We start from the raw sequence: 228,516 nt of genomic DNA on the forward strand, positions 1-228,516 counted from the left end.
TGCATGAGGCTAGCCCTGCGTAGAATATGGAATGAACTAAAATTTATTTGTAAAACTTCACTAAGAAACTCCTCACAGGCAATGACTGTCTCATGTCTTTCGTTTTTCCTACAGATGCCAAAATAGTGTTGGATGCACCAAGCCCTAATCAGCCACTTGTTAAAACTGATTGGAGTTTGAGGGCAAATTTGAATATCTTCTCTGAGTAGGAGAGTAGTCACTTTAAGATGTTTAAATGTATAGATCCTACTTAAAATGTTGAAGTCTAGGCCTTCCATCTCAAGTAAAAATTGGTAGGTATAGGGACAATCTAACAGATGTTGGAGTATAGGCTTTGCATTCACAGGGAAAGGGTACCACAACATTGAGAATAGAGCCTGCATTCATTTAATCCCTTTCTCCCACAATCACTCTTTCCATAGCCATTCAGCTCAGTTACATTGGGCAGGGAGGTGGCTGCATATGGTTAGAAAGAAAAGCATAAACAAAATGGGTAGTTACATTCTGGCTACTTCTGAAATAACTAGTAATAATTACAAAAGCTGAAGAAAACCTGAAAAAGGCAACAAAGAAAATAATATATTTTACATAACACATCTCATTTTGAGATAGTTTTTTTTAAGTATGATTATATAAGGCAAAAACTTGAAATTATACTCAAACTATATCATGTTAAATAAACTATGACCTTCAAAATTAAAAAAGGAGAAGGGCATAGAAGAATCTTTGCAAAGTGGTTTACGTTTATAACAGGAGCAGGGACAGCTCCTCTTTCTATTTGCATTGTTAGAAAATCTTGGATCACTTGGTGTATTTTTTTCTTTTTTCAGACAAGCAAGCAACATAAATGAAGGTCTTAAATTTTTATGAGTTAACATATGATATTATATTAGTATCAGGTATACAACATAGTGGTTTGAAATTTTTCCCCCTTATTTTGCTTTATGGGGCTGCACCTGAGGCCTGTGGAAGTTCCAAGGCTAGAGGTCAAACTGGAGCTACAGCTGCTGGCCTACGCCACAGCCACAGCAACCTGGGATCCGAGCCGTGTCTGTGACCTACAGCACAGCTGACCTTAAGCTGTGGGATCTTTAACCCACTGAGTGGGGCCAGGGATTGAACCTGAGTCCTCATGGAGACTAGTTAGGCTTGTCACTGCTGAGCTATATCGGGAACTCCTGATATTTTTGCACATTATGAAATGATCACCACAATAAAACCAATTACCCTCCATCCCATAAAAAGTTGCTACAATATTATCAACTATATTCTGTCTGTGCACCTTACACCCTTATTACTTATTCATTTTACGGCTGCGAGTTTCTATCTCTTAATCCCCTTCACCTATTTCATCCCTCCCCACCACTCCCCTTCCCCTCTGGCAACCACAAGTTTGTGCTCTGTATCTTTTTTTTTTTTTTTGGTCTTTTTGCTATGGGCCGCTCCCTCGGCATATGGAGGTTCCCAGGCTAGGGGTCGAATCGGAGCTGTAGCCACTGGCCTACGTCAGAGCCACAGCAACGTGGGATCCGAGCCATGTCTGCAACCTACACCACAGCTCACGGCAATGCCAGATCCTTAACCCACTGAGCAAGGGCAGGGACCGAACCCGCAACCTCATGGTTCCTAGTCAGATTCGTTAACCACTGCGTCACGACGGGAACTCCTGTGCTCTGTATCTATAAGTTCGTTTGTTTTATTTATTTGTTTTGTTTTTTAGATTCCACGTGAATCCAAGTGAAATCATATGGTATTTTTTTCTCACTTATTTCATTTAGCATAACACCCTCTAGGTCCATCCATGTTGTGGCAAATGGCAAGATTTCATTACTTTTATGGTTAACATTCCATTATATATATATATATATATATATACCACATCTTTATCTATGCATCTATTGATGGACACAGATTGCTTTCATATCTTGGCTATTGTAAATAATGCTGCAATGAACATAGGGGTGCATAGATCTCTTAGAATGAGTGTTTTTGCTTTCTTTGGGAAAATTCCCAGAAGTGAAACTGCTGGACTGCATGGTGGTTCTAGTTTTAGTTTTTTTGAGGAAACCCTTGCTGTTTCCCACAGTGGCTATACCAATTTACATTCCTACCACGAGTGCACAAGGGTTCCCTTAACAGAGTCAAATCCATACACAGCCTGAAATGTTTTACACACATCCTGACATGCTCTCCAATACTATACATGGCTACTTAGTGTGTTCGCCTTGTTGAAATTGCTTCCCCTACGCCTTTGTTACGGATGTTTCTTCCGCCTGATTCTGCTCTTTTGGGCCTCTCAAAATCTTTATCATCTTTCAGATCCAATTCAAACGTCATTGAACTGTTTCTTCCTCTCTCTGTTCCAATTTCGTCTCCTTTTCACTTTGTTCCTCCTCTGAGCAGACCTGTCTTATATGAAAGTATTTTTCGGTGCTTCTTAGACTCCCACTATATTGTGAGCTCCTGAAGAAAAGGAATCATGGTTTATATATATTTACATTCTAAGCATCTCACTCAGTACCCAATATATATTAGGCGCTCAATAAATATTTGTTAAATTGAATTACTGTAGTTCTCTTTTTAAGGCACTAATTTAAATCTTAACAAACTATTAAAGACATCATTATAGTAAATTTGAAAGAATATCTTCATAGAGAGGGATAAAGTATCAGAGCATTAGACTTTTGAAAAGCAGTTACCAAAGTCAAATGAAAATGAAAGATACCCGCATAATGCTATTCACGATTCACACCCCAGGAGCAAATCCTTTTGATGTGAACTGCTATAAATTTCTCTTTGTTCTTTGAAAATAAATCTTGTCTTAATAAATAACAATGAATATTTTTGAGGAGGGGGGAGAGGGGCATAAAAGCTAAAAAATAATCATTAAATAAGGGAGTGATTTTCAAGACCATACAAGCCAGAGGCAGCTACTGCTATTAATATGTCTAATTCAAGCTAACATAAAATAACCTTCACAGTGCTAGTTTTGGAATTACAGATTATGTTGCTAAAACTGATATCGTGAAAGACATGGGCTTTTAAAACCAGGCAATCTTGTTTGAATCTTAGCTCTGCAAAATATAGCTGGAGGACCCTAGGAAAATAAATTAACTTTAAACCCACGAAGATTAAAGCTAACATATTTTAAAAAAAATCTTACATGGTGCTTGCAACATAAGTTATTAATGTAATAAATGCTGGCCCTCTTTATTTACATTTATATAATGCTATTTAGTTTCCAAAGCAGAGCCATATGAATTAGAATCTTTTCTGCTTGTCTTAACACTATGAGGATTAGCAGGTAATATTGTCTCAGGTCATATAACTCATAAGTAGGAGAGCTGGTTAAAGGGATTAGAGCCTAGATTTTCTACTTCTAACATAGGACTGCTTTCACTATGCCATGCTATGTATGATTGATGATAGAAGAATGGATGTTTAGCAAAATGCCTTCGTTTTATAGATGATGGGCTAGAGACCCAGAAAGTGGTTGTGCAAAGCCTATAGCTAGTCAGTGGCAGAACTAGACTAGAACCAATGGGTAAAGGGTTAATAAATCCCTTTCCCCCTCTGGATGAGCCTTTGACCTTTTGTTAGCTTTCTTCCTCTGCTTCCTTGGCAACCTGATCAATAAGGTGTTTCGGCTGTGTTACTGGGAGCATTGCTTACAGTAAAAATGATCCCAGATTTGTAAGCTGAAACTAGGCTGTGAGAACTATGAATACCTGGTGTCTCTGGGCTTCCCGAGTGTGGTGACTCTAGTCCCTGGAAGCTGTGCCTATGACGTTGCCACGAGCGACATTGCTCCTCCGGGACTTGCGGCGTCTAAGGCAGGGCAACCCCACTCCACCTGATGTGTTCCTATCCTAGAACAGTTACATAAGTCTTTAAGATAGTGAATGGATTTTAATACATTCAAATTTTATTGTGGAAATAGGAATAGAACACTATTACTTTCAAATTCTGGTCATGAACCAGGGCGATTGAATGAATGATAGAAAAAACACATGCTTCTAAGCAGGGCTGACTTGATTTCAGTCCCCACTCTGCCATTTACTGTGTAAGTATATTATCAATATTTCATATATCAATGGAAATATGGAAAAGCTTCGGTTTTCCCATTGGTAATATGAAAATGATACTTACTTTACAGGACAGTTAAAAGAAGCAATATGTATATAAAGCATTCATTAAATTATATCATTTATTATTTTTTTATGTATTATCCGTCAACTCAGGAATCAATCCAGCTTTGCCAGAGCACGTAGCTTCCCCTTCAAATACCAACGTTGAAAAGATTCTGATGGGCATTGTGCTATTTTATCTGAACTTCTCTTACAGTAAAATTTTCTTGTCCATATTTGTGTATTCTTCTGTTCACCCCTGAATTTGATAATAAAGTGTTTTAACTTTTCAATCGTTTATGGAACACCAACCATGTGTTAGTTCCTGTACTGGACAGGCATGAAATAGAAATGTGACAGAAAATTAGCACAACTCTTAATGCAGAGGATAGACAAGTATGCAGATAGCAGAACCAGGCTAGCAGGCATGATACTACAGAAATGTGCACAATGGATGCTCCTCAAAGGAAAGAAAAACTCATTATCAAAGAAAGCTAGGAGAGAACTCCTCAACAGAGGACACATTTCAACAGGGCCTTGAGTGATGGGTCAAATGATCATGGATGAGAAAGAAGGAGGCTGACTGGGGAGGAGGCTGGCAGAGAGGAGAGGCTGGCAGGGGAGGAGAGGCTGAGGAGAGGCTGACGGAGAGGGTGAAGGATGGCAGGAAGGAGGAGGCTGGCATGGAGGAAGAGGCTGATGGGAGGAGAAGGCTGGCAGGGAGGCTCTGTAGGGTAAACTGGGGTGGGGCTCCCAACTCCAAGGTAGGCAGAGATTCCAATGACACTGGTGGCATCTACCACCAAAAGCATGGCCAGAGCCGATGGGGTTGGAGCACACACTCTTGCTGGGATGTGGAAGAACTGCTGGCCCCTTCCAGCCTTGTCCAGTCATCTACCAATCCAGCTCTTTCCCTTCCCCTTCCAGCTGAACTTTGCCCAGTGCCTCCATGTTTCAGTCACTGACACCTGTCCTGCTCAGTCATCCTCTTTGCGCTCCACTGGCCGCATCCATGTTTGTGTTCCTCACCAAATAGAGGGATTGTCAAACTAAACAGTGATTTTTCTTTTTCTTTTCTGGGGTTGGTCCTAATGAACAGAAGGGCTAGTCTGAGTTGCATGACTCTGTCCCTTGGCCATAGCCAATCATCTGGAGATAATCATATGATCTAGACTCCTTCAGCCAGTCAGGTTCCTGCTGAGGATTTTAACTTGAATCAGAGACTGGAGATGGAAGTTGTAGTTGTGTATATGTGTAGGGAGCTTAGTCACACCATGGCAGTGTGATAAGTCTCGCCAGGAACTCCTGTTGCTGTAGCCTAGAGCTGCCTGTTATGCAGACTCATGGACCACTGGAGTGTGACATGAGATGGGGGTGGGCAGAAGGAACAGGTGGATATTATTTGAATCCTGGAAGAGGAAGGATGGTCACTTCTGATGGTAGCACTCAAATCTCAACTGCTTAGATTTAGACAAAACAGTCTCCATTGGAACTGTATTGTGACCCTTCTGAATGAAGGTGTCATTGCTGTGGCCAAACACTGAGGTGATGAAAAGCCAGTTTAGAGTTTATCTGGAGCTTCTCTGAAGTAGATTACCAGTTGAGTTCACACCTCCAGTAGATTTCCTTAGTGAATCTCTAAGTGGCAGATTTTACTTCCACAGGTGACTGCAACAATCCCTCCTGACCCTTAAGCTCTTGTGCCATGTCACCTTGCCACTCAAAAGAGGGGGAGTCTATTTCTCACCCCTCTGAATCAGGGCTGGCCCTGGGGCCACCTTGATCAATAGGACGAAGAAGTGATAGTCTGAGACTTTGAAGTCTCAAGTGTTAAAGAAAACCTGACAGCTCCCACCCTTATGTTCTGGGGGGAGTCAGCTGCCAGGTAAGTGCAACGGCTTTGATACTGCAAGTCTGCAAGTATGCCTGAGCTAGCTCCATGGAGAGGCCCAGTGGAGAGACAGATGCCTCCTGGCTAGTCCCCAGCTGTACCAGCCAACCCAGCTGAGGAGCCAGACATGAATTAGGAAGCTATCATGAACGTTCCAGCCCCAACATACAAAGGAGCCTACAACGCTGAGAAGGGTGGCTCTGATAAGTCTGCTGCACTGGTGGCCTTCAATCAACCTCACCTCTCAATATTCATGATTGTCCCTTAAATTGGGGTTAGGCTGGTGACTTGCTTTAACCAATAGAAAGTGGATGGTGTTGCACCAGTATTAGGCCCAAGTGCGGTAACTTCCTCGTTTGCACGTGTAGGACCCTGAGCTGCCATGAAGGAGATCCAGCTACCCTGGTAGAGGAGCCACAGAGAGGGGCCGTGTGGAAAAAGGAGAGGTCCCGAGACTGCATGGAGAAGGAAGCTCAGACATCAGGTGCTCAGCTGAGCCCAGCCCCAGCCAACCCGCCAGCTGAAGGATGAGCAGGAGGGACCAGCAGCAAGACCGGCAGAACCACCCAGTAAGTCTAACCCAGAATACCATCCTGAGCAAAGAAAATGGTGGTTTTCTCAAGTCTCCACGTTGTGGAATCAGTTACACAGCAACAGATAATCAAAGCAACCAGGTAAGAGTTGGATCTGAATGTTTGACATTTAGAATACGGGTAGTATAACTCTCTGTCCTGCTGGTGTTGGGCTTGGCCACCTGCTTTGATCTGGCTGATGGAATATGAGCAGACATGACGTGCATCCCTCGGGGGTTTTAGGTAGTTCAGATGGTCTCTTGAGTCTGGACTTGGGCCGTGAGAAGAGCTGCCCAGGTGGGCCTTGCTCTTTAGCCTGGGTTCCAGAATCAGACACCTGGGGCAGACCTGCCTGGAGCAGAACCACCAATTCAGGCCGGTGAGCAAGAAAGAGATGTTTATTGTTACAAGCTACTGAGAGCTGAGATTTAAGGGTTGCTGCTGCTGTAAATATCCACTAATATGCTCAGTCAACTAAGAATCACCTAAATTTTTCCTTCGATGGAACCTTGGCCATTTCCTGATGCGACACCTTTTTGCCTCTCAAAATCCCTCCTATTCACTACACATTTTCAAATGGTGGATTCTGACTCAAACAGGAGGATGTGAAGCACAATAAGAACAGAGAAGAATTACACTATAGAACCCCAAATTATTTTATTGTCAAAACCCTGGGGAGGTAGTTCCCATCGTGGCACGATGGAAACGAATCCGACTAAGAATCATGAGGTTGCAGGTTCGATCTCTGGCCTCGCTCAGTGGGTTACGGATCTAGTGTTGCTGTGAGCTGTGGTGTAGGTCATAGACACAGCTCAGATCTGGCGTTGCTGTGGCTGTGGTGTAGGCTGGCAGGGGCAGCTCCAATTCAACCCTCCTGGGAACCTCCATATGCCGCAAGTGCGACCCTAAAAAGCAAAAAAAACAAAACAAAACAAAACAAAAAAACAAAAAACAAAAAACAAAAAAACCAAAAAACAAAAACCAAAAACGAAAACAACTCTGGGGAAATTCTTATGGACTAGGAATTTTGAGATGTTTAACCAGAGACTGAAGAATGTAATATGTGATTATTCTCAAATTGTTGTCATAGTGATACTGTATCCAATATGCTAGCTACAGCTGCTGGCTGGGGTTCTAAGGGGTTGGGTTGACTAATGCAAGTCTGGCCCAAGGCCTGCCCCAGGCTACGTGGCACTGAAAGGCCAGCAAGCACCTGACCCAGTGGAGAGAGGATTTAATGACCAACAACACCCAGAAGTCCCTCTCCCCTTTCTCATCATGAGGTGCAGACTGATAAGAGAAGCATCTGAGTCCTTGAAAACATGCTCCCTGACCTTCCTTGTACAAGAACTAACACTTCTGCAGCACTTTCTCGGTGCCAGGCTCTGTTCTAAGCATTTTTATGGATATTAACGCCTTCAATTCCCAAGCAATCAGATGAGGCAAGTGACATAATTATCATATGGGCAGAGAAACTGACACGGAGAAGTTAAATTACTTTCTCAGGGCGACGCAGTTGGAAAGTGGCAAAGACAGCGCTCCAACTGGAGCTTCCTACTCCGAGTCCACGCTCTTAACCACCGTCCTAGCAGGACCGATGATGTAGGTAGAACGGATAGTGATGGAACAGAGGGGTGTCCAAGATGACCACGTCCAGTGTGGTCATTACAATGACAGCAGAGGGGGCACAGGAATCATGGTACAGAGACAACCAGTGAGGGCCCTGGTACCTGGCATATTGCTCCACGTCAAGCACAGGGCTTCCCCTGGCTGGGTGGCAGCATGGTGTTCTGCCACCGTGGCTCTGCCCCAGTCTAGTGGGGAGCAAGGTGACTACTTCACCATGCGATAGGATATTATGTTGCAAGGTCCTGAAGCGCATGAAGAAGTAACTTCCTAGGATATGCCGGTAAAACTCCTGTGTGATGAAACAGAAGGTCAAACTCAGTAAGAACACACTAGCCAAGTTTGGATTAATTCAGTGTTCTGGAGCCTGTGGGGATCTTCCATTGCACGGTAAAGGACAGGCTACAGCACCTCGCATTCCCTACCGCTAAGAAAGACTAACAATACCTGGAAAGGTGAGGCAGCACGCACTGCCTTCCATTTGGAATTTCTGCTCTAATAATATTGGTTCAAAAAATGGACAGCTTTGATGGGGATCAACCCAGTTTAGGCTGCAGTACAAATCGGTGATGCTTCTCTCATGACCCCCAGACCTGTGAACAAATGTAAGCCTTGTTTGTGTCAAGAACTGTGAAGGATCTGAGATGTTATCCTACTTGCTAACTAATGAGGTGGTTCCGGGGATGCTGGGTGAGGACACAGACACCTGCAACAAAACAGAGGACTGCTTTACTTTCAACAACAGCAGTAGCCAGCGTATCAGCATCTTTGTACCGTGCTTTCCATCTGTTTCCACCTGTTCCCAGGGTAACACAAAGAGGTGCACACATTGTGAGTTGCATTATCTGACAGGAACCCCGTACTTGGGGAACTTGAACCTTTTATAATGGGCCGTAAGCATGCTGCCTTTTGCTTCAGGAAGAGACATTATCTTTAATATACAGTAAAGCATGTGTGCCCATTTGCCCTGGATGTCTTGTACACTGCCATGGTGTTCCTCCATCTCTGCCACTTTATACACCAACGCAGGGAAAAAATGAGAATAGTAAAGCTCTGATGAATTTATGCAGAATTTTCAATCAGGAAAATTTAGAAAGAAGTTATTTTAACTTCTATATACCTTTAAGTGCTGTGCTATAGTCAAACCTTTTACATTTTAATTATGCACCGGGAGATAACAATAATCTTTTCAGCATGTTGGGACTCTAACCTTTTTTTTTTTTTTTTTTTTTTTTGGCTTTTGTCTTTTTAGGGCCGCACCTGCAGCATATGGAGGTTCCTGGGCTAGGGGTCTAATCGGAGCTGTAGCTGCTGGCCTCCACCAGAGCCGCAGCAACACGGGATCCGAGCTGCATCTGCGACCTACACCACAGCTTACGGCAAGGCCGGATCCTTAACCCAGTGAGCGAGGCCAGGGATCAAACCCGCAACCTCATGGTTCTTAGTCGGATTTGTTTCCACTGCACCACAACGGGAACTGCATAACCTTTTAATTCCATATATTTTGCCTCTGGCCCTATCCTCGCTTCACACAAAAAAAAGTGAGGCAATGGGTGGATATTGGGGGATTCATTGCTTTACTGTTACTCTGTCAGTAGTAACTTGTAGCCGTAACTTGAACCAATATTATTAGAGCAGAAATTCCAAATGGAAGGCAGTGAGTGCTGCCTCACCTTTCCAGGTATTGTTTGTCTTTCTTAGCGGTAGGGAATGCGAAGCACAGGTCATTAGACTCTAGAGCTTACATTTTTGACTTCAGTGCCATGTTTTATCTCCAGTGCCCTGGCCCAAGTGATGCTCTGAGGGATTGACAAACTCCTGTTTCCTAGCCCCCCCAGAATGGTTCTCATTCCTTCTCATGGTCAAGAACAAGATGCCATAACAGAGTTTTGCCTTGATTATATGACTTTCTGCAGTATCCTTCCAATAAATTCCACCCCCACTTTTTTGGGCTGTGCCTGCGGCATGTGGAAGTTCCAGGCCAGCGATCAAACCCATGCCACAGCAGAGAACCAAGCTGCTGCAGTGACAATGCAGATCCTTAACCTGCTGTGCCACAAGGGAAGTCCTAAATTCCCTTTTTATTATAATCAGACAGAATCATGTTCTATTACTTGTAACTTAACAACAGCTTAACACTGAGAGTTTTCACAGAGCGAGGCACTGTTCTAATTACTTTACATGGTGTTAATACATTTGACCTTCACGACAGCCCTATCAGGTATTAAGAGTATCCCTGGGAGTTCCCGTCGTGACGCAGTGGTTAACGAATCCGACTAGGAACCATGAGGTTGAGGGTTCGGTCCCTGGCCTTGCTCAGTGGGTTAACGATCCGGCGATGGCTTGAGCTGTGGTGTAGGTTGCAGACACGGCTCGGATCCCGTGTTGCTGTGGCTCTGGCGTAGGCTGGCAGATACAGCTCTGATTAGACCCCTAGCCTGGGAACCTCCATATGCTGCGGAAGCAGACCAAAGAAATAGCAAAAAAAAAAAAAAAAAAAAAGTATCCCTAGCTTACTGGTGAAAACACTCAGGCAAAAAGAAGTAACATGCTCAGGTCACACATTTAGGAAATAGAAAATTTTGGATGTTTGGCTCCTGTGTGTGATCATTGGCTTTACCTTGCCCATTCTCCCCTCAAAAGAACTTCCATGATACACAGGAATGGCCATGGATTACAGCTCTCAGAACCCAGCTCTTCTGGACTGGACCCTAGCTTCTCCCTGTGCTGTGAGAGCAGCCTGCAGCTCCTCCTGAGCTTTTCCAGGACAGGGTAACTGTCTGATCTCCTGCCACCTGCTGATTACTTGGGAACAGGTGCTCTGAGAGCACACAGAGGTGCCTCCTATGGAATTCTGCAGGTTGCAGGTAGGTTTGTACACCAATACCTCACCCAGACTCCACGTTCTTCCAACCCTGTGGTGCAGTCACATTTTCTTCTCTTTAAGTGCTACCCTCTGGTTTCAAAGTTGTCTCAAGAACCCCAGGTGGCTTCATCTTTAATTCCCACGAGGCTCTGAAAGCACTCGTGGAGTTGTGCCTCCTTTAGTACTTAATTGCCCCGGCAGGACAGCATTCGGCTCATATTCCACGCCGAGAAGTGCAAAGCTCAGCAGGGGCTCCAGTCAATAAAAGCTGAAAAATACAGAAAACCCATTCCACACAGAGATGGTGATCATTTTGTATTTTTCTGAAAACCTCACGGAAAATCCTCTACGTAAGTGTTGACATAAGAAATGGTCTATGTATTCAAAAATAAGAACAACTCGATGGTGTTTTATCTAGTTTTTACATTAACAGTGAAATACAGTTTTCTGGGAATTGTCTAAGGAAACTAGGAAATAAAGAGAAAATGATGACAATCATTTGTTCACTATTCAGCTTTTCATCTCTGACCAGCTAAGTGGCACTGACACCTAGGTTCACACTGTCTGTTTTAGACAGTTGTTGGTATGGGTGGCTGTTATGTATTTGGAACATAAATGCTATAAAAATTAATCCCCCCAGCACTACAGCTGCTGCAACGGCAATAAGTGTGTGTCCAGGAAACGGCAGAGGTGCTTCATCGACATAAATCTGCAACAGAAAAAGCAAAGTCTTTGAGCTTTCCGGACCCAGCAATTCAAAAGGCCAAACTTAATGTGATTCCCACAGTGGTGGAGACGCTATTACTCTTTTAGTAAAATTCTGTCCAGACCGAGATATTTAGCATCCACAGAGCTTAGAAATAGTCTCCTGACAATCCGACAGGTAACAATGTGCACGTGATACATAGGGAATAAGAATTCTATTTATTACCCTCTGCCTTTATCTTGTGTCTTTAATGGCAGAGGTGGGCAGATAGACCACTCACATGATGGGCAAATCTTCTGTGTTGGGTTACAGAGGGATGGGCCACGTTCTGTGGGGACGTGGTTTGGAAGTGCCTAGCTGCTTAGGGGAATCAGGGAACGTGCATCCTGAGCTGATCTTGAAGAATAAGAGAAGGGAAGAAGGTACATTCAAGGTAGAGGGAATAAGCCCACGCTCTTACAAACTAGCATCTCTTTAGAAAATCCTCTGATCACACTGGGAAATTTCTGTATATTCAAAATGTTTCCTCTGCCTGAATGGATAGTTAATAACAGCAAGTTCCTAGAGGAGAGACAGGATTGTTGATAGAGAGGCACAGAGTCATTTTTCTCTCTGAGACCAGAGGCAAGGATGGGTACCACTTATGTTCACAGCAGCAGTGGGGGCACATGGAGAGTAAGATGTTTTGAGCTTATGGTTTCCCTGTGAAGCAGGGAGCAAGGCAATCCTTTAAGGTAGGAGAAAGTAGAGATGAATGGAAATAGGACAAGGGGAATGTGGAGACATGCCAGAATAAGATCGAGGGTCGATAAGCTGCCTTAGGGTAGAACTCAAGTTAGAAGTATCATCACCCTGCCAGTGGCCCAAGGATGTGTCTATTCTTTAGGAAACAGTCCCTTAAACTATCATGTCCCTTACAATTTCTCTGAGTCACTCCTTCTATTCCACTTTCAATATGGTTATTGTGAGTTTAATCACCTCACTTTATATAAATAAGCTCCTGTAATAGCTTCCTTTTCATGATGTCAATCATGTCGACATAATAACACAGATGAATCTTTGGAAAACACCAGTCTGTCTATAAAACACTTGAGAGAGAGAGAGAGAGAGAGAGATTGCTTTATTTGCAACTAGAAGAATCTTGACTGTCAAGAGCTGGTACCAGAAATGGGATATTGTAAGCAACAGAATTTAAAAGGTGGGTCTGGCCCAGTGGAATGGCAAGCAGTGAGAAACTGTGCTTTTGCCAATCTGGGAAGATAATTATCCTCAAGGCAATGGACCAGCCAGTTTAACTATGTCCTGTTGTACTTGGAAGCCCAGACTATGTGCCCAATGCTATGCGAATTATTAGGGTTTTGATGGGAAAATAGTACCTTCTGAAGGTGATATACTGCTTTTTGTTTTCAGTATGGTACTACAAGGTAACAAAAATCTTTCTTTTAAAGGTGGCCTGTCAAAGCAAGTTGGAAAATTTTTAAGAAAGATCTAGTCTGTTTGTGGCCAATAAGAGAGAAAATTGTGTACCACATGTACTTTCAAATACGGATTTTCTTTTCTCTGCTAAAATTAGGAAGAGCTGGTGGAAACCATCCATGGCAATCATAATCCGATTTTTCTCTCTCTCTGTTCTGCTTCCTCAGTGTTGAATAAATCCTTCCATACTCCCAACAGTCCTTATGTTGGGATTGACTGTGGCTCCAGGGGCTGCAAGCTTCCTTGTTCAATGTCATCAAGAAAGAGCAAATCCACATCCACTGGCCCATGCCACAGTCACAAGCAACGCGGGATCCGAACCTCGTATGTTACCTACACTACACTCATGGCAATGCCAGATCCTTAACCCACTGACCGGGGTCGGTGGTTGAACCTGTGTCCTCATGGATACTATGTCAGATTCGTTTCCACTGAACCACAATGGGAATCGTTTTTCAAATTGTTTTTCATTTATATGTGGTGTATTTTCAAATTCAAGCATTCTTTTCTCTGCAATATCCATTCTGCTATTGAGTCCATCCAGTGATTTAAAAATTTTAAGCATTTGTATTTTCAGTTCTAAAATTTCCAATTTTTTTTTATAGTTTCTATTTTTCTATGGAGACTTCCTTCTTTTCCCTTACCATTCATTCCAAAAGTGTTTGCCTTTATCTAGAGCAGACTTCTAAGAGCTGGTTTAAAATATAAGTCTGATAATTCCATTTGCTGTCTTTTGTTCATTGTCTTTTCTCTTCAGAATTGCTTATATTTACTTAATTCTTGGTATATTGAATAATTTTGGATTGTATCCTGAACATTTAAGATATTATGTTGTGAGACTCTGGGTCTTGCTAACAATTTTCTGGGAAAATGCTGAATTTTTTGTTGGCAGTCAGTCACACTGGTTGAGCTCAGATCACAAAATTAGGCTTTACTTTCTCTGGGCGATGGTGCCAATGTCAGTTCTATTTTCAAAAAAAAGTCTCAGCTCTTCTATTGTGTCTTCCTGGGTCCTTTGCCACTCATGGGTTATTCTGACTTACGTGGTATTTATATGGCAGTTTTATTTTGAAGCTTTTGCTAAACTTCTTTGGGTGGGTTCTGCTCAGTTCTACATGTACTTGTCCTAGAGCATATTCAGAATTAGGAATCTCCTTCTCCAGTGCTCTTCTTTTAGGGATTTCTCCCACATTCTCTACCCCAGGGGCCCTTTTTCCTAGTCCTCTGGGAAGAAGCCTGGGATTCATTAGCATTTTAGCCCCCTGAACTATTGTGCTATTCCATGAAATGGGGGACGACCTTAGGACAAAGAGGTAAGAAAAAAAGAGAGGAAAAATAATGGGGCATTTTTTTCTCAGGCTCCTCACATGACAGGTGCTTCTTTCCCTAGATCCTCTATCTAGTGGGATGGGTTTTCTCTCAGGGTCTTAGGTGACTACTCTGCTGCCATGGCCGCCCACAACTGCAGTTGTGCAGATTCATTACTGAGGCAGGGCCAGGATAGAAAAAGGAAAAAGAGAGAGTGCGAGATTTTGTTTTTGATAATGTAGTCTCAGTGTTTGACAATGAGTCAGCCGTTAATCAATTTAATCAAATCCTCATTCCTTACCACCCCCTAGAGGCAGCAGATATCATTATATGAATACACAAAAATGAGTCACTGAACGTCATAGGGTGATTTCGGGAGACTGAGTTTGGTTTCCAAATCTTTTGGATCGTGATAGCTTTTGGGATATTTAAGACTCTACTGTTACAATGCAAATGGAAGTTAATATGAGGAACTAAAATGTTACAAGCATAGGTCTTTGTGGGGCCATGGGGGGTGGGATCAGAAAACCAAGCTAGATATGGGAGGTGGCGAGGGAACACAAACAAATACAGGCACTTATTAAATTTTTCTCAACATCGATTCACCCTGCAACCTATCAATAACTTCATCATTGCTGAAAATGCCATCACCCTTCTCCAGGATTCTCCATCTTCAGGCCTTGTCCACTACACACATCCTGCCATTTTTTCTCTTCAGTGTCTCTTGGATGGATGCCTGCTGTATTATTTCCCCAGCCATCACCCCACTAGATACCACTGGATATCTGCCCCTTCACTATACCTGAAATTCTTCAACTAAGTTACAAAACGTGACCCCTGGAACGACAGACACTCTGAAGTGAAAGAGCTCAGAGCCCTGCAGAAAAAACACACCAGGCATTAGCAACATTGACACGTAAATTCCTTTGAGTAAAAATATTCACTGGGGCCACTTTTCTGAAGATGCAGCATAGAAAAATTTCAATCTCCTTCCTAAGGTTCTTGGGCACATACTTCATGTATCAAAGTACAGCTGGAGGGAGAAGGATGAGAGTTTGAAACACAGGAATTCCATAGCTGACATATATTTTTTTGAATGAAGAAACAGAAACACACAACCCAACATGGCCTTGATGAGTACTTTGGGCTAATCCACACAGTCATGGTTTTGCTGTGACCCCTAACTTTTATTGGCTTTCACAACAATTATCTAGACCATCTCAACTTGATATGTTCTTACGGGCAGCTGGAACCCGAAGATGTGCGTCCGTGCATATCCAGGTGAACACTGGGTCCACTTCTCCTCTAACTTTTGGAAACACCTTTCCTGCTTCACCTTGATGATCTATTAGTGCTGCCTTTTGGCTCAAAAAAATGGTACGTTACAGTGAAGTTCAACATTCAGATATCTTTAGAAATAATAGCATCAAGGGAAATGGAGAAAAAATAAACGCTAAATATTTCAAAGATGCTATTTCCACCATGCATGGATATTTGTACCTTAAAACTCAAACCAGATATACAGGCTTTACCTAAACTCAAAGCAGGAAAAAGAAAAATGCTGTCAACTTACTTTTACACTTAAATTGAGGCCTAAAGGATTATACACTGGAGCATGAAGAATCAGTCCTAAGTAGTCTTTCAGTTTTTTCACATTTTCCGGCACAGATTGTTCTAAAATTACACAAAGTATATTTTAGGCACATGTATGATATTTTCTTATTCTGTATATTGTATGTAAGTTTCTTACATACATTAAAATACAATGAAAGATTCCACTCCATAATATGGCTAAGTTATTCCATACTTTTCGTTCTCCTTGACTCTGTGGAAAATATATTTAGGGGAAATTAGGCCTACCATCTTCTTAGGGGCATCGTCAAGAAGGACGAGACCTCTGACCACCTTAAGTCAGGCTGACTTTTCTTTCCCGCCCCAGGCTCATGACTAATCCTGCCTGACCTGCATATGCTTTAAGTCTTTGGCGATGAGATAATTTCGGGACCACGTTAGTGATTTGTAAATTATTTCCAGTAAGGTAGAAGAGAAATTCCACAATAAGATCCCTTAAATCTTTTCCAAAAGAAGTAATCAGTGACTTCTGCCTTTCTTATAATTCTTTCTCAAACCAGGTATGTAGCGTGAAGGTTAGGAATTGCAGTGGTGTGATGGTACATGGGATCTAAAGGGAAAAAAGCTCTGAATGTCATAGCATTTGCCAATTTTCAGGATGTGAATATCCTTTTTAAAAAAATTTAAAAATTGAAGTACAGCTGATTTACAATGTTGTGTTTCTGTTGTACAGCCAAGTAATTTGGACACACACACACACACACACACTCTCTCTCTCTCTCTTTCTCTCTATATAGAGAGAATGTGTACAAGTATATATGTGTGTGTGTATATATATACACACACACACACGCATATATATTCTTTCTCATATTCCTTTCCATTATGGTTTATAATAGGATATTGAATATAGTTCCCTGTGCTATACAGTAGGACCTTGTTGTTTACGTATTTTATATGTAGTAGTTTGTATCTGTTAATTCCAAACTCCTAATTTATTCCTCCCTCACCCCTTTTTTTCCTTGGACAACTATAATTTTGTTTTCTGTGAGTCCATTTCTGTTTTGTGAATAAGTTCATTTGTGTCATATTTTATTTTAATTAAATTAATTAATTTTTAGGGCTGCACCTGTGGCATATGGAGGTTCCCAGGCTAGGGGTCGAATCAGAGCCGCAGCTGCTGGCCTACACCACAGCCACAGCAACTTGGGATCCAAGATGTATCTGCGACCCACACCATGGCTTACGGCAACATTGGATCCCTAACTCACTGAGAGAGGCCAGGGATCAAACCTGCATCCTCATGGATACTAGTTGGGGTCATTTTCCACTAAGCTACAATGGGAACTCCCTATGTCATACTTTAGATTCCACACATAAATGACATCATATTTGTCTTTTTCTTACTTCACTTAGTGCAATAATCTTAGGTCCATCCCTGATACTGCAAATGGCATTATTTCATTTTTTATGGCTGAGTAGTATTCCATTCGTGTATATACAACATCTTCCTTAGCCATTCATTTGTTGGTGGACAGTTAGCTTGCTTCCAAGTCTTGACTATTGTAAAGAGTGCTCCTATGAACACTGAGGTGCATGTATTTTTCAAATTATAGTTTTCTCCGGATATATGCCCAGTAGTGGGATTGCTGGATCAGATGGCAACTCCATTTAAAAATTTTTAAGGAACCTCTGTACTATTTTCCCATAGTGACTGTGCCAATTTACATTCCCAATAGCTGTGTAGGAGGGTTCCCTTTTCTCCACACAGAGTGTGAATATCCTCACCATGGCTAATTTCAAACAACCAGTGGTTTAACAACCAGTACTCGAAATGCTTGAGTATTTAAAAATCGATGCTCAAAAAGAACAGGCTCTAGCACACCACAGAAAATGGGAATGTTAGGTAAAGCAAAATATTTACTAATTTTCTTTGTTGGATTTTTCATTTCAAAAAAAAAAATGCCTATGTTGGTCAGAGTAAGACTCACTGAATGCCAAATATCTAACTGTTTGGTAACACTTGGAAATTTCCTTTCATTCTATTGACCTATGGATCTATTGATCTATCTACCTATCGATCTTCTTAAAGGTACGCATTCATGAACAAACACAAATGTACAACAAGAGATTGTAAATTTGAGGTAAAATTGAATTGTGCAGACCATTTTTTAGTTCTGCATCTTTCAATTACTTTATCATAAAATAGTTAAGAAACTTTTCTGGTATTAGAAGGAAGATCCTGCAGATAACTTGACAACACCTCTTATATCCTCCTCTATAACACTGCAGAAGCAATGGAAGGAGACACCAGACCAATGTGCAGCGCAAATTCAATCAGCCACATTATGCTGCTAACCTCCTGAGTCCAGGTCAATGGAAGTGATGATAAAATAAGTGTGAGACAGCAGAAGTGGAGTGAACAGCAATAGGACAACCAATTCAGCTTCTTTTCCAAAGAACTCCTGGCTATTTTTTTGTGTAAACAGGTTTTGTAACCCACTTATCTAGGTCATAACAAGAGTACTTATAAGCTATCATAATTGCAGAAGAAAGCAAACCCTACTTAGTTTCCAGTTTTCCCTGTTATTTACTTCAGCCACAGTAACCAGGTATGGCGTTTCCACTGGGATATATCCATCTTCATTGTAAATTTTCAAAGAAATTGGATATTGTGTAACTGGAAACTTAAAACGGGGAACCTAAAATGCAAATTACAAAAATGAATGTAAATTTGGAGACTTCAGCACATGAATGTCATTTTCTGGTAAAGAATAAATAGATGTAATCCCAAGGATTTGGCTATTCTAAATGAAATGTGCTTCTGAGGGTTTCCTGCCTTCTCAGTGCATGAAAAAAAGAAAAAATCTGTCTTAACAGCAGAATCAATGTGAACTGCAAAAGTAATATGTCAACATTGTGGAAACAAAACTCATACCTTTTATTGGCCTTTTTTTTCCACAGGAATTTGCTATGATGGCATTCAAACTTTTTTGAAGAACCCATCTCCCCTAAGGTACTGCATGAGAGGGACCCTGCCCAAATCCCTTACACCATTCTCCCTGCCAGTCATGATATTTCAGCCACACTCCTTAAACTCAGGTTCTGGAGTTCAAATCTAGCTCCAGCACATATTAATGATGTGCTCTTTGGAAAATTACCAGGCTTCTCTGGGCCTTAAATGAAATGATACAAGTCATGGAGAAGCCTCAGAGCAGTACATGATGGATAGTAAATGCCCAGGAAATATTAGAATTCAGCAAGAGTGGGGTTGTAAAGAATGGAAGAGCAACTCTCATAATGTATTGAATGCTGACCCTGTGTCCAATATTATGTCAAGCAATTGTATCTATATATAAAATTACAGATGTTTCTACTGCACTTTTAATTAGATCTGCTCGAAAATTATACCAAATGCACACAAACATTATCACCGTATGCCTCTGAATGCTTTGAGACTAACAGGAAGCATTTGACACAGAACCCACTCTCTCTATTTATTTATTTCTTTAGTCTCTTTAGGGCCACACCCATAGCATGTGGAAGTTCCCAGGCTACGGGTTGAATTGGAGCTGTAGCTGCCGGCCTATGCCACAGCCACAGCAACACTGGATCTTTAAGCCACCAAGCGAGGCCAGGGATCGAACCTGTGTCCTCATGGATTCTATCTGGGTTCATTACCACTGAGCCACAACAGGAACGTCTCTCTTATTTTTATTTTTTTTAAATGCAGGCATTTATTATAATTATGTATTGTCCCCAAATGATTTTCTAAGTGAGAACAAGAAAGTAGATTTTTCTTTAGCAATGGAAAATACTGTCTTAAAGAGTTTTTTACCCTTTAAGCAAGTATAGCAAAATTTTCTAGATTTACACATTGTCTTATTATAGTGTTTTAAAAAATTGTTATTGGAGTACAGCTGACTTTCAATTGATGTGTTAGTTTCAGGTGTACAGAAAGTAAATCGGTTATACATATATCCATTCTTTCTCAGATTCTTTTCCCATAGAGGTTATTATAGTACACCAGGTAGATTTCCCTGTGCTATACAGGAGGTCCTTGTTAGTCATCTATTTTAGATATAGTACCGTATATATCTTAATCCCAAACTCCTAATTTTCCCTCCCTGCAAGTTTTCCCCTTTGGTAACCATAAGTTGGATTTAAAAATCTGAGTCTGTTTGTTTTGTAAATAAGTGGATTTTTTTTCATCATTTTCTATTAGATTCCACATATAAATGATATCATATGATACTTGTCTTTCTATCAAAAACAATGGTTCAATGCCATGAATAGGTGTGCGTGCTGTCAGGCCCAAGGGCCTCTTCCAACCTTGTCAAGGGGACTGCTCACCTCTCATTGCAAACAATGCCAGAACCCACTCTCTTAATCAGCATATTTTACTGTCTTCTATTTTGCCACTACTACCTTGAGCTTCAAGTTCTATATTTCCAGAACCTGATACCACATTGGATACCTAAGACTTTTTTTTTCTTTTTACGGCCGCACCTGCGGCATATGCAAGTTCCTGGGCCAGGGGTCGAATTGGAGCTGTAGCTGCCTGGCTATGCCACAGCCATAGCAACACTGGATCCAAGTTGCATCTGTGCCCTGAGCTGTAACTTGTGGCAACACGGGACCCTTAACCCACTGAGCGAGGCCAGGGATCGAACCCACATCCTCACCAACACTATGTCAGATTTTGAACCCACTGAGCCACAACAGGAACTCCTCAATCAACATTCACCATCATCTAGTGTAGCATTTGACAATTGTTTTCATATAGGCAATGCATATGCGTGTGTGTATACCTTCATAAGAACCTGTGGCATGATTAGGTCTGTGCAGGTATTATTCTAACAGATGGACTTAATTAAAGTGTCGGGGGGCATTTAAATTCAGAACTAAAAAGATTTATGTCATTAAATAAGACATTAATTCTATGTCTTAGCTTTCATGTTTAACCAAAATGAACATTTCAAAATCTTATTAATATGAAAGTACTCTGTCTTTAAGAAATTAAAAATTATCTTACCTTTTCTCTGCAATCTGAGAACCCAACAGCATATGAAAACTTCTGATTGTTTGTGCAATTACACTCCTCTCGAGTAGATGCATTAGCACACTGTTTGAATTTACCAGATTTCTGCAAGTAGAATTAAAATGCGGTGTCTGATAACTCTGGAAATGCTGAAAGTCACGTCTGTTGAATGTATAACAGGTGCACCCCATCACCTGTTATTTACTTTGGTGTAAATTAGATTTGTTTCCTATTTAACTCCCAAGAAAACCCAGAAGAAGAAGAAAAAGAAAAAAAACCTAAAGATTTCCATGTAAATATATTAAACTCATATTTTAAGAGAGGAGGCTGGCTTCAAGTAAAATATCAGAGTTTATCTTTGGAAGAAATTGGAATTGAAGAAGAACTCAATATTTGAGTTGCAAATTGCCTGGAGCAGAGCTTCATACTCCAAAATGCAAGGTTCAATAACAAGTCAACCTCGTGCTGTGTGTGGGCGTGTGTATGTGTGTAATCATACGGGTTTAAATATGTATTATTTGTTTGTTCAACAATTTTTTTTTTGTCTTTTTAGGGCCACACTCGTGGCATTTGGAGGTTCCCAAGCTAGGGGTCTATTTGGAGCTGCAGCCTCTGGCCTATGCCATAGCCACAGCAACGCCAGATCCGAGCTGTGTCTGTGACCTACACCACAGCTCATGGCAATGCTGGATCCTTAACCCACTGAGCAAGGCCAGGGATGGAACCCGCAACCTCATGGTTCCTAGTTGGATTTGTTTCCACTGCACCATGACGGGAACTCCTGTTCATCAATTTTTAAGCACTCCTTATATCTGGCACTTTTCTGGGTACTAAAGATATAGTAGGGAATAAAATAGATTAAAAAACCCCAATAACCCTACATTATGCAGCTTACCTTCTTATGAAATATAATAGATAAACGGGTAAAATATGTAACACTGTAATAAGTGCAATGAAGCAAAATAAGGCAGAGAAGGGGCTCGGAGTGGGTATCAGTGGAGGTGGGGTTGCAATCCTAAATAGAGTGGGCGAGAAAGGACTTACTGTCACGGTGACATTTAAGCAAAACCCGAAAGAAAGTGATGGACTGCACCATGCAACATCTGGCAGAAGTGGATTCTAGAAAGGAACTTTTTGAAACCTCAAAAGCCCTGAGGTGGAACTATGTCTTGTATATTTGAAGAACAGCAAGGAGGCCAAGGTGGCCAGAGCAGACTGACCTGGGGAGATCTGGTCAGATGTAAAGTCAAGGCTAAACCACAGAGGACCTTATAAACCATTGTAAGAATTTGACTTTTCCTCTGAATGAGATGGGAAGATGATGAAGGGTTTTGAACAAAAAAAAAAAAACAACCATTTTCTGTCTTTGTGTGCATGTATATGTCCATGAGTTGACTGCAATGCCGGCTTGTCCATAGGTATATGCAGGTAGGTGCATTTGTCTGGACTTCCCAGGTATCTATAGGGTTTCCTTGAGAAGCCACCCCATGATGTACTTTTCTTCTGAACCTACTGGTTTCTTTCTATTCTCTCTACCTGGTTCACTGCAACCCCAGAGAGACCGAGTGCGGCTGGGGTTGGGTTTTTTCCGAGGCAGATCCTCAGCAGGAGTTCTAATGAGGCAATGTTACTGCAAACACTCTTCTTTCCTTTTGAACATCATTCCTTTCCCAGGGATGGAGATGTGAGATGCGTCAGAGGCCTTTCTCATTAAAAAAAACCCACAAAAAACAAAAAAACAAAACCAAAAAAAAACAAAAACAAAAAAACTTTCACCCTTTCTATGCCCTTTGAAATCCAAATGGGAGTCAGGGAGAGGTTAAGGAGAAGGAGTCCACTTCGATTTCTTGGTCCCAAGACCATATTCAGGAATAGCAGTAAGAGAAGAAAGAGATAAAGTCACAGGAGGAGGAAGAGGAGTAGCAGTAGGAGTAACAACAACAATAAGGACAAGTGATGCTGTATCAGGGTGGATTATGCTAAATGCATCTTCTCATTTAATCACTGCAGCTCGGACTTTACATCTATAATTTTACTGAATGATTTCTCGAATTCAAATAAATACTAGCTTATTTGCAGGAAAAAATATTTACCTTTGACTTGTGAAATAGATTTCTTGGTATAGGTTGGCTAGGATCTGCATGATAAAAATTATCTGTGAGTGGAATAGCAATTCCCATATTAGAGGGAGGCCTGTAGTTTACCTGAAAATGATTAAACAAAGATAGTGTAAAATTCACTACTATTTACTAAAGTTTTTAATTTAAAAATCTTGATTGTTTCCAGAAAAACCCTCACAACAAATATTTCACTTTTAGCTTCAGACATTTAAGTAAATTTCTCTTCCCTCAGCACTCTCTCAACCCAAGGTAATATCACTTGGACCTTGTAAATAGGTGAAAAGCATTTTAGCACCTAAAATAGCCATCATAAAGTCAGTGGAATAAGGTTTAAACACCTTATAGAGAGTCTTAGTGACGTATTTAATAAATAATTCATCGAGTTTGGTTATTTGTTTCTTGTCACAAAGAAAGTTATAAGTAATAAGTTAACAAAAAGTAATAATTTATATTTTAAAATGAGTCACAGGTTCTGACAAGGCAAAAATTAAAATCGTTACTACATTGAAATGGGGCCAGTAAGATATATCAGCTCATGACAGATGAACTTAAGAATATATAACTGTATATATTGCCAAAGCGCATATATATATATATATATATATATATATAGCATAAAATGTTGATATTAATAATGATGAGACCAAGTTACCAAGAAAAAAATTATTTTGGAAGGTTTTCACATTTTAGAAATAAACAGTATCACATCTTCAGAAATGACACTGAGACAGAATACTAACTCAGGTAGTTAGTGTAGAAGCATGGGCTCCCACACATTCTTTGATATGGATATTGATTAACCTTTGTGGCTTAAGGGCTCCAGGGAGTAATACCTCCACAGGCCTTGTTTTATTATAGGAAATGCGCATTCCCCACCGGCTTTGTTTACTCTAGGGAAATTCGAATCTCTAGCCCACTCCTCAACTGTTGAAAAGGAATGAGAAGAATGGTGACTTAATCTAAGGAAAGAAAAGGACAAAAAAACCCGTAAAACTGTTGGACATTCCCAACCCTAAAAGCCCTATTGGACAAGGACTGATATAGGTAATTGAACAAGGCCAATGGGAGAAAACCACACCTTTCTGGACCCCACGTTGGTACCCCCACATCTTTAAGGAATAAAAACTCCTAAAGAACGATAGAGAAAGGGGGCTCTTCTTCTCCCCACTCCCAGCTGTCCTGGGAGCTATTTGCTTTTCTTTAATAAAGACTTTGCTTGCTTGCTGCCTGTGTGTCCACGAAGTTATTCTTCGGCTACCGTGAATAAGAACCCAGATTCCGGTATCATCTTTCCAGTATCAACATGAGGATTGAAATATAACTAGAATGTTTTGAGCATTTCAGCAAAAAAATGGTAAGAAAGTGGCCAGTCAATCACACAAAATAATATATCACCGGTACCCTTCAAACAATGTGCTTAGGTTTCTTACTGGCAAAACTTTGATCATATTAAAACCCTGACTGTCCACGTGAACTCCACTGTTCCAGTCTTCCAATGGAATAAATTCACTAGGGATGTGATGCATAGACTTGAGATAACTACAGCTGCTTTTCAAGGTTGGCACGATTGTTGTAACAAAGCACTCAGTCGACGCTCCCCAGACAATAAATGCCAGTGAAGTTGAACCCTGGAAAAATCCAAGTAAATGCAGATTATTTAAAGTAACTGCTACTGGCTGAATTGTGTCTACTCCAAATTCATATGTTGAAGTCCTGCCCCAGTATCTCAGAAGGCAATTGTCTTGGGAGATAAGGTCTTTAAAGAGGTAATTACGTTGAGATTATTAGGGTTGGCCCTAGGCCATTAAGATGGGCATCATATAACAAGAGGAAATTTGAACACAGACACTCACAGAGGGAAGAACTGGTGAGGACATAGGGAGGAGAGAGCCATCTGCACACCAAGGACAGAGGCCTTAGAAGAAGCCAACCCTGCCAACACATTGATCTTGGACTTCCAGCCTCTAGAACTGCAAGAAAATAAATTTCTATTGTTTAAGCCACTCGGTCCACAGAATTTTGCTAAGGCTGTATCCGTTTGTGTTAGCAAATGAATATATTAACTAATAATATTAGTTTGTATTAGCAAACTAATACTGTAGCAACTAAAGAATACAGAAAATGAAAAAAAAAATAGAAAAAGAGTGATAATATAAAATAGAAATAAGAGTTACATAAGTTTGACCACAACAATCTGTTTGAGACTAAATCTTAACAGAAGACAAATTCTTTTCCAGGAGGAAATACATTCCAATCTAATTGACTGTGAGTGACATTTGGAAATGAGCAAGGATCAAGAAAAACTTATTAAATAAACACTGATATTGAATGTAGTTGGATGTAAATACAACTTAGATTGGTAAGGCTTCCCTCATTCACTGATGAGCACCTGCACATTTGCTTGGGTAATAAGAATAAAATAATTTCCATTGGTATACCTTTGGAGAAGTTATTCATTTAGCAATTACCATATTTCACAAAGATATGTTTTTTGGTGGCAATTTATTTACAATAAACCTACTTGAACCAGACCAGTGAAGGAACGCAGGCTGCAATGGTGAAAGCACTGAGTCCTAACCACTAGACCACCAGGCAACTCCCCAGAGCTCACTCTTTAAACCTCTATCACATACAACCTTTTTATAATACCCAAAATATTAACAGTGCTTAGTCATCCTTGATAGATAAGATTATACGTATTTTTTTCCTTCTTTTTCTTAACTGTATTCTCAATTTCCTATAATCAATAGTTTTTTTTTTTGTTTTTGTTTTTGTTTTTGTTTTTTTTTGGTGTTTTTAGGGCTACACCTGTGGCATAAGGAAATTCCCAGGCTAGGGGCCAAATCAGAACTGACGCTGCTGGCTTATACCATGGCCACAGCAACGCCAGATCTGAGCCAAGTCTGTGACCTACACTGCAGCTCACAGCAATGCCAGATCCTTAACCCACTGAGTGAGGCCAGGGATTGAAGCTACAACCTCATGGATACTAGTTGGGTTCACTCCTGCTGAGCCACGATGGGAACTCCAACAGACATTTTTTCTTTTTCTTTTTTTTTTTTTTTGGCTTTTTAGAGCCACATCAATGGCATATGGAGGTTCCCAGGCTAGGGGCCCAATTGAATCTATAGCTGCCGGCCTACACCACAGCCATGGCAACATCAGATCCAAGCTGCGTCTGTGACCTACACCACAGCTCACAGCAATGCTGGATCCTTAACCCACTGAGCGAGGCCAGCGATTGAAGCCACAACCTCAAGGTTCCTAGTTGGATTTGTTTCCGCTAGGCCATGCCGGGAACGCCAAGATTTTTTTAAATTAAAGAAAGCCTTACTTGTCGTAAAGTTTTGCTAGCTGCAGAAATTTCCATTAGATAACTATCAGTATCATCAAAATAGCCTTTAGCTTTAACTTCCAACAAATTTGGGTTTCCCACAATTACTTTCAATAGTGGTATTTCAAGGGTTCGAACACCTATGGAAACAAAGACAAGAGTTAACATGAAATCATGAAAATTTTAAGCAATTTCATAATGATTGGCTGATCAGGATTCTAGGACATCTACAGAATCTATTATGAAGGCTGCGTAACAGCTACAAATATCGTTAGGGATTTATAGAGAGGTAACTTTAATAGTTCTAAGAAAGATTTCACTTTGCAGATGTTTTCACAGAACTCTTGCTCCCCTCCCCCATGCCTCAGGCAGGTTTCCACATGCCTATAAAGGGCACTTGGATAGGCCCGGTCACACTGAGTTGGACAGCTCAGTGGAGGAACTGAGAAGGTGTGCTCAATTTCAAGAGCTGTCAGTCAGCTGCTGCCAAGAGAAAAGGCCCAGGCAGATAACGCAGTACGTTATCAGGCCAATTTCTGCCTGTGGGCCTCTTGTTTGCAAGCTCTGCACCGGGGAAAATTTAGCGTAAAGAGCGAGGTCTGAAAGACCATGTGACCTAACTGCCATCTCTACCAGAGAGTAAGTCAGAGCCAAGAAGCAGGCAACCACTTGCCTGAAGTCTCAGCCTTAGCGGTTTCCCTTAAGCCAACACCTGGCCAGTGCTTCCAAACTATAACTGGGAATTGCGTTAAAATGCCAATGCTGACTTAGCAGGTCTGAGGAGGGGCATGAGAGTCCACATTCTGCCCCCTTCACAGCTTCATGGAGGTCTGTGTACTTAAACACTGTGAAATGCTTACCATAATTAGTTACTTAATACAGCCACCACCTCACACAGTGTGTGGGGAGGGGCCAGGCGGGGGGAACACGTAAATTGACTCTTTCAGCAAATTTCAAGTACACAATACAGTGTTATTAACTATAGCAACCATGTGCCATGTTATATCCCCAGGACTTATTTCTACTGTACCTGGAAGTTTGTATTCTTGGACTAATACTGGCATGTTTTCTCCAGCCCCCAGCCCCAGGGAACCAGCATTCTACTCTCTATAAGTTAGACTTTTGTTCTTCGATTCCACATAGGACTGGGATCACACACTATTTCTTTTTCTTTTTTTTTCTTTTTTGTCTTTTCTAGGGCCGCACCTGTGGCATATGGAAGTTCCCAGGCTAGGGGTCCAATCGGAGCTGTAGCTGCCGGCCTACACCACAGCCACAACAATGCCAGATCCTTAACCCACTGAGCGAGGCCAGGGATTGAACCTGCAACCTCATGGTTCCTAGTTGGATTCATTAACCACTGAGCCACGATGGGAACTCTTTCTATCTAGTTTATTTCACTTATAGTATAAAGTCTTCCAAATTCCTCCATGTTGCTGCAAATTGCAGGATATTCTTTTTAATGGCTGAATGATATTTCATTGTGTGTGTGTGTGTATATATATATATATACATAGTATAATATATATGGTATACTGTATATATAACATGTATGGTATATTGTATAAGTGTGTCTATCTATACACATATAGATTACTTTTTCTTTATCCAGTCATCTGTTGATGGACACTCACGTTTCCATGTGCTGGCTATTGTGAGCCATGCTACAGTGAAAGTGGGAGTACAGATATTTCTTCAAAATACTGATTTTGGTTCCTTCAGAAAAACACCAAGAAGTGGGATTGCTGGATCATATAGTAGTTCTATCTTTTTTTTTTTTTTTTTTTTTTTTGTGGCAAACAAAATTTCCCAGGCCAGGGATCAAACCTGAGCCACAGTAGTGACAATACTGAATCCTTAAACAGTAGGCCATCAGGCAACTCCAGTAGTTCCATTTTTAGCTTTTTTTGAGAAATTTCCACTGTTTTTCATTGTGATTGAACCAATTTATACTCCTACCAGCAGCACCCAAAGTCTCCCTTTGCTCCACATCAACAGCACTTACTATCTCTTTTCTTTTTGATAATAATCATTCTAACAGCGTGAGGTGATATCTCACTGTGTTTTGATTCGCATTTCCCTAATGATTAGTGATGCTGAACACTTTTTCATGTACCCTTTGGTCATCTGTATGTCTTCTTTGGAAAAATGTCTGTTCGGGTCCTTTCCACATTTTGAGTGGGATTATTTGTTTGCTTTGAGTTGCATAAGTTCCTTTTATATTGCAGATGTTAACCCCTTATCAGATATATGGCTTGCAATATTTTCTCCCATTCCATATGTTGCCTCTTCATTTTTTTTTTTTTTTTTGGTTTCCTTTGCTATGAAAAGCTTTTTTAGTTTGATTCAGTCCTATTTGTTTAGTTTTGCTTTTGTTGCCTTTGCTTGTGGTGTCATATCCAAATAAATAAATAAATAAATAATTGCCAAGACCAATGTCAAGGGGCTTTTCCCTTATGTTTTTCTTTCCAGGAATTTTACGGTTTTAGGTCTTACATTTTAGATGTTTAATTCATTTTGAGTTCGTTTCTTTGGCACATGGCTGTCCAGCTTTCCCAACACTATTTATTAAAAAAAAACTCCTTTTCTCCATAGGCTCCTTTGTCAAGAATGAGTGGACTGTGTGTGTATGGGTTTATCTCTGGGCTCTCCATTCTGTTCCATTGGTCTATGTGCTGTTTTTATACCTTCACTGTAATGTTTTTATTTTTTATTTTTTATTTTTTATTTTTTTTTTTGTCTTTTGTCTTTTGCTGCTGTTGTTGTTGCTATTTCTTGGGCCGCTCCCGCGGCATATGGAGGTTCCCAGGCTAGGGGTCCAATCGGAGTTGTAGCCGCCGGCCTACGCCAGAGCCACAGCAACACGGGATCCGAGCCGCCTCTGCGACCTACACCACAGCTCACGGCAACGCCGGATCGTTAACCCACTGAGCAAGGGCAGGGATCGAACCCGCAACCTCATGGTTCCTAGTCGGATTCGTTAACCACTGCGCCATGACGGGAACTCCCTGTAATGTTTTTATTAACGTAGCTTTGGAATATAGTTTGAAATTGGGAGGTACGATTCCTCCAGCTTTGTTCTTTCCCAAGACAGCTTTGGCTACTCAAGGTCTTTAATGTGATAACAGTACATTAACAGGATGAAAGGTAAAAATTATCTCAGATGCAGAAAAAGCTTTTGACAAAATCCAACATCCATTCATGAATAAAATTCTCAACAAATTATAGAAGGAATTTACTTCAACACAATGTAGGCCATGTATGACAACAAAATGTACATAAAGTTGAAACCATAAAATTAAAATTCTAAAATTACTTGAAAGAAATATGGACAGTTAGCCACTTAATCAATAAGGAAATCTTTTAAGGGTTTTAGAAAGTTTTTCAGAATATTTAGGCCATAATATTGATGGAAATTGAAATAAAAGTCTCCATCTTTTTTTCCAAAGGCTATAGTTTTCATTTTTGTAAGTTGTATTTGATTCAGTTTTTCAAATAAGCCCTTTTAAAAAAATAGTATTTGTCCTTTCATTATGCTTCATATATCTTCTTTGAACTCTAAAATTTTTAGGAGTTCCCATCATGGCTCAGTGGCTAATGAATCTGACTAGGAACCATGAGGTTGCAGGTTCAATCCCTGCCCTTGCTCAGTGGGTTAAGGATCTGGCATTGCCATGAGCTGTGGTGTAGGTCACAGAGGTGGCTCGGATCTGGCTTTGCTGTGGCTCTGGCGTAGGCTGGCGGGTACAGCTCCGATTAGACCCTTAGCCTGGGAACCTCCATATGCCGCGGGAGTGGCCCTAGAAAAGGCAAAAAGACTAAAATAAAATAAAATTTTTACATTTTCTATTTTACAATTATGATATTGTAGTGTCTTTGTTTTCTGTTCTTATCATCTCAAGATTAAATTTTCTGTTCCCTATGCTTGTTGACTCTCTCTTATGTTGGATCATTTCCTGACATGGTTTTAAAATGCTTTTTCTCAATTCATGTTCAATGAAGATTGATTTTTCCATGGAATCCCATATTACCTGGCTTACAAAATTTTTCCTATGGAAGGCTTTGTGCTTTTTGATGCTGGGGCCCAGGAATTCTAATTATTTCTCAGCTTAGGATTCTCGCACTTGCTGGATAGTCTCTGCTGTTACACAGTCTTGCAGCATGGATCTTTTACAGGAAAGTCTTTGAGTCCCATGGAGATGATAATCCCCCATCTCCCTCTTTGGGTTGTTGGGTAGTGTTTCCCTAATCCCCTCTTCACAGCTTGATGGTTCTGGACTTACTTCATGTTCGCAGTTCCAACTTCCTACCACAAGGTAGAAACACCCAAAGCTCTACACCTCCTACCAATGCTTGGACATTGAAACCCATCCCACTGCCTACATGGTCTGTGTCTGAGCCTCACCACCATCCAGGAGCCACATATCAGCTAATTTCTTCAATTTTGAGTTTCTTCATTTCTGGAAACATATTTTCTTCTCTTTCCCTCTTTCCCATCTTTTCCTCCTCATTTTCTAGCTAAGATACTTACTAAAAATTTTGTTTTACTTTTTTCCAGTATGCCACTTCCCTCTTATCTTTAGTAAGTTTGATACTACTTTCATAATAAGTAAATACTGGAAAAATGGGGAAAAGTATAGAATCATATTTGAAAGTCACTTTTGGCTTAAACACTTGAAATGATTATAACAGTATCGAGGAAATTATAAGGTTTTCTTTTCAGAGGGCAGCAAAAATAGACTAAAATCCTGCGCAAATTTGGGTTGGTAATTTCACCTTATTTTCCTCACTTGTAAAATAATGATTATTATCAAGCCTTCATTGTAAACATGAAATTTTAAAACATATTAAAAAGTCTTTAAAGGAGTTGCCATTGTGGCTCAGTGGTAATGAACCCAACTAATAACCACGAGGATGCGAGTTTGACTCCTGGCCTTGCTCAGTGGGTTAAGGATCCTGCACTGCTGTGGCTGTGGTGTAGGTCAGCAGCTACAGCTCTGATCTGGCCCTTGGCCTGTGAACTTCCATGTGCCGCAAATGCGGCCCTAAAAAGCAAAAAAAAAAAAAAAAAAATTCACTTAATATCGAGCTTCAGAAGTGCTTAATAATTAGAAGCTAACACTGTTACTGGTATTAGGCACCAGCTGTTTTTACAATGCCACCTACTATGGAAAACAAAGAGAAAGGAAATAAAGAAGAGTATAATTGACATTCAAGAAAAGCAATGACACCTCCTTTGGATGCTTCCCAATAAAACTAAACTTACTTTTTGTGTTAGGTATGACCTTAATTTTAAAAGAATGAGATTTCCCCAGGTCAATATATTTCAGGACGTTGAGGGACAGTGAGCCATCTTGTTGCTGAAACCAGTAATTACATGGTTTTGAATATATCTTCCATGTTCGGCCATTCCTTTGCCCAAAGTTGTATAAGAACCAGGAGTCTTTCAGAAAGGTCATATTGTTGGGTACTCTTCCAGGCATAGTAGCAATAGCTAAAGCATTCTCATTATCTAAAATCCTTGTGATCAGGAAGCTGCTGTAACCAGGAATCACCACAGTCTTCTCTATATCTGAATCTTGAAATGAGGACGTATCACCTGAAGCTAAAACAGGAATGATTGAATATAAAGTAAAATAGCCAAGTCTCTTCAAGCAATACTTGTAGACATAACTGATGTATATAGTATTTGAGTATTTTATTTTATTTTATTTGCTTTTTTAGGGCTGCACTGGTGGCATAAGGAAGTTCCCAGACTAGGGGTCAAATCAGAGCTGCAGCTGCTGGCCTACACCACAGCCACAGCAATGGGGTATCTGAGCCACATCTGCGACCTACACCACAGCTCACAGCAACACTGGCTCCTTAACCCACCGAGCAAGAGCAGGGATTGAATCCATGTACTCATGGATACTAGTTGGATTCATTTCCACTGCACCACAATGGGAACTCCTTCTTTTATTTTATTTTATTTTATTTTATTTTATTTATTTTTGCTTTTTAGGGCCGCACCCAAAGCATATAGGGGTTTCCAGGTTAGGGGTCAAATCAGAGCTACAGCTGCTGGTTTATGCCACAGCAACACCAGATCCGAGCCCTGTCTGCAACCTACACCATAGCTCACAGTAATGCTGGATCCTTAACTCACTGAGCAAGGCCTGGGATCAAACCTGCAACCTCATGGTTCCTAGTTAGATATGTTTCTGCTGCACTGCAATGGAAACTCCTCTCTCATTTATTTTAGTATTCTATTTTTCTGTTCTAACAAAACTAAGGGACAGCAAATTGACTGAGCACATGCTACTTCCTCAGTTGTGTTGGAATGATTTGTTCAATGATTTGGAATGATTTGGGAACTCCCTTTATTTATTTTTGTATTAATGTAGAGTTGATTTACAACATGCCAAAATTAGCTATTTCTATTTTTTTTTCTTCTTCTTCTTTTTGGCTGCACTTGTAGCTCCTGGGCCAGGGATCGAATCTGAGCAACAGCTGCAATGCCAGATCATTAACCCACTGTGCCAGGCTGGGATCAAACCCATGTTGTCTCAGAGACAATGCTGGCTTCTGAACCAGCTGCACCACTTTGAGAACTCCTGAGTTTTTAAAGTATGATTTTAATTTAATTTAATTAATTTATTTTTTTTTGCCATTTCTTGGGCTGCTCCTGTGGCATATGGAGGTTCCCAGGCTAGGGGTCAAATTGGAGCTGCAGCTGCCAGCCTACGCCAGAGCCACAGCAACGCGGGATCCAAGCCGCGTCTGCGACCTACACCACAGCTCACGGCAATGCCAGATCCTTAACCCACTGAGCAAGGGCAGGGACCGAACCAGCAACCTCATGGTTCCTAGTCGGATTCGTTAACCACTGCGCCACGACGGGAACCCCTAAAGTATGATTTTAACTAGATTTTAGGTAATAATTCAAATTATTTTGTAGAGTGTGTATCACATATATGCCAACCACAACCTATACTTTAACCTTTCCTGTGAAACTAGTTCTATAAAATTTTTGGCAGGGGGAGTTCCCATTGTGGCTCAGCGGTAACGAACCTGACTGGTATCCATGAGGATGGATGTTCAACCCCTGGCCTTGCTCATGGGTTAAGGATCTGGCATTGCTCTGAGTGTGGTGTAAGTTGTAGACATGGCTCAGATCTGGTGTTGCTGTGAGCTATGGTATAGGCTGGTTGCTAAAGCTCTGATTCAACCCCTAGCCTGAGAACTTCCATATGCCCTGGGTATGGCCCTAAAAAGACAAAAAAAAAACCAAAAAAACAAAAAAACAAAAAAAAAACCTCAGCAGAAAAAAAAAAAAAAAATGACCAGAGCCATAGCAACGCCAGATCCAAGCTGCATCTGTGACCTACACCACAACTCATGGCAATGCCGTAGCCTTAACCCATTGAGCAAGGCCAGGGATCGAACCTGCAACCTCACAGTTCCTAGTCAGATTTGTTTCCGCTGGAACTCCTGATAATTTAAATTTAAATGCTTAAAGTTTGAATGCTCTAAAGCACTACATTTCCCCCCCCCCCCAACATTTATGTTTTTGATGTCACAATTTACATATTTTTATTTTGTGTATCTCTTAACTACTTATTATAGTTATTTTTATAACCTTTGTCTCTAACTTTCATATGAGCTGTATAAGTGATTAACTACAATCTTTACAATATTTTGAATTTTACTATATATTTACCTCTATCAATGCAAATTACACTTTCATATGTTTTCCTATTACTGATTAGCTCTCTTTTGTTTCAGCTTAAAGAAATTCCTATAACATTTCTTGTAAGGCCAGTCTAGGATGATAAACTCCTTTAGCTTTTGCTTGTCTGGAAAACTCTCTCTCTCCTTCAATTCTGAATGACAACTTTGTTAGGTAGATATTCTTGGTAGGCAATTTTGTTTCTTTAAGCACTTTATCATGCTGCTCCCTTCTGACCTGCAAAGCTTCTGCTGAAAATCTGCTGATATTCTTATGGGGGTTCTGCTGTACCATAAATCAGAAAAGTAATAAGTTGCTTTTCTCTCGCTACTTTTAAGATTCTCTTCTTGTCTACTTTTGACATTAAAAGGATCATACACCATGATCAAGTGGTATTCCAGGGATGCAAGTATTTTTTACTATCTGCAACTCAATATGATACACCACATAAGCAAACTGAGGAATAAAAACCATAGGATATGCATTTCTCTAATAATTAGTGACGTTGAGCATTTTTTCATGTGCCTATTGGCCATGTGTATATCTTCTTTGGAGAAATGTCTATTCAGGTCTTTTGCCCATACCTCCTCACACCTGGCAGAATGGCCATCATTAACAAGTCAACAAATAACAAATGCTGGAGTGGGTGTGGAGAAAAGGGTACCCTCCTACACTGTTTGGGGGGAATGCATAAATTGGCATGATCACTATGGAAAACAGTATGAAGGTACCTCAGAAAACTAAATATAGAACTACCATATGATCCAGCAATTTCACTCTTGGGCATATATCTGACAACTTTCCTTGAAAAAGATACATGCACCCCTATATTCATTGCAGCACTATTCACAATAGTTGAGACATGGAAACAACCTAAATGCCCATTGACAGATGAATGAATTAAGAAGATGTGGTAAATATACACAATGGAATACTACTCGGCCATAAAAAAGAACAAAGTAATGCCATTTGCAACAATATGGATGGAACTAGAGACTCACCCTAGGTGAAGCAAGTCAGAAAGAGAAAGACAAATACCATATGATATCACTTATATCTGGAATCTAATACATAGCACAAATGAACCTTTCCACAGAAAAGAAAATCATGGACATGGGGAAAAGACTTGTGGTTGCCAAGAGGAAGGAGAGGGAGTGGGATGGACTGAGAGTCTGGGGTTAATAGATGCAAACTATTGTATTTGGAGTGGATAAGCAATGAGATCCTGATATATAGCACAGGGAACTATATGGTCACCTGTGATGGAACATGATGGAGGATAATGTGAGAAAAGAGACTGGGTCACTTTGCTGTATAGGAAATTGACAGAACACTGTAAACCAACTATAATGGAAAAAATTAAAATTAAAAAAGAAAAAACTCATAGGATTATATCAATAGATAAAGAAAAAGTTTTTGATAAAATTCAACATCCATTTATGATAAAAACTGTCCAGAAAATGGACACAGAGGAAACATACCTCAACGTAATAAAGGCCATATATGACAAACTCACAGCTAATATCATACTCAATGGTGAAAAGATGAAAGCAATTCCTCTAAGATCAGGAATCAAGGATGTTCAATCTCATCACTTATATTCAAAACAGTTTTGGAAGTCCTAGCCACAGCAATCAGAGAAGAAAAGGAAATAAAAGGAATCCAAACTGAAGAAGTAAAACTGTCACTGTTTGCAGATGGCATGATACTACACATAAATCCTAAAGATCCTACTGGGAAACTACTGCAGCTCATCAATAAATCCAGTAAATTTGCAGGATACAAAATTAATATATAGAAATCAGTTGCATTTCTATATACCACCAATAACAAAAGATCAGAAAGAGAAATTAAGGAAACAATCCATTTACCATCATATCAAAAAGCATAAAATACCTAGGAATAAACATACCTAAGGAGGCAAAAAATCTACTATAAGACACTGATGAAAGAAGTTGAAGGTATCATAGATGGAAAGATACACTGTGTTCTTGGATTGGAAGAGTCAATATTATTAAAATGACCACCCTACCCAAAGCAATCTATAGACTCAGTGCAATCGCCATCAAATTACCAATGGCATTTTTCAGAGAATGAGAAAATTTAAAAAAAAATTTTGTGGAAACACAAAATATCCTGAATATCCAAAGCAATCTTGAGAAAGAAAAATGGAGCTGGAGGAATCAGGCTCTCTGACTTCAGACTATACAACAAAGCTACAGTCATCAAAATGGTATGGCACTGGCAAAAAAAGCAGACATATAAATCAATGGAACAGGATAGAAAACCCAGAAATAAACCCATGCACTTATGGGCTATCAATCTATTACAAAGGAAGCAAGAACATACAATGGACATTTTAATTACAATGTGTCTTTGTGTGGGTCTCTCTGAATTCATCTTATTTTAGAACTCTATAGGATTTCCCTAGGTTAGGGAAGTTTTCAGTCACTACTTCCTCAAATAATTTTCCTGCTCCTTTCTCTTTCTCTCTCTTCTCCTTCTAACTGCTCAAATTTATTTTTTCTGGAGGTCTTTCCTGAACTCCAGACTTGTCTTTCTATATATCCACTTTATTTGTCCACTTAGATGGAGTAACAAGAACCTTACATTGAATATGATATCTCCCACAATTGTTGCAGTAGCCTCTTCACTGATTTATCTGCTTTTCCTCTTGCCCTCCCTCCATCACCAGCCCAGTCTATTCTCAACAGAGCAGTGAAGGTGATCTTGCTAAAATGTAAGTTTAATCATATCACTTTCTGCTTAAAACACTCCAGTGGCTTGCCATTTGCTCAGACTGAAAAACAAACAAACAAACAAACAAACCACAAATCCTTATAATAAACTATGGTAACTTTTTTTTTTTTTCAGGTCCACACCAATGGCATATGGAAATTCCCAGGCTAAGGGTTGAATCATAGCTGCAGTTGCCAGCCTACACCACAGCCACAGAAATGCCAAATCTGAGCTATGTCTGTGACCTACACCACAGTTCACCTCAATGCTGAATCCCTATTCCACTGAGTGGGGTCAGGGATCGAACCCATGTCCTCATAGGTACTAGTCAGGTTTGTTACTGCTGAGCCACAAGGGGAACTCCTAACTATGCTAACTTTTGTTATGTATTATCATATAATCCTTTGAAACAGAAACATCCCACATAAGAATGATTCAAAATTATTTCATTATGTAGGGTAAAATCTGCATGGACCTCCTATCTTCTCTCATGTCTCCTGAGCACTGTTTAAGACAAAATAACATCATAGACATTAATGACAGGTATTACTATTGATGAAATATCAATGAAGTGATAGCCAGATTTTATTATATTAGAAGTAAAGAATTCCTTGAGGAATCTAAGTATATGTAGACATCTGCAGATTATCAATTGGACTCAATTCTGAAATCTACTCTTCTATTAAAAACATGAACACTCTTCCCAAAAGATAATTTTTCATTTTTCCCTGCCATCAGAGATGTATTATTATACTTACTTTGTAATTGAAGACTAAGTTTATAGAAGAAATTTCCAGCTTGATTAATGGAAAGGGAACTAGACAAACAAGAGCTTTCATGTACTGCCTCTATTCCAAAAGGGTCTATCATTTCTGCAATAACTGAGGACAAAAATCCTTTAGGGGTGTCATGGTACAATATCTCTCTTATGTAAGCTGTTCCAGTTTTCCTAAAAAAATAAACCAACAAACATCAAGCTACTCAGATAAAAAAGTGGCTTAAATGAGCAAGTTTATGAATATATAATTTGTAAATAAAATATACCACAACTGGCTAACAAATGAGTATTTGAGTAACATTTGTTCAACCTCATTAGCACTCAATGAAATGTCATTTACAGCAACGGGATATAATTTTTCAACTACCAATTAGCAAAGATTTTTAAAAGACAGTGTTTAATTACGGTTAGAACTGAGTAGAGATAGGCACTCATCCACTATTAATAGGACAGTCAACCGGTATGAGATTCCTAGAAAGCAATTTGACATTATGTGCTAAGAGTTCTAACACTAGAGTTCCCCCTGTGGCTCAGTGCGTTAAGAACACAGCATGGGCTCCATGAGGATGTGGTGCGATCTCTGGCTTCCCTCAGTGGGTTAAGAATCCTTAAGCTGAGGCATGGGTCACAGAGGAGGCTCGGATCTGGTGTAGGCTGGCAGCTGCAGTTCCAATTCCACCTCTAGCTTGGGAACTTCCATATGCCATGGGTGTGACCTTGAAAAAAAAAAAAAAAAGACCTCTGACGTTATTTTTCCCCCTTCTGATACCATATGACAGGGCTCTGTCCCAAGGAAATAACTTGGAACACAGGGAGGAAGAAAAGCCTTCTAGTCAAAGATGTTCATTACAGCATTATGATAAAAGAGATCAAAAACGCCAAGAATATGGAGTTCCCGCTGTGGTGCAGTAGGTTAAGAGTCCGACTGCAGAAGCTCGGGTCACTGCAGAGGCACGAGTTTGATCCCCAGCCCAGTGCAGTGTGTTCAAGGATCTGGCATCGCCGTAGCTGTGGTCTAGGTCAAAGCCGCAGCTCAGATTCACTCCTTGACCTGGGAACTTCCATATGCTGTGGGTGTGGCCATTAAAAAAACCCCCAACAATAGGAAAACTAAGTAAATGGTAATACCTGATCTATTTAGACAAAATGCGTCTATTAAAATGCTACTTACAAAGAGTTTTTTGTTTTTTTAAAATTTATTTATTTATTTATTTTTGTCTTTTTTTTTTTTTTTTTTTTTTTTTTGCTATTTCTTGGGCCGCTCCCATCGCATATGGAGGTTCCCAGGCTAGGGGTCGAATCGGAGCTGCAGCCACCGGCCTACGCCAGAGCCACAGCAACGCGGGATCCGAGCCGGGTCTGCAACCTACACCACAGCTCATGGCAACGCCGGATCGTTAACCCACTGAGCAAGGGCAGGGACCGAACCCGCAACCTCATGGTTCCTAGTCGGATTCGTTAACCATTGCGCCACGACGGGAACTCCCAGAGAGCCTCTTTATTTAGTTAGTTAGTTTTTGTCTTTTGAGGGCTGCACCCACGGCATATGGAGGTTCCCAGGCTAGGGGTCTAATCCGAGCTACAGCGGCCAGCCTAGGCCACAGCCACAGCAACAGGGGATCTGAGGTGCATCTGTGACCTACGCCACAGCACACGGAAACACCAGATCCTTAACATACTGAGCCAGGCCAGGGATTGAACTGGCAACCTCTTGGTCCTAGTCGGATCCATTAACCACTGAGCCATGACGGGAACTCCACAAAGAGTCTTTAATTACATTAGGAAAGTTGTCATATTACAACATCTAAATGAAAGAAGCATGGTGAAAAATGTTGAAATGCATATTGAAAAGGATAAATCAGCAATTCATTAAAGCATAAATAGTTGTGATTTCAACTGTCTTCTTTATATTTGCCTGTTTTTTAGGAAATTTTTGCAATGAGCATTGCTTTATAATCAAGAAAAATAATCTGTGTTTAAAATGTTAAGCTAGGATATCTACATGCAAAAAAATATCTGGACAAAGACCTTACTTCCTTCACAAAAATTAACTCAGAGTGAATTATATAGATTTAAACATAAAATGCAAAACTCTAAAACTCCTAGAAGAGAACATGGGAGAAATCTAGATGAACCTGGGTATGGTGGTGACTTTTTAGATATAACACTAACAGTACAATCTGTGAAAGAAAAAAATTAACAAGCTATACTTTACTGAAATCAAAAACTTCTGCTCTGTAACAGACACCATCCAGAGAATAGGAAGACAAGCCACGGACTGGTGAAGACATATCCGACAAAGGACTGTTATCTAATATAAACTGTAGGAGAGGAATAAAACCTCTTTTTCCTCTCTCCTCCTTGGTTCTGTGCCTGGGACCCTAGAAATTAAACTAACAGAAGATAGGTTGACAATAGGAAACCAACTGTTTATTAGTGTGTGTCATTCTTATACTGGGAAGAGACATCAGTGATGAGTAACCCAAAACGGTGGTTAGAACCAGGGCTCACCAAGCATCTTAAAAAAGAACAATAGGTAGTGTCTGTTGTTGCACAGAAGAAACGAATCCGACTCGTATCCATGAGGATGTGGATTTGATCCCTGGCCTCGCTCAGTGGGTTGGGGATCTGGTGTTGCCGTGAGCTGTGGTGTAGGTCACAGATGTGGCTCAGATCCCCTGAGTGGCTGTGGCTGTGGCTCTGGTGGCAGCTGCAGCTCCAATTCGATCCCTAGCCTGGGAACTTCCATATGCTGCGGGTGCGGCCCTAAAAAGATAATAATACATTAATTAATTAATTAATTAATTAATGTGTGGAGAAGTGCTAAGGTTTTTAGGGGTGTGGTAGAGTGTGAAAGAGCAAATATATGAGAGAAACTATTGGAAGATAAATGTTGTTTTCCGTAATGCTTGTTAGGCAGATCCCTCTCAGACCCAGGAATTTCCAAATGGTGCAGGTGTGGCCCTAAAAAGAAAAAGAGTGAGGGAGCTGTGTGAAGAGAAGGGGTACATGGGAGCTCTCTGTACTTTATGCTCAATTTCATTGTGAACCTAAAGCTACTCTAAAAAATAATTTTTTTTACCATAATTAAAAAAAATTAACTTTGCCTCTGAAGTCACTGACTAATAGCCAGGCAGATTCCCCAATCACCAAAGCTGTCTCCTCATTTCTCCCACCAACAGAGAAATAAATGAGTCTTTTGTATTCAAGTGTCTAAGATTGCCCTTGGGGGCCATCAAACTCCACTCTTCCAGGAGAGGTTAGATGTCAGCTTTTTTAAAAAATTTTATTGGAGTATAGTTGACTTATGATGTTGTATTCGTTTCAGGTTACACTTTGCAAAGTGAACACTGGAAAGTTTTTTTCCCAGATGAGTTATTACAAACTATTGAGTAGATTTCCCTGAGCTATACAGTAGGCTCCCATTAATCATCTATTCTATACAGTAGTTGTTATTCCCATCCTCCCAATTCCCCCCCCCCCACAGTTTCCCCTATGGTAACCCTATGGATTGGTTTTAAAATCCGTGAGTCTGTTTCTGTTTATAAACAAGCTCCTCTGTATCACTTTTTTTATACATTCCACATATAAGTGATATTGTATGCTATTTATTTCTGTCTTACTTCACTCAGTATGCTCATCTCTAGGTCCATCCATGTTGCTGCAAGTGGCATTATTTCATTCTTTTTATGGTTGAATAATATTCCATTGTATAATACCACATCGTCTTTATCTATTCCTCTGTTGGTGGACATTTAGGTTGCTTCCATGTCTTGGCTATTGTAAATAATGCTGCAATGAACATTGGGGTACATGTATCTTTTCAAATTATGGTTTTCTCTGGATATATGCCCAGGAGGGGGATTGCTGGATCCTATGGTAGTTCTATGGAATTTTAAGGAATGCCATCCTGTCCTCCGCAGTGGTTGTACCAATTTACATTACCACCAACAGTGTAGGAGGGTTGCCTTTTCTCCACAGTGTCTCCAGCACTGTTTGTAGACTTTTTGATGATGCCCAGTTTGGCTGGTGTGAAGTGCTACTTTTGATTTGCATTTCTCTAATAAGTAGCGATGTTGAGCATCTTTTCATGTGTGTGTGTGTTTTAACCACCTGTCTTCTTTGGAGAAATGTCTTTTTAGGTCTTCTGCAAATTTTTTGATTGGGTTATATATTTTTTTGATATAAAGCTGCATGAGATATTGTATATTTTTAGGAGATTAATTCCTTATAATGCTTGGTTTGCAAATATTTTCTCCATTCTGTGGGTTGTCTTTTTTTCATGGTTTCCTTTGCTGTGCAAAAGTTTTTAAGTTTAATTAGGTCTTGTTGGTTTATTTTTGTTTTTATTTTCATTACTCTAGAAGGTGGATTAAACAAAATACTGCTATGATTTATGTCATAGAGTGTTCTGCTATGTTTTCCTTTAGGAGTTTTATAGTATCTGGCCTTACATTTAGGTCCTTAGTCCATTTTTTTTATACAGTGTTAGAGAGTGTTCTAAGTTCATTCTTTCACATGTAGCTGTCCAGTTTTCCCAGCATCACTTATTGAAGAGACTACCTTTTCTCCTTTGTCGTAGATTAGTTGCCTGGGTTTATTTCTGAGATTTCTATCCTGTTCTATTGATCTCTGTTTCTGTTTTTGTGATAATACCATACTGTTTTGATGACCGTAGCCTTGTAGTATAGTGTGAAATTGCAGAGCATGATTCTTCCAGTTACATTTTTCTTTTTCAAGATTGCTTTGGCTATTCAGGGTCTTTTGTGTTTCCACGCAAATTTTAAAATATTTTGTTCCAGTTCTATGAAGAAGGTCTTTGGTAACTTGATAGGGATTGCTTGAATCTGTAGATGGTCTTAGATGGTATAGTCATTTTGACAGTATTGATTCTTCCAACCCAAGAGCATAGTGTATCTTTCCATCTATTTGTGCCATCTTTGATTACTTTCATCAGCATCTTATAGTTTACAGAGTACAGGTCTTTGACTCTTTAGGTAGATGTGGAAGCAACTAAATGTCCTTTGACAGGGGAATGAATAAAGAAGATGTGGTACATATATAAAACGGAATATTACTCAGCCATAAAAAGAACAAAATAATACTATTTGCAGCAACATGGGTGGACCTAGAGATTATCATACTAAGTGAAGTAAGTCAGACAGAGAAAGACAAATACATGAGATCACCAATATGTGGAATCTAATAAAAAATGATACAAAAGAACTTATTCACAAAACAGAAATAGACTTAAATGTTTTGAAACCAAATGTAAGGTGACCAAAGGGGAAACATTGGGAGAAGGGATAAATTGGGAAGTTAGGATTGATATATACACACTACTATATATGGAATGGATGAGTAAGAAGGACCTACTGTATAGCACAAGGAAATCTATTCAGTACTCTGTAGTGAACTATATGAGAAAAGAGTCTGAAAAAGAATGGATACATGTATATGTATAACTGATTAACTTTGCCTTTGAAACTAGCGCAACATTATAAGTCAATGATGTACCAATAAATTTTTTAAAAATTTATCTCTTCTCAGAAAATCCAAAAGAACATGTAGAAAAATACTGGAATTGTCAAAAAAATTTAGCAACTTTGAAAAATGTAAGACTGCTACACAAAAGACATCTGCTTTTGCTTTCGATGCAAAAAGAAGCAACCCAACAAGAAACAAAACAGATAAATCACAGTTACCACTTTCCTTAAGCCATCAGAGAACTAAGGTCACAAGATAACCAACTGACCTGACATCCAGAGGAATAAGCCATTCCAAGAAAAGTCTGAACACAGGAACAGTCTCATTTATGGAAGAGCGTGGGAGGGAGAAATACAGCGCTGGCCACAAAGAAAGCAAGTAAGAAGTAGCTAAAATCATACAACAACAACAACAGCAACAACAAAACTGCCAAAGGCCAAGTATGTGCTGGCCTGAGAATTTGGAAATGCTGGGGCACCTTTCCAAAGGGAGTCTGCACCCACTTGCAAGCTCTTTCCCGTGGGCTTCCCTAGAAGCTCAGAAGAAAGACCAGGCAGGGAATAGACCAGAGTGCCCCTGTTGGCAGTGCAGGTGGCAAGGGAGTATGGGGTGAGGTCAATGGGGACGGAGAGGATGGGAGGAAACAGGCATGAAGCCTACTACTCACTTTCCTGAACCTTCTTTCATAAGAAGCAAAAGGCTTAAGCCACAGCGGGTAGGCATTAAACACTTGCACACAGGCCTCAAAAGAGGTGATCCATAGCTGGAGAGGGGGACCTGGAGGGTGCTGGCACTGAAGCCCTGGCTCCCCTCCTCCCTCCTTCACTCCCTCCCTCCTCCTTCTCCCCTATGCAGCAGAAGCTTTAAGCTACTGGGAGAATGGAAGCAAAGCCATCCATCACTGGGGCACAGGTGAAGACACATTATGGATAAGGGAAGGATAAACTAATAACTCTCTACCCTTATGGAGGGTCAGGAGGCTGTCTTGGGCCTAAAGTTCTAGGAGAACAGATAGTTATTTTACTGCAAGATCCAAGAATCTCCACCCAAGATCTAATTGCAGATATAAGGCAGAATTTGGCTGTGAGAAGTAATTTCTTTTAACAGGTTGTTTGCTTTTTTTTTCTTCTCCTTAACAGAACTTGACAAGCTGAGTCTAACATTGAAAATACAAGAACAAAGGCCAAGAAAAACCAGGAGGGGGTGCTAGTCATACGGATTACCTAGTTAGAGAAATTGAGTCATGTGACCTAAGGAAGACAGATAGCAATGACATAGATGGGGACAGACTGACACACATGTGGAACTATAATATACCGCCAGCGTGACACTGCAGATGAGGGGGAGAAAAGGGAGGGACTTATTTGCACAACTGGTTAGCCGTATTAAGAAAAGAGAAAGAAATCTGATTCCTACTTCACACGACACATCAACATCAATTCTAGATAGATTAAAAACTTAAAAGTACAAAGCAAAAGATTAAAACTACAAGGCGGAATAGGAGAATAGCTAAATAGAGTGCAGCATAATCATATGTGTCAATACAGATACATACATCAATATCAAATAATTTTTAAAACATATGGGGTAATAGTAACAGCATCAGGTTGTATGAAAAAGACAGGTCACGGGAAAAGGTAAAATATTGGCAAAACGAAACAATATATTTTGATACATACATATGTTAAAGCTTTAAAGCATCATTTAAAAAAAAGGCTCACACAAAATTCAAGCTAAAGCTTATTTCTGGGGCAGCATGGTGCTGGAGGCTGGGGAGAGGCAGGGAGAAAAGCTGCCCAGAAGCAATGCTGGAAGGGGGAGGGGCCCCAACAGAGTGGAAGACTTGCAGAGGCTGGGAGGGGATGCAGAAAGTTGTCCCCAGGTGGAAGGGTCACTGCCTTCAAAGGACTCTGGAGGTTTCCATCAGCAGACTCCTTATCCCACCTCCCTCTGATCACCCAAACTCCAGAAGCTACCAGGGAGGGAGGATATGAGTCCAAAAATAATAAGGAGAAACTCTCCTCCCCAAGCTCCAGGCTCTCCAGGCTGGGTCAGGTTCAAACAGAAGTTTCAAAAAACAGACTTAGAGAAGTTCCTGTTGTGGCTCAGTGGGAAATGAATCTAACTAGCATCCATGCATGAGGACGCAGGTTCAATCCCTGGCCTTGCTCAGTGGGTTAAGGATCCAGGGTTGCCGTGAGCTGTGGTGTAGGTCGCAGATGCGGCTTGGCTCCAGTGTTGCTGTGGCTGTGGTGCAGGCCCGGCAGCAACAGCTTTGATTCGACCCCTAGCCTGGGACCATCCCATGAGGCCCTAAAAAGACCAAATAAATTAATTAATTAATTAAAAAAACTTAGATAAGACTTTGAAGTTTTTTAAAACACTAACAGGGATGGAGTCACGTGGTAACTGGCTGACTTAAGAGTGTTTAAGGCAGGAAGTATTTAGTTACTCTCTAAGAGAAAAGCGATGAGACTTGCCTGATACTTTACCTAGAGGCAGAAAGGAAATAGGTCCGCAGAGGGAATCTGAGAAGGAAGGAGGAAAACTAAAGCTATCTAGCTGATTCAGTAAACAGATTACACATAATCAGTCCGGTTACTCACCTCATTAAAAGCCTCGACGGCTTCTCCTTCCCTTAAAATAACATCCACATTCCTCACCGGGACCCAAAAGGCCCCACCTGACCTGGTCTTGAAGGACTTTTCTCCTTGGGTCCTGACACAAGTCACTCTGGCTTTTCCTTTGGTGTCTCAAACACACATCAGATCCTTTGGCCTGGGGCCTTTTCCACACGGTTCGCTCATGCTGGAACCTTTTCCTACCCCACTCCTTCCTTCAGTCTCATTTTTCTGATCTCATCGTAAGCATCATGGCCTCTGAGAAGCCTTCCAAGATCCTTCAAACAAGGCCTCAGCTCCCAGGAAATCACTCTCTCAAAGCTTTGCGCTCCTCTGTTGCAGACTTGGGTCAGCTGTCATTACACAACTGTCCATGTCCAGTGACAGCCCAAGGCCTGTATAATAGACATATTTCAACCTGGTGGAAGAAGGCCCACTCCTTTGGAGATGGGCGAGTTTAATCTGAAACTGTTCCTATTTTGGTTGTTATATTTTGGGGGTTGGTTATAGAATTCATATTATCTTTCAAAGAAAAGCTTTTAGGGAGTTCCCATCATGGCTCAGTGGTTAACGAATCTGACTAGGAACCATGAGGTTGCAGGTTCGATCCCTGGCCTTGCTCAGTGGGTTAAGGATCTGGTGTTGCCGTGAGCTGTGGTGCAGGCTGCAGATGCAGCTTGGTTCCTGTGTTGTTGTGGCTCTGGCATAAGCCAGTGGCTACAGCTCTGATTAGACCCTTAGCCTGGGAACTCCATATGCCACAGGAGCAGCCCTAGAAAAGGCAAAAAGACAATAAATAAATAAATAAATAAAAATAAAAAAAGCTTTTGGGCCTAAAGGTAGCTTTAAGAGTCATTGGCTCTGGCCAATGTCTCTGAAGTAAGAGTTCTTGGGAACTCTGCATACCCTGACACACAGTCTTTTTGCAGGATGGCCTCTCCGTTAAATGTGCTTGCCTTTAGGACACACACACAACTGCCATGTGAGTGAGCTCCGTGGACCCAGTGTGGCTCAGGGGCTGTTGATACTCAAGATGACAAACACTCCTTTCTTTGGTGCTGATATACCTTGCCCCGTGTTTCTAAAACTGCGACTTTGTACCAAGGCACATTGGAGTCCATAGATGTACTTGGCCTTCTGAGATGTCAGAAAGAGACTCTCTTTGACTAAGAAAATTATTCCCAAAAGGTAGGCTCAAAATTCAGAATTTAGAACATCTAAGTAAAAATGTGACGTTAATCAGTACCTACCTGGAGCGTATCACTTTTCCAAAGTGAATCTCGTTGAATTTCTTGGTGTAGATACTTCCCTGAGGTTCATTCTCAGGCACATATGCAAAAAAGATCATTTCATTTAAGGTGATATGCTGCGGAGCAAGGGCTGTCTCAAAGCCCATGTCAGGAGCCTGGAATATGAAAAAAGAAAAGATTGTATTTAAATGTAAAATGTAAAAACCAAAACATTGTATTTAAATGTAAACAATTTAATTTTTTTTTTTTTTTTTTTTTTTTTTTTTTTGCTTTTTAGGGTCACACTCGTGGCCTATGGAAGTTCTCATGCTTGGGGTTGAATCAGAGCTGTAGCCACCAGCCTACAAAACAGTCACTGCCACACAGGATCTGAGCCGTGTCTGCAACCTACACCACAGCTCACAATAATGCTGGATCCTGAACCCACTGAGCGAGGCCAGGGATTGAACCCACATCCTCATGGATACGAGTCGAATTTGTTTCTGCTGCGCAGCAATGGGAACTCCCAAATGACTTTCTGTTTCCATCACGGCAAAGGGTGAATAACAACTTTGCTTCCAGTTCACATAAAAACACAGTTTTGTTTATCAACAGGAGGAGTATTTCAACACATTCTGCCTGAATATCCATGCACGGGCTCAAGGGAACACACATTTTTCTGTTGAGGAGGGAAAGAAATGCTGAGGAGTGAAACTCAGTTGACGTTTCCTGTGCAGAGGGTTGCAGTGAAGACTCGAGTGTCTTGGCTTGTGTGAGGGGGAGGAGTCTGCATGTGCACATTCTATAACTTGGCTCCTATTTGGCATTTTCTGTAAGAAAGGGGCTAGGGGAGTTCCCGTCGTGGCGCAGTGGTTAACGAATCCGACTAGGAACCATGAGGTTGCGGGTTCGGTCCCTGCCCTTGCTCAGTGGGTTAACGATCTGGCGTTGCCGTGAGCTGTGGTGTAGGTTGCAGACGCGGCTCGGATCCTGCGTTGCTGTGGCTCTGGCGTAGGCCGGTGGCTACAGCTCCGATTGGACCCCTAGCCTGGGAACTTCCATACGCCGCGGAAGCGGCCCAAAGAAATAGCAAAAAGACAAAAAAAAAGAAAGGGGCTAGGAGCACCTCTCATCACTTGAGAACTGCTCCCCCAACCTCATCTCAGGCTGGTGACTATGCACAGCTGCAGTCTGAGTCCCCAACGCTAGTGGCACAGTCCCTGCTCGCTTCTGCTCCGCAAGGCTTTCCCTTGCCACTGTCAACACCTTTGGCCCAGAATCCAGACCTGAAGTTCTTCCTCTCAAAACATCCTTCTCTGATCCTCACCTTGTCCAGCTTGGGAACTTGTATGGGTGAGAAGACAGGTGGGGACCAGTCCCAATGGGGTGTGGGAGTTGACCTTGTGGCTTGCGACATGAGGACGGGGTGGGAGATAATGCAGGCTGGTTGGGGGCACAGCCATCGGATAGTGCCTTCAAGATCCATTTTCTGTCATGGCTTTTCCCCTGGTCTCAAATTTGGGAGCCCACTGAGAAGGGGAGAAAGTGGGAAACAGATGCCAGGAGAATACATGTGGGACTGAACAGATGGCTTAAGGACTCTTGAAAATGATTGTCAATGCTTTCAGAATTCTGCACGACAGTCTAGCCTGGGAGCGGCAAGAACATCCCATAAGAAGAATGTACAAGTCGAGGGAATGGCAGCACAGTGACTAAAGACACAGGCCCGGGAACCTGCTGCCTGATTCCATTAACTAGTGGTCTGTGTGATTTGGGGTGAATTATTTAGCCTTCCTGTGCCTCACTTTCCTTATAGGTAAAATGAAGATAAATAACTGCTATAAAGATTAAGTGCTCAGGACATTGCCTGGCATGTTGTCAGAGACACAGAAGGTCTAGGGGTTATTTGTATCCAGAGAGGGTGCATGTAGTTTGTTTTGGGAGAAGGAGGTGATAATATGGAGCATGATTTCCTTGAAATCACTCACCTTGGGTATAAAAACCCCTATTGGCTTTATTTTTATTTATATGGCTGCACCTGCGGCATATGGAAGTTCCTGGGCCAGAAGTCAAATTGAAGCTGCAGCCTTTGGCCTATGCCACAGCCATGGCAACACTGGATCTGAGCTGCATCTGCTACCTATGCCACAGGTTGCAGCAATGCTGGATCCTTAACCAACAGAGCAAGGCCAGGGATTGAACCTGCATCCTCATGGAAACTATGTTGGTTCTTAACCCTCTGAGCCACAGTGGGAAGTTCCCATCATTGGCTTTTCATTTTAATAATAATTTAACCTTTCACATGAAAGAACTAAGACATTTTCTTTCTTTCTTTTCTTTCTTTCTTTCTCTCTTTCTTTTTCTTTCTTTCTTTCTTTTTCTTTCTTTCTTTCTTTCTTTCTTTCTTTCTTTCTTTCTTTCTTTCTTTCTTTCTTTCTTTCTTTCTTTCTTTCTTTCTTTCTTTCTTTTCTTCCTTCCTTCCTTCCTTCCTTCCTTCCTTCCTTCCTTCCTTCCTTTCCTTTCCTTTCCTTTCCTTTCCTTTCTTGCTTGCTTGCTTGGTTGCTTGCTTGCTTTTTAGGGCTACATCTGCAGCATATGAACGTTCCCAGGCTAGGGGATGAATTGGGAGCTGTGGCTACTGGCCTAAGCCACAGCCACAGTAATGCAAGATCTTTAACTCACTGAGTGGGGCCGGGAATCAAACCCACATCCTCATGGATACTAGTCAGGTTCAGAACTCACTGAGCCACAGTGGGAAATCCAAGACATTTCCCAACACTTGTGAAGTTAGTGAAGCAAATTGAGGTAACTGCTGTTTTGGTTAGTGCTACCCTCCTGCTCATGTGGCTTGATTTAAGTCTATGCAGATTCACACAACAGAGTGGCAAACAAATACACAGGGAGTCATGTGATGGCATCTTATTGTCCCTAAAAAGCTCCACTTTACTCTCTACAAATATCTCAGACAGACAGGGAAGTTATAACATCTCCTTCTGGACCACAGTCTTGGCCTGGTAATTTCTATTAACACTAGAGTCATCCTTTATTCTAATTCTTTTAAGCCAAAGGGCAGGTTTTATATAATCCCACTTAAAAAAATCTGTCCAATTCTTTGCTGATGTATTGAGGAGAATTAATTATCACAATTTTGTGTCCTATAATGAGTTCATAGGTATATGTACCTTCACAAATGGCACATTATCCATTGAAATTATTAGGAAAATCTAATTATGATATCATTTGTGAAGTAGATGATGACTTCTTTCTCTGTTAGCATTAGAAAAGTGAGAAGCAAGGGGACAGGGTTAACAGGAAAGAAGAAAGGTAAAACGGTGGGGAAAAAAAGAACTCATGTTTCTTAAAGGTCAATCTTGAGAGGTGGAGTGTCAAACCCACCATGAACTTGGGTTGGATCTAACTTAGCATATCTGGTGGATTGCTGTGAAGACACTTACATGAAAATATCCTGGGAGCTCCCATTGTGGCTCAGCAGAAATGAACCCAACGAGTATCCATGAGGATACAGGTTTGATCCCTGGCCTTGCTCAGTGGGTTAAGGATCCAGCATCGCCACTAGCTATGGCGTGGTTTGCAGACATGGCTTGGATCTGGTGTTGCTGTGGCTGTAGTGTAGGCCACCAGCTGCAGCTCTGATTTGACCCTGAGCCTGGGAATTTCCATATGCCACAGCTGTGGCCCTAAAAAGCTAAATAAATAAATAAATAAAATTTTTTTAAAAAGCAAAAGCAAAAGAAAAGATCCTGGGAGAGTTAAATCTATATAACCCTGTATGGGACTTGACAGATTTTGGAGATCTTCCCTTATATATGGAGGTTTTCCTTTAGTTAAGTAGAGCAAAAAGCATAAATAAGAGTTTGTCACAAGGAAAATATTTTCCCATTTTCCCATATCTCTGTATATAGAATACGGTATCTTTTCTTTAAACAAGGCAAATTGTTTTAATGCATGGTATCACTGACCTGTCCAAAAATACCTTTAGAATTTCCAAAGGCACCAAATGACCCACTAGCTTCAAAATGATCTGGAGTCAGTTTATGTATGAATCCCATGTGGTCATAGTATAAAGTGAAAATCTGATCAGAGATGGATCCAATTTCAGTATATCTTCCTAATCCTATTAGGAAAGAAACAGTCTCTCAATAGTGATATTATACAATTAGAGAACTTTTAAACTATATATTACAAAAACTTCATTTAAACTAAGAGGTAGGACAGTGGAATACGACTCAGCTATAAAAAAGAATGAAATAATGCCATTTGTAGCAACATGGATGGACCTAGAGATTATCATACTCAGTGAAGTAAATCTGGTAAAGACAAATATAGGATATCACTTACATGCGGAACCTAAAAAATGATACAAATGAACTTTTTACAAGACAGAAATAGACTCACAGATATAGGAAAAAAACTTATGGTTATCGAAGGAGAAAGAGGGAGGGATAAATTAGGAGTTTGAGATTAAAATATACATACTACTATATATATAAAATAGACAAGTAACAGGACCCACTGTAGAGCACAAGGAACTATACTCAATATCTTGTAATAACCTATAGTGGAAAAGACTCTAAAAAAGAATATACATAAAATGAATCACTTTGTCGTACACCCAAAACTAACACAACATTGTACATCAACTATATTTCAATAAAAAATTTAAAAACTAGACTAAGAGGTGAGAGAAGGGAGTTCCCATCGTGGCGCAGTGGCTAACAAATCCGACTAGGAACCATGAGGTTGCGGGTTCGGTCCCTGCCCTTGCCCAGTGGGTTGACGATCCGGCGTTGCCGTGAGCTGTGGTGTAGGTTGCAGACGCGGCTCGGATCCCGCGTTGCTGTGGCTCTGGCGTAGGCCGGTGGCTGCAGCTCCAATTGGACCCCTAGCCTGGGAACCTCCATATGCCGCGGAAGCGGCCCAAGAAACAGCAACAACAACAACAACAAAAAAGACAAAAAAATAAAAAAAGAGGTGAGAGAAGGGCTCTGAGTTTCCAGAATTAGCAAAATACCATGCTGGTCTTTGGTGAGTCTCTGGAAAGTCTTTTTCAGGCTCCATTTCATTGCAGAACCTGTTTGCTGACATAGGTGAAGGACAGACAGAGCAAGGGGACATTTATGAATTCTAGACAAAAAAAGGTTAGCTCCTCCTGGCAGTGGTTCTCTTCCTATCCTATACAGGATAGGCAGAAGGCAGTGAGAAAATAACCCTCCAGAAGGCACGGGGAATTATCAGTAGAGACCCCTGGGTCATTAGTTAGACTAGGATTAATATGTTAAACCAAATTTGGTGTCTTGCATTTCTCTTGTGTCTTAGGCCACTTCTCACACTAGACAAACCTATATCTCTCCCCATCCATCCATCCATCCATCCATCCATCCATCCATCGATTTATTTGAGGAATTAGCTCATGCAATTATGGAGGCTGAGAAGTGCTATATGATCTGTTGTCTATAAGATGGAGAATCAAAGGCTTAAGACCAGGGGAGCTGAAGGTGGAGTTCCCAATGAGATCCCAAAGGCCTGAGAACTGGGGCAGGGGTATTGATATAATCCCAGTTCCAGGACAGGAGACAACCAGAGTCCCAGGTCAAGCAGGCTAGTAGGAAGCAAAAAGGATGAATTCCTCTTCCTTCCACCTTTTCATTCTGCTGAGGCCTCAAGGGACTGGATGATGCTCACCCACCCTGGGAAGGGCCGTCTGCTTTACTGAGTCCATGGATTCAAACACTAACCTCGTCCAGAAACACCTTCCCAGACACACTCAGAAATGTTTTATTTGGGCACCCCCTTGGCCCAGTCAAGTTGAAATATAAAAGTAACCATTAAAATTGCTAAGATCCAATATGCTATATTTCATCTATACATGTAAGATACACTTTTTCACATTTTTACACCTGGGAAATGAAGATGTTTTATAATTGATGTGTCTTACAATCATTGTCCACTAGGTGACAGTCACACCATAGTCGTCAATCGGTTACACATGCATATACTTTGTCTCCACTCTATATTGTCATCACTTGGAGTTTCCTGAAACACTAGTATGATACATGTTGAGATTTTGTTTTGTTTTGTTTTGTTTTTCATTTTGGCCACATCCATGGCATGTGGAAGTTCCCAGGCCAGGGATCAAACCCTCACCACAGTTGACCAGATCCTTAAACCTCTGTGCCATGCAGGAATTTCCAATACGTACTGAGTTTTAATGTTGCTTAAAATGCCTTAAAATATTACATTATAATTTGGCATTGAAACAAAATTACTGTAGGTGTAACAAGAGAGGAAAATAAATCAGGGCGTATGTATCGCTGGAAGCATTGCCACAAAGCCACATTTTCTTGCAGAACAACCACAAAGCATTTTATCGGACCTAAGGAAGGAAGAAAACCACAAGCACAAATTGCACTATGTTTTACTACTGAGAAAAATGTGAAATGTTTGTCTTATCACACAGCAAGCTGGGGAAACAATGTCAGTGTTATCCAGGCATCACCGCAACCGCTGTTAAAACACCGTGTCGAAGTTCAAATGCAAGAGTTTTTCTTTCTTTGTGTTAATAGAATAAAGTGCATTTTACAATCAATGAGTCTCAGGTCTGATGAAATATAGTGTTTACAACATTCTTCTGTTGGTTTTACACTTTGGCAACAGTTGAGTTCGCTCCAAATTCTTAGGTAATATTCTTTTTTTTTTTTTTTTTTTGTCTTTTCTAGGGATGCATCCACGGCATATGGACCTTCCCAGGCTAGGGGTCTAACTGGAGCTGTAACCGCCAGACTGCACCACAGCCACAGCAATGCTAGATCCCAGCCGAGTCTGTGACCTACACCACAGCTCACAGCAACACCAGATCTTTAGCCCACCCAGCGAGGCCAGGGATTGAACCCGCAAACTCAAGGTTCCTGGGTGGATTTGTTAACCACTGAGCCACGAAGGGAACTCCAGAATTGTTGGGGAATATTCTTTACAAGAATATGTGACATTCACTGTTGCAGCAGAAAAGTCCAGTGCTGACTTGATTTTGTTATGCCTTTAAAATGATTCACATTTTCTAGCTCAAATAATTCAGAAGTGTTTTTGCTTCCATTATTGGTTTTTATTTAGTTTAAAAAATTGACCTCCTTGCAGTCACTATGCAAAACAGTATGGGGGTTCCTCAAAAAACTGAAACAACATCAACAAAACTAACTAAAAATAGAACTACCACATGATCCAGCAATTCTATTCCTGGATATATATCCAGAAAAAAAGAAAACACTAAATCAAAAAGATACATGCCCCCAACGTTCGTAGCATTATTTATAATAGCCAAAATACAGAAGCAACCCAAATGCCCATCTACAGACAAATGGATAAAGAAGAAGGATTCTATATACAACAGAATATTACTCAGCCATAAAGAAGAATGAAATTCTGCCATTTATGGCAATGTGGATGGACTTAGAGAATACGATGCTTAGTGAAATAAATCAGAGAAAGACAAATACTGTATGACAACACTTACATGTGGAATCTAAAAAATAATACAAATGAATGTATATGCAAAACAGAAGCAGACTCACAGATACTAAAAACAAACTAATGGTTACCAAAGGCGAGAGGGAATAGGAGAAAGGCAATTCTTAATAATCCAATAATCCAATCTCTTATAGGATTAAGAGATACAAACTACTAGGTATAAAACAGATAAGCAACAAGGATATATTGTATAGCTCAAGAAATTATAACCGTTATCTTGTAATAAATTATTTTAATGGAGTATAAGCTGTGAAAATACTGAATCACTATGCTGTACCTCTGAAACATAATATAAATCAACTATACTTTGATAAAGATTTTCTTAGGTGTTAAAATTATTTTTACTGTTTCCGAAGTAATCTTGCTTAGTTAGTCTGTTTTGATGTTTGCTTCATATTATGTGCTATTTATTTTTTATTGGCCCCTTCCTCCAGATCTATTCCCAGACTTTCTCTTCCCTGTTCAGTACACTGAAAGGCTGACTCCTGTGAATTGTAATACTTGTGCTGTTTCCAGCTGGCTTCTGTTTGGTTTTGGCCAACGAATGGCATTAACACGAGATAAAAACAAGGGAAGGAGAAATCAATCTCTCTCTCTCTACCTGCACTACTCCTTTAGCCAAAGGAACTGTATGGCCTTCTTCCATTGCTAGTCTCTGAATATTTTAATATTTCTCTTGGTCCCTCTAACTAGCCCACCATTCTACAAATAGGCTCTACAGGGGACACATTTGAGTGGGATTATGTTTCCTGCCAGTATGATTACTGGTACAGTATTTTTGCCAGCACTATCCCTAGAAAACAGAATATCAAGGCAGGATTCTGAAACTGAGCTGCTCATCTATATTTTTTGTCTTTTTTTTGGGGGGGAGGGAACACCCATAGCATGTGGAAATTCCCAGGCTAAGGGTAGAAGTGGAGATGCAGCTGCTGGCCTCCACCACAGCCACAGCCACGCCAGAACTTAACCCACTGAGTGAGGCCAGGGATCGAACCCGCGTCCTCATGGATACTAGTCAGCTGAGCCACAGTGAGAACTCCTGCTCACCTACTTTATGCATGCAGAGATGACTTCTGCTAGATATTGTGACACTGGCAATCCATACCAAGCGAGGGCAACAATTCCTCCAAGCTAATAGCATGGGATGGAGGAGGCCTATGGAGAGCAAGACTTTAGGTGACCAGATGGGGTGGCTTTCTTTGATTACTATAACAATCATGGTTTTTACAAAGATTATGGAGTAGGATGATTTATGGATGTATTTGGGAGCTTACCAAAAAAAGTATGACTTTGAATATTCAACCTAGGGCTAGAGCAGGGAACCTGAGAGCTGTATGTGGAAAAAGAATGTAACCTCACATCACACACAAAATTAGAAATTGTACATAGATCTAGGCAAGAAATCTGAAACAATTAATCTAGAAGAAAACAGGAGGATATCTGCATAAGTTTGGGATAGGCAAAGATTTCTTGAACAGGATATAAGAAGCACTAATCAAAAAGGATTGAGAAACTGAACTTTTAAAAATAAAAATTTGGTTCATCAAAAGAGACCATGAAGTGGATAAAAATAATCCACCTGTTGGGAAAAGATGTTACCAAGTCATATTTCCAAATGGACTAAACGGACTAAAAAGGACTCCTATCCATAATACATTAAAGCTCACAGAAAAAGTCAATCCAATGGAGTTCCCACCGTGGCTCAGTGGTTAATGAATCCGACTAGCATCCATGAGGTTGCAGGTTCGATCCCTGGCCTCGTTCAGTGGGTTAAGGATCCAGCATTGCCATGAGCTGTGGTGTAGGTCCCAGACACAGCTTGGATCCCACATTGCTGTGGCTCTGGCATAGGCCAGCAGCTACAGCTCCGATTCGACTTCTAGCCTGGGAACCTCCATATGCTGTGGGAGTGGCCCTAGAAAAGGCAAAAAGACCAAAAAACAAACAAACAAACAAAAAACCAAAAAAAAAAAAAAAGGGAAAAAAGAAAAAGTCAACCCAATAAAAAAACATGATTAAAAAGGCTCAAAGAGATAATTCACAAGCAAGATATTAAAATTGGTCAATGAACACATGAAAATGTGCTCAGCATTATTACTCACACAAACTAAATCTTCAAGGAGATACCAGTAGATTCTCACCATAATGGCTTACTATTTAAAAGACTAACAACCCCAAGTGTTGGCCGGAAGAGGTAACAACTGACATTCCTCCTTTTATTCCTGGTGAGACTCCAAATCTCATTTTCTACATAATTTAGGAGACCAGTGATTTGAAAGAATTGCTAGTTTATGTTTGGGGGAACACAATGTATAATGACATAATTTTGTGACAACAGTTGAAACAACAATAGCTGGAGACTTCAATACCTCACTCACAGTTATAGGTAGAACACCAGACAGAAGACAGGTAAGCATATCAAGTACTTACACAGTGCAGTAAGCCAACTTGACCTAACAGGCAGATACAGAACACTCCACCCATCAGCAGTACATACACTTCTCAAGTGCATATGGAACATCTTCCAGGATAGACCATGTGTTATGCCACAAATTAAGTTTCAACAGATTTAAAAAGATAAATATCAAAAGTATCTTTTTTGACCACAAGGAGATAAAGTTAAAAATCAATGACAAAGAAAACTGGAAAATTCAAAAAATTGTGAAAACTAAACAAAGCACATTTAAACCCATCAATCCACCAAAGTAGAAATCACAAGGGAAATTGTAAAATATTTAAAAACAAATGAAAATGAAAACACAACATACCAAAATCTATAGGATGAAATGAAAGTAGGGCTAAGGGGGAAGTTTACTGAAATAAATATTTATATTAAAAAATAAGGAAGAAATGAGTAAAGGGAGCCAAAAAGGACAAACTTCTAATTATAAAATAAATAAGTCATGGAGATGTACCAGAATAACTTGGAGATACTGCAAATTTGTTTCTAGACCACCACAATAAATAAAGTAATAAAGCAAGTCATGTGAATTTTTTGTTTTCCCAGTGTACATTAAAGTCATATTTATGCTAGACTGTTGTCTATTAAAGGTTCAATAGTATTATGTCTTAAAAGCAAAGTACATAACTTGATTTAAATTTTTAGTATTTTATCACTAAAAATGCTAACCATTATCTGACAACAGAGGGTCACCAAAAACCTTTGATTTGTTAAAAAAAAAAAAAAGCAATATCTGGGAAGTGTAATAAAATGAAGCACAATAAAATGACATATGCCTGTAAAGTACAGTATGGTGACTTAATGTTATATATTTGAAAGTTGTTCAAATAAAAAATCATAAAAAATAAAAAAATTTTAAAAATTGATTGGTAACAAGTACCCACAGTGTAGCTCCCAGAAATGTATTTGATACTCTGTATTAGCCTGTACAGGAGAAGAATCTGAAAAAGAATGGATATATATGTATATGTATGGCTGATTCATTTTGCTATACATCTCAAACTATCCCAACATTGTAAATGACCTACACTCCAATAAAATTTACTTTTAAAAAATTAAAAAAGAAAGTTGCTGAGAGAGTAGACCCTAAAATTCCCTTCACAAGAAAAAAAATTTGTAACTATTTATGGTGATGGATGTAAACTAGACTTATTGTGATCACTTCACAATGTACACAAATATTATTTCATTATGTTGTATGCCTGAAACTAATATAATGTTATACATCAATTATGCCTCAATTAAAATTAATTAAAACAGAACAAAAACCAAGAGATTTCTCAAATCAACAATTTAATTTTAAAACTTAAGGAACTAGAAAATAAAGAACAAGGTAAACTAAAAGCTAGCAGAAGGAAGGAAGTAATAAAGATTAGGGCAGAGAAAACAGAATAGAGAATAGAAAAACAAGAGAGAAAAAGCTGGTTCTTTGAAAAGATCAATAAACCTTTACCTAGACGAAATGAGAAAAAAGAAGTAATTTAGTAATTTGATATTAAAATCAGAAATGAAATTAGGGACATTACTACTACTTCCAGGGAAGTAGAAAGGATTATAAAAGAGTACTATAAACAGCTGTATAACAACAAATTACATAAGCTAGATAATATGAAAAATTCCTAGAAACTACAAGACTAAATCATGAAGAAATAGAAAATCTTAATAGACCAAAAACTAGTAAGGAGACTGAATTAGTAATAAAAATTACCTCAACAAAGAATGCCCTGGAGCTGATGGCTTTACTGGCAAACTTTACAAAACATTTAAAGAAGTAATACTGATCCTCCTCAAACTTTTCCAAAAAATTGAAAAGGAGGGAACATTTCTGGACTCATTCCATGAGGTCAGTGTTATCCTGATACCAAAGTCAAGGACATTGCAAAAAAAAATAAAGTGATAGACCAATATCCTGATGAACACTGATACGAAAATCCTCAACAAAATACTAACAAACTGAATTCAACAGCACATTAAAAGGAGTATACACCAGGATTAAGTATGGTTTATTCCTGGAAACCAAAGATAGTTCAATATCTGGAAACTGATCAATGTAATACACTACATTAACAGAATGAAAGGGAAAAAAATCACAACACCATCTCAACTGATACAAAACATCTGACAAAATTCAACATATTTTCATGATAAAAACACTTAATAGACTAGACATAGAAGAAAACTACCTGAACATAATGAAAATCATATGAGGAACCTACAGTGAACATCATTCTCAATGGTGAAAGACTTAAAGCTTTTGTCCAAGATCAGGAACAAGGTTAAGGAAGCCCACTCTCATCATTTCTAGTCAATATGGTACTAGAAGTTCTAGCCATAGCAAATAGTCAAAAAAAAAAAAAGAAAAGAAATAAGAGGGAGTTCCCTTTGTGGCACAGTAGAAATGAATCTGACTAGTATCCATGAGGATGAGGGTTTGAGCCCTGGCCTTGCTTAGTGGGTTGGGGATCCAGCATTGCTGTGAGCTGTGGTGTAGGTCACAGATATGGCTCGGATCCTGCATTGACGTAGGCTGGCAGCTGTAGATCCGATTTGACCCCTAGCCTGGGAACTTCCATATGCCACAGGTGTGCCATAAAAAAGCAAAAAAAAGGCAGGGTCTCCAAGATATATCTGTGTATCCATGTTTGTAGCAACACCATTCACAACAGCTAAAACATGGAGGGAACTCAAGTGTCTACTGATGGCTAAATGGATAAGCAAACCATTATATATACCATACAACTGATATTATTCAGCTTTAAAAATAAAGAAAATTCTGGAGTTCCCATCATGGTGCAGTGGTTAACGAATACAACTAGGAACCATGAGGTTGTGGATTCGATCCCTGGCCTTGCTCAGTGGGTTAAGGATCCGGCGTTGCCCTGAGCTGTGGTGTAGGTCACAGACGCGGCTCGGATCCCGCGTTGCTGTGGCTCTGGGGTAGGCCAGCGGCTACAGCTCCGATTAGACCCCTAGCCTGGGAACCTCCATATGCCGCAGGAGCAGCCCAAGACATGGCAAAAAGACAAAAAAAAGAAAGAAAGAAAATTCTGACATATGCTACCACAAGGGTGAACCTTGAGGATATTATGCTAACTGAAATAATCTAGTCACAAAAGGACAATACTATGTGATTCTATTTATTTTTTTAATTTTTAAATTTTTTTTTGTCTTTTTGTCTTTTTAGGGCTGCACCTGTGGCATATGGAGGTTCCCAGGCTAGGGGTCTAAATGGAGCTGTAGCCTCCAGCCTATGCCATAGCCACAGCAAAGGGGATCCAAGCTGCATCTGTGACCTACAGCACAGCTCATGGCAACTCTGGATCCTTAACCCACTGAGCGAGGCCAGGGATTAAACCCATGTCCTTATGGATGCTAGTCGAGTTCATTAACCACTGAGCCATGATAGGAACTCTTATATGATTCCATTTATATCAAGTACCAGGGTAGTCAAAATCATTGAGACAGATAGCAAAATGGGCATTATGTGGGGCTGTGAGGAGAAGGGGACTGGGGATTTATTGTTTATAGAATGTAGAGTTTTAAGATGAAAAGAGTTGTGAAGATGGATGATAGTGATGGTGGCAGAATATTTGTGCATATTTAATACTAATGAACTATACATTTAAAAATTGTTTAGGGAGTTCCCGTTGTGGCGCAGTGGTTAACGAATCTGACTAGGAGCCATGAGGTTGTGGGTTCCATCTCTGGCCTTGCTCAGTGGGTTAAGGATCTGGCGTTGCCATGAGGTGTGGTGTAAGTTGCAGATGTGGCTCTGATCCCTCCTTGCTGTGGCTCTGGCGTAGGCTGGCGGCTACAGCTCCGATTCGATCCCTAGCCTGGGAACCTCCATATGCCACAGGAGTGGCCCTAGAAAAGGCAAAAAGACTAAATAAATAAATATTGTTTAGATGGTAAATTCTGTTATGTTTATTTTATAACAACAAAAATTTTTAAAAATCCATCACCCCTAATAGGCCTGAGACTTTAGGATTATGATTAATACAGCAATTCATCTTCTAATCCCTGGCTCACGTTCAGAGCTTATACCAATAAAAGTGAATTCCTCACCTGCCTTTGTGGAGTAAACCTTCCCACTTTGGGAAACAAAAGTAATATCCGAAGTATAAAAACTATGATAAACATTCTTTATGATGTCATCATGAAAGTCAGCTAATAATTCAAAAGTGTTGCCACCATCAACTGAAAGCCATACCTAAGGGAATAAAGAGCCACTATGTAAAAGCCAGCAATTACCTATCAGCCTGGTCTTCCTATATGAGAAAAGTCACATAGCATGATTTTTCCCATATTCCCACATCCATCAAACACACACACACATACCTACTCACCTGCTTAGTCAACCCTCTATTTCCTTCGTAGAATTTGTGTGACAGTACATGTGGCAGTCTTCAGTTCTAGACAGTGTGTGCATCATGAATGTACAAAAGAACAAAGTTATTCCATTGTCTCCCAACTAGGTCCTCCTTGTTCATAAAAGGATCAAGGGTTGGGTGCCTTTGGATATGGTGGACGGCAATTACCAGTATTGAAATGAGACTTCTGTGCTGAATTCCTTTATTACTTCTAATAAGATTTTTTTTGTAGAATCTTTAGAGTTCTCCACATTATCACAATTACTACAACTTTTAAAAAATATTAGTATCTGATAGTGCAAATCTTTCTCCCTTATTCTTCCTCAGAAGTGTCTTAGTTACTCTTAGTCTTCTGTTTTTCCATGTATACTTTTTTTTGCTTTCCCTAAAATTTTTTTATTGAGGTATAATTGACATTACATTATATACTTTAGAGTCAAATGCTACAAAAAAATGATGGGATTTTTATATAGTTGTATTAGATCTACAGATTAATTTAAGGAAGAATTGATAAGTCATTTTCTTATCCATAAGCATGTTTATGTCCATGTCTTCATAAAGTTTTTAATGTCCTTCAGTAAAGTTGATAATTTTCTTGGATATCTTTTCTTAGATTTCTTCTTAGGTACTTCACAGTTTTTGTGTGTTTCTGTTTTGTTTTGGCTATTGTAAGCAATGTTTCAAATTTTGTTTTCAAATGTATTGTTGATTGTGTGCAGAAATGAAATTGACTTTACCTCCCACCTTGTTTGACTCTTCCGTTTTACTATTTGGTATGTATCTTTTAGATTTTCTTCATGGACAAACATATCTTTAAAGAGAGTTTACTTTTAAATATTCATGCCTTTGATTTCTTAATTTTTCTTTGTCATCTAGCATTCCCCACCTGTACACTTTTTTGCTTGTTAACAGTTTCTTGGTGGAACTCCAACTGTAGCTAAATACAACCCCCTGACTGTTCCACTATGTCTATACCCCCACCATTGAAAACATGTAATAATGCTCAACTGGTCACATGCTGAATTCATGAGTACAAAGCTCAAGCAACCATACTTCATTCTCTCAGTCAGTTCATTTTCCCATCTTCCTGGGCAATTATTTTACTCCTTTCTCTCTTTTCCCAGCCCCTCAACATTCCTCCTCCATCTTCACTCATAAATGATAACTTTGATTTTTGTTGAGAAAATAGAAGATAAATTCCCACAATTTCCATTACCATAGCTACCCACCTATCAGCTTTTGAAGCCCCAAGCATTCCTTCCTCCTTTTACTATAGAACACTTATCTGTGTTCCTAAGGCCAACCTTTCTGCTGGTTCATAGAGCTCATCTCCTTTCACCTCTTTAGAAATGTCACTTTAGCAATTTCTTCTCTCTCCTCCCTGCATCATCAATTTTTCCCTCTCCACCAAGTAATTCCCAAAGCACATACCATAATCCCTCCTCTTTTTTTTTTTTTTGTCTTTTCTAGGGCCACTTCCGCAGCATATGGAGGTTCCCAGGCTAGGGGTCGAATTGAAGCCGTAGCCACCGGCCTACACTAGAGCCACAGCAACGCAGGATCCGAGCCGCATCTGCAACCTACACCACAGCTCAGGGCAACGCTGGGTTCTTAACCCACTGAGCAAGGCCAGGGATGGAACCCACAACCTCATGGTTCCTAGTTGGATTGGTTAACCACTGCGCCACAACAGGAACTCCCCGTATCCCTCCTCTTCTTGACATTCTTCCTCCTTCTAACATTTCCCTCCTCTACTTTTCAGCCAAACTTTGCAAAAAAACATGTTTGCATTTCCTGTCACTGATTCCTCAGTTCTCTCCTCTCTTCATGAGGCTTTCCACCTCCCTGACCGTCAGAGCGACACTGCTCTTTACTTGAGGTGTAACCACTCGGCGTAGACCAAGCGAATCATTCACACCCATACTAGAGGGCGAGCTTTCATGGCACACACCTGATTACCATAGGCATACAGAAAATGGCTTCGTGGGTGGAACACCATTCCAACAGGAGAAGAGAATGACGAAGGAAATGAGAAAAGGGGAAATTTTTGTCTTAATCTTGGTCTGTTGTTTCTAAAGATCCTCACAGAGGCAGTGGTATTTTTCTAGGAAGAGATAAACAAAGCATGAACAAATGATAAGACTTTTTCCGTCAATAGTACTAGAATGTGCTATAATTTTAGAGTTTTCCTGTTACTTGTATTTTGACTAAGTTGGGGACACTACCATTAACACCATGTAGAATTGGAAGGATTAGTTACTACGGATAGCTTTTTACTTTGCTTCCCCCTACGAGATCCATCCATCTTATAGATGTTGCACGCGAAGTTAAGGAGATTAAATCATTTGTCCAAGGTTTTATAAGAAATGTCATGGGGAGATATGTCATAGAGGCATTACTGAACTTGACAGATTCTAACACCTGTGCTCGTAACTATGATGCCAAATGACTTTTTAAAAGTGTGGATGCCACACTCCAACTGACCTCACTCCCAATCTGTCAGATGATGATTTTGAAGGGGATCAGACTCTGTACCCTAAGATATGGCACTCTGGCATACCAATTATTTTAAGCTGAAGATATTTGAGGTGCAGCAGATGCAGAAAAAAAAAGCCTTCCCTTGTCTGACTAAAAGCAGCAGTGTTGGGATATAAGGCTGCCATTAATTCCTCTTCAGAGCAGATCTACTCCCAGAAGGGGAGAATGTGAACAAAAACCTACTCCAAGTCCCTTCTCCAGGGAGTTTTACTGTCCTGAAGGAGGCGGAAAGACCACTCATACTTGTATAAACAAATATTATCACAAACTTTCATATCCCGTTTGTTCTTCTGTAAACACATTATCTCCCCATTTGTTTTCCCTTAAGTGCCTTTCTCACTCAGCACCCCCAAACTATTAAGATGGTATATAACCTCCAGCTTTGAACTACCTTTTTGCATTATTCATCACCAACTTTCACCCACATGTATGTATACTGCCATGCATAAATAAACTGTTTTCTTTTCTCCTGTTTATCTGTTCTTTTTTGTCAGTTTAATTTGCAGGGCCCCCCAAACTGAACATAAGAGTGTAAAGAAATATTACTTTTGTCTCCCCTGAAATCATGAGAGTAGGGCTAGTTCCACCTTTTGCTCATTTAAACTAACCATTTTATGAGACTTACATTTATATAGACCAAGCTCAGCTTATATACTCCTGGAGAATAAGCAAGGAAGAAGCACTGCACAAACAGGACTATATTTTCTGTTTTCATCAAACTGAATGACAATCAGAGGTAAGAAATCTCCAAAGTATCGAACTATATTATTAACCATAAATAATTTTGCTGTAGCCAATTTTACCAAGTTCTACTGCCAAAGATAACAGGAACTTGGAAATAAGGTTTGCTACGTAAATGTGCATTATTGTAGTGTCAAGGGTAATCACTTCCGGGCTGAGGCCTACCTGGTTCTGGAAGAGGTAGATGCCAGAACTTTGTTCTTGGTCAATAAGAAATGTTATCACAGTTGAAGGAATAGTTTTCATTCTTTTTGAAATGGAAGGTAAGCAAGGTAGCCATTCAAGAAATGGTTCTTTGCTATAAAAACAAGAGCTTGCCTACACAGAAGAGAAATGAAAAGTTAATGCAGTTTTGAACTATAAAAGTCCTACTGAGTTCTTGCAGTGTCAGGACTGACCACAAATAATAATGATACATCTTTAATGTCTGTGCTTCTCCTCTGGGAGATATGAGTCCAGAAAACATTGCAAAGCATCCCTTTCTTGCATGAATTGTTTTTCTGGAGCCACTGTGTGAATCTAGATTTAACACGAGTAGGTAATTACCTTTAAATCCAAGCAGAAGCACCACTGGGAGCAAAGAGTGATTGTTAAGCTTTTCGGTCTGCAGAATGGCCATTTCTTAGATTAATTACAGTTCATTAATGAAGCCATGCACAGTAAAATTTCTTAGCTTTTAAAATATTTAATACCATACCTCACTTAGGGTCCTGTTTCTCTCAAAGGTGATGGTAATATAATCGACTATAAAATATAAAGGCATAGGAATTATAAGCAGCATCTATATTTTTAAATGTATCAAGTATGCTCAAATATGATTTTCTTGCACATATAACAGGGTATGCCTATTAGTTTAAATTAATTTTTCCCACCAGTTTTAGGCTGTTAACTTATATAAAACAAACATATTTTTAGATTTTATTCTATTTTTACTTCTTTTCATTTTATCTAATCTACATATGTTATCTATGTCGGAAAAAAACGCATTAATAGTTCTTTAAAATTTACCTTCAAAACGTTCTCTGTTAGCAAAACATCTTTCATTATACCACAGTTTTCCTTTGATATAGTCAACCTACATAAATAAAAATATCATTCAGGCAATATATAGACTGAAGATACACAATAGAAAAACCTGTTAGAAATTTTCAAGGTTTGATAACTCAGGAATGTGGCACAAATAAAGAGAGAAAAACTGTAAGTCAACAAAATAAAAGGTCATAGAGGAGTTCCCATTGTGGCTCAGCAGAAATGAATCTGACTAGCATCCATGAGGACGTAGGTTTGATCCCTGGCCTTGCTCAGTGGGTTAAGGATCCGGCATTGCTGTGAGCTGTGGTGTTGGTCACAGATGTGGTTTGGATCCTGAGTTGCTGTGGCTGTGGTGTAGACTGGCAGCTGTAGCTCCAATTCGACCCCTAACCTGGCAACCTCCTCCATATGCTGTGGGTACAGCCCTAAAAAGACAAAAAAAAAAAAAAAAAAAAAAAAAGAAAAGAAAGAAAGTCATAGAAAGAAGACAGGAAATAAGAATATACTTTTTGAACAAAACACAAAAAAGAAGTAAAAAGAAGGGAAATTTCACATGATCAGCATCTGTTAGTAGAACATGTCACGATCTATGGACCGTCTTTCTGAGGCTACCAGGAGATGCTGGTCTTTCACCACAGTTAAAATGGGTCACATATTTATTCTTCAGCTGCAGGCTTGAGGAATCTTCCCAGAATCCTGACAGCAGCAAGAAGCAGTAAGAACAAAGCCACAAAAATACAGCTTTTGAAAAATTGGTCTTAAGAGAGAAGCTTCCAAGAATATGAGGCTGAACATGTGTGTTAGATAAGAATTACATGCAAGAGTTTGAGAGGTCTTTGTCATAGGAAGATTCCCTCAAATTATTGTGGAGACAAAAGGAAGACCTTCCTACATTTTAAAAGACCAGTAATAAAACCTACGATCTGTGCATTAAAATGTTCTAGAATAGATTGTGTTGATGGATGCTCAACCCTGTGAATATACTAAAGGCCACTGAATTGTACACTTTACATGGGTGAATTTTATGCCATGTAAATTATATCTCAATAAAACTGCTAAACAAAAAAGCCTTTAAAAAATGGAATGGGAGTTCCCATTGTGGTGCAATGGAAACGAATCCAACTAGCATCCATGAGGATGCGGGTTCCATCCTTGGTCTAACTCAGTGCATCGGGGATCTGGTGTTGCCATGAGCTGTGGTGTAGGCTGGTGGTTATAGCTCCGACTCGACCTCTAGCCTGGGAACTTCATATGCCACAGGTGTAGCCCTAAAAAGAAAAAAAAAAAAAGGAATGGACAATAAGTTATTTGAATTTTAATCTAAGGAATTATATTGAATGAACCTTTTGAGGTCTCATACAAATCTTCAGGTTTTCAGGATACCATAATTATCATAATATGTGGGCAATTAATATAGACTTATTCCTTTTTTCTCTTTAGATTACTTCTTCCCTCCCCGCCTCAACCTGGAATAAAACTGGTAATAGTTCAGTGAATATCCTTGGGGATAATTTAATCCGATCAGGCTGACTTCATTCCAGTGATGAACTCATGTCCCAGGCCTGATATAGAGTCTCAAAGATGGGTCGGGAATGAACACATGATCCAAGTGAGGTTAACAGCTGGCCCTGAGACTTGCTGGAGCCCCTGGGAAAGACGTACTTTATCCCTGAGGGGATTGCTAAACTGATTGCACATACACCTGGTGGCTACTCTTACTGACAACTGCAGAAAACCCACCGAAAAGGAAGCTAATGTAGAGGAAATCAGACCCAAATGTTGAAAAGACAGAGTCCGACAGACATCTGTTTGGCACTAAATCCAGTCCTGTCTGGAGGCCAGGTGCATTCATTCCTTGAATTCTCTGTTTCACGAGCCAATAACTTTCCCTTCTTTGCACAAATCAGTTTAGTTTGGTTTCTGTCATTTGCCTTCTGACTATCTGTTTGGGGAGAGAATCAAGTTTTCTGTTTGTTTTGTTTTGAAGGTTTTACTTGGATACATGAAACAGCCTGAGGTTTTTCTTATTAATGCTATTTTTTTTTTTTTTTGACCAGCCCACGGCACGCAGAAGTTCCTAGGCCAGGCATCAAACCTGCTCCACAGCAGTGACCCCAGCCACTGCTGTGACAACACTGGATCCTTAACCCACTGAGCCACAAGGAACTCCTTGTCATGTTATTTAATCACTTCACCTCTAAGAGGTAGATATTGTTATGCCATTTTATTTATTTATTTATTTATTTATTTATTTATTTATTTTTGGTCCTTTTGTCATTTCTTGGGCCACTCTCGTGGCATATGGAGGTTCCCAGGCTAGGGGTCTAAACCAAGCTGTAGCCACTGGCCTACACCAGAGCCATAGCAATGCGGGATCCGAGCCAAGTCTGCAACCTACACCACAGCTCACAGCAACGCCGGATCCCTAACCCACTGAGCAAGGGCAGGGACCGAACCCACAACCTCATAGTTCTTAGTCGGATTCGTTAACCACTGAGCCACGATGGGAACTCCTTGTTATGCCATTTTAAAATGAAGAAATTGAGGTCCAGCAAGGTATACGACTGTTCAGAGTTCCATGCTGCATGGCTACTAAGCTCCTGCAAGACCGGACTCCTGTCTGTCTTCATTTACTCACTCATGGATTCAGCAAATATTTATTGAGATGGCCTAACTGCAAGGTACAGTAGTAACAATAGCAAATACAATAGTCCTTGACATGAAACCTACAGTCTGGTGAGGCTACTCGAGGGGGCTCAACAGACAGAATGCAGACAAATGACAGGAACTAGTGTTGAGAGCTCTGAGACTGCACAGGAAAGTCACAGAAGGGTTCTTGCAGAGGAGCAGGAATTCTCGAAGAGGAAGGAAAGGGAGAAGGGGAGGGTGCACCTAAGGTGAAATATCTCCAGCAAAGGATCTGAGGTGGGAGAAACGACGGCTCATTTCTGGGAAGGCAAGTGTTTCCTGTGCCTTGGGGTGAGGGGCAGGCTCGACAAGGCTGAATGAAGAAGGTGAGGGAGGCTCTGACCAGGAAAGACTCTGCATGTCTCCCAAGAGCTTGAATCCCATCCTTAAGGAAGTGACCCCAAATCCCTGCTCTTTCCACTAAACACATTTTGGTGGATAATTGACAGATGTTGCCTCTTGTCAAGTTCCCAGTTGAGGGCCTTTCTACCTCTGTCTGACATATTTGTTGAAATCATTTCTTCATATCATTGGAGTTTCTGCTTATATGCAGTTGGAGAGGCTTATTTTCCCTTCACTCTCCTTTCTCGTTCCTGCTTTAAGTTCAACAAGCCCTTGTGCCAATCGACAATCAGATTCTGTGTGTGTTTATGGACTTGTTTATGGTCGAGCTCCCTCAGTAGAATGGGAAGCTACATATACATCAGCTTGTCTTGTTCAGGAGGGAATCCTCTCTTGTCTAAACAAATACATGCTAAACACGTATTTGTCTAAACAAATAGATGCTTGTTTCGGCTCAACAAATAGAATGCTAATGGCTGAATAAGTGCATAAGTGAAATGAACAAGTGAATGAATGAATCATCAAGTATTAACTTCTTCAACTACCTGGCTCGACAGCCACGTGCATCCCATTTTGAACATCCTTCCTTCAACCATTATAAAAGAGGTCTTCCCCAAAGGCAAATCCTTATACTTGTAAGAATAAGCTCACTTTTCCCCTTTCTTCCCCTGCCACATGACCTCACTGTCTTTGGAATACTTCTGTTTCCCCTCTCCTTCATCCCTGAGCAAAATCCCCCTGATTTTGCTCAGATATTTTAGCTCAAGAGGATGTAGGTTAATAACTTTGTAGATGGTAACAAACAAAAACAAAAAGCCAAAACCCTCTATGTAATTTGTGATTGTCTTTTGATATTGCAGAAGCATTCCCTCCTTGATGTGCCAATTCAAGTTCTAGGAATGTATTGCACTGATAGACCTGGATGTGTACGAAGCTGCTAGGCACAAATTATGAATGGCAGCATTGTTTGTAATCCAAAAGCAAAAAATTTAAAAACACCCAAATAGCTATCAATAGGAGACAAGTTAGGGAAACTCTAGTTCAGTCCATACAATGGAAGACTTACCTCAAAAAGAAAAAAGAGGCAGGCTCAGGTCTGGTGAAAAGGTCAGACAGGTTTTCTGCTGAGCTTAGAGCTTCCATTTCTAGTTCTATTGCTGTTTCTGGCATCCCATTCCTTTGCAGGAGTCTCTGTGTGGTAAGCTGTCCTGACTTAGCTACGAAAATTTCTTTTCTTCACCCTCATTCTTGAATGATATAGTTTATCTAGGTTTTGGTCCCTCTGTTCTTTCTAATGTAAATCAGTTTTGCCTACGTGGCTTTCCCTGTTCTCTGCTTGGCATTTCCCCCAGTTAACACAGCAAGAAGTCAAGAAAGTCAAAAGCTTCTTTGGCTTCCTGAGAAATAAATGCCTCTGTCCTTTAGACAGGGTGAATGAGTATATGTGTGTGTGTGTGTGTATGTGTGTGTGTGTGTGTGTGTGCCCACAGGCCTGTATGAGGACAGAATGGAGAGGAGATACAGAAAAAGGCTAGAAATACTCACAATTCCATCATGCTTTCCACACTAAAGTGTGTGTATATGTTGATGAAACTAACTTAGTTGAATCACAAAACTTGACATTGTAGCAGAGAAGGGAGATAAATGATGGAATAAAATCCACCCTTCCCCCCAAAAAGCCAGAATCAGAGCTGTGGAATCAGAGCTCATATGGCACTTGCATGTAAGTTAGAAAGAGTACCCCTTTCTCCAGGTAGACACAGACCTGCACATGCGGGAGGAGGGGTGTAGATGGGTTGGAGAGTAAAGTGTTAGCCAGACTTCGGCCCCTACTATCTTTTCAACTGGGTGCCCTTGTGCACAACGCACTGAACAACCACAGCAACCCCAGACAGAGGGGGTGGGGGCCACCTCTGAAATGAAGAGGGCATTTCCTCCTTTGAAACGGAAGGGGAAGGCATTGCTTAATGGTCAGTGGAAATACAGTTTTTAAGTTCACACTGCAAATAACATTACAGCATCAGAGATAATCTATATTATGAATTCTTGTCTTGCTGCTCATCCCTTAGGAAACATCTCTTTGGAAATTGAAAGCTTCTTACCCTTTCGAAACCACAAAACTCTGCCCTTGAAAACTAGAAGAAAGAAAAAAAAGAGGAATCTTAATTTTCCCTTGCACATCAGAAGGCATAACAAAACACAGCAATTTCAATTATGCGAAAGGAAATGATTTTTTTTTACATCCTGCAGTTTGGAGTGTTGAACCCTAAAATCAGCTTCTTAGGTTTTTTACACAGTATCATGGAGATTTCCCTCTCAGTCTTTGCCTTGTTTCACCAATAGATTGATTTATTCATACTCTGACTTAATGCCAGAATGCCTTTGAGATCAAAACGCCACCTTTTAATTATTTATTTATTTATTTTTATTTTTATTTTGTTTAGGGCCTCACCCACAGCATATGGAAGTTCCCAGGCTAGGGGTCCAATGAGAGCTGCACCTGCCACATCCTTAACCCACTGAGCGAGGCAAGGGATGGAACCCTCATCCTCATGGATGCTAGTCGGATTCGTTAACCACTGAGCCACGAAGGGAACTCCCCCTTTTAATGATTTAAATGGAGGAGTTCGGTGCGTAGGAAGAAACCACGTCTACCACCAGCAGGGGTTCAGGAGGCGCGCCTTTCTCCCTCTATTTCCCCCACGGCCACGGCCACTCTGTCTTCTGCCCAGCCCAGTGCAGTCCTGGATCAGGCCCTGAGGAGGCACAGCTCCTGCCTAAGTCCCTGTGCTTTGACCTTAGGTCACTGCTCCTGGTGGTTTCAGCTCTCTTCTTTAGCAACCACATGATAGGCACATGAAAGGCCAGATCTATGAGTTGTTTGAGCAACACATGATACTTTCTTAGAGACAGTGAGAAAGAAAGAAGGCTGTTAATATTTGCATACCTGAAAAAAGTAATAATAACCATGTATAAGAAATACCTACTTCTCAACCAGTGCTATCACCGTTTTGTACACTTCCCCAATCTTTTCTCCTGCTGTTCCTAAGTCGTTGTCGTTACTTTTCCTATTTCTGTTTAGGTAACTTTGAGAGGTATTTATTAACATGTTTAAGAATTCATTTCCCCTCTCTTCATCCTAAAACTTACTTTCAATTTGTTACTGTGCAATACTATATTTAGCTTTATGTACCTTAAAGCATTTGGGGAGTATACATAACTATAAATACATAGAGAGAGCATTTTCTACATGTATGGATTGGAAACTCCCTAGAAAACTGTACAGCCATAAAACCAGCCCCATTTCCAAGTGATATAGTCAACACCATAAGGCAAAGGAAACAGTTACTATATTATACTTTTCCATTTCTCCAGAGGAGGAAGCGTTTCAATTCTAAGATCTATCCCACATAACTCAAGTATCCAATATTTCAACTTTATGTCACAGAAGATATTTAAGATTAACTATTAGCTACAGAGCCATTCACCTACCAGTAAGACAGAGGATGATGGATAGCGAAGATCTCCACTTATAAAAAGACCCAAAGAGGTGAGGATAACTAAAAAATGATTTGCTAGAACCATATCCACCACTGAAAGCTCTGTGTGCTCTGAAGGAAGAAATCACACCACAGGTTCAAAAGTAAGGAAAAAGTGACGTCCTCGTGAAAAGTCATCAAGTGCTGATATAAAGGAGATGCTGAAGATGAAGGCACTGTTAGTGGAATTACCTTCTCCAACTTGGGAGTAGATCATGTCTGTCAGGTTATACCACGTGGTATCATTATAATTCCAAAATCCAGAAAAGCTGAGGCCTATGTAAACACCTACCATGAGAGAAAAGAGAAACAAAGCAAGACAATTTTGCAAAGCGAATGGCTCACTCCTACAGTGCAGGGTCTTTAGGGGACAGAGCCTGCATCTGCCCCCCTCCCAGCCCATTCCCCACCCCTGTCTCAACTCCCCTTCCTCAGTTTGAATCTCACTTCCCCAAGCACTGGAAAGATAAGAGAACTTTGGGTTACACATGGGAGTTCAGCCAACCATCTAAGTATTAAGGATTTTGTTTTGTATTGAATGGGATCAGAATATGCCACCCCAAAATCCAGAGAGACCTGTGATCAATCTTGATCTGCCTCAAATATCAAAGACACAGCTGCGAGTGAAAGGGAAAGGCAGTGAGGCAGAGTGTTTGAGGAGTGGAAGAAGTGTGACAAGGTCATTTTGCAGAGTGGGGACATAAACATTCCAGGGAAGAGAGAGAGGATTTCAGAGTGGCGCTGAGTGCCGGCTTGAGACTCGAGATCATGAATTTACCGTGAGACCAGCTGGTGGAATTTTAAAGTGAGACCAGTTGGTGTGCAGTTTTTTTCTAGTAATATTTTGCTATTCCAGTGGAGTAGAGGGGGTTTTAATGAGATCTGGGACTGTGCAGGCAAGGAAGAGAAGGGTAAGGAAGTTTCTGACATGTCTATAAGGAGGGACTATGAAAATTACGGTGAAGAAAGAGAAAAGTAAGAATGCTGGGTAGTGAAAAAAGTGGTGGAGACAAGATATGGGAGTCTCCATGCAATCAGAGAAATCCCAGAGTGAGGATGGGGGTGGAATAGGTGGTTACAGGCAGGGTGTGAGATGATTATAGCGGTGATTTTGGAAATAGTCACATCGTCAGAAACAGCAAGGTCAAGAAAATGACCATAGACGTAAGCTGGGGGAAAGATGGTTGGAGGAGAGGAGGCCCTGAAAGCATGAGTCATCCATAAGGGTGATGAAATCACCAAAAATAGTGACAAAAGGAAGGTGGTGAGGAAGGCAGGGTGCAGAGGTTAAACACATCAGTGAGGATGAGTGACGGGAAGGTCATCAAAGGATGGGAACCAAGGAGAGTTAGCAGAGTTCCTGTCGCGCAGTGGAAACGAATCTGACTAGGAACTAAGAGGTTGCCGGTTCGATCCCTGGCCTTGCTCAGTGGGTCAAGGATCCAGCATTGCCGTGAGCTGCAGTGTAGGTCGCAGACGTGGCTCAGATCTGGCGTTGCAATGGCTGTGATGTAGGCTGGCAGCTGCAACTCTGATTCAACCCCTAGCCTGGGAACCTCCACATGCCATGGGTACAGCACTAAAAAGTAAAAAAAAAAAAAAAAAAAAAAAAAAAAAAAAAAAAAAAAAAGAGGAAAAGTTCTGAGTTCAAAGGAAGTGGGTGTTTTGAGGGAGAAGACAAGAATAATTATTAAGATGTAGCTCTAAGGAATAAGGACAATGACCCCTTGAGACTCAGACTTGTGACATGCGAGAGGGCTGCAGGGAAAAGAATGTTCACTGGGAATAGCCAGAATATTATCATTATTATTTTTATTATTATTATTGCTATTGCTTTTTAGGGCCACACTCGTGACTTATGGAGGTTCCCAGGATAGGGGTCTCATGGCTCCACTGGATCCTTAACCCACCGAGCGAGGCCAGGGATCGAACCCTCAACTTCGTGGTTCCTAGTTGGATTCGTTTCCGCTGCGCCACACTGGTAACTCTGCCAGATTATTCTTTATGGCAAGAAAGTTAAGGGACCAATTAGAGAAACAGTTAGTAATTTGGGGAGAGTTTGCTGATGACAGACCACAAATTCCAATGAGTGGACTTGGCTGGATGGAGAGGGACAGGAGTTTGGGTGAAATTAAAGAAAGTCCGGAACAGTACGTGGGGTAGAGTGACCATAAGTGACCTGGAGACTTTGGTGGCCAGCTGGGGAAAAGGTGGTTTCATCTAAAAACAAGTTTTCAAACTGCTTCTTCTCTTGGGACATTGAGGTGGTCTCAAGAGCGAGACCCCAAGGAGTTGAGACTGCCCCTTTTCTCCTTGACTCCCAGGTGTGTGGCAGGATGCAGAGACTGGCTCCTTTCCTGTGACTCACACAAGTAAGGTGGGTTTGGACAGAGAGGAGAGGCTCTAGCCTGGCATCCATGAAACAAAGCTGGAAAAGGAGCTGGGTTTCCGTTTGGTTGACAGAGAGGAGAAAGAGACACAATTTCTAATTAACCTAATTCAGCACAAGCAGGCATGAAAGCTAGAGATAACTAAGAGCCTGCAAGCCATTAGGAATTCTAAGAACTTTGGGACAAGGCTATCTGTCCATTCCTATACCAATGCATACTGTTTGAATCTATTACTTTATAAGTCATGGTAGGGCAACCTTTCATTCTTTTTATTCTTCTTTAAAATTATGTCTGTTTTCATGTTGCTTCAGTCTCCCATGTGAATTTTGGGATTGGCTTGTCAATTTACACACACACACACACACACACACACACTGCTATTAATTTTTCTTGGACTTGTAGCACATTGATGATAAATTTGGAGAGAATTCACAACCTTACAGTAACAGAAATTCCTGTGCATGAACGTAAAATATATATTTCTTTGTCTTTTTTTAAAGCTTTCATTAAGGTGTTATAATTTCTACACAACAGGCCTTGCAACTCTTTGATTGATTGTTTCTAGGTGCCTATTGGGGTTCATTACTTTCTGAATAGGATTTTTAAATTATCATCTTTCATTGGTTTTGGTGGAATGGTTTTTATATATTGCTATGATGTCCTTTGATGCTGCAGCACTCCTGCATTTTTTCTGATGGTTTGTCTATTGATTCTTTTGTGTTGTTATAGATACATGTATCATCTATGAGTAACAACATTTTGTTTCTTATCTTTTAAATCTTTCGTTTCTTTTTTCCCCTTTGTATTCACTGAATTTGGGGACAAGGAGATCATACATGATCTAATAAAAACGACTAGAATTAGGTGATTAGTAATTGAAATGTGTAAGGATGCCACTCAGTATTATGCAGTGATGGAAAAGCACATACATAACAAAATAATGTGAACCTTTAGAACAACTTTACGTATTTACACACGGCAAGAATGGCAGATGGACTGGAAATGCAATGAATGGTCTTTGGGGGGAAGGAACATATTGAGGGAGGGTAGACTGTCAAGGAAATTTGGAGAGACTCCAAAGCCACTAGTAACATGCCCAAAACTCAGAGAAAAAACAGCTTATCGTGCTAGCAAGTAGACAAGGGGAAGTGATGAAGAATAAACTCTTAGGTGTTTTTAGGTAACATTTGCACTCCCTTATGCCTATGTGTTAAACATCACTGCTATAAAATACAAAGCACCACCTCCAACTTTGAAAAAAGCCACAAACTTACCATCAAGAGTTGAATCCATAATGAAGCCAAGTAAGGCCACATCATTGGCACAAGGGCATTTCGTCACTTTGAGATCTACCACATGTGGGTATACTTTACTGATGTTGTTTCTTGTCATCATAGTCCCAAGTTTCCACTGAAGAATAGGTTCTGTGTATACACAATGAAATACTACTCAGCCATAAAAAGAATGAAATAATGCCGTTTGCAGCTGCAGGGATGGACCTAGGGATTAGCATACCAAACGAAGTCAGACAAAGACAAATATTGTGGTTATTGCTTATATGCGGAATCTAATTTTTTAAAAAATGATACAAATGAACTCATTTCCACAGTGAAACAGACTCGCAAATTTCGAAAACAAATTTATGGTTACCAAAGGGGAGGGAGGGATAAATTAAGAGTCTGGGATTAACATATACATGCTGCTATATATGAAACAGACAACAACAAGGACCTACTGTATAGCACAGGGAACCCTGCCCAATATTCTGTAATAATGTATATGGGAAAAGAATCTGAAAAAGAATGCACATATATATATGTATACTTTAACTGAATCACTTTGCTGAATCACTAACACAATACTGGAAATCAATACTGCAAGAAAATTTTTAAAAATAGGTCAATTCTCGTTTTCTAGAGTAAGAGGAATGAGATCTAATTTCCTTGCAGGGGGCCTGGCAAGATCATATTGCAGAAGAGCATGTGAAATGGGAGGTACTGCTTTGAACATCTTTGTCTTTTTTTTTTTTTTTTTTTTTTTTTTTTAGGGCCGCTCCCGCAGCATATGGAGGTTCCCAGGCTAGGGGTGGAATCAGAGCTGTAGCCACTGGCCTATGCCAGAGCCACAGCAACGCGGGATCCGAGCTGTGTCTGCGACCTACACCACAGATCATGGCAACGCCGGATCCTTAACCCACTGAGCGAGGCCAGGGATCGAACCCACAACCTCATGGTTCCTAGTTGGATTCATTAACCACTGAGCAACCAAGATGAATGGGAGGATTTTGTTCTTCTGAAAAAATGAGAAAAGAGAATACAAAAAGTAAGCCAGGACAGTTTGACAGAGTACTGCTAAATTTCAAAAATAATCAAAGGACTTTTGAGAGATTCATTCAGGTGCAGCTGTTTACATTTTGGCAATGTGACTCTCCTCCATCTCTTCATCAAATTTTCAATAAAATCTGCTGCAAACCAGACTTTATGCGATATATATTTCATTTGTGCAAAGCGAGAAACTAAGTTTCCATTTAGGTTGACATAGTGTAGCACACAGACCCCACACAAGGGTGGCCAAGAAAGGAAAGAAACACAATTTATAACCAAATTAATTCACTCTAAAATTCAAAGAGATCTGGGGCAAGGCAGCTACCTTTCCAGGATACAGCGTGTGTATACAGACAATTAATGACCAGATCTTAGAAGACAGGGAGACTTGAGCTTACATTTGGGACATTGTAATTCTGTTCTTGATTTATATGGGTCTATTTCCTTCATTTTATCAGAATATATCACATGTATTTGTTTTTTTCTCTTACGGATGAACATTTACGTTGTTTTCGGTTTTTTTCTGATTACAAATAACGTTGCATTAGATAGACTTGTATGTGTCTCTCGGCATATATGCAGCTTTCAATCTTTGCATATCAGAATTGCCTACAAATTTTATTATAATGGTTTTTATTTTTTTCATTATAACTGATTTATAGTGTTCTGTCAATTTTCTGCTGCACAGAAAGGGGACCCAGTCACACATACATGTATACATTCTTTTTTCTCACAGTATCATGCTCGGTCACAAGTGACCAGACATAGTTTCCAGCGCTACACAGCAGGATCCCATTGCTTATCCATTCCAAAGGCTAGAGTTTGCATCTATTAACCTCAAATTCCCTGTCCCTCCTTCTCCCTCCCCTTCTCCCTTGGCAACCACAAGTCTGACCCCACCTGAAGATGATCAGAGTTTAATCGGTATGTGGATCTTCAGAGTTTAATCGGTATATGGTGGGGTCAAGAGATCATTACTTTTTTTTTTTTACTTCCAGTTCTGTGACATAACTGGCACACAGCATCATATAAATTTAAGGTGTCCAGCAGAATGATTTGACTTACACACATGATTACCCGCACAATATGTTTAATGAATATTCATCACCTCATATAGATACTAAATAAAGGAAAAGGCAAAAAATAGGATTTACCATCTTAATGAATTTCATAGTTAACATAGAGCAGTGTTAATTCTATCAGTCATGTTGTGCATTACATTCCTAGTCCTGATTTTTCTTATAGCTGGAAGTTTGTACCTTTTAACTACTTTCATCCAGTTCTCTCTTCCCCTACCCTTCTGCCTCCGTTAACAATAAATCTGAACTCTTTGGCTCTGAGTTTGTTTTTCGAAGTATAATTGACCTACAGCATGTTAGTTCCTCAAGCATAACATAGTGATTTGATATTTCTACATATGATGAAATGATCCTCACTATAAGTCTAACATGTCACCATTCAAATATATTACATTATTTTGGACTATGTTCCCCATTTTGTACATTTCATCCCCATGACTCATTAATTTTGCAACTGGAAGTTTGTACCTGTTAATTTCCCTCACCTATTTCACTCATCCCCCTATCCACCTCCATTCTGGCAACCACGTATTTGTTTTCTAGATCTTTGTTTCTTTTTTGATCTGTCTGTTCATTTGTTTTGTTTCTTAGATTCCACATATAAGTGAAATCATATAGTATTTGTCTCTCCCTGTCTTGACTTATTTTGCCTAGCATAATCCCCTCTAGATTAATCCATGTTTTTGTAAATGGCAAGATTTCGTTCTTTTTCATGGCCGAGTAATATTCCATTGTATATGTATACACCACATCTTCTTTATCCAGTCATCTATTGATGGGCATTTAGTTGCTTCCATTCTTGGCTATTATAAATAAATAGGGCCATAATAAACATAGGGGTGCATATATCTTTTCAGATAGTGTTTTCATTTTCTTTGGAAAAATACCCAGAAGTGGAATTGTTGGAACACATGGTAGCTCCATTTTTAATTTCTTGAGGCATATGGAAGTTCCTGGGCTAGGGGTCGAATTGGAGCTCCAGCTGCCAGCCTACATTACAACCACAGCAACAGGGGTTCCAAGCTGCATCTGCGACCTACACTGCAGCTTGCAGCAATGTTGGATTCTTAACCCACTGAGCAAGGCTAGGGATGAAACCTGCATCTTCATGGACAGTATATCAGGGTCTTAATCCACTGAGCCACAATGAGAACTCCTATTATCTTTTTATAATATTCATTCTGATAGATGTGAAGTGATATCTCATTGTGGTTTTAATTATATTTCTCTGATGATGAATGATGTTGTGCATCTTTTCATGCGCTTTTTGGTTATCTCTATGTCTTTGGAAAATTTTCTATTCAGGTCCTCTGCTCATTTTTTAAAAGTCAAGGTTTTTCTTTTATGTTGAATTGTATGAGTTCTTTGTATATTTTATTTTTATTTATTGTTTTATTATTTTTAATAGTTATATCCCCAATATTTTTCTACTGTACAGCATGGTGACCCAGTTATACATACATGTACACATTCTATTTTTGCACTCCATGCTCCATCATAAGTGACCAGACATAGTTCCCAGTGCTACACAGCAGGATCTCATTGCTAATCCATTCCAAAGGCAATAGTCTGCATCTATTAACCCCAAGCACCCCATCCATCCCACTCCCTCCCCCTCGGCAACAAGTCTATTCTCCAAGTCCACAATTTTCTTTTCTGTGGAAAGGTTCATTTGTGCCCTATATTAGATTTCAGATATAAGTGATATCACATCATATCGTATTTGTCTCTCTCTTTCTGACTTACTTCACTCAGTATAAGAGTCTCTAGTTCCATCCTTGTTGCTGCAAATGGCATTATTTTGTTCTTTTTATGGCTGAGTAGTATTCCACTGTGTATATATACCACATCTTCCTAATCCAATCGTCTGTTGATGGACATTTGGGTTGTTTCCATGATTGAATATTTTGGATATTAACCCCTTAGATATATCATTTGCAAATACCTTCTCCCATTCAGTAGGCTGCCTTTTCATTTTGTGGATAGTTTCCTTCACTGTGTGAGAGCCTTTTAGTTTGATGTATTCCCATTTGTTTTTTTGCTTTTGTTTCCTTGGTGTGAAGAGATAGATCTAAAAAAATATTGTTAAGACTGATGTCAAAAAGTGTACTGCCTATGTTTTTCCTAGGAGTTTTTTAGTTTCAGGTCTTACACTTAAGTCTTTAATCCATTTTGAGTTTATTTTTCTGTATATGGTGTGAAAAAATAGCCCAGTTTGATTATTTTGCCTGTAGCTTTCCAGTTTTCTGAACACCAATTACTGTAGAAACTATCTTTTCCTCCATTAAATATTCTTGCCTCCTTTGTCATAGATTCACTGACCATAGAAATGTGGGTTCATTTCTGGGCTATTCTGTTCCATTGATCTATGTATCTGTTTTTGTGCCAGCACCACACAATTTTGATTATTGTAGCTTTCTAGCACAACTTGAAATCAAGGAACATAACACCTGTAGCTTTGTTATTCTTTCTGAAGGTTGTTTTGGCTATTCAGGTTCTTTTGTGTTTCGATAAAAATTTTTAAATTATTTGTTCTAGTTCTGTGAAAAATGTCATTGGTGTTTTGATAAATATTGCCTTGAGCGGTATGGCCATTTTAACAATGTTAATTCTTGTTTTCTTAACAATTCAGCCAATGATTGGAGCATTTAGTCCATTTACATTTAAAGTAAAATCATTGATAGGTACATGCTTATTGTCATTTTGTTCATTGTTTTCTGGCATTTTGTTTTCTGGTTTTTGTTTTTTATTCTTTTCTCTTGTTCTTCTCTTCTTTTGCTCTCTTCCCTTGTGATTGATGACTATCTTTAGTATTATGTTTGCAGCCATTTCTCTCTTTTGTTTACCCATTACAAGTTTTTGGTTTGTGGTTACCATAGAACAACCTATGTACATGATTATTTACATGCTAAATACATCATTATTTTAAGTTGATGATTTCCTAAGTGGGTCTGCACCAGGCTCCTTTCAACTTCCTGCCTCTGTAGGGCAGTGTGCACACATTAGGAACAGATTCTCTGTTTCCACACATAACCCCCAGTGGCCTTCAAAGCCCAGCATTCTGGGAGCTTGTCTTCTCAGTGCAGGACCTCTGGTCTAGGAAGCCGGATGTGGGGCTTGGACCTCTTGCTCCTTAAGAAGGACCACTCCAATTGTTTTAATTCTCCCATTTGTGGGTCGCCTACCTAGGGGTGTTCATCTTGACTATGCTGTGTCTCTACCCTTCTCACTCGTCTCATTGTGGTTCTTTCTTATGTGCTTAGTTGTGGAAAATCTTTTCTGCTAGTCTTCTGGTCATTCTTATAGATAATTGCTCTGTAAATAGTTGTAATTTTGGAATGTCTGCCGAAGGAGGTGAGTTCAGGGTCTTCCTACTTCACCATCTTGGCCCTGAATCATCACTACTTTCCCTTCCTTCCTTCCTTCCTTCCTTCCTTCCTTCCTATCTATCTATAGGTCTTCCTTCCTTTCCTTCCTTTCTTCCTTTTCTTCCCTTCCTTTCTTCCTTCCCTTTCCTCCCTTTGGCTGCTCCTGCAGCATATGGAAGCTCCTGGAAGTTCCTATGCCATAGCTGCAGCGATGCCACATCCCTAACCCACCAGGCCCAGGATCAAACCCTTGCCTCTGTAGCAACCTGAGCTGCTGCAGTCAGATCCTTGACCCTCTCACCACAGTGAGAACTCCATCATGACTAGGTTTCTTAAAACTACTCAGATGATTCTTTCCATAAGATAAAATATTTATTTATTTTTACTCTGCATTCTACATGGCACCATATCAAAGTGGGAGCAAAACAATAAAAGTAAAAATGGAAGGTGAGGATAAATCAAAATCCAAGACTGAGGGATTTTTTTCCTATATTATATAGCACTACAGGTGATCCCAAAATTGGGCTATATATAAGATCACTGAAAAAGAAAAGCCTAGTCAGTCATATTCTTCAGTGTTCATAACCTTAAAACAATCATTTTTTTATGAAAAAATACAAATGTTCTAAGACTGAGCAAGAAGTTTTGCTTAGTTATCCTCACAAAGTAGACTGTGAGACAGTAAACAGTATCTTCTCAAACAACTTTATAGAAGACGCAAAAACTAACTTTACAGAGCCATTGTTTATGATGACCACCCAATATAGTTATAGAAAAAAAACTTTCCACATTTGTATAGTACTCTATGCAGATCTCTATAAACAATTACACATGTGTATTTAATTCTATGTCTGCCTCATCAGATTGCCAGCCCCTCAGGGGTCAGGATCATCCTTATTTATTTATCTCTAGCACTTAGCACAGAGTCTAGCATACAGTAGGCTATATGATTTGTTGAAAGAATATTACAGATTCCACTTTACTTTTATCTACTGGCATTTACCTCGAACCCTATCCAATAGCGTTCCTTCAGTATTATAAATATTTAATCCGTGTTGTAAAGTGATCCTGACTAACCATTCTTCCACAGCTGCAATATCTGTTTGAAAACAAAAGGCAAACAATCAGCAATTTTTTTGTCACATTGGCAAAATTGAAGGCTATATGAACATTACCAACAACAATGATCTTTCATTTCCCAATCATTTTGATTGCATTTCTGTGTTTTCCCATGATTTTCCTACAAATATTTGATCATAAAATAAGAAAAAAGAATTATGAAGTGATCTTATCACCACAGCAATGAATCCAGATAATAAGATTGTAGATTATAATTTTTCTCTGAAAGTAATCATAGCTTGATAAGAAGCAAATTGTGACACTTCAGGTGAAGTGGTATATTATTTGAAAGTAGACCATGATTAGTTAAAATATATGGTATAAACTCTAGGGCCAACACTTAAAGAAATTGAAAGAATAATAAGCCAATAGTTGAGATAAAACAGAATCACAAAAAATAATATGAAGACAGAGAAAGAAAAGTCAAACAGAAGAGATGGGACAGACAGAAAACAACCTAATAGTAGATTTTAATAAAATCATACTAACAACTACATTAAATGTAAGTAGGCTAAAATACTAATTAAAAGCAGATTTCCAGATTAGATACAAAAATCAAGACTGAACAATATGCTATCTCTAAGAAACCCGCTTTAACTATAAAAACATCAATCAGTTAAAAGTTAAAGACTGTGTGGTCCTGGGTATGCCATGGGCGATGAACTCAGCCTGGGAGCTGCTGCAGCAGTTGCACCCAGGAGCTCTAACCAGGATACTCATGAAGAAGATGCCTGACCCAAACACCTTAGCAGCAAAAGCTCTCATGTCCACCCAGGCCTAGGGTGGATCTGTGCACCACCTTCGGTGGCTGCTGAAGCAGCTGGTCATGATGTAGATCAAGTGCTATTCATGCTTCTTGTTACCACTCTCTCTCAAGCAGTTCTTGGATTTGGGGAAAGATAATGGTATGAGGAAACGTGATATATTTGTCTACAAAAGGAGCTTCCTGCACAACTGGTGAACACAATGAGAGCAGTCAATCTTCTGATGGAAAACTTAAGTGGACTTTAGCATGACTGGTTCAAAGGTGGTATATGCATATCTTTCTTGAACTTTTATTTTTGATTTTTTTTTTTTTTTTTGTGGCCGCCCCTGTAGCACATGGAAGTTCCTAGGCTAAGGGTCAAAGAGGAGCTACAAATGTGGGCCTACAGCACAGCAACACTAGATCCAAGCCTCACCTGTGACCCACGGTGTAGCTTGCAGAAACACCAGATTCTTAACCCACTGAGTGAGGCCACGGATCATATGGACACTCTGTCAGGTTCTTAACCCACTGAGCCAAAACAGGAACTCTGCTCTCTTGAACTTTTAAAATACGAAAAAAAGAGCCCTGAGAATCCACAGGTCTTGGAAAATTTTCTACAAGTCTCGACAAAAATCAGAAAAGAAACAATGATGCAGTTCCCATATGGTTACATGAAGTGATTGAATATCAGGGAAAGTATGAGCTTCATTAGCAGTTATTGAATATTTTCTGGATTGGTTTTATACCAACTCTAACTCTTCACACATGCGTACATATTTTTTTTTTTCTTTTTATGGCTGCACCTATAGCATATGGAAGTTCCTCGGCCAGGGGTTGAATCAGAACTGTGGCTGTGTCCTTTGCCACAGCCATGGCAACATCAGATCTGAACCACATCTGTGGCCTACCCCATAACCTGGCGGCAATACCAGATCCTTAACCCACTGAGCAAGGCCAGGGATCGAACCTGCACCCTCACAGAGACAATGCTGGGTCCTTAACCTGCTGGGCCGTAATGAGGACTCCCTCACATGCATATTTAACTAGCACACATTTCTGTTTCATGATGATATTACTCTTGCTTATCCTAAACCCACAGGAAATACTAGCCCCATTTGTAATGCCATTCACTTAGTGAAAGATGTATATGAAACAGCCAAAGACAGTGTGAACAGCATTAACTGGTAGTTCCAGAGCTGGAAGTTGAAGAGTTTCAAGGCCAAACTGATTCAGGTAGTATCTATGCCTTCACATCTAGTTCACATGCTATTGAAGAACTCAGTGAGAACAACAATAGAACTGCATGAAGAGTTACAGAAAGGAGGGCTATCTGGGTGTTAAACCCCTCTTTACTTTGGGTTAAGAAGATGTATCCTTTAGATTAGTGACCAAGGTGATGGTGTCCCATTCTGAAAAATAGCCCCATAGTTATTCCAGTGCTTGAATGTCTGTTTTCTCTATATCAGCTGGACATTTTTCATGAAGTCCTTCCTAAAGCTACTCTAGTTCTTCCATTGAACTAGTACCTTGAGTCATTTTTCATTGTACCTTGTTGCAATGTGGTTAGTGCCTGACATAAAAGAGCACAGCCTCCCTATGGGTCTTGCAGCTTCATATCCTCCACTTCCTTATTATAGAATCGAGTATCTATAATCTCTACAGATTCTGAACTTCTTCAGCAAATACCTACTCTTGCTCTTTGTTACCAAGTATCATGCTTGTTCCAGACCATCACATAGGGCCCCAGGTATCTGAAAGTTAAAGACATTAGTTGAGTCTGTCTTTTTTTTTTTTGTCTTTTTAGGGCTGCCACTGCATCATATGGAGGTTCCCAGCCCAGGGGCTGAATCAAAGCTGTAGCCGCTGGCTTACACCACAGCCACAGCAATGCCAGATCCGAGCCACATCTGTGACCTACACCACAGCTCACAGTAACGCCAGATCCTCAACCCACTGAGTGAGGCCAGGGATTGAACCTGCACCCTCATGGATGCTAATCAGATTCATTTCTGCTGAGCCACCATGGTAACTCCATTTGAGTCTGTCTTGATCATTCAGTATGCTGAGGTCCTTCCTCCTTTATATGCATCTCTCCTGCACTCTCTAGCTTCGTTTATGCCTTCCTCCATCTCGTTATAGTCTCACTGTGAGGCAGCTGTACTTCTGTATTAGACCTTACTTGTTACTCCACTGATTTCATTTTAAAATTCTTTTATATACTTCTATTCTGTTGATTACTGTATTCTTAAAGTTGTCCTGGGGAAATAAAAGGGGGAAAAGATGAAAAAAATATGTCATGCAAATACTAATCAAAAGAAAGCTGTGCTGGCTATTTCAATACCTGACAAAAGAGATTTCAGATCAAGATAATATCAGGAATAAAGAGGGGCAGTACATATGATAAAGGATCAATGTACTAAAAAGTTACCCTAAATGTGTACATGCCTAACAGGGCTTCGACATACATGAATCAAAAGCTGACAAAGCTGAAAAGATAAATAAGCTAATCCACAAGGATAGTTGAATATTTTGATACTCCTCTCTAAGTAGTTGACAAAATCAGCGAGGATACAGAAAATCTGGATAACACTATCAACCAACTGACCAATCAACATTTATAGAACACTCCCGCTAAAAACAACAGCAAAGTAAATATTTTTTTCAAGTGCACATGAAAGATTCACCAAAAAGGCCATAAAAACCTTTATAATACAAACTATCATACAAAATATGTTCTCAAAACAGAATGGAATTAATCTAGAAAAATCAACAATAGAAAGCTATCTGGAAAATTCTCAGATATATGGACATTTTACAACACACTTCTAAATAATGACAAGTCATTGGGAATTAGGAAATATTTTGAACTGCAAGAAAATGAAAACATATCAAAATTTATGAGATACAGATAGAGCAGCGCTAAACAGAAATGTGGAGGAGTAAAATATTTACATTAAAAAAAGAAAGATCTCCAATCAATTATCTAGGGCAGGGACTGAAAGAAACAGTCTTATAAAGTGTCAAATAATAAATATTTGGGGCTTTGTGGGCCATATGGTCTCTGTCTTAACACTTCAACTGCTATGATAGCATGAAAGCAGCTATAGAAAACATAAACACATGAGCATGGCTGTGTTCCAAAAAAACTTATTTACAAAAACAGGCAGTAGACCAGATTTGGCCAGCAAACTGTAGTTTGCCAACCTCTGATCTAAAGGTTCCCAACTTAAGAACTAGAGGAAAAAAAAAAAAGGAGCAAAGAAACCCAAAGCAAGTAGGATGAAAGAGTGAAATCAATGAAACGAAGAACAGAAAAGCAATACTTGTAATCAGTGCAATCAAAAGATGCTTCTTTGAAAGGATCAATAAAATTGATGCACTGCTGCTAGAATACTCACAAAAGAAATAAAGATGCAAATAACTCATGCTAGAGATGAATAGGCCACCTAACTACAGACCCTTTACGGTTAATAAAAGAGTATCACAAAAATTCTCCTGTCATGAATTCAACAATTTAGATGAAATGGACAAGTTCCTTGAAAGACACAAACTGCCAAAATGCACTTCAAAAAAAACAAAAAAACAAAAAACAAAACCTTGCATATATATTCCCATATCTATTAAGGAAATTAAATTTGTAGTTTAAATGCTTCTCACAAAGAAAGCTCCATGCCCAGAAATCTTCAGGTGAATCTTGCCAAACATTCAGTGAAAAAATGATCCCAATTTTAGAAAAATCCTTCCCATAATATAAGAGGGAACTCTGTCCAATTCTTATTATTTCCCTTTTTTAGAAGTGAGCTTTATTTTCAGTGCAATTTAGATCTAAAAGCCTGCATACTTATTTTGTCCTCTGATCAGGTTTATCTACCAATCAGGATTTCAAAAACCACAACAAGCAATCAAACACCTGTGGGATTCTGGGCAGTGCCCACCTGCGTTTCATTTTGGCAATTAAACCAGGACTCCTTTCAAAGAAGCTGCTGTGCAAAACGCTGTATTTCCTAGAATAAGGTTAATTGTTTTTCCGCCTTAAATTCACCCACTTGAAAAGCAGACTCAGAAAACCAAGCTTTCACAACTCAGTCCCAATATCACTACATAAATGTCTTTCATTCTAGCAACTGTAAAATTAATGGCCACGAAAATTCCTTTATTTAACAGAGGGCTTCAAGACAAGGCAAAATTTCTCATAACACCCTCCTCTGCTCTTGCCACTGTCTTCTGTTGGAATCAGTAATACTTCAGTCTTAAAGTCCTGGGGACCGCCTCAGCTGCCAAGCAGAGCAGGATTCCACTGGGGGGGGAATGTGGATAGGGGGCCCCTTGCTGGTCTCAGTACTGCTGTCAAGCCCAGAAAGAATGAACTTGCTCCTTACTCATAAACACCGTCCAATGAGGAGGTTACCATAAAAAGTAGACCAACTTTCTGCCCAGATGCCTAGATTTAAAAAATTTCTTATTTTTTTAATTTTTAAAAATTTTTTAAAAAATCTGTGTGATTCAACCCAAAAGATGATTATGAAAAAGAAAATCAAGATATAGAAACAAGTTTCTATTGAAAGCTTGATAGAAGATGGATTCCAATGCGATAAAAAAAATCCTAGATATGCTCTATGTCTATGGAGAATACAAGGTTATCAGCCTCTTATAAAAGCCCTCCTGAAACTCCCAGTAGACAGCATTTCAAGGCAGAGACCAAAGTGAAAATGCCTTTGAAAGGAAAACAGTGATGTGGCTGGGAAACCACGTGCATCTTAGCCAACATTTTCCCACCTACCACGAGCTTGGGTAGTCTAATAAGGTCACCAACTTTCCAGTCAAAAACACTCCTGAAGTCCTTGGGAACGAAGGCACGGAGACCCAGCGTCTGGGCAGGTGTGTTCCTGGTTCCATATCTGGGACTCAAGAGCCAACAGCAGGATTCTGTCGGACTCATGAAAAGTTCCCCAGGGTAATGAGATTCTGACGTGTCTAAGGCTCAGTAAGAGCATAAGGCTGGTATCACCTGTGCTGGGTTCCCTCCGCTCCTTCCCAAAGCCCTGAGTGCCCTTTCTTTTCAGCTTCAAGTTGAGCACTGCCCCCAGCGGTCATCAGCAGCATCCTGAACAGCTGAGCAACTCAATTTATAAATACAGCATTACCAGACACCGAAAAGAGATAAAGACATTACAAGAAAATAAAACTCCAGGCTGATAACCCCAAGAACGCACTCGCCAAATGAGTCCAGCAATACCTAAAAAAGAGAACACATCATAATGAAGAGCTGTTAATCCTAGGATTGCAAGGCTGCTTCAGAATTCAAAAATGAATCCGTGGAATTCTCTGTGTCAAGGGACAAGGAAGAAAATCCTTATAATCATCTCAACAGAGGCAGAAATAGCATTTAACAAAATTCAAAACCAATTCATGAACCAGCAAATTAGGAAGAAAAAAGAATTTCCTTAACCTGATAAAGGTCATCTCCAAAATACCGACAGATAACATGATACCTAATGATGAAAGGCTGAATATTTTCCCCCTAAAGTTGGAAAGAAGGCGGAGATGTCTTCTCTTACTATTCCTACACAACATTGTACTGGCGGTCCTACCAGTACTATAAGGCCAAAATAAATACGTAAATAAATAAATACATATTAAAATAGAAGAAATAAAATTATCTCTATTTCTAGATGGATGATTATCCATATAGAAAAATCTCAAAAGATTACTAGAACCAATAAGTGAATTTAACAAGGTTGCAAGATATAAGGTCAATCTACAAAAATCATATTATCAATGAACAATTATAAATTAAAATATTAAAAAATAAATTCTTTTTTTTCTTTTTAGGGCCGCAGCATATGGAAGTTCCCAGGCTAGGGGTGGAATCAGAGCAAGTTGCCGGCCTACGCCACAGCCACAGCAATGTGGGATCCGAGCCGTATCTTCGACCTACACCACAGCTCACAGCAATGCTGGATCCCTGACCCACTGAGTAAGGCCAGGGATTGAACCTACATCCTCATGGATAATAGTCAGATTTGTTTCTGCTGTGCCACAACGGGAACTCCAAAAAACAACTATTTAAAATAACACCAAACTGATGAAATACTTAGAAATAAATTTTTAAAAGTAAATGAAAGATCTCTACGCTGAAAACCACAAAAGCCTAATGAAATAAATCAAAGGAGCTGTCAATAAATGGAGAGGTATACTATGTCCATGACTGGAAGACTCAATATTGTTAGGATGTCAACTTTCCCTAAACTAACCTATATATTCAATGCAATCCTAAAACAAACAAAAAAATTACAGCAGAATTTTTTTTCAGAACTAAACAAGTTGATCTTAAAATTTACATGCAGCATCAAAAGAACTAAAAGAATGAGAAAAAGGTCAAAGTTGAAGAGTTAGTATTACTAGTTATAAGCTTATTATTTATAAAGCTAAAGTAATCGAGACAGTGTGGTATTGGTTAAGAATACAGAGCCTGAAATGCAAATTAATGGAGGCAAAATAGCTTTTACAACAATGGTGCTGTAATAATTGGATATTCATATTCCACCTAAATTAATCTCAATCTATATAACATGTAAAAATTCACTCAAATTCACTCATAGACATAAATATAAAACCTAGAACCATGCACTTCTAGAATTAAATATAGGAGAACTTTTACGAACTTGAGTTAGGCAAAAGTTTCATAGGTATGATGCCAAAAATATACTCCATAAAATAAAAAACTGACAAATTAGACTTCATCAAAATGGAAAACTCTGATCTACAAAGGACATTCTTAAGAGATGAAAAATACAAGCCATAGACTGGGAGAAAATATTTATAAAGCATATATCTGAGAAAGGAGTGGTATCCAGATAACATAACAAACTTGCAAAAGATTTGAATAATTGACCAAATGGCAAATAAGCACACAAAAAATCTTCAATGCCATTAGCTATTAGGGAAATACAAATTCAAACCATAATTAAATGCCATTATACACCTATTGGAATAGCTAAAATTAAAATCATATATATTAATAATATAAATATACTTTATATTAATATACATATTATATAAATATTCACATATGTACATGTGTGCCTATATTCAAACACATACACACCCTTAAATATACTAAGGGCTGACGTGGATCCAGATAACCTAGTGGAGATAAGACCCAATGACACAGCTACTTTGGAAAATAGTTTAATTTCTTATAAACTTAACTCTTAACACAGTAATCCTACTACCTAATATTAGCCAAATGCAACAAAAATTTGTGTTCACACAAGGATAGGTATAAAAATTCCTTTAGTGGCTTTATTCATAATTGCCCAAAAGTGAAAAAACCCAAATGCCCTGCAACAAAGTTAACTGTGTGTATCTATACAGTGGAATACTACCCAGTAAGAACATGTAAGAAACTACACCATAGATGTATCTCAAATAAATTACTCCAAGTGAAAGTAGTATACAGCTGCTCAAAAGGCTACATATTTGATGATTCCATTTATATTCCATTGACTCCTCAATAGACAAAACGACAGGAAGAGTAACCGATCTGTGGTTGCTGGGGCCCAGGAGATGGAGAGTTGACTAAAGCTGGAGTAATTTTGTTAGATAATGGAACTGTTCTAAATCACGATTAGTGATTACGCAATTGTATACATCCGTGAAAACTTAAAGAGCTAGGCAGTAAAAAGGGTATATTCTACTCAATGTAAATTATGCCTTATTTTAAAGTGAAAAAAAAAAAAAGAACACATGATGAAGCATAAATCAAGGAGGGACTCTTTTTTACCCACAACAGCTCTGCGTAGTTCAAACTTCAAACTGCCTTCACCACTTTTTAGCGATCACCAAATCTCCATATGGCTCCACAGGCCTCAGTTAAATCATTCAAAAATGGAGATAGTAATAGTACCTAACACATAGTGAGTAACAAATGAATTGAGACGGGTAACGTGTTTAGAGTTGTGTTGAAAATATAAGAATTTGATACATGCCACCTGTAAATTCTATCACTGTGATGATTATTTTGTGGCTTTTTCTTTTTCTACTCTTCCCAAGACTTTACAGACATAGTGTTCAAATTCATGGCATGGCACCAAATAATACACTAATAGGGAGGAAAAGGTGAATGAGCTAACATGATCTCCTTTCCCCAAACAAGCGCTTCCTTGATTTCTAGTATATTACTAATATTAGACCATCTTCTTTTATCCCACTATGAATTCAAATGTGGAAACCAGTGTGCAAAAAAGGAAAAATCAATATGGATTTACAGAAAATAGATAAAACAGGGTGAAAGTATTCCCTGGGTTCTTGATGGTTCTCCATTTATTACTTCTAGTTCCTTCCTATAACCTGGCTGCATTTTTGTCTTTGGTTTCCATAACAAAAATACATTTAGTCTTTTTCCTTAAGTGAAGTTGAGATGGTTTTTGTTTCTTGTACCTATCTCAATAAACTAATATAACACTTATAATTTTTAAACTATGGGAATGTATCTCGTGCCTGAAGTTCTACTAGCTTAGTCTAATAGCTCAATACTCACAACTTCTAGAATCTGACTTTCTTCCTTTTTCCTTCTGGGTATTTATTTACAGTAGCATACAAACTAGGTTGATGCAATTGCACTTAATAGTAGACTTGATGGTAAAATAATATATTACATATTACATTTTAAAATTAATGATTTTATTTCATTAAAATTAATTGGTACCTGAATTTCTCAATATTATAATTTTCAAGTTCTAGAAAATGAATTTAAATAAATGCTATGTATGTCAGAACCATCTATCTATAATTGCCAGATAAAAATACAGGAAGCCCAACTAAATCTGAATTTCAGATGAATCACTACATAGTTTTTAGTAAGTACATATGTCCCCCAAACCACAGGAGACATTAACATGGGAAAACAAATCATTTTTAAAATAATAAATGGTTTTTATTTGATAAATTTGGCAATATAGACCCATGAGTAAAAGAAATCAGATCACTCTTACCTGTATTTTTGGTAATGTTTTCTCTGGGAATATCAATCAACCAGTAAACCCGATCACTGAACTTGAATAAAGAAGACATCAGAAAACAGTGTTTTACAATGTTAATAGCAACACTTGTTTTGGCATAGTCTGCCTTATATTTTAAAAACAAAAATTAAACAAAAATACTCAATGCATATATCATTTATCCAGCAATTTCACTCTTGGGAATTTACACTACATTATCCTCACATTGTGTGAAATGAAATGTGTTCAAAGACATTTTTCGTCATGATTTGTGATGATAGAAGATTGGAAATAACCACTCACCAGTTATGTATAAGAATATAGCCACAAAATGGAATATTACATAGCCAAGTTCAGATACCACAAAGCTGAAGCATTACTGGCTTAATGTGTCAGAGGACAGAGCCTGGTGTGAACAGAAAATTGAAGAATTTAAGAGGAAAAATCTCGGGAGCAAGGGAAGAGCAGAAATGGTGATCTAAGAATTAAATGTAAACTCCTCCCAAATCCCTGAGCAACACACATGCAGGGGAGAACTTCAGAAGACCGTGTTTAAAAAAACAACAGTGGAAGCTAAAAGAACAAAGCAGAGGTATCAGCTACTGAAGCCATAGGTTAAGACCATTTGCAATTTATACCAAGGCAACGATTTGCCTTTTAGACCACCGGCAAAAACAACAGGAAATTCTCGTAAAAACATAGTGGAATCCAGAGTTGTTATAGCTTATTATCCTCAATGTCCAGTTTCAACCAAAAATGACAAGACAGGAAAAGAAACAGAAACATGTAAGTGATATTCAGGGAAAAAAGATAAACCATAAACTAACTCAGAATCAGTTCAGACACAGAAAAAGAATCTATTACAAATATGTAAGTGGATTTAAAGAAAATATGTTAATGAGGGAATGGATAGGAAATACAGTATTAAAATGAACAATATAACAATAAAATCAAATGGAAACAATGAGTTTGAAAAATATAACTGAAATAAAATATTTACTAGATGGGTTCAATAGGTTGGGGATTGGCAAAAGAAAGAATATGTGAAATTAGATATATAACAATTGAAATTATTCAATCTGGAAAAGGGGGAAATGATTAAAGAAAAATAAATATAGCTATAAAGATCTGTGAGTAAATATCATGTTTCAAAATGTGCATAACTAGGGTACCAGGCAGGAAAAGAGACAGAGAAAGGAGCAGAGAAGTTTTTTTGGAGAAATAGTGGCTGAGGACTTCCAAATTTGGTAAACTTATAATTTAAGTAGCCCAGAGAACCTCAATCAGGGTAAACACAAAGAGAACATCTTAAAAACACCCAGAGAAACATGAGATATCTGCCTGGAGTTAAGTGAAACATGACACATTACATATACATTACATTACAAACTAACGGCTGACTTACTCAGAAACAATGGTTTCCAGTGACACATTCAAAATTGTAACAACATACTCAAAATGCTGAAAGTAAAGTCGCTCAGAAACTCTATATCTGACAAAACAATCATTAAAAAATTAAGGTGACCACTAAAAAACTACTAGAATTTATAAATGAATTCAGGAAAGTTTCAGTATATAAGATCAATACACAAAAGTCAATTGTGGAGTTCCTGCAGCAGCACAGCAGGTTAAGGATCTGGTGTTATCTATGCAGTAGTGTGGGTTCAATCCCCAGCCTGGCACAGTGGATTAAGGATCCAGTGTTGCCACAGCTGCGATGTAGACTACAACTGCAGTTTAGATTTGACCCCTGGCCTGGGAACTTTCATATCCCATAGTGCAGCCAAAAAAAGAAAAAGAAATTAACTCTACTTTTGCAAAGATATCTCTAGAAATGTGAGTAAGAAAGCAGTTCTCTTTACAACAGCATCAAAAATAATAAAATATTAGAAATCAACAAAAGAGGTACAAAACTTGTCCTCTAAAATATATGACTTGAAAAAAATTAAAGAAAATCTAAAGAAATGGAAAGACACCTCACATTCAAGGACCAGAAGATTGCTAACATGGCAATACTCCCCAAATTGATTTACAGATCCAACACAATCCCTGTCAGAATCATAGCTGGTTTCTTTGTAAAAATTGAAAAGCTTATCCTAAAATTCATATGGAAACCAGTGAAATGTATAAGGAGACTAGCAAAAATAATCTTGAAAAAAGAAGAAGTTGGAGGGCTCATGCTTCTCAACTTCAAAACTTACTACAAAGTAGCAATATCAAAACAACATGGTACTGGGAGTTCCCATGTGGCACAGCAAGTTAAGGATCTGGTATGGTAACTGCAGCAGCTGATGGTGCTGCTGTGGCATGGGTTTGATCCCTGGCCTGGGAACTTCCACATGTTATGGGCACAGCCAAACGAACAAACAAAAAACCAAAAACCAAACCAAAACAACAACAACAAAAACCATGGTACTAGCATAAAGGCAAGTATATAAATCAATGCAATAGATTTGAGAAGCCAGAAGTAAACCCTCACATTTAGAGTTGATTGATTTTCAACAAAAGTGCCAAAACCATTCATTAGGGGAAGTACTTTCAACAAATGGCGCTAGGATATCCATATGCAAAATAATATCCATATGACCCCCTGGTCCCACCACACACAAAAAATCAACTCAAAACAACTAAATGCACAATTCAAAGCTATGAACATCTTAGAGGAAAACATAGGGGTAGATCTCCATTATTTTGGATTACGCAATGGTTTCCTACATGTGGCATCAGAAGAATAAGTGACAAAAGGAAAAATTAGATACATTAGACGTCAAAAATTTTTCTGTGTCAAAAGACACTATCATAAAAGTGAAAAATCAACCCATAAAATGGAAGAAAATATGTACAATCATATGTCTGATAAGGGACTTGAATTGAAAATATATAAAGAATTTTTACCAGTCAATAATAAAAAGACAATCCAATTTAAAATGGTCAAAGAATTTATATAGATAGCTCCACAAAGAAGATATTCAAGTGGCCAATAAATACATGAAAAGATAACTCGACATCATTAATCATCAAGGCAAATGCAAATCAAAACATAATGAGATGGCACTTCACATCCACTGGGATGGCTATAACAAAGCAAAACAAAACAAAACCAGATAATAACAAGCCTTGGTGAAAATGTGGACATCTGACTGTAATAGACTGATGGTGGGAATGTAAGAGGACAATGACTTCGGAAAACGGTCTGGCAGTTCCTCAAACACTTAGACACAGAGTTACCTTATGACCTAGAAATTTGGGTATATTCGTGTATATACTATAAATGGTATATACACAAATTGTATACATAACATTTCCTACATACACAAGAGAAATACAAAAAAGTATTTCCACACACAAGCTTGTACACAAAAGTTCATGGTAGCATTATTCACAATAGCCAAAAAGTGGAAACAACCCAAATGTCCATCAACTGACGAATGGATAAACAAACGATGGTATCAATACGATGGAATATTATTTGGTAATAAAAAGAAGTGAAGTACTGATACATACCTAGATGAACCTTAAAAACATCATGCTAACTGAAAGAAGCCAGTCACAAAAGACTATATACTGTATGATTTCATTTAGATGAAATGTTCAGAATAAGCAAATCTATAGACACATAAAGTCGATTAGTGGTTGCTTAGGACTAGGAGGTGAAGGGTGGAACAGGGAGTGACTGTCGATGGTATGGACTCTCGTTTGTGGGTGACGAAAGGGTTCTAATATTAGATAGTAGGGATGGTTGCACCTCTATGGATATAAGAAAAATAATTTAATTGTGTACTTTAAACAGGGAAATTGTATGGTATTTAAATTACATCTTAGTGAAGCTGTTACCCCCCCCCAAAAAAAAGGTGAAATAAAGACATTTTCAAGGAGAAAAAACTCCCAGAGAATTAAGTGCCAGCAGACCTGCACTGTAAAAAATGTTAAAATAATATGGAAGGGATATGACACAAGATGGCAATTTATATCTACAGAAAAAAATGGAGAGCGGTGGAAATAGTAACTGTGAATAAACGGTAAATGCTACATATGTTTTTTCTTTTCCTCTTAATTTTTTAACCAATATGACTGTTTAATATAAAAAGTATAACAATGTACTGTTGGGTTTAAACCATATATAGATGTAATACTATCAGACTAAACATTAAAAAAAATGCTATGGAAAAAATTTAAAAATTATTTTAAAAAAATAAAATTAAATTTAAAGAAAACAATGGAATACTACTCAGCTATAAAAAAGAACAAAATAACGCCATTTGCAGCAACATGGATGGAACCAGAGACTATCATACCAAGTGAAGTCAGTCAGAAAGAGAAAGACAAATACCATATGATTTCACTTATATCTGGAATCTAGTATAGGGCACAAATGAAACTTTCCACAGAAAAGAAAATCATGGACATGGAGAACAGACATATGGTTGCCAAGGGGGGTAGAGTAGGAGGGACTGGGAATTGGGGTTAATAAATGCAAACTATAGCCTTTGGAATGGATAAGCAATGGGATCCTGCCTTGTAGCACTGGGAACTATGTCTGGTCACTTGTGATGGAGCATGATAATGTGAGAAAAAAGAATGTATATGTGTATGTGTGACTGGGTCCCCTTGCTGTACAGCAGAAAATTAACAGAACACTGTAAGTCAGCTATAATGGAAAAAATAAAAAATTATTAAAAAAATAAATTAAAAAAAAAACACCTGCTAAAAGGAAGAGTATTCTTGTTAATAACATTTCACAGAATAAAGTAAAATGCAATTACCAAAGTTAAATTAAAGTGGAAGATGCCTGTATATGTACTATTTATGATTCCCAAGCTGGGAGCAAGTCCTCCTGATGTGAACACGCTTAGAAATTCCCTTGAAGTAAGCTCATTTTCAGACTGGAAAAAACACTGGATTTTCTTTAGAAACAAGAAGAAAAAAAAGTCATGACAATTTGATGGAGAGAAGCATATTTTATAATAACTTAAAAGTAAGGAAAAAAGTGGAGAGAAATATATGAAAAGTAGGTAATGCTATAGATTACTGTCTTTAGTAATTTCAGCCTTTAATCTGGAAAAAATTACTTTGAAAGTCACTTTCAGAACTCAGTAACCTATTATGTTAGTGTCATCATAGGTTTCAATCCATTCTGTAATAACATTTTCTGTCATAGAAGTAGTCATAAATTACATTTAATAAACAGAATCAAAGCTACATCCATGTAGAAATTCCTATATTTTAGTAAAATCATTATACTGTGTCTAAATTAAAAAGAAGCAAATGTATAAAGAAAAACTCATTTTATTTCATTTTTAGTGACTATTTCCCAGTTTTAAGAAGGTATATGAAAATGTAACAATCACAAATGGTGGGTTTCCCTGAAAACCTATAGAGATAATAAAAGTTTTATTTCATTTAGTTCTCACAGTTGTTAAGATCACTTTGGGCAAGTTACTTATATGAATTTCAGTTTTCCCATCTATAAAACATTCATTCCAAAGGTATTTACTGAGCCTTTTCCATGACTCAGGCAGTGTAATAGATACTGGGAAAACAGAAGTGCATAAAGTAGGCAAAGACCCTGACCTAATAGAACTTATATTCTTAAGAGGATTGGTGGAGAAATAAACTCAAACCCTTTTCATCATCCCTCCTCTATAATTTATTGCTCTATGTTAAGATGGTATGTAACTTCCAAATTCTAACCACCCTTTTGAGTTACTCAGTTCTGAGTTCTCCCATGGGTATGTGCATCACATGTGTAAATAAACTGTTTTTATCTCCTGTTTAATCTCTCTTCTGCCAGTTTATTTTATAGGCTCCAGCCACTGAACCTAAGAGGGCAGGTTCAGGATTCCCTGACAGAACTTATTTTATAGAAGACTAAATGTCATAATGAATACAAAACACTTTGAAAAATGCCTGACACACATAAACACTCTACAAATGTTAGCTGTTATTTCTACTAATACCTCTTCTAGAACGACCACATCACAACTATCCAAAAAGTAGGTTATAATTCCCTTTCAAAGGGACAAAAATGGGGATCAGAGAGGTTAGGTAAACTGCCCTATGGCACACAGACCATATATGGCAGAACCAAAATTTGATCCTGGCTCTGCAGGTCTCTTCCTCTAGAGCCCATTCTTTTCCCATAATATTTAATTAAAAATAGGAAAGACATACTTGACTCAAAGGGCATGCACTTCACAACAGCTGTAAATAAAAAGCTAAATATATGTCTGGCACATCAAGAATGAACTAGAAACTAAGTCAAAGCAGACTTTAGGATAAATGTATTTGTCCTCATGGGGTGTTTGTTTTTGTCATATTTATCATAGATTTTAGACAATCTGTACAAGTTTTAACTTACGTTATTGTTAGCATTTGCTGCATGTCTATCTCAAGTGGTACATTTTACTTTGTTGTGTGTTTTTAAAAAAATTGCCATTACTTGAATTAAAGGAATTAAATCACTCCTTATCCCAAATGACAACATCAGTGCAGTACTTGTTATAAAAAAGAAAGATTCTTTCTCAAAGTCATGTGAGATAACATTATTTTTCTAATAGGCTACATCTGTCAAACTTTAAATGGACAAATCAGATGCATTAACAATGAAGATCAGAAGTTCTTTCGTGGTGCAGTGGGTTAAGGATCCAGCACTGTTACTGCTATGGCTCAAGTTGCTGCTGTGGTGCAGCTTCAGTCCCTGGCCCATGAACATTCACTGGCCAAAAAACAAAAACAAACAAAACTATGAAGATCATTATACCCAATCTTTTAAAAGAGGGAAGGAGGCATCTTTGGGGGAAAAAAAAAAACAAAAACAAAAACAGCAAACCACCAAGGCTGTTCAATGGCTAAATGAAATATTTTACCTGATCCAACTGGAAACAAATAGAACGGATAGAAAGGAATATTATTTATATCGAATTTCACCTCCCCAAGTTTGAAAATAGAAGGAGGTATTTGAAAAGAGTACGGTGCTACTGGTTTCACATGTGGACCTAAAAGGAATATGAGGGGGTGTAACAATGCTACTAAAGGACCTTACCAAATCATCAGAGAAAAGATACAACTTGATTATTTCATTCTTTTGGGGGAAACCTTGGCTAGCACAAGCAAAGCGATTCTCCATATCACCTAAACAAGGCAAAAAATACATACACATTTTAGGTCTGACGAAGAATTTCCATTAAAAGAACCATATTTTTTAAACTGAGGAAATCTTTTTAAAAGAATAAGAATTATGGTTTGTTTGTTTTAAATTCGCATTACTCTAGATAAAATTAAAATTTTACACTTTTTTTTTTTCCATTTTAAAGATACCCTGGTCAGGACATTTGAAAGGGAGGTTAGATTGAACACTGAAATAAAATATAAGACATGCTAGGCTATGATACACATTTTCAGAGGAGGCTAAAAACCAGTTCTTAACTCTTAAACTCCTCAACCTTGGTGAACATATAGAAAGAGACAGACGTTGGAGACTGGAGAATTAATTGTTCTGATACAGAGTTACTGTTATGAAGGTGACTCCTCTACCAAAAAGAAGGGGTAGTTGGGAAGATCTCGCCTCGTTATCTTGATCTAAAGAGAGTGTCATGTAGAAAGCATAGTGTTGGATCACGTGATTTTATCCATTTTCCAATCTCCTTTTGACTGCTGAATTTAATTCATTTACATTTAAAGTAATTACTGATAAGGAGAAACTGACTTCTGTTATTTTGCCATTAGTTTTCTACACATCTTTAACTTTTCTGCCCATTTCTGCATTACTGTCTTCTTTTGCATCCAGTTGAATTTTTGTAGTGAAATATGTAAATTCTTTTCATGTATATTCTGAAGCTATCCTTCCTGCATAGCTATTTTCTCAATAATCTCATTACGCACCTTATCAAGAACATGCCTACTCCTCCCCTCCCCTTCCCAACTCATCCCCATCTTTGCTATCTAACCACTCCCAATATCTACTCAAATTCTTCACCCCCCACCAGCCACTCATGTGGCCATGAAAATATCATATGGTATCATTGATATGTGGTATAATAAAAAATAATACAAAAGAACTTATTTATAAAACAGAAACAGACTCAAAGATTTCAAAAACAAACTTATGGTTACCAGAGGGGAAAAGGTAGGAGGAGGAATGGATTGGGAGGTTGGGATTGGCATATACACACTATACACAAAACCAATTTATAACAAGGACCTACTATGTAGCTTGGGGAAGTCTATTCAATACTCTGTGATAGCCTATTTGGGGAAAGAATCTGAAAAAGAATGGATGTATACATATATGTATATGTATGGCTGATTTACTTTACTGTACACCTAAAACTAACATAACACCGTAAGTCACCTATAATCTAATAAAATTTATAAGTGAAAAAACAATACAAAAGAACTTATAAAACAGAAACAAACCCACAGATTTTGAAATCAAACTTACTGTTACCAAAGGGGAAACCATGGGGGGAGGGATAAACTAGGGGGATGGGTATCATATATATGCTACTATATATATAAAATAGATAACTAAATAAGGACCTACTGTGTGCGTGTATGTGTGTGTATATATATATATATATATATGTATATATATCTGAGATTCGCTTTACTGTATACCTGAAACTAATACAATATTGTAAGTCAATTATATTCCAATAATTTAAAAAGAAAAGAAAAGAATTCCTGCGGTGGCTCAGTGGAAACAAACCTGACTAGTATCCATAAGGATGCAGGTTCAATCCCTGGCCCCACTGAGTGGGTTAAGGTTCAGGCATTGCTGTGAGCTATGGTGTAGGTCGCAGATGTGGCCCGGATCTGGCATTGCTGCAGTTGTGGCATAGGCCAGCTGCTAGAGCTCTGATTCAACCCCTAGCCTGGGAACTTCCATATGCTGCACCTGCAGCCCTAAAAAAAAAATAAAATAAAGCAAAAATATACAAATATTGGAGAACCAAGTTTAACACTTTGTGGGTTTTTTTTTCTTTTTTTACTGATGAAGTGGCAGGAGTAAAAGATTGACTCCACAACTGAAGAAATCATCCATGACAAAAAGATTGACTTCACAATTGAAGAAACCATCCATGACTGATGTAAATCGATGTAACTGCTATCATGATCTTCCCTCTATTGCCCCAGCCTCCCGCCTCTTCCCCGTCAATCCACTGTACATAATGCTGCCATATTAATCTTCCCAGGTTATAGTTACGACATGCTACTTTCCTACCCAGTCATTTTAAGTGACTTCCTAATGAATATAGACTGAAGACCAAATTCCTTAGCCTGGCATTCAAATGCTTCTATAATAAAAGCCAGTTTCCTATCTTTCCAAAAATTTTACTTCTATTCCTTTTTTCAAGTCAAACTGAGCTCTTTACTGCTTCCCTCACATTCTGTGGTTTCCCACCTCCAAGACTTTTCTCAGGACTTACTTTGATGTCTTAGGATACTCTTGCCCATGCAGGTGTAGACAAATATTACCCAGTATTACCCCCAAATATTGGGGGACCTATATGGATTGCTACCTTTCATACAGTGCCTTCTCTGACACTCTAGCCCCTGCCCCAGTTGAGACTAAACTCTCTGTTCTCTGAAATCTCATAAATTTGCTGGTGACTCTCCAATCTTACACTCATACTTGTGTAATATTTCTAGCAGACCATAGGAACTGGAACTAGTTCATCCCAGAACTCACCCAAATCTATGACACATCCATGTGTAAAAGAGAGCCTGAGTCTCTCTCTCCATCCACTCAGCCAAAAAAAAAAAAAAAAAAAAAAAAAAAAATCTTTTTTTGAGCATCTACTATGTTCTAGTAGATCCAGTTCAGGATACTACAGAATCGACAGAATCTGCACAAATGGAGGTGGATTTGTCTTATTCCTTTTCAAAGTTTTCCACCATGAAAGTCCTATTGGCCAATTTAATAATCCATGCATTAATTTCAGAAAATTATCATTTTACCAGCCTTATAATTTAGTTTACAACTCATATGATGTACAATCATTCATGGAGGAAAAAAATCAAAAAGACCTATCCAAATAAGAAAGTTTTTGCAAATGTTACATTCTTCTCAAATTTTAAATACTCTATGACTTATAAGTAATGAAATACTATAACAAAAGCCAAGTCCCAATATTCATAACTTAGTAACAGCAGATTCACAACGATGTTATTAGAAACCTCTGGACCAGAGTACAATAGATAATACCTGGGAAAAATTGGAAGATAAGGTAAAGAAAAACATTTTAGCTGTTAGTGAGGAAGGGATATAAAGGGGAGCTCCTGAAAAGATTTTTTTCTACTTTAGAGAATAAGAAAGTCTGAAACTTACCTTTGTTATATGTTATTCCTGATGAAAAATCAAACATGTTCAAAAGTAAAATCATAACATATAAAAATAGCAATTCCATCTGTTGGAGGGAATAAGAATTACATCCATTCAATTACTCTGAACATATTTTTGAGTTCCTTTTGCTATCAACACCTGCATATTAAATAAATCATCTCTTCCTTTAAATTAAAAATATTTCTCATTACATGACAAAATTGGACAACATAACAGCTAACTAAATTTAATATTTACTCTCTTATTGGTGTTAAAGATACGTATAAATATAATTATTGCAAACTAAAGAGCTGTGGCTCAGGTTTTCTGCAATGTAGGTAGCAGTCAGAGAGGCATGATCAACTCTACAGCTGCATACACACAACCTGACTTAATAAAGACCCTGAGGACCACACCTTGACCTGAGAACATGAATGCACTGCTCTTGGAAGAGATAATCCACGTGGGCCCTGAGCATTCCCGCACATCCTTGTCGTGTGCCAAGAATGCAAGGCCCCGACTGCTCCTTTTCTCAGAGTTATGTATGCAAGCAACCCTGAGGGGTGAGGGAGGATCTCCTCTGGACAAGCACAGGCTTGGGTCCATGGTAAACATCCCAAATTCAGCGTTGTTCTCCTGTAATGCACACTGCTATGTATCTTAGCAAGCATTGCCCCCCCCTACCAAACTCATACGTTGAAGATCCATCAAATGTATATGTTGAAGTCCTAACCCCCCATACATTAGAATGCACTCGGTTATATTTAGAGACGGGGTCTTTACAGAAGTAATTAAGTTAAAATGAGACCACTAGGTGAGGGGCTAATCGGACTGGTGTCTTTATAAGCAGGGGAAATTTAGACCCACGTGCGCTCAGAGGCAAGACAACATGAAGACCCAGGGGGAAGACTACCGTCCACAAGGCAAGGAAAGAGGCCTGGAACAGGTCCTCCCTTGTGACTCTCAGAGGGAACCCACTTTGCGAACATCTTGATCTTGAAACCAAGCAGGACCCGATAGGACCCTCTTGTTTACATGAGCCCCCCAACCCCGCTCTGTGCCCCACCACCTGACTCTGGAAATAAAAAGGCTTTGCTTCAAATTTCCCCTTCATCTCAAAAGGCTGGCTCAGGAGTTAATGACTGGAACATGTGAACACAGAATAACAAAGAAGAGCTGTTGGGCCAGGAAGCCGGTAACGATTTAAACCATAAACTGGCCACACAGCAGTCACAGGACCTCTGGTTCTTCCATGGAAGTCATAGGTAACAGTGCCTGATGCACCTCCCTAAGTTGTTTTTAAGGAAACCAGACTCCCACCAGACTCCAAGCATAGAGACCTCAGGCCACTTGGGATCGGAGGGTTGATGATGCTGCCTGCTCAAACAGCACGCTTACCTCACCACCAATCAGAAGAACGTTTCCGGACGGCTCAGGCACTCTGCAACCCACACCTTTAAAAACCCTTCCCAGAAAGCCATTGGGGAGTTTGTGCATGTCTTGGTGCCCTGCAATCAACTTGTTGTACTTTCCTTCACCACAACCTGGTATCAGTACATTGGCTTTGCTGTTCACCAGAGAAACAGACCCAAAGCCAGGTTCAGTAACAATCTCAGCTTCTAACCTCCCAAACTGTGAGACAACAAACTTCTGTTGTTTAAACCACTCAGTGTGCAGTGCTTGCTTACAGCAGCCCTAGTCAATGAACACAGCACTCATTATGGACACCTACTCCACGGGACTGGGGTGGATACTGGGGCACCGGGATTAGCATCATGCTGACATTGACTATTGCTTTTGCTGTGAGTGGAAAGCCTGACACTTCTGACCTGGGAGTCGTGTCCTCTGCAAGCATCCATGATACAGTAGCAGACTGACAGCAGCCAGCTGTGGGAAGAGTGCACACCAGATCCTCTGGGGTTCCTGACAACTGCTGAGTAAATTAAATTTAACTGATGGTTTTCCTTCCCAAAGTGCTTGATTCAATACATTTAACTGACAATAGAAAGCTCGAATATTTGTTGGACTTTGAATTCCTTACCTTTGTTACATGGTTAGGGGAGAATTGTTTGCTTTTTGTTTGGTTTTAATTTTTGTTTTTTGTCTTGGCTGGGACCACAGCATGCGGAAGTTCCCAGGCTAGAGATCAAACCAAGCCACAGTGGTGACAATGCTGAATCCTTAACACTAGGCCACCAGGAAACTCCTTTTTTTTTTTTTTTTTAAGTGCATTTTTTGGTTTTTTAAGTGCATCCGAGAAAACAACTTATTTTCCTAAGGTAAGAGGAAATAAATTGCCCATCCAAATTACATCAGCATGGTGCTATACTCAGTTTATTTTTGGTGTAAGAATGAATTTAACATTAAATGGAGAAGTTCCTAGAGCCAAACTGAATCTAGTGCCCTTACCAGGAAAATCTGGTATTTTTTGCTGAACATCCAAATTAAATGACATAACACCCTTATCGGAAACTATCAGTCTTCCTCTTCAGTATTATATTCCCAGACCCTGTCTGGATGACCCTTACTGAGTTATCTTCAAAGCTGTTCCAGTTCAGTTCTCTCAAGCAAATATGAGAAGAGCTCTAATTCATTTGAGGTTTTATTTGTCTTTGACCCAAGGACTAAAAACTTACTTTGAAAGGATTTTAAGTGCATCCATTAAGAAAAGGAAACCTGGAATTCCTGTTGTGGCTCAGTGGTTAACAAATCCGACTAGGAACCATGAGGTTTTGGGTTCGATCCTTGGCCTTGCTCAGTGGGTTAAGGATCTGTTGTTGCCGTGAGCTGTGGTGTAGGTTGCAGACACGGCTTGGATCCTGCACTGCTGTGGCTGTGGCATAGGCCAGCAGCTACAGCTCTGATTAGACCCCTAGCCTGGGAACCTCAATATGCCACGGGTGCTGCCCAAGAAAAGGCAAAAAGACAAAAAAAAAAAAAAAAAAAAAAAAAAAAGAGAGAGAGAGAGAGAAAGAAGAAACCTAAGAGATCATATTTAAGAGAGAGACAGCCATGGAACCATCTCTGGACTCTTTACAGCTTTGTGTTTATTTCATGTTCTCTTATTCTAATAATTCAGCCCATATATACATATAAAGATGCCACAACATGAAAATATAAAAACTTCTTGAAGATACTAAGTACAGGAGTAGATGTGACCTCCCACCAAAACTGCTCAGTGTGCTCACCGTAATTCTGTAACACATGTACATTAGTCTCATTCGTCTCATCTTTCGGTATGACAATTTTTCTCAGTTTGATGCTACCTTTTTTCAGCAATCCTTTCATGGTTAGAGAAAAACCACAGACTTTGGCCTAAGATCAGCTTTGCCCATTGAGACATCTGATCTTTGAAAAGTTACTTAACTTCTTGGAGTTCACTTTCTATTCAGTGAAATAGGGATAACACATCACAGGGTTGTTGGGCGAATTCAAAGAATAATATAGTTAAAACATCCTCTAACAGGTACTTACAGTGAATAAACCTTTGGTAAATATTAGCTCTGAACACATACCTTTACACACTGAAGCAACTTCGTCCTTATCACCCTCTCTTAATCACATTTAGCAGTCAAATTATCTCCACTTACACCATTCCCATTTAATGCTTATGACTTTCATGTAACAGTCAGATATAGGTCACCTATATGGGCATTTTCAATTCTCTGGCACCAAATATACATCGAGACTTGTCCCAAAGGAGGAACCTACCTCCCACTCCATCCTGTTCGCCTACAGTTACTCTATCATGGAATAGTGATTACTCTGTAAATTTGTACTGCAGTAGGGTCTTATTTCTTACTGTAATTCCCTCTTAATGGGATGCCCAAGCAATTCCACTTTTTTAACATTCCCCCAGGCTTTCTTCCATATAGGTAGAGAGAGAAGACCCAAAATTAAGAGCTGAGTTTTCACAGTTTACTGGTTTAGTAGTCCACTCAACTTTGGTAACAGCCAAACAGCTGCTCCCATGTATAGAAGCATGCTTAGGAATTCTAAGGGGCAGGCAGTTAGAATTTCCAATCAACTGCCTCTCAGCGTACCAAAGGTCATTTTCTTTAAAAATCTATGAGATGTGGAGTTTTTCCAAACTTACCATCTTTCACACAACATCCATCCAGGAAGGTTCGGAAACCTACATGTGACTATCTATAAAACACTTCAATCCTCGTGGGATTATTTCATGCCTGAGCGAAAACATAGATGCTAAAAGTCACACCAACTACCTTCAGTGAAGTTTAAGGCAATCTGTCAAAGAGAGATTTATAAGTGTGTCCTAAAGGAAGAGTGGGGAAAAAAAATAAAGAAGCTAAACAAGATAAGTGAATATACAAAGCCCAAAGATAGGAATGAACTATTTAGGCACGGGAATCAATAAGATCAAATGTATGCCAGTCTGTTCTTCATTCTTTTGTACATGTCCTAAGTGGAGTTGATTATACCTGCTCAGACTGCCTTCGACTAGTGAGGTGAGACTGAAATTTTCTGACTTAGCATCCAGACTAGACACAAAGGTCACGGAGGCTAACAAATGATTTTTAAGGGATGATAAAACCTGCTTTACATTTGTGGTTTCTTTCAGAAGTCCCTTCGCAGGGCCATGTTGACTCGGTTCAGAGCTTATGGCATGAAAGAAAGCTGGCATCTGGGTGATCTCTTCCTGGAAGAGCTCCTGAAAGAAATACGTTTTTCTTACCTTTTCTGGTGACTTCAGAGAAGAACATTTCTCCTCAACCTGAAGCAATGTGCAGAACTCAACAAAGTATCTCCCTAGGCTTCCTCCCCTCTAAGAGTAAGGCTCTTCTTTCAGTCAGTTACTGCAGGATTACACTTTGATACAATGAAAAACTCCCATAGCAGAGTTTTACCTGTAACAGTGGAATGAAAACGCTCTTCCTCCTGGAAGACAAGTCAGTCACTAGGCATCTGCTTAGGAGATTTCAGGAAAAGGAAAGGAGCTGATTGGAAGAAAGATGACTTTGATTTTTTTTGTTATTTTTCTCTGACTATAAAAATGCTCATTATGCAAATCTTAAAAAATACAAACAGGTATAGGGAAATTAATTATTCATAAACCAATAACCAAATATAACTACTGTTAACATTTTGACCTATACCTATAATCTGTTCCCTACACATTTATGTATTTCATGTAGACTCTTTCTATATATAGCTTCAGTATATAGTATATAGTCTTTGTTATTCTGATTTTTTCTCATGTAATTCAATTTTTTTCCAAAAGGTTTCATTCATAGCCACTTAATAAAATAACTATAATTAGGGAGTTCCTGTCACGGCTCAGTGGGTTAAGGACCTGACATTGACTCTGTGACAATGTGGGTTCAATACCTGGCCTCACTCAGTAAGCAAAGGATTTGGTACTGCCACAAACTGTGACATAGGCCCAAGCTGCTGCTCCAGTTTGACCCCTAGCCCAAGAACTTCCATATGCCACAGGTTGCAGCTGTAATAATAATAATAATAATAATAATAGTAATAGTAATAATGATAACTACAATTTATTTAAACATGTTATTCAGCTATTTACAGTGTTTCCTATTATAAACAGCATAGTAGCAAATAAATAATCCAGGACAAAAATCTTTCCCTGCATTTAAAAATATTCTCTAGAATAAAAATATATTTAAGATTCTTGATACATGTTGGAAATTGCTTTCCAGAAAATCTGGCATTGAGAATTAGATATAATCTATAATACTTTGATAGTAAAAATGTGTCTCACTAATTTATTTTTAAAAATACTGGTGCAATTGAATATTTAAAATATGCTTGTTAGCCATTTTGTCTTCTATTAAATTATTCAGATATATTCTCCTGACCACTTTCTACTGGAACTTTAGTGTTTTGCTTGTGAAATGGTAAAAGAATCCCTTGCAATATTTACTGTGACTATTAAATCCAGTTTGTCACTTAATTTGGTTTATGATGGGCTTTGATGTACAGTAATTCAAATCTGATGCAATCAAATTTATCAGTATCTTCCTTTTCAGTTTGTTTCTATTGCCTTGTGGTTTCAAAGTCCACCCCCATCCAGAGACATATTTTCTCATCCTTTTTATAAAGTTAAAAAATTTAAAGACTCAAAAGATTCAAAGAATAAAATAACGGGGACATTTGGTCACCCCAGATTAACATTACTCCCAATTAAACAAAAATTTAGGAGTTCCGGTCATGGTGCAGCGGAAATGAATCCAACTAGTATCCATGATGATGCAGGTCAGGGATAATAGTCAATTATATTGTAATTTCTGTGTATGGCGACAGATGGTAAACGCACATATCATGGTGATCATTTTGTAACATTTAGAAATATTGAATCGCTGTGTTGTGCACCTAGAACTAACATGATGTTGTAAGTCAATTCCAGTTCAATTTTTAAAAATATGTAGGTACTAGGGAAAATGCATCAAAATGCTAATGATGGTTCTCTCTGGGGGTGGGTTATGGATGATCGTTGATTTTTACCTTATGCTTTTATGTATTTCCAGTTGTCTGCAATGAACATACATTGCTTGTAAATTTAGAAAGAAAACAATAAACGCCACTGTAAATTTTTTTTAAAATAAAAGTTTTAAAAAAGAAAGCACTGAGAAATCGGATTTCATTAAAAGTAAAGTGTTCTGCTTTGTGAAAGGCATTGTCAAGAGACTAAAAACAGAGTGGGAGAAAATATTTGCAAAAGATGTATCTGATAAATACCATTATCTAAAATATATCAAGAACTCTTAAAACTCAATAACAAGAAAACAACCTGATTAAAAAATGGGCCTGGAGTTCCTGTCGTGGCTTAGTGGTTAACGAAACCGACTAGGAACCATGAGGTTGTGGGTTCGATCCCTGGCCTTGCTCACTGGGTTAAGGATCCAGCGTTGCCATGAGCTGTGGTACAGATTGCAGATGCGGCTTGGATCCCGCGTTGCTGTGGCTCTGGCATAGGCCAGCAGCTATGGCTCCGATTCAACCCCTAGCCTGGGAACCTCCATATGCTGCAGGAGTGGCCCTAGAAAAGGCAAAAAAAAAAAAAAAAAAAAGCCAACTATCTTAACAGGCATCTCATCAAAGAAAATACACAGAGGGAAAATAAACATACAAAAACGTGTACCACATCGGATGTCATCACAGAAATGCATGACAAAACAAGATACCATTACACACCTACTAGAATAACTAAAATCTGGAATACTGACAACATCAGTGCTGGCAAGTACATGAAGCAAGAGGAACTCTCATTCATTGCTGGTGGGAATGCAAAATCATACATCCACTGCGAAGAGTTTGGTGGTTTATTTTTTTTTTAATAAAACTAAACATACTTTTACCATACGATCCAGCAATTACACTCCTTCATATTTACCCTAAGGCGTTGAAAACGTAATATTTATTTCACGTAAATACCTGCACACAAATGTGTGGAGCAGCTTTATTCATAATTGCCAAAACTTGGAAGCAACCAAGATGTCCTTCAGCTGGTAACTGGACAAATGAACTGTGGTATATCCAGACCACGGAATGTTATTCAGCACTAAAAAGAAATGAGCTTTCACATGGAGAAAACTTAAATGCATACTGAAGAGTTAAAAAAAAAAGCCAATCTGAAAACGCGAATTACTTTATGATTCCATCTATACGACATACTTGAAAAGGCAAAACATGGAGACAATAAAAATATCAGTCGTTGACAAGAGTTGGCAGAGGGGAGGAAGAGGTGAAGAGGCAGAGCACAGAGGATTCTGGCGACAGTGAAAATACCAGAATCATGGATACATGTCATTATACATTTGTCTAAACATATAGAACAAGAGAGATCCCTAAGTCAAATTATGGACTTTGGGTGATGATGACATGTTAATATAAGTTCATCAATTGCAACAAACTGTACTACTCTCATGGAGGATTTTGAAAATAGAGAAGGCTACGCATGAGTCAGGGCAGGAAGTATATGGGAAACTCCTGTACCTTCCTCTCCACTTTGCTGTAAATTTAAAATTGCTCTGAAAAAATCTTCTAAAAAATTGAAATAAATAAATGAAAGGAAAGAATCATATGGGGGAAAAAGAGACATGGATATTCTTGCTTCTCACCTGAAGGCTTGTTCAAAAAAAAAAAAAAACAAAAAAAACAAATGACATTTCAAAATGAATACAAATAGCAGGAAATATCCATACAAAACTATTAGAAGATAGAAATGTGAATTAAGACATAAGAATATTCTCCTTACCAAAAACAAAAAACAAACAGAAAAAACTATGCAACAGAGATAATTAACAAAACACTGTAGCCTGAATTAAAACGTTAAAACAAGGATTTGCACATTGAAACAAAATTTAACTTAAATAATAAGTTCAAAATAAATCAGACTAGAAACAGAGAAAAAACAGGAATATGCGAAATGAGAGTTGACTAAATTCAAGAAATGAAAGAAAAAGGCAAAATAATCTCAGAAATTAAAGTTTCAAGGGGTGTGAGGAAAAATAGTATTGATCAGAAATGTAGTGAGGATATAGAGAAAAGGAATGAAAACTATCAAGAGCACAAAATGGAACAAAGAAAATGGTAAAGGCATTGGAGAAAAAGTAGTAAATTATAGACAACGAGCAAAGAAAATCTAACATTTTCTCAGAGCAAAAGAAAGACATAAGTATATAGACTGAAAGGAGCCACAGAATGCCAGCACAAAAAAAAAAAAATAAAAAAAAAAGAAAATAAAAAAAAGAAAGAAAGAAAACAGGATCATATCTGGACACTCATGAAATTTCAGGACAGAGAAATTTCCACTAAAGAGACAAGAATAGTACTGGCCTAAGTCCTATCAGCAACACCAGATGATAGAAGAAAATGGACGAAAATCAATCAATATCATACACCACATTAACAAAAGAAAAGTCAAAAATCATATGATCATCTCAATAGACGCAGAAAAAGCATTTGACAAAGTCCAACATCCATTCATGATCAAGACGCTTGCCAAAGTGGGTATAGAGGGAACATTCCTGAATATAATCAAAGCCATTTATGATAAACCCACAGCAAATATAATACTCAATGGGGAAAAACTGAAAGCCTTCTCACTCAAATCTGGAACAAGACAGGGATGTCCACTCTCACCACTGCTCTTCAACATAGATTTGGAAGTCCTAGCCACAGCAATTAGACAAACAAAAGAAATAAAAGGCATCCATATAGGAAGAGAAGAGATAAAACTGTCACTGTATGCAGATGACATGATACTATACATAGAAAACCCGAAGGACTCAACACAAAAACTACTTGAACTGATTAATCAATTCAGCAAAGTAGCAGGCTATAAAATTAACATTCAGAAGTCAGTCGCATTTCTGTATACCAGCAATGAAACATTAGAAAAGGAATACAAAAATACGATACCTTTTAAAACTACACCTCACAAAATCAAATACCTCGGAATACACCTGACCAAAGAGGTAAAGGACCTATATGCTGAGAACTATAAAACTTTAATCAAAGAAATCAAAGAAGATGGAAAGAAATGGAAAGATATTCCATGTTCCTGGATTGGGAAAATCAATATTGTAAAAATGGCCATACTACCCAAAGCAATCTACAGATTCAATGCAATCCCTATCAAATTACCCATGACATTGTTCACAGAACTAGAACAAACAATCCAAACATTTATATGGAACCACAAAAGACCCAGAATCGCCAAAGCAATCCTGAGAAACAAAAACCAAGCAGGAGGCATAACTCTCCCAGACTTCAAGAAATATCACAAAGCCACAGTCATCAAAACTGTGTGGTACTGGTATCAAAACAGACAGACAGACCAATGGAACAGAATAGAGAACCCGGAAATAAACCCTGACACCTATGGTCTATTAATCTTTGACAAGGGAGGCAAGAACATAAAATGGGAAAAAGAAAGTCTATTCAGCAAGCATTGCTGGGAAACCTGGACAGCTGCATGCAAAGCAATGAAACTAGAACACACCCTCACACCATGCACAAAAATAAACTCCAAATGGCTGAAAGACTTAAATATACGACAGGACACCATCAAACTCCTAGAAGAAAACATAGGCAAAACACTCTCTGACATCAACATCATGAATATTTTCTCAGGTCAGTCTCCCAAAGCAATAGAAATTAGAGCAAAAATAAACCCATGGGACCTCATCAAACTGAAAAGCTTTTGCACAGCAAAGGAAACCCAAAAGAAAACAAAAAGACAATTTACAGAATGGGAGAAAACAGTTTCAAATGATGCAACTGACAAGGGCTTAATCTCTAGAATATATAAGCAACTTATACAATTCAACAGCAAAAAAGCCAATCAATCAATGGAAAAATGGGCAAAAGACCTGAATAGACATTTCTCCAAAGAAGATATACAGATGGCCAACAAACACATGAAAAAATGCTCAACATCGCTGATTATAAGAGAAATGCAAATCAAAACTACCATGAGATATCACCTCACACCAGTCAGAATGGCCATCATTAATAAATCCACAAATAACAAGTGCTGGAGGGGCTGTGGAGAAAAGGGAACCCTCCTGCACTGCTGGTGGGAATGTAAACTGGTACAGCCACTATGGAGAACAGTTTGGAGATAACTTAGAAATCTATAAATAGAACTTCCATATGACCCCGCAATCCCACTCTTGGGCATCTATCCGGACAAAACTCTACTTAAAAGAGACACGTGCACCCGCATGTTCATTGCAGCACTATTCACAATAGCCAGGACATGGAAACAACCCAAATGTCCATCGACAGATGATTGGATTCGGAAGATGTGGTATATATACACAATGGAATACTACTCAGCCATAAAAAAGAATGACATAATGCCATTTGTAGCAACATGGATGGAACTAGAGAATCTCATACTAGTGAAATGAGCCAGAAAGACAAAGACAAATACCATATGATATCACTTATAACTGGAATCTAATATCCAGTAGAAATGAACATCTCCTCACAAAAGAAAATCATGGACTTGGAGAAAAGACTTGTGGCTGCCTGATGGAAGAGGGAGGGGATGGGAGGGATCGGGAGCTTGGGATTATCAGACACAACTTAGTATAGATTTACAAGGAGGTCCTGATGAGTAGCATTGAGAACTATGTTTAGATACTCATGTTGCAACAGAACAAAGGGTGGGGAAAAAATGTAAATGTAATGTATACATGTAAGGATAACTTGATCCCCTTGCTGTACAGTGGGAAAATAAAATAAAATAAAATAAAAAAGAAAATGGAGCAATGCCTTCAAGGTCTTACAGGAAAAATAAATGATTTTTCAAACTAATGTGCATCAAAAGATGAATGAACAAAGAAGATGTGATGTGTGTGTATGCAATGGACCATTATTCAGCCACGAGGAGTAAGGATATCCTGCCCGTGGCAACAACTTGGACAGCCTTGAGGACATTAGGCTGAGTGAGATCAGTCAGACAGAAAAAGACAAATGCTGTGTGATATCACTTATACGTGGCATCTAAAAAAGCCAAAAACTCATAAAAACAGGGTAAAAAGGTGATTATCAGGGAATCAGGTGAGGGAAGGCATAAGACAGATGTTAAGGGTACAAATTTGCAATAAGTAGTAATAGGTCCTAGAGATCTAGTGCACAGTATAATACAATATTGTATTATGATCATTAAACTTGCTAAGACAGTAGATCTTAATTATTCCAGCCACTTAAAAAAATGTTAATTATGTGACATGATGGAGATGCTAATTATCACTGTGTTGGCCACCGTATCACTATATATAAATGCATCGAATCAGCATATTGTACACCTTAACTTTATGCAATGTCATGGCAGTTATATTTCAATTAAATTTTTTTAAAAAACATCTATTCCATCACTCTTTAAAATAATAATTTTTTACTTTGGGGAATTTCCCCTCTCTCTTTAGTCTGGTGGGACTGTTAAACAAGATTCCCAGTCTTTCCATAGCTGAATGGAATAATTAAGATCTAGTCTCTTAGCAAGCACAAGCACATGCCTCAAGCCAGGACAAACAGGTGCTCCTTTCCTGGACCAGAAATCATGAGCAGAAGGACAAAAAGACTGAAGATGATAGGAGTCCATTCTGGAGGCAGGGTCCAAATAAGACTGATAAGCACTTTTTGTATACCTCTCTCTGGAGCTGCTTAATCTTTATCTTTTCTAAGTCTGGTTCATCAGGCTTTGAGTCAGTGAGCACCCCCTCATCCTTCAGATAAATACCTTTCTGTTTAAGTTACAAGTGTATTTACACTGTAGTATCTAATTGATACAACCAGGACTCAGGAGTCTATATCCCATGAACTATTCTTAGAAAGTTGCTTAAGGAGATACCCAAGCACAACAAACGACATGGCATCCAGAAAGAATCTGATACAGTCTCAGAAAATAGTGAAAGATGAGTCCTGGGATGACAAACGGGCAGCAAACCTCAAGTGTAAGCAGTCCCGACTGGAACAGGATGACAGAGGGCTCCTGCTGGGGGAAAAAAAAGGAAAGAAAGAAACCCCATGCAGTAGGAAGTATGACTGAAAAGACAGAAAAACTTGAAGATATTAAAGGTATATTATTTTTTTCTTAACAGCAAAATGAAAGAGGACTAGAAACTATTGAAAAAACAAAATGCTCTATAGTAATGTTCCAAATCGTAACGAAAGATGACACGTCTTAAAGCTAACGTGCTTTACTTTTCTGGTTTTGTAAAATCAAAATTACATATGCTCGTGGTTTAGAGAGCCAAGTAGTTCTACAATGCTTCTTGCAAATAAACAAAACCTCAGCAGTTCCTTGCGTCTTCCACCACATTTTCCCCACCCAGAGACAAGTACTTTCAATCTTTTGTTCTTTGGCTTTGCTTTGCTTTGCTTTGGTTTGAGGCATTATCTGTTGCCTTTCCACTCTGCAAGTGGAGAATTTGGTTTTCTACTCCTCTATTCCCTCTACAGATAGGTACCCTTTGCACTCCTCTATTACCCAACAATCTTTGGGTCTGTTCACCTAGTTTTCCTTCCACTTCTATTTCCCATCAATTTGTCTTTTTGTTAATTTGCTAACAGTTTTTTTTTTCTCAATTCTGCCTTCCAAAGCCTTCATAATAAATTTTTTTTTCTTTTTGGGGACACACCTGCAGCATATGGAAGTTCCCGGGCAAGGGGTTGAGTTGGAGCTGCAGCTGCAGGCCTATGCCACAGCCACAGCCACAGCCATGCCAGATCCAAGCTGCATCTGTGACCTATGCTATAGCTTATGGCAATGCTGGATCCTTAACCCACTGAGGGAGGCCAGGGATTGAACCCACGTCCTTAGGAACACTGTGCTAGGTTTTTAACCCACAGCACCACAACAGAAACTCCTATATTAATTTTTTTAACAATTTCTATAGTACTTTTATTTTCTTCTAATAATTCTGTTTTATTTTCAGAATGTCCCTTTTCATATGTTCTTATTTCATTTATGCAATATTACCTCTTTTCTGAAACTATTAATAACAGGGTGGTTTTTTTAAAAAATCTCTTTGCAGTTTGATTCCTCCAAGTCATTTTTTCTGGTCTCAGTCTTTCAATTTGGAGACTTTTTCCAACATTTTTCAGAATCGTTGGTTGTCTTCTTAGGGTTAAAAACAGGCACTAAGGACCTTATCTGAAGCTCTGGATCCAAGAGAATGGTCTCTCAACTGTGAAAAGGGACAAGAAACAGGAGTATGTTCTGGGGAAGTTGTTTCATTTGGGAACGATCTCAGCATTTTCCAGTCTTTTCTCTTTGGCATCTCAAATCTCCCCAGGTCTTCCCATTTCCTTTCTAGAGAACAAGGCTGGCTGCTAGCATTCTAGGGTGTCAGTATGTAGGATTTAAGCATTCCTTTCCCCTTGTTTTCAGTATGGTCCCCTCCTTCTAAAATATGCTTAATTTCCATGAGTCCAGTGACCCTCTGCTCTTCTCTCTCCCAAGAATAAACCTCCAGCCACTGTCTGGGTGGGAAAGGGCAACTGCTAGGCTGCAGAGTATTGAGGAGGATCTAAAAATTTCTTCCATGCGTATTCAAACAATCTCACATCTAGCCCCATTTTCATCTCCACTTCAAGAGTGTTTTGTTGCTATTGAGTCCTAAGCCCTTTGGGGGTTCTGCAATACAAACCCCATTGCTCCCAATCTTTCCCCCATAATAGTTTAGAATTTAGCTTTCTTAGGTCTGCTGATTCATTTACCACTTATCCATCTGCTTTCTAGCATCCTAAAGCTTGTTCCTACGTCACTTTTCCAGTCCTCTCTGTTCCTATGGGTTTATGCCACTTTAGAAATCCCTTTAGTGTCTAATTTGGTAGGAGTGGGAGTAAATATGCATGTTCACAACCTGTAAACAGCAATCCTAAATGTGTCATGAATTTAAACAATTAATGGAGGGTAATAAAAAAGAAATACTTGATTTTGATGCTAGGCACATTCTTTTTTTAAAAAAAATTTGGATATAATTAACATATTAGTTTTAGGTATATAATTTGATATTTGTGTATACTGTATTATGGAATGATGACCACAATAAGTTTAGTTAACATCCATCTAGAAACATGCTATTGTTCATGGCCTAGAGGAAATGACATTAGACCCATGATATAGGAAATGATTGGTATTTAAACAATCATTATAGCTGGCATAACCTAAGGTGACCTGCAAAGATCCAAGTTTTTGTATAGTCCCCTCTCCCTGAGCGGAGGTAGGACCTGTGATTTGCTTCTAACTCACAGGACACGGCAAAGGTAATGAGATGTTGCTCCTCTGACTTGGTTACATTATATGACAACGGTGATGGATGTCACTCCTGTGATGATGGCTCATTATTAGGAGGACAGAGCAGGCTGGAAGGATCCTCCTGCTGGCTTTGAAGAAGCAAATAGCCATGCTGGGAGCTGCTTATGGAGAGGGCCACGCAGCAGGGAACTGCAGGGTGGCCTCTGCTAGTGAGAAGCACAGGCCCTCAATTATACAACCAAGAGGAAAGACATTCTGCAGGAATCTGAGCTAAGAAGCAAATTCTTCCCCAGTGGAGCCTCCAGATGAAAATTCAGCAAGCCAACACCTTGATCACAGCTCGGTGAGATTCTAAACAGAGAGGCAGCTAACCTGTGTCTGGACTCCTGACCCACGGAACTATGTGGCAACTATGTGTTGTTTTAGGTGACTGAGTCTGCGGTGCTTTGTTACACAGTAGTGGAGAACCAGTACAGATCACAAGAACAGTGTCATTGATCTGCAAGTAGAGACAGCGACCCAACCATGCCAGGTTCTCGTAACTCTAATTCAACAGGTGAAGAAGGGATGACTGATCCTGACTACCAATGGGAAGCCGGGTTGGTGCTACACAAGGCAAGTGAGCAAGGGTACGTATGGCTTACAGGAGAGTTCCCCAGGGCATCTTTTGGCACCTTCATGTCCTGTCATTAGTCAATGGAAAACTACAACAACCCAGTTTGGGCAAGACGGCTAACAGGCCAGACCCTTCAGAAATGAAAATAGGGTCATCCCACCAGGCAAAAACTACAGTTGGCTGAGATGCTTGCTGAGGACAAAGGAAATATGGAATGAGCAGAAGAAGGTTGTTAAAATGCCAGCGATGACCACATGGCAAATTACAGGAAAAAAAGGTGATACTGGTCATGATTATTTCCCCCTTATTTTAATGTGTTTGTGCATATATAATATATATACCCAAATATTTTTGTGACTTTCCCTCTCTCGTTCCCTTATCATCCAGCATGTGTTACTCATAGTTAATTCCATGGCTCAGTGTTTAAGTTACAGGATAGCCAAGGAGAAGAGCGCAGTCACTGAAGGACTTTGTGTCCTCTTCTGGAGGAAAGGTTAGCCTGGCTCAGCTGTGCACAGCAAAATTGTGCCATGTGAGGCAGAAATATAACTCTGTTATTGTCTTGATTTGGACATTACGTATGATTTAAGCAGATGTGTATGAGAGCCAAGTTGACAAGGGGTAGACTGACGGCTCTGCGATGTGTCAGCTTGGCTACATTCCCCAGAATTTTCCTTCTTGCATGTTTCTAGTTAGGCTGGGCTACAGGGGATATTTTTTCAAGAGTTAGAGAACAAACAGAAGGCAATAGCCATTTTGCTGAATCCCTGTACCTTCTCCCAGTTATTTAATCAATCACTAATCTAGGTGCTGCTGAGAAGGGATTTTGCAGGTAGAAAGACCCTAATCATAACAAGTTCTTTAAATTAATGAAATGGGAGATTACCCTGGATTGACAAGATTTAATCACAATTCAGAGGCTTCATTCAAGCTTTGGTTTGTGCTCATGGGTTCCAGAATGCTTATGAATTCCCTCTAATTGCCTGCCCTACAGACTCCAGGCTTGCTTGGCCAGCCACTACATTTGCATAAGCCACTTTCTCATAATAAACAAACTAGTGTGTGTGTGCCACACACACACGCACACATATTCATATAATACAGATGACAGATAGACAGACAGACACAGACAGACAGTCTCCTGGTTTTTTTCTTGGGCTGCACTCTGATGCAGTCATAATAATGTAAATGCTACTGACTGGTTTCCATCATTTAAACTGAACTTGTTGAAAAGCATAGGTTGGCAAATCAAGAAAGAGAGGAATTATATTTTTTAAAATTATAAGGGGTCATCATTAGAAGAACGCAAAAACTCTTAGAAGAGATGCTTCTGAAGAGGGGCACTGGGGCAAGAAGTGACTGAAGCCTGAAACGACTGCTTTTCATCATTACTTCTTCAGCACTGCTTTGTTATCACATTTATATATATTCAAACAGAGAAACCTATATATATATATATCTCCCATTATGGCTCAGTGATAACAAACCCCACTAGTATCCCTGGCCTTGCTCAGTAGGTTAAGGATCCAGCTTTGGCATGAGCTGTAGCGTAGGTTGCAAATGCGGCTCGGCTCCTGCCCTGCTGTGGCTGGGGTGTAGGCTGGCAGCTGCGGCTCCAATTTGACCCCTAGCCTGGGAACTTCCATATGCCGTGGGTGTGGCCTTAAAAAGACCAAAAAAAAAAGAAGAAGAAGAAGAAGAAGAAAGAAAAAGAAACCAGCATATGGACAGCTTTTAAATATGTATGACTGAGTCACTTTGGCTATACAACAGAAATAGACAGAACATTGTAAATCAACTATACTTTAAAAAAAAATTTTTTTTTGAATATACAATCCTCCTTCCTACTGGAGACGATATAGATTAGTAACAAGTAGGGGCCCTGCAGTTAGAATTCCCAGACTTGTATTCCTGTGGTCTTCGTTAACTGTGTTAACTTTGGAAAGGTTACCCTCAAACCCTCAGTTTCCTTCTCTGAAAAATGGGGATAATAATACTGTTTATCTCACACGGCATGTGTGTGCGTGTTCACACACACGTTGGCTTTTCCTTATAAAGCAGCTTACTATATACCCTGTAGTGTGCTGTACTTTTGAACCTAACACTACATCTTGAAGCTTTTTTTCTTACACCTGCCCCATTCCTTTTTAATGGCTGCCTCTTAGTCCCCTTTGTGGATGTACCATAATTTATATAACCAACCTCTTACGGACGGACATGGCAGTGGTTTCCAATCTTGTTCTATTACAAAGAATATTCGCATCCATGTGTAAATATAGCTATAAGATAAATTTCTGGGAATGAAATTGGTGGCTTAAAGGAAAAATGCTTCTAAACTTTTGCTATTATCAAATTGCCCATCACTGCTGATGGAGAAACTAAAGTACACTTTTACCACAAGCCCGTGAGCACCAGTGGCTCCACGCCCTTACCAACCACATGCTGTGATGTCACGGAAAATACCATATTGTCATGGCATCTGCGTTTCTCATAGTATATACTTTGTTTTTCCTGAGGTTTTGCCCATTTTTCTGGAATGTTGATCTTTTCCTTATTGATTTCTAAGCATGCGTTTGTGTTAAGGAAATTAGCCCTTTGTTGTGAGGTGAATTGCAAAAGATTTCTCCCATCTGTCCTTTGTCTTTTGACTTTTTTATGGTGACAGGATTTATTTTTTTGTAGTTAAATACATGCATTTTCTCTTTTATCTTGTGGCCATTTATGGCTTCGTTTTTTCACATCAGTTCTTTGATTCATCTGGAAGTCATTTCGGTGTCATCTGTGAAGTAAAGATCCAAACTATTTTATTTTCAAATGGCGACTCAGTTGTCCCAATACCATCTACTGAATAAACCCTTTTTTCTCCACTGTTTTGAAGTAAGGCCTTTATTTAATTGCTGTGTGTATTTTGGATCCGTTTCTGGGTGTTCTGGTCTATTCCTTTGAATTGCTGATGTATTCATGTACCAGCATCTCATTGTTTTCCTTATGGCAGAATAAGTTTTTGTATTTAGTACAATGAGTGCTTTTTCATCAATCTTTTCTTTTCAGAACCTTTCTGGAAACTGGGACTTCTTCATTATTCCACATGATTTTTTTTTTCCAGTTCCAAACAAAAAACAAAACCCCAAACACTCTAGTCAGATTAATTTAAGGAAAATCAGTATTATGATGGGGCTGAATGTTCCTACCTAAATGTGGCCATACTTTTACATTTCTTTAGAGCTTCCTTTTCTTTTCCATGTGGTTTTACAATTTTCTTCCTATAAATTTTGCATGTTTTGGAGTTCTCATGGTGGCTCAGCGGGTTAAGAATACAACTAGTATCCCTGAGGATGCAAGTTCAGTGCCTGGCCTCACTCAGTGGGTTAAGCATCAGGCATTGCCACAAGCTGTGGTGGAGGTAGAAGACGTGGCTCGGATCTGGCATTGCCTTGGTGCAGGGCAGCAGCTGCAGCTCCAATTCAACCCGTGGCCTGGGAACCTTCATATGCCACTGGTGCAGCCCTTAAAGACAAAAATTAAAAATAAAAAATTCTGCATGTTTCCTGCCAAGTCTATTCCTTTCTTTTAATCTTTTTCAAACATATGCAATGGGATCATTTCTACCATCACTTTTTCTAACTAGTTGTAGTTGAAGATATTAAGTTCTACTTCCATGCTTTTTGTCTCTATACCTCACTGAATTATTCCAGCACCTTAGACTCAGTTGATTTCAGGGCTCCGGAAATGTTGATATAATCTCCTTTGTCTTAAAAAAAAAAAAAAGAGTATTGTTTACTCTTTTACTCTTTATTTCTTTTTCTTTTTTTCTCTTTTTTCCCCTTTTTAGGGCTGCACCTGTGGCACATGGAAGTTTCTGGGGTAGGTGTCGAATACGCCATAGCCATAGCAATGCAGGATGCAAGCCTCGTCTAGGACCTACACCACAGCTCACGGCAACGCCAGATCCTTCACCCACTGAGTGAGGCCGGGGATCAAACTCACACTCCTCATGGATATACTATTTGGGTTTTTAACCTGATGAGCTACTGTGGGAACTCCCTGGTTACTCGTTATTTCTGCTTCGGTCTAATTGCAATGGCCAGTACCTTCAGAACAAAGATAATTATGATGACTCAATCCTTATCTCATTTCTGACTTTAATGGGAGCGCTTAGAGTGTTTCTTCATTAAGTATGATGCATCCCACCTTTAGTCTAGAGCAGCTTATGGTTTTTCAATTCTATAGTTGCTAATCTTTTAAGATGATTTGATTTCAATGGGCTCATTTCAGCTCAGGTCATTATACCCTAGCATACTGATTTTAAATCTAGACTCTCAGAGTGGGAAAGGTCTTTGCAGAGAGTGAGCAGCCATGTGGGATGATGGTGGCCTTACAAGATTTCTGAAAGTAGCCATAAGCGCACATGACTATAAACTTTGAGAACTGGAAAAAAGAAAAAAGGTATCAGGGTGAAGGAGTGAAACAGAGAATTCTAGTAAAAGAAAAATGGAACCAGCTTTGCCAATGGAGCAAGATTCCTTGGATCCTGAGGCTGATATTCAGATCAAAACAAGTTGGCTATTAGGGGAATTACTGGGCAATATATTTCTAGTAATATCTAGAGGGTTTCAGTTTAATCTTCAACTCTTATAAAGAAGAACTGAAAGGAGCTGGAGGAGAGGATGGATTACTTACAAAAAAGTAAAAAGACAACTCATTTTTATTTAGCGATAAGTAAGACCAGAAAGCAAAGGAAAAATTCATTCAAAATGCTAAGGAAAATAACTGTCAACCTATAATTGTGTGCTCAGAAAAACTACCCTTCAAGAATAAGAGTAAAATAAAGCCATTTACATATAAAAATAGAGAGCATTTACCATCAAGATTTCCACACTAAGGTAACTCCTGAAGGAGGTACTTCAAGAAAGAAAATGAGCCCAGAAAGATAATCAGAAGTACAGAAGGAATTATGATAAAAAGGGAACTATGAAAAGAAAAATGTAGTGTTCTTGGATGGAACTAACTGCTTTTGAATGAGGAGTCAACTAAAAGGACATTGTTTGACCCATGGAATTGCTGAGAAGGCTCACAGGAGCCAAGACCACAGCCAAATATCACACCATAGAAGAGTCCATGATCACATTTTTTGATTTTTGTAACCAAAACACCGAAAGCCTGCAGCTCACTGCACCACCTCCACTGACTGAACACTGGGCACCAGCTCTGAAAATAGGATGTTGCTGAGATTCTCTATGTCCCTGCTTCTTTTCATTGCAAGCTCCAGATGCAAAGTCCATGTGAGTGGCCCTGATGGGTCAAACCCAGGTCACGTGCCTGGACCCAAACCACAAGGAAAGCTGAGATACCAACTATGTGGCATTTTGGGTTCCCTTTCCCACCAAGACTCCTGTGTAAGGACTTCCCAAACACAGGAAGAGGGGGTGCTGAGCAACACATCTGACAATGTCTACTGTGGGCAGAAAGAAAAGGAATCAAATTAGATCATTGTAACAACAACAACAAAAACCCAACAGGATAAAACTAGAACTAAGGCAGCATGTCTTAGTTAAGATTTTTTAAAAGTAACTAAAATTGTAGCGAGTAGAATCAGAGACATGATTCAAACAAAGTATTTTATCGGCAAAATCACAGCTGAAGGACCCCTGAAAGTGAAAAACCCCAGGCAGACATCCACAGAGTGGAGAAGTTCCAGGGAAAATCCTTCTGCCTGTGCCAAAGTATTATGCCTCCAAGAAGAGCAGGGGTAAATTATCCGTGGGACAGCACCAGCGTCTCAGCCAAGTCACAGATGATCACTCCCATCACCTGACACTGCCTGGCTCAACTCTCAATCCACCTCCCTAAGGTCTTCAAAGACGACAGTACCCAGGGCTCCCAAGAAGAACACAGGCCCAGAAATACATCAGGATATTGGAAGCCAACAGGGAGCTGGTGATGTGGAATAAGGCAGATGGGTCAGTGGTGGGGTGCACACAAGCAACAGAAACTCAAAGCAGCAAGTTGGAATTCAGGCAAGAGGATGGAAGAACATGGTTATCCAAGACCAAGATTGCTTTAAAAGGTGAGAGGGAGCACAGAACTAAAGGTGGTGAAAAGCAGGTATGGCAGTGCACTGAAGAGTAGGCAGATGCAGTAGAAAACCTAAGAAATTAACAGACAGCGAGAAAAGCTGGATGTGGGACAAGCGCTGTCATGTAACAAACACTGCAAAGTAATAGTGAAATGTCATGTGGTAAGACACTGATATTTTTACAGAGAGAGAAAAAAAACTACTTATGTGGCTGTTTGTGCTAATTTTCAATTTTTTTCATAATCGCTTGATTTATTCATTCAAATATATTCATTAAGTATATATAGGCCAAGGAGTTCCCTGGTGGCATAGTGGTTAGGATTTGGCCCTTTCACTGCTGCAGGCTGGGTTCAGTCCCCTGGTCTGGGAACTGAGATCCCATATCAAGCTGCTAGATACTGTGGCCAAAAAAAATATAGGCTGGTATGATATTGACATGCCTTGAATTCGTGGAATAGTCCAGAGAGGGATAAAGATAAAAATGAGTAAATGAGGAGTTCCCGTCGTGGCGCAGTGGTTAACGAATCCGACTAGGAACCATGAGGCTGCGGGTTCGGTCCCTGCCCTTGCTCAGTGGGTTAACGATCCGGCGTTGCCGTGAGCTGTGGTGTAGGTTGCAGACGCGGCTCGGATCCCGCTTTGCTGTGGCTCTGGCATAGGCCGGTGGCTACAGCTCTGATTCAACCCCTAGCCTGGGAACCTCCATATGCCGCGGGAGCGGCCCAAGAAATAGCAACAACAACAACAACAAAACAACAACAAAAAAGACAAAAGACAAAAAAAAAAAATGAGTAAATGAGTAAATAAATTAGTAAGAGATCAGGAGTAGAATGGTGCTATGATAGAGAATAGGGAGTAAGGGGATTGCACCATTGAAGGACTGCCTCTTTGAGATGACACCTAAACTACAAAACGAGAAGGAGGCCTCCATGTGGAGAACTGTGTGCCTAAGGGCTTGAGTGGAGAGCGAAGGAGCAGCATGGGAGCTCCTGATGGTTCATTCCCACAAATGACTCAACAGGAATGCAATTGTGATAAAAGATGTGTGTGATGAGAGTGCTAGGAGAAACACGAAACCAATCTTCTTGGCATAGTGAGGGCTTTCTAGAATCTCAAATTTTGCATTTTCGTTTCTATATATCATTTTATGTATCAATTGGATGATTCTATATAACCGACTACTGTTGAACTTTCCTTACCGTTGCAAGGCTGAATACAAAGAACGATTCACAGTATTCCTTTCTCTTCACATGAACCAAAAGCACCGGACATAGTCCGTCATCTGAATGTGTGTTCCTGGTTCCCCTTCATCTCTCTAACCTCTTCACATTGAGGACCTCAGTGCTCAGTCCCCGATAGTCTGTCTGTCTAGACTCATTCCCTTGGCAAGCCTATCCAGGCTTTTAGCTTTAAATATCATGTATGCCAATGACTCCAAGATTTACATTTCCAGTCCAGGCCTTGTTTCTGAACTTCTAACCAGTATCCAGTTGCCCTCTTGAATCACTTTCCAGAGAGCTCCCATTTCAAAGTTAACATGATCAAAGTAGAGTTTTTCACCCTGTCCTGCTACACCATTCCCCAAACGCTTCCCTTTCCTACATCCCTATCTCATCACCTACCCAGTCACAAAGTCAAAAACCTGGGAGTCACCCACAATCCTCTCTCTCGTCCTTCCACCCTGTTGGCTGACTTGCCCAGAGGATGTGCCTCCAAAACTGACCTTAACTCTGTCCACTCCTTTCCACTTCTAATACTGTCACCCTACCCAAAGTTCTCAAACAGACTGTTACCTTGGTTTCCTGATTTCACTGTTGCCATTCTAAACCATTCACCATATCAGAGCAACAGTTATTTTTTAAAACGTAAATCAGTAGCTTCCCATAAAATGAGAATTCCCGACCATAGCCAAGGAGGTCATTTACTATGATCTTGCCCCTATTGTTTTTTTTTTGGGGGGGGGGGATTTCTGGCAGCATCCACAGCACGCAGATGTTCCTGGGCCAGGGATTGAACCCATGCCACAGCAGCTACCCGAATTGCTGCAATGATCCCTAACCCACTGTGCCCCAAGAAAACTCCACCTGCTTTGTTTTGTACTCCAAATCCCTTTCATACCACCTTCACTCCCTCCCCTCAATCACCATGCTCCAGCCACCCAATTTAGCCCTCTCTCAATTCCTCTCTCACATCAAGCTCTTCCCTTCAGGAACTTTCCACATTCTGCTTCCACCTAGAAGGCTCTTCCCCTAGGTCTTCACAAGATTTACTTTCTCTGTCCATATCTCAGGTCTTTTGCTCACAATCGTAATCCAAAGTACACAACATTTCCCTTAAATCTTTTTTCTTTGTAGTACTTATGTCAGTTTCAGGCAAATTATACATTACACAGCATGGGTTAAAGACAGACTTTATAAGGGGCAGAGAAAACTTACAGGCAAAAGGCCAGGACTAATGAGAAGAAAAGAAATGGGAAACTCACCCTCTTCCTACAGGAATCATCATACTCCTAGGTCTTGCTTCTAGTAGAAGGACAATGAGCCCCCTGCTATTCTCCCTGTTTATAGAGCCTTGATTTTAGAGGACTGCACGAACTACCTGGTGCCAGGCAGTTTGAGTTTGGCAGCCAGCAGGCTGTTTACTGGAGTTGACTAAGAATGCCAGGTTCCCTTCTAAGCTGCAATCACTTCCATCTTCTATGGGGAAGACAAAGCCACTAGTCCCGTAAGAATTGGGCACAGCCCTTTATACTGGGAGAATAGGAGCCACTGGTTCTCAATGTCCAGGAAACCCAGGATGGGAACTCAAAGTTATTTTCAGACCAAGATCCCCCTACAAAAGGAAAAGCTTTTTATGAATGCAGGGACAAAATCTCTTTTGTCTCTCCTTGTATTCCTAGCACAGCTCTAGGACATCAATTACGCACTCAATAAACACTTGTTGAGTAAATGGATGGATGGATAGAAGAGAGGGCAGAAAAAAAAATAGGGCTGAGTTTAGAAAAATGCAGCCAAGACATGGCAAATTTCTAAGATACTACAAAACAAAAACCACAAACTCTAGCCTTGTAGAAATGATTCCAAGTTATTGAACACTTTCTCAAGTCGAATTTCTGATCAAACTAATTCCACGGAGATTAAAATGAGCCCTAGTGGAGAAGTAGGTCTGGAGTACAGTGGCAAGGGAAACGTGATTCAAGTGCAACTGCAGAGGTGCTGACTACAAGATGAGTCACACTTGGTTGAGCCAATCCAGTACAAGAAAAACTGAGCCTTGGAGTTCCCTGGTGGCTCAGGAGGCTAAAGACCTGGTGGTGTCACTGCTGTGGAAAGGGTTCCAATCCTGGCCCTGGAACTTCTGCATGCTGCAAATGCAGCCAAAGAAGAAAAAAGAAAAACCAAACCTTCATATCAGATTGCTTCCTATGCTTCACACAGCCAGAGCAGAAATTTAGTAAGTTCATATACATGTAGCCGATGATGTCAGCGCTGTACTCCCATCCACTGGGATTCATTAGCCTCTCCGGCACACGGCCTCCTGGAGGGGGGCGCTCACTCTCCGCAGCCAGCACCTGTGTCTCAGTCTGAAGGCTGCTCTTAGGCTGCCAAAGAGCACTTTGCCAGATAGCCTGAAGTTCCTGGGAATTTACACCTCCTCTGGGGCCACCCTTAAGGCAGTGGTTCTCAACTGAGTGCAGTTCTGACCTCGAAAGGTCAAAATGTCTAGAGGTGGTTTTTGTGGTCATTAATGGGTAGGGAAGAAGGTTGGGATGCTACTGGCATCTGGCAAGTAGAAGCCAGGGATGCTGCTGGACATCCTACACTGCACAGGACAGATTCCCCGCAGCAAAGAACTAGCCCCCAAATGCCAACAGTGTCCAGGTCAAGAAACTCCACCTTAAATGATGACAAGTTGGCAGGGAAGTATAAATCTCTAGTTCCCTTGTACCTGATTTGGATACTTCTGAGATGTAACCTACACTGTCTCCAGAGCTCTCCTCTAAGACTGAACTAAAATTACCTCCTTGGAAGGTTGTTTGCTATTGTATCCTTGTTTGCTTTCCGTCCCTTCCCTGTCCATTTCTCCACGGCCCAACCGACTTTTTCAGAGATTGGGAAAACAATCCGAAACAATATGTACAAGTGGATACGTAAGGATAACCACGACAGATTTTATATATACCATATGGAGTAGGTTACTAAATACTTGGCTCTGCCCTAACCGAACCCATGTAGTTGGACGAGCCCATAAACAGAGGGTCAGCGTATGTTAAATCCAAACCAAGAAAGCATGATCTGGTAGGAAAAGAGACTAAGTGAAAAGCTAGGAAACGCAAGGCATCTCTGTGACTAAGGAGTCATGAGATCTTAAGTCAATCACAGCTGCATGGAAAATACAAACTGGGAAATTGCTAAGGCCTTTTCTCTAACGTTTTGTTTCGGCTTAGAACAGTGGTTCTCCACCAGGGAGAAATGCCCTCTAGAGGACATTTGGCAATGTCTGGAGACATTTTTGGCTGTCACGTGTGGGGGCAGGGTGCTACTGGCATCTAGTGAGTAGAGGTCAGAGAAGCTGCTAAACCATCTACAATGTACAGGCAAGTCCTCTCAATCCCCCCCCACACACACCGCCCTCGTCCAACCCCCCAACAAAGAATTATCAAGCTCCAGATGTCAAAGTACCAAGCAAGGCTGAGAAACCCTGTCTTGTAAATTATATACTAATTTAAGGCTTTCCTGATGGTTAGAATTTATTAAACATGGCAATGTGTTATTGGATGAAACTATAGCGTAGTCTCTAAATAACCCCTAAAAATAGCACAGACGATAGATGCTTTTCTGTATAATATTTGGATGGGCTTATTCAAAACAGATCTTGAAATGTTATGTGGCAGAATAAAGAAGCTAGAGACAGAGAAGAGCTGGGGTCTGAATCTTAGCAAGTTGGACATGGTCCTGAAAAATCAACGCTCAGCCATGCATTGGGATTTACATACTCTGTGAGCACATATCCCTCTCCCTACCGTCACCAAAGAAACCTCCCTCAAGTATCCACTGGATAAAACTTTGGGGGCTCAGTTTTCTCCTCTATACATTTTCCTAGAGTGAAAAAGTTTCCCTAAATCATATGCACATAAGAGTTAAGAGACAACTATTTGACAGCTGCCTTATCTGAGTTGATAAAAAATTTAAGTGTACACCATATTTGCTTAAGAATCCGGGTCTATTCACATGACAGGTGGTACAATGCCGCCACACTTAACTTGAACTTCACATTCCTGTGGGTCCAAAGCTCTCACGCCCTTTTTAAACAAAGAGCTGGCAGTAAAATCCAACATACTGCGTAACTGGCCAATGTTCCGTATTGCTCAGAAAACTACACTCCCAACAGGAAATGTCAGGAATGAAAGGGTTTCTCAGTTTCCTTATCAGATAGGTGGTGGTCACAACAATAGGTAGGCTACAATGAAAACATTCATTCCTGGGTTGTTGATTTCTTTGGTAGAAGGAACACACAATTTTTGAAGTAGGTCTGACATAATGAATTCTTTCTCATCTTTGATAATGATATATTGAAATGTGCATCAGAAAAGCCTCTAAGGTGCTTAAAAATTTTTTGAACGATGAGCTTCCATCAATTGTAAGGTAGCATGACAGTTGTGATGGAGCCCAAAGTTTTCATTTGGCCCCAGAGGTGGCTGGCCTGCACCCTGCCCTTCACATAATTCTTGTTCACCAGAGTCTTGCTCCTTGCAAGGAGAGGCATATCAATGCCCCCATTAGAAGGGCCTAAATTCCATCTACCAAACAACATCACAAGGCATTTTGACGGCCTGCTGTTGGTGGCCAAGCCAGTATCTGTTTAACAGAAATGCAGAGTTTTGACTTTTCGGATCCAAGGTCTCAAAGCCAAGTATTTACCTTGATGATACAACTGGCCATGTTTTAGCAGCAAAGCAAACATTGAAAGCTGTGATTTACACTGCTTATAGTCACTAAAGGAAAAAATTTTAAACTAAATAGCAAAGATTGTTTTTACCCAAATTACCACAACTTTCATCTCATGTGGGCACTGTGTATATCATCGAAGAGAATGGAATTAGCATTTACTGAGATTCAACTCCAAATTTTCCAGTATGTTTAAGCAAAAGGTACTTATTCTTGAAAGGGGAGGGGCAATTTAGAGTACTATTTCAAGTGAAGGCTATTTTACTGCCACTTGTGGTATTTAAGAAATAAGGATAAATTTTAAAACTAGGTTTTCTTGGAGTTCCCTTGCGGCACAGTGGGTTAAGGATCCAGAGTTGTCACTGTGGCTTGGGTTGCTGCTGTGGCATAGGTTCGATCCCTGGGCCAGAACTTACACAGGTGAAAACCAAACTAAATTTTATTTCTTCACGGTTTGACTTGGCAATCTTTGCTTGGTGTAAAAACAACAAAAAGTCAAGGCAAATGACAAGCTTAGAGTGAGATATGTTTACTGTCCAGTCATGTCAAAACAGCTCCATTTCATTACTCAGAAAGAAGAGATAGAGAAGTGAACGGATGTAATTCAACTAGGTAGATCTCCAGTTGGTTCAATGTGATTAAATCAATGATCTCTAAAACATGCTTATTCGAGGAACAACTCCTAGTAGCAGGCAGTTGAGCAACATTTCTATCTTGGCTGCTTTAAGAACTTTTCCAGGAGTTCCCATCATGGTTCAGGGGTTAATGAACCCGATTAGTTTTCATGAGGATGCGGATTCGATCCTTGGCCTTGCTCATTGGGTTAAATAGGTGTTGCCATGAGCTGTGGTGTAGGTCGCAGATGAGGCTCGGATTTGGAGTTGCTGTAGCTGTGGTGTAGGCCAGCAGCTACAACTCTGATTTGACTCTAGTCTGGGAACCTTCATATGCCGTTGGTGCGGCCCGAAAGACAAAAGCCAAAAAAAAAAAGAACTTTATCATATAACAAAATGATTATTAAATTTTGATTTATATGAAGACATGGGCTTATTACTTGGATAATATTTGATATCTCAATATTTCCTCTTCTACAACTGAAATGGGCAGTGACTTATAAAATTATTATATATTCTAAAATGATTTGAGCCAATACATGGCATTTAACACATGACCTGGAGATGTAACAAGTACTTGATGTCTGTTGAGTCAAAGATCATTAGACTAGACACTGGAAAACAGGAATTCTTTCTTTTTTTTTTTTTCTTTTTTTGTCTTTTTGCCTTTTCTAGGGCCGCTTCCCGCAGCATATATAGGGTCCCAGGCTAGGGGTCTAATCGGAGCTGTAGCCGCCGGCCCACGCCAGAGCCACAGCAGCGCGGGATCCGAGCCGCGTCTGCAACCTACACTACAGCTCACGGCAACGCCGGATCCTTAACCCACTGAGCAAGGCCAGGGATCGAACCTGCAACCTCATGGTTCCTAGTAAGATTCGCTAACCACTGCGCCACAACAGGAACTCCAAGAAACATGAATTCTTGACTCAGGTCTGTCACTAGTTAGCTTAAACATCTATGCTCCTACTCTTTTGTTATGTTTATTTTGCCTCTAAGGTTCTAAGATTCTAAGATCAATCAAATGAGCTAAATAGCTATCAATATATTAAAATAGGAATAACAGTTTGGAAATGCACACCTCATGTCAAATGCTATTACTATAAAATAGGATTGAAAGAGGAGGAAGGAAATTGGCCAAGACCTAGTGGTTTTACTGAAAATTCAAAGAGTGATTAAGTGAAGTAAAATGAATGAAATCCTGGGTCATATTAATAGAAGTATAGCAGCCAAACCACAGAAGGGAATAATCTTTTTGCAAGTGCTATGAGCTGGTCAAATCACATACAGGACATTCAGTATAACTGCAAACCAGAAATGCCACAACTTATCTTTCTTTTTTTGGCTGCATCCATGGCATATGGAAGTTTCTGGGCCAGGGATCAAATCTGAGCCACAGCTGTGACCTACACCACAGCTGTGGCAATGCCAGATCCTACACCCTGTGCCACCACAGAGACAACTCTGGATCCTTAACTATCTATGCCACAGCAGGAACTCCTGCCATTTCTTAATTTTATAAAATAAATTATTTCTAATGTTTCTTCACAAGCAAAAGTTGTATATAGCACTGACAATATTAATTCAGGCATCCAGAGCCCTAAACTCAAACTTGGGTTAGAGTGAAAAGAGGCAAGGTGTGATGGTGCATTTTATGTGTCTGTGGATAAGATTAACATTTAAATTGGTGGACTTTGGATAAAGCAAACTGCCCTCCCTAATGTGAGTGGGCTTCAGCCAGTCTGTTGAAGCCTGAGCAGAATGAAAAGACCAAGCTGTCTGAGCAAGAGGGAATTCTCCAGTAGAGTGACTCAGACCTCATCTGCATCATCAGCTTTTCTGGGACTTCGCCTGCTGGCCTTTGGGCTGGAACTGCACCATCTGCTCTCCTGATCTTGAGCCTGCCTGCCCACACTGCAGATTTTGGATTTCCAAGCCTCCAAAATTGTGTGAGCCAATACCTTACAACTTATATGTGTGTGTATTTTTTAAACTATTGACTATATCAACTATATGATTATAGTTATATATATCTATATAGTTATAATTATTATAATTATGCTAATTTATAATAATAAATTATATCTACATATCCTATTGGTTCTGTTTCTCTAGAGAACCTTAAAACAAATTTTCCTGAGAAAATGATTCTAAGCTGAGACACTCATAATATGTAGAAATTAGGTAGGTGAACTGGGAAAGAAAGAGGAAGACACTGACTGAAGTATTTTAAGCCAAGGAAAAGAATGTGAGCATAGCCTCAAAAGATAAGAATGTATATGAGACACTCACATATAAATCGCAAGACCTAAGCTAATGATATCAGGTATAAAGAAGTTTATCAGTTTTCCTTTTATTCTGTAACCTGAAAAAAGGAGAAATAAGCCTTCCCAAGGAACATGGATTTACATATCATCAAATTACTTCTCTTTTTCTCAGGACAGACTATTTCAAGAGACTTCTGACAGGTAATTAATCTCTGTTAGTTACTATTAACTGCTGCTATTTAACTTGAGCCAGATTTCATTCAGAAGATAGCCAACCATCAATGGTCATTCTGTTACATCAGCTGAGCCCTTTCCCCGCCGCTTTCTCACAGACATGCATATGAGGCAGTATAGAAATACATGCTGAAAAAATTCAGTTAAAAATTTAAATGACTGGCACACAGATGTGATTATAAAACAGGAAAAAAAAATACAGAAATACACTTTTCTCTGGAATCCACATATAACCAATACCCTGTACACAGAGCTGATTTGAAAGCTACATTTACTTGGATTAGTTTTAAGTCACTATCTACAGAAGACAAACCACTTCTCATGTGCTTATAATTTTCTTTGGGTGTGGACATTCACTTCTTCAAATGGGCATGATTACACCTAGAACCAGCTGGCCTGATGATGGTACACGACGTTTTACTCTTGTTTTCTCTCCATGCCTGGAAACTAGGACATTGTAAGTGTTTGTTTCCTCATTATCATTCCACCTCTATGATGAAATTATTTGGAGTCTTAGCAGACATAGTCTTTTCCATAAATGTGAGCTTCTAGGTGTTTTTACAAGTACACTATAGTACCCCTCCTCCCTCCAAAAAATTATTGATGGTTTCTGCAATCGTGACCATATCCAAGAGATAGTAAACAGACAGGTTGATCTCAGATTAAGCAAATTGCTTAGTTTAGCTCTAAGGATGTTCAACTTCTCTGGCAAATACCATATATTTGCAAAACGGGTGATGATCACCCTGCCATATTAATAAGCGATGATAAGCTGCTTCCATCCACAAAAGGGATACAGAGAGCACTGAGGGAAGGAACTTCTTTTCTTAAAATTTAGGTAATGTTATGAACTAATGCTCTCATAACGAAGAAATTCTACTTCTGAAACTTGCAGAAAATAGTGTGACAGTACGGGAAATCTCAGTACGTCTTTAAAACATCATACCAGTATCAAACGACATTTCTTCAGCTCTACACCAAACTTGGGAGGAAAAAGCTGTTTCTCATCATTTTCCTAAGGCAAAAAAATGATAGAACACTGTCACTTTCAGATAAATAAACCAGGATGCCAAGTAGTTGCAAAAGTACACTGTTCACACTTTCTAAGGATCCTACATTAAAAACAGAAATCCTGCTAAGAGTGTGAAGAGCACACAAAACAGACAGCTGTCATATAACAACGATTTCCCTAAACCTTTGGAAAACAGACCATAATTTGGAAACTCTAGGCTTCAGGCATCCAGCTCCCCAAATGACATAGTGCTGGGATGCAGGTTCACAAGAGGAGGAGGAGGATCTCAGTTGTTCTTTCACTAGCGGGAGAGGAATCCTGCACTGATAAATTTCTTTGACCTTTCTTGTGCTGTGAAGCCTCCCCACCAGACACAAAATAAAACCTGTCTAGTTTTCTTAGCCTTTCGATGATAATGCCATATTTTCTTTCCTATCCTCATATAATGCTTAAAACTACCCCAGCGAATGCAGTAATAAATGAATCCAGAAAGTTTCTCAAAAAAGAAGAAAACTGTTTTTAAAAGGAGGAGGTTGTTAACTGTGTCCAATGCTTTGAGCGCTATTGATAGAAGAAAAACTACAAACCTAGAGACTTCATTTATATATCACCAAACATATTTATAGATTATTAAAGGGTGTGTGTGGGGGGATTTCTGAAACCGTACTTCAGATGACTGAGTCTGTCTGGAAGACATCATAAAATATGTGGAGACCTCATAAACTAAATGAAAACTTGCCTGGTCAAAGACTCAGTAAATAGGTGGGGGTGATTAGAATAAATTACAGCAAAAGGGAACAATCAAAGAGGCAGAATGAACTGTGTGGACTCCACACTCTCCAGGAGAAAGACACTAAATATGGACAACAGACAGTCAGGATCTTCGGCAGCCTCCTGTCTAGGGCAGGATGTTAAGCCTGGACTATACCTCTGTCTACAAATCATCTCCCCTCTGCTTCGATTTCATGATCTCCAAACAATTTGTCTGGCTGCTAAGCTTCAATTCTATGGGTGCTGTGACACAAAACAGAGGTTGATTTTGAAAGCAGTCATCAATTTTTCTGTCATTGGAAGGGACTCTCCTCCCTTTATAAATTAATAAACTGCTATTACAGTTTCCACATCAGACTTTGTTTGGAAAGTTTCGTTTGCTAAGCCAATTCCCCTCATTTATTAGTGTTCGGAGAGAACAGAAATTGAAGCCTCGAAACCCTGTGGGCCCAGACACTGCACTCAGGGAACTCACTCGTGTGGAGCTGTCTCGTCCTGAGCAGTCGTGGTCTCCCCAGGTTCTCTCCGCCTCCCTTCTCAAACAACAACCAAGTTTACCTACCATCTTAGGGCAAGCAACAGCAATCACACAAGGTTCTAAACAGAGTTATTGCCACTTTTCAAAGGAAGGGTTTGAGGAATTAAATCAATGTTTTCCAAATGGGGCTCAAAGATCCAGATTAATACCTTCCACCATCCTTTCAAAAATATTTTTTCGGAGTTCCTGGTGTGGCTTAGCGAGTTAAGGACCCGATGTTGTCTCTGTGAGGATGTGGATTTGATCCCTGGCCTCATCCTGTGGGTTAAGGGTCCGGCTTCAATCTGAACTGTGCTGTAGGTCACAGATACGGCTCAGACCCTGTGTTGTTGTGGCTGTGGTGTAGGCCGGCAGCTGCAGCTCTGATTGGACCCCTAGCCTGGGAACCTCCATATGCCACAGGTGCAGCCCTAAAAGGTCAAAAGACAAATATATACATATATATACATATCTATATATGGAACAAGTACTTGAGAAATTCAAAAGGATAAATCACACTTTAATATGTGAACTGCCTGAAGATAAAACTCCATAGCTTAGGATCAGGCAATGTTTCTTGGATATGACACCAAAGGCACAGCAACAAAAGTGCAAATAGAAAAGCTGAATTTCATAAACCCATAGAATGGGAGGATATATTTTCAAATCATATATCTGATAGGGTATTAACATCCAGAACATTTGGAGAACTCCTAAAACTCAACAACAGTAACAAACCCAGTTGAAACGAGGGCAAAGGATTCGAACAGACATTTCTCCAAAGATAGACAAATAGTCAAGAGGGACGTGAAAAGATGCTTAACATCACTAAGCATCAGGGGAAGGCAAAACAACACTACAGTGAAAAGCTGCCTCCCACAGACCAGGATGGCTATCATTAGAAAACCAAACAAAACCCAGAAAATTACAAGCGTGGTGAGGATTTGGAGAGACGAACCTTTGCTGTTCCCGCCCTTTTGGTGGGAATGTAAAATGGTGCAGTGGCTGAGAAAATCGTATGGTGGGTCCTTAAAAAAACTTAAAATAATTACCATATGACCCAGCAATTCCACTTCTGAGTATGTACACGAAAGAATCCAAAGCAGAGCCCCATATTGTGTATTTGTACACCCATATTTGTAGCAACATTATGCACAATAGCTAAAACATGAAAGCAACCCAAATGTCTATTTTTTTTTTTGTTTTTGTCTTTTTTAGAGCCGCACCCGTGGCATATGGAGCTTCCCAGGCTAGGGGTCGAATCACAGCCACCAGCCTACGCCACAGCCACAGACATGCCAGATCCGAGCCACATCTGCGACCTACACCACACAGCTCATGGCAATGCTGGATTCTTAACCCACTGAGTGAGGCCAGGGATTGAACCTGCAACCTCATGGCTCCTAGTCGGGTTCATTTCCGCCGCACCAAAACAGGAACTCCCCAAGTGTCTATTTTTGGATGAATGGATAAGCAAAATGTCATATACATGCAATGGACTATTATTTAGCCTTAGAAAGGAAGGAAATTATGCTACCACATGGATGAACCCGGAGGGCTAAGTGAAATAAACCAGCCACAAAAAGACAAATGCTATATGATTACACGTACATGAGAGACCCAGAACAGTCAAAATCATAGAGACATAAAGTAGAATGGTGGTTGCTGGTGGCTGGGGGAGGGAGGAATGAGGAGTTATTATTCAATGGATATAAAGTTTGACTTTTGCAAGATGGAAAGAGTTATGGAGATGGTGATGATGGCTGCAGACATAAACTTTAACACTTCTGAACGATATACTTTAAACATGGTTAAGACAGGAAATTTTATGTTATGTCTACCTTGCCACAATTTTAAAAATTGGAAACAAAGCCCACAAAACTACATAGCCCAGGAGTTCTCGTCGTGGATCAGTGGGTTAAGAACCCGACTAGTATCCATGAGGATGGGGGTGCCATCCCCAGCCTCGCTCAGTAGGTTAAGGATCTGGCGTTGCCATGAGCTGCAATGTTGGCCGCAGATGCAGCTTGGGATTTGGCATTGCTGGGGCTGTGGCACAGGCTGGCAGCTGCAGCTCCGATTCGACCCCTAGCCTGGAAACTTCCATATGCCACAGGAAAAGAAAAACAAAACAAAATGAAACAAAACAAAACTCTATATAGCCCAGTTACATGCATGAATTTACTATGGCCCACCCACCTCAATAATTCTATAATAGGTATAACAAAATCACGTAGAGGATTTTTTTTTTCCCAAGATTCACAACCTGGGTGCAAATTATTGCCACTATGACTCACTGTTGGTGATGAAGTGTGTCACACCCCCTAAGAAGAAAAAAAAAAAAAGTTGACAACTATTATCTTGTTTCATATCATTATGAAAAAAAAAATTTTTTTTAACTCTCTCAGCTTTCAGGAAGGAATCAGGAATAGGAACCCCTAGAGTATTTATTATTTATCATCTACAGAAACAGAATGCTAGCCACAGTGAGCAGCTCACGCCTGTTAGACCTGTACACTCTAAACCAAAAACAATGACCTCATTCCAAACTTTTCCCTGTTTTGTTGTTTGTGCAACTTCCTTTGTCCTGGACTAGGAAAGGGAAAACTTTCTCTTTGTTATTTGTCAAGCTTAGTTTTTTCTGGACTGGGAAAAGAAGCAAACTTGACTGCCATCAAATCTGTCATAATGTTTCCATCACTCTTCTAAGCCTGTTGGAATCATTTCCACCCCTTACTTTCAAGAAAACAGACATCGTTTTTCTAACTCTGCAAGTATATAAAGGACATGTGTTGTGTGCATGGACACACACACACACTTCAAGGCAAATCCCACCATTTAATGTGACTTCCTTGGTCCTTGATATCATCATTTTCCTGCACAAGCCAACTATCTTTAGCCCACCCTCTCTTTTGCCTTGCTTCAAAATATTAAAAATATCTTTAAAAAGAAATTTAAAAATTTTAGAAAAGATTCAAATACTTTTTCAATATCCCAGAGAAGAAACTATACTTAGTCAATAATTTATAACATTTTAAGAAAATGTTTCTGATGTCTTTTGCTTTTCCTTCGTCTTCCAGTCATAAAAGATAGACAATAATTAGCATATGTGACTACACTGAGGCGTTTAAGTATGGATACACACACACACACACACACACACAGAAAATAAATGCAGAAAATTGAACATATTTTCTTTTTGGTCTCTTCAGATACTCTAAAAATAATCTTCTACAATACAAAGATGTCCATTGTCTTCTCTGACTAAAGTCAACAAAAACAAAATCATATTTATAACATCAACCTCATCACTACTATCTTTTAAAGCCAGGAAAACACACACACACAACCCAGATAAAAACTGATTTGCAAGCATGTTGTTCTTAAAATAACCACAATACTTCCCTCAGTTAAGAATTCTGAGGAGGTTCTTTTCAAATGGTCACTTGATATATGCGTATGTCCTGTTTCAGCTCAGAGCAGTTCAAAGAAAATATCTTGAAATGTTCCTCTCTTGAGAAAAAAAAAACCTAGATAACTCATCAATATATTATGAATATGAATATTCGAGGTAAACTAAGACAGGAGGAAATTAAACAGTGACCAGCAGTACGTGGAAGAGTCACAGAAAAGGAAGACCAGGGACAGAGTTTCTCATCTTCTCCTTGCTCATTTATTAACTGAAATCCATCATATTTGACTCAGAAATATTGTGTGTTCTGATATGTTCACTATAACACGAGCTCTATGAGGGCAGAGTTTTGGTTTATTAGGTCTATTCCCAGCACCTAAAATAAGTGGCACAAGATAATTTCCCAATAACTATGTGTAGAATAAACATCCCTATGTTTCAGGTAGGTGGGCATCTATACTAGAGGATGCTTTCAGGCCTTTTCCAGACACAAGAGTCAATTATTTTGTTATCATTGGCCAAATCGGTTTTCACCTTTTCTATGAAGAAAGCAAAAATGGAGCCTGAGTTTTGGCAAACAGCAGAGAAAGGGAAGAGAAGGAGGAAGGAGGGGAGGGAGGGATAGTGTAAGAATTTGGTATATGTTTCTCTGAAGGAAATCTGAATTATGACTAGTGCCTTATGTAAAAAAGAAAGAGTCCAGGCATCTCACTGAGAGCTCACTATACAACTACTTTATTACGAATAGGAAAACATTACCCACCTTCTTTATGCCCAGACTTACTATCTGTGAGGACATGTCCTCATTACTGAGATGTATATGGGGTTAGGCTTACTTATCTTACAGCCTCTTCCCTGAATCCCTTTCTTAAATTCTATCATGAAATGTCTCCCTAGAGTTCCCGTTGTGGGGCAGCGGTTAACGAATCTGACTAGGAACCATGAGGTTGTGGGTTTGATCCCTGGCCTTGCTCAGTGGGTTAAGGATCTGGCATTGCCATGAGCTGTGGTGCAGGTTGCAGATGCGGCTTGGATGCCGCGTTGCTGTGGCTCTGGTGTAGGCCAGCAGCTGTAGCTCCCATTAGACCCCTAGCTTGGGAACCTCCATATGCCTCGGGAGCGGCCCAAGAAATGGCAAAAAGACAAATAAATAAAATAAATACATAAAATGTCCCCAAAATTCTCATTCAGTGCTTCCAAGATAGGAATCTTCCACCCATCTTCTTTTCTACGGAAGACTTATGAATCCTGTTTAGGTTGGTAAATAACTTAAACAGGTTTTTTACATCTTAACAGGAAATTTTTCAAAGCTGGACACACTCTAAATACCCTTCCTATTTTATACAGAATCAAACTTCACTGGTTCCCTGCCAAAAAAAAAAAAATGCTTTAAATAATCTAATACAATTTTGTGCTTGGTAATGATACATAGTAAGCTGTTAACATGCAACAATAAGGTAAAATCTGATAAATACTCATCAACCCATGAAATTTAGCATTAATTGCTTTATAAATACGGCTCAGAATTTCAGAAATTAGATTTTTTAGGCAAGTATCCTAGGCTGTAACTCATAGTGTGAGGCTATCATATATCTCTTTTCTATAATTAAGTAATACATCAATGAATTTTAAAAGTAAATGTGCTAATATTGTATAATCCAGCATTATGTCTCTCAACAAGAAGATACTGGCCTTTAACTATCACTTTACTGTACAATAAAACATGACTCAATTTGTTCATTCATTTTTTTCTGTTTATTCACTGCTATATCCATAACACCCAAAATACTGCCAGTCAGTTAAATGAATGAATAAACAAATATTTACTATGTATCCATTATGTGCCAGGTACTGTGCTAGCTGGAGGAACTGCAGCAAAAACATGACTCTGTTTTCACAGAAACTGCAGTATAGTAGAGACATTAAACAAAAATTATGCAATTATTTAATCAGAACTATGATAAAAACTATAAAGGAAGATTATATATGAAAATAGGATCTAACATTGCCTAAGATGTAAAAAAAAAAAAAAAAAAAAAGACTTTTTTTTTTTTTTCCTAAGGAATAGAAATTTAAAGTAGCACCTAAAAAAGAATAAGATTGGCAAAGGGAAGAATAAAGAGGGACATTATTCCACACAGATGAAATGACATGTGCAAAGATCTTGAGGAAGCTAGGCATGTATTGTCTTCCAAGAACCAACACAGGATTGGAAAGCAGAGGGTGGACTATGCAGGGCCTTGGAGACCATGTGGAGCACTGTGGACTCCACACCAAGAACCATGGGAACTAAGGAGTGACCACCATATCTGCATTTTAAAAATACCACTCTAGCTGCTGGGTGGAGAATGGTTTAGAGGGAAACAAGGGAGACCAATTACGGGAGAGTACAGCACGACAGGTGGAAGACGATGGTGCCTTTGACCAGGTAAGTTACAGCAGAGGTGGAGAAGTGGGTGGATTCAAGATCTACCTATGATGTACCTTTCTGAATAAGGTGATTGACTACTGGAGTTGAGAGAGGAATTCCGATGGGATTCCTAGTTTTCTAGGATAATCAACCAAGTGGATGAAATTTCCTTTTACATAGATGGGGGACAATGGAGGCCAGATTTGTGGTAGGAATGGGAAATCAAAAACTAGGGAGTTCCCTTCGTGGTGCAGTGGTTAACGAATCCGACTGGGAACCATGAGGTTGCGGGTTCGATCCCTGGCCTTGCTCAGTGGGTTAACGATCCGGCGTTGCTGTGAGCTGTGGTGTAGGTTGCAGACGCGGCTCGGATCCCGTGTTGCTGTGGCTCTGGCGTAGGCCGGTGGCTACAGCTCCGATTCAACCCCTAGCCTGGGAACCTCCATATGCCGCGGGAGTGGCCCAAGAAATAGCAACAACAACAACAACAACAACAAAAGACAAAAGAAAAAAAAAAAAAACAACTAGATTCGGAAAATATTCAAGAAACAATATCCATATTAGTCAAATGATACTGAAGTTCAGTAGCAATATTTGTGCACAGGCATAAATCTGGCAGCCTTTAGCAAGTAGATAGCAACTTGCAGCCATGGGTACAGATGAGATTGCCCTGAGATACAGTGTAGAAGGAGAAGATATTCTAGGACTGAGGATTAAAGAATGCCCGATTTCTAAAGTGCATGAAGATAAGCCAACAGAGAAGAAGAGGAAAGGCTAGAAAGGTAGTAAGACAAGAAGCAGAGCATGAAAGCTAAGAGAAGAAATGGTTTCAAGAAGGAAGAGATCCATTGTTAAGAAAACTGAGTAATAAAGAAAAAATAGCTGAAAAGCACTTAACACTTCAGCACGAGGTTCAGTGGAGTCAAAGGGACGGAAGAAGAAAGAGAACAGGTTAAGAACAGAGCAGTTAGAAATTACCAATAAAGGGAAGACCAAATAAACCAGAGTCTAGAACAGAGTGGGAGGCCTAGGAATTTCTTAGAGGAAGGACATGGGCCTCAGAGAGGCCTGAAGTGTAGGTGACCTAATATACCAGGCTGAGAAACTATGCTCCTACTCATTAATTACACTTAATTTTTAATTACTACTCAGGAATTTGTTGGGATTGTTCTCTACCTGTTGCTAACACTAGATAAGCAACCAGAAATGAGGTTATGCTTGGCAATGAAGAGCCAGGTGAAAGAAGGGAAGTGAAGAATAAAAATTCCTGTGATCATGAAAACAGAGTTTTTGGGAATCTTCACTGGCCACATGTACTCATTCATAGGCGTATGGCCCAGGGGGAACTCAGGGGACCCGGGATGACAGAGCTACAACAGGAGCACCCCGCACTGTCCCTGCTTTATATGACGTCTCCATAGGCCCTTTCATCTGTACAGAGACTTGATCCCCACAATTGTGTGTTAGGTTCTTTCCATTGAACACATCACCAACCTATTTTGAAGGAGTCATGCATGCACTAAGGAGCTCTGAATGATGATAGAAAGAATCCAGCAGAAGAGAGGCTCCAGGAACAGGAAAGAACAAACATAAAGAAAGGAAAGAGATTCCTGAAAAAGCAGAGTGGAGGATTCAGAATTCACAACAAACAACCGACTTTCTAACATAACAGAGGATGGATATGAGCAGTTAATAAGTTTGAGGATATGACGGTGGGGTGATGAAAGGATGCCTGTCTCTGCTCCTCGGCAAAGCATGAAATATGATCTTCTACTACAAAGAGTAAAGACAGGAGCAGGTGGGTTGGAGATTAGAAGAGGGTGGAAGGAGGTATAAAGTGTTTTTCACAGTGAGTCAGCTGATAAAAGAAGTGAACTAAGATTGCCAGTTAGGCAGAGTCGGTGACCATGAATTCATAATTCATAATACCAGTCTGCCTGGTTTGTGTGTTTCAGATCAGGGCTGTGCCAAACAGTTCCTAATTCCTTCAGCTTTATTTCTTTACTGACCCTCTAAAGTGTTTTGTCCATACTTCAAATCCTGCTTTGTATTATAATTGGGCTTTATATTATTTTCTCTACAAAAATATTAAACCCCAGAGTAAAGAGTGATGGATTATTCATCTTTGTATCCCTGAAAGCACCTATAATTTCTTTGCATGAAGTACTATTGAAATGGAGTTTTAACTAAAGAACAACCCCCCTTGGCTAAGAAGGCAGCTGCAAGCCTTTCCAGCTGTGCTCATCACTATGCCACCCTTCTTGTAATAATGTAACAACTGTGTGCCCTCTGTCCAAGCCAGCAGCCCTGCTAATCAGGTACCCAGCATTGCTTACCAGTTCCGCTTCTGTAACCTTGCTTGCTCAGTTTCTTAGGGAGGAACACTGTCTGCTTGGGGATGGGGGAGGCCCGGGATGCTTACATGGGAAAATCAAGACCTTGCAGTGTATAAAAGTTACTGAGAACAAAGACCTGGTGCTCAGACTCTGGAGGTGACTCCTCTGAGCCCGCACCAGTGCTGAATAAACCTTGCTTTTCCATGTCTCCAAGTGCTGTTTGTCTCCTTCCGTTGCCACAGTTTTTGCGGTTTCCACAACACTATATAGACATTTTTGTATTTAATTATTAACTATATATAGTGGCTCTTTTAAAAATTTAGTTATAAATTTAATCCATACATTGTATAATCAAAAAGATTAAAGATCCAGAAATTAAATTAAAAGACAATCCAGAGGCACCATCAACCAAATTCACCTCTGTTAAAATAAATCTAGTCTTACAAGTGAAGGCAAATATATTTTATCTGCTTGCTCAAAAATTAAAGAGTGGTGACCCAGAAGACAAATTCCACAGCATCAGAAAGTGAAAATTATTATATTCTAAAATACATACCTCATTCAGTGACTTAGCCCAGCATGGAATCAAGTATCTTTTAGCCATCTGAGAAGACACACAGCTCTTTCTTTCTAGGCATCTACTGCTGTTATCGGAGTCCTATGGTTTAAAATAGTTATATAGTTGTTGTAGTTACATTATTTAATTTAGTTATTAATTTTAATATAGACATTTTAGAGATCAGACTTTCATACATGAAAAGGTTGAAAAATCTGTAACTACTAAGTTAAAAGAAAAATTCCTACTAGAAAAATTACTCAAAATGTAGGCAGCTTTCATCTTCAGACAATTTACCCCCAATAAAATATAATCCAATTCTGTAGGGCTGTATTAACTCCTGTAAAAAATAATAATAACAATAAACAGAAAGTTTGATTAAATAGAATTGGGAGACCAGAAGGGGGAGCTCTCGTGCCCTGCAATGCTAGCAGAGCCCAACAGGAAGAACGACTCCATTTTTTTCCTGGCAAGGACTCAGCCAATGAAAAGCCATGGACTCTTTGTTTACTGTAGCCTTTCCAACTTCCTTTTCCTCTCTATGAAAGTCTTCTCCTTCCCTTGCATGTGGGGACTTGCACATGGCTCACCATGGTAGCTAATCCCAAATTGTAATTCTCTGTTGATCCCAAATAAATCCATCTTTCCTACAGAAATATCTGGCAGTCTATTTCAGGTCAACACTCTTTGAGGGATAACATCTTTTCTACCCTTAAATCTGTATTTCAAAATGGACATGGTACTTTATATATACACCCACTTTTCATAATTATTTTCTCAATGTTTCAGCCAAAACTGCAAGCATTTGAAATTTATTGCTGAACAAGAATTATAACTAATGCATCAAAAGAACACTAATAGGTATCTGTCATAGTTAAATTTAATGTCTCAACTGACTGGCTGGGGTGCCCAGATTAAAAATTATCTGGGGGTATGTCCTGTGAGAGTATTTCTAGCTGAGATTAGCACTTGCATCAATGTGGGAGGGCATCTTTCAATCTGTTGAGGACCTGAAAAGAACAAAAGGCAGAGGAAGGAGGACTTCCACTTGAGCTGAGACTTCTTATCTCATCTTCTCCTGACCTCAGACTGGGATTTATACTATTGGTTCTTCTGCTTCTCAAGCTTTTTTCTCAAACTGACTTATACCACTGGTTTTCCTGGATCTCCAGATTGTGCAGTAGATTGTGGGATTTCTTAGCTTCCATAAATACAAGCCAATTCCTCATAATTAAAAGAAAATTTAGGAGTACCCATTGTGGCTCAGCGATTAAGAATCCAACTAGCATCCATGAAGATATGGGTTCAATTCCTGGCCTCGCTCTGGCGTTGCCTTAAACTGTGGCACAGGTCACACATCTGCCTTGGATCACAAGCTATAGTGCAGGTTCCAGATGTGGCTCGGATCCTGCATTGTTGTGGCTGTGGTGTAGGCTGGCAGCTGAAGCACTGATTCAAACCCGTAGCCTGGGAACTTCCATATGCCACAGGTATGGCCCTAAAAAAAGGGCACCCCCCTCCAAAAAAAAAAGTTCACCCACCATCAGATTAAAAGGAAATTTTTCAAGAAATTTAAAAATAAAAAAATAAAAATTTATATCTCTCTCCCTACCTATCTCCTATTGGTCCTGTTTCTCTGGAAACCCTAATACAGTTGACCCTTGAATAAGACAGGTTTGAACTGTACAGATTCATTTATGTGCAATTTTTTTTTCATTATGTACACACCAAGAACCCCGTAATGCAAGGTTGGTTGAATCCATGAAGTCAGAACCATAGAGGGCCAAATGTAAAGTTATACGCAGATTTTCAACTGCAAGGGGGGTGGTATCCCTAACCCCGGTGGGTTCAAGGGTCAGCTGTCAATGTAGATGCAGACGTTTTATCTGGAACTTCCCTCAATATGCCCTACCAAACACCAAAAGTAAATGTATCTTTGAAACATAATATAAAAAGTTGACATAAAATAAAAGTTGAAATTTATTGCAAATTTCTGAAATCCTTCCTATATAATTAAATATTTGATTAAACAAACTGGAAATTTTGGTTGGGACATCATAGTTTCTGTACATTAGCATCACAGAAATTCAAATAACTTTTCAAACAAAAGATCAGTTTAGGTTATTTTCAGACCATAATTACATAACTGAAAAATCCCACAGGTTCCCTCTGAATAGTCTGCTAAGAGCAGTACCTGATATACTTCAGTGGTAAGTTCTCTGGCTCTGCTAAAAAACCATGCAAAACCATTCCTGTTGTGGCTCAGCAGTTAACGAATCTGACTAGCATTCATGAGGACGCAGGTTCGATACCTGGCCTCACTCAGTGGGTTAAGGATCCAGCGTTGCTGTGAGCTGTGGTGTAGGATGCAGACGTGGCTCAGATCCTGCATTGCTGTGGCTGTGGTGGAAGTCAGCGACTACAGCTCCAATTCCACCCCTGGCCTGGAAACCTCCATATGGTGTGGGTGAGGCCCTAAAAAGAAAAAAAAAAAAAAAATTCCTGCAAAACCAAATGAAAGCCAAACAGCGATGTTATTTTTTTATATGGACTGCAGCTATTTAAATATATTAATCTGAAGACTTATAAACAAATACACTGTGAGGGATTAGCACTATGCAAACTATCAGCCATCAGTGTGAATCCTTCCATGGCTTTCTCCGGTCACTCCATATCACTTTGGTTCCCTCTCACTGTTAAAAGTGGGTAAAGGTCAAGAAATGCTAAGTAAATACAAAGAGAAATGATTTTTTTGCATTGTTGCTCATTTTTTTATTACCAGTTTCTAATGTTTTTCCCATAATATTAGTAGCTATTTACAGAAGAGCATGTTTCTTTTTATATTTCCATGTAAAAGTTTGAAAAAACAACAAGAGTATCACCTATATTCAGTACTTCTTCACCTGAAAAAGGCTTAAGTAAACACTAATTAAAATATTGGAGGTCTTAATCCTACTTTTCGAACTGATATCTTTGAATTGAGAAGGTTGTCTTTATATTGTTTTATTTACCTAGGATTCTAAGAAATAAAACAAACCAAGAAGTCACAGTTTTCCTTCAAATTATACACTATACATATATTGCAAAAAATATTGAAAATTAAATAGAGATAAATACATAACTACACATAATAAATGTAGGGATTAAAAACATTAATAGAACCAAAAAAAAAAAGCTGCTCAAATAAAATTCTAGGTCATTTAAAATAATAAACTGTCACTTATCATCTAAAACCCAATATACTTACTTCTTTGGTAGCTTTTAAAATGGTTTTATTTGCAGAGGATTTTTAAGGCAGGGAAACTACTCTGGATGATACAAGAGTGGTAGATATACATCATTTATGTATTTGTCAAAACTCATAGACTGTATAACATCAAGAGTGAACCCTAATATAAACTACGGACTTTGGGTGATGATGTATCAATGAAGGTGCATTGATTTCAACAAACATACCACTATGGTCCAAGATGTTGAGAGTAGAGAGACTGTGCAAATGTGGGTAGAGGGTATATAGGAACTCTGTGCCTTCCTCTCAATTTTGCTACGAATCTAAAATTGCTCCTTACAATAGTCTATTTTTTAAAAATTCTTTTGAATAGTTTGTCTCAAAGATTCAAAAAACTACCACACAAGGTAATTTCTCTTAAAAGTCCACGTGAGTACTCACCAATATGCCATTTTTCACAATCAAAAAAAAATTACTTCAAAATGCAGTGCCAGAGAGTACCTGTCAACATCACCTGTACACCATAAACTCTAGGCAGCATAAGCAAAAGACATGTAAAGTATGCACATTTTGTAGCTTGAGGAGGTTGTAGGAAAAGGGGAATTAGTGTTGATTTGGGGAAATCACAATGAGATACACAGAACATAAGACTTAGAATGAGAAGGGCATGCTTACATTACAGCAAAGTATACTTCCGGTTTACAATTATCACCATTTATCTCTTGGCACGTGTGGGACAAGGTAAAAGAGAAAGAAAAATGGAATATAAAAGCACTTAGGCTTCCTATCGGCAAAAACAAAGTCATATCTTCCAAGCTCGGGAAGGTGTTATTTGTTTCTCCAAAACAATTCTGCTTCTTGGCCAGCGCTTGTATCACCAACTACACGGAAGTTATCCCTGCATATTGAGTTACAGTGAGTACCTTAGAGAAACTGCAACAGAAAATATCTGCTACATAATGTTTGCTTATATGATTATTGTAAAAACATGGGGAAATATCATAATGCTGTGAATTACAGGTCAAGTAATTTGTATTTTAAAAACTAAAAACAAGGAAGTGTTTATCATAAAACATTGGATTTGCTATTTAAGCTCACTCAATTCTGCTAATTAGGATGAGCCCTCTGGATGACGATCTCATTTCAACTCCAGTTGAAACAAAAAAGGACATGAAGGAGGAAAACACAGCAAAACGTGTGTAAACCAGGTTTTTCCAATTAAACTTCAACCTTCTGATGTTTTCATTTATTCGTGCCAAAATGTATTTTTCTTTACCTGAAGTTTCTTGGAGATCAATAGTTACAAAGGGCCAATGTGATACCCTACGGGTAAGAAATGATAAACGTGGGGCACAAACTTTTCCCAAACACAGAGAAGTTGAAGTGGTTCAATTCGTTTTTGCTTTCTGAGGGAAAATACGTATGAAGAGGGTAAACAGTGGAGTTAGGACCTAATCAACAATAACTAGCAGTGAAGCAGTGGTAAAGCCTTCTAAATTTCTAACGGAGATTGCACACACTGGCTTTTGAAATATCTAGGCAAAGCTTTAAAAAAAAAAAAACCCACAAACATAACATGGTAGTAACTATCTACAGTTGATATTCTCTTTGATTTTATAATTCATTCAGTTGCCCTAGTAATATTATCCATCTTTTTTATTGTCTATTTTGCTAAGGCTTTAAAACGTTTCCATTATTTTGGCTATCTGCTATAATTCATCCCATTTTTTAAAATCAAGTTTAGTTTTCTATATAGATTCATTATATATTGTAGGTATGGCCTCCATAAATAAATTGACGAATGTACTGATTTGTCTCTTCTCAGTTGGCAGCAAACTGAAATTGTAAGTCTTCTAAAAGAATATCAAGTTCATCACCAATTGAATGCGCAAAGTCTTCAAGATGGATTTAATTTGTGCCACTTGATGACAACCTTTTCTGGATTCGTAATTGTCTCTTTCCACTGGTTCACTGCTTCAATGTTATTGCTGTCTTCACTTATCCAAATCTGTAAAGGAACAGTACAATCATGTCAGGTAACACAATAATGGTAACTGAGGTGATTTTTTTTTTTTTTAGGGCTGCACCCTCATCATATGGAGGTTCCCAGGCTAGGGGTCAAATTGGAGCTGCAGCTGCCTGCCTATGCCACAGCAACGCTGGATCCTTGACCCACTGAGCAAGGCCGGGGATTGAACCTGCATCCTCATGGATGTTAGCCAGATTCCTTTCCGCTGAGCCATGATGGGAACTCCCATTTAAGTAACTTTAGATAATAGATGAACTGGGAATGAACTTGGGAAAACCGTAAAGCATTACGCAAATATAAGATAACACAATGGTTACATATCATTGTGGCAAGGCAAGATAAACCAGGAAACACAAAACCTGAATTCTCAACTCAGCTCGAGCTAAGCTATAGCACTAATGCTGTTACTTGGGAGTTAATTTCTTTGAGACTCAGTTTCTAATTCTTTTAAATAAAGAAATTGGAACAGGCCACTCAAAAAAGGTTTGGTTTTCATTTTTTATTCTTAATTTCGTGGTCTACAGAACGTTTCCTTCAAATAAAATCTTACGAAGAACCCCAATACATAAAACAGATAACATGGGAGTGCTTTTGCTGATACAGAGTGAGAAACCTTGACCCCACTCATGGTGGCTCCTTGAGGCTACCAGAGAAGCCAGAGGGAACAGTTGACTAACAGGAACTTTGCCACAATTATTATCAACTAAAACCTCAACCAAGAAGGTGGAATCACCAAAAAAATGTATCTTGAAAATCACTGGTTATCAAGAAAATCTCCTCTTCTGTTCATACATTAGCTGAGGCTTGATGATATAGGAAAACTTTAACTGAATTCACATCATTGGCCTCACAACTTTGAAAAGCATGCTAAATAGATGAATTCTTGGGAGTTCCCGTCGTGGCGCAGTGGTTAACGAATCCGACTAGGAACCATGAGGTTGCGGTCCCTGCCCTTGCTCAGTGGGTTAACGATCCGGCGTTGCCGTGAGCTGTGGTGTAGGTTGCAGACGCGGCTTGGATCCCGCGTTGCTGTGGCTCTGGCGTAGGCTGGTGGCTACAGCTCCGATTCGACCCCTAGCCTGGGAACCTCCATATGCCGAGGGAGCGGCCCAAGAAATAGCAACAACAACAACAAAAGACAAAAAAAAAAAAAAAAAGATGAATTCTTGAGTCAAACTTTATTCCATATAAGAATAAATGAAGAGCAACAAAATTATACTATTTTAACAAATATTTTAGTTAGAATATAGTAAATGAGAATTAATATCAATCTTTGAAAATTCACAAATAAGATGAAGATTTCATGTAGACTATTAATAACAACTTGTCAGGAAGAAGCTTTTAAACCAAAAATACAGATTTGGGAATTTAAATGTGAGCCAAACAATTGTAATTAAGGTAAAAGATAATGTACAGCTACCATTAACCCACTAAGAGAAAAGAAAAGAACTACAGGATTGGTAAGGAAGCAAGTATCATGTCGTCTTAAACAAATTACTAAGAATTTTTAAATATCTGGTCACCAATATTGACTAGATAATATCACAACCACTTAAAATTGATGTTTTCTAGGAATTTAAATCTAACACAATTCAGCTAACAGGATACAGAGTTAAATATTAAATTGAACATAACCTAGAATAAAGTTAAGTTGGATATTAGCAGCCTTAAAAATTTTGATTGAAATACAAGTCAGAAGTACTGAAAAACTGATCTTTCTTATCGTTTTTAAAGTTTAAAAGCTCAAAAAAAAAAGATAAGAAGCCTGGAGTTCCCATCGTGGCGCAGCAGAAACGAATCTGACTAGGAACCATGTGGTTGCGGGTTTGATCCCTGGCCTTACTAAGTGGGTTAAGGATCCGGCGTTGCCATGAGCTGTGGTGTAGATTGCAGAATCTGGCGTTGCTGTGGCTCTGGTGTAGGCCAGCAGCTGTAGCTCCAATTAGACCCCTAGCCTGTGAACCTCCACATGCCACGGGTACGGCCCTAAAAAGACAAAAGACTGAAAAAAAAGATAAGAAATAGATTGTTCAGAAATTCCAAATATTTTTCTATTAAAGCAAAAAGTCTGACAAAATTTGATTTTTGTGGTACCACTGAATTTTAATTTATGATGCTGAAGAAGTCTATCCTATTTCAATGTTATCCAGCTGCTTAAATGCATAAAAAATGCAAGGAAAGAATGCGAGACAAAAATTCCTTACTAACCTGCCCCACAAAGTGTCTTCTTCCTACAGAGCTTCGGCTGTAAAGCTTAACGAGAAAAATAATTTCTTTTTCATTCTGTATAAGTGGAAAAATCATAGTCTCTCCCCACTTTACTCTTCCACTGGAGGCTTTCAGTAACCGTGTCTTCTTCTTATAAATCAACTCTCCCGAGCTAAACATTGCCACCTTCACAAAAAAACCTAAAGAATGAGAAATCTTGCTATATAAAAATTGTAAATGCCATATACATCCATATATTATGTTATAAAAATATAAATAAAGATCTGATGAGCTTTCAAAGAGAAAACACCTCTAGTAAACTTTATAATTATTACCATACTTTACAGATAACTACTATAACCTCAAATGAATGTAATCTTCCTCTAACCTGAATGCCATTAAAGACTGGAATTGTAATTACAAAAAACCATCAGCAGCAAAGGAGCACACACCGAAAAGGATTACACAAAAGAGAGGTGCCCACTCTTTGGAGAGCTAGAGGAATTTATCTACAAATTTATATAGATAAAGTCCTTTGCTTGCTTGAGACTCTAGAAGTTAAACATATGCCCCCTAGGGAAAATCTATCCTTTAAATAAATTTGAGACGCAAACCCTCCAGTAATGGCAGAGTAGCTTGTGTAAACTGACCTTCTCATAGATGACGATCACCAACTCTGGGGAAAATGTTAAAAACAATTGATCAAGACACTAAACACTGACTAAAAGCAGAAAGAAACTGGAGGAGCGTCAACTCCTAAAAGATCGGGACTGCACTAAATAGAGTGCAAGTTTATACAGCTTTTCACCTAAGCCTACTCTCCGCTCTAACACATGGTGCTCACAACTCAAGCAGAAAGCGATCTATTTGAGAAGTGATGGTATAAAGCTGGGACTGTCGGACAGCAAGGAAGTGAGGAGAGAGCTTTCGGAAAGGAGGGAGCCACAGAGTGAGAACCGAGACCGACCATTATTTATAAAGCAGAGATCACTGGTAATCCTGAGGAGCAGTTTTGATTAAAGGAAGACGCCCTGTTACTAAAATAAATTACATTCATAGATTTTTACTTTTATCCTCTCTTCCTAGAATTAACCCTATATAGTCCTGGTAGTTTATTCTTTTGATGCCAACTTAGACTTCATTTGCTTTTTATTTTATGGTTTTTTTCATCTGTCTACATAAGAGAGAGGAACCCATAGCTGTTTGTTGTGTATGCTATCCTTTGTTTTGATACCAAGAATGTACTGATCTCATCAAGTTTCTTTTTTCATATTTTTTTTTTTCATGCTGTGGAACAGCTTATATAGAATAGGAAATACGTGTTCCTGGAAAGTTTGGTAGAATCTGCCAGTAAAATCGTCTTGGCCGCTGTTTTGATTAGAGGCAGTTCGTAGCTACTTTAACATGGTTATTGTTCTATTCAGATTTCTCCCTCTTCTGAAGTGAATTTCAACAATTTTTTGCTTATAAAACATTTTACATAGATGTTCAAATAAACTGGCATAATTACAGATCGTATTCTTATTTATTTCTGAACCACTTCTGAATCTGAAATTACATTCTCTTCCTTGTTCATGATTTATTTATTTTTGCCTGATCCAGAGTACTATAGGTTTACCTACTTTAACATTTGGTTTTCTTCATTTTGTGTTTTGTGGTCTCCATACTTAAAAACTTTAACTTTAGCTTTAATTCCTACTTCTACTTTCCTTTGTGTTTGCTATTGTTTTTCTAGCTTCTTGTATTGAGGGCTCGGTTGTATTTATTTCCAGTCTTTGTAGTTATAGTGGACATCCTTTGTTTCTGCCTGTCTCCAGATATTTTCTCTTCTTCTAGCAGGAAAAAGGAACACTCTTACCCTACTCTTAGCCCTGTAGGTAGGATTGACCTCAAACCTTCAGCTCTAGAGGCAGCCATGTGAACCATGCCTAGACAATCAAAATATCAGAATCCCTGGCTATACTCAAAGACAGAAGGCAGAAAAAGCTTCAAGGCTTGTATTTGACATTTTCTGTTTTTTTTGGGGGGGGGTTTGTTTGTTTTGTTTTTTTGTTTTGTTTGGTTTGGTTTGGTTTTGGGTTTTTTTTTTGCTTTTTGCCTTTTAGGGCCACACTAGCAACATATGGAGGTTCTTGGGCTAGGGGTCTAATTGGAGCTACAGTTGCCTGTCGGCCTATACCACAGCCACAGCAATGCCAGATCCAAGCCGTGTCTGCAACTTACACCACAGCTCACAGCAACGTCAGATCTTTAACTCACCAAGCGAGGCCAGGGATCAAGCCCACAACCTCATGGTTCCTAGTTGGATTTGTTTCTGCTGCATCATGACGGGAACTCTTATTTTGTTTTTTACAGTTAAGTTTCTAGTTAGAGAGTATCTACAAAAGGGCATAGACCTAGGGAGAGGATAAATTATCCAGGCTGATGAGACGTATCTGACAGTTCTCTGGACAATCAACCTGTATTAATTAATGAGCTAAATAAAGGACAGCATCAAACACAGAGAGGTCACAATTGGATAAGAATCAAGAGACCACTGGATTAAAGTAGATGCAATGGCTAAAATTTGAAATCCAATAAAGTAATTTTAAGCTAAAAGGTAAGTATTTAAGTTAAATAATAAAAGTAAGATTTTAATCTCCATTGTAGGAAATGTAGGAAACAACTGTCTTTTACAAGTATTTTCTGAAGATTCCACTTTGAACCACTGACATACTTACTCAAAGTCAGGGGTGTTGATGAGCTTGGAAGGTATTGTGCCTCAAGAATTTGTAACTGAATTCTGCTATTTACCGCTTGAAAACAAGTCCCCAATTCAAGTTCTGCATGGCAAACCTGCATATTAAAAGCGTGTGATTTGGTAAAAAAAAAAAAATCAAGACTAAGATTAGAAATGTTTTAATCATTGCTTTTTACTGACACACCAAGCTAAGTGTTATAGGGATTCTGTCGATATGAGGCACTTATTACTTAGTTTCATGAATTCTGATAGCGTTAAGTTACACATACGCTGATCCTTCAAAATCAGGGAGACCAAAGACAATTTCAATTAAAAACAAATTTCTAAGCAATTTTACTAAAGAAAATGTCACTAAAATAAACACCAAGAGAGCACATCTTCAAAACACTTAAACATAGTCAATTGAATTATTTGTTCAGAACATAGGAAATATGATAAAAAGTGTTATCTATGAAAAACAGCATCAATTTTTCCAGTTATAGAGATCAGAGGTAGTGCTACCCAAATTAGAAGACAAGGGATTACTACAATGTACAGATCTGTGGATTAAGAGCTGACTTACTATGCTAAATGGAAGCAAGCCAAAGACAAGAGTTGACAAGAAGGAAGCTAGTGAAAGTGATGGGGTGGTAAGTTACAAGGAAAAGGTCAAAGAAAACCTGAGGCAAACAATAAAATGAAGGAGATTTAGAAAGGGGAAAAAGTTAAAATGTGCTCTTTAGTACTGCTGCCTAACAGCAGAAGTAAGTTAGTCATCTGTCTCACACAAGCCAAATTATGTACGTAAATTCCAAGGTCCTTGGAGTGAAAAATAAAAGAGAGAAACATAACGTCGTCCAAACACGAAAAATATTATTATTCACATGTTGAAAAGAGTAAGTATGGGATTAAAGAAAGAACATAATGTTAACAGATCTCACTAGGGCACAGCGTAGACAGACCCAAAAATCTTTGCGAGTACTGATTCCAACAAAGCTACAGAACGACTGATACTTCATGAAGAGTTTTATATTTGATAAGCACCCAGTATTCTATGATAATTGGCACATGGATTATTAAAAGAAGAACCTTTTTATGTACACGCCATTGAATCTGAGGTATTTTGTTCACAAAATATTCCTTTTTTTTTTTTTTTTTTTTTTTTAAGGGCTGCACCTGCAGCAAATGGAAGTTCCCAGGCTAGGGGTCGAATTGGAGCTACAACTGCCAGCCTATGCCACAGCCACAGCAATGCAGGATCCGAGCCATGTCTGTGACCTACACCACAGCTCATGGCAATGCCACATCCCCAACCCACTGAGCGAGGCCAGGGAGGGAACCCACATCCTCATGGATACTAGTCAAATTCGCTGCCGCTACACTGCAACAGGAATTCCTGTTCACAGAATATTCTGTGTTTTAAAATTGATCATGCCTTGGAGTTCCCTGGTAGAGCAGCAGGCTAAGGATCCGCTGTGGCTCAGGTCACTGCTGTAGCATGGGTTTGATCCGTGGCCCAGGAACTCTACAGACATGGGTACAGCCCCCTCCCCAAATTTTTAATTTAAAAAAAACAATAAAAAGGTACTAGTCTTAAATAAATAACTTTTAAGAATTGGTCATGCCTTAAGAAATCAAGAGATACAAAGTGAAAAGTGAATCAATCACTTAAGTATAAAATCAACTGCTGAAGTTAGACTCCATCCAACTTGAAAAATCTAAAATGATGATAAAAGTTGTCTACTTTGGCAATAAATGCTGAATTCTAATAAATAATTCAATGTACTGGCTTTGCTTTTAATCAGAGTACGAATGGATTAATAAATCTTTTTACATGAACTAATTTGGTAGTCATAAAGCAACACATTTACCGATTAAAAAAAAATGTTGCTGTCCTTGGCATTTTTAAGAATACATTTAAAAAATAGCTACTTATTGTTTACAAAACACAAAGGAAACATGTATAACATTTTCTCATTATTTTCATTATTTCATTATTTTCCACAATATAATAACACTTATGAAACCATCTAAAGATGGCAAAACTTCTTTCAGTGTTACATAGTTGTAGAGTTTACTCTCATAAAGGAGAGCAGCAGCATTTGGCAGTGGGCGTACCATTTCTTACTTGCCAAGGTTATTTCACAAAGCCAATTTGTATTCCAATATATTAATTCAGATCATGAAAAACTATTTTAAGTAGTTTTCAATCTGGTAATAATCAAAAAATTAAAAATCTAATCTATTAGGAGATATATATTAAGTACATTTTTTTCTTTTTCTTTTTGTTTTTTGGTTTTTGTATTTTTAGGGTCACAAGCAGCAAATGGAAGTTCAAGGCTGCAGGTCTAATCAGAGCTATAGCTGCCAGCCTACACCACAGCCACGGCAACGTGGGATCCAAGCCACATCTGCAACCTACATCACAGCTCATGGCAATGCCGGATCCTTAACCCAATGAGCGAGGCCAGGGATTGAACCCAAGTCCTCATGGATCCTAGTCGGATTCATTTCCACTGAGCCACAGCAGGACTCCCTTAAGTGCATTTTTTTTTTTTTTTTTGTCTTTTTGCTATTTTCTTGGGCCGCTTTCGCGGCATATGGAGGTTCCCAGGCTAGGGGTCGAATCGGAGCTGTAGCTACTGGCCTACACCAGAGCCACAGCAACGCGGGATCCGAGCCGCGTCTGCGACCTACACCACAGCTCACGGCAACGCCGGATCGTTAACCCACTGAGCAAGGGCAGGGATCGAACCCGCAACCTCATGGTTCCTAGTCGGATTCGTTAACCACTGCACCACGACGGGAACTCCCCTTAAGTGCATTTTTAATGAGCATAAAACTGTGGAAGATAAAAGACAGGATCTCCATTCCTAAATAATGTATCATCTTTTTAAAGAAAAATTTTTTGGCCTTCCTGGAATGCTTGTTGAAGATGAAATGTTAAATATAATTAGAGAAATCCATGATCTAGTGATGTTTAAGAATATCTTCTTAGGGGGACAATACAAGGTTGATAAAAGATATTTTCATATATTGAGGTATGGGGAAGTCATTCTGGCTTATACATGAGTTAGCTCAAATTTTATGCTAATTAAAATAGCATACTTGTGACCTATCAAATGTGCATTGTACATCTGTTTTAATTATTAAAGAAAACGGCACACTGATCAGAAGTAGAGAATGCCCACGTTAAAAATAAAGATTAAATGTCTCCCTTCCTGGGATGCCAATGCTGGTACCCTTTCAATGATAAGACTCCCTTCCCAGCTGTCAAGGCCATACTGACTCACTGTGTACATGCTGGCCTTTTTTTTTTTTTGAAACCATGAAGGAATGAATCTCTGATTTGTTTATTCTTTGTTCTGATAAGATGGAAAACTAACTACACTGAAAACCATGTTTCTCAGGAGCAGTTCCTCAGAGAGGCTGTTTTCTGAGCTATAGTCCTCAGTTTGGCTCAAATAAAACTCTTTGCTATTCCTATTATAGATTGTTTATGGATTATTTTTGTCAACATGGTAGAGTTAAGAATGCTGGCTCTGGAATCAGAATGCTTCTATTCAAATCCTGATTCCCCAACAAGTGGCTGTATGAACTCAGGCAACCTAGAAGCGGTCTTGGGCTCCATGACAGCAATTAACAAGAGCAGCGAGCTCCTAAGTGTGGTATGAGCATTAAATCACTCAGGACCAGGTCAGTGGTATGGTAAGTTTCCCCAAGCGTCAGCCATTTCTGCAGGCTGACATTATTCAACACAGAAATTTGAGTTACCAAGTACATATTTACATTACCATTTGTTAAGGTAAAAAATTTTTGTACTAAGGAAATTATTAGCTCTACATGAAAGTTCTGCTGTTCATGATGAAATAGTTGTCTGTATAAAGGATAGGTATGTAAGTCCTGCTCTTTCAATGTCACAGAATTATCAATTTTTCTCCTCAACACAGGAAACAAAGTATATTATTTTTGCTTTTAGCCAAAAATATGAGACATTCACACTTGCAATATAAATTCTCTGATCCAATATAGCCTGAAAGCCCTTCTTTCAAGCCATCCATCTTTGTATCCCCGGCACTTGGCATAAAATTATAAGGTCTCAAAAACCAGTCAACACTCTGGATAATCAAGTTCTTTACAAAAAAACCAACTGTAAGATCCTCCGTTCTACCCAATTCATGGACAGATATAGCACTTACAATACTTACAACTAAAATTTCCTTATCTATTTTAAGACAATCTCTCACTGAGTTTGGAGTTAAGAGTTTTTCTTGCTTTTCCTAAGTTATCAGCTACTAAAAAAATTAGCAGTATCAGCTATTACTAAAAAATTAAATAATTATTTAAAATTATTCATACTTAGGGTTCTTTTACCTTTAAGTATGAAACATTAGTTAAATATTTACTAGAATAAGGAAAACCCTAAGGTTATTTAAAGGGGGCTGCGTTAACATTTTATCAATTTTTTTTAAAAAATCATTAAATGATGACATTATTACACTTTTACATTATTATTGCTTCTAGAGAAGCTTCCTGATCCTTTACTATATTCTAGAGTGTTTAAGTTACACTCCAACAAACAAAAATTCACCCACCAAATAAGCCTAAAAGTGTGAAATACTTTAACATATATTATACTACTTACAGAAATTTTTGAAGGTGGTGATATATCCAGAGAGTAATCCATTTCCTGTGTGCTAAGAGTTCTGAGTGATAGCGAGCATTCTCCAATAGTTTTCTTCCTGGGAGTCTGAGTTTGAATCTTAAACACAAGTCGTACAGTTTGTAGATTTTGGAGTTTAATAGCAAATACGAAAGTCTCCATAAATTCAATATTCTAAAATAAAAATCAGGAAAATACGAAATACATAAGTAGAATGACTGAAAGAAGGGTCATATGCCAATACCAAATAAACAAAATAATTTTATAATCGAGGAAAGGGAAATTTGATGTTATTACACCAAAAAACATTTTTTTTAAATGAAAATAAAAGTGACAGTGGCCACAACTTGATTTTCCAAAATGTATTCTGGATACTTCCCTTTTTAATTTCAAAAAATTAGTCAAGAATTTAGTTGATATCAACACCAAGTTCACCAAAATACAGCTTTTTCCCTTTTTGAAAATTAGGTGTTCTCCATCTTTGGTTCTGGGGCATCTTTCTGCTCTTCAACACAGCCTCCAACAGCTAAGGAGTGTTTCAGGCATCCCAAGCAAGCCCTCTCAGTGTGCAGAATCTAACTTGCTTATGTTAAGAAATGTGACTTATTTCTTTAAAGGAGTTATTATTTGCCTATTGTTCTTCCCATATAATTTGGGGTTTGATTTCTCTTTTAGTGATGTTTGTTCTACTCTTTTCAAGCTGAAAATCTGTCTCCTTGACAGAGAAGACAAAGGAAAATGTGAGTTTAAAGACCCACCTTCTCTTAGAATCGTTCACTCCAGGCAGCAAGTCAGTGTTTTCCATGCCCAGACTATTTCCAAATGTTCTTTTTGTTCCTTTTTAATATTTCTAAAAACTTGGCTTAGCACGAGCTAACATCATCTTGACACTAGACCATTTTCTGCTTATAAACCTCCTTCTTTCCAACTTTAGTGTATCCTTTTTAAAAGGCGTTTTTTTTTTTTTTTTTTTACCTTTTGAAAAGACAGGTTACTGGGTAACTAACATCAATATTTTAGATACTGTGTGAAAATATTCACTTTTGTTGTAATCATTTATGCCTGCATAGTCAGCATTGCGTTTCTGAGAAATTCCCAACCACCTGAGCCATCTTTTTATTTCAGTCTCAAGCCACAGACAGGATCACACCAACAAAACAGTATACATAAAATGCTTAATTTTTAAGTTCAGATACAGTGAGCTTACAAATGAAGCAAGTGTGTTGGTTTACTTCTCACACTTTGCAATAACAGGATCTCCTAAACAACCTGATAAATAATAATTTTTCAAGATTCCAGGCAAGCTTTTTGGGGGGTTTTTTGACCACACCCACAGCATACAGAAGTTCCCAAGCCAGGAATGGAATCTAAGCCACAGCTGTGACCTACACCACAACTGCAGCAACACCAGATCCTTCACCCACTGCGCAAGGCTGGGAATCAAACTCATGCCTCGGCAGTGACAGAGCCAGATCCTTAACCCAGGAACTCCGTCCATACAAGTTTTAACATGAGAACATTTTCCTCTAACTCTTCCTAAGTCAGTTTTATTTGAAAATCAAAAAGTGAAACTGTTTAATTCAAGAAGCATTCCTCTATGACTGTCAAGATTATAACCAGGGTTAAGATCTCTTCTATATATAGACTTTCTATAACTCATATTTTTCTAAAGTGAGATTCTAACATTTATACATCAATTTTGATTTCTGCCTTTTTATTTACTAAGAATATTTTTCTATGTTCTTAAAAACTTTTCCTAAACATCATTTTTCACGGCTGCCTAGTATTCTATTACATGGTGTGTTATGGTTTGAACTGTGTCCCCCCTGCAAAGATGTGTTCTTGAAGTCCTAACCCCCAGTATCTCAGAATGTGGAGTTATTTGGAAACAGCGTTATTGAAGATGTAATTTGTGAAGTGAAGATAAGGTTATACTGGAGGCAGTAGACTCCTAATCCAGTCTGACTGGTGTCCTTATAAGAAGAAAGCCAAGTGAAGACACAGAGACACATGTAGATGAAAGACATATGTCCATGTGTGTGAAGCCAAGGGATACCAGGGATTGCTGGCCATCACCAGAAGCTGGGTGGGGGGAGGCGTGGAACAGATGGAACAGATTCTCCCGTAGAGAAGGAAACAACACCTGATCACCTGCTGACACCTTGATTTCAGACTTTCTCCAAAACTGTGAGAGAGAAATATTTGTTGTTCTAAGCTACCCGGTTTGTGATACTTTGTTACAGAAACCATAGGAAACACATACACATGGTATACCATGAGTTTTTTTCAACAATTCCCCTATGGGAAATATTTAGATAGTTTTCAGCTTTTACCCTATGACCAAAACTGCCAATAAAACTCAATAGATATACTGTTTGCATTTTAGATAATTTCTACGAAATAAATTGCAGGTAGAAATACTATGTTAAAAAGCATAAATATTTTAAGATTTATTTTCCTTTTTTCTTAATCTAACATAAAATATTTTTTAATGATTTTTATTTTTTCCATTATAGTTGGTTTACAGTGTTCTGTCAATTTGCTACTGTACAGCAAAGTGACCCAGTCACACATACATCCTTTTTCTCACATTATCCTCCATCATGGTCCATCACAAGTGACTAAATATAGTTCCCTGTGCTACACAGTAGGACCTTGTTGTTCATCTATTTTATTTAGATTGTGCCTGCTGATCCCTAACTCCTACTAATTTATCCCTCCCCCACCCCTTTTCCCCTTTAGTAATCATAAATTTGTTTTCTATGTTTGTTCTATTTTGTAAATAAGTTCATTGTATTGTATTTTAGATTCCACCTATGTGACAGCATCTATTTGTCTTTCTCTTTCCGACTTATTCAATAATAATAATCTTATTATTAAGATTAGTATGATACTCTTATTTTAAGGTTTTAATGTGTATTGTCAAAATAATTTTCAGAAAGTTTTATGTTCTAGAGTGCTTGTAAAATTTTCCTAATTTTAATAAGCCAAAAGAGAAAAGAGAAAGCAGTATGTAACTTAAGTTTCCGTATCTATGAATACTAGAGTAGTGAGAGCACATTTTTTTCACATTTATTAGTAAAGGGAATCACCTAACTTTTCAACAACATGTTCTTGTAGAAGATACCTTTCATTTGCATAGAAAAAAACACTAATCTTTCAACTCATATCAGAAGTCAGAAATGAAGATATATTTAAAGTGAAACCTAGAAACTTGTAACTAAATTCAGGATTATAAGTCTTCTAGTTATGAGAACTGAAAGTATTTAAAAGGAAGTCATTGCAACCACGGAATTATTTCTCAAAGCCAATGTGGGGTGGGGGAGAAGGGATGAAAATATAGAGACTTATATTCCTTACATATAAGAAAAGAAAATGGTTTTCTTAGATATTACCCACCTTGTATATATTTGAGTGATTAATATCTTCTTTTTAATGTACCTTAATATTAGACAAGGAAATATCAAGTATTTCTGAGGCTCAAAATTGTCTTTAAAAAAGCAAGGGGTACAGAATTTGTAGTTTCCCCAAAACAAAACATTTTATTATTCTAATTCTTTATGTGGGTTACAGTGACAAACAGGACAAAAACATAAAAAGATGTTCAAAGACAAACACTTACACTAGAGCCTTCCTTGACTGAAGATTTGAAATGCACTGGTTTGGGCAATGTTAGTATTCCTTTTATAGAAAGAGTAGGAGTATCTCCATAACTAGAAGGCCAACTTAGATCTCTGCACTAAAAAAAACAAAAAATAGAGTTTGAGTTTTATAAAGGACTCTGACAATACACATATTTGATGTATTTCTTGAGGAAATGACTTAAAGACTATAAAAGTAAACTTTAGATTACTGAGAACTTCTGTTTCATCTACATTAAAATAATCTGACATGTAATGGTCTAGACATATCAATTTCCTTCTTGAAGGTGAAAGAAAGAAAAAAAAATATTTCCATCATACCTACAGATGTATTTTCTTTAAATTTTTTATCAAATATTATTTTTTGCAAACTACCATAGAACCCAAATTCCAAAGAAGATATTAGCCCATTTCCCAGAAGAGAGCTACAGCAGATATTTGCAACTTACAGTCTAAACATTCAATTTTGTAAGAAAAGTTGGTATGAACTATATTAACTTACCTGTAAAATTGTGATCCAGATCTGCTCTACTGAAGAATTATAAAACACTTTCACGTTTAATCTCCCCAAATCTCTTTCATCTCCTGATAGAGTAATTGTATCTGAATTGTAAAAAGACAAAGATGTTTAAATTAGTATGCAATCCTTCCGACCCAACTGAGCTTTGATACAACTCAATTTTTTTGTTTTTTTGCTTTTTAGGGCCACACCTGTAGCATATGGAAGTTCCCAGGGTAGGGATCAAATTGAAGCCATAGCAATGTAGGATCCCAGCCATGTCTGACCTACCTACACTGCAGCTTGCAGCAAAACCATATCCTTAACCCACTGAGTGGGGCCAGGGATTGAACCCACCTCTTCATGGATACCAGTTAGGCTCATTACAGCTGAGCTGCGACAGGAACTCCCTGACACAACTCAATTTTAAGAGCACAAAAAAAAAATACTGCAACTATTTTTAAAGTTGTCAGTTTATTAAAACAAAAGTCACACTTCGGGAGTTCCTGTTGTGGCGCAGCAGAAACGGATCCAATTAGGAACCATGAGGTTGCAGGTTTGATCCCTGGCCTCACTCAGTGGGTTGAGGATCCGGCATTGCCGTGAGCTGTGGTGTAGGTCGCAGATGCGGCTCGGATCCTGTGTTGCTGTGGCTCTGCCGTAGGTGGCAGCTGTAGCTCCAGTTGGACCCCTAGCCTGGGACCCTCCATATGCCATGGGTGCAGCCCTGAAAAAGGACAAAAACAAACAAACAAAAAAAGTCACACTTCAATGCTTTTATTGGCGTGCTAGAGGAAGATATACTATTAAAAAGCACATGGCTTAAAAACTTAACCTAATTATAATCTGAGGGATTTAAGTTTAAAAAAAACTTTCCCAAATAACACTGATAGGGCCTTAACACTGCACGCTTCTAGAAATCCCCTCATTAAATACTTTAAAACAAACAAACAAAAAAAAGATACTTAATTTTAAAGATGAATTTTTGCCTGCACACTAAAAAAATGGACCATCTGAGTATTCAAATGCAAATAACACTGCCAACATAGATATAATCATCTAGAGTTTTGTTTTTTTTTTTAACCTGCATTGCCACAGCTATGGCGTAGGTCATAGCTGTAGCCAGATTCAATCCCTGGCCTGGGAACTTGTATGTGCCTTGGGTGCTGCTAAAAAAGAAAAACAGGAACAAAAGCAAAAACAAGGTCCTACTGTATAGCACAGAGAACTACATTCAGTATCCTCTGATAAACCATAATGGAAAGGAATATTTTTAAAACATATATATTTTTATATATGTATATATAAGTGAATCACTTTGCTGTACAGCAGAAATTAACATTGTAAACCAACTTCTATTTCAATAAAAATTAATTTAAAAAAGTAGAATACTCCTTACCCAGGCTTCTGTTACTCCCCTGAGAATTTTTTCTTGAAGAAGAACTACTGGGCACACTGGACAAAGAATCATGTCTCTACAAATAAAATTCTTCTTTAGTCAGATGTTGCATATCAAACTTTAAGGATTCTGAAACTTATGCCCCAATACCCACCCTAGTATCAAACTGAGTGCCAATCATTCTGCCAGTGTTACTGGTCAGAATTTTCCAGTTTTAGATAGTTAAGGGGGAAAAGCTTTTTGTCGGTGTTACCAGGAAAATCTTAAATACTTAATTTACTAGATCATATATGGGAAAGCCTTTGCTATTTTTGGTTTGTTTTTGTAATAAGGAGGGAGAGATTACTATTATTTCATACTTAAGTGCTAATAAAAATGAGACCATATTTGGAAGTGCCTGTAACCTAAAAACCTGTAAAGCTGCAGTTATTAAAACATGGTCCCCTGGAGTTCCCATTGTGGCACAGTGGAAACAGGACAGGAACTATGAGGTTGCAGGTTCGATCCCTGGCCTCGCTCAGTGGGTTAAGGATATGGTGTTGCCATGAGCTTTGGTGTAGGTCACTGATGAGGCTTGGATCTGGCATTGCTGTGGCTGTGGTGTAGGTCAGCAGGTGTAGCTCCAATTAGACCCCTATCCTGGGAAACTTCATATGCTGCAGATGCAGCCCTAAAAAGCCAAAAAATAAAATAAAAATTAAAATCATGAAAAAAAAAAATGTTCCCCTGACCAGCAGTATCAGCATCACCTGGGAACACATTAGAAATACAAACTCAAGCCCCAGTGCAGAGCTGCTGAATCAAGAGCTCTGGGGGTGAGGCCTACAATCCGTGTGTTAATAAGCTCTTCAAATAATTCCGATACATGTTTAAAAACTCGTGCTATTAAGAATTCTTGGAGTTCCCTTGTGATGTGGCAGGTTAAGCATTTGCTGTTATCACTGCAGTGGTCCAGGTTGCTGCTGTGGCATGGGTTTGATTCCTGGTCTGAGAATTTTCACATGGCAGGCACAGCCAAAAAGAAAAAAAAAGAATTAAATCTGCAAAAAGTTAACTGAGGATTATTAAGAATATATTTCCACCTGAGAAATTGGATTGTTATGATTATCATATAACTACAGATGTAATAAATTCATTTGAGTAATAAAAAAAGAGTATATTTCCATTTGAATGTATTTCCATTTGTACATTCACAAAGAAAAAGACCAAAGGTATATATAACAATATTTTCATAGTGTTTTTATCCTCAGTTATAAGAATATAAGGACTTGTCCTTTTATCTTGCTGATTCTATTTTCTAATTTTTAAATAATAATCATTTGTATTTAAAAAAGAAACATTTTGGAGTTCCCATTGTGGTGCAGTGGGTTAAGAACCCAACTATTATCCATGAGGATACACATTTGATTCCTGGCCTCACTCAGTGGATTAAGGATCTGGCATTGCCATAAGCTGTGGTGCAAGTCGCAGGTGCAGTTCGGATCCCATGTTGCTGTGGCTGCAGTGTAGGCCAGCAGCTGCATCTCCAATCTGAGCCCTAGCCTAGGAACTTCCATATGCTGCAAGTGCAGCCCTAAAAAAAAAGAAACATTTTTCAAACATCAAAAAATTCTCTACTCTATTTCAAAAATAGGGGGACACTCTTAATATTAATGAATAAAGTTCTACATCTCAATAGAAATACAAATTTTTGCAAATGAAGTAGTTATGCTCAATAAGGAAAATTAAATCACTAAGTGCTTTTAACTATACCATTTTAACTTCCAGCTTCCTCAAAATGGCCCGAGTGCAAACCAGGAGAGAAATAAGATTCATTAAAAAAAAGAGAGAGAAACTATTGCCTTTTAGAGCTTTCTGAAATAATGCACATGGCAAATTCCAAGTGTTTATTCTTTAGATATTAGAATAGATCCATCTACAAAAGATACATAACACGTTGCTCCTAATGTAATTCTGGATTACACACATCTGAATTTTTAACTTGAAAATAAATTATTGCATACAATTAAATTTATATAAACAATTTACCTGGATGAACCGCTGAGATGAACTTGTAAGATCAAACATAGACTTGCTTAGTCCAGGGGAACTGGGAAGTCTGTTGGTCCTTAAATCACAAACTGCAAAGGGACATGAGGAAATTCCTTATGAATATTATCTGCAAATCTACTTCAGAGATAAAGCCTTCTAATGAAGTTTAAAAACGGTTTTTCAATTACTTTACTTTTGTTTGAAACAGAAACGAGCACAAATCACATTTTCACATCCACATCAAGTAACAACCAGGAAGATTTCACCCATTTTGCTTACATTATCCAATTCTTTATCCTAGAATGATTTAAATGATATAAGTCCTCTGTGCTAAATGCAATTCAACTATTTAATGAGCACTTAGTACTCTAAAAAAATGAATATTGAATTCTATGTGCTGTTATATTCCTAGTCTGTATTTCTAGTTCCCCTCCTAAACTACAAGGTCCTTGAAGAATGCGATTCTATCTAATGATTACATAGTCTAGCACAGCGTTAAAATAAATAATTAAGTACTTCTACTTTACTTTCAGTACTTCACCCTGAATTCAGTGGTTCAAATAGCCAAATATATAAATAGTATATGTATATATACAGTATACATATAAAACCTGAAAAATAGTGAAAATTTTGCAAGTCACATACGTATAAAATGGTCTATAATTGAGTCTAAAATATTAAATTAGCAAAGTTCTGTAATCATTTAGGCATTCTCTATTTTCTTTATTTACATTTCTAATCTCATCATTAGTTTCTAAATTCATTTTCACTGAATAGAGTAGAAAACAAATAGTAAGTACTTGTAGCATTTATGAATGTATAGATTTTATATAAAATATATACAAACTCTAAAAATAAAATTTCTTTCAAAAAAAGGACAAATAGAATGGAACTTGGAACTACCAATACAGAAAACTCATTAATCTTTCCATTTTTATGTGAGATATAATACCACAGAGAAGTCATGATGTTTATCACATCACTTCTGAAGCTTGATTTTCTCTTTACTTCTACATTGTTTTTTAAAAGACAAATCAATTCTTCCGGACTCTTAGATTTAATTTGATTTCTACATTTGTTAAAAAAAAGACAAAGGAAAAACATAAAAATTTTTTCATACCCGATCCATACAGTCTTGTTGCTTCTGAATGAGGAGGAAAGCGCCGACTCAAATCAGGTGACACGTGCTGATACATATAGAATGGGTTATATACATCATAGCTGGGTCCATGCTGGGATGAACTGGAAAGTTCTACCTTTCGATCTACAAAAGATGCTCTGGCAGATCCTGAAAGAATACCCTTTTCTTAGAGTTACTAGCCAACAGCTGATGCATCCCAGGCAAAGGGGAAAAAAATCGTCTCAAGTATACTAAACCACATGCATGTGACATCTAAAAAACTCATGTTTATTGAGCTCTAACTGTGTGGAGTATTCTCCCAGGAATCAGCCATGAACCTTGCTCCCAAGACATTCTAATACATTCTTCTTTACCCCATAAACAATTCTATATTTTGTGACTGAGTTTTATTTTCCTTCTTGCATAAAGAACATCTTTTAAGTAAAAATAAAATCATTTTTTAGAGATGTAATCTTTTGACAAAGACAGAACATTTATAAAAATTGACCATACACTGAGATACCTAGAGCAAGTCTCAATAAATTTGTAAGGATTGAAATCCTTATGTTCTATAACCATACACACACACACACACACACACACACACACACACACACACATACATATAACCTTATGTTCTATAACCAAAATGCAATAAAGTTAGAAAGCAAATAACAAAAAGATGAATAAAAAATGTTTATATGTAAACATAAAGAACCAAGAACAAAAAAAAAATCTTTTAAGAAGAAAAACAGGATTGAAAGACTTGATCTACTCAATATTAAGAACAAAACATTGGCCCAATAATTAGATCAATGGAACAGGACAGATGGTCCAGAGATCTATTTTACGGACACCTGATTTGTAATCTCTGTGGTACTGCAATAACAGTGGGGAAAGAATGGTCTTTTCATTAAAAGGTGATAAGACAACTGAATATTGACATAGAAAAATGAAAAACTTTATCCTAACCAAACATATTCATAAAATATAAATTCCATATGGATTGAGGATCTAAATTAAATGTTAAAGGTGAATCAATAAAACATCTATATTTAAGTAAATGTATAGGAATTCTCATGGTCTTAGGGTAGAGAAGCACTTCTTAAATGGAATATAGCATCAATCATAAAAACAATCTTAATAAACTTAACTACATAAAAATTAAAAATTTCCATTTGTCAAAAGACTAAGAGAGTGAAAGGTAATCCAGAATGGGAGAAGATTTGTGCAACAAATATAACTGACAAAGGGTTTATATCCAGAATATATAAAGAACTCCTGCAAATCAATAAGAAAAAGTCTGGCAAGCTCAAATATAAATTGCCTTAAGACTTAACAGGTACTTCAGAAGAGAGGCTATCCAAATAGCTAATAAACATGACCTGGTGTTCAATCTCATTAGTCATAAGGGAAAGGCAAGTTAAAACTCCAGTGATATACCACTACATACTCACAGAATTGTTAAAATTTAAAAGACTGACAATAGCAAAGAAACAGACATAGAGAACACACTTGTGATTGCCAAGGGGAAGGGAATGGGATGCACTGGGAGTTTTGGGTTAGTAGATGCAAACTATTGCATTTGGAGTGGATAAGCAATGAGATCCTGCTGTATAGCACAGGGAACTATGTCTAGTCACTTGTGACAGAACATGATGGAAAATAATGTGAGAAAAAGAATGTGTGTGTATACACACACACACACACACACACACACACAAGAGCTAATAGCCAAAAACATCCCTAACATGGGAAAGGAACCACTCACTCAAATCCAGGAAGTGCAACGAGTACCATATAAAATAAACCCAAGGAGGAATACACCAAGACACATATTAATCAAATTGACCAAAGTTAAAGACAGAGAAAATCTTGAAAGCAGCTAGGGAAAAGAAACAAATAACATATAAGGGAACCCCAACAAGGTCATCGGCAGACTTTTCAGCAGAAACTCTGCAGGCCAGAAGGGAGTGGCATGATATACTTTACATAATGAAAGGAAAAAACCTCCAACCAAGATTACTTTACCCAGCAAGGCTCTCATTCAGATTTGAAGGAGAAATCAAAAGCTTCACAGATAAGCAAAAGCTAAGAGAATTCAGCAACACTAAACCAGCCTTACAACAAATACTAAAGGAACTTCTCTAGGCAGAAAAGAAAAGGCCGCAACCAGAAACAAAAACACCACAAATGACATGGCTCACCAGTAAAGGTATATATACAGTAAAGGTATGAAATCATCCACGCACAATTATGCCACCAAAATCAGAAATCATGAGAAGAGGTGGGTACAAATGCAGGACACTGGAGATGCATTTGCAATTAAGAGACCAACAACTTAAAACAATTGCATATATATATATAGACTCTTATATCAAAACTTCAGAATAACTGCAAACCAAAAATCTACAATTGACACACAAACAAATAAGAAAAATCAACTCAAATAAAACACTAAAGATAGTCATCAAACCAGAAAAGGCTAGAACAAGAGAAGAAGTGAAGAAAAAAGAGCGACAAAAACAAATCCAAAGCAGTTAATAAAACAGCAATAAGAACACACATATCAATACTTACCTTAAATGTTAATGGACTAAACGCCCCAACCAAAAGGCATAGACTGGCTGAATAGGTACAAAAACAAAATCCACATATTTGCATCTTCAAGAGACCCACTTCACTTCTAGGGACACATACAAATTGAAAGTGAGAGGATGGAAGAAAATATTCGATGCAAACGGGAATCAAAAGAAAGCCAGAGTAGCAGTACTCATAACAGACAAAATAGACTTTAAAATGAAAAATATTTTAAGGGACAAGGAAGGTTATTACATAAGGATCAAAGGATCAATCCAAGAAGAAGATATAACAATTTTAAATATCTACACACCCAACATAGGTTCACCACAATATATAAGGCAACTGCTAACAACCTCAAAAGGACAAATTGACAATAACACAATCATAGTGGGGGACTTTAACACCCCACTTACAGCAATGGACAGATCATCCAGACAGAAAATCAATAAGGTAACACAGGCCCTGAATGAAGCATTAGACCAGATGTACTTAATAGATATTTATAATACATTCCATCCAAAAGCAACAGAATACATATTCTTCTCAAGTGCACATGGAACATTCTCTAAGATTGATCACATCCTGGGTGACAAATCAAACCTCAGTAACTTTAAGAAAATTGAAATCACATCAAGCATCTTTTCCAACCACAACACTATATGACTGGAAATCAAGAACAAGAAAAAACTGCAAAAAACACAAGCATGTGGAGACTAAACAACATGCTACTAAAACACCAATGGATAACTGAAGAAATCAAAGAGGAAATTAAAAAATACCTAGAAGCAAATGACAACAAAAGATACAACACTCCAAAACCTATGTGATGCAGCAAAAGCCGTTTACCATGAATTTGGTAAAGTCGAAGGATACAAAATTAATACACAGATTGACGGCATTTCTATACACTAACAATGAAAGAGCAGAAAGAGAAATTAGGGAAGCAATCCCATTTACCATCACATCCAAAAGAATAAAATACCTAGCAGTAAACCTACCTAAAGAGATAAAAGACCTGTACTTTGAAAACTATAAGACACCGATGAAAGAAATCAAAGATGATACAAATAGATGGAAAGAAATACCATGCTCTTGGATTGGAAGAGTTAATATCATCAAAATGACTATACTACCCAAGGCAATATACAGATTCAATGCAATCTCTATCAAATTACCAAGGACATTTTTCACAGAACTCAAACAAAATATTTTAAAGTTTGTTTGGAAGCACAAAAGACCCAGAATAGCCAAAGACATCCTGAAAAAGAAAAATGGAGCTGGAGGAATCAGACTCCCGGACTTCAAACTATACTACAAAGCAACAGTCATCAAAACTGCATGGTACTGGCACAAAGACAGCAATAGAGATCAGTGGAACAGGATAGAAAGCCCAGAATTCAACCCACGCACCTACAGCAAACTCATCTATGACAAAGGAGGTAAGAATATACAATGGAGAAAAGACAGCCCGTTCAATAAATGGTGCTGGGAAAAATGGACAGCCACATGGAAAAGAATGAAATTAGAACACTCCCTAACACTATATGCAAAAATAAACTCCAAATGGATTAAAGACCTAGATATAAGACCAGACACTACAAAACTCTTAGAGGAAAACATAGGCCAAACACTCTCTGACATAAGCAACAGCAACATCTTCTCAGATCCATCTCTTAGAGTAATGACAGTAAAAACACAAATAAACAAATGGAACCTAATTAAACTTAAAAGTTTCTGCACAGCAAAGGAAATCCTAAACAACACAAAAAGACAACACATAGAATGGGAGAAAATCTTTGCAAATGAATTGACTGACAAGGGATTCATCTCCAAAATTTATAAACACCTTCTGCAACTCAATACAAAAAAAAAAAAAAAATCAAAAAATGAGCAGGAGATTTAAACAGACAATTCTCCAAAGAAGACATACAGATGGCCACAAAACACATGAAAAGATGTTCAACATCACTCATTATTAGAGAAATGCAAATCAAAACCACTCTGAGGTACCACCTTACACCAGCCAGAATGGCCATCATCACAAAGTCTACAAACAGGAGTTCCCGTCGTGGCGCAGTGGTTAACGAATCCGACTAGGAACCATGAGGTTGCGGGTTGGGTCCTCACCCTTGCTCAGTGGGTTAATGATCCGGCGTTGCCGTGAGCTGTGGTGTAGGTTGCAGACGCGGCTCGGATCCCGCGTTGCTGTGGCTCTAGCGTAGGCCAGTGGCTACAGCTCCGATTGGACCCCTAGCCTGGGAACCTCCATATGCCACGGGAGTGGCTCAAGAAATAGCAAAAAAGACAAAAAAAAAAAAAAAAAACAAAGTCTACAAACAGTAAGTGCTGGAGAATGTGTGGAGAAAAAGGAACCCTATTACACTGTTGGTGGAATTGTAAATTGGTGCAACCACTCTGGGAAACAGTATGGAGATTTCTCAGGAAACTAAATATAAAACTACAATTTGATCCAGCAATCCCACTCCTGGGCATCTAGCCAGAGAAAACCACGACTCGCAAAGACACATGTACTCCAGTGTTCACTGCAGCACTATTTTCAATAGCCAAGACATGGAAACAATCTAAATGTCCATTGACAGAGGAGTGGATCAAGAAGATGTGGTACATATACACAATGGAGTATTACTCAGCCATTAAAATGAACAAAATACTAGCATTTTTAGCAACATGGATGGACCTAGAAATTATCATGCTAAGTGAATCAGCCATACAATGAGACACCAACATCAAATGCTTTCATTGACATGTGGAATCTGAAAAAAGGACAGACTAAACTTCTTTGCATAACAGATACTGACTCACAGACTTTGAAAAACTTATGGTTTTCAAAGGAGACAGTTCGGCGGGGTGGGGATGCGCTGGGGTTGTGGGATGGAAAGCCTATAAAATTGGATTGTGATGATCATTGTACAACTATAAATGTAATAAATTCATTGAGTAATTTAAAAAATTACAAAAAAAGGAAATAATATAGACATAAAATAAAGTTTTTTAAATGTTTAAATAATCATCTTTTAATATTTTTATCCCATTTAAAACAGAAACCATAGTATAAATTAACTTTTTTTTTTTTTTTTTGTCTTTTTGCCTTTTCTAGGGCCGCTCCCATGGCATATGGAGGTTCCCAGGACAGAGGTTGAATCGGAGCTGTAGCCACAGGCCTACACCAGGGCCACAGCAACACAGGATCCGAGCCGCGTCTGCAACCTACACCACAGCTCACGGCAACGCCGGATCCTTAACCCACTGAGCAAGGGCAGGGATCAAACCCGCAACCTCATGGTTCCTAGCTGGATTCATTAACCACTGTGCCATGACAGGAACTCCAAAACTAATATTTTCTGAATTAAGCTAAACAATAAAATAGGTGGCTTCATGTTGAGTTCAGAAAAGAAAAATGAAATATGTGGTTATGATGTGAGATCTTATCCTCACATTTTGGTTCAAATAATTATGTGACAATCCAAGCCCTGTACATAGGCAGAGGGGTGCCACAGGGAGCCTGTACATCCTATAAGTTAACACTTAAATCATTCAGCACATTAACACTACTGCAAAAGTTTGTTTATGGTAACAAGAGTAGCAATGTCAAGAGTAGTAGCACCAGAGATGACTCACTACCTTTATAGGCTATCTCTAAAAAAGAATATTCTGAATGCATTTTTCCTTTACCAGTAAGTCACTAAAGAAGTCCAATTTTCCCCTTAAAAAGATATCATTTTTAAATTTCAAGAGGAATTTCTCTCAATTCACAGAACCACAGTGCTATAAAACTAAATGTAAAGTAACACAATTGCTTATACCCCTCAAAAGCCTAATTTAAAATTTCAATATTTATTCAAAATGCATTCTCTTAATGGCTAGGTAGACAGATATGTGATAAAGCCAGCACAATAAAATGTTAATAATACAATCTTTGTTATCAAAGCAATAAGCCGCAGCTGTAATCAGCTGTAATCAGTAAGCAGTGCAACATAACAAATTTCAAATATCGGAAGCATAATTTTAGTCATTATTGATAGTGGTCTACCCTATCTTCTTCTCAAAATCTCCATATCAGCTCATCACTCACACATTCCTATAATATAGAAAACATACACATATTTGACTTCTATAATTAGGCACAAAGAATACCTTCTTGACTCTAATTAATTTTCTCTCCAATATGCTAAAAATCAGACGGTTTTACCACATCATCTTTGAGCCTATAATTTAAGTGTAAACCAATTTACCACTCATTCAACTCAAAAAGTCATCTATTTTCTACTGATAAAATGATAAAGAAAAACTCTCACGTATCACCAAGCATTTTTTACCTATTTTCTGATAATGAAAGTAATACATAAAGTACCCTATATGTCCAAGATCAGAAAATTTATTAAATAAACTGTGGTACCTCCATATGATTTAATACCATGTAGCCATTAAATGATACAAATAAAACAGGTTACAAGACCATTTATACAGTTTAATTCCAATGTTGTTAACAAGCACAAGAGAAAGGAAAGCATCAATTGATTGGGGTATGCTATGAGCCACAACTTTTAAAAACTGTTTTTGTGAGACACTGCTGATATGTGCAAAATAAAATGGTAGGTCAGGCTCAGCGTTCATCTTTCCTTGTTTCTTTAAAAAAAAAAAAATCCTAACAGACCCAACTCTCCTGTAGATAACAACAATAAACTCTAGACCAAAATCAAAACAAACAAAATACCCTGAAGGCACTGGAGAGTGAACAAAAGCAGTGCAGATTCTGACCAGCACTTGACTCCGGGTAAAAAGGGAATGGCCACCTGTTTTTTATGATTTTTAGTCTTCAGGCAGATCAAAATTGGCACTGCATAGCGTGGATAAAATTCTAATAGAAAATCCACAGTCCTTCTGGCCTGAAGTACCAGAGGGCAGAGTTCAGAGCAACCACAGCTGCCAGAAAGTAAGGTGGGAATCTTGGAAAGGAGAAAACCCAAATTCTGTGAATAAAAGTCTGCTCAAATATCTGGCTGATTCTTGAACCGCACATGTGTGGGATAGACTCCAACAAAGGATAAAAAAAACTATGCTAAGATAGCAGCTGCTACCAAAGACACAGAATCTGCAGCATAGTCCAACCAAGTTAATTGCCTATGGATGGATGGATGGACAGACAGAAGGAAGGAAGGACTCTCTCAGAGTAATATAACAGATTCCAGAGTCTCCACAACGTAACACTGAACGTCAAGAATACAGTCCAAAATTACTCTACACACACAAAAAAAAATGGGAAAATGGGACTCATTCTCAAAAAAAGACAACCCACAGAATCTAAACCTAGATGATCCAAATGTTAGAATAGTAGATAAAGATGTTAAGACTCAAAGACAAAAAAGAAAAAAGGCTCAAATCAACAGAAAAAAAAAGCCAGCAACCCAACTGAAAAATGGGCAGAAGACCTGAATAGGTATTTCTCCAAGGAAGATATACAGATGACCGACAAGCACATGAAAAAATGCTCAACATCACTGATTATTAGAGAAATGCAAATCAAAACTACCATGAGATACCATCTCACACCAGTCAGAATGGCCATCATTAATAAATCCACGAATAACAAATGGGGGTGTGGAGAAAAGGGAACCCTCCTATACTGTTGGTGGGAATGTAAGCTGATACAACCACTATGGAGAATAGTATGAAGGTGCCTTAGAAAACTACACATAGAACTACCATATGACCCAGCAATCCCACTCTTGGTTATATATCCAAAACATTCCTTAAAAAAGACACATGCACCCGCATGTTCATTGCAGCATCATTCACAATAGCCAAGACATGGAAACAACCCAAATGTCCATCAACAGATGACTAGATTAGGAAGATGTGGTATATATACATGATGGAATACTACTCGGCAATAAAAAAGTACAAAAATAATGCCATTTGCAGCAACATGAATGGAACTAGAGACTCTCATACTAAATGAAGTAAGTCAGAAAGAGAAAGACAAATACCATATGATATCACTTATATCTGGAATCTAATATACAGCACAAATGAACCTTTCACAGAAAAGAAAATCATGGACTTGGAGAGCAGACTTGTGGTTGCCGAGGGGGAGGGAGAGGGAGTGGGATGGATTGAGAGCTTGGGGTTAAGAGATGCAGACTACTGCCTTTGGAATGGATTAGCAATGAGATCCTGCTGTGGAACACTGGGAACTGTGTCTAGTCACTTATGATGGAGCATGATAATGGGAGGAAAAAGAATGTATACATGTATGTGTAACTGGGCCACCATGCTGTACAGTAAAAAACTGACAGAACACTGTAAACCAGCCATAATAGAAAAAAATAAAAATCATTATTTTTTTTTTTAAAAGAAGAAATCTTCAAGGCAATGGACACCAATGGACATACAGAAGTTCTGAGAATGCTGGTGGACTTCAAGAGGCCTGGGCTAAAAATAAAAGCATTCCAGGTTTGGGGAACCTTTGACAATAGGCAAAGGCCAGGTCTATAGTCATAAGCATTGAATAATTATGTAAATGTTATTCATTTTGTTCTTATTTTAATGATACTATCACACATTTCTACACATGAGAAAATAAAGGCTCAAGAACAAAAGATATCCATTACTAGGAAATAAGGACATTTATAGGGACTTTTACATTGAGGAATTGTGCAAAAAAATTAAGTTCTATTATAAGACTTCTAACTTGAAAAATTTTTAAAAAAAGAAAAAAGAAAATAGGTTCACAATAATGGGAGAGGATGGAGAATCACAGCAAAGAAATAGAAACCCTAAAAGAGAACCAAATGCAAATATTAAAACTGAAATATATCTAAAATAAAAAACTCACTGGATGGGCTTAAAAGCTGAATGGAAATAATGGAAGAAAGAGACAGTGAATTTGAAAATAGAGCACTATCAGCTCCTCTCGAAGAACAGACGGGAAAAAAGTCTCATAGACACAAAAGACAACATCAAAAAGTCCAACATATGTGTAATTGGTATCCCAGAAGAAGAGAGAAAGGATGAGGCAGCAAAAGTATTCAGAGAAATACTGCAGATCTTAATAGGAGTTTGGTTTACATTAGTATATCCATATGTTACAAACCTGGGCAGTTCGTTGTATGTAAAGTTTACGTCAGAAGAAGAAAAGTGTAAACGACTGAACTCTAGTAAATGATAAATATGCTTAAGTATTTAGAGAGGTGTACTGATGTACTGATCTGATTTACACGCAAATGCATTCTCTCCCTGTCCCCAAAAGCATGAATAATAGTTAGAGAAATAGAGATATGCGATAAAGTATGTATTGTAAATAATGATAGACTCATGTGATGGATATACAGGCATTCATCATTAAGTTTTTTCAACTTTTCTGTATGTTCGAAATTGTTCATAATAAAATTTTAAGGGGAATAAACCATTGTGACTGACAGTATTTCAATGAACTAAAATTATTTCTAAAATACAAGAGTTGCATGTTGTTTCCTCTTATCTTCATCAGTCCACTGGCCTCTATAACATGAGCCAAAATTCAGCCCATGAATCTGCCTCATTCAAGTGGCTACTTACACTGGGAAGTATATTTAGACTGAAGTGTAAAAACGAAGAAAGAGGGATGGAAGAAGGACTACTTCACTGCTTCCTTACTTCTCTTTCCACTAAATTTTAGAAAATAATATTTCCAATATTTACTGATAAAAAACAGAGTAAGTCCTCTATTTTTTTCTTTCTAGATGTGTGAAGGATAACCGCCATATTACATCATTCCTTTTTTAAAAGGCCAGATCTGCACACAAATGCATTGCTTGGGATCAGATTTCATGAGGAGACCTTTCAAAAACACTGTACAATAAATTCCTCTATAGAAAAGGCAAAACATAGGAGTCCCTGTTGTGGCTCAGTGGTTAATGAATCCGACTAGGAATCACGATGTTGTGGGTTCAATCCCTGGCCTTGCTCAGTGGGTTAAGGATCCAGCATTGCCATGAGCTGTGGTGTAGGTTGCAGATGCAGCTCAGGTCCCACGTTGCTATGGCTCTGGTGTAGGCCGGAGGCTACAGCTCCAGTTGGACCCCTAGCCTGGGAACCTCCATATGCTGCAGAAGCGGCCCTAGAAATGGCAAAAAGACCAAAAAAAAAAAAAAAAAAAAAAAAAGGCAAAACATAAAAAATGAAATGTAAAATTTCTATATAAATGATACTTTATATTCTAATATACACAAAAGAGCAAAATAACAGCATTTAAATGCTACCTGTTGATTTTCAAATCCTGCCATGTTATTGTTTACCTTCAAGTTCTTCCAGATGGGAAGGAGTTCCTTGTGTCCTGGGCTGAATATAAGCTAACTTAAACTTGGGCACCACAAATGGTACTTCTTTGCCATCAGATGGTAATTTTGAAAGTAAATAATCCTCAGTACAGCCAACTTGAGGCTTTACAGAAACAGAAGTCAATGGAGGTATACAGATAGTAGTATCATGACTATTTGATACTGCTGCTTTAAAGTCTCTTTCCACAGATACTGTAATAAAAAAAGAAAAGAAAATCACACATATGTATGTAGATTTATTTGTAATAATCTAAACCTAACATGCTTTGGTACTTATTTAATCATTTTAAAAGAAACTGCTGACACATAAACTACTCTTGGGTCCTATTAAGCACTCTGGAATCTACATTAAGTATGTCCAGCCAATATTTGAGAAGTTAATATACTATTGCCAAAGTATATTAACTTACCATAATGGTAAAAAGAGTTTCTAAAGAGTCTCATTTCCACAAAAGAGTTCATAGGTGGGAAACAAGATTATTTTGTAGTTAATTTCACAGTGCTTTCAAATAATAATAACATAGTCATCTAAAAATACTCTCAGCAGAGTAATTCTTATTTCTAATACTAAGGGTTAATTCCAGTCTTAATTACCAAAAGTAATTCTGAAAAGAAGCCAAAGGTCTCCAAGTTTACAAAAATCTTTAACAAATCACAAAATAAAACATATTTTGACCCTAATATAATACCAACTCTCCCTGTGCTAGGTTTATGACCTATTTTGTCCATTATCTTGAACAATACGGATTCCAAGCTGCATGACTTAGGATGGGGAGGTAAGGGACCCCTGGAGCTAATCGTTATGTATAATTAGTACAGTCCATAGACTGAATGAAAGTACAAGTACTATTGTGTTGGAATTCATTATTTTTTTCTTTTGCAAAAAAGCATTCATACTCAAATACACTAGAAAATGAGGAAACCATGTAATAGAAAGGGAAATTTCCAGGAGTCCTTAATAAGTGTGGGTCTTGATAAAGTTACAGGTTTCTTCTCTATTGTTCATTCATTCATGAAAGGAACTTCTTCTTTTTTTTTTTTTTCATCTTTTTGCCATTTCTAGGGCCGCACCCACAGCATGTGGAGGTTCCCAGGCTAGGGGTCTAATCAGAGCTGCAGCCGCCGGCCTACACCAGAGCCACAGCAACGTGGGATCCGAGCCGTGTCTGCGACCTACACCACAGCTCACGGCAACACCGGATCCTTAACCCACTGAGCAAGGCCAGGGATTGAACCTGCAACCTCATGTTACTAGTCGGATTCATTAACCACTGTGCCACGATGGAAACTCCCATGAAAAGCACTTTTCAATGCACTGTTCATAAACTGGAAATTGCCTGTATTTAAATTAAAACATTTGCCAGAGTATGTTGGCCCCCAAACACACCCAAATTCTTCTCTTCTCCCCTACTTTTGCCCATACTATTTCATCCCCCTGTAATACTCATGTCCAATCTCACCTTCTCTTATTTCCTTCTCCCCACTCACCTTGCTAGAATCCTCTTCAGATATCCATACCACACGCCATCTCTTTTGTGGTGAGGTCCCAGAGTGTCTCCTAGGTTAAATTTATCTCTCTCTCCCCTAAGTACTTTCATAATTAGCTAGTATGCCTTAGATTTATGTTTCTGCTTCCCCCCATGAAGTTAGGAAATATGTCTCATTTATATTTATATCTCAAAATTCCATAAATAAAAAAAGACATTAAATACATGTTTGTTGAAATCAAAACAAAGTGAAACTCACAGTTATGCTTTTCAGGGTCACCATAGAAACATCCTCTACAGCAACTCTTTATAAATTCTGTTGCCATTACATTCAGTCTCCAATATCCAGCAAAAGACACAAACTCCTAATTTAATATTAATCTGTTGGTAGAGTAGAAAACAAGTTATTATTATTATGCTTAATGTCATTAGATACCACTAAATAAATCATATTATCTAAAACATGAGGGCTCCAAAGCAAAAATGTATATAGACTTTTGTTCCTTTATGTACTTTTATATAACCGAGACTCCTTATACCCAGTTATTAAAATAACATGCTTAAAAATTACTAAATGAACAATCCCAATGTTAAATCTGAAAAAAGAAAAATTCCACTCTCAGTGTTCTCTTTTGACCAATATATCTAAATTGATGTCCAAATAAAATTTGCAAGAAAATATGGCACTCATAAAAACTGTGAAAAAATTTCATTTCTTCCAAATCAATTATTTTGGTAATCCAAAGGCTCTATAATGGGCCAATAAACAAATAAATGACTTCATACTTTTAGTTTAACCCTGAGAAATATGTCTTAAACAGAAAAATGTATCTTAAACATTCTCTCTCTCTCACACACACACAAACCAGCTAACTAAACCACAAATAAGACTGAGTGGAATAGTCTGTTTTAAATTAAACAGGAACATTAAATTGTATATGAAGTCAACTGCCCACCCTGGCTTCAATGACTTTGGTCCAAACACACTCTCTTCATTTATGCCTACTTAAACTGTACATTTTTTCATGGGAAATTTCAAATGTATACAAAAGATAGAAGAGTGTAACAAAATCCCTACCATCCAGACTAAATGATCGGCTCCTGGCAAATCTTAATTCATCTTTACCTCTCTACTAACCCTGTTCTTCAGCTTATTTCGAAAAAAAATTCCAGTCATATAATTTCATCCATAAATACTAAGTAATTCTAAAAGATGTGGCAGAACTCAGGAGCTAACTTCAAGGGGTTCTACTGGCTGAACATGGATTAAGCTGGGCATCAAAACAAATGGTAATTGTAAGGGATTTTAACAAATCAAATAATTCTAAAAGGTACTTCTTTTTTAACATAACCATAATAGCATTATCACATCTAAAAAATGTAAGAAAATCAACTGCCCAATGTTCAAATTTCCCTTATGGTGAAATATTTTTTATAGTTGTTTTCTTCAAATCAAGAACAAAGTTTGAATTATTCCTAGTCTTTTGCTATTAGAAACAGTACACATTAACTTTGTTCACACATATTTTCAGATATTTCCCAGTATATCTCTGTAGGACAGATTCCTAGAGACAGGATGACTGGGTCAAAAGGTAAATATATGTGTAATTTGCTTTAATACTTCTAAATTTCTCTCTGAAGTTGTACCATTCTGCATTCCCAGTAGGAATGCATGAGAGTACCTATATCTATCACCAACAAAGTATTTGTCAAAATGCTAGACTTTTGCCAAGATGATAGGAAAGAAATTATACCTTGTGCTATTTTAATTTGCATCCCTTATTATAAGTCAAGTGGGGGCACCTTTTCATATAATGGCTAACACTTATTTGTCTCTATGAACTCACTGTTCATTATCTCTTGCTGCTCTTTCTATAAAGTTATTGGTCCTTTTCCTCCTCAGGATTTTTATATATTTGAAAGGTTAATGCAATGTCCATGATGTAAGTGGCAAACATTCTTCCAGTTTGTCACTGTCTTTTCACTTTGATTAGAGTGCTTTCTGCTAAGTGAAAAAAGGAGGGGGAGAATGTATGTATACACATATGAGTGTGGGACTATTGCACATCCCGTACAGAATGAAAAGTGGATCCAATCCTATCTTTTCCCAATTGACCACCCCAGTATCACAAGCATCATTTATTAAAAATTCCAGAAAGATGAAGAAAAAGAAAAGGAAAGGAGTTCCCATTGTGGCTCAGTCTCCATGAGGATGCAGGTTAAATCTGGCCTCGCTTACTGGGTTAAGGATCTGGTGTTGCTGCAAACTGTGCTATAAGTTGCAGATGTGGCTTGGATCCAGCGATGCTGTGGCTGTGGCATAGGTCCCAGCTGTAGCTCCAATTTGACCCCGAGCCTGGGAATTTTCCATGTGCTGCAGGTGTGTCTCTTAAAAAAAAAAAAAAATCCGTAACTTCTCCAATGATTTTAGAATGCTGCTCTTATTACAGACTAAATTTCCACATGCCATTGGGTTTTGGTTTTATATTTCCTATTCAACTGATTTGTATTCTTGTACCAATATTACATTTTAAAAATTATAATGGTTTAATGTATATTTCAATTATCTAACAGAGCTAGTTTCCCATTCTTACTGTTCTTCAAAGTTTTCCTAGCTATGCTTGCTTATCTGTTCTTAAAAATAAACTTTATACTCTGTCCAGCACTAAAAGGAAAAAATCTGATGGCATTTGTATTAGGATCATGTTAAATTTATAAATTATTTTAGAAAAAACTGACATCTTTAGGATGTTGAGTCTTCCTATTCAGAATATCTGTTCAAGTTTATGTTTGTATCTTTTGGAGTTTTTTATAGTTTTCTTCATAAATTTTAAACATTTATTAAGTGTATACTTATGAAATTTGTTTGGCTAAATGGCCAAATCTTTTCTTCCATTATATCTTATAATTGATTTCTGTTTTTTAAAAATCTATACATTTTCAGGAGTTTCCATCATGGCTCAGTGGTTAACGAACCCAACTAGGATCTATGAGGATGCAGGTTCAATCTCTGGCCTCACTCAGTGGGTTAAGGATCTAGTGTTGCCATGAGCTGTGGTGTAGGTCGCAGACATAGCTCGGATCTAGCATTGCTATGGCTGTGGCGTAGGCTGGCAGCTGTAGCTCCAACTGGACTCCTAGCCTGGGAACTCCATATGCTGCAGGTGCTACCCTAAACATCAAAAAATAAAATAAAATAAAATAATTTAAAAATAAAAATGTACATAATTTCAAAAGCCCAGTCTCTGTTTAGAGGATTTATTCCCTGACCACCCAGATCATACTAATTTCTCTCACTTTTTCTAAACATCTAGTACACTTTAAGTTTTACTTTTTTCTTTTCTTGCACTGATTATTGCTTTGCGTTGATTACTGATGTTTGCTATGGACATGGGCATTGGCAGTAAAGATAGGAATGTGGTGCATTTCTTCCTGAACTAGAGGCTCTCAGATTTCCTTCAGCATGCTGACTTTGTATTAAGCCAAATTTATGGCAGATAGTTATGTAGTCTACCCAAACTAAGGTAAAAGTCTTTTTTTCTCTCTCTTTTTAGGTCCATACCCACACCATATGGAGGTTCCCAGGCTAGGGGTTGAATCAGAGCAGTAGCCACTGGCCTACACCACAGCCACAGCAACACCAGATCCAAGTCACATCTGCGACCTACCCCACAGCTCAGGGCAAATGCCGGATCCTTAACCCACTGAGCAAGGCCAGGGGTAGAACCTGCGTCCTCGTGGATTCTAGTCAGATTCATTTCCACTGAGCCACGACTGGATCTCCTAAAGTTTTACATTTCATTTCATTTCTGTCCTATCTCCTCTGCTAGAATAAAAACTTTTCAGAAAAAAATACTGTACTCACTTTCTACTTAACACTCAGCACTATGTATGATCCTGAGAATACGGCAGGAACTCAGCAAATATGTAGCTGATAGACAAGGAAATAAACTACAATAACTAGATTATGTAAAAACTCCTAATATAATTATCAAACCACATTTCTGACCCCAGTCAGTGTGCAAGTACTTTACATTATTTGTGAGGAGAATGTGAGAGGATTGATTTAAAATGATTACTACCTCTGGGGGAAAAGTCTTCAAAGTTTACAGCCTTGAGTCATCTAAAACGAACCAAAGAAGATAGGAGAGGGTGCAGAAAAGGAAACAAGTTTATATAAATAAGAATAAGGCAATTAGAGTTTGTAGGAGAGACTCCTAGAGATTAGAGATGTATACACAGAGAGAAGCATAGACATCAGTAAAGGGTCCCACTCAACCATTCAGCAGAGTACTGATCAGAGCACGTGGGCAGGAAAACTACACAAGACTGGAGGAAGACCACCAGAAAAAGTTCCAAAACCATCACCAACACTCATCAAGTTCAGTAATAATGCCTGGTCCCACCAACCAAAGTGGAAAACCTCACACAGAACATTGAGAAGAGTACTCACAGGGTTTTGTTTCAGTGGTGAGTAATAGCTCTGAACTAGACACTGGTCTGTCACCTAACAAATTTTAAAAGCAAAAGGATCAAACTAGCTCTAAGAGACTTAACTACGTCCCAAAGCAAAAAAAAAAAAAAAAAAAAAAATTATAAAAATCTAAAAATATATCACACACAAGGTAAAATTCACAATGTCAGCAGCATCCAATTAAAAACTACCAGACAATGCAAAGAAGGGGAAAAAAAATAATGAAGGGAAAAATCAGTCAATTGGAACCAACACAGAAATGAAACAAAGACATGAAAACATTTAAAAGATACATGCACCCCTATGTTCACTGCAGCACTATTCACAATAGCCAAGACATAGAAACAATCTAAGCGTCCGTTGACAGATGAATGGATTAAGATGTGGTACATACACACAATGGAATACTACTCAGCCATAAAAAAGAACAAAATAATGCCATTTGCAGCAAAATGGATGCAACTAGAGATTCTCATCCTAGGTGAAGTAAGTCAGGAGGAGAATGACAAATACCATATGATATCACTTATATGTAGAATCTAAAATATGGCACAGATGAACCTATCTACAGAATGGAAACAGACTCACAGACATGGAGAGCAGACTTGTGGTTGCCAAAAGGGAAGGGAAGAGGGAGGGAGTGGGATGGACTGGGAGTTTGGGGTTAGTAGATGCAGACTATACATTTAGAATGGATAACAATGAGGTCCTGCCGTATAACCCCAGGGAATTATATCCAATCACTTGTGATAGAAGATGATAGAAGATAATATGAGAAAAAGAGTGTGTGTGTGTGTGTGTGTGTGTGTCTGTGTGTGTGTCTGTGTGTGTAACTGGGTCATTTTGCTGTATAGCAGAATTTGATAGAACACCATAAATCAACTACAATTTAAAAAAATTTTAAGTGATTCTTTATGTTCAAAAAGTTAAGTAAAACTTAAAAGATACAAAAAAAGGCCCAAACACAACTCCTAGAGATGAAAACTATAATGTCTGAGATAGAAAATACACTGGATGGGATTAATAGCAGATTAGATACTGCGAACAATTAATAAAGAACAGTTATATGAGAAACTATACAAAATGAAACACAGAGAAAAAGGATAAAAACAAAGTAAAAAGAGGATCAGTGACCCATGGGACAACTTCAAGCAGCCTAAAGTACATATAATTGAAATCCGTGAAGGAGATGGGGGGGGATGAAGAAATAATACTAAAAATTTCCAAATATCATGCCTACGAAGCTCAGCTCTAAGATCCCTAACAAACCCTAAGCTCAAGAAGTATGAAGAAAATGCTGCCAAGGCACATGATGGTAACATGGCTCAAAACCAGTGATGAAGAGAAAATCTTGAAAGCAGCTGGGGAAAAAAGACCTGTTCTATACATAGGAACAATGATAAAAATAGCAGCATAGTTCTCATTGGGAACAATGCAAGTAAGAAAACAGTGGAGCAAAATCCTTAAAGTATTGAAAGAAAAAAAAAACTGTCAACATTAAATTTGACACCTGAGTAAAATCTTTCAAAAACGGAACTAACAAAAAGACTTTTTTTTCAGACATACAAAACCTGAATGAAAGCACCACTACCAGATCTACTATAAGAAGTGTTCAAGGAGTTCCCATCGTGGTTCAGTGGAAATGCATCTGACTGGTATCCGTGAGGACACAGGTTCAACCCCTGGCCTCACTCAGTGGGTCAGGAATCCAGCGTTGCCATGAGCTGTGATGCAGGTCACAGACGCAACTTGGATCTGGCATTGCTATGGCTGTGGTGTAGGCCAACGGCTGCAGCTCTGATTCGACCCCTAGCCTGGGAACTTCCATATGACATGGGTGGAACCCTTAAAGACAAAAAAAAAAAAAAAAAAAAAAAAAAAAAAGAAGAGGAAGAAGTGTTCAAGGAGAGCCTTCAGGCAAAAGATGATACCAAATAAATATGAATCCACACACAAGGAATTAAGAGTACCATGGATATAACTATATAAGATTTATATAAAAGATGATTGATGTTTAAATAGTAATAATATGGTGATGTGGGGTTTATGGTCTATGCAAAAGTAAAATGCATGACAGCAATAGCACAAAGGCCAGCAAGGAGGAATAGACTATTCTATTTTAAGGTCCTTGTAGTAGATGTGATGTAGTATACATAACACTGAAGGCAGACTGCAAAGTTAAAAATGAATACTATAGTGAAGTTCCCTGGTGACTCAGAGGGTTAGCGGAGGATCCTGTGTTGTCACTGTACTGGCTCAGGTTGCTGCTGTGGCACAGATTTGATCCCTGGCCCTGGAACTTCCACATGCTGCATGTGCAGCCAAAAGAAAAAAAAAGTGCTATAAACCCTAAAGTAATCACTAAAATAAGGAAACAGAGGTACAGTTATTTATTAAGCCAACAAAGGAGATCAAATGGAATCATAATCCCAAAATACCCAATTAACATAAAGCATAAAAAAGGGAAAAATGAAGAACAGATGGGATGAAAAGGAAAAAAAGCAAGATGATCAATTTATTTACTTATTTATTTATTTTCTTTTTAGGGCCGCACCAAAGGCATATGGAAGTTCCCAGGCTAGGGGTCTAATTGGACCTACAGCTGCCAGCCTGAGCTACAGCTGCCAGCCTATGCCACAGCCACAACAACGCCAGATCTGAGCCTCATCTGGGAACTTCATCGCAGCTCACGGCAATGCCGGATCCTTAACCCACTGAGCAAGGCCAGGGATCAAACCTGTAACCTCATTGTTCCTAGTTGGATTGGTTTCCACTGCACCACAGGAACTCTTTCAACATGATCAATTTAAACATAACCCTATCAATAACCACATTAAGTGTAAATGCTCTACATATGCCAATAAAAAGAAGAGATTGTTAGACTGGATTTAAAAAGCATGATCCCAAAGATGTGGTATATATATGCAATGGACTATTACTCAGCCATAAAAAAGAATGAAAAATGTTGTTTGCAGAAATATGGATGGCCCTAGAAATTATCATACTAAGTGAAGTTAAAGAGTGAAAGACAAACATCATATGATATCACCTATATGTGGAATCTAAAAAAAGTATACAAATGAACTTATTTGCAGAACAAAAACAGATTCACAGACTTTGAAGAACCCAAAGGGGCTGAGGGTAGGGGGTGGGCAGGAAGAACTGAGGGTTTGGGATTGGCATGTGTACATTGAGGTATATGGAAAAATTAGCCAATGGGGACCTGCTGTATAGCACAGAGAACTCTACCCAATATTCTGCTATAATCTATGTGGGAAAAGAATCTGAAAGAGAATGGATGTGTATATATGTACAACTATATCACTCTGTTGTACAGCAGAAATTATTACAACCTTGTAAATCAATAAAACTTTTAAAAATGAGGGGGGCTACCATCCCATGTATGCTGCTTATAAGAAATATCCTTTAAATACAAAGACACAAATAAGTTAAAAATAAAAGGATGAATACCCCTCATGAATATAGACACAAAAATCCTCAACAAAATACTAGCAAATTGAATCCAACAAAGTATAAAAAGAATTATACATCATAACCAAGTGAGATTTATCTCAGGATTACAAGATTGGTTTAATACCTGAAAATCAATTCGCATAATACATTATGCCACAGAATAAGGGACCAAAACTTCATGATCATCTCAGTTGATACAAAAAAAGATTGAAAAATCCAACATTCATTCATGATTTAAAAACAAACAAACAAAAAAAGCTGGAGTTCCTGTCATGGCTCAGTGGTTAATGAATCTGACTAGCATCCATGAGGACACAGATTCGATCTCTGGCCTTGCTCAGTGGGTTAAGGATCCGGTGTTGCTGTGAGCTGTGGTGTAGGTCACAGATGCAGCTCGGATCCTGCATTGCTGTGGCTGTGGCGTAGGCCGGCAGGTACAGCTCCAATTCAACCCCTAGCTTGGGAACCTCCATAGGCCATGGGTGCAGCCCTAAAAACCAAAAAAAAAAAAAAAAAAAAGCTGAGCAAACTAGGAATAGAAGTATCCTCTCAACATAATAAAGATTATTCATAAAAAATCTACTGCTAACATCATAAGAACTGCATAAAAACAAATACTTTCCCTCTAAGCTCAGGCAAAAGACAAAAATCATGAGAATCCACTCTCACGGTTTTTGTTCAACGTTGCACTAGATATTCTAGCCAGGGCAATTAGGCTAGATAGATATAAAAGGCATCCATATTGGAAATGAAGAAGTAAAACTCTATTGACAGACCAACATGATGTGTACAAAAGAGTCAAAGGTAAAAAAAATCAAAGGAACCCATGAAAAACTACTTGAAGTAACATGCAAGTTGAGTACAGTTGCAGAATATAAGATCAATATACAAAAATCAGTTGCGTTTCTATATATTAAAAATGAACAGTGTAAAATGAAATTAATAAATCCATATCCATTTATAATAACAGGCAAGCATCTTCCTAAAATACTTGGGAACACTTTGACAAAAGAAGTGCAACATATGTACACTGAAAACTACAAAACAGTATTAAAAAGATATTAAAGGGAGTTCCCGTTGTGGCGCAGTGGTTAACGAATCCGACTAGGAACCATGAGGCTGCGGGTTCGGTCCCTGCCCTTGCTCAGTGGGTTAACGATGCGGCATTGCCATGAGCTGTGGTGTAGGTCGCAGACGCGGCTCGGATCCTGCGTTGCTGTGGCTCTGGCGTAGGCCGGTGGCTACAGCTCCAATTCAACCCCTAGCATGGGAACCTCCATATGCCGCGGGAGCGGCCCAAGAAATAGCAACAACAACAACAACAACAAAAAAGACAAAAACAAAAAAAAAAAACCCTAGAAAATGTTCAATCAAAGCACTAAAAAAGAAACAAACAGCCAACAACAACAAAAAAAAAGATATTAAAGAAGATGTCAATAAATGGAAAGACATTCTATGGTCATGGAATGAAAGACAGAATATTGTTAAGATGGCAACAATCCCCAAAATGGTCTACAGATTCAACACAATCCCTACAAAAATCCCTTCCAGCTCCTTTACATAAACTGACAAGGTAATCTTAAAACGCATGGAAATGCAGAAGGCACAGAATAACCAAAACGATCTCAAAAAAGAAAAGCAAAGTTGCAAGACAATCTCAAAATTTATTACAAAGCTACCGTAATCAAGACTGTGTTAGTGGCATAAGGACAGACATACAGATCAATGAAATAAAACTGAGAACCAATAAATAAATCTCCTTACATGTATGGTCAGTTGATATTTAGAAAGGTGCCAAGAAACTTTAAAGGGAAAAGAATAGTCTTTTTAAATAAGGGGTAGTGTGACAACTGGTTTCATTTTTTTTTAAGGGTTGCACCTGCAGCATATGGAAGTTCCCAGGCTAGGGGTCGAATTGGAGCTATAGTTGCCAGCCTATGCCACAACCACAGCAACACCAGATCCGAGCCATGTCTGTGACCTACACCACAGCTCACAGCAACGCTGGATCCTTAAGCCCCTGAATGAGGCCAGGGATCGCAGCCACGTCCTCATGGATACTAGTTGGATCCATTGCCATTGAGCCACAGAGATATCTCCTCCACATCTTTTTTTAAAAAAGGAATTTGGACGACTACCTCACACTGTACACAAAATTTAACTCAAAACTGATCACAAACTTATACGTAAAAGCTAAAACTACGGAAGTGCCAGAAGAAAATATAGGAGTAGTTCTTTTTGAACTTGAGTTAAACAATAATTTCTTAGAAATAACACCAAATGAACAAGCAATGAAAGAAAAATTTGATATAATAGAGTTAATGGGAAGTTAAACTGTTGTGCTTCAGAAGACACCACTAAGAAAGTAAAAAGACAGAGACTGGGAGAAGATATGTACAAATCATGAATCCAATAAGGGGCTTATATCTAGAATATATTAAAAACTAGTACAACTAGGAGTTCCCGTCGTGGCGCAGTGGTTAACGAATCCAACTAGGAACCATGAGGTTGCGGGTTCGGTCTCTGCCCTTGCTCAGTGGGTTAACGATCCGGCGTTGCCGTGAGCTGTGGTGTAGGTTGCAGACGCGGCTTGGATCCTGCGTTGCTGTGGCTCTGGCGTAGGCCGGTGGCTACAGCTCCGATTTGACCCCTAGCCTGGGAACCTCCATATGCCGCAGGAGCGGCCCAAAAAATGGCAAAAAGACCAAAAAAAAAAAAAAAAAACTAGTACAACTCAATAATAAAAAGAAAAATAACAATTAAAAAAGGATTTGAAGAGATTCTTCTCCAAAGAAATAGACAAGTAGACAAAAAGCACAGAAAAACATGTTCAACGCCATTATTCATTAAGGAAATGCAAAGTAAAACTACAATAAGATAATACAACACACTTATTCGCAAGGATAAAATTGCAAAGACTGACCATTCCAAGTGTCTACAAGCATGTAGAATAAGCAGAACTCTCATATTTGACTGATAGGACTATAAAATGTTTTAGTAGCTTAAGTCAAACATATAGCTACCATAGGATCCAGACATTTCATTCCTAGGTATTTACTCAAGAAAAAAGAAATCTTATGTTCATACAAAGACTGGTGCATCAGTGTTCACAGCAGCTCTATCTGAAACAGCCAAAACCCAGAAACTATCAAATGTTCATCAACAAACTGTGGCATACCTATGCAGTGGAATACTACTCAGCAATCAAGGAATAACTGATCTGTGAATCAGTGTCTTTCTATCAGTACTGGTAGATTTTCCAGTACTGAAAAATTCTCATTCATTATCTCTTTAAATATTGCTTGTGCTCATTCTCTATTTCTTTTCTTTCAGGAACTCAAATTTACTAGACTTTCTCACTATAACTTCTCATTCTCATCATTCTAATTTCCATATATCTTAATCTCTTTTATATTTTCCATTTCTATATCTTTGAGTTGTACTCTGAGTAATTTATTCTGATCTACATTCCAATTCATTCATTCTCTCTTGCGGTTTGCCTAATTGCCTAATCCATGGTTAAACTCAACAAATGAGTTTTGAGTTTTATCACTGCATTTTTCATTAATAGAAATTAATGTTCAGTTACTTTTTTCAACCAGCTTTGTATCTCTGTCATTTTTTGAACTCCTGTTGCCTGCATATATGTTCAAATGTGCCTTTTATTTTCTTAAATGTAGTCCATCACATTTATTTTAATAATCAATTAACTAGTAATTATAATAGATAAGCATTTGCAAGTTTTTTCTAATTACCTATTATTGTTTAGTGATTCTTACTCAAGTTGTCTTATTTCCTTGTGCATTTGGTTGTATTTGGCAAATTATCCATTGACCTCAAAACTTTACTGGCAGGACTTTTTCTAAGCCAAAGATGAAAGTATTCTCCTACAGAGAATATCTGCATTTGTTTACTGTATCATTTTAAATTCATGACTTGACATATTACCCAATTCAAAAATGAGCAAAGGATGTGAATAAACATTTCTCAAAGAAAAAATGGCGAATAAATGCATGAAAGGTGCTCAACATCATTAGTTATTAGAGAAATGCAAATCAAAACCTCAATGAGATACCACTTCACACACACACAAGGATAGCTGTAATTCAAAAGACAAACAAATGTGTTGGCTAGGAGGCGGAGAAACTAGAACCTTCATACATTGTTGGTAGGAATGAAAATTGGTGTAGCTGCTTTGGAAAACAGTTTGGCAGTTCCTCAAAACAAACACAGAATTACCAAATGACCCAGGAATTCCACTCCTAGGTAAATGGAGAAGGAAATACATTTTTGTATAATCCAAAAAATTATACACAAAATGTTCAGAGTGGCATTATTCATTATAGCCAAAAAGCGGATATAACCATCAACTAATGAATGGGAAAACAAAACATGGTATAATCCATACAATGGAATACTAGTCAGCCATGAAAATGAATAAAGTACTGATTAGCGCTACATGAATAATCCTTGAGAAGATTATGCTAAGTGAAAGAAGACACAAAAGACATATTGCATGATTTTGTTCATATGCAATGCCCTGAATAAGCAAATCATAGAGACAAAGAAGTAAATTAGAGGTTGCCAAGGGTTGGGGGAAAAGGAGGAAATGAGGAATACTGCTAATGGGTATAAGGTTTTTTTCTGGGGGTAATAAAAATGTTCTGGAATTAGTGATCAAGGTCATACAACTCTGTGAATATATGAAAACCCACTAAATTATATATTTTCAAGGGTGAATGTTATAAGAATTGTATCTAAAGAAAAAGAAGACTAAAAATATTCACACCTTAAAAATATTTTAGACCACCAAAGTGATGTGTACTGCCCTCATGATCTAGTAGTTATGACTGATCAAGGATAGTTTTTTTTCCTTTCATTTTGCTTGGCATGGAGGCAACTTTCCTTGAAGATCCTTGAAGGATATAGAATAAGTTTTCATCCTTTCCATGACATCACATACCTTTAGATCCCAGAATTACGGGTAGAAAGTCTCTTGTTAGCTAACCTTGAATGAGCCCTGGACTGACTTCTACCTTTCCTCCTGGCCTACAAATCCACCAAGTTACCCAAATCCCATCAATTCCCCTAGTTAGCAAATACCCTCAAAGCAAATAAGGCTTAGGGGCACCTACAGTATCCCAGATCTTCTGCTTTCTCTTAGATTTTGGCATATTAAATCCTAAATATTTTTTTAAAAAAATTTAATACAGCTATTCTTAGCTATTTTCAGTGTAAAGGTTTTTCCAAATGTTTTAACTATATTCCCAAAGTGAAAATCCAATACTTACTCTTCAAGTTAAAATTAACTCTAATATTAGAGTTAGAACAAGATTTGCAAAAACTAAAGACAGCTTGATATAGTCTACAATAAAGCAGCTTCCACAGTACTTGTGACCTCAGGTGACCACAGTAGGTATGTAAGATTTAAAGAATATATTTCTGTATACTCCAATAGAAAATTTACCTTAGAAAAAAATTAGACATTAATTTGAGTTTTAAAAGAAGCATGGGTAGGTGATCTGTCTCTTAGGTATCAAAGATCTTTATATAACTAAAGTAACTGCAGCAGGGATACACAAAGAGACCAAAGAAAGGATAGCCCAGAAACATATGAACACATGTATGGAAATGACATATGATAGAGAAAAAACAAAATATTCAATAAATGATGGTAGGAAAAACTGATAACTCATAGAGAAAAATGAAACTGGACCCGTACTTCACACCACACAAAAATCAATTTCACATGGATTAAGGAAACAAGTTGAAAGGCCATATCTTAAAGCTCCTAGAATAAAATATCAGACTATATCTTTATGACCACAGGGAAGGGAAAAACTTGTTAAACAAGATGTCAAAAGAACAAACCATAAGGAAAAAGCTAACATAATCAACTCCATTAAATGACAGATTGTGTCTATCAAAAGCCACCATAAAGAAATTAATCTATATTTCAATAAAATTTTTTAAAATAAAAAAAAGATGGACAAATTACATTGCCAGAGCCCCCCTGCCACCCCCCCAAAAAAAACCATTATAAACAAGGTAAAAGACAAGCTATTTAGTGGAAAAAAGATATCTGCCACATGAATAACTAACAAGGGATTATTACCCAGAAAAAAATATATACATATAATATACATATTCTAGAAATCAATTTTAAAAACCACAAAATTTAAAACAGGAAAAAAACAAACAGACATAGAAAAGGAACTATGAGAGGTTCAACATCATCAGTAATTAAGGAAATGTAAATTAAACCCCACCATTTCTCATTCACCAGACTGATGAAAAGAAAAAAAAAATTGGATAATTACAAACATACAAATGTCTCAAATGTTGTTGAGCAAGGAAACAAAGTGAACTCTTCACACACTGCTTATAAAAATATAAACTGGTACAACTCCTTTACAAAGCAATTCAGTCCTATCCAGCAAAACTGAAGATCCACAATTCTGCTCCCAGGCAAAAAGGGTAGGAAATTCTTGCACCTGGACACAGAGAAACATGGATTAGAACAGTAATAACCAGGAGTTCCTGTCGTGGCGCAGTGGTTAACGAACACAACTAGGAACCATGAGGTTGCCAGTTCGATCCCTGGCCTTGCTCAGTGGGTTAAGGATCTGGCGTTGCCTTGAGCTGTGGTGTAGGTCGCAGACGCGGCTCAGATCCCATGTTTCTGTGGCTGTGGTGTAGGCCGGGAACCTCCATATGACACGCTAAGCGGCCCTAGAAAAGACAAAAAAAAAAAGAAAAAAAAAAAAAGAACAGTAATAACCAAACAGCTTTTAAAGGCAAAAAATAAAATTAAATTTAAAAAAGAAGACTGAAAACATCCCAAATATTCATTAAGAGGGGGATAGATAAACAGTTATAAATTCATATAATGGAATGTTACACAGCAATAAAAAGTAAATGAATGATAACACAGCAACATAGATGAATCTCATAAATAGAATCTTGTGCCCTCAAAAAGTCATAGAACAGAAAAAAACTAAACAATACATTACTTGTGAATACCTATGTATGCAGTAAAACCATTCAGAAAAATCAACAAGCATGCAAAGAGGAAAGAGAAAGACACAATCAGGACTTTAAAAATATTCCGTATTATTTCAAAAGCATGACATAGGTACAGGGACATTTATTTTTAGTTGTAGTCTCTAAATCTGGAGATGTGTCAGAAGCACTATTTTGCACATATGAAATAATCTCTAATTTAAAAATTAAGCAAATATATGGTTGTGTTAGACAACATAAAAATACATAAAACTACATGAAGAAAATTAAAATTATCAATAATCCCACCATCCTGAGATAACTACAGTATTTAAAAGAAATAAATATACTTAAATAGTATGTTTTCTTCCACTTTCTATTTTTATTTACTCTTTTTTTTTTTTCACAGCTTTATTGAGGTTCTGACTTACAGTAAATTGCATATATTTAAAAAGTACAATTACATGAGTCAGACATATGTATACACTGGTGAAAGCATCATCTCAATCAAGCAAATTAATACACCCATAAATACATCTAACATCCCTAAAAGTTTCCTCATATCCACTTTTAATCCCGTTTTTTTTTACCTTGGCCACACCCCTCTTTCCCCTGTCTTCAAGTAACCACAATCTGTTTTCTGTTACTTTAGACTAGTTTGAAGTTTCCAGAATTTTGTCAGGTATAGTTTGGGCATAATTTATGCATATGTTTCACTTTAGTAGATACCGCCACCATTTACACTTCTACCAGCAGAAGTACAAGAGTTCTAGCTGTTCCACATCCTTATCAACCCTTGACTGTTTGCCTTTGTCCATTTTTAGCCATTTTCCTCATATCCTAAGGAAAATACACAGAAAACTACTGCCTGCACAACAAAAAAATTAAACTCTCAGTGAGGACGGAAGTGAAACTCATTAGGAAATCTTTTCCCTTAAACGCGTAATAATAATTGAAGCAAAGGCCCGAACATGATCTGCCTCACGAATTCTGCTTTAATCAAAACCTCTGATTTCCACGCAAGATTTTTAAAAGAGCCATTGAGATACACATGAGAAAAATCACAAGACTTAATGGAAAGTTGGGATTATCAAAGCACTGGAACTCAGGTGAAACAGAAGCCAACGCAGTTCAAGAATGACTTTAACACTGATAGAAACACCTGAACCCAACAGACCCAAATACCACTAAAACAGTGCTCATAATTTGAATTGGGGAGGTGAAATACTTTCTTAAAATAGTTCTACTCAATATGCTCAGTTAGTTGCTCTCAAGTCCCTGCTACTTCATCAGGAGAGAGGAACCATGCTGTTCCTCTCATATTCTTCCCAATCTGACTCTAAACGCCTCTACCTCGCCATCACTTCTTCACATCTTTGTGTCTCAAAATGAGGATTCCACACTCCTGTCTTTATTTCTTCAGCCTCTGTTTACTCCCCAAAGCATTCAAATGTAGCTCCGATCCTTATCATTTTACTTAAATTGTTTGCTCTGATCAATGACCCCATCCTATCTACCAAAGCCAATAGGCACTGTATCAGCTCCTATCTTCCTGATTCCTCTGACTCGCTTGACTCTGAGACAGATTCCTATCCTCATTAAAACTCTTTCCTCTTCTATGACGCCACTGTCAGTTTGCTTCCTTCTTTCCTGAATGCTCCTCCTGGAACTCCTAGGCTGTCTCTACTCATCACTTAAATATTGGTATTTTCCATCCTTGGTCTTCCTCTCATTCTACTTACTTGAATGATTTCTTCCACTCTCACAAGATTAACCCTCACAAATCTACAGGTGCTTCCAACATTCATAACTCTGACCCTGACTTGAGAAAATCCAGATACCAACACACCTCACTGCCAACTAGACAGCCTTGCCAGATGTTCTACGAGAATCATAAACTCGCTGTCCCTCAACCTGAATTAATCTCTCAATTTGTTAGTTTTATTCATGAATACACAATTATAATTCAAGTGCAGCCAATAAAATAACGAGAGGATATTTTAAAAGTGCTTTCTTGAAGGGTTAAAAAGAGCAAATGTTTATGAAAGCTTTTTTCCTCCAGTCATGAAGGTACTCAGCCATTAGCAAAAACTCCTAAATACAAAATATGATAAAAAGAAAATCTCCTCGAATTCCAGCTCTCCAAGGCAAGCAATATAAATATTTCCTTCCAGAAAGAGCAATTTTTACCATGATAACGTTACTATCAAAATATTAAATTGGTAAATAGGGGTTGGTGGTGTTAACTCAATATTTCTAGGCTATTTATAACAGTATTAATCAGGGAAAACACCTCTATTTACTGCCTATCTGGAGTGAGAATCCGTATACTATTTTAAATACGGAAGCAAATGCCTTATTTTAAACATTCTAGAAGAATCAATGTTTTTGGCTTGACGTCTACCTTGCCTACACCGGCACGTCCATCTGTGTGCCATATACCCACGATCCATTCACAGCATTTCCTCTATTTAAAGAAAACCACAGTAAGAAAAAAAAAGAAAGAAAGAAAAAAAACTGGGCGAGACATAAGTCAAATCTAACATCTAGCTGGGTAAATAATTCATGTTTTGCAAAAACCAAAGCAAGGCCATATTTACCAACCCTTCACCGCGTCAAAAAGTTTCAGAAACATCACAGATAAAAACAATCTTCTGACGAGTTCTCATCTGACTCTCCAGGCAAAGGAAGTTTTGTTTGCTTCCCTCTTAACCCAGAGCCCACCTGGAGCAGGTGGTCAGAAGCGCGCGCCCAGGGCACGGAGCGAGGCGCGCGCCCGGTCCTGCCGAGGGGGAGGGAGTCCCACGCAGCTGACCAGCGAACCCGGAGGACCCACAGCCCACCCTGCTCCACACGACAAGTCCCTGCCCTCCAGGCCAAGGAGATCGCGGCTGTCGAGGGGTTCCAACCCCCCTCAGGCCTCCGAAGAGCGGGCACTGCTGAGGAGACTCGGAAACAGCCCTCTGCCCGGGCCCCTAAGCAAGGCGACATTTTTTTAAGGTAAAAGAGAGCAAAACTCTACAAAACAGTCACTCCACACCCAGCCCCGGCGGGAGGGCCAGGCCGCAGCCGCTCAAGGTCCGCGCCACGCTGCCCGCCCAGGGAAGTGAATGCGACCACACACCTGAGCCCCCGGCTCCCTCCGCCACTGGGTCCCCCGGGTCTCCACGCGCGGTTCTCGCCCCCGCCTGACACTGCGCGGAGGCGGCGCCACGCGACCGGGGCCGGTTACCTGCTCGAGGGAGTAGACGCTCCCGCGTAGCCGCCGGCGGGAACAGAGATTCGGCTCACCTAGGGCTGCCGCGCCCGAGACCCCGCCCCCTTCCCGAGGACCGCCCCGCCCCCCAGGTCCTCTCCCCAGGTCGGCCCCGCCCAATGGGAGGGCTAGCGGAAGGGCGGGATGGGGCGGGGCCACCGGGCTGTGCACCTGAGCACTTTGCGCCTGCGCCCTGGGCTCCCTTCCAGCTGCAACTCTTAGGTGCTCCCTCTGGAAAGGTCTAAAGTGAAGCCAGGGGTTCCAGTCGTGGTTCAGTGGAAAGGAATGACTAGGATCCATGAGGGCGCAGGTTCGATCCCTGGCCTCGCTCAGTGAATTAAGTATCCCGCGTTGCCGAGAGCTGTGGTGTAGATCGCAGACACTGATCGGATCCCACTCTGCTGTAGCTGTGGTGTAGGCCGGCAGCTACAGCTCCCATTCGACCCCTAGCCTGGGAACGTACATATGCCGCTGGAGGTGCTCCAGAAAAGACAAAAAAAAAAATAGTAACAATAAAATAAAGTAAAATCCTTGGCAATCAGTTCGCAACCCTTCACTTTTGTGACTTTGCATTTACTACTGCATTGCCAGCTGTAGGTAGGTTGGAAGGAATCCCAAAGGTATCCACTACAACACCCCGCCCTCATTCTATGCTGAAATCTCCTCTAGCACCCTGGCAAGGAGTTAGCCGGCTCTTCTTTTTTTTTTTGCCTTCCTTGCTAGGAATCTCAACACTGTACTTGGAAAGTAGTTGAGTGAATTCCGAGATTATCATTTGATGAAAGGCTCAGCTTTTTAGAGGTTGGTGGATTATAAGTTGAGGTAAAGGTAATAATTTTCTTCCTGGAGCTAATCTTTCCCAAAGTGGATTCTGTTAATCTCCAGAGCTTGGGCTGCTGGAGTGGGAGTTGGGGATGTGGGGGAAGTCCCAAGAACATATTAATCTGGGGAAAGAGCCACAATATAATTGCTCCTCTTGAGTTAGCAAGGCATTCAAGGCCTAAGAACTGGGTTTTACTTTGTATCATCCTGTATTTCTCAAATACAGGAGGGGTGGCAGAATATGCCACTTTGGCATAAAGAGTATTTTGAGTTCAAGGTGCTGGAAAAAAACAGCAGATGCAAGAAAGCCACTCTGACCTTCCCTTTTCTTCCTGAAAGTAGGAGATGGAACTCCAAGGAAAAGATACCCTCCCTATACCACAAGAAACCAGTCTTATCACCAGAGATGGGAGTCAAGGAGGAAGAAAATCGATACAAACTTTGCTAACCTAAGCCTTATCTTCCTCGCCACTTCTCCACTATTAACTGCCCTAGCTCAAGCCCCTTTGTCTTGTTCTAGTTTCACTATTTACTACGCTTAGTCTAAATTGGTATCTAACTGTTTGGCTCTAACTCCTTCTTTGGGTCTTCATTTTCCAATGGATGCTCCCATGTACTTGTAAAAAATCTGTATATTTTGCTCCTGTATGTTGAACTCTCCGTTCCAGGCAGAAACCCTATGAGGGTAAAGTTTTTGCCACCCCTCCTGACCACATAACTCTCTTCTTGAGAAATGCCAGCAACCATTATGGGGCATTAACGTTTCAACAGACTCACTTTGATAAACACTGCTTTAAAGTCCTAGTACATTCACCTTCAATAATTTTTCACTCTAATGCAAATGTTTGCAAAGTTCTGTACTGTTTACCCAAAGCTTTCATGTGAGTCATCTCATTTAATCCTCACAATTGTGATGTAACTAGTATTATCCTCATTCTACAGTTGAAAATATTGAGGGTCAAACAAACAGGTGCCCAAGTAGGGACTCAAGACTGACTCAGGACTTCAGACTCCAAGGCATACATATATGTAGGTGTGTGTAGAGAGAGAAAGAGGATATAAATACATATATATTATACTTTCACTTTCTCTCCCCGCCCCCCATTTGACCCTTAAATAAAGCACATCGCTGGTTAGTTAGAAAACTCTAGCTTCATGTGTAACTTCTCTAGGCAAGAACTTTTACCTAATTTTACTCCCTGCAGTACCTGACATCAGAGTGTCGGGCACAAAAATGTCACTCAAACATGATGGATGAACAAAGAGTGAATGAATTCATGAATGCTCAATAGTACTTACTAAACTGCACCAAGGATTTGGTCCTGTGACTGAATAACCTTAACAATCTCCTCACTGATGCAGAAGTCCCCGGCACAAAAGCTCCTTGAATTGTTCCTAATTGTTCCCATCTAAAAAGAATCTACTCTGTTGACAGATATAGTTCTTTGAAAACAGTGAAACCACTTCCTTTGTTTTCTTTGAAATGAGCCTCCTTCCTGTTCCACTTTCAGAGTCAAGACTTCGTTGATATGAATGGAGAATATTGTACACCTTTCTCTGTGCCCTTGTGTTCAACCTCTTCCCATAGAATGATGGTTGTTCCAACATTCTGAGTGGGTTTTCATTTATTCTTTTAATATTAAACATTAACATTTTTAATGTTTAATGTCATATTATTTGAGACAGATCTGAGGAGAAAAAGATTTGGGTTGATGTGGATAATACTACTGCTTAGATTTTGCTGTGCGTATTATTTCATTTGATAGAGACAAATCACTTAATCCCTGTCCTAATCCCTTTTCATCCTTCCTTCATTTAGTGCAGTTTATAGATGCTTTGTGACTCACCTCCAGCTACCCCACCACCACACATTTTTGACCTTCCGAATTAATTGCAATTCCCTAAATTGCCAAATTTGCACTACTGTCCCCTTTACCTCCATTTTTATGGGTATCAACTAGCGAGTTCATTTTCATTCAGCTGCATCACCTCTTCTGGAAGATGAAAGGCCACAACACCCACCGGAGAGTGAATTAGGTGCCCTTCCTCAACATTCCCGGCCTAATCCATCCATATCTTCATCATGGCACCTATACAATAACTGTGATTTGGGGCATTTTTTCCCTCTTCCTACTAAACTCATTCTGTATGAGGTACCAATAAACTGGTTCATGACTTCCACTGTTTTCTGAGCACATACCATAGTACCTGACACATAGCTTTACTCAAAAATATGTTGGATGAATGAAAAACAAATCTTTAAAGGAATATTAATTCCTTGAGTGCATATGAAATAATTGCACAAATATCAATCATCATATGAACACAGTGGGAGCGGCATGCGGATTTCTGCTTCCCTCCCCATTTATTTCTTCTCACTTTCTGCCTTAGAAAAATATAACAGCAAAAGCCTATACATATTCATCCATTAATTTACTTATTCAACAAACAGTTTTGAGTGCTTGTGGTATATCAAATACAGCCCTAACTGCTTGCTTCAGGGAGAAAGTGACATTTCAACAAAGGCACGGATGCTCACCAAACCTTAATTCCTTTTCCTGGCCTCAAAGCCAAACTACTTTGTCCATTCCCCTTGCATCTAGATAAGGCCATGGGATCAGTTCTCATCAATGGAATTTGAGCATCACTGGAGTTCCCCTGCTGGACCTAGGCAATTAAAAACTGAAAGCTTCTGTCCCTCTTCCCATCCTTTGACCACTTGGGGCCATTGCTAAACCATCACTAACCATTGCTAAAGCTAAGAATGCAACCAGTGGAAAAGGTCCTGGTTCCTAATTGGCTTCATGGAACAAAGCTCCATCCACCACCCAGTAATCTTGATTAGAATGTGATGTAACACAATAACCAAATTTATTGTGGACTAAGATTGAGGGATTTTCCCAATAGCTAGTTTTAGTTACCCCAATTAACACTGTTATAAATGATGACATGTAGATTACATAAAACACTAGAAAAGGTCTTCTCTTGCTCTAGGCATTGCATAGGATACATGGAACATGCAAATTGATCAAAGAAAGCATTAAGGTCATCGAGACTTTAAGTTCGTCCCAAATGGATAAAGAAAAATCTTTATGGATACACAGCTCTTCTTTTCTAACAGATGGACACCTGATCCAAATGCTGACATCTTGACCTGAAAACATGCATAGAGTCACTATCACACCATCTTGTATTGGTTATAACTTGTCAGTATCTTTCATGTACTTTGAATGGTTTCCCTGGGAGCCTCAGGAGGTCCAGTGCTACTCAGAGTAGGATGTGTATTAGGACTGATGGAAACTAGGGATACAAAGAGGCTCTTGAATATCTTAGCAAGGAGACTGTATATTAATCTAAAGGGCACATCATTTGAATAAACTAAGCACTCTTTTCAGTGGGAAGAGGTTTTTTGTTTGTTTTCTCCTTCCATCATCTTCTTTCATGGGTAACTGGTACTCACTAAAGCTAAGGTAACAATGGAAAAATGGATGGTCATAGATGCTCCACCAAGGGGCATAATCATGACAAAGGCCTCATTTCTCAGTGCCCTCACCCCTCAGTGCCCTCACCCCACAGTCCTGCCCTCCTCCGAATCCATTAATCAATGAAACTTCATCGCACCAAAAGACTGACAGTTTCATGGAGGCCTAAATGAAAAATATTCAGCCTCTAGAGTGGGATGCAGTAGCACTGCTCGAATCAAAGGAAGATTATAAAGGAGGTGGGGAAAGGAGGGAAGATCGAGGAGGGGAAATAAGGAGACTTTTCTGTCAACCACAAAATCAACTCACCCAGGCTGGGAAGCTGGTCCAAAGAAGATGAGAGACACTTGGAGTGTGAAATTGCCCTAGGATTCCAGAACAAGGGCCCCCCAGACTCATTTAATAAAGCAAGGAAACATCTAATTCCCTACTTTCTGTGAATTCTGTATGGACTTGAAGAAATGGTTCAAACCTGAAGTAAATGACCCTACATTCTTTCACAGTCTATGTGCAATGGTTTAGACTGTATCCGTTTGCTTAAGCCAAAACTGCATTTCCTGAAATCTCTTTCCCTCTATAGTTCTATGGTAGATTGACCAAAAGATGGAATTGGGGCAAAATTTGGAAGGTAAAGACAAAACAGCTGTTACTCTCTGAAAATCCTTGTGATTACATACAGTGGCAGACAAACACAGAGATGCTGGCAGGTTCTAGCTTGTCCTTGCTCCCTGGGTCTAGATCCTCTTCCTAACCACTGGCCCTGACCACCTGAGTCCCAGGCCCTTCTCCAGAGTGTGGCCGAAGACCTACAGAAGTAATAGCCATCCACGAACTTTCCCACAGCTGCCCTTCTGGGTACCATTCTAGCAGCTAGATGCGCCTGCTTTTTCGATTCATTGCAAGTTCTTACCCTGCAGGCCACCTGCAGCAGAGCTTCATAAAGGCTGATTTGTGACACTTCACTGATCCTTCAATCCCACTTATAGACCTTGAATCCCCCAGTTTCTCCCATAATTCCATGAGATCTTAATTTTAATCAGTAATACTCTAGTGGTTTGGCTTCCTTGATTGAAGCCCTCTTTATGTTCACCATGCATGTGCTTGACTGCCCAACATAAAGATTATGTGGATTGAACCTCTCTTCCCTTCCATTATTTTTTAAATTTTTTAATTTAAAAAAATTTGTTTATTATAGTTGATTTACAATGTTGCCAATTTCTGCTATACAGCACAATGACCCAGCCGTATATCTGTACACAATTTCTTTCTCATGTTATCTTTCATCATGTTCCATCACAAGTGATTAGACATAGTTCCCTGTGCTATATAGCAGGACTTCATTATCTATCCATTCTAAATGTAACAGTTTGCATCTATTAGCCCAGTCCATCCCACTCCCTCCCCCTTCCCTTCCCCCTCGGCAACCACAAGTCTGCTGTCCATGTCTATGAGTCTGTTTCATTCAGTAGATAGTTGTCATCTGTGCCATATTTTAGATTCCACATAAAAGTGATATCACGTGGTATCTGTCTTTCTCTTTCTGACTTCACTTAGTGTGAGAATCTCTAGTTCATCCATGTTGCTACAAATGTCATTATCTTGTTCTTTTTTATGGCTGAGTAGTATTCCATTGTGTATATGTATCCCATCCTAATCCATCTGTCAATGGACATTTAGGTGCTGGGGTTATATATAGGAACTGCAGAAATCTGGGTTTAAAATTATACCATGGTAGGGAGTTACCACTTTGGCTCAGTGGGTTAAGAACCTGACATAATTTCCATGAGGATTCAGGTTCAATCCCTGGCTTCACTCAGTGGGTTAAGGATCTGGGGGACGAGGAACATGGAGCAGAGTCATCCCAGATAAACCCAGACTAAATGAGCTAATCCCTGGCTGACCAGCAGACAGGTGAGAAATAATAGCAATGCCATTTTATGTCAAGGCATAAGGGGACTGTTTGTTACACAGCAATAATGTCTGACATACCTGCCAACCATGATTCTGTGGGAGTGGGTGGAGGAAGTGCTCTTACCACATCATGCCCCAGAGTTCCAGACCAGCGTGCCTAGGACTCCCCTCCTAAGTTACTAAGGATCACCAGTGGAGCCAATGGTATGTTAGAGAAATCAGTTTCCTACCCTCAGTAAAATCCTGCTTGACTTTTTCTGTTCTGGTGGTTAGATATAAAATCTAAATATTTGTCACAGCTGAGGAGAGAAAGATTTTTAAACTCTTCCAAAAGTTCCTTCTGAACTTTATTTGTCTGAACTGTATTTGTTGTTTACAAATACAACTGGGTGTTCCCATTGTGGCTCAGTGGTTAACGAATCCAGCGAGGAACCATGAGGTTGCAGGTTTGATCCCTGGCCTCGCTCAGTGGATTCAGGGTCCAGCATTGCTGTGAGCTGTGGTGTAGGCTGCAGAACACGGCTCGGATCCCGCCTCGCTGTGGCTGTGGTGTAGGCTGGCGGCTACTGCTCCAATTAGACCCCTAGCCTGGGAAACTCCATATGCCGTGGGTGTGGCCCTAGAAAATACAGAAAGACACACACACACACACACACACACACACACACACACACACACACGGAAAAAAAAAAAAAAAGAAATCACTGTCTGAAATAAAACTGCAAGCCCATCATTTGTGATTTTTGCTTTCATCCGAGTTTGAGGAAAATTCATCCGCCCAGCAAAATCCCCAGGCAGCTTAGGATGCCAAGACTTTCTTCCCCTCTCTTTAAATCTGCTCCAAGTCCATAAGGACTTGATGAATAAATGTGGTTGGTGAGGAACCAAAAAAGCAGACATATTTTTATGACAAGTGTCTCTTCATTTGTTAGTCTGAAGTATGCATTGGTCTTTATATTAATTAGAAGCCTGGGAGGGGATAGTCAAAACACTTTACAATCCCATTTTTTTCAGACATTCCTGCTTTTCCCCACCACTCCCTGCCTTTTGCTGGCTTCTCCCACCCTGCTAGTTTATGAGGGGACTGACGATGCTGGGCTATTTTTTGAGGAACTGTGGGAGGTCTGCAATCCATTTCCTACTTGATGTGGGTTTCATTTACCAGAAGGAAAAACAACAACAATAGTGCAAACACATTTCCAGCACAGCTGGACAGCAGCTCCATGCACTGGCTTTTAAAGAGCTGTTCTTTCACCTCTCGAGGTGACAGCACTCAGAGGATAGGACAGGGTCTGTGAAGGCCCGTGAAGCACACCCTTCCATTCCTGAAAAACATCCCCGCAGGAAACAATTTGGCGTTTCCTGCAAAACATGAACTTGCTCGGCAGTCTGACTAACTCATCACCCCTGTTCATCTCAACTGCATGTCTGATTAATAAAGACAACTAGTCCAAGAACAGAGTGAGTACAGCTTCAATAAGAAAGAGGGCAAGGAGAGATAAACAATGCTGTCGCCAAACACATGTGCACACACACCCGCACCCCCCAAACCTAGGAAGTCACTTCAGAAATGTTGAGCAATACAAAACACTGCAACCAAAACCACTTTATGTTACTGGGAACAGGGCTGAAAATTACTTCCCCTCTCCCATCCAAATGGAATGGTAATAGCTGCCATTCTTCACTGACCTATCCGGTGCCAACCACTGTGTTAATGCTTCATATAATACACTTAACTTTAATTCTTGCAAAACCCCTGCAGAGATGATATCTCTTTGTAGATAAGTAACTTTCCCAAGATCACAAGGAACTGATTAAGAAGCTAGGACTTGTACCCAAGGTTGTGCGTGACGCTAAAGGTCAAGCTTATTTTATGAAATCACAGGCTGGGTTGGTAAACAAAAGCCCAGATGTAGGAGTTGTTTTTACATAAACCCAAGTCACTCCTCAGGGCCCATGGAAATGACCAACTCATCTATAAATTCTTGACTTGTTCTACACAACCCTCTGACAGTTACAAATATGTTTCTTGTGGGTTTCTGTGAAACTCACTCAAATTGGCTCAAGCGAAAGACAGAGGATGGGATTCGAGTGCCAGCCCTGTCCAGAGTGAGGGAACAATGGGAACATAGAGGAATTCAGGATCTGAACAAATGGGCCTCAGAAAGGACAGGACCTGAGGCAGCCCAGACACCCCTCAGCCTCTCCCCTGAAGGAGATGTCTTCACACCTGCACATCCCACCCAGCTTCTCTGAGTCTCCAGTTCCCAAAGCTCGTCCACACACATTTCCGCAATGACTTCCTCGATGGCAAATCTACGAGGTCTTTGAGCTCAGGGCCTGCCAGCTAAGGCAAGTAACTGCTTCTCTCTTGCCAGGTTCCTGGGAGGGGAACCTGATGGGCTCAACGCATATTTTCCAGCCAGTCTACGCACAGGACACAGATTGTTGGCTGGCCTATGGATGGGCACCATGGGACAAATGTTCGTCCTGGTCCAGACAACAGTGGCTGGGGAAGGGAGCACTGAGTGATCTGGGGCTGCACCTTCTGAGTCGGGGAGCCCCCTGAAATCCAGTAAACGCTCAGTTCTTCTTCACTCCCTTTTTCTTTTCTTTTTTTTTTTTTTATTTTATTTTCCTACTGTACAGCAAGGGGGTCAGGTTATCCTTAGATGTATACATTGCAATTACAGTTTTTTCCCCCACCCTTTCTTCTGTTGCAACATGAGTATCTAGACATAGTTCTCAATGCTATTCAGCAGGATCGCACCTGGTTTACTGCTTAATTCTAGGTAGCCTCCTGCAGCTCTCCAATCACCTTCTATTGCCTTCTATTTATTTTCTGGGCTTTTAAGAACCATATCTTTTTTTTTTTTTCATCTTTTTGCCATTTCTTGAGCCGCTCCCGCGGCATATGGAGGTTCCCAGGCTAGGGGTCTAATCAGAGCTATAGCCGCTGGCCTATGCCAGAGCCACAGCAACGCGGGATCTGAGCCGTGTCTGTGATCTACACCACAGCTCACAGCAACACCGGATCCTTAACCCACTGAGCAAGGCCAAGGATCGAACCCGAAACCTCATGGTTCCTAGTCGGATTCGTTAACTACTGTGCCATGATGGGACCTCCAAGAACCATATCTTATCATCATTATTATCTGCAATGAAGAGTGCTAAGAACACAGTGGACAATTAAAAATGTGTTTGATTAGAGTTTATCGTGGGACAGAACAATGCAGATCATCAGGAAGAATTTCTTTATCCTTTCCCTGGCCCACAAAAAAACCCATCAAAACTAGAAAGAGAATTTCAAATGTGATCCCAGGTCGTTGCCCTCACTAGCTTAGCCGTAGTATATGCAGAGAAGGAAAAGAATTTGACCCTTTAGTACACAGATTCCAAAGTGCCTCCCAAATCTTAATAAAAGAGGCATCCAGGCCAATAGCTCTCAACTTGGAGTAATGCTCTCACAAGCCATATCCTTGCTGTGATTCCATCCTTTTAACAGCCATTTGGAGAAGTCTACTAGAATTTTTTAAAATGACTCAGGCTATTGTAGTGATAAGCTTGACTCTGCTCTGATTTGCAAGAGAAAAAAAATAAATCATTTCAAAACCAAGGTATTACGTTACTAGTAACTAATTCTTAGTAAACATATTACAATTGGTATTGTGATCGAGAGAGCGGTTAATATAAGACATTCTGCTGCCCACAGCTGAGATGATACTAACTGCAACAATAAGGCCATTATAACAGAAAACCCAACTCCAATGGGTCTTTAACATAAAGAAATGTACCATCCGGTGTGGTAGTGTAAATCACGCTTGTAATTCTTTGAAATTCCTCTCATCAAGATTAGACCCGTGGTTGCCAAGGGGGAGGGGGATGGAATGGGGTGAATTGGGAGCTTGGGGTTAATGGATGCAAACTCTTGCCTTTGGAATGCATTAGCAATGAGATCCTGCTGTGTAGCCCTGGGAACTATGTCTAGTCACTTATGATGGAGCATGATACTGTGAGAAAATAGAATGTGTACATGTATGTGTAACTGGGTCTCCATGCTGTACAGTAGAAAAAAAAATTGCATCAGGGAAATGACAATTCAAAAAAAAAAAAAAAAAAAGGTTGGAATCTGTCTCCTCTTCTATATCTAGGGTAACCATGGTGATTGGCTGACGGAGCAAGTACAGTGGAAATAATGGAATATGACATTCAAGGCTAGGTCAGAAAAAGCAATACAGTTTCTGCTTGGGTCTCTCTGGTTGCTGACTCTTGGAATCCAGCCACCATGCTCTGAGGAAGCCCAAGCAGTTTGTGGAAAGACCCACAGGGAGAGGCCCACGTGACAAGGGCCACGACTCTCAGGTCTGAATGAGCCAGCACTAACTGTCCAGCCTTGTGGCTGAGCCATCTTAGAAGTGGACCCTGCAGCCTCCGCTGAGCTGCCCCAGCTGATGATACCTCATGGAGCAGAGACAAGCCTTGCTCACTGAACCAGCTCACATTGCAAATTCATGAACTAAATAATGACAACATGTTGTTTAAGTCCCTAAGTTTTGGGAAGGTTTGCTACACAATAGAGAATTTACGTACATAGCCTAAATGGAAATCAAATGGTAGATCAGATCACAGAGTCATTAATTCAGCAGTTCAACCCTTTATCATTAGATGTTTTTCTCCCCCCCTCCTTTTTTTTTTTGGTGTTTTTGCCTTTTCTAGGGCTGCTCCAATGGCATATGGAGGTTCCCAGGCTAGGGGTCTAATCGGAGCTATGGCCACCAGCCTACACCACAGCTCACAGCAACGCCGGATCCTTAACCCACTGAGCAGGGCCAGGGATTGAACCCACAACCTCATGGTTCCTAGTCAGATTCATTAACCACTGAGCCACGATGGGAATTCCCAGGCCTCCCTCTTTTAATTCAAGTGAGAGAGATACAGTGAATTCCTCTGGTCTATTCTTCTTCTTCTTCTTTTTTTTTTTTTAGGGCTGCAGTTGCAGCATATGGAAGTTCCCAAGCCAGGGGCTGAATCAGAGCCACAGTTACCAGCCTACACCACAGCCACAGCAATGCCAGATTGAGCCACCATCTGTGACTCACACCACCGTCCATGGCAACACCGGATCCTTAACCCACTGAGCAGGGCCAGGGATCGAACCTGAATCCCCATGGATACTACTCAGATTCATTGACACTAAACCTCAACTGGAACTCCTCCCCTGGACTCCTCTTGAAAGAAAAACTTTTCCAGAAGGTGGCAAACCTATTCTCATATTTCTTTGGTCAGAATTGAGTCACGTGAACCAATAACTGGCAAAGAGGATGAGATCATTTTGACTAATCAAGGCTGCCCCTTAAGTTGAGATGACTTTCCTGACCATATTGCTGCTACTTATGGGATAGAATGGATGTTGGGAAAGCCACGTCATTCATCTAAGACATTTGCAAAGAGGGTCAGGAAAATGAACCTCAGGTTGTGAGCAGCCCCAGCATATAACTAGAAGAGTCAGAGAATCGGGAGTGTCCTAAATAAGCTATATAGGATCTAGCTTTGCATAGATTATGAACATAATATCTATTTTCAAAACCCATCACTCTGGACCTTTCTCTTATTCCTATCTCTGGCATCTCCCATTTTTAGCATCTGTCTCATCTTCATCAATCATCTACGTATTATACCTGCTCTCTGGCAAAGGTGAGCTGAGTGGGGAGAAAATGTTTTATTGACTTTCTGGTATCAATATTCTAATTTTTCTCTGAAGAATTACCCTCTGACATAGGCAAGAGCTAGTGTCATTGTTTCCCACTTTGGCTGATAAAACAATTAAGGCTTTATGGTTTGGGCAAATGACTTCTCCCTGGATCTATCCACTCATATGAAAGATGAACAGAATAGACTAGAAGATTAATAACTTTGCCAACTCCAGAGTTTCTGCCTCCTATCTCCCCAGTAGGACTATAGCCACTTCTGAAAATCAGTGACATTTTCACCGTCATGCTATATGCTTGGTCCTTCTTCTTCGTCACCATCTCTCCGTCCTTCACTAGTTTGCTTTCACTGCTCTGAACCATCTCCACATTCTGCCTTCCTTCTTCACTACCTGTACTGGCTAAAAGTAATAGGGACTCCCTAAGCTTTCTTTTCTTTCTTTATTTTTTGGTTGCACCCTCAGCATGGGGAAGTTCCTAGGCCAGAAAACGAGCCCACACCATAGCAGTGACCAGAGCCATAGCAGTGACAATGCCGGACACTTAACCCACTCTACCTCCTTATCCTTTTCTACATGGACTTTTTCCTGTTTGTACGTTTGACATGGTGCTGACACCTTTAAACAGCTTTGTGTGGAAAACAGTATGGAGGTTCCTCAGTAAACTAAATACAGAACTACCATATGATCCAGCAATTCCACTCCTGGGCATGTAGCTGGACAAAACTGTAATTCAAAAAGATACATATACCCCCATGTTCATTGCAGCACTATCCACAATAGCCAAGACATGGAAACAACCTATGTGGCCATCTACAAATAAATAGATTAAGAAGATGTGGTACATATATGCAATGGAATACTACTTGGCCATAAAAAAGAATGAAATAATGCCATTTGCAGCAACATGAATGCAAACTAGAGACTATCATACTAAGTGAAGTAAGACAGAAAGAGAAAGACAATATACCATATGACATCGCTTATATGTGAAATCTAAAATATGGCACAAAAGAACCAACATACAAAACAGAAATAGACACAGACATTTTACCTATTACGATTATATTTAGAATGGATTAGCAAAGAGATCCTACTGTATAGCACAGGGAACTATATCCAATAGTTTGCATCTACTAACCCCAAACTCCCAGTCCATCCCACTCCCTCCCCTTCCCCTTTGGCAGGTCTGTTCTCTATGTCTGTGCATCTATTTCTGTTTTGTAGGTCAGCTTATATATATTACATATATGGGTATATTTATATGTAGGTATATGTATGTACATATATGTACATGTGTGTACATATATGTGTGTATGTGTATCCTTTCCAGAAAAAAAGCATTGTGATGGAATTCAACAAATTATTTATTCCTAAAATTGGATAGTTCTGAAAAAAAATAATTTTGTGGATTAATTTAGGATGCCCAGAGAAGACATCTATTCATAGTCTGATCATAAGAACCACACATGCTTCCACTCCAAATTTGTACTCCTGGGAATGGCTGCTATATCTTCCCACGGTTTCACTCCCCTGATCAGAGTGAGTGAGAGGGTAAGTGTCAATCAGAATCTTTCTCTACAACCCTTTTTCAAACTCTAGCTAGGAGAAAACAGTCTTCTTTTTAGGAATAGAAGATGTTTCTGTGTCCTTGGATGATGTCAGTACATAATAAAGGCAAATGAAGTCGATGCGCCGAGAGAAGAAAAGATAAGAGATGGTGTAAGAGATTCCAAAGGCATTAGATTTCTCGGTTCCATTTGGTCCTGAAGAAAGAGGCACCCTGTTCTTCCTTTGTACAAGGACATATAAACCACACCAGTTATAAACTCATAAATTGCATCCTTTTTGTACGTTATTACATTTTTAGTTTCTGTCACTTCAACACAAGAGAATTGATGTGAGTTCTCAAAAAATTAGGTCTCTACAAGATTCTTTGGAACTGAATCTTTGACATTTTCATTCCATTGCGATTTGCATAATTTTTTTCATTTGCTTTAAGTGTTTGCCCCTTAGTATTTGCTTATGGCATGGAATAGTGGTGGGGCGGGGCGGGGGGAGAATGGCGTTTAGCGACAGAGGAATCTGAGTTTAAATTCTTGTTTGAATACTTTTTTGTGACAGTGCAAGGGCCTCCCTGAGCCTCAGCCTCTTTTCTATAAAGTTGGGATAATAGTCATCTTAGCCTAGCCACGTCTTGGGGCTCATCTCTGCACCCCAATATCTACCATAAGGCATGGAATAGTGGTATAGATACTGAAAAAATATTTAATGAACGAAAGAGAAAAAGTGAAAGTATTTTTGTACACGTTAAAGCACTATTTAGGAGTTTCCTGGCAGCCTAGCAGATTAAGGATCCTGCATTGTCACTGCGGTGGTGCTGGTTCGATCCCCAGCCTGGGAACTTCCACATGCCGCAGGTGTGGCCAAAAACAAACAAATAAAGTAAAACACTACTTAAATGTGAATTAATATGATTAAGACTACATCACTTAGTATTTTCTTTGGCAGGTTGGGTTGATCTTGGGCTGAATGACAATTTCAGTGTCATGAACAAAACTTCCAATATTTGAGCTGTGAAGTGAATGGAACTTTTGTTCACCACGCCCTCCATCCTCTCCTTGGTTTGGTCCAGACAATGTGTCAGAATGTCTCCAGTCCCAAGTTCTGAAAGCAGCCAACGCTCTGCAGCTGCTGGATGCTGTAGCAGAAGAATCAAGATGGAAATGATGGTGAAGAAAGAGGTTATTAAAATGATCTAAGGCCCTTTCACCTATAATTAACACATAAACTTACTTCTCCCTTTAAAGCATCAGCACTGCTAAGGCTCCCACAAAACACTCAGGATGCAAATTGCCCATTTGTGACTCCTTTTTCCCTTCCAAAATAGCCATGTAAAGCTATACAAAGAAAACAAAAACTCAAGATGCAAGTGGCTTGGGGCCACTCATTGGAGGGGTGAAAAGATCCATGCACTGTATTACAATACAGCAAGTGTAGTCACCAGTGTGCATAATGATAATTCTGAATGGTCATCAAGTAAAATTTTACACATGGCAGAGTCTGGCTGCCAAGACAATAAAGCAGTCAATACTTCATTTTAAATCACAGTTTCAGTTTCAGTACTTGTGATTGGTCCATTTGTCTTTTCTATTTTGGAAGATTGTACTTTTCTAAGAATTTGTCCATTTCTTCTAAGTTGTCTGTCTTATTGGCATAGTTGCATGTAGTAGTCTCTTATGAGCTTTTGTATTTCTGTGATGTCCGGTGTAATGTCTCCTTTTTCATTTCTAATTTTATTGATTTGAGTCCTCTTTTTTCTTGATAAGTGTGGCTAAGGGTTTATCAATGTTATTGATCTTTTCAAAGAACTAGCTTTTCATTTCATTGATCCTTTCTATGGTTTTCTTTGTTTCTATTTCATTTATTTCTGCTCTGATCTTTATGATTTCTTTCCTTCTGCTAACTTTAGGTCTTGTCTGTTCTTCTCTCTCTAGATGCTTTAGATGTAAAGTTAGGTTGCTTATTTGAGCTTTTTCTTGTTTCCTGAAGTAGGCTTGTATTGCTATAAACTCCTCTTAGAACCGCTTTTACTGCATCCCATAGGTTTTGGAGTGTTGTGTCTTTGTTGTCAATACTTCATTTTTAAAAATCCATCAAAATGACTAAAATTATTTTAAAGGTTTAGTGCCTCACGGAACTATATCCAATCTCTTAGGATAGACTATGATGAAAAATAATATAAAAAAGAAAGTATATATTTGTGTATATATGTATCTATCTCTATATATATACATACACACATGTATATACATTCATATACATGTGTGTGTGTATATATATATATCTGGGTCACTTTGCTGTGCAGCAGAAATTGGCACATTGTTAATCAACTATATTTTCTAAAAATAAAATAAAGTAAAAAACAAAGGTTTAGTGCTTCAAAAATTGTGTTCTGGAAGTTCCCATTGTAGTTCAGCCAAAACGAACCCAACTAGTATCCTTGAAGATGTGAGTTCGATCCCTGGTCTCACTCAGTGGGTTAAAGGAGCTGGCATTTCTGTGAGCAGTTGTGTAGGTCACAGACACAGCTGGGATCTGGCGTGGCTGTGGCCAGCAGCTCTAACTCCAATTCGACCCCTAGCCTGGGAACTTCCATATGCCACACCTGTGGCCCCCAAACACCGCCCCCCAAAAAATTGTGTTCTGAATTATCTGAGACATTTCCCAATATGATTCATTTTCCAACTATTCAAGAGAGCCTTAGTTTTTGGGTAACATCACTCATTCAATGGTTCAATAAGTTAATTGCAGGCATTAGATGCCCAGAACATAAAGATCCTACCCCTTAACATGGTACAATAGGTGAAAATAAACACTATCCCAACAATAACAAGTACATTCAATTGGGATAAAATGCTTTGCCTCACTAACCATGACTTTTTTCATTTGTAAGGGAAACTGGTCTTTGGCCAAATTTCCTACGGCACAAATGATTATTGAAAAAATCAACTATTGTGGGCCTTGGGTTTTTCTTCTTTCTCTACCAACAGATCACTAACTTGCTAATTGTTTGAAACAAGTCATGTCCCACTTTCCTACCTTAATAAATAGAACATGCAAGCCATGCAGAAGAAATGCATGTTTGTGGAACAGTGAGAGGACCAGAGGAACTTGGTGGGATAAAAGAGGATGAGGGTAAAAACTGAGGACAGAGGAATATGGAGCGGGGTTCGGGGTAAAGGAGAGAGCATGGCCACTTGTAAAGATGCTTGTTCTCAATCTTTTTTTTTTTTTTGCCACACACATGGCATACAGAAGTTCCCAGGCCAGGGACTGAACCCTTGCCACAGCAGTGACAATAAAAGATTCTTAACCCACTAGGCCACCATGGAACACTTATTTGCTTTTACTCTGAATAGACTGAGAAGCTGCTGGAAGATTTGGAGTAGAGGAATGATAGGAACCGATTTAACATTCATATAGCTCACATGGGCTGTTGGGTTGAGGATAGTCTGCGGGGAGCAGGAGGAAATGTGAAAGCAGAAACACTGCAAGCTGACAGCCTAGACTGGAGGTAAAGAAGGAGGGTAGCTGGGACTGGGGTGGAACTCTGTATGGTAGTCTTGAGGTGTGAGGATTAAATGATACAATACATGCACAGAAAACAGCATGGAGATGGGCACCATCAGAGTCCAGCAGACGCTGGCTAGGATAAGCACTATGATATTCTGAACACTAAAACTCATCCGTAAATGTCTGGTTGATTGCATGGGAGAGCCGGGTGAGAGGTTAAAAATTAGAGAGTCAGGAGTTCCCCTCATGGCTCAGCCATTTGCAAACCCAACTAGCATCCATGAGGACATGGGTTCAATCCCTGGCTTCATTCAGTAGGTTAAGGATCTGATGTTGCCATGAGTTGTGGTGTAGGTCACAGATGTGGCTCAGAGTCCACATTGCTGTGGCTGTGGCACAGACCAGAGGCTACAGTTCCAATTGGACTTCTAGTCCAGAAACCTCCATATGCCGCAGGTGCGACCCTAAGAAGACAAAAAGGCAAAAAAAAAAAAAATTAAAGAGTTAATGTCAGATTGGAAACAGAACTTTTTAAACATATCTGCATAGATCAACTAAAATGAACTGGAATTGAATCCCAAAAATACGAAAGAGTTCATGCTCCCCCTCATTGAACTGTCTGCTTGAATTGTTTTTAAAAATTACATACACACACACACATATGAAAAATATGTGGTCAAAAAAAGTGTGTTGAATTTCTGCAATTGCCCAGAATCCAGCCTGACCTTGCAGCACTCCTAGATATTAAAAATCCTTTCCATGGTCTTACATTTTTCAGTTTAACAAGCACAAGGGGCCATGAACTCCAATATCTGAAACAAACGTGTTAAACATCTGGGATCTGGCGCAAGTTTCTCCTGTGGGATGCATTGTTTGTGCAAACGTTTATTGAATTACAAAAAAAGAGTAAGGACTGAGTTTCAAAATATTCGTGTAACCTAGTAAGACTATTTCTGAAGCATGAGTCAAAATACAGAGTTCTTCAAACCGATTAATAAATTTAATTTAAAATCAGGCTAAAAATCAGTTTTTAAAACACAGAGCGGGGTCTAAAGGGAATCAGGCTGATGTATCGAGAGCTTTTATTCCAGCAAGAAGATGGCTAGTCTAAATGAAGTGGATTGTTTCAGGCTGAAGGCTGCTGCTCATGACCATCAGAGAAAGGCCATGGCATTTGCAGGAAGGGCACTGGTTGGGGCAAACTCTGCCACTTCAACACAGATGATCTCAGACAATATACTTTAGCTCTAGGCTTGATTTTCCTTACATGCTATGAAATGTGGAAAGAACAATTGCCCCACGGGTCTTACAAATTTATAAGCATAAAAAATGAATAAGGGTGACAATATTTAAAAGTTCTATACATATAGACACATAGGAGAAAAGGAAATACAAAGAAGGAAAAGGAAAAAAAAATACAAGAGATTATTATGAGAAAATGGGAGAGGAGTTCTCTTGTGGCTCAGTGGGTTAAGGATCCAGCATTGTCACTGCCGTGGCTCTGGTTACTGATGTGGTGCAGGTTAGATCCCTGGCCTGGGAACTTCTGCATGCCACAGGTGCTGCCAAAAAAAAAAAAAAAAAAAAAAAAAAAAATGATGGGAGAGATCAAACCAGCTGCTGAGCAAAGCTTTTAAAGAAGAAAAGCCAAGGCTGGTCTTCCAGAGTGTTCTTCGGGGCAGGCTTATACTCTTTTAGTATCTCCCCAAAGTGCCCAGGGAAGCGTCCAGTGACTGACAAGCAAACACATCCCTCTCAAATTCCACCATCTATGCCCTGAGAATTCTAAGGGATAGGATGAGGGTTCAGGTCAATAGTCTACCCCATGGTGTCTGACAGGTGGAAAGACAGGAAGTAGAGATGAAACTTGTCTTCTCAAAGGGGACAGGAATCATTTTGAAAATCCTCCTCTCCCTTCTCAGAGGGGTTGCCAGTCCCTGCGAAGTATTTTTGTGCAGCTGAGCAGCTGGAGGGCTTTAGGCCTGAGTGGTGGGCTGGCAGCAGAGTTTGAGAGTAGGAGCAAGGTGAATGGGAGTTGGTAGATTTTATAGGAAGGGGGCACAGGAGGCAAGTTGAGCCCAGAACAAGAAGGACTGAGGGGGTGGGTAGCAGAAGGAACTGGTGAAGCAGCAGGAGTGGAGAGCTGGAATGTAAATTATTCTCTGGCCCACCATCCACTCTCAAATCGTCAGTAAATTTGACTACACATCCAATGAAAACTGTGTTTGCGTTTTCAAAAATTGGATGACCTAAAACTACAGAAATTTATTCTCTCCCAAGTACCGGAGGCTAGAATTCCCAAATCAAAGTGTCAGCAAGATCGTGCTCCCCAAAAGGCTCTAGGGAGGAATCCTTCATTGCCTCTCTCCTAGCTTCTGGTGGCTCCTGGAAATCCTTGGCATTCCCTGGATTTACCTCGCTCCAACTCTGCCTCCCTATTTACATGATCTTTGTCTCTCTGTGTATCTTTAATATGCCCGCTCCTCTTCTTATAAGGACATTAGTCACTGGATTTGAGTCTCACCCTACTCCAGTGCGACCTTATCTTAATTTGACTGATTATATAGGCAAAGACCCCATTTCCAAACACGGTCAACTCTGAGGTCCTGGGCAGACATGAATTTGGGGGGCGGGGAGACACTATCCATCTACTACAGTGTTGTTTCACCTTGTTTTTTATGAAAATCAAGTGCAAGGCAGATATCATGTCAGAATCAACTGGCAAGGGACTGGGGCTGGCGGGACCATGTTGGTGATGAAATGGCCTATGAACCAAGTGAAAAGAAGAGAAGTTCAGTTTGGAGTCAGAGGCGACCACCTCTCCTGGGAATGTTCAGAAAACTGGAAAGCCTTTGGAATGCCACAGGGCATAGAACAAGGAGCCCAGCCAATATTATCTAGACCTGATGGACCAGGAGATCACAGCTGACTTCTCCGTTATCAATAAAAGAAAGACATCTGGGAGAGGGAAAAACAGTGAGATGGAAGAGAAGTAAGAACAAAAGGAAAAAAAGTGGGGAGATGGGAGTTCCCGTCATGGCTCGGTGGTTAACAAATCCAACTAGGAACCATGAGGTTGTGGGTTCAATCCCTGGCCTTGCTCAGTGGGTTAATGATCTGGTGTTGCCATGAGCTGCGGTGTTGGTTGCAGACATGGCTCGGATCCTGCGTTGCTGTGGCTGTGGTGTAGGCCGGCGGCTACAGCTCCGATTAGACCCCTAGCCTGGGAACCTCCATATGCTGTGGCAGCAGCCCAAGAAATGGCAAAAAAAAAAAAAAAAAAAAAGTGGGAAGATGAATAAGAAAGACAGATGAGTTTTAAAGGGAGACCATGGAAAAAGAAAGTGGGATTAACCCTATTGTACAGCACAAGGAACTATATCCAATATCTTGGAATAGAACATGATGGAAGATAATATAGGGAAAAGTATGTATATAAACGTATGACTAGGTCACTTGGCTGTGCAGCAGAAATTGGTATAGCATTGTAAATCAACTATGCTTTAATTTTTTTTAATGCGATAATGAAAAAAAGAAAGAAAGTGGGATTAAGGATTGAATGTAAGACCTGGTCTATTAAAAGTGCTTAAGATAAGTTTGTTGAAAAAAGAATAGAGAGAAGGAGGGAGAGGGGTGCATGGTAGGCCTCATGTAGTGTCACCAAAAAATTGTCTCCACTGTCATCCAGAGCTGCCCATGCTGTGGCTGCCTGCTCATGACCCTGGTCCATTTCAAAGACCAGCGCGCCATGCTGGAATCCTCATCGCTTCTCTCTCTGCATCACATGCTGTAGACTGAAGAGGCCGCAGCTCATTTTCTACCCAAGGCTCCTGAAGTCTTTCTTTTTCCAATGATGCACAGTCTATCTCAACACTCATTTGAATTGCCACATGCCTCTGGCCTCTTTGTGGTTTTTGCTGCCTCTTATTGCACCGGAGGTTAGCTTACCGAATTCCCACGAAAGGACGTGAAAGTGGCCTGAATTATTGAATGTCCTTCAATATAGACGGGCAGGGAGAACCCTTCAAAGAGCTTTCAGGTCACTTGAGATACAAACAGTTTAAGTAGTTTAGGAGCGGAAAGATTCTGTAGTTTGGGGGAAAGAGAACTTCTAGACCAGGAATCAGGAGACCAAGAGCAAGTCAATCCCCTGTTCTCAGCCTCAGATGCTTCATTGTGAGCAAAGTAATTGGACCTCATGACATGATTTCTAGATCATTTCAGCTGTCATGGTCTAATAGGGAGGCATTGTCAATAAAATGCAATTAAAACTTCCTGGGAGTTCTGGTTGTGGCTCAGTGGGTTAAGAACCCAACAGTGTCCATGAGCATGTGGGTGTGATCCTTGGCCTCCCTCAGTGGGTTAAGGATCCAGCATTGCCATAAGCTGTGGTATAGGTTGCAGATATGGCTCGGATCTGGAGTTGCTATGGCTGTGGCGTAGGCCAGCAGCTGCAGCTCCAATTTGACCACTAGCGTGGGAATTTCCATATGCTATGGTTACAGCCCAAAAAAAAGAGAAAAGAAAAAAAAAAACTTCCCTAGGCCATCCACAGTGTATTGGAAGAGTGGACGTGTTGCTAGAAACAACTCTCCCAGTTTGTAGAAAGTGGAGAGGAAATGGACCCAATTTCAAGCTGTGAAATGAAATGGGAAGGAGACTGCTGAGCATATGCTGTGGAAAGTGGGGTCACTCTGGTCCCCGCAGTTCCAGGAACTGTTTATAAACTGCATCGTCACTCGGGTGAATGGCTTGGCTATTTGAAATATTTGAGGTGAAGAAAGATCTGGGATAATTGCTGCCAGCTAGATAACAAAGAACATCACCGGGCATTTCCATACACATCATCTTGTTTCTCAAAACAACAAGGAGGCGAGTGTCATTAACCCCATTTCACAGTTGAGGAAAGTAAGGCTCAGAGAACCCAGACAACTTATTCCAGCTCACAAAGTAGTCAGGGGCCAGATCGGGACCCAAATCCAGGTCTAACAATTCCCATCCCTCTGCCTCACTGGATGGGTGCTATTATACCCAGCTGGCTGAGCCAGAACAAAATTCCTGTGAAGAATTTGAGTGAAGTACACCTTGCTTTCCTGTCCTCCAGCATAAAAAACACAATTGAGAGTGATGGCTCTCTGGCCAGATGTCCGGGTGAAAAGTTGCTAGAGCAGGGATTCTTAAGCAGGTCAGAGCCAAGAACATAGGAGAGAAACTTGAAAAAATATTTGTTGAGGCTGGGATCGGGGTTAACATTTTCTGCAGATTGCAAGCAACAGGTGAGGCTCAAAGAGGCCAAGTTTCTTGCCCCAGGTCAAGAGAAACCTAGAAAACATCTTCATTTTTCCAGAGAGAGCTGGAAAAAGAACCAAAGATGTCTAGACTTGCAGAGTTTCTCACCACTCTGTAACTCCTAAGGCCAATAATATTTTCCTGTACATCCAATTCAATGCAGTATACTTTAAGGAGTAAATGAGTGCTAACTTCCTATCAAGAACATTTATTTGCCTAATGGGTTAGTAAGAAAATGATTCTGCTATTTCAGGAAGCTAATAAATCACATGGTTAATGTAGTTTTCAGTTTCGATGTTAGGCTATGAGTCATTTTTGCTTATCTTCACATTCTTTCCTCATGTGTAGTGTGCCCATGATTACCAGGGATAAGAGCCCTGTCACTCACTCAGGAAGCCACTGACAGACTCGCAGTGAGCAGATGATGGCTTTCATGGGTGTATTGGTCATTTAGATCAAAAAAATGGGTCCTCGGGTTTCTCATCCCCAAGGAGCCACCTCATCTGCCTCTGCAGGACCAATTCTCGAAGGACTCCCCAGAGATCCCTCTCTAGCATCAGACTCTCTCCTCCAACACAAACTTCTGACCTTCAGAAGAGCCCTGATGTGTCATAATCTCCTCAAATTCAGCAGATTCTATCTGCCCAACAGTATCCAACTGCGGAATTAAGATCTGTGCGGCTCACTGTATGCAAATTACACACCTCACACAAAAAGACAAAGAAGCGAGTTTAAAATGGAATTCCTCTTCCCCCACTTCCCAAACTCCTCCTGAGGTTTTCTTTAGCTTGCTTCTGGGTGTGCCTTAGCTCCCTAAGCCTCCACACCCAATAAATCACCAAGACCTATTGATTCCATCTACCACCATTCTCTCCAATCTTTGCCCTTCTCTCCATTTTCTCATCATATTTGCTTGAATGACCCTGACCCCTTACTTTGTACCAGGCACCCTCAAGTCTGTGGTGATGAGCAACATATAAAGGGTGTCTCGAAGGAGCTTGCATTTTAAAACTCCCTGTGGGAACCACAATGAAGGAAACAAGGTGACACGGAAGGAGTGTTTTGCCCTACCCAGGAGGAGAGGGCAGGGTGGGTGGTGCAGTTGTAGAGTTTCAAGGGTGGGTGGTCGGGAAAGCTCAGAGAGGAGCTGACCTCAGAGGGGACTGACGGACAGGTGAATAGGCTTCTGGCAAGTGGACAAAGAGAAGCACTGCCTGGAAGAGCTCTAGCAAGAACAGCTGGAGGGAATATAAAGCCTTTCCGGTTTGGGGGGGAGGGAGAAGGGTGGTGTTTGCTTGTTTGAGAACTTGTTATAAAGAAGGGAAATTGGTGGAAGCTGGAGCTGGGGAAGTAGGCCGGAGCCAGATCACAGATGGTTTAATGCATCAGGTTCAGGAGTTTGAACTTCATCCCACGGGCAGAGGGGATGTCAATAAAGCCTTTTTTTTCTGGAAGTTCCTAGGCCTGTGGTCGAACCAGAGACGCAGTCATAACAATGCCGGAAGCTTAATCCTCTGTACCACAAGGGACCTCCTAGTAAAGACTTTTAAGCAAGGAACTAGTCAACCCTACTCCTTAGAAAGATCAATTTAGAGATAATGATCTCCCAGGTGAACAGCTGCAGTATTTTTCTTGACTCTCATTTCTCCCCTTTCCATACACCACTTCCAAAATAATCTTCCTAAAAATAAGACCATGGCCCTTCCCTAATTAAAAAGCAAAACAAAATAAAATTAAAACCATGCCATAGCTCCCCATAGCAGACAGCACAATTCCCAAACTCTAAGGAAAATTATTTCTGGAGATGTTGATAGTTGTTCTATCGGGAAAAAAAGGAAAAAAAAGAAAACATTTCCCTTGCAAATAAGTTTGACTACCTTTATGCAAAATTAAACAGGTTTCTTCTTCATTGTAGGACTTCTCAGAGGCTTTAATTTTCTAAGGTCAATTGTTAATCTTTCAAAAAGGGTTTCAGCGTTCAGATTCTCCGATCCATTAAACAAGTGAACTTTTCCATCCTCAAACACCGGCGAGCATCTCCACAGACTAGTGTTCTGTGAAGTGTTGGCTTCTGTAATAAAGTCCAAACTCAATTAGATGAACAGCACCACAAATAATGGGGAAAATTCCATCGCTCCCTGCTATATACATACCCCTAAATCCTTCACTCCAACCACACTGGTTTTCCCAGTGTCCTTCTCTTTCTGTGCCTGAGGATTTCTTGGTCATCTTTTAAGTCACAACTAAATCTCAACTCCGCTGTGAAAAAGGGGTGTATGGGAGAAGGTTGCAAACGTGTAAGTTGATCTGAGTAAAGGCTACACTCCATAAAACCACAGCATGTTCTAACTGGGGATTGTTTGGATGAAGAGTTCTATAATCTGTGAACTTATGAAAAGTGCTAGACTACACTTTACAAAGAAAGTTAAGGGTTATTTGTTATTGGTAAAGAGACCCTGGCCTTTAGTGTTTGCACTGTCCTGTGTTTCAAGGGACCCCAGTTTTTCCCACCCTCTCCTCCAGATTACATGAAGAGTACAGGCACCGTGTCAAGCCACTAGATGCCACAATGGGCTAGGGACAAAGAGAGTGCTGGAGAGATTTTAAAAGCTTGTTTCTCACTATGGTGGATTGTATGGTGGTTCCTTAAAATACTAACTATATAACTACATTATGATTCATTAATCCCTCTCCTGGGCATATATCTGGAGAAAACCATAATTCAAAGACACATGCACACTAATGTTCACTGCAGCACTATTTACAACAGCCAAGACACGGAAGCAACCTAAATGTCCATCGACAGAAGAATGGATAAAGAAGATGTGGGTACATATATACAATGGAATATTATTCAGCCATTAAAAAGCATGAAATAATGCCATTTGCGGCAACATGGATGGAGCTGGAGAATATCAAATTGAGTGAAGTCAGAGAAAGATGTCATATGATATCACTTATATGTGGAATCTAATAAAAAGATACAAAAGAACTTATTTATAAAACAGAAACTCACAGATTTCTAAACGAATCTTATAGACACCATAGGTGAGACCATTGGGGCGAGGGAAGAATTGAGAGGGTGGGAATACCATACACTCATTACTGTATAAAATAGACGATTAATGAGACCCTGCTAGATAGCACAGGAAAATCTACTCAATAGTGTGTAATAACCTATATGGGAAAAAAGAATGGATATATACATATGTATGACTGATGAATTTGCTGTATACCTGAAACTAATACAACCTCGTAAGTCAACTATATGCCAATAAAATTAATTTTTTTTTTTTAAAAAAAAGTGCATTTCTGGGAATGAGTGGGAGTAGCCTGGCTCCCGGACAAAGCGGTGTTGGAATGAAGGAAGTGGAGCCTCAAATGGAGACAATGGAAGGGATAAAGGACCCTGAGCGCAAACCCCACACCCTTGCCCCTCGCCCCCCAGAAACAGCCACAGAGAAGACCCAGGGTCAGATCACTGGGCAGAGATCCTTTCTTTTCTGAGCAGGGATGACAGGAGGAAAGTGAGACGAGGGAAGCCGTGGCTTTGCTCAGGAAGGGCTCTTCTGGAGACTGGGGAGAGGTTCCGTGTGCTTGGAAGAGAAGAGAAGAGAGGAGGTGGGGGGGATGGGGAAGAAATCAAACTACACCACTGCTTTGTACTCTGCCCCTTGGAGCAGCACTTTCACTGGGCAGGACCCACCCGCCAATTTCTAACCCTGGGATGGAGACAGGGGGCTGGCGGTGAGGAGACAGTCCAGACAAGGCAAGAAGGAAGAGAAGAGATAAAAGCATTGAAATGAGAGGCGGACGAGGAGGGGATGAAAGGTTCACCCAACCCCAAGCCCACCACCTTACTCAGCCGGGAGCTTCAAACTCGAGAGGCCGAACAAGAGAAGCTCCATCTCCGCCCTCATCCTCTTCCTCCCCACCTCAGCCTGCAGCAGCTTGTTGAAGGGTCGACAGAGGACGTGGGGCCTGAGCAAAACCTGGTGAAAATGAGGAACCAGAGCAGCCCTGAGGTTGTGTCTCAAGATGGAAGCTTACAGCTGGAGGGGGTGAGGGTGATGAGCTGGATGTTTATCAGCTGAGTATTAGCAGAGTATTGGCTCAGTATCAGCTGGAAGAGTCAACTTCTGTGCCTTCCTGAGCCTGCCCCATCCCTACAGGAGCTCGAATAGGCAATCTACTCCTTTGCCACGTGCCTCAGTGCCGTACAATTCTTAGGGAACAGCAGGGAGCTCTTCATCACTTACTGGAGAAAAATTCTGGGTTTTATGGTGGAAAATAATGTCCTGAGTCTTTCAAAAGGGCTACTTTGGGTTCTAAGGAGATAATGCATTCCAAAATTCCAACAGGAAGAAAAGCGGGAAGCAAGAGAGGCTGGCTGTCCTTCCATATTCTTGGATTCTAAGCTGAAGGATGCTCTCGACTAAGTATGGTTTGACCGAGAAAAGGGTAGATGATGATTCTAATAGTGACTTTGCACAAAAAATTCTTCCTTTGGAGTTCCCATTGTAGCTCAGTGGTTAACAAACCTGATTGGCATCCATAAGGATGCAGGTTCGATCCCTGGCCTCACTCAGTGGGTTAAGGATCCGGCGTTGCCGTGAGCTGTGGTGTAGGTCGCAGACACGGCTCAGATCTGGCGTTGCTGTGGCTGTGATGTAGGCCGGAGGTGACAGCTCTGATTCGACTCCTAGCCTGGGAACCTCCATATGCCACGGGTGAGGCCCTAAAAAGACAAAAGACAAAAAGAAAAAAAAAAAAATTCTGCCTTTGCAGCTGTGTTACTGAAACTATGCACAAGCCCCTGTGTCCTTGAGTTGGAAGTAAAAGGCTTTTCCTTCAGCCTCCCAGGCCTCCCTTCAGTCTCAAAAGGCTGACTCAAGAGTTAATGATTAGGAAACATTGTTACAGCTAAAAATTAGTTAAAACAGTCTCCCTTATGTGATGCCCTGCCTGGATCCGGGAACTTATTCTGACTGGCTTTTCACAACTAATTTCTTCTTTACCGAACTGCTTTCTTTCACTAATGATTACCTTTTTGGATCATTTATAATGATTTTTCTTTTTTCCATTATAGCTGGCTGACAGTGTTCTGTCAATTTTCTACTGTACAGCAAGGTGACCCAGTTACACACACACGTATACATGCTTTTTCTCACTCATGATTACTTCCTCGTTAGAGATACAGTGAATGCCTAGTGTTTTCCTTCCTTTGAAACCCTCCCTCACACACCCTTCTTTTTCTGAGCAACCTTCACTGCAGAGAGAAGGGCAAGGTGTGAGAACCCCAAAGACACCAGAAACCATGACTGGACCACCTGCCTTGATGACTTTGAAATGACGTAGGGAGGGAGAAGAATGCAGGCACCTAATCCTTAGCAACAGCCCTGTTTTTTCCAAGCTAAACCTATAAAACCCCTTGCTGTCTCCTCTTAAGGGCGACATGGTTTTGAGGCCGTTAGCCTGCTGTGGTCTCCTTTGCCTGGAAAAGCAATAAAGCTGTTCCTTCTGCTTCACCCAAAACTCTGTCTCTGAGACTTAATCAGTGCTGGTGTACAAAGGCTGGGTTTTGCCTATATCATTGGCCCACAGACTGCTCTTCAAAAAGACTGGGAAGATGGCGTTCCCATCGTGGCTCAGTGGTTAACGAACCCACCTAGTATCCATGAGGACTCAGGTTCGATCCCTGGCCTTGCTCAGTGGGTTAAGGATCTGGCGTTGCCGTGAGCTGTGGTGTAGGTCACAGATGCGGCTCGGATCCCGCATTGCTATGGCAGCTACAGCTCTGATTCGACTGCTAGCCTGGGAACCCCCATATGCCGTGGGTGCGGCCCTAAAAAGGAAAAAAACAAAAAACAAAACAGTGGGAAGATGCTGAGTGGAAATGCCAAGCTTGGGGTGGACACCTCTATGGGGTCTTTTACAATGTGGAACTAGAAGAAAATGAAACAAAATAAAACAACATAAAAATGTAAGACTACAGGATGACTATAAGGAGCTAAGTATTTTGCAAGTACCATAGCTTGGGTTCAATAATGGCTTTTTTGGTAAAATGTTTAAGAGCAGAGGATAGAGAATATTCACAAATATAGAAGCAATCATGCTTCTCCTTAAGGATGAATTCTAAGAGGTTTATACCTTAACGCTCGGAAGAACACAAGGCATGTGTTTTGAAGTAGAAGCTACTTTGTGAGAGAAGCCAGCTTTGCAACATCAGATGCATTCTCAGTAGAACGTTGGATAGCAAGAATCAGAAAGGAAAAAAAAAAAAAAAAAAAGCTAGGCTTGAAAGCCAAACAATCCTCCCCAAATAAAGACTCCCTTTATATGGCATCAAGTGACTCTCTAGCAGCCCTAAATTAGCATTAATAAATTAATGATTTATCGACTCTTGATACATAGGTGTGCGCAGGACCTTGGTGTTTGCATCTATGCACCACTTACCCCTATTGAAGCTTACATTCTTGCTCAAGACTATTTCAAATTCCGGAAAAAAAATGCTGTTAGTCACTGCCTGGCAACATGTCATTCCCTCTATGAAAGGAATCAGCTACGGCAAGTTCATAGATCATTCTCGCGTTGACCCCTATTTTCTCACGCTAATGGTCTGCGGCACTAATGGGTCCTGGGAAGCCTAAGATTAGTCATTAGGGAACGTCGGCAAGACTCTTAACTGGACGCTGGCATCTCCCCTCCCTCCTCCGCCCCCTGAAAAAACTACCAAAATGATCAATCTTGCTTCAAATCACTCCCTTTTGTCCTGAAACTACTTGGTTATTTAAAACAAAAACAAAAACATCCTTTAGTTACTAATGTCAGGGAGTCTAAGGAAGCTGTCAGCCAGCTGCTAAGTAAAGGCACTAAGACCTTTGCGAACAAAACATCAACAAGAAGGAAGAATCTGTTATCGGGGTGTAGTTGATGAGCACTGGCCAATTCCCAAACAGAAGAGCTTTACTGAAAGCTGGCTTTTCTTCCCCCTAGAAATAAAAATGCTGCATTTCACAGTACACACAGCCAGTATCCAGAAGAAAGACAAGTTTGAGCTAACCTTGATTTCGTATCTCCTTTCAATGGATTTGGCAATTCTAAGCTGAGGCATTTCTTATTTTAAATTTTGCACACGTATCGGTGGATGTTCGTAAGAATTTGTGTTGTCTAAAATTGATATGTCACAATCATTATGAAAATCTGACCAAAATCATTTTGTTCCCACTGCTCAAATGCACCCTGCATGTTGTATAGCAGTTTTGTCTCATCAGCTGCATAAACCCTTAGACAAATATCTTGTCAAGGACTGTATCTATCTTTTCATCTCTCTGAATCCAGAAACTTGCTCCACCAAAGTTGGGTGGGTGGGTGCTCAACCAAAGTGTGTTCTCTTACAATAAAATATGGACTTCCCGCCTTGGTGTAGCAGAAACAAATCCGATCAGAAACCATGAGGTTGCAGGTTCAATCCCTGGCTTCGCTCAGTGGTTTAAGGATGCTGTGAGCTGTGGTGTAGGTCACAGACGTGGCTCGGATCCTGCATTGGTGTGGCTGTGGTGTAGGCCAGCCACTATAGCTCCGATTAGACCCCTAGCCTGGGAACATCCATATGCCACGGGTGTGGCCCTGAAAAGACAAAAGACAAAAATAATAAAATAAAATAAAATCTTTTACAAACAGAATTTCATGTGTGCAGAAAGAAGGAAAGAATAGTTGCTCCTGGAGTTTCCAC

The 228,516-nt window shown here is 39.2% G+C and overlaps 2 protein-coding genes, 1 long non-coding RNA gene and 1 pseudogene across 27 annotated transcripts; 1 reads left to right on the top strand and 3 right to left on the bottom strand.

The window, feature by feature from the left end:
- Positions 1-11,384: 11,384 nt before the first annotated feature.
- On the bottom strand, positions 11,385-126,037 carry CATSPERB (cation channel sperm associated auxiliary subunit beta). Of its 17 annotated transcripts, XM_084970026.1 has the most exons (30): positions 125,890-126,037; positions 116,295-116,502; positions 107,683-107,772; positions 107,379-107,486; positions 102,821-102,899; positions 99,533-99,621; positions 97,254-97,394; positions 92,485-92,545; positions 82,625-82,720; positions 76,125-76,274; positions 72,653-72,748; positions 72,414-72,532; positions 71,024-71,056; positions 65,868-65,934; positions 65,557-65,603; positions 65,025-65,177; positions 63,532-63,684; positions 61,276-61,420; positions 51,185-51,339; positions 47,226-47,380; positions 37,848-38,038; positions 31,906-32,238; positions 26,640-26,779; positions 24,736-24,933; positions 23,279-23,389; positions 21,180-21,290; positions 18,711-18,846; positions 16,146-16,246; positions 15,375-15,449; positions 11,385-11,791 (listed from the first exon to the last, which is right to left on the bottom strand). In XM_084970026.1, exons 4-30 carry the CDS (start codon positions 107,457-107,459, stop codon positions 11,615-11,617), a joined length of 3,393 nt encoding a protein of 1,130 aa, XP_084826152.1. In that variant the 5' UTR covers positions 107,460-107,486; positions 107,683-107,772; positions 116,295-116,502; positions 125,890-126,037; the 3' UTR covers positions 11,385-11,614. The 17 variants fall into 17 exon arrangements, with proteins under 17 accessions (XP_084826152.1, XP_084826148.1, XP_084826142.1 ...); XM_084970022.1 differs by lacking the exon at positions 107,379-107,486 and having other exon boundaries at positions 31,906-32,244; XM_084970016.1 differs by lacking the exons at positions 116,295-116,502; positions 125,890-126,037 and having other exon boundaries at positions 31,906-32,244; positions 107,683-107,705.
- On the bottom strand, positions 20,377-20,516 carry LOC146401891 (U6atac minor spliceosomal RNA; annotated as a pseudogene).
- A 21,051-nt stretch (positions 126,038-147,088) lies between the features above and the next one.
- Positions 147,089-198,531, bottom strand: TC2N (tandem C2 domains, nuclear). Of its 9 annotated transcripts, none has more exons than XM_005656445.4 (12): positions 198,471-198,531; positions 180,548-180,669; positions 178,760-178,993; positions 167,880-168,047; positions 166,757-166,848; positions 164,729-164,804; positions 163,333-163,433; positions 162,812-162,928; positions 159,172-159,363; positions 154,528-154,642; positions 151,808-152,007; positions 147,089-149,578 (listed from the first exon to the last, which is right to left on the bottom strand). In XM_005656445.4, the coding sequence occupies exons 2-12, from the start codon at positions 180,612-180,614 to the stop codon at positions 149,468-149,470; spliced, it is 1,473 nt and encodes a 490-aa protein (XP_005656502.1). In that variant the 5' UTR covers positions 180,615-180,669; positions 198,471-198,531; the 3' UTR covers positions 147,089-149,467. The 9 variants fall into 9 exon arrangements, with proteins under 9 accessions (XP_005656502.1, XP_084826176.1, XP_001929018.1 ...); XM_084970050.1 differs by having other exon boundaries at positions 178,760-179,051; positions 180,514-180,669; XM_001928983.7 differs by having other exon boundaries at positions 198,363-198,531.
- On the top strand, positions 198,099-199,816 carry LOC146401892 (uncharacterized). The gene is made up of 2 exons (XR_014811303.1): positions 198,099-198,238; positions 199,659-199,816. It is a non-coding gene; the product is annotated as an uncharacterized LOC146401892 (long non-coding RNA).
- Positions 199,817-228,516: the final 28,700 nt, after the last annotated feature.

Source organism: Sus scrofa, chromosome 7 (genome assembly GCF_054392235.1).
Source record: "Sus scrofa isolate SSC_HxYL_T2T_F1_AM1 chromosome 7, Sscrofa_HxYL_maternal_Yorkshire_Landrace_v2.0, whole genome shotgun sequence".
Classification (NCBI taxonomy): domain Eukaryota; kingdom Metazoa; phylum Chordata; class Mammalia; order Artiodactyla; family Suidae; genus Sus; species Sus scrofa.

Bases quoted from the DNA above. Each gene is read 5' to 3' on its own strand.
- CATSPERB (XM_084970016.1), bottom strand. From the start codon at position 107,459: ATGCCAGCTTTCTTTCATGCCATAAGCTCTGAACCGAGTCAACATGGC. The intron at 71,057-72,413 runs GTAGGTGAATGG...TCTTTCTTCTAG, and splicing joins CATCATCCTCTGTCTTACTG to TTTTCAAGGGCAGAGTTTTG. The intron at 16,247-18,710 runs GTAGGGTTTGCT...GTGTAATTTTAG, and splicing joins CAGGGAAAACTGGAAACTAA to AACAATCTGTGCCGGAAAAT.
- TC2N (XM_005656445.4), bottom strand. From the start codon at position 180,614: ATGGCAACAGAATTTATAAAGAGTTGCTGTAGAGGATGTTTCTATGGT. The intron at 168,048-178,759 runs GTAAACAATAAC...GTATTCTTTCAG, and splicing joins CCATCTGGAAGAACTTGAAG to GATCTGCCAGAGCATCTTTT. The intron at 152,008-154,527 runs GTAAGTATGTCA...CTCATTCTTTAG, and splicing joins ATCAACACCCCTGACTTTGA to GTTTTTTTGTGAAGGTGGCA.